This window comes from Harpia harpyja, chromosome 5 (genome assembly GCF_026419915.1).
Source record: "Harpia harpyja isolate bHarHar1 chromosome 5, bHarHar1 primary haplotype, whole genome shotgun sequence".
Classification (NCBI taxonomy): domain Eukaryota; kingdom Metazoa; phylum Chordata; class Aves; order Accipitriformes; family Accipitridae; genus Harpia; species Harpia harpyja.
Window position 1 is genome coordinate 47,519,397 of NC_068944.1, and position 288,358 is coordinate 47,807,754.

At 42.1% G+C, this 288,358-nt stretch overlaps 2 protein-coding genes and 2 long non-coding RNA genes across 9 annotated transcripts; 1 reads left to right on the plus strand and 3 right to left on the minus strand.

The window, feature by feature from the left end:
- The first annotated feature begins 14,384 nt into the window (after window positions 1-14,384).
- LOC128141843 (uncharacterized) lies at window positions 14,385-21,958 on the plus strand. 2 transcript variants are annotated; one of them, XR_008235192.1, is made up of 4 exons: window positions 14,385-14,486; window positions 17,614-17,801; window positions 19,760-19,980; window positions 21,883-21,958. It is a non-coding gene; the product is annotated as an uncharacterized LOC128141843 (long non-coding RNA). The 2 variants fall into 2 exon arrangements; XR_008235191.1 differs by lacking the exon at window positions 21,883-21,958 and adding an exon at window positions 20,421-20,559.
- Window positions 18,645-129,414, minus strand: ZNF704 (zinc finger protein 704). Of its 3 annotated transcripts, XR_008235190.1 has the most exons (10): window positions 129,079-129,404; window positions 108,635-108,882; window positions 58,540-58,643; window positions 54,222-54,454; window positions 50,625-50,725; window positions 48,299-48,560; window positions 43,187-43,291; window positions 37,716-37,810; window positions 29,315-35,924; window positions 18,645-21,691 (listed from the first exon to the last, which is right to left on the minus strand). XR_008235190.1 is itself a non-coding variant. In XM_052787096.1 (9 exons), exons 1-9 carry the CDS (start codon window positions 129,358-129,360, stop codon window positions 35,813-35,815), a joined length of 1,497 nt encoding a protein of 498 aa, XP_052643056.1. In that variant the 5' UTR covers window positions 129,361-129,414; the 3' UTR covers window positions 18,645-35,812. The 3 variants fall into 3 exon arrangements, 2 of the variants coding, with proteins under 2 accessions (XP_052643056.1, XP_052643055.1); XM_052787096.1 differs by having other exon boundaries at window positions 18,645-35,924; window positions 108,635-108,837; window positions 129,079-129,414; XM_052787095.1 differs by having other exon boundaries at window positions 18,645-35,924.
- Window positions 129,415-130,353: 939 nt separating this feature from the next.
- LOC128142057 (uncharacterized) lies at window positions 130,354-136,758 on the minus strand. The gene is made up of 3 exons (XR_008235251.1): window positions 136,342-136,758; window positions 135,581-135,624; window positions 130,354-131,173 (listed from the first exon to the last, which is right to left on the minus strand). It is a non-coding gene; the product is annotated as an uncharacterized LOC128142057 (long non-coding RNA).
- Window positions 136,759-158,573: 21,815 nt separating this feature from the next.
- Window positions 158,574-273,836, minus strand: PAG1 (phosphoprotein membrane anchor with glycosphingolipid microdomains 1). Of its 3 annotated transcripts, XM_052787767.1 has the most exons (9): window positions 273,690-273,836; window positions 246,297-246,356; window positions 203,893-203,957; window positions 178,683-178,897; window positions 176,253-176,304; window positions 175,611-175,707; window positions 172,039-172,631; window positions 167,394-167,453; window positions 158,574-165,439 (listed from the first exon to the last, which is right to left on the minus strand). In XM_052787767.1, the coding sequence occupies exons 4-9, from the start codon at window positions 178,808-178,810 to the stop codon at window positions 165,089-165,091; spliced, it is 1,281 nt and encodes a 426-aa protein (XP_052643727.1). In that variant the 5' UTR covers window positions 178,811-178,897; window positions 203,893-203,957; window positions 246,297-246,356; window positions 273,690-273,836; the 3' UTR covers window positions 158,574-165,088. The 3 variants fall into 3 exon arrangements, with proteins under 3 accessions (XP_052643727.1, XP_052643729.1, XP_052643728.1); XM_052787769.1 differs by lacking the exon at window positions 246,297-246,356; XM_052787768.1 differs by lacking the exons at window positions 246,297-246,356; window positions 273,690-273,836 and adding an exon at window positions 206,466-206,913.
- Between the last annotated feature and the right edge of the window lie 14,522 nt (window positions 273,837-288,358).

Below are 288,358 nucleotides of genomic sequence, written 5' to 3' on the forward strand. Positions count from 1 at the left end.
AGCTGAGGTGGCCCAAAGGCTGCTGCACGGCCCTCCACCTCCGCCTCGCTCGGTCTCTCCTCATCCCTTGTGCTGCCCTCTGCTAATCCTGCCCAAAACCAGGGCAAGGAAAGAGAATGGTGGAGAGGCTGGTCACTACTGCAGAGTTGAGGGGAATAAGATGTCCCCTGCTGACAGACCAGCTGGGCTGGAAACGTGGAACTGCACCCACGATTTGCTATTCCTCTGCTGTCAACAAATAACAGCGAGAAACCATCAAGTCCCTACACCGCTCATCTGTATGAAAGATGGCAATTTGCCACGGGCAGAGGTTAATCCTCCAGCTGAAACGGCAGAAGGGCATGTTGTGGAGTTACAGTGTTCATCAAGCCTGCTAATGATCATGCGGTAACACACATGAATTCTGATGATGGGATGAGTGTCCTCTCATTGCCTTTAATACAACCTGAAAATTATGCTGCAGGACTCGTTCTTAATTTATCCTCCTTCTGCATATATTCATCACATTGCAGGTTTCAATGGCATGATTGTGTGGTTTTTTGCACAGGATGCCTTTCTTCCTCAGTGCATGAGGTGGATGGTGCTCTGGGGATGAATTGTAGCTGGGCACTGAAGGGGGATGTTATCTGGCTGGCTCCCGTTTAAGTTTGCAGAAACTGGAACACGTGTAGTGAATGATATGAGGGAGGTCCGAAGGAGATGGGATGGTCTCGGGCGCAAGGTAGTTAAACGCAACTTAGCTGAACTGCAGTCTTTCTTTGCCTGCACGACAGAGCTGCTGACAGTGCTGGGCACTGCAGGTATGCACTCCATTGCTCGGATGTCCAACCTGTGCTGTCACAGCTACAGCTGAGATCACCAGACTTCTAGTCCCAATAAAGAGAGTGCAAAAAAATGCTAAACACTCTGAAAAAGCAAACAAAACAGAAATTGGAGGTGTATCAGACTGAGAATCCAAAGTACTGTGTCCCTTGTTCATATTATTTACCAGCCTTACGGTTTAGTTAAATGAACAGTTTCTGCGATACCAAAGCTAGATTCTGTTTCTCCACATCACATCTGCCCATATGCTGTTCCCTGCTTCTGCACGGCAGCTATCAGCTCCCCAAATGTACTAATGCAACTGTTTGTGGGCCTGCAGTGCAGATGATTTACAGGCCAATCTCATAAATGGTTGCATCAGCGCTACTATGGAGACAGTGAACTGTGCTGCGAGAGTGGGACTGGGCAGCTGGAGATGGGGGCCAAGAGAGAGGGAACGTCTTCAACTGCTTTTGCTGTGGTAGGAAACTTTCCTATAACTACAGCCTGAGTCCCTCATCACTCGAGCAGTAATGATGGTGTGAAAACTTGCCCCTCACCTCCGAAAGGCATGTAACAACATCTACATTGATGTTGGTGAATAACTCTGCCATCGAGCCCCTGAGCAACAGTGATGAATAATTCTCTGTGCAGAGCAGAGTTGGGGCAACATTTGGTGTATAAGGACACACAAGCACAGGCAGAACAGAGGAGAAATCAAATTATTGACCAGGCACTCACCAAGTGGTCACTGGCTGTTCTGCTCACCAAATGATGCCAGAATCCCACAGGAAAAAAACCCACCCTAGAGCATCACATGTAGTTAAAGACTGCACAATTGTGCAAGGGGCTAAGTGAAGGGCACAGCTCTTAACCTAGCATTTGACTAAAATACTAAATTCCTTTGAGATATTCTGTTAATCCAAAAATACCTCTCTTCCCATTTAGATCTGGTCAGGATGGCTCTTTCTCCATTTCAACCTGCCCGTGACACCTGGGAGGGTGCTGCACACTGTGAGCAGTATCCTGGTGCCTGAGGAGCAGCAAGGAGCTGGTAGGGGCCTTCCAAGTCCTGCCTGCTGCTGGGGCAGCCCAGCCCAGAGTAGCCCTTGAGCCGGACAGGGGCTGCTGCATTTATTTCCTTCCCCTGAAAGCAGCGCGTGAGCTGAGAGCTGTGCGGGTGGAGAGAGGCTGCCTGCATTCCCCAGGGAAAGGCAGGCTCTGGGATACATTATTGATTTGCTGGGGGAGACTTGCCGGAAGGCAGAGAGAGAACAGGTCAGCTGGGCCCTGCAAGAGGATGGCTTGCTCCACCAGAGATCAATAAGCTTCAGCAGACTAGGGAGCAGCAGGCGCTGGCGAAGCCAGAAGTTAGAAGGGCAGAAGTTTCCTTTGTTGTGTTTGTCTTATGGAAAAAAAGAGATAAGGAAATAGGTTTAATGATTCTGGATATAGAGAAGGGAATAACCTCCTTATTTACTAAGTAGCACAGCCCATCCAGCAGTGACAGTTTTTTTAAAGACTGTTTTAAGGTTGTCTATAGCTGGGGAAATGGTGACTGGTAAGGGTGGGGAATCTAGAGAGGTTAGTGCATGTTTGTTGGGTTACTTTTGGTTTGAAATAAGGGCAGCTTCAGGGACAAGTGGCCAAGTTCCCAAGCCAGTATTTTGTGGTTTTACAATCACACTTTCAAAAATGTTTTCTCCTTCCTGTTGCTGTGCAGAAGATCCACCAAAATAGCCCTGAAGATTGCCAGCACACCAGGGAAAAGAAAAAAATATTGCTAATAGCATCTGTTTTGCAGTTTGTGTGACATACAACACCAGGAGACAAATAGGTTTGAAATGCAAGTGTGTTTTCTATTGTTTTTAATTTGACAGTGACTCTTTAAGAACATAACATTGCCTCCAGAGTTTATTTTACAGTTCCCAGTAAATAAGAGTTACGCTGCCAGGCGTGGTTACTTTGGGGTTTTTTTAGTTGTTCCTAAAATCATGGTCTAAAAACTCCTAAAATGCAGATTGAGCTGTTGCATGTTTTTGGAAGGACTTGTTCATTGCGTCCCCACAGCGCTCCATACTCTGCTTTACTGTTGCACATTTGCCTGTAAGTCCGTATTCAAAGAAATAATTTTCATAACTTTGTTCTTTTTAATACAAAAATATGAAGAGCACTTCCCTTTTTTTTGGAATGACTATGATACAAAAATAATGAGCTAAACAGGGCACAAGTGGTGACTGATGAGTGACTGTTCCTGCTGATAGCATGCTTCTTGGGATGGCTTTGGTCTATGCTGCCAGTACTGCTCAGGCGATGCCCAGGCACAAGCCAGAAACCGTTCCCAGTAGCGAGCATGGAGACTTGTTTTAGCACAGAAGGATAATGCTGCCACATGGACACAAGCTGGGCAGTGTCACTGGCCCTTAGAGTCAGAGGACAGGCACTGAACCTGTTCAGGTTGCTAATACAGACATAACTGAAATGATTTATAAAGGAGGCAATTCCCCATTTTCAAGTGTAAGGCTGAGGAGCAAATGGTGAGGTGAAGCAGACAGGGCAAGCAATAGGAGATCCTGGGATACAACACAAATCTTCTTTTTATTAAGTTTCAGGGCCATAGATTCACAATGTTGATGTTTCAGGGTTTGATAATCAGGTAACTAGTATGAAGTGCTGCCACAAATCTCAGCTTCATTAAGTACTTAGCTGTCCTACACCTTTCCTGTGTAATGGTCCTGGTCCTCCGGAGAATCCATTAGGAGAGTCTCAAGCCGGTGGAACATGTAGGGGGCGTGAAGCTGCTTGTCTGGTTTCTTTATAGAGTGGACAGTGACTTAAGTAACAAAATGCAGATTTCAGCTGCACCAGATATGTCTGAGTAGTCTTCTTTTCATCAGAAAAATGTGCGTTTCCTCTAGGATGTGAAATATGAGCTACAAGGTAAAGGAAGAAAGAAGCTGGATAAAATTTGTGTTTTCTTCTCCTACTGGAAGCCTGCAACCTCTGGCAGTGAGTGTCGTGTCAGCTGGGTGTGTTCACGCCTCAGACGTTACCGCTAAGCCTGTCAGTGTTTGTCTGTGAGAGACCAATGTCAATTTGAAGGAGAAGGGAGGTGTCAGGAACCTGTCTCCTTCAGCATGCTGCTTCAGCTATTCAGCCACTAAGCTTAGGGATACAGCAGCTGTAAAACAACAAAATAAATTCCAGCTTCCCTTCCCCTCCCCACACACCCTGGGTTCTCCCTAAATAATGTCTGTGGTCACCTATTTAAGTTACTTGCAAAGTTTCCACTTACCACAGTCATTTTATAGGAATGAGTGTGTTCCTTCACTGCTAGAGAATATGCCTTTGTGATAATAAGAGCAGAAATAGGGAATGGAAAAAAGATGAGAAGAAAGTAGAGGCCTTGCCTAGTACTGCTCTTTTACCTAATAGCCTGAGTAGAGAATCAGGGAAAAGCCAGGCAGTACTTCATGCTGAACTGTCGCATCAGTTAAGACTGAAAGCAATTACTGACAGTTTCGCAGCGTTAAGACCGCATTTAGGGTTGGATGATGTTTGTTCAGGCAAGAAGGCTGTCTATGCAGTTAACTCAAAGCACTTTTAATTTGTCTGATTGCCACATCTGAAAACAGTGAAGTCCAGTTAAGCCTGGAAACAGAACAAGGGGACCCATGTGCACCTTAAAACTGCCTTCTTTAAAAACAAGACAGAGAGTGCAAGTCCTCACTTCTAAAGCAGCTCTGCTTTAAAATCCCTGAGGTTTTGCTCCTCTCTCCTCCTGTTAGGCTATATGAATACCTGGGGAGTTTAAGTCACAGAGACTTTCACTAGAGTAAGTGTCTTGCTGACTTGAAGCTTCATCAGAGCAGTAGCCTTATAACCCGAAACAGCTGTCTGTGGAAGATCAGGTGGGCTATGCAGCTGATTAGCCTTTAAAATCAAGTAACAAGCTCACCTGCTACATATTTAAGACAGGTCTTTTTAAGGTAGGAAAGACACAGCTGTTAAGGAAAAGGTTATATGCGTGCATATGATAGAGAAGGAGAGCTATTTCCAGCACAAATTTGGATGTGTGCGGAATCAGGATGTGCTAATCCAGATTTGTGTGGATAATGCACTGAATTCACCTACTCCTTTGTTTTTTGAGTTTGAAATTTCCAAAGGTGCCTCTGGGATTTAGGTATTCAACTTTCAGTGGTACCAGGGTGCTTAAATGCAGTAATTAGAAGTACAGACTTACTGTGAGGGCACAAAGAGAAGAGCTAAGTGACTTTTGAGTAGTCATTTTTTCACCAAAAGCAATGCAGTGTGTGCTCCCAGCTCCCATGAAGTGGCCATAGGTGTGCACCGTTTCAGTGAGAGTGGTGTCCTTGAGCAACTCCAGCCATTGTGCTTTTGTAAATTGGTTTTCAAAGGTTCTAGGTTTTCCTTATCAGTGTGGAGGAGGACAAGGCTCTTTTGAAATGCTTGTTGATCCTACTCTTTATCTTACAGGAAGGGCATCCTGGCTTGACCCAAAGAAATCTGCCTTGCTTCTGAAATGAGCTGTCACTGCTTTTGCATCACTGTCAAGTGGAAGTCTTTCTGTGCTTGGCGTTTTGAGTGTCAAAAGCCTCTGACCTACACAAGTCTATAGCCACATAACTGTTTATTACCCTTTTTATTTCAGCCTTTCCTCAGAACTGTGGAATGTAGAAAAATGGTTACATTTCCCCAAACAATTCCAGTAATCAAATATGAGAACAGTAGAAAAAATCTCTATGTGAACTTAAATGAAATCTTACAGAAAATTCAAGTGGATTTTTGTATAGCATATTTTTAAAGCTAATAAGTAGCTAAAAATACACTTCATCTTTGGAATTTCATATGAAAACCACTTCTAAGAAAATATCCCTGTTTCTTCTTTTTCTCAGTTCCTGGGGTACTTGCCACAGCTTGTCTTTTGTGTGGTGAAATTGGTGTATTAAGCACTGAATTGAAAGAAACAAAGTGGTAGAACTTGTCCTTTGTTTATCTTTTTTTATTTGCTTGCTACTTGCCTTTCAGGCATGAGTTGATACCTTGTGTCCTTTACAGAAAGAGCACTCCTTTACATTAGGTGCCCAAGCCACCAGCCCCTTGGAACAGCCCACATTTTAGACACTACTAACCTCTCCCATCCCACTTTTAAAAGTCTGGTGGGCTGAACTTGTCAAACTGTTTCTGTGAACTCTTATGATGTGTAAGGGGAGTGGCAGGAAAAGAAGGCATGAACGTGGTAAAGGGACGAACTACAGTGCACAGCAGTGTAGCCAACAGGTATAGAAGACAGCTAAAGGAGTACTGTGCTGGCTTTGGCTGGGGTAGAGTTAATTTTCTTCACAGTAGCTGGTATGGGGCTGTGTTTTGGATTTGTGTTGAAAACAGTGTTGATAACACAGGGATGTTTTCGTTACTGCTGAGCAGTGCTTACACAGAGCCAAGGCCTTTTCTGCTCCTCACCCCACCCCACCAGCAAGGAGGCTGGGGGGGCACAAGAAGTTGGGAGGGGACACAGCTGGGACAGCTGACCCCAACTGACCAAAGGGATATTCCAGACCATAGGACGTCATGCTCAGCATATAAAGCTGGGGGGAGAAGAAGGAAAGGGGGGACATTTGGAGTTACAGCCTTTGTCTTTCTGAGTAACCGTTCTGGGTGATGGAGTTCTGCTTTCCTGGAGATGGCTGAACACCTGCCTGCCGATGGGAAGTGGTGAATGAATTCCTCGTTTTGCTTTGCTTGCATACGTGGCTTTTGCTTTACCTGTTAAAGTGTCTTTATCTCAGCCCACGAGTTTTCTCAATTTTACCCTTCTGATTCTCTCCCCCGTCCCACCGGCGGGGAGTGAGCGAGCAGCTGTGTGGGGCTGAGCTGCTGGCTGGGGTTAAACCACAACAAGTACAGAAAGGTTGAAGAAAGGAAAAGACAGAAGAACATTTTAAGACACTTTCAGCAAAGTGCTTGTGTGTCTATATTATGGTGCTGTGTTTTGTGGCAGTGCCTTACAGAGTTTATTAGGAAGACCTTTAAAAAGTCTTGGCCTCTGCCCCGCTCATTTATGTTGCCATCTAAGCCAAACATTTCACTGGCTTCCCTCCTTTTTTCTTTTTTTTTTTTTTCTTTTTTTTTTAATCCATTGAGAAGTTCCTCCTGTCCCTCCCTTTTTCTCCACATAAGATGCTCATTAGCTGTCCACAACTTTATAGTCCTTTTCCCTCCCATGCCAGGGACTGTCTGATCATGTCTCTCAGATAACTTTAAGGTACTTTAGAAAATATTATGTTAAAATTCCTCCAGTTTTGAAGCCTCTCTTGTTACAGTTCCCCCAACTGTACATTGGTAGATCAAAGAAGCAGAAATCATTGCCAGCTTACGATAAAACATCTCCACTGCATCTAAGCACAGCTCTATGATGAGCACAGACTATCTTATCTTTCGTCTGTTCTTTTCCTGTGGCTGCTGTCCCTACAAGCCCATTCTTCAATTTCCTACCTCAGCTTGTGCCAAAAGTAGGATCCAGCTATTGACATATAACGAAGTGCAAGAGGAGGGCTCAGAATTTATCTTTACAGCAGGCCAACAAACACTGGCCTTTCAAAAACTAGGATCAACAAAAGGGTGCCTCCTGTTTTACCTCCCTAGAGCAAACAGAGCATTGCACAAAGAAAGATGTGAATTATACTCATATGGATGGCACAAATAATGGAATAGGTGTTCTCAGAGTAATAATTGTGATTACCTCAACAAACAAGATAGGTACCCTGGACATCTAACCCAAGTCCTGTTAATCTGGACTGTCGCCCTCTAACAGCATAATTTGCCTTCCACGTAAATTTAATTCATCAAACTGAATTGTGTTTTAACTGGGACAGATCAAAGAAGTTGCCAGACACCTTTGTCAGATTTTTAAAAGTCTGTTTTTAAATCAGAAACCAGGTGACATAAAAGATCTGGTGGCCTGTCCTCTGAAAGAATCATTTGCTCAGTTTACAAGGCAGAATTCTCTGCCTGCTATAACCTGCCAGGGAAAGATTATAATATCCTCAGAGATGGTTTACATGCATGCTGGCCTTCACTGTGCTGGCACCATGCTGGTTTAAGCAAGCCATGTTTCCTGTCTGGTTCAAGACACAGCCTTTCCACACCTGGGAGGTTTCTTACAAGGGAAGAGTGCACTTGTTGCAGTCAGGGCAATGCCAGTTAGCAGCAGCCCTGCAGTGATGAACACAACCTGCCAGCCCTTTGGGCTAGCCGCAGCACCCTGTTTTCTCAGTGGAGAACACCCTTTAGTCCCACACGTGTTCCAACTCCCAGGTGACAAGCCCTCAGTCTGCACAGTAGGTTGGGTAAGTGAGGACAGCACCTGGCTTGCTCTTCTGTAAATGCACTGTAAGACAAGGCGAGCATGAATAGACTGCAGTAGGTTGCCCCTTTACATACTCTGTCAGTGTTCAGAGAAAGCATACATGCAATCCTGGATCTGTAACAGGGAAGGATGCTTCCTAGCAGGCCATGTTATAGGAGAAAAAACATTTTCCACCCTACTGCTTGGCTGCACAATCCAGCATTGGGGTAGAGCTTTCTTGCTGTTGTAGTTCTCAATCTTTTTAGAAACTTTGACTTGAGCTGAACTCAGTGAGAGTTGCAGGTGTTTTGCTGAACAAGTAAGAAATCAGAACACTTAAGTTCTAATATTTCAACACTATGTTTTTGTCTCAAGTTCAGGATAAAGACTGAAAAATATGACCACCACCCCAATGAAATATTTAGAAATGTTCTCATGTGGAAGGTTTCATTTTGACATTTTCCAATTCAAAACAGTTCATTTCTCTCTTTGTTTCACATGGTGATGTATACTCACAGGTAGTTTTAGTGCCTCTGCTTTATAGGCCTCAGGATCTATATCCCATTCAACAGTCACAGTTCTCTTTTAGTGCAATGTTCCATTTCAGCCAGAGAACAGAACGCATTAAGGGAAAAAACATCTTGACGAACAAGCATCCCACAGAGGAGAAAGGATTAAGTACCTCAGACTACCTCTCCCAGAAATGTCTTGTGGGGCTTAGGCACAAACATGTTACTACCAAACTGATCCAGTTTGTTTCCAGTGTGTTCCGGCAAGCCATGTTTGAATTAAGATGATTGATTCACAGATCAAAAACTTTGTTTTTCTAGGAAAAAAAAAATATTAACTTCTTTATAGTTGCATTTTCCTATAAAAAGTGTTTTGGTTCAAGTTTTAAAGCAACTGTAAAACTTAATATATTTTACAATCATCCTCTTATTTATGGGGATTTATCCTTACAGACTAAGGATACCCAGACTCAATTCTTCTTTGGGCAGGAAAGAAAGGAAAGTGTTCAAATGTTTACTGAACAGGACTACTATAAACTGGATTAATCTCTACCATAGTTTTCCTAGACAGAAATATCACTTCCAACTTGATTCTCCCCTGATGTTGATCTTCCCCTCCAGTAACCAAGTTCCTGCTATCTGCAGCACAAGCAGAACAGTTCTGCTGTGAAAGAAGGAAATCAGCACAGTCACAAGTTCTGTGTCAGCTCAGAATAAAACTGAACTCTCAGAAGAAGGGCTGAGGTTGATGGATGCCATTCAGACGTTCCAAGAAGCCAGTTTAGCCTGAAATAGACCAAACAGCAGGGAAGTGTTACCATGAAATTGAAGCAGAAGTCCTCAGTACTGCAGCTTTCACAATATAAAAACTGTATTTTCATCTTCTGTCACAAGTCATTAGGAATATCAGTTCCTGTTCAGATAACCTCACTGCTGACTGTACCTCAGTCAGAGGTACTGCTTTCCTAATTTTACTGTCTTTGTCTACGCCTTAAGACAGCTGCACTGAATTTCCCGGAGACACCTGCAGTTATGACCCCTACAATGAGAATTCAATAATTCTTCCCGTCTGCCTGGATGACAAGCTACGGTAACCAAGTGTTTCCTCTGAAGTCCATGTGCATCCTTCCCCCCATAGCCTTCATATCTGTGCTCTGACACAGTGTTTGAAGTCAGCAGGTGAACAATACACACTGCAGAGTCTCCTTTCTGAATTGTGGGATTGCAGTTGCCAGCACACTCTCCCCTTCCCCCAGAAGCAACCTGGAGTAACAGGGAGGAGTCACGGCCCTATGCCCTGGCCAGCTTCCACTTTGGATAGTTACACCCTGCTTGTCTACATCCCCTTTCCAGATGTAACTAGACTCAGTGTGCAATTCCCTTCGCACCAGAGCTTGCCATGTAGTTTGCTGGGTGGTTAAGATACAGTTTAGCAAGAAGATGGTGGATAGCCTTTGTGTATCTGAAGTGTTCTGAAGTCATTCTAGATGAAATGTATAGGCTGTGGGCACCCAAGAGAAAACAGCACCTGAACAGACTGAGCACAGCCTTGAGTCTTTAGGCTATAAAAAACAAAAGCCCTTCCATATGCTGCCGAAACCTGATTCCTGATGAATCATGCACCACACAGACTCAAGATCAAACCTTAAGATCAGAAGAGAAAACATCAAAACCTGAGACAGACCTCAGTATCTAGTGGTTCACTTCTCTCCCCTTATGATGGGAGACACCACACTCAGGGAACTGGAGTCCAGCTCACCCTAGGAGAGCAGGCCACTAAGGGATTTTTCTGCACACTGCAACTCTGGGCTCCGGGCAGCTGGAGGCTGCCTATGAAGTTCTGACACCCCAGGAAATCTGAGCTGCCAGCACAGCCTGTGAGAGCCCTTCTACTTTGTGCTGCTAACACAGGTAAGGCCAAACAGAACCCCAGAACCCACATCTTGTGGGAGCAACATCAGAAGTTACCCCTAGTGTATCCATCTCCCCTCTGTGAATGTCAGACACATCACCACATCAGACAAAGAGTACATTTGCACACATATTTCACCAGTGCTCTACATATTCTAGGTCCAGCCCCACAACCCATCCACAGTTTCTTGTTCATGTTGTGAACTAGCAGGCTGACCACACATCATACCTCTTACCAGCCTACTAAGATAACTGCTACCACTATTATTTCACTAGTAATGCATACAAAACATTATTTCTCTCCGAAAGCCTAGGAAATCAGAACACCACTACCCAATGAAAATAAATCAACAGAGTCCATTACTTTCTTTTTTTTTTTTAAGTCAATCATAAGAAACTTGAATCAGCAAGGCAAACAACCTAGTCCTCTCCCAAACTGGAAGCCTTTGAAGTCTATGAGCTAGGCATCCAGCCCTGTAGAGTCAATTCATGTCAGCTGTGCCCATCAACGCTCCCCAGGAGGGCAGCTGCCCTTTGGAGGTCTTAAAGGGCCTCCACGGTCTGTTATATATCCCTTACATGTAATGCTCTCTAACACTTGGTAGTCATTTGTTGGCTCGCTGATGTTAATGTTCTGTGAACTCTTATCAGATATATTTATTACCAGGGTTGTTAATGTTTTGGGAAGGCACAGGCTGGCTTGAGTTCAAAGGAGGACCACAAGAACTGAAAATAAGCCCTGAAGGTGCTTATTTCAGGAGCCTGACTAATGCACCTTACTAAAGAGAAGGTTGAAAAAGGCAATGTGATGAGTGGGTGTTGATACTTACAGCTGCAAAAGGTGTTTTAGCGCAGGGCTTTTCAGTTCTACATAGCAAGATCCAGTTTCTTGCTCTTGATGTTAGAACCTCCAAAAATATATCAAGTGAAATATATTTCTGAGGGGAGTGTAATCACCAGGGCAGAGCACAGGGGGGGCATCAATAAACTCACCATTGTTTGAGATTTTAAAAAGAGAAAAAGCAAGCTGTGCTGCATCATCTGAGATATGCCAGTGTGTTGAGGAGAGTAGGGCATATGAAGGAAGTGAGGTAGCAAGAACTTGAGGTTTCTCTTTTAACTCAATAACATATGCAAATTGATTTTGTTTCTGCAGCATAGTCTATGAAGGTGGCAGTAGAAAGCTGTTCAAGGTCATGTTGTGATCTAAGTATACTGGAAAATGAGGTACTGCATCTTGCATTATTGCTAGTGAATTTATTTGAATGCAGAGCAGCATAAGAAACAACCGTGGTCCCATTTAATTCTGGAGACACAATGCTGCATGTGCAAGAGCTTAAAGCAAAAAATCTAAATACATTTTGTCATTCCCATCTCTGCAGATCCTTTGTTCAGTGCCTATTAAGTGAGTACAAAACTCACGTGAAGGAAAACAAAATGAAATCACTTGTTGCTCTTTTAAAATCTCAAATAGTTCTCACCTTCACAAGGAAGGTGACAGTGAAGACAGCATGGTGTTGGTGATGGATAGAAATTTGTAACTGCGGATGTGGAAGTCAAGGAATGACAGAGAATGAATCTGGAGGGGAACTGATACTCTGGAGGACATGAAGAGCAGATGCTCTTTATAGCCAAGGAGAGTGAAAGTTTGATTTTTCTGGGAGATGTGTTGCTTTGTGGAAGATTTGTGTAGGCCAGGATGAGAGTTACAGTTTAGGTGCTCTTCTAGCTCCTTTCTATGGCTCCTTTCAGTGGCTCTTTTTTTCCTGAGCTACCGGGGTGCTTATTGTAGCTGTTTGACAGGAATTCAGCTTGTGTGAACAAGGTAAGGAAGAAATTTTCCATCATGTTCTACGATTCTATGTTCCTTTTAAAATAAAAAGGTTTAATTAAGAATATTCATGCTACAAACTGCTTAAATATTGTGTGGGCTTTGGTATTTTTTGACACTCCTTATAGCATTCAGAAATACCGTTGACTATTTCAGACCATCCAGACTGTTCCTTCAGTGTTCTCTTTGAAGAAGAATGAAGATGAGACTTTCTTGCCAACCAGGGTCAGCGTGTTTCATACAGCTAAAAGAATATGACCTAAAACCAGTGAGAAGGAGAGGAAAGAGAATACTGCTTCACCTGGTCTTGCCTGGTGTCAGCCCTGTGAGAAAGCAGCTGCTCCCGAGTGGGGAGCTGCCCTCTGCAGAGGAATGGGGCCAGGCTGGGCTGGGCAGCTCTGCTTTGCCTCCTGTTTCCCACCAGAGAAGGAAGCACTGGCTTATCCTTTGGAGAAAGAGCATCTTTCCTATTGAATTTCTGAGTGACTCTGCCCTGTTCCCTGTCATCTCAGGGCTGTTCTCCTGGTCCTCAGGTCCCAGCCTTCTTCAGTAATATCTCAGCCCTGCCAGCCCTGCTGTCAAGCCTGGTTTGCAGGGACAGGGGACAGAGAAAGCTGTGGTCCCGGGAGAGGGTGGTAGGAGGGAGGCCGTACCAGGAGAAGGTGGGTTGTTTTTTTTAAATGGAAGAGAAAGGATCAAGGATCTGCCAGTAACAGGTTTGTCTCTTCTCATTGAACTCAGCTTAGCCTTGCAATGAAGGGCATAATTAGATGTCCCTCTCTGTAGCCTGTGTTCTTTTATTGTATAAAATTATAACTGTAACTTACGTGCAAAAATAAAACAAAGATGTTAGAAGGAGCTTTCTGTTTCTAACATTTTTGTTGGGAGCTGAATCCACCCTAAGTGAGGTAAGTAGAAAGGATTTTGTGAAGGGGACACAGTTTTGCCTCAACTTTATAGACTTAAACTGGACACACAATGGGGAAAATAGGTCGAAAAAAATACACGTTTTTACATATATATGCAGCAGTCACACAATCAGTCATATGGCAAGAAGGCGTGTACTGTGCTGGATCAAAGGGGAAGAGCCTAGCATGAGATTAAAGGGGGGATAATTGCAAGCAACCAGAAAGTTTTATAATAGAGGTGATAATAATATACAGCAGAGGAAGGAAACTGCAAGGAACAGAAATTAGGATAAAATGCAAATAAAAGAGATCTTTTGATCCTTCTGGCTTTCTCCCTATATAACAGAATTATTTTATCACCCACTTACTTCATTTCCCTCCCACTTTCATCTTGCTTTCCTCTGATAGCTTTCTAGTTCCCCTGCCCTGACACTACACCAGGTCTGCCTCCCTCCACATGTCTTGTAGCAGTGCAGTGCAGGATACATCTTTATCAAGTGCTGATTCTAAATACGAAACATCTTCAGTGAGAGATTGTACTTCTCATTTTGCTGCTGACTTTGGGAAGCAACAGAGCTGGCAGAGGGAGGAGGTCTGAAAATCACCCCATGCAGGGTGATACTCCACATGGAGTAAGTTCAGCCTGAAATGCCAAAACTCCTGACCACCATTGTGGGAGAAAATGTAAACATTTAAAGAAAAGAGAACCCAAGAAAGCAGCAGCCTGGGAGTGGGATTTTGCAGGTATTTTTTGAAATTTCTGATTTTTACCAAAGCTGCGGAAGTAAAAAACATTTTCCTTCCTCATTCCATCTCTTTCTTACTCTGTATCCTGTTTAGTTTCACAGGTCAAGAGGTCTGTGACCAGAAGGAAGGAACCGGCCCTTTCTAAAGAGGACATCATTTGAGCTGCCTAACAGAAACCTCCACACTACAGCACTTCAGAAAGCCTGGTCACTCCTAGCTTAAAAGCTCAGGCTAAACTTGGTTACATGAGTCACCACTCTACAAACGTCATACCTTAGGCATGATGGGAAATAACAGCGGTGATGATACTAATATACACCAGAGCAAGGAACCTGCAAGGAACAGAAGAGGGCAAAAAATAAAGAGGAGTGAAAACAAAGAGCCAGTTTCTGCTCTAAGATGGCTAGAAGGTGTGCTGATGGCCTAAAAAGGACTAAAAAGCATGTCTGGCACTGATTTGTGGGGGTGGCTTGCTCTCTGCTCACTGGGGGCGGGGGGGGGAGACTTTAAAGCACAGGCCCTTCAGCTCCTGGACTCTCGTGTTTGTGTTTGAGTAGCAGTTCCAGCTGTGTGGGAAAGTGAAGGCATCCTTGGTGCGCTCCTATTTCTGAGGCTGCACTGGGAAGGCCTCCTTTGTATGTAGTGCTTTTTCTGACGGCGCTAAAAGAGCAAGGCTGCAGGAATGAATTTGTTCCCTCTTCTGAGGTAGGACTCAGTGCACCCTTTTTGTTTAATGCTTGTATGAGTATTGTTAGTGAGAGCCTTGCTGCTTTGAGGGCAGGGGATGCCCTGCATAGGCTGGAGAGTGGGTGAGGTGTATCCCGGGGAGTGGGAAACAGATCTAGTGGGACAGGTATAAGTGTAACAAAATGAAAGCATGCCTAGTGCAGGTGGACCTCAAAGTGGGGTAAGAATGTGATTAATCTTGTCCTCCTTGTCACAGCCCACAGGCTCTGACAGTTCACTCTTGGCAGAGCTAGTAGTGTCTGCTTCCTGTGACCTTAAATGGGCTCACCATTGAGGGATGTTATTAAAAATATTTGGGTTTCCACTTTTTGACTCATTTTTCTGATCCTCTGGTGCCTAAATAGAAAGGGTAAAGTGATTTGAGTGATATGGACAAGTGTTTAGAGGAGTGAATAATGGAGCTGTAGAGCATATATGCCTCACTGTGGCTGGTTATAGCATGCTGGTGGGAAACAGGGCAACAAGAAAGAGATCAGAAGAGAGATAGGAGACTTGGCCTTCCACAGATTAATTAGTCAAATGCACTCAACCACAAGTAATGAAAGAGGGATGCTCCATGCCTTGTACACAACAAGGTAGTTCAGTATTTGTGATAAAATGATACAAATACAGCTTTGATCTTCAAGGATCTGTGATGAGATTTCTGTTACTCTCCTGCTTCCCAGCTAGAGCTGTTCTAAAAGTTTTGTGAAGAATTTAGATAAATCCTTCTCAAATTTAAGAACTGTTTTTACCTGATAGATTCGCCATGTTTCAGTATTGCATAAGATGTAGGATTTTGTGTGCTCAAGAGTTAAAAATGAAAATTTAAAGGTGGGTGTGTTTGCCCTCAGGGATGTGCTCTTTGTGTTCTCCGATTTCCCAGCCTGGGTCTGGAGGGCCAGCCTACTCCTATTTCTCCAACCTCGCCGTGGTATTGACTTTTGCCAATTTTTGGCCACTGCAGATTCGCTGCCTACCACAAGAGGTCAGCACTGGATAAGGTTGCACCTCCAATGAATGGTCTTAAAAAAACTTTCAGCTATCGAGAATGTGTAGTTCCCACCTGTTTCAATAAAACTGGTGAGCACCGAGTTGCTTTCAGTGATAGTTGTATGTAATACAATTTTAGCTTGCACATATTTTTAATCTCATCGCTCCTAAAAAGGATTGTTTTCTAGTTATTTGCCCTTTTTCTGCATGTTCTCATTTTGAAAACTAATTTTGTGGAAAGGGTCTCTGAACCATATATATATATACACACTATATATACACACACACACAATTACATATATTTTTATACATATATTTTATATGTTATAATATATATATAAAATGCTGCTTATAGTATTATGAAGGAAAGCTAAAAAGCCTGCAAAGCTAACAGTTAAAAACTCTGGGAAGGAAGGGTAAGTCTGCTTTTAGCCAAAAGGGAATGTTCACGTATTACTGAGAAATACTGCAGTTAAAGTTTGGTGGACCAGTGATCTGCAGAGTCAAATCAAGACACTTGGAGCTGTGCCATAAGGTTGGTTAAAACCAAGCTTGGTCATTTAACCCAGTCTTTGGTAGTGGTTTCTCCCTGTCTCCCCATCCATAAGTTTTGTTTTGTTTTGTTTTTACAACCTGGCAAAAAATCAATGAAATCTTGTTTTCTTGCAGAGCAAGAGACTGTATTATTGTGACCACAAAGCAAAACTGAGACAAAGAGTAGAGAAATTTGCTTGTCGCTTGCCTTGTATTGAAACAAATGGTTGAAAACTCTTCTTCCCCCAAAATTGTAGAAGAAAAAAAAAAGCTGCATCTGTTCATGGTGGCATCATCTGGTTATAAAGCAGGAAAATATAATTCAGGAAGATGCAAATTCTTTCTCTCTCTTTTTCCTCTCCAAAGCTAAATTTAGAACATAAATCTTTCTTAGCATAATGTTTGGGTTTTTTGTTAGCCAAAAAGAGAAATGTAGCTTAGTCTCCAAACCAATATGGCAATTTTTATAACCTAAATATTTTTCTTGGCATCATAAAAAAGAGTGGGTGGGAAAGGCATAAAAAAGTTGGCAGTTTAAGCAAATAAACTAGAAAATAATACATTCAATTAAGGGCACCAAAATAATGTTATTGTTCTCTAAGTGGTATTTTCATTGCTAAAAAGTTGCTTTTGGTGCAGCAGGTTCCCAGTAGGACCTCACAGAAGAAGTAAGATTATAACATAATGATTCTGTAATGCCACATTCCGAGAACAGGTCTCAAGGGTAGTGGCATAAAATAAGACGATGGCAGCATTTGAAGTACAAAATGCACAGGACATTTCAACAAATTTTCTTGCAGCTAAGAGTATTTGAAGCCCACATTTGAATTTAGTGCATTATTTTAGCTAAAAGAAATGAGGTTAGAGGAAGTTATTGATGCAGGCAGAGAAAGAGTCATTCTGTCTCAAAATTTTCTAAAGGAAGTACATGAGGGTGTGAAATATTTCTAAACCAAATGCACCTAAGGTAGTCACTTCTTAAAACTGTTTAGAACTGGCTCAAAAAGAGACAAAGCCTGTGCAGGAGTGGAGAGGGCTGACTGTGGGTGTTGAATTTTGGCCTAAAATAAAATCCCTTTTCTTTAATGTACAAAAGTAGAACATGTTGTTTGCATAAAGAAAGAGAACTGTCACGGTCCATCTGCCTGTCATCAGAAATATCAATTACAGAAGAGATTATTCTCTCTTAAAGTAGCATTTAATTAGTGGAATTTAATCTGAAATACCACTAAAACGCTTCCTGGCTAATTATATGACTTCAAATCCCTTTCTTTTTATATCTAGAGGAATCAGCTGTGGGATTACCTACTCTAATGGTACAAGTCAGACAGCTTTGCCTGGCAGGAGTGGGGCTATGAAGACAACAGACTCCTCCAACAGAAGCTACAAATTGCGCCACTCACTCCAGCAGTGCCTGGTATCCGCTGGATTACACGTGCATTCAGGAAGGGACCGTTTGGACAAGCCCAACTGTGAGTGATACATGCTGTTGGGCAGCAGGGCAGGGTCTCTTTGCCTGAGCTGTTTTGCCTCTGGCTTAGAGAACAGATTAGTTTAGAGATCTTCTTTACTGGAGATGGATGACTGAGTGTGTGTGTGGTGAGGAGGTGTTGCTTGAAGGAAGGAAAATGTGAAGAGAAGGAGAGTGATTAAACCGCTCATTAAATTTAATAGCCTTGCTATTTATATTGGAGTTGGCTTTGCAGCAGTGGGTAGGAATGCATTAGCGAAAGGAAAATCTATATACAACCTAATAAAGCTAGAAGGGGAGTTGAGAACTCAGGCAGAAATGGTACTAGTTTATACTTTTTTTTTTTTTTTTTAAGAAACTACTTCCTGTTTCAGGAATGTCTCTCCAACTTGGAAGTTTAAAGCAGTAGCCTCATTAGCTTTACCATGAGAAATGCATATCCTGTTCAAATGAAGCTTTGCCTATCAGGAGTGCTCCTGGTTGTGCACAGGGAGGCTAATCCTCCACTGCCAGGCAAGAGCAGGACAGGAAAAGAGTTGCTAGCTTAATGCATCAGGAAGGCCAGTTTTATAGCATGAGCCTGGAAGTGGGAAACCACAGTCACTAGCTAAAGGCTGCACTTAAAATTCACAGGGCCAAAACAAAATTCAAGGGCCACATTCCTGTCCTGTGTGTCTTAGCTCATGTTATGGTGTCTAAATATCTGCCTTCAGATCGAAGGGAAGGAATCAGTCCTGCTTGTAATGAAGTTGATGCAAAGGCTACCACTGACTCAAGGTGGTCCTTGGTTGATGCTCTGACATTCATGGTTGTAAGAGAACTAAAGTTCACATACACAAATGGCAAAAGTTATACACAAGGGTTTTATTACATGAATAATTTGACATACTCCACGGCAGTCAGATACAAGTGCCTTTAATTAATGTTTTGTGGACATCATAACAGTCGGAATATTTCAGCAGAACAGTCAGTATTTGGCTCAATTCAAGCCAGTGCAATTCATGACATAACCATAAACAGGAAGTTACAGGTCTACAATGAGGTTAGACTAGATAGCAACAGCATATTTATTGTCACATCAAAGCATTACAAAGTATGAAAGCCCAATATTTCAACTATCTCTAAAATGGTATTTGTACAAACCTGTCGTCGATACCTAAATGTAAGGATTCGTCGCATCAGTAATGGATCATGACTTTCTCTATTTTGGGGAGTTATTTCAATATTCAAAACTATTTGGGGCAACAAGAAGAAATGTAAACATCTGATGGTCCTTTGAAAGTCCCTTCTGAGAAAATACATTGTGTGCCACAGGAAAAGTGCATTCTAACTGGTGTGTCTGCTATGGCCAGTTTGACTCAAATTCACATAGCACCAGGTATTTATCCATTTCTGCAGTAAAAAGTTAGAAAATCTTTGTATTAACTCAGAAAAGAGAAAACAAAGTCAAAAGCTTTTTTCTTCTTCTTTCTTTAGAGGAACAACAATTAAATAAAAAAACCCCCAACCAACATTTAAACAGTTACCTCTTATATACAAAGGAACCAACAGCTAGCAAAGCGCATAGCTGGTGAACAGTCTTTATTATTTTTTTCTTCAGGTTCTTGTACCTGAATATGAGTTTATTTACAGGTGGACAGGTATCCACAGAAGTAATAATCAGAATACTTCTATTTGGCTAAAAGTTGTATAAAAAAAGACAAAACACTTTTTTCAAATTCTTTCCAAATATATATATATATATATATATTAAAAGTATTCAGTATTTCCATTAGTGCCAGAATTGGAAGCTCTTCCTCATTTTAAAAAGTTAACTTTGTGATAGTAAGTGACAGCAAAGGACTGGTGGTTGCAGTCAAGAGCTTTGATTTGAGGGACTGCAGCTGGAGCTACACCAGGCCCACGGGACAGTTGCAGATTGCAGAGAAATGCAGTAGTGTCTTTCTGTTGCTGTTATAGGCCACATCCTGGTAACAGAGATCTGCCAGCTCCAGCGAGCCTCCCGTACCGCACTGAGCATCCCTACAGCTACCTCTGCGTAACCCTCCTGGGGGCAGGTCCTCCACTGATATAAATGGTCACAGCTATGGGAGATATGGCAGCTGATAACTGCTGAAGACCTGCCCTGAAGCACTTTTTTCAAGTCATTGCGTTCTGTGGATCACATTGTAGGGGCCCTGGTAAGGAATATGTTTTTCTATTAAGCAACATACAAAAAGCACTGCATTTTTTTAAAAGGACAGTGTTTAAAAAATAACCAACCCCAAACCCTCTGAAGTAGTGGAAAAATTCTTTATGAAAATGGACAGCTAGCATGGACAGGTAGCTCAATAAATGGGAAAACATAATTTCCACACTAATTCTTGTAAAGAATATAAAATTAAAGGCCTTAGCCCATCAAATACAAATACATACTGCAAAAATATTTTTCAATTAAACATAACCTAGATGAGTGCACATCTCTGGATAGCTAAGAATACTACTGCCTTCATACTGGTATCAAATATTTGAATAGTTTGCATATAAACAAAATCTTTCTTTGTTGTTGAGTCCAGGCTTGCTTTACTCTAAAGCAAGGATATTCTTAATACTTCTATTTTTTTGGTCTTTCTTCCTGTAGGATAAACTGTTAGAAACACACTTCATTCACTGACCAGGCTGGGCTGAAATATATTACAGCAACAACCCAAAATTTGTGTAAGAAGGTTACACGCAATACCTTTTTCCTTCATTTAATTACACCAGCTACAAGAGCAAGACATCTGTTTTTCATCTTTCCTACTCCCTTCCAACAGACTGTACACTAAAACCAAGGCCTGATCCTTTGTCTCTTACACACCCCAGTCCTGAAGTCCAGTCAATGATTAGGATGAAGGATTGAGAGTTTTGAGCCATGTATCATCTGGGGCAGCAGGTCTCAGCCGTGAGACCACAGCCCCTAAGGAGCTGTCCATGCCTCCTAAGTGGTGTGCTGCAGAGCACCGTGGAGAAGTGGCAGTAAGAACGAAACTGGGCTGGTAGGGTGGCTGAAAAGGCTCTCCCGAGGGGGAGGATCATGGCAGCAAGCCCAGTTTGCAGTGGCCTCCTCCTTGGCATTGCTTGTTCTAGTCTTGCTGCAAACTCCTACTGACCCTGTGTGAGAGAGCAGCTGCTGGTCCTGCTCTGCTGCCTGAGCGTGCAAGACGCTGAGCAAAAGTGCAAGTGGTGCCGGAGCAGCAGCAGCTCTGGCTGAGCGAGCACAGGTACCACATGTCCCTCTGCTTGGCCACACTGGGCCCGGGAGTCCTAACTGGTCCCCTGGAGCATGCCAGGTGCCTGCCTTGGCCACAGGCCCCCAGCGACCCTGCTCCTGGGGCCCTGCAGCTCAGCACTCTGCTGTCCCGCGCCTCGGGTTTTTGGAGAGCAGAAAAAAGACAGGAGACAAATATATGCTGAAGGACATGGGAGCACCTGCAGCCCCTGAAGTTTGGGAGTTGCTAACCTAGGGGAAAAGGTTGGCGTTGAACTGATTCAAGATACAGTATGCAGCTGTATGAAAATGCATAGTTTGTATGTATACATTCATTTACAAAGATCAAAGGAAGGTTCTTTCTTTGCTATGTAGTTTAATCACCATCTGCTTTCAACAAAAATGCGACCTGACAAAGCTGCAGGAGACCTGTTAAGCACACAGCTTGGGAGTTAATGGTAGCTGAATGGCATTTCCCAAATAAAGAATTAGGTGCTTTTAATTCTCACTTTTTTGAGATAATTTTAAGTAGTTTTTAATTCAAAGACTGTTGTTTCTGTAACAATGTATAATAGATTTGGGGATTTCAGGAGATTCCAGTTCAACCGTGGTCATTGAGTATTGGCATACCCTGTTCTGAGGTTTATTAACAAGTATAAGCCCTGCAAGACAAACAAGCAAACCAACTGAAATCGTGTTTCAACTATGGTGTGTGAGCTAGATTAAAACACGATTCTTTTAAAATGCTGAAATTCTAGTTCAGTAGCAAGTAGTGCTTTTTTGCTTTTTTGGCAATAGCTGAGCTAGTATTTAGAAAATTCTATGAGTTTGCTCACTTTTGCTTTTATTTCAGTTAACACTTTGGAACCTAGCTGCTTCCCATGAGGAATGTCTATTGTCCTGAGCATCCCTGAACGTATAACAGTAATGTACCAGGCAGGATGGGCTTAAAGACAAGGAGTAAACCCTGGGTCAAATGATGTTTTAATCTTAGTTTTCCATTTGTGCTCCTTCTGAAGAAAAATTGCTTTCTCACTTGTGATACTTACTAAAACACAATGGTTTGCTACTAAATGTAACTTTAACAAAGAAAGATCACTGCTTTTTACTAATCAAGATGTTCTATAAACATTTAGTTCAGCAATTAATTGACTTTGTTCATGATACTTCATATTTCTTCATGTTCTTAATTTTTACTTAGGAAAAAAGTGGTTAATGTATTTATTATATGACTTAGATTCTTCCTCACAATTTTTACTCAACCATATCTATGAAAATTGCACAAAAGCATTTTTGAAGCTAGAAAAAAATATAATAATTGGATAATCAGGATTCACATGGGGTAGAGTAAATTTATCAAAGCATATTTTGCAATCTAAGTGAAGAAACATTGCCTGTAGCTAGTGAACTGATCATTCACTGGGAAATGAAAAAGCAGAAAATACTTTTTTTCCATACAAACAATGAATATTAGAAGTGCAAGAAGATGAGATTTGCTCATACTAAAACCCAGTGACCATTAACAAACAATTCATTACCTGAATGACTTGAGAAAAAAACATTCCTTCTCAATTTTTAGAAAAAGTTACTCTGTCCAAAGCTGATTTAGTGCATTAATAAAAAGCAGGAGCCAGTGCTTACCAAATCAGTAATTCAGTAGTCTTTCTTTCAAGTTTCAAGTGCAAGCACATACTTCTTTTAGTATTTTAAATAACTCAATTATTTTCATAGACTTTCAGGCATTAATATACACATTGCTTATTTCACAAATGTTTTTAAGGTAAGAAAAATATCTGAAATGTTTGGAGGATTGTGACTTGTACCAAGAACGACTCCCTACGTATCTGAAGCCTATTGGAAGTGCTCTTGGTCCAGCAGGCAGAATCGACTCAGATGCAGACACAAAGATTTTAACACTTTCTTTCAGCAAAATTCTTAGAAGAGTTTTGGAGAGCCCAAGTCTATATGTTTTTGATCTAGCACTAAAACATTTTCAGTGGCAGTAGATTGCAGAGGCTTTTTGGCAAGTTATGGCCAAGGTCCTCTGAATTCTGGAGTTCTCCCTAGCTGCCAGCGCTACAGGGAGACAGTGATAGTTTAATGAAGGTCTGCACGCTGGTATTTTGTTGTTCTGTGGGTTTTTTTATCTTAAGTAAAGAAAAAGCACCAGCTTCTAGTAAGAAACAGTTTTTTGCTATCTGCAAGTCACTGGCAGTGGAGAAGTACCTTATCTAAACCTGCTGTGCTGGCCCACAGACTGCCCCCAGAGGGCAGAATCAAATCAGATTGCGAAGGAGTATCATTGACATGCAAAAGTCTTCTTCTCTTTTAAGCTTTCCTTCAAACGTATACCAAAGCACAGAAACTAGTCAGGCAACAGAACTGTTATTTATGCTGCCTGATGGACCGTCACCTTGGAGTAGGCCTGTTGCTGCTTTTGCTCTTCAGCCAAACACAAACTGAGTTTTCAGACACCTGTCCTTAGTGCAAAGGTTCTAAGCTTAATTTTTCCAAAATTGCAAGACCTGAGCAGCACTGTGCAGCACTCATCTCTGTGGTAGGATGTATAGCTAACATTAATCTATGCTTTCTCTTCAGCACAGGTAACATGGTGCTCACCAATGTTAAGCATGAAGCTTGCACTGGCGGTGCACTTGCCATGCTCCAGGGATGCCTGTTAGTCCCTGAAAGAACAAAACAGCTTTACAGCATGCAGAAATACCTGGATCTTGCACGTCTTTTGTAGGTGAAACTGAAGCTTGATTAAAAATGGCAATATGATATATTTGCAGCTCAAGGTGAGACTGTACTCATGCTGTTGGAGCAGCGGTTAGCTTTTACCTACGGATGTACAAATGAAAAAGCAGAATGTCTGAAAGTCTCTTACAAGGAACTGGGGACTCTGGGAGGTGGTTGACAAAGCACTTTTGCAGGAATTTCACATGGTGGTGTTGAGGACTTCAGAGCTCTGCGTGGTCTGTGCACACATGCTCATCAGCCTGGGAGAGGGGAGCCCACGGAGGACTCACCCTGGGAAGGAAATGAGAGCATGCCCTCTCTCTCTCTCTTTACTCCTGTGTGCTTTGTCTTCCAGTCACTGCAGACTTCCACTTTTCTAGGTGTGATTTGGAATAAAGAGTTTGGACAAAGTAAAAGTAAAAAAGGTCTTTATTTGTCAATATCCTCCACAAGACTTGAAAGGATTCTGTGCTGGGGTAGAGTAGCTGTTCTTTGTTTAAAACGTTGAAACTGGCATCTAAAAATTCTTAAGCTAGACTATGTGGAATAGTATTTTATTAGGGCTGTTAAGTTTAACACCAAAACCAGAGGGAAGATGAGTTCTTCACTAGCTCATTTAGGAACAAGACGATTGTTTTTAGGACAGTAGTTCCCAAAATTTGAGGGGATAAAGGCAGGAAAAAACAAATGGAAATACCATTGTCAACCTCGAAGCGGGCCTGTAAATGCAAGAGTTTGGAGAGCTGCTGTTTAAAGCAGGAAAATACATACTCCCTTACGGCTTCTGGTGGTGCCTTGTACTTGCAGGATTTCAGCCCCTGCAGAGACAAGGGGCTTCTCAGACTGCCCACTATACAGCATTGCATTAGCATAGTGCAAAATGTGTCTCTTTTTGGTAATTAAGTGAAACTGATTTCAACTTTTCTGTAAGCTCTTTTCATTTTAACCTGGCTTAGTAAATAGCTTTATACTTCTTTAAACTAGATTAGGCTAATTTTTTTAAGACCCATAGCAATTAAACTAATGCAGGTTTCGCATATAAGCAAATCCAACGTCTAGACCTTTGTCTCCTGCTTATTCATATTCCATTTTAAACCATGCTATCCATTAATGTATTGAATTTACCAAATGGTAAATCATTTCAGAAGCTATAATATTTCTCAATGTATCATTAAAAATGTCTCTGACCTAAATAGTTTGCTATATTTTATGGAACTTGCATTTTAATAAAAACATCTTAGCTTCATGGTTAACTTCTAGTTAAAACTAGATTAACAAAACCTTTATTGTTTTGTATATCAAAAATACCTGGCCCAACAAGTGAAAAAATATATAAAGTGCAATGCAGAGCAAATTAAAGCTCAGTAATTTTACACTGAGTTAAAAAGGATATGCTGTGGTTCTAAAAATAATAATTCAGAAAAAATGTTTTTGAAAAAGAACTTAAATTTACTTTATATTCTCTAAAACAATATTTGATAGAAAACAAAGGAAGAACAATGTATGTGGGCAGATATTGCCCTTTTGTGACTGAAGCCAGACAAAAGGGTGCATGGATCTAAATACTGCAGTCTTAGGCAAGCAGAGTGTATTAGAAATCCCATCTTCATAAAAACTGGGCAATTGGGCTTTTGTTTTCCTACAGCTGCTTAACATGTGCTAAATTCATCCCCTTCTATGACGGAAATACTTTTCTTATATGAAATAATGAGTAGCAGATGACAAGAAAACATAATTGCTTTTTTCACAGGGTTTAAAAAAACGTAGTGCAATTGATGCTGACAGTTATCTTCCTTCAGTTACCTTATGAACCGTTACCTTTTCCCCATCACTGCTACACTGATGCTAGAATAAAAAGAGGCTGAAAAACTGCGGTAGCAAAGCAGCTGAGGATCCTTCCTATTTGCTGCCAAGTCTGGGTAAGAAGTATACCCTGGTTTTCTGTGGCCCAGAGAACTCTGTACTACAGAGACCACGTCTCCCCACCCCCCAATAAACATTTTATGGCCTGAGATTACCTTGAAAAATATCGGATTGGATCCAGGACACCCCTGGGGTCAGGGGGGGAGCAAGGTCCCGTAGGGTTGCTTTTCATGTCCCTTAACTTCTCCAGTATCTGCTTAGCAAAACCATGGCACAGTTAAGATGTACTTTTAAGGCTCACTGCATGTAGGATTATTGATCTAACTCTTCTTTTTCCCCTATAGACTCCATTTCATATCAAAATCAATGCTGTTTTAATGGTATTCTAGTAGTGCTAAGCAACCAGCCATTAGTAGAGCTCTCTTGAGCTAGCTGCTGTGGGAGTATGCGCAAGTCCAGGCCCTTAATGAGACTCCAGCCAAGACAGGGTGGGATAAAGGCAGTATTATCATGCCTGTCACATGAAGAGCAGAGGTACAAACCCAGCAAGCCATATACCGATCTAGCCTTCAGGCATTTTATACAGACCTACACTTTTAGGAGTGCTTCAAGCCAGCGTAACCCCAGATACTTCTCTCTAGAAATGCCTCTGCCAGGGGGTAGGAACAGCTCTTTCAACAGTAGCACAAGCTTATGCCAACATAACCTGCTGTGGAACTACAGTGTTTGTTAGGTGAAATGTAGAGATCTGAATCTAAAATAATACTCCCCAAACCCCATGACTCACAAAGATAATGTCTGGTTCCTTGCAAATGCAGGGGTAGCTGGTGCTGTGCTAGAAATGCCACTGGAAAGTGATGGGGCAATGCCCCCTTTATAAAAGTCTACTAATAAAACACTCGCTTGGGAAGTGGAAGAGTTGGGAAAGAGTTGGAAAGAGCCTCCTTTACCTGGGAGGTCAAACTCACATTGGTGTGGTTTTAGGGTTCTTTGCTGGGTTCCAGCAAGTCTTGGGAAAAGGATTTAGTTAAGGTTACAGGGCTCCACAAGAACCTAGACAAGAGCATACTCTCACCAGCTACTTGGGGAGCTGCAGCATGGCTTTGGAAGGAGGGAAACCACCACTTCACATCTCAGCTCTGACAATACTGTAATTTATTCAGTGACCTTCTGTAACATAAAACTTCTCCAACAGTTTTATTTTAATCCCTGAAAGAAAGAATATTCTTTAAAAGAGCATTCTGTACTGTGGGTCAGGAATGAATGCAGATAACCACCTCGCTCAAGCTGGACACAACCAATGGAGCACTTGCTGCAGCTGACAGCACACGATTATGGTGGTAACTCCCTTCACAACAGCTTGGCTATCCTGGATCCCATTCTGAAAAACCTCCTCTCCCTGGGCCTGGTATCAGTAGGATGGATTACAGGCTGAATACCATGTGCTTAACAGCCCTTAAATCTGTCACTCAGTGATACATCCAAAGCCCTGCCACTTTGGTATTAGTGAAAACTGAGCCAACATCTGCCAACAGCCGGGCAAATGTGCCTCGGTAAGTATCCATCCCTCTCACAAAGCCTAACAGCAAAATTCTTTTCTCAAGCACTCAGGACACACTCCCAATTACAGTGGAAATAGCCACACAGAGGAAAACCCAAGTGCCTTTGTTCTACAACTGTTACCTGTGTGAGCAGTCCTAGTCAATGCACTTATTCATGGGAATAATTGCAACTCTCCTGAGAAAATCTGTAATGCTTTGAGGGCTCACCTAGTTATAATGCTATCTGCATTTTGCTCTTAATTGTGTAACAAGACTTTTTATCAGGCTTGTAATTTAAAAAAAAACCACAAAAAACTTCTGTAATTGACTGCTTAACACTAGTTTCCTCCTACTGGGATTCAATTCTGAGCAATTTGTTTCAGGTCTTACTTGACTGGCTCAGCCTCTTCCGACTAATGTCTCTAAATTTGAGTTTGTCCTTTGGCCCTTTGCTAGAAGTCAGTCAAACAGGGAAACAACCAAACAGTCTTCTGTTCAACAGATCTGATTATTCTGCCTTTCAGTTAATTCTGGACTCTGAGCATAAGACAAAACCAATAAGAGAGATGGGAAAATGACAGGTATGTCGTTATTTAACAGCAAAAAAAAAAGGTGCAAGACACACCGTACTTGGCAACCTATATTCTGTGGACCCCACAGTGCAGATGGAGAAAAGAAACATGTGAGCGGAGCTTTTAGTTTAATTGTTCAAACCCTTTTTATAACTGAACAACAAACCCTCAACATAATCTTTTCCTATATAACCTGCTTTCACGAACTCTCCACGTAAGTTGGAGAAGATCATGTTGTACAATTTCATTCAGACTGTACAGGATAATGAAGTAATTTCTCCATTTTAGAAGTTATTTTCAAAAGAATACAATTTCAAGCTAAGTATTGGTAACTTAGGAATATCTTCACAATCAGAATACAAACAAATAAAACCCAACAATAAAAAGTAAGAGACAAAGCAAACTCTGACCACTGATGTAGGCATTTTCATGACATCATGGGAAATTTCAGACTAAACTATCTGTAGCCAAGGGCAATATATTTTTTTCTTTTGGTACTCAGAATTTGTATAGCTTTGTAAAGGTGTTTTATGTTACTTCTGCCATGTAAAACAACATACCCCTATTCTATGTGATTTACAATTCCCCCTCTCCTCCTTTTGGTTCTTAAGAAATCCCAAATCCTGTTTCATAATGTGTAATAAATGGTTATAAAATTATACCAACATTATCATTTCAGAGAGGTAATAAGATCCCAGTGCTATAAAAGTCAGTTTTAAAAGAGTGCACGTTTCGCAGTGATGTACAAACACACACCACTTGTTTCCGTAATTTAGCCCTTTGTAAGTATTGCACCTTGTTAATAAGGCTACTATTTTCTTTTAACACTAAAAATTATACTTAGACAACATCATTTGTGGCTTAAAAGCACACTAAGTTTTTAGGTAAACTTAGTTATTTCCTTGCACACTCAGCTCCTATGCCTTCAGCTCCCTGGAGGAGTGTTGAGCGTACAGGGAATACAGATGGAACTATATAGGTTTATATAACGTGACCTGCTTGTCATGCATTTTTTTTTCTGATGTGCTCAAATAAGTTCCTTTGAGCTTGATGGCAAATAGACACCTTTTACAAACCTAAGCAATGCCTTCACATGCTGAAATGTACAGTTAAACTTGCCTTCTTTCTCGCTTTCCCTTTGCAATGCAAAAAATAATTTAAAAAAAGAATTCTCTAAGTTTGTCTCGTCTTCTAAATACAAGATAAATTGCATAAAATCAGAAAAAGATAGATTGTCTTACAAAGTGCTTATTTCAAACAAAGCTATCAGAGTATCTGCTCTTGCCAAGGCCTGATTTCAGAAGAGTGTAAAATTGTGTGCCTAACTTTAGAAAGCCAGTCTCATCAACAAACTTCGCAAGTGAAGTTAAACACATACTTGAGTGCTCTGATGAATATGAACCTACATTTTATTATTGGACTATCAGTGGTTCTACCTCTGCATAGCTGTACCTGATAATTTATAGGTTATGTGCACCCCTACCATGACAGATTTGTTGGCATCACTGTAAGAATTAATTACTACAGTTAAATACTGATACTAAGAATTCTGATGCCATGTACTATTTACATTTTTAGGTCCTAATATTGAAGATTCTGATTTTTATTCACTTCAGTATAAATATTTGGGAATTTGCAGAATGGAGTCCCTGGACACAGGAAAAAGAGCTGATAGGAAAAATTATTACGGACCAAAAATAATTTCTTTGCATACAAATAAAGAAAAATTTGAGAATTTGCCTATGTATTTCTTCAAAATACTAGTTAACATGGTTCAATAAAACCTTGGGTTTACTGAAGCTGATACCTCTGCAGATATGAAAAAAACCCGTGGTGGGATGTTTTCTTTTAATTTCACGTAGAATTAGCACTTTGCAAAGTAGAGTACTCAACACCTCCAGGATACCATGCTAACATATTATTTTTTTGCTTGCTGAAGTAATTTGGTAAGAAGTAATCCAATTATAGACAAAGAATGCTTTGAACAAGCAACGCTATGAACAAGAAGCCTTTATATTTAGAGTAGATCCTGAAAAGATTTATACAAATGTATAGATTTATATTATAATTAGGTTATGGTTCAAGCTCATTTTCTATATTTTTATATCATCTAACATTAATTTTTTTTTCTGTTTGGAACTTCATAAGCTATAGCATTAAGTAAGACCATGTTCACTAATTAGTACTTCCTTCTAATTTTAGTAATTCAAGTAGTGACATACTGCTTTTTAAATTTTGCCTAGAATACTAAAAAACCCCCAATTTCTTAGCCATCTTCCATTCAAATAAACCTACATCCTGCCTTTGCAGCCCTCTTATGTTCCCTGAGGAAATCTGTATTAACTTTTTTTTTTTTGTCTTCCCAAGGCAGTTTTTTACAACCATTTTAGTAACTTTTGTTTATCTGACCATTACACAGCATATACTAATTGCTGCAGGGTATAACATACTAAGATAAGGACTCCAAAGTCAAACCTGAATTTTTTAAGAGGACTGGCAAATAGTAAACACTAACATTCAAACATTTTAAAATGTTCAAGTCCATCTTTAGCATTGAATTACATCAAGAATTCAGAACTAATCTTGAAACCCTACCTCATTAGTATAATATTGTGTATATGCCCAAGTAACAGGAAAGCTGAAACAGCATTTCTATTGCTAAATTAATTTCCCTCAAGGGTATATTAGAGATTTCACATTCAGATTCAACCACAGTTGGAAAAAAATTCTTGGTGTTGAAAAAAAGCAGAACACTGGCTTGTTACTAAAATTTATCCATTCCTTTACATTTAATCAGCTGACTGGCCAAACGAATTCTTGCTGCGAGTATGAGAAAGCATAGCAGCAAACCATATTTTAATTTGCATGGTGCCATCAGAAACAGACTGATTTCTGTTTTCAGGGTTTTTCTGGATTGCTGTTAGAAATGCTCCATGTGAAGCACAAAGAACATGATTAGTGTTTTTCTTATTGAAGAATAAACTCAAGAAGTTGCAAGTGGAAGATACACATCTTCTTTAATCTTGCATTTGGATAGAAGTGAGAGCGTGGTCAATGCAAAAGCAATGTAGTCTAAGATGGAAAAAACAGTTCAAGTGGGCACCATCAACTATAAGTGTACACTGGCTTTTTTGCAATCTTGAAGGCTTTCAAGCTCTACATAGATGCAGACAAGGGCCACTTACATCTAGCAGATACAGAATGTATTTAAACCCTCAGCTTGATTAATTTTTGCTCATGACTTACTTTCTAGCTATTTTGCTAAAGATGCCATAAAACTCTCCTGAACTTATACTAGAACAAAATCGACGCTACGGTGCTTTGCAACAGCCCGCAGTTATCTACTAGAAAAATCCTGACAAAGGCAGATTAAATCCCATACTCCATACAGGTTTCAGTTCCAGTGCTGCCACCTTACAGGAAGATTGAATCAAGTATAAATAATAAGATCAAGATGAGACTTTACAAACGTTTCCTTATCAAAATGTTTCTAAGAAAAGGCGCAGCACAACTTTCTCCAACAGATGACTGAAGTTTGAACCAACAGAAACAAGCCTCACTGGCAACCTCTTACATCTCTGCACATGGCTAGCAAGCTTCTAATTTCATGTCCTGTTTCTGAGATGGTGTTTCAACATATTTACAGGCAGGGGAAGAAAAGAAATCGCTTTGTATTGCCACACTTACAGTGATTGTCCTGAATTCTTGGCAGGGCCACTCTAGATGGTCCCAGACCATAGCAGGAAATAAAAAACCATCCCGACTCACTGGATCAGAATGAATAAAAAAATAAAAAGTCAGTGACAAGAACACCTGTGATATCACATGGAGCTGGAATCTGTTCTTACCTGAAGAACTTTTGGCTAAAGCTTTGCCTCCTGTTGTGTTGCTTACCTTGTCATTATCTTAAAAAAATGAAGGGGAGGAGGAATGAAGAAAGTGATGTCAGTGATGGCAAATGCGTGCAAGGAATCTGTAGATCATTAGATAGCTAACGTTCATACCAGGCTAATGATTTGGAAAAAGTAATTCAACAGATAGGCATTCTGCTCAGCTTATTCACACAAGCAGGGCTTGCACGTCTGGCTTACATGACAACAGATACCTGCTAGGTGATGACTGGTATTGGTTAAGAGTAAGTGTAAACCTGCAAATTGGAATGGAAGAGTTTTTGCTCACTTTGCATCTTCTGTATCCTGTTACATTTGTGCAAGGCACTAGAGAATCAGGCACATTGTTTTGGGTGGAAACCATTTTATGACTAAGATGATCTGAGTTTGTGCTGTCCAACAGCTTCATACAGGAGCAGCTGGAGCACAGTCGCATTTTAAAAATTGCCATTAAAATTTCCCACTTCTAAAATTACCTCCTTTGCCAGATGTTTTGGGGATGGGGTAAATGGGGAAGTGGGAAATAGCTTTGTTATAGCAAGAAAACTCCTGAAGAAAAATATTTGGGATCTATACAGTTGATATCCACTCTGATACTGATGTTGGCTACTTCTGTTACCAGCATCAATACTAGTAAGTGGTTAAACCCAATAAAATAGATCCTTCCATTTTTGTATCTCAGGGGGAAGTTCTGGCTCTTGACATAAATGAACCCACGTCCAAATCCCTGTAGCACACAGAGACTGTGTGATGCCTTCAGGCTGTTCTTTCCAACTTCTCCGGGAGGTCAGAGACAATGACCTACCTCCCACAGAGAAACCAAAAATAGGGGAAATGGCGTGTACTGATGACAATAAATGACAACGGCATTCAGGCTAGCTCTTCCCTGGGAAAACAAAGAAATCTGACTGTCAGAGAGGCCGGTGCATAAGTATGAGATGAATCAGATGTTAGGAGGACAGCGATGCAGCTTAAAGCAACACAGAAACAAGAGACCGAAAATTGAAGAGGTTATTCCAGATTACACTCAGTACTGCCAGCACAGAAAAGGCTTTGCTGACATTTCTGTACTTGCTGGGTGTGTCGGGAAGGCGAAGGGGATCTCAGCGGGCACTGAAGTGCTCCTGCAACGTGAAGTAATCTCAGTTCAAAGCACGAAGCAACTGGTGAACGCTTCACGCAGGTCCAGGCGGCCATGCCATCCTGCTACCGCAGGCCATGGTTGAGACACAGCAACTCGAGGAGCGCCTACTTTTGAATCAAAATGCCACAGCCATAAGATGCAAAACTGATTTAATATAAACTGCTGATTAAAGGTTGTGTAAAAATACTGGTAATTTAGCTTTGTCCTGGCAGGATCTATCAAGTATCTTTTGTCCTCTGTTCTGTTAACACCAACTTTCTATCCTGTTTTGATGATTTGTGGTTTTTGTGCCTATATGTAATCCATATCAAATTTGTACCAGAGGGCAATCTGGTCTGGAGACAAAACCATTCTTCCATGCAGAAATTCATAAAGAATAATCTTATTACAATAATTCGTAAAGTGCCCTCGGGAAAGGTGCTCACAATGCCATGACGTTATAGAAACAATATACAATCTGATACATTATTTTCAAAAAATCCTCCCAAGCAAGAAGGGAAAATATAAAAGGAGGGGAACAACAAATATACAGGCAAATACTGTCAGTCTAACAAAAGTCAAATTAATTATGGAACACTTTATAATTAGTCTTGGAGTGCTTGTAAAAATGGGGGGGGGCAAATTGGCAGGAGTATCTTGGAAAAGTCCCAGATTTTCTAAGTTCTACCGAAGTAAATACACCATCAGCAAGCTCAGTGTTTGAAGATGAAATGACTATGAATTACTATGAGGTATTTTACTAAGGAAATTGAAAAACTACAACATCCAGAAAAACCCCATGACCCTCATTTTATTAAGAGGAAAGAAGATAATACAGTGGCTATGTATATCCACTGACCTTTAGCATCTTGGTTTTTATATTTATAAAGAAAACAATCTTCCTCCTCCCTGTTGATCCCAGATTTTATATATATAAAAACCTATATAATATATATAATATATAGTCTTTTATATATATATGTAAATGCTCATACACACACAAATGTTTATATATTTCAGGGTCTTACTAGATTTCAGAGTCTATTTTTCTTCTTTTTTTTTTTTAAATGACTTAGAGAACACAATTGGGCAAAAAATCAAGTAATTGCATGCACGCAAGCATATCTTGCCGCTTGTGCATGTAAATTACACAATTTGTAAACAACTGCAGAAATAGCATGTTCAAATTAGGCATCTGATTGCCCAATTAACTTGTTCAAAGAAAAACAGATGATAATCTTCGGTAGCTCCTATTATAAATTTTACCTCTCAGTACTACTTTACTGAACTCATAGTGTATATTCTCAACAACTGCATTGTCACTTTGTGCTTTTACATAGGCATAAGCGTCAATGCACGCTTAATAAAGCTATCATCAAGTGAACTTTGGACCAGATTTTAGAAAGCTGTTTAGATACTTAAAGAGTCCCCTTATTTCAGTGAGAATGAGCTCGGGGGGGGGAGGAAGAGAAAAAGATCTGGTCTAATTTCAAATGGTATGGAAAAAAAAAACCCAGGAATTTGTGGGCCTCCATGCCTCTATTAATAGGCAAAATTTTGCTTCTGTGGCTTTGATTTTTTTTTCTTTAATAGGAAAGTATTGTTTAAGCATATACATTCATATCCTAGTAAATCCTTACTTTATTTTTGCATTGAAATAATCACTAATTAATGATAATTCAATATAAGTTGAGACAGGACACCAGCTTGCCACATTCCAATGTATACTTTCTAATGGACAGAGAAACTGAAGTACCCAAATCTATCCAAGTACTGCAAGTAGAGAAACTTGTTAATTCATATATCAAAATGAGTTAAGAAATGGACTTTTACCATAAATACGTTGCTCCTTTGCTGTTGTACTTCTTTTTCTGAGGTGATGTTGAGGAAAGGGGGTATTTTCTTTTCTCTACCATTTTTTTGTGTCAAATAAATCTTAGCCACTTTAATGGGGGGAGGGGGGGGGAAGCTGAGCAAACCATTATCTTAACAACAGTCTCTCAAATAAGAGAAAAGGAAGCAAGAACAGAACTGCTGGGCTGGATCGTGTCCCTGAATAGATACTACATGTAATCCTAGTGGATGCATTTACCAGTTCTTTATAGGTCTCCTGCAGCAACAGACGTGCTGGTCCAACTGTTCATCCTCCCTCAGAAATGGGAGAGTGGTAAGAAAAGCTACTGGCCCCCCATTATATTCTTACGGGTTTCAATCAAGCATCACTGGATTTCTTCCCTCAACTTCTTGTTGCGACAATATCTGCTGGTGACTCTCCATTGCTGCTTTTCTTCCTCTAGAGGATCAAAATCCAATTTGGTACTTAAAATTACTTTGTTCCACTCCACTGGTCTGTGCCTGGTTTAAAAATCTTCCAGGAGCACTGCCTGTCCTTCTTGCAAATTCAGACTTTGCTTTTCTCCTATAAACAAACAAACAAACAAAAATCCCAACTCCTCCCCACACACCCTTTCCAAAAATATAATATAATCATGATCATACGTATCAGGAGAATTATTTAGCAGTCTCCAGTCTTAGTACAGCTTTTTTTGAGAAAACTGTAGCTTATATGACTCTGAAGTATTTATTAGAAAGCTTTCAAAAGGGATCTTCGTTTCAGGAAAAGAAAAATTGTTCAGTTTAGCAAATACAGACGTTCACAGCACAGAGACTGAAATGGTTAAAAATGACCCTAAGGAGCAGGTAGCTCACAGAGTTAGCAAAAAAATTAACTTTTTCTTTCTTTTACAGAAAAACACTAATAGCTGCTCTGGTTTCCATACTTAGTAAGACAGAATTTTGTTGTATGTCCTTGGTTTTGCTTTTCTTTTTTTTTGCTCTATTGCTCCACACAGGTTTTGATTAGTGCTTCTCCTTGGCTACAAGTGCTTCACTTTGAAATACAAAGCTCTTAAAAAAAACCAAAACACCCCAAAAAACCAAAACCCCCAACACCACATCACTGGAGGGAAAATGGGAAGTGATACAGTGCGGCTGCAGCAATCTGGTTCTGCTGTTGTCCTCCCCCATCCCCAAATCCTCTGCATAATTTCAATCTTTAGTCGATGAACCTTTGGCAGGCCTTCTTCCATCGGCAGGCAGTACACCACATATCTCTGTTCTCCATCCCATAGACCTTCCGACACTTTTTCCCCTCCCCTCTAGGCTTCCTGTCAGAGAGAAAGGGAAGCTTGTTAACGAGATGCTTTTGTAGCTTTGCTTTATCACCCTAAGATCAGGACAACAATCTCAATGGAGCAAGCAGGCAGAGAACCCCTGGCGTTTCAAAGGGATTTGGGTTGTTTTCAAATCAACTGGGAGATGACGAAGCAGGCAGACATACGGCCGTGACTCCACAGCTCTGAGCGACCAGTCCCTCTCCTTGCCTGGCTTCTACAGCCTCTGCAGCAGCTGCTGAGCCGGCTCCTCTGCTCCAGGGATGATCCCGGGAACATACAGCCCTGACTTCAGCCAGCGACTAAACCCAGTCTAGATAAATGGTACTTTAGCCACGTTAAGCCAAGGTGTAATGGATAGTCATCGCTATTCTACAATACAGCCCAGGTCACGTCAGGGAGAAGTCCTCTTTGCTGTAGAGCTGTGGTACAAATATTTTGCATAGCTCTGAGCAGCAGACCGTGACTACCAGCAGGTAGCAGCTATGCAAAAGAGGGGAAAAGCTACCAGCTCCTAAGCTTGCCAGTCCTTCCTTCATGGTTTGCTCTGAGCTCCTTGACTGAAAAACAACAAAGTGATTGAAAACAAGTTTTAACCCTTGCCCTCATTTGCAGCACGTTCATGTGTGCTGCTTCTCTGTCGTCCCCAAGTCAGCAAGGCAGGCAGTATCCGCTTTTAAAGCTATAACGATTGTCATGTCTTCCATCTTATAACCACACACAAAAGGTCACAAGTTTAGAAAATGATCAAAGTAACTGTTAAAATGGAACTTTTTTTATTCAACACCTAGCAAGCCAGCAAACCTGAGGAGCAACGCTACAACAAGTAACCCAACGCTCGCTACAGCAACGCCATCTGTCCTGGCATCTTTAAATCAAGTAACTGTACAGACAGAATTGTTTAATACCTGTATTACATGCTGCGTGGCACACATGGGAATGGCCTGGCGATTCCTGTCTTGCATACCTATATATTTTTTGTACCTAACGTTCATTAATGGGCACAATCCATGAATTGGGAAGATCCTAAGTTTGGTTTGTAGCATATGCAATGATCTGAGAGTCATGAAGAAAACGAAAAGCATGAAATCTTCCTTTTGTCTTGTTTTAGGGTACAGTCACCTTTAGGACTGTGAGAAACGAGGAGTTTCTTTACTGTAAGAAATTTAGCGTGTCGGTTTGATTTTTTAACATAATGTTTTGAACACTTCTAAAGCAGGCTCCATTCAAACATCAGTTAGCTTTAACGGAATTGAACGTAGCTTGTGTCTAGGAAGACAAGGTATAAAAAGCTTTGCTTTGATCTGATTTATTGTAAGATACGGTCTCTTACAATTCAGTTGAAGCCAAATACCATACTGACTGAATGGTGATGAACACACATGACAGCCCAGTCTTTCAGGGAAAAAAGCAAAGCCACATAATGCAGTTCAGGATGCTTCAGCTGGAGCAGTGAACCTGGGCAGCGTTGCTTTACAGGGCGATTTAGATCTGCATCTGAACTCCAGACACGCCTGGCAGAAGGCCTGCCGTTTTGCTTCACAGTCTGCCTTTTTCATTTTGCAACAACTCACTTTCCCCTGAACTTTACCTTTGATGGTAATGAAAAGCAAAACAGGTCCAGAACACTTACTCTAAAGGATTCTAGTAAGAAACTGCCTGACAACTGCAATCACAGTTGGCGGTGTGGTTTTTCTGTTTCTTTGGCCACTGACATCTTATTTACTAAATGCCCTCCAGGTTCTGAGGCTGCTGGTCTGTCAGCAGGAGCTAATGGTCCCATACCTCAAGCCAAATGCTACTCTAGGCGGTGATGAAAGAACTGTGTGGGACTGTTTCTGCTCTCCACTCCCTGCAGGACGATTATGAGTTGGTGAGACCTGTCAATACAGACAAAAAAGCTGCTTATGAAGAACATACACATATGAATGCAGTATAAACACTTTTGCCACAAAATGCAATTCATGATGCATGGTGGCAAGGATACCCAGGGAAGGTTATTACGTAACATACAACATAAGTAAGTTGTAGGTCTATTTAGAAAGATGACCATTTAGTATTAGGTACATTGTATTAGCTCCATTATGTTTCCCTGTACTTCCCATCATCCAAACAGAGCAAACCAGAATACAGATCGGCATCATTTCAGATTTTGGGAAATACAGAAAATGCATTCATTCTTCTTTAAGAACTCTGAATAGCTCTTATGAAAACTTTCTCCAATTTAAGCAAAGAAAATAACTGGAAAAATAAACTTCGGCCTGTGCTGAGATCAATACCAGTAACCCCCTGTTAAATAAAGGGATTTCACATGTTGCTCCCATCTGTGACTTGGCACTCTTTGTAGAGAGACAGCCTTGGAGCAGGGGGTTTGCTGCAGGGCAGTTACGATGCAGCCCTCAAGGTTTTAATAGGAGTGCAAGGCAGCCCCTCTGATCTAACAGCTAACAAGATGTACTGGATTATTTCCTTTATTCTGCACTGTAAACCTTCTCAGCAGGTGTCCTCCTTTGTGAATGTTCCCGAGTGAAGGGTGTAGTTTGGTCTTCTGAGACTTTCCAAATAAGCCTCCTACATGAGCCTGCGGGTTGGCAACATTATTTGAGTAATCACATGGCATAAAGCTTGGCCTTAAATAATTCCTAAATTATTTACTGCTAGGGTCTTATTTTGCTCCTGGGTGAAGGCCACAACCACTTTACATCTAAAACACCAGAAAAAATTTATGAACACTCATTTTTTGTTATGTACAGAACATAGCAAGCTTCACTTGGGCATCTGCCGCACAGAGTCACTGCCTCCTGCAGCCAGGAACTGCAGATACTGTCATAGTTACCTGCATTGCTATGACTTTTCACTCCTGTCCTTTTCAAGTCTCATAATACCTGGAAGAATGGGAACTGACCTGACTTGAAAAGAGTTACTGAATGTGCTTTGATTTTTGATATAAAGTCTATTTTATAGCTACTCCACAGTAGCAAAAAACTAATACTTGTAATGGAGTGCAGTCACTCTTTCAACTTTCACTCTTGGCTGGTAACTACAGAAATTTCTGATTTAACTGCATGTGCAGCTCACACTCTGAACATGTTTAGACCATTACTGACACATCTCCAAAACTTGAAAGAAGTTTCCCCTCTCTCTGCCTGCTTACCGTAAGTCATGTTTTATACATCCAGAGACCACACTAACTCCTTCTGTCCTATCACTCCAGATTATTGAGGGCAGCTTGTTGTTTTCCTAACTTTTATCAACCACTTCTCTTGTTTTACCTAAGAATGATTGAAACACTGAAGATAAAATGCAAAGCAGTAACACTTTTCTAGTCTTTGGCATTTACCACACACTGCATGGTTTTCCAGTCATTGCCAACAACATCTCTAGTCAATTCTGCTAGGGTTCTTAAACATTTTAAAAACCAGAAAATTTTTATAGCTACCACTACTAACCGATACTCAACATATTCCTCGGTCATCATTGAACAAAGAAGTACTTTGATGGCCTTCTATGTTATAAGCAATTATCCTGATTGCTTCTAAACATAGAACAGGCCTGAGCAGTAATTGCAGCATGCAAACTACGTCTCCCCTCGCGTTCTCCAGAGAGGGTCTCTCTGCACGATGGTTTCCACGGATTGGCATACCAAGGCAGCTAAACTGCACTGAAGTTTAGCTTTAGTGTATTTTGATACACTTTGCAGCAGGTCTAAACAGTACCACTTAGCTGTACTCCTTTGTAGGTGACACTAAGAGCAGATTAAGAGGAGGGCGTGAGAAGGCAATCCTTGCCCTCCAAGGCTTTTCACATTTGAAGTGTTGTCTAACACAGAGAATGAATGGGAAACCATAGTGTTTGTTTGAAGCGAGGACCTGGAGTTTCCAGTTACATGTCCTGGGGGAAACTATGGTTACAGAGAAGATTTGTGATCTGTAAACAACAGATTATTGAACTTAGATATCTTCTCTCCTGTTCAACCTTTTTGGGTCTTATCAGCAGGCGAAGACTTTTATCCTACATCACATAAAAGTGGAACTATATGGTCATTATGTTAAGTCCTCCAGTAGCAACAGATACAGACTCCACTGTTGCTCATCCCACTTGCATCATTTAATCCGTCTTCCTCGTCCATCCCCACGCTGTGCCTTACTTTTTCTCCTCATTCAGTCTCAAGCGGTAGAGCAAACATGAACTTGTCCTTTCTGCTTCATGCAGAGAATCGCAATAGCAATGACTCACAGCTGTGCCAACACTCAACCTTCTCTTGCACCTGCAAAGTTATCTTGGGAAAATGGTAAGAAAAAGTGTATTTCCCATCTGCCTTGGGAATCTAACTTACGCGTGATTCAGAGCACAAAGTATAACAACTTTCGAGGTTCCCCTTATTCTTCTAGATAAATGCCTATGGTTAGATGCTGTGAATACCCCTGAGCCTAAAGCAGCCACATACTGAACCCCGACTGATCCAGCTGTACATACAGCTTGTTTTAAGGCACTTAGGAACTCACTGATACGCACACTCATGTTCACAAAGGCCTTTTGGTGCTGCTCTGCTAAAGACTGCCCAAAAGCAAGGACTTAATGCAAGTCATGATGTCTGTCTGAACACCCCCATTCCCAGGACAGCAAGCAGGGAGTGCTCAGTGTCATCAAAATTCAATGTGCACAGGAATGAATGGGGAAACACCTAAGGTAGGTGTCAAAAAAACCACAAAAGAAAACTATTTTGAAATTTTGTCTCAGTCGTGAACTTAACTGCTGACCTACGGGTCTAGAAAGAAGCCTGTTCAAAACCAGGATTCAACAGCCCTCTAATGGGTCGAGGACAGAATGGCCCCATTCCAACATTACTAGTAATGTGAAGAAATGCGTAGACCTACGCACTTTTGGAAATCTGTACCTAATCCTTTACTGCTCAGTGGTTTGTCCAGGCCAAAAAAGTCTCCCAAAGCCATTTTAGAAAACTGTCTGAATAAATATTTAGGGTCAGGCAGAAAGTAATGGTTTGGACTTACTCTCTGAAGTTCCCTTGGGTGCTTACAGATGTGCACCTAATCTCAGGGACCATGTATGTATACAGTTGCATGAGTTTATGTATGCTGGCTCTGTCACAGTCTGGGCTTAAATAAACTTTGTAAGAGAAGGAGAAAGTCCCCTATACTATAGCTTTCCTAAAGTAGTTACACTCAGTGTAAGGGTAGGAGTTGACAGAGCCCTGTTTTTATAAGGCAGTATATAATTTACTTTGAAACAGGAGAAATGAAACTTTTATTTAATATAGAGTAACATCACTTTGCACTTGCACCCTCACACACTGCACATGATTTTCCACTGCAGGCAAGCCTTTGTAATTCATAAATGATCTCACTGATGACAGAACAGTCAAATGTGTGTAAACCTACAAGGGTTTTTTTGATTTTTTTTTTTTTTTTTTTTTTTGCTGAACAGCCTTATAAATCTTGTTAGACAGAGATATAAAGGCAGTTCATATGGTTCCCTAAGCGGTTTATAATTCTGCCATCATCACTGCTTCCCCAGGTTTTTGTATTGGGATTATTTTTAAATTGTACTTAAATCATTGGCATCTCCATACAATTCTCAGAAAGTGATTTGGCATTTCTTAAATTCTTTTGAGAACTCTCAACTCTACAGCCACAGATCAACATTGTTGCGCGAACAAGTAAACTCAACACATACGTGTCTAATCCTGTCCTCTTAAGCATCTGATTTACAATGTGGCTAATTGCATTTTTAGATTCCCAATATTCCTGGCACCAATTTCTGCTACTCCACAAAAGGAGCCAGTTTCATAATTACTCCGTATCAACCCCATTGTTGGGAAATCAAATTCTCGAGGAACTTTATGGATAGCACGCTCTGTCAAGGCACTCTTGTTGAAATTGCTGCCAGCATGATGTCTTTCACTGTTAGTTGTTCCTTGATGGAATTTAATAAATATTCATTGGCAGAGTGCAGTGTAATTGATTCAGCCACTTTCATTTTTTTATCAGCCCTGCAGGATGCCACAGCCTCTGCAGAAAATCTCCAAGATTTGCCAAAGGTTGACAGTAAGAAGCTTTAGAGATTCACTTGGTGAAGAAAAGGGAGGGAAACAGTATCTCTTATTGCCATGTCTAGTATTCACTGTCAGGAGAAAAAAAAGCTATATGGTTCTTTGGATGAGCAATGTGCCCTATATAACACACTTTAAAATTCATAAATTCATAAAGTGTAATATTAAAGTGAGATGTTATGATATCAAAAAGGTTTATGATTACAGAATATCAATTTATACTGAAAAATGCTTTCCAATAAAAATTAGGATACGCTACATTAATATTTATTTCTATTTATTGTACAGAAGATTTTCCATTACCCATAAATAGTGATTCACGTTTACATTTAGTATTCGCCATGCTAGGCACTAGAAGCCTAATCCCTTTGAACCCTTCGTAAAGGTTTTTAACTCCCCCTACAGTATCTACACCTATATTGCGTGACGTTTAGGACTACTGGAAGTCCATGTTTAAGCAAACATCGCATTTCTGCAGTCCTGCTCATGAAATTAGGCCTTGTACACCAGCTTTTTTGAGGAAAGGGTCAGAGTTGAATTTACATCTAATACATACATCTAATACATCTTCATTAAAAAGTTGTCAAACTGCAATATGTATTAATATCAAAGTGCGATATGTATTAAACGTATTTTCTGTATAAAGCAACAATTTTCTGCTGTCGGTAGGGGCTACATATATGTAGCCTCCTAGAATCAGACTTTGCATTTTATCTTATTGTTTCTTTCAGTTGCCTTTCAAATATGCTTCATCTTCAGAGTTCATTTAGGTAACAGCCCTACTGCTTGAATCCATTTAGCCTGTTAACATAACCATCACCTTGCTGATTTTCCATCTAGTTTTGTAAGAAATCTTTTAGTGGCACAAGAAGGAGCATATTACAGTGCCATGCTCTGCACCTACCAGAACAGTCTTTTGTAAGCATATAGTTTAAAAAATGTATACTATAGATCCAATTCTCTGCTTGTAGACACTGATGCAAAAAAAAGTAACTGTACTGAATTAGAGAGACTGGCAAAAGTGTTAAAATCAGCCATGCTGGCAAACTAGGCATATATTTAATTTGTTTCTTTTCAGTATCTGTTATGTCAACTTTACTTCTATCGTGAGACAATGTGAAACAAAACTAAAAGTTCTAAAAACTTATTATTTTTTTCTTTCTTTCTTTTTTTGTCATTCACTTACTGGAATGCCGGTGAAGGTAACTGGAGGCGACTGCCAAGAGATGCTAAAGCTACTGCCATTGGGAGTGAATTTTGCTGACCCTGGAATGTTCACCGGAGGAGTGGCCTGTGTGAAAAGAAAATATTATTCCAGTAAGAAGAACCATTCCTCTTCCAAAGCATTTCAAGGGATCTTTCACTCCTTGAAACTGTAAAGCTATGAGAGACTTTCTGGGGTGGAAAAAACTGCATGGTGACAAGCACTTTACCCTTATGAGAGGGATAATCATGGATAAGCCAGTAAGAAGGGACATATTTATATATCACTGTTCTTAAAACCTTGTTTAGAGAAAGACGATAGCTCTCATAAGAATCCATGCAAAACCCTTAAAAGCTAGATCTGATAAAAACCCACAGAAAATCAAACATCACATACAAATAATTTTTAAAATAATGCCAGCCAGCAGCAAAAAATATCACAAATGATCACCTGTTCCACAGTGATAAACAAGGCAGTATTTAAACTGATGGCAGCTGGTTTAAACAACTGAAGACCGGTTGGCAAGGCTTCTTGGACAATAGGGTTAATGATCAACCGTAAGGGATGGCCATTTCTTGTTTATTAGATATATGTTAAGAATCATCCCAATTAAAACAGTCTTCCCTATTAAAAAACAAGGAGCTGAAAATCATCCTTGGGATTCAAAAAACCAGCTCTTAAAAGACTAAGCTAAAGCAAGCATTTGAAGGACCCCTGGGCCCCTTGAACTCTTATGTTCTTCCCAGCTGGGCTGTAATACCCAGTGCTGCCCTGGGGTGCAATACCTGATAATGAGCTCAGACTGTTGAGCATCTTTCATCTTGTGCCTTCCCTCTGGTTTTCTCACTGGGCTATGAGCCCTCAAGAATTCTTCCCTGACCCTATTTGAATCCCATTTAATTTACAGAGTCAGGAAATTCACACCTTTGCAGTTACCCTGCCTAGCAGGGGCACGAGTGGCCACCATGAACACAGGCTCCCTTTGACTCTTGAATTTCAAGCTTTCACCACAAAAAACACTCCTTGGTTTATAAATAAAGTGCTATTAAAAATGAGCTTTTACTTCTGCCTTTCAGTTGCCTGCGCCTGACAATAACGCAATACACTTATTTAAGTAGTGTTTGTGTTTGAGGCTGCTGAAGTTGTCTCACCACTTCAGGGAAGAGAGCGCTTCTCTGAGCCGCCAGGCAGAGAGAAGTGATGACAAACTACAACCTGATAGTCCCCATTAAAGATAATCTTCAGAGTAAACAAGTGCTGAAGCAATCCCTGGAGTCTCTCCAAGGAAAAGAAACCGAGACCACCGGATGCTTCTGTCTGCGGCAGCGATGCTCTGCAGGCTGCCGAGCCTGCTGACGGCTCCAAGAGAATCCATACAGACATGTGGAGCTAACGTCCACTGAGCTCCATAAAACATAAAAACCTTGCTGAAAGGCATCAAGAAAAATTTGGCAACTCCGGATGGTACCAGTAGTGCTTCATCACAACCCTGAACAACGGGAAGGAGTGAACGACCACAGCACTCCTGCCAGAAACAACTGGAGGCAGCTGGGTGGCCAGCGAGGTGGCACTGCCCCTCCTCAGCATCCCACCAGGACATCAGCTCAAAGCCGGGGTCAGCATGGCGACTTCCTCATGTATTTGAATAAGACCTGCAAGGGAAATCCTCGACGCTGGAAGAGCCCGCCTGTAGCTCCTCTGTAGCTAAATTTAACAGGTACAGGCACTAGTTTCATAATAAAATATGAAGAATGAGAAATTTAAAATTGTTGTAATTTGCAGTTGCCTAAAATACCATGGTGCTCAATTCTTTTTTCTCGGTGCCTAAATATCTACCTCAGACATGATCAGATTTAGACAGTCAATCACCTTGTTCATTTGTTTCCCAGACGTGCGTCTTTGCTGATCAAGCACAGTCACCTTTTTCAGGCTAACATTTTAGACAACTTCTTCCCTAAGGTAAGCAACCATAACATTACAACAAACTGAAGAGTTTCTACACCTTGATCGCACTTTGCTTAGAGACCTCCATCTAATTTCCAATCAAAATGTATTCATAGTTAATTTATAATTATTTATTTGTGCCAACTGCCCTTATATCTGAGATAGCACACGCTCATTCTCTTCCCCTCTCATGTTTGTCCTCCCACTTTCTTCCCAGGCAGCAATCCCATCCTCTCCTTGCCCCTGCTTTGCCCAAGCCGTCAGTCCCTGGGCTGCAGAGGCCCCCCGTGTCTTCCCTGCCCTCTCTCTTCACTCTGATCACCTTCTTTCTACCTCTTCTAATTGGAGCCTATCATCCTTGAAGTTGGTTGACTGGAACTCTACTCAGGATCTCAGTTGAAGTTATCCAGGGGTCTTGTAAAATGGCTTTAAAAATCCCTGTCTCTCCCAGGTATTTCTTAACCAAGAAAGCTGACAACTTTTTTCTTCCTCCACAACTCTATTATTGTTGGCTCACGATCATTCTATGCTTGATTAATGAACATAGGTTTCCTCCTCACGTAATTTTCTAACTACCCCAGTTTATAGCAGAAAAATCTCATTAGTTCCTAAGGTGCAGGACTTTGCATGTTCTACCATAAAACTGCATCCAAAACCCATTATTCTTAAGATCACCCAGTCACGTAAACATGCTGTACAAATCCCCGTACTGCTGACATCTCCCGAGTTCTTTATCAGCAAAGTTTATTATAGTATTTGTCTAGTACCAAAATGATTAATGAGATCAGGCCCAAATACAGCTTTTCATTCAACTGCACTAATAACGTTCAATAGTCCTTTCAAAATAACTTACCACTGCTCTCCCTGACTCCCCAGCTCTCTCTCCTACACTAAATCTAATCTCTAGCCCAACAAATACTGCCTATATGTTTTAAGATCAAATGCTCTCCTTGAATCCAGAGGGATTTATTCTTCTGTACTGCTGCTTTGTTGTTTACAAAGCTACCTTCTCCAAGGAAGATTAGACTGTTCTAGCATAATCTTTCTTTGGGGTTCCTCCATTGCAGTTCACCTCATTTGCTGTACTTTCCACAATTTCTTCAATTATTCTTCTAAATCTTTCCTCATCCATAGGAGTGGGTCAGAGAAGAGAGTCAGGACTTGCATGCTCACTTCCCCTTTACACCCTTCTTACTACAGGTATTATATTTGCCATTTTCCAGTCATATGGGAAATGGCAGTTAAGAGATCTGTTTAGGATTCTTGCAACCCAGCTTTGGGTTCCATATTTTTTTCCCTTTTTTAACAGGAATCCTGGGATTAACATTATTCAGCCTCCCTTATCCGAGTTCCTTGAGCTGTGAATTTTCCCTCTTCACTGCCAGTGAAGTAATGTCCACCTTCATGTTCTCATTCATATGAGAGATTGTCTTCATCACTACATTGTCATTCAATACTTTCAGTTTCGATACAGATACCGGAAGTAAAAAAAGTTTTGAAATTCTGTACGTGGCTCACTTCAGCAAGCAAATGGCAGGAAATATGGTGGTATTACAGATGCTGTTGTCACCTTCTCTTCTATTGCCTTTTACACAACAGATTACTCCCGAGAATGCCTAAATGCTGTGAGTCAAAGCTGGGCTCAATTCCTCCTCTTGCTGGTGAGAGTTGAATCTCCAGCTTGGCTCCTGGCGAGCGCTCTTCTTGCTGGGCTAGAGGGACCCTCACACAGGATGCCGCTGCCCTGCCCTGCAAAAGCTGCCTCCTTTCCAAGGACAACCGGAATGCTTGCGCAGGGACTCCACCTCCAGCTTCCAACTAGAAAGCCTTGAACAGCGTGGACTGTGTCACACCTCGCTGATGAAATGACGTATTGAAACCAGAGCAACGTGAAAAGGAGACAGGGATCAGACACTTGCAGTCTTGTGTCATGGAATACATCAATTCAAATCCAATTCAAGAGGCTTAAACATTTGAACTAGGATTTCCTTAGGCAAGTGCTTTACGCCAAGGCTGCTTGCTTATAAAAAAGGATTGAGTCTCCAAATTGCAGGGAAGACTGTCATAACTGCAAATCCCAAATGAAGTGAGACTCTTCTCAGCAGACTAGACTTGGTGCATCACTCTGAGAGGCAGGGCTTAAGCTAGACTGAGAAGAAAGTCTTTCTCCTAGCTGGCTTGATCAGTCCTGAGGTTGGTGTGCCACTCGATGCAGCTCCCACCTGAGATGCACCCATGCTTTCCACCGTGCACAAGAGTCTACAACAGCCTGTGAATTCTCTGTGGTTCCCTCTGCCCTTTTAGTGGGCCTGCTCCAGACACACAACAAAAAGGTTTCGTCTGCACAATGCTGTATACAAAAGTTATTGCATCTGATAAATTTAACAGAGTTCAAGTCTCCGGTGCATACGCAGGTCATGGACCACACTACTTCAAAGCCTCCATTCTTCTTTTCTCATATGGTATCCAGACCAAAACATGTCAAATTTTAGTGTGCTTTTAAAATTAATGCTTTCTGTCTGAACTTAGTTGGAAGATTTTGGAACAGCAGTTTTTGGATCTGATTGGATTTTTGCCATTTGCAATGCACTACCTCTAAGAGTAGGAGGATATCATATATGCCTTTTCATTCTTCCTGCTCTACTTCACATACGCAAACTGACATCTCGCACTGTACAAATAAAGGAAATGAATTGTTCCCGGCATCCCTTGGGTACTTGCCTACAGACACATCCAGTACAAGCAGAGCTGAAATGAAGACTCTGGGAGGGATTCGGCTGACTGAATGAGAATTTTTACAATGCCCAAGACCATATCTGAGCACGTCACCTTGGGCCCTCTTTATGGTCAGTGGAGAATTAAATACTGTAGGCAGTGGGATACACAGAGCAACTCTTCTCAACCTGAAGTATGCACCTATGTGTGGCTGGATAAATAGCACCCCAAAATCTAAGGGGAGCACAAACAAACAACTAGCTCAGAAGTGGACATCTAAATTTAAATGAGACGAACCCCTTGGGCTGCCCTGAAAACTTTTCAACTCATTAAAACTAGACTTGGCTTTTTAAAACCCAAACACTGTGATCTGACATTTCTTTACACATTAATGACATTAGTGTAATCAACGGAATTCACTCTCACTAGCGTTACCTGGTAAGCATGGTCCGTGTGTACGAGGTAGAGGTTGGTAGGAGCTGAGCGGCTCAGAGGTGTCATCAATTTAGTCTCGGTTTTGGCACAGGAAGTTTCAGGACGGATCGCGTCTTGGGTGGGAAAGGAAGGAGGAGATGCTAAAGATGGAGAGACTGGGGAGAGACTGCTTAAGCCATCAGCTACTGAGTCTGTGTTGAGCCTGATTTCTGTATAGTAAAAATCCTCCTCTCCATCGCTGTAATCAGACTCTCCTACACGTCTGTATCAAGACAAAGAATGAAGGACTGATTAAATGAAAGTAAGAACCCCAAGGTAAATTTTAAGTTCTAGATGCATGAGCAAATACATTCATACTGTCAATAAATTAATATTCCCAGTTTCAACCCTACCTACTTTATCAGCATTCTGGCTGCAGGGAAGCACAAGAGGAAAAGAAAATCATCTAGTCTGAAGGCAAGAGAAGTAGGAATTAGATTTTTTTTCTTTCTGTGTTATTCTTGACTAATTCTTTGACCTTGGAGTAGATGTTTAACTTCTATCCTTGAGATTAAATATCAGCTTCTCATTCCTAACTATTGAAGTTAACAAGAAGCTCTATGCACTTTAACTTCAGAAATGACAGAGCAGCCACAGAAGGACGGGTAAAGATAAGAAACACGGGCAAGATATACTTCACTAATGTTACGGCAAACAATATGTAATCTCATCGTAGGTTACTTAATTAAACCAAATATAGTTATGGCCACGGTTCACCGTAACTTTCCTTGGCATAACAGAAGAAGCTGCTAGAAAACAGTCTCACCATGCAACTCACTCAGACACAGGTAGAGAAAGGACATATACAGGCTGGCTTGCCAGTGCTGGACTTTCTGGTCTTACTCTCCAGAAGCAGACTTACTGAAGGAAGAGATGTAAAAGGTTTCATTGCCTCTGCATCCCTGGCACTACCTGCTGCGTGTTTGAGTGCAAGTGCTAGGAGCGAAGCAGCCCAGTCAAAGCAGTAATTCCCAGTAGGCTACACATTATCTTGAAGTCCAAAACAAACCACTATTTTAGCACATTCATAATCCACATGTTATAGAGGTAATTCACAGCTCATACATGCGAATTTTCTCCTGGATCTTCCATATGGGAAAACTGAGAGCCCTAAGCATCCTCCTGCCTGCATGTCCCTATCATGGCTGAATGCTGGGCCTCTCCTTTTCCAGACATGCACCCCAAAACCAGCCCCATGACAGTTCTTCAGCCTGCTTGCCTGTATACCTCTGCCTGTGGTCCTTTCATCACCTTACTCAATAGATTCTCTCTCATTGAGAGAGCATGGGTTCAGCAGGTTTGAAAGGCTCTACCAGAAGTGCCATCCATCAGACCACAGCCAGTCACTCACCAGAACTCCTCTCTCTGGCAAAGTTACAAACTCCAAATTCCAGGGCAGTTCTGCTGTTTACATCTCCCTCTCCCATGCCACGAAAAGGAAGTCCCCGTAATATACAGGACAAAGCAACATTCGCAACTGCATTTTGAGAGAGGTTTTCTCTGTTCCTGATAGCCTCACTCTTCAAAGCCTAACCCCAACAGCAATTACTATGACCTTTGCAAGACTCTCCTGGGCTCCACACCAGGCTACTTCCTCATGGTCACTTTAATTTTTAAGCACTGGGTAACACAGACTTACACAACAGAGATGTATTTCCACATAACTAACAGATGAAGACCGTGAGTCCCCACTATAACTATATATGAAGACAGCTAGGTCACTCAGTGAATTGCACAGATTTTAGTTGCAAACTAAAGCTCTGAAACAAGCTTGTGTTGTACAAGTTTCATTCACTTTTGCTTCTAGTCCAAGTAACTCACGGAATTGCAGCTCAGTTTCTTTTTCTTAGGTTTCTTAGGTGGTTTGTTTGGGGTTTTTTTGCATTAATTTGGCTCAGAACTAGTACAAGCACCTGACCTGATGTGAAACAAGGCTTGGAAAGTATTCACGCAAGACCCTGAAACCTGCTGTCTTTCGCACAGCATCAGCTCGGATGTGATGTGCAGATAACACATACAAAGTAAATGCCACTGAGTTGTGTGGCCGTGAGGAAAGTGCAGTGTGACCTAGAGCTGTATTTGACCTTCTAGCAAAGTTCACGGAAAGAAAGTGCCTCACTGTTGGAATAAGTTCTTGTTCACCTTGACGCACTACTCTGCAATTTCCTCAGAAACCTAGGGATCTGAGATAGAAAAGCCAAGGACAACCCAGTTCATCTCCCCAGCCAAGTGTGACCGCTCCCCTTCTATAGCAAATCCTTTAGACTTCCGAAGAGACTGCTCTTACCCAAGGTGAATGGTCCGTATGTGTTTCTGAATCCCTGCAGCTGTGCTCAGCACCTTCCCACAGTTTTTCCACAGGCATTTGAACATCACCTTCATGGAGTTCTGAAAATTATGAGTAAAGCAATATTAGTTTTATGGAAGATAGAAAGAAAACCAAACCACCCAAACCAGATATACAGTTACAAAACACTGTGAAGGTTCAGAGCCTCTAACTCCAAATTTGTAATGATGTAATAGTCTCTGTCAACAGTGTCATCCTACTGAACTCAACAGAATCCCAGTGAAAAGCTGCAGGAGCAGCTTGTGACAAACTTTACCTCTCTGCTCTTTGGCATGGCTTTTTCACTTACAAGTTCCAGTTTCTGTCTCCCCGCTAAAGGAGGAAGATGATATAAAAACTTCCTACACTTCTTTGGAGCCTTTCAAAGAACAACTGATGAGGACTTCTCATTTAATGCAAGGCATCTTCTTAAATTACGATCTTCCTAAAGCAAGCTCTTATGTATACTTCTGCTGGTGAATTTTGCAACACATAAAAAATATTGTGCCAGAAAACCGTAGCTTCTGGTATGACGATGTTCACCCACGAGCTGGCAAAACCTCCTTCTGTTTTGTTCAGAAGCTGCTGTGACCCTTACATGGACAAGAGAATGAGAAGCCATCTGGCTGTGTTCAGCATTTCTAAAAGAATATGTGTATAATCTCATTTTAATATTCTTGTTATATTCTTTAATATAACTTCATTGGCCTAAACTGAGTTATCATTGATTTAGAGCACAGCCAACAAGGCTATAACCAGCCCAATCTTCAATATTTTGAAGACTCTGGAGAAAACATCTTAATTTAAAGCACAGTACGGGGTAACAAACAACACAGAAGGTGTAGAACTGTATAGTTTTTTAAAAAGCTAATTTTACCCCAAAATGAAATCTACTTTGTAAATTCTAAATTAAAAAAAAAAATCTAAATGATTTGTGCTTCTCAAAAATAATTTTCTCTATTGTTATAGAACATATTATTAAAGAAAACATGAGGAAGAGCTTCAAAATACTGTATTATTATCCTATAATTTCAGTTACGCGTAAGATTAGAAGAATATATTCATATAAAGCTCATTTGAAAAGAAAAAAAAAATAAGGGAACAAGCACATCTTTAGAGTTAAGTCCATGCTTCACTGTGTCTTGAACAAAAGTTGACTTGGTGCTTTCTTCAATTTGGACCCTTTGGAACTGCATGCCAGTAGATGATAAGTTTCAGCATTTGCTAGAAAGATGATGGTTAGAATATAATTTTTAAAAATCTCAGTTGGTGGGCTTTTTAAAATGTAAGTTGATTGTAGTAGCATGTTCTTACAGTTACTTGGCAGTCTAACATCTGTTTGAAAGTACGGATGCTAAGGGCTTTAAGATTTGAGGTACTTGATCATGCTGTTTGTATGAAAACTGTCTACTCTGGAATAAATTACACATAAATTCCCTCTATAATTTTTTGATCTGATAATACAATTACCATTCAAATAGATACAGAATTCTTTTTTCCTAAAATTAAATATAATCTATCTAGCAATTCTGATATGATACATTTCTTACTTTTATTATATAATACTAAATACTATCATCAGCTCAAAACCCCACAACCAACCACAGCAACAAGATGAAGACCATGCTTATCATTTACATCTTAGGAATTCCGATATGACATCATGAACACCATATGCATCTTTATGAACACAGAATGGTTTAATACCAATCTCCAGTTTGATGGTAAAACCAATCTCCTAGCTCCACTGTGTTTTTGGCTTTATTGTCAGTGCTAGGAGTCTGCAAAAACCCATGCATTTTAAAGTAACCCAATGAAATCTCACTCAGTAGAAATACAGAACATAAACCATGCTTCCATTTCTGACTAGTCCAAAAATTGCCTAATCAGGCTTAATGTTTTATTTAAGAAAATAATGGAACATAAATGGTTTGGTGAGGAGTAACTACATTAGTGGAAACCTTTAAGCAAACAACTTTCTTAATGGGAAGTGGTTGCTAACATGACATTTTCCAAACATGAAATGGAAGAAACTTTAATGAGTAAAAGTAAGGTTACCAATCACTCTATTTCCAAGTTTATTCCTTCTGATTTTTGCAGCCTGGAAGAAGAAATAACCTGAACATTTTTATTTCAGCTTCTAAAGGTGCAAAACTGTACTCAGATAAAGTACTATGCTGGGGCCAGACTAAAAACGCCTGCAGGAAACGCAGTTCATTTATAAAACAAAGTTTGCCAGGTAGTGTTATTATTTATCTAAATTAAACATTTGCCATACAGGGCAAAATCCCTGCAAACCAGAACAGATAGTGTAATAGATGTGTGGTGGGTACATAAATAGAAATATTCGAACACAACTTAGAAAACAATAAAGATGGCAGCTGCAAACCCACCTGTCTCATCACAGCTGAGCAATAAGAGTGATGCTAATAAGCTGAACTTTAACTGAGAAGTAACAGGCAAACCAGCACACTTCTGCATTCCTACTCCTCCTGTCCCACACCCCTCAAAATCATCTCTGTCTTTAGTTTAACAGTCACCTCTAACTTCTAAATTATTATAGCAAAGGTTTCCTTCAAATTTTTTTTTTCCTTTTTAGCAAGAAGCACAAACATTTTACACCCCTCTTCCACAAACAAGGGCAGAACAGCGTGGGTCGGCAAATAAGCAACTTGTGGAGCAAAAGGATAAATCTGAGCAGGTTGAAACCATCATTAAAACTTCTTCCTGCTGGTGATGAAGCAATTAACTGTCTCAGACTGAGCCAGAAACAAAGTCACTAAGAAGAATAAATTCTCTGTTTTTTCTCCTTACAAAAAGCCCTTTTTCATCTTGCTATGTAAAATCTGTCCTGTTGTGTTGGGAGGGAAGGAAACTTGGACTAGTGCCATCTCTTTGTTTTCTTTTTTCTTCGAGAGGAGCTTGCTTGCTAGCATAACGGTGCTTTTTGGGGGTTAGTTTTGGACTTTTTTTTTTTTACGTTGTGTTTTATTTAGTCTGCTTTTGCACTCCCACTAAGGATAAATTTGGCCACTGCTAATACTGTATCAAAAGCCATCAGGTTTGATCTCTCTCTCCTTTTTTCACTCCATATGTTTGCGCAGAGAAAGCTTCACAGTATTAAGGTATCTGACATGCTGTCAGACAAACAGCACTTTCAGGGAACAAGAAGTATTAAGGCCATATCCAGTTTTTGTGATGACATGTAAAGGCTGCCTGTTGCATCCTGCATACAAAGAATTTGCCAAAGTAGGACAGAAATCCCTTGAATGGCCAGAGGCAACACCTTCTGGAAATCACTCTAGTGTTTTCTGAGCAGGAGGCTCTGTAGAACCTCACCATCTGCCAGCAAATATGTGGTGATGATGGCAGAACGTGTGTGTGGTAGGTGACTAGGTTGAACGAGACATAGTGACTAGGCTAAGTACCTACGTTAACTGGATGCCAACGAGGGATACACATACAGAGCTGTTTGGGTGATCTCTTCCTTTCTCATGGCAAAATAAGTCTACCAACATCCCACCTGCCCATGCATATGGAATTTAACATGAGGCTAACCTTTCTCTTCCTAGGAATGGGTTCATCAAAGAGAAGGTTGCTTGTTTCAGCTTCATCAATACCATCATCTGGCTGAGAAGGTGTCCGAAAAGCTTTGAAGCTATCAGCTGACAGAGGTGGAGATGGGGTGGATGGGTTGGACTGGTCACTGGGAGCGTTCCAGCTCCAGTATCCACTGCTGCTGGTACTAGAAGGCACAAATCCTCCTTCTTTCCAAGATCCATTTAGGGATTCTGTCAAGAACAACAAGAGCCATGATTACAGCAGTATCATGTGTTAGGGCTAAGGAGCTCTTTTATCCAAGGCTTAGATGCCATGTTGGTAATTAACTTGAAGTTCAATAACGGAAAACAAAAGCATTGGGTCTGGAGAGGACAACCACATCTATCCCACTGCACACAAATTATATTTTCCACACTTGATTTTTCACGTTTTTTTAAAAAACAAATTATTTTTCTATAAAGAAACGATGGGTTTGGAAAAAGAACCCGTTCTGGAGCACAAACCACAATAAGCAGTCAGATATTGCATGCATGATTAAGGGAAAACATTCAAATCCATCCTCAACTCTTTCAACAGGAAGACACGACTGTGGTGGGGCATCAGAGCAAGCTCCAAGCCACCGCACGGGCCAACAGGAGATCCCCTGGGAAGGGGACATACACTCTCAGCCCCAGGACACTAAGCAGATCTGCAAAACCATGATTGTCATCCCAGTACTAAAACACCAAAGAAAACCATAATTACACTCTGTCTTCTCATAATCTCCCAGTGCACATGCCTCTGCCTACTTTGAATCTCTAAATGAGGTGGTATGTATCCTTGGAAGGATATCCCTTTTTCTTCATACAGGTGTATTGTTGGGCATCTGGTTTCAGAAGTGGGACGCACAGACACTGGCACACCTCCACACCTACTCGCTGGAGGAACCCCCTCCTCACTGCGGCAGTTCCCCTGACATTAGGTGGTAAGCAGACACTCAAACTAACAGGTTACTCTACAACATGGTGGGTGGGAGTAACAGCATTGCTTTCACAGCCCAAGGCACGGCTTGAGCCATGCTTCACTTCCTGAGGTCCTCAGGCGTTAGACATTGGCGTGTCACTCTTCCCAATCCCTAAAGGGCTTTTGGCAGGAGAGGAATATGTAGGTCATCAGCTCTGCAAAGGTATGGCCTGAGCGTGTCCAGCAGTGCAACCATGGGCGGCTCTGCCGAAAGCTTCAGGTTCTCCCAGGGCTCGGGCACACGTGCAGGGATGGTTTAGGTGCAGCAACTCCTCAAGTCAGGCACTGGAAGCTTTTCCCAATGACACCGTAGGTGCCTCAGTACTGTGCAATACCCAACTTTGGAGCTGGCAAGCAAATAACATCTTATCTGTTTGTGAAACTCTACAGTGTGAGACAGGAGTCTTTTCAAGCCAGCGCCTGCCTTTAAGAGTTCTGCAGAAGTCAGTCCTTCATTCCTTCTCAATTTCTTACAGATAAATTTAACTAATGACATCAGCAAGAAAATAATGTCTACCACCTGCGACCAAAAGCTTAACCCAAAACCAATGAATTTTTATTTTCTTCCTCCTGATTCAGTTGGTTTTGGATGAAACCCTTAATCATTAACATCAGCTGCTTACAAAACAGAATGCAGTGTTCCATCACGTAAGCACATGCATGAAAACACCCCCTTGTGTAGGCAGCTGATGGGGGCCACAGAGCATAAATGGGATCAACCGTCCCTCCACCCCCAAATTCCTCTTTGGAAAAGAACATATACATTTCCAGTAGCTAATAAGTTAACATATGAAAATGTCATGTTTTCGTTCATGGTTACAGCCTTCATGTGACTGTAATGGAGGTGGTTTTTGTTTCTTTTAAGTATTTGTACTTGAGTCTTGTGCCAAAGCCAAGAAGTACATCTGGTATCAACTTGTGACCTTAGCATAGCTTAAAATTTCCATTTCTTCAGAAAAACAAAAGAAACGGCACTCTTTCAACTACTACTTTCTGACACATTTATGGTGGCACTTTGTATTCTCAGGGTTTACAGCGTCTCCTCACCTTGCTGAGAAAGAGATGTAAATCAAGAACATTTTTAAAGTAGTATGGAAAAGACTGAATGAGGTTGACAACAGAAAAAAACAAACACTGGTTCTCATTAATACTAACAAATCTGTCAATGTAAAGAAGTTTAAAATATAAATAAATGCAACTTACTCTTATTTTGGGGCTCTTTTCACATTGCTGGAGTTGCGTGAAAGAGAACCAGACCAAATATTACTCAGCTGCAAGGAAACAAGGGCCGAACTCTGATCCAGTTTACATGGGTGATCGTCCCCAGTAATTCCAGCACAGATCAGACTTCAATATTAATGCTGATGTTATTTTTTTTACTTCTAGGCTAAGTTCCATTCGTTTAAACAAATGTTCCTGTAATTACACTGCTACTTACTGCCCTTTTTTGGAAACGCAAGTAGAAAGAATTAATCATTAGTACACTTGTAGCTCATATTACTAAGATCAGAGCCTAGACTTGCAATACCAAATGAGCTTTAAATTATCAAATCTTTGCACTTTTATTTAAGTCTTTAGTAAGTCTTCACTCAGGCAAAGCTAAGATATTCAGGGAGAAGGTGCCCAACAGCAGCTTCAAAATCTTGCCTGTGACTACTGAAAACACGTGAATTACTTTTTCAGGCTAGTCTTCCCAGATTTCGGGAAACAAGCAGACAAGCTACGTGAAGAAACATCAAAGAGCACTCAGACTGAATGAAGAAATATCAAAGGCAGTTAACAGCTACCATTTACCTATTAGCAATTCAAAAGGACTTGTTTGGAAGATCTTTCCAATTGACAGCTGCCAGCTAATGTGCACTACCGCTCCAGACAAGGGTCAGCTGCTCAGACTCTCGAAGGTGGCAGATACTGCCTTGCCCCACACCAGAGCAGCTCCTCGTGACCAGGGATGCGACGTGGGACATGTGCGTGCCTTGGCCACTCCAAATCCCTGCCTGGCACATCAGCACAAATCCATCTTCATCTGTGGTTTCAGCTGTGAGCTGAGCAGCTGGATAGCAGGTATGTTTTCACACTTCCATTGGCCTTCCCTGGGGGCTAGCAACTTCCAGCCCGGAGACAAGACAGTCACTAGGGATGTCACTGCCGGAGGTTTCCCAGGGCTCCTCAGAGCAGTGGTACTCCATAGATATTTCTGGTTTTCAACACTGGAAAGCACACAAACAGGAGCCATGGGGGTTCATGGCTAGAATTCCAGCTAAATGGGTAAAACTTACATTTTCTGGAAAGAAATGGAAAAACCAGACTATTTGTTCAAAAATCTTTAAAGCTGGGACGTTTGATTCAAATTCCTTTTAAGAACATCATTCAGTGGATCGCCCCTGCTTCCATGAAGGAATGCAAAGACTACTTCCCTATTAATTCGCACCTGTAAGTATTCCTCAAAGTCCTCTAGTTATTTACAGTAGGAGGGCATCTAGTGCTGTTTAACAGTTACAAGTGAGTAAGAAAAGCCAGAGTCATACAAACAATGCTGAGACATCCCAACAAGGGTGTCCTAATTTAAATTATTCCTTAAAACATAACACTGTTAAAAATTTCTTGTAACTCCAGTCAAGCTTGCACAGAATAATTATATTTCATTAGCAATCTCATTATTACCACTAACTTTTTAGATTTATTTTTATTTGTGTATCTTCTGCTATACCATGAATGGAGTAGTCTTTTAAGGGATTACGGACCTGATGGTAGACCATCAGAGAGCTACAAAGGGCACAGGAATTGAGGGTCTAATCCTGCATAGGCAGAAACAGACCTGTCACTGTGCAGACCATTAGTGCACGGCTTCTCAGCCGAGGGCTGTGGTCTGGAAGTGCTTTGCCTCATCGTAGTGTTGAGTAAAATCTGATCTGATTTCCATGGGGTGGGGACAAGAACAACTGCTGTCATGTTTACCGCGTATGTGCAAATGCAAATAAGCTGTTTGAAAAATGAGCATTTCAGTGAGGTCAGTAGACCTTCTGCAGCGCTCATCTCCACTTACGAAACGGGGCATCTCCCGTCTCATAAACTGGAGCCGCTCTACAGTTACGGAAAAGACTCCTTCTCATTTCTGCCAATGCTGCACCAAAGACCTGGACTAGGTCAGAGCAAAGCTCAGGATGATCCCCAGCATGCACAGATCACTGCCCAAAGACAGCCACTTACCCTTTGTCCTCCACCACAGCCGCGACTGGAAACAAGCCCCCCCACACACAGCCCTGGCACCCCTCCCTGCAGCCCCTGCCCAGGCACTGCTCTGAAGGCTTACCGTTGGGTCGGACAGGAGGGCTGCGGACCAAGGGGCTGGTGGATAAACTGGTGAGTACCATGGCTGCTGTTACTTTATCCATGTCCAGTTCTTCTGAAGATTTTCTGAAACACAGTGAATGGGAGGCAGGAAACACATCAGCAAATATTTAACTTTTTTCTAGTGGTCTTTTTGTTTTTGTTTTTGTTTTGTTTTTTTTTTTAATACCAGCCCAAACCCTAAGCCAGAACAGTAACAAAAGCAAGGTGCCGAGCAGAGTTCTCAAAGTTTCTGTCTTCTGGCAACCTGAGCATGTCAAGTGGCTACTTTAGGCAAACCAGCTCAGTGTATATAGGAAAAGTAGCAGGAAAAGAGAATCTATCTTCGTACAAAATTGTCAGGATTATTGTGACCCTCCATAAGTTTGACTCTGTTCCCCTTTTCTTTTTCTTCAGAATTTCAGCTATTCACATCCTTAGAGCTAATTGTGTACTTAAGGTTTTTTTTCCCCTCGGATGAAGACATAGAGATGCAAAATCAGGTAAGATTACTAGTAGCATTAATAACATACACTGCTCTCTGTAGGGTGAGGAACAACTCCATACACTGTAGGGTGAGGAACAACTATGAAGTGGAGCTAAGGGATGCAATTTTTTCTTTGTTGCTTCTGCTTAACGCTATTAACCTTCCTGTACTCTCTCCAAAAGACTGATCCTAAATTTTTGCAGGTCAGATTATAAACCAGTTATTTAAAATAATCAGCAAATTGGCAGAAAAACAGTGCGGGGGAAAAAAAAGAAAAAAAAGAAAATAAAGAGAAGACTTTTTTTGCAGGTGTGATTGGCACTGGAGCCAGCAGAACAGTGCAGCAGGAAGAGAGGGACCCATCGCTGCCTTAGCTCCGTCTTGCTGGGAACCAGCCCTAAGTCAGAGGACAGGGCATGGGGAAGGGGTAAGAAGGGAGAGGACAGCCAGCTTTCCAGGGGAGAGAGGAGAGGATTTGGAGAACAATGGATGCCACCAGAAACCAGGCTTCAGTGACCCATCGCTCAAGGAGTCATGTTTTTTTTAGACAATGCAGGATTTTCTTTGTCTGTAAAAACGTATATACTATCTTCTTTTTTCTCCCAAAGTAACTCTATTCCTGACAATGTACAATTTCTGAAGAGTGAATGTACCAAAATAAAACTACTAAACCCACTAGGTTTAGCAGACTTTTGCTTTCCACCCTTGCGGGACAGTGGAATCAAAGCAGACAGCTTCTTGTAAACGTTTGCTTTCAAACATACAACTGATCATCCAAAACCATCTTCTCATTTCCTAGAGATCAAGTTAAATTTGTTCCTACAAAAGGACACTTTTCTCCCCTCTATTCTGCATTGTGGGGTTTCTAGAGTTTCCTCTGTGTCTTGCCAGGAGCTCTATTTAACCGATCAGATCAAGTCTTTATTTAAAGCCCAATATGAGAAGTGTTCAGCTACCTGATGTTTTCCATCAACTGTTGATCAGTAAGCCACCAAGAGGAATAGGACATGCTGGCTGCAGTCCCCTGTCTAGAATCCCATACTACCCATCAGCTGGAAGGCTCATTAACTGGAAACTGTGCTACAGTCAAAGCTTCTTGATATTTTAGTGAGCAAACCTTGAACTTGTCCATGAAATAGTTCACAGCTGCTTTCTGGCTGATGCAAGAACCCACACAGATGCCGATGAACACTCTCCCATGCCGCACAACAGCTTAGCTCTCATGACTGTCTTCTGTAACACATCGGTGCCTGGAACTGAAACGCTGATGATGGTTCCTGCTGTGTTCTGATTATATCCGTAGAAACGGCTCCTTTCCTTCAGCCAAGGCTTTTGCAAAGAGCACAGCAGCCATATGGCCATCATCAAGTACTGGAAAGGTCTTGGATGTCTGCTGTAATCAGCTAATACCTGAATCCATCACCCAGCAGGTCCTCTCACCTGAAGAGGAGTATTTGACTCAGAATGCCAAATTCCTCTGGACTCAGAAGACCTTTCCCCAGGGATGACATGTAGATGCTACATTTTCTGGAGACCAACTCTGCCAGATGATTTTCCAATTACCTAATATCCCAGTATGAAAATCCACTCTCTGAGAAGGATTCAGCTGCTCTGTAGTCCACTCCTGCAAGACTACACCGACTGTCCCTACTCCTTTATCCTGCTGTGGATGAATCACTAATATTTGCACTTCTGCAACATATGAGGAAAAAATGACCACAGGTTCCTGATAACGCTGGAGAAGATGATCCTTAGTGTTTGCTATCAGCCTTCCAACAAGGCTCTTCTATGTGTGTGGCAACAGGACTAACATGCTCCTGCCCAGGCCCCGGCACAGAATAGCAAAATCACACTACAGCAGCTGTTGTAAGCGTTTGCCAAGTTGGTGTCAAGATGTCAGAGTCTAGACCCAGAGCTAATCCCAAAGTTCCTGCAAATAGTCTGTAGTTTTAACTTCTTCTAGCTCTTCTGTATCGATGTTCCCCCCCCGCCAGCGACTCAGACTGCTGCTCTGAAAAACTAACATTTGCTCCAAATAATTTTGTCAATAATGCCCCCAGTTGTTGGCATTTCGTGCCTAAGATGAAAGTTTTCACAGGTAGGCAAAGGACAGGAACAGTCATGAGAATCCCTGCCATTTCTAGACATGCTAAACCACACTCTTGCAATTACTGATATGCTTTTTTCTACCTGATCCAATTTAACAGGTTTTCAACATGGAAAGCCCTAATAAATAAAACTTTGGACTTTTTGTCTGCCCATTTTGAATCACAGTCATTTTTACCACTTACTGCTTCTCAGCTGCATCCAGCAAACAAGGAATGCTCTGCTCGTACTTCCCAGCCACAAGAATTTTAGCAGCTACAAGTGCTGGCTTCTGCGACTCTGCTCCCAAACACATTTTTACAGTTTGGCTTATAAATGTAAACACACATATTTCATATATCATTCAGCCAGCACCACTGCAGCAACAGCAGTCTTTGAGAGAGAGGCAAAGCATAAAACTGAAGACAGGAACCACTTAAGCCATCTGCATTTAGTCAGCATCACATGTGAGTTGATGCCTTAAGACTGCCCCAGTCTTTCCCAGCTTTCTCTGCTGGAAAGTTGAACCTGCACACAGCTGTTCAACAGTATTTGCACTCAGAGGGGAGAATAACTTGTTTGTTACACATCGATTGTTCACAAACCATTTATTCCACCATTGCTAAGGTGATTTTCTGCAGACTGAAGTTATAATCCCTGATGCTGCTTATACTGTTATTAGGTGTAATTAAATCTCAATCAGTTGTAAGATCATCTACTACATCAGCTATGAAGATTTCTTCTTTCCTCTAATCCCACACCCCAGTCTCCAAATGCCGTCTCCCAACTTCTGGATGGATATATTTGTGTCAGCCCAGTCTGCACGTGAGACCAAGCAGTTTTGGATCCTTTATTTCAAGTCTTTGTAAATCCAAACACACGCCAATAGCTGAATTACAATGAACCAGCTGAGACATAAGCAGCGGAAGTTAGAGGAGCTTGGGGACAGATCTTTTACCACCACTCCATGTCTCACAGCTTCATGTCTCCCTGCTTCCTCAGCAGGGAGAATGGTTTCCCTTGATCCCTGCACTACCCTAACCTAGCCAGCCTGATATTTAAAATTGTCCTTTTCTTCAATAGCCAAGCTCAAATTAAACTTAGATACTACCCTCACTCTTGCTCAATCCTTCCTTGGTTTTGCTGATGAATTTACTGCTTTTTTGATAATCATTTAACAGTGTTAAGAAACTACCACATCTTCCTCAGTCTGAGCTCTCTGCAAGGAAACACTGGGTTTAAGCTCCAAAAGATGAGCAAAAGCAGGTCCAAGACAAGTCCAAGGCTACGCAAGTGTCCCAAATCAACACAACACCCAATCTCCTACTGTCCTGTTTCCTCAGCCAGCTGCTGACTCCCCCTTAGGACCTGTGTTTCCTTATGGGACTGAATCCACAGTTTAAGCTCTTGGTGCAATGCTGCCCTACTAACAACTTTCTGGTGAGGGGACGTCCTCCTGACCTCCCTTCGGGAAAGGTGCACAGGTCCTCTTCTGGCCACTGTCACCTTCACTCTCCCTATTAAGTGTTACTCCCATCTGGACACACCTATACCACACCTCTGTTTTTTCTTCTCTCTATCAGCCACACCATCATCTACGGTTGGAACTATTTTTTCAAACTTTGTCTCAAAAAAGTCCTTAGAAATACAGACTTTATTCTACTTTTGAAGTCTGTAGTCTATTCTGTATTATTTGCCTGGCTTAGATCAAAAAGCCTGCAGTTCTTCCTCTTGGAAAGACCACATCTTAGGTCAGTACTTTACCCAAGCATATTTTAAGGGTTCTGGAGAATATTCTTAGAGCAGAGAAACTGGTAGTGATAGCAGATGTTTTTGATAAAATTGACCTTATTCAAAAGGACAACTCAGTTCATTTTAAGCAAAGAAAAAATAAAAACCAAACAAATTTATTTTCCCTGCCCACAACTACAAAGCTTTCAGTTAATTCCCTGACCAGCAACCTCTAACTCCAGCACGTGATGCTCAAAGCAATGAGGCACAGGTTCACCACACGGAAAGTGCCCTCCTATGCTCCGGAGCTGCCCCAACACAGCGTGAGTGTGGACCAGGCAGCGTTTCTTCACCAGAGCTCTACTCCCGCTGAGAAGGTGAGATGGGGGAACGGGGACAGCAGCATCCTGCAGCCAACAGGACCTGACTGCAGCGGGGTAGAAGCTCCAGCACCACCAGCTTATGACAGTGGTTCACAAAACACCTTGATCTTTTGTTAAGAAAGTACCATATAAATATGTATGCATTAATATGCTACAAAATGACTGTATATTGAAATTGCTCTCTCCCTCCCATACTTGTAAATGCTCAGAGACCTCCGAAGACTTACTTTGACCACCTGATTATAAACGCATCACGCTGATGCTGTCATACTGAGCACTGTATCAATACTGATAGATAAACATGTTACAGGTTTTTGTACACCAAAAATATGATTCATCATATAATGAGTCATTGTAATCAGTGCACTAGTATTAACAGAAGTACTTCTGAAAGAAGGAAAAATCCTAAATTACATTCTACAGGTAAAATAAAAAGATTTTAGGTTTCTTCAATTCATCATTAATGGCAAAGGCAACTTCCTAACAAGGAGCCAGCATGGAAAGCCATGCAAGTGACTGTGTCTCCAGATACCTTAAGTAACTACAAACGCTCTCTTCTGTCTTGAGCAAAAATCTAAAATATTGTGCAGAAAATTACTATTAATCCATAAAATACCCTACATTTACAACAGTATTTGATTACCATCTAACAACTCAAAATACTGACAGTACAGATAAATAAATTATCTCACTTGTTGCTGTTACGTCTGGTTGTTAATTATGAACATTAAAAATTAACCCACTTGCCAAAGACAAAAGCAAAAATTATAGAGAGAATGATCCATATAAAGAGCCCGAGGTCCTCAGCACTCCTTGGTAAAAGCTGTAACTTTTCACAATAAAGTAAAAAACAAAGCGAAGTATTTCCAAAGTTTGTATTAAATCAGTACAATACTATAATGATACATCTGAAAACATAAGGGAGCATTACTATTTACACATTGTCCTGGTTTCAGCTGGAATAAAGTTAATTTTCTTCTTAGTAGCTGCTATAGTGTTATGTTTTAGATTCAGTATGAGAAGAATGTTGATAACACACTGATGTTTTCAGTCAAGGATTTTTCAGCTTCTCATGCCCTGCCAGCAAGAAGGCTGGAGGGGCACAAGAAGTTGGGAGGGGACACAGCCAGGACAGCTGACCCAAACCGGCCAAAGGGATATTTCATACCATGTGACGTCATGCCCAGTATATAAACTGGGGGGGGAGTTGGCCAGGGGACACTGCAGCTCAGGGATTGGCTGTGCATCGGTCAGCAGGTGGTGAATAATTGCATTGTGCGTCACTTGTTTTGTTGTATTATTATTATTATTAATCATCATCATCATCTTATTGTTTTCCCTTCCTTTTCTGTTCTATTAAATTATCTTTAGCTCAACCCACGAGGTTTACTTTTTTTTTTTTTTCTCCCCGATTCTCTCCCCCATCCCACTGAGGGCGGGGAGTGAGCGAGCAGCTGTGTGGTGCTTAGTTGCCGGCTGGGGTTAAACCACAACACACATCTAAAAAGAGAACTGGTGTCTGATATCTGAAGCAGAGATACAATACTATGATGCACTAATACTAATTAGAAGCTAGGGATTTCAGCCATTGCTCATCATGGCCAAACATAAAATTATCCTTTTCCACACTAACTTTGTGACATTTGCAGACTAGTTCATACACAGACAAAGAAAGGCCAGTTATTCTGTCTCTGCTGTCCTTGCTATATGCAAGCAATTTTTTTGGATACTGACAGCTACTAGAAATTAATTACGATCAAAATCTTTACTATACAAATATAGGAACTTTTCTTCTAAAAAACACATATACCTGAACTTCTCAAGGTAAAAAGAAAATTGCATTAAAGGCCACTTCAAAGCTCTCCACCTCCCCCTGGCCAAGCTGATAGATTTTGCAACTCAATTATTCAAAGGACCTTTGGAAATCTGGCTGGTGTGTTAGATCCCAAGATGAGTTGATAGAGTCCTCAGTAACGCAGATACTGACTTTCTATCTGGACCATAATGGTTTAAAGACAACAAAAAGTCTCTGCAAATTAGTCGTATCAGACGGGAGACAGTCACAGAGTGGTTCTCAGCATCCTGGAGTAGAAAATGCATTTAACAGAAAAACTGAAGAGAAAGCAGCGTGTAATGCAGGCGTGTTTCTCAAAGTCTTTTATTTTTCCTCATGTCAGACAATGCATCATTTTTCCCCTGCTCCTCAGAAAGAGAACTCTGTAAAAAGAGGTATTTCTCTGGCCATTATTGCTAAAAGCACTAAAACTTGACAGGAAATAATCTATTTGTTGCCACAACCATTTAATAGATTTAGCTAACCAAGAAAATGCAGTATTTCCTTCCAAAGGCTGGCTGATGTACTCTCCTATACACGGGGGTCTCGCCTGTCTCTCCCTCTGCCGTCCCTGCCTCCTTCTGAAGGCCCTGGATGGCAGACAGCTTCCCAAGCCAGGCACGTCCCCGGGAGCACCTGGAGCACCCTTTCCCAGTGCCCCTCTCCTTCCTACGGGTTACAACCCCGTGATGCTGCCCTGGCTGCTCTGCAGGCTACCACCACACCAGACCTCTTCAGGGAGCGCTGGCAGAGCTGCACCAGCAACAAAAAGGATGCAAAATTACAGTGATTTCTGCTGTCTGGTGCAAACACATCCCACGGACACGCTCTGCTGCCACCTTCCCCTCTGCAGCCCAGTGGCAAGAAGAGCTGCTTTGCCCCCTAAGATTCCCCAGAAAAGTTTGCTTAAGGCAAAGCCTGCAAAACAGATGGAAAATGTCTTTTTCACAGAAGCCTTTTTATCACCACTTCTTAAGCAACTCGCCTGCCTGCCTTAAAGGCAATTGAAATTTCAAACCTATCCAAATGGGAACAGGACTGAACTCTAGGTCTCGCTCTCTGATTTACAAAATACAGGATAGAGAGTGCTGGGGGTGCGGAGGGAGAGGATGGGTAGTAAAACACTGCTCTCGTTACTGGTCAGTGATAAGATCTACAGTTTTTAAATGCTCTGCATAAATGGGAACAGTTAAGCAAGCCAAATTCAACACTGGGAGATAAGCTGCAGTTTACAGGAACAATTTATTCTATATATTGAAAAAGTTAATCCAATGAATAATTTTTACTTTTCAAACAGCTGCGACACATCAGGAGAACTTATCTGGCGAACAGCCCTGGGGGCAACGACAGAAGCTGAAGTAGGAATATGACATAGAAATTGTCTGCTTCAAAACAGAGCAATCGAATAAATGGTAATCACTCGATAGATTATGAGTGCAACGCAAAAATTAAATTCAGAAAGGAATAACAGAACCTGCAGAGAACAGTTATCCCTTATGGTCACCCACAAACCTTGAAGATTTTCTGTTCCATCTCCTCTACTTTAAAGGCCATTTCCTGATGTGATAAATAACTCAGTCTCTACAAGTCTCAATAGCACCCTGAAGCAAAAAACCAATTATTCCAAATATCATCCAATATATTCATGTTCATCTCTTCTGCCTTTGCCTTAGCTACTGGTTTAGCTTGTTTACAAGGCACACCCCCTTTCATAAACGGGATCGCTTCAACAGGGTACTGTGTACAGAAAGAAAATTTCAGACTTCTGAGCACTGATGCTTTCTTCAGGGAAAGGGGCTGGGCTGCTTGCTACAACACCCAAGAGGTGCTGCTCAACGCAATGCAAACTATCATGCTGACAATGGAAAAAGATGGAAATTAAAAAACCCCCAAATGTCCCAGCTCATCAAATTTAACAAGAACAGTGCCAAGAAGCGCTGTGATGTGCTAAGGGGACAGCTGATGCCACCTGATAACACACAGAGAGGGTAGGACACCTTGCCTCTCCAGGTAGCTGGCGTTCCCACTACAAAGCTTGCTGCTGAAGAGCAGCACTGTTTGCTACCCTCACCTGGCCCCGCAGTCAGAGCCACCCAAACGCTACTGTGTCTGACGTCTCTTTTTCACAATGCTCTCAGTGAGCCTTCTGCAAAACAGTTTTCTTCATAAATCTTCCTTAACCTTTGAGAATAATTATTTTACTAGTGATTAGCTGAAGATATCCTTATGGCAGATACTACGTCAATTTTGTCTTTCCCAAAGTAAAATACCAAATGCAAGGCTGGGAACATTTTGCTCTTCCTTCTTCTTTCCCCTTTATCTATTGCAAACAGTATAATTCCCACTTGCTATGTATTTAATTCTAACATTCCCAAAGTATGTTTTATACTATCAATGCCTATGAACAGTCCTAACACATCTATATGGATAACTTGTTTAGCACAATTTATCTATAAAAAACTGCTGTAAATTCTAAAATAATTTTTAACTGCTTTTTTCCCTCCACACATTAAAATACACATTTTTTTCCTAATAAAATATATATTGATGAAACATTTGAAAAAGCCTGCAAGTCTACACCACATTTATCCCCTTTTCCTCTCACCAAATCAAAGAACCACAAGCTTACTGTCCTGCTGCCACATATAACTACTAAAGTGAACAAGATGGCAAGCATTTTGCTGAAATCAAATTAATCTCAAGAATGTCCAGCTTCTGATTATTGTTAGTATTTACATGTCTTGTTGAGCTTTCTGATTCCTCATTTTTTCAAGCTAGATGTAAACAGAATTGGAATGAAAAAAGCCACGAATTCTGGACAAGGCTGTCCACAGCTGCCAGTGCTGCTGAAAGAGATCTGGAGACTAGAAGCAGAAACACCTCCAAGACGATCCTCTGCTTTCTGCCAAGGTGAGCTATCATAGCCCAAAGAGTAGAATTTCCAAATGTTAAGCCATAGTTTCTATGGCATATGTGAGCCAATAGGTCACAGCACTGTAAAGCGTCCTCCAGGGTCTTCCTTGCTATTGCAGCGATGCAGTAGACAAACACCATGGTTCACCTCCTAAGTGGTTGGGGTTTCGTTCCTCTCAATCTGTTAGAAACCTGTTTCAGAACAGGGAAGGCATTAGTGCTAGCTCATCTTGTCCTCTCCACTCCCGCCTTCCGTTCATCACCATGTCCTCGGACCAATTTTGCAGGGCTACGTTGACAACAGTACCTGTGATAGCTAGTTCAAAGTTATTTTGTCTACGCACACGTGTTCCATTGGAGAGCATCCAGGTACGACTCTTCAGATGGGTTCTCCTTCCATTTCCCTGTGCATCCTACAAGTCTGTCTTTGTCTCTTGCTGATGCGAGTACATCCATCATGAACAAAGCTGTTCCAAGTGTTCTTGATATGGTCTTGCCCATATCTTCTACAAGGACAGTATTATTTCCCTGTGTCTGCTGAAATCTCTGTGATTTGACTTACAAGGATACTATCCCACACACCCTGCCACTCATAATTATCCAGCCTCAGGGCAGATCCCACTGGAATGGAGGAGAGAATCAGGAAAAAAGTAAAACTCATGGGTTTAGATAAAGACAGTTTAATAGGATAATAGTAATGATAATAATAACGATGATAATAATAAAATGACAATAATAATAATAATAGAAGAATTGGAAAGTGACGCACAATGCAATTGCTCACCACTCGCTGACCGATGCCCAGTTAGTTCCCAAGCAGCAATCTGCCCCGCCCCAGGCCAACTCCCCCCAGTTCATATACTGGGCATGACATCACATGCTATGGAGTATTCCTTTGGCCAGTTTGGGTCAGCTGCCTTGGCTGTGTCCCCTCCCAACTCCTTGTGCCCCTCCAGCCTTCTTGCTGGCTGGGCATGAGAAGCTGAAAAATCCTTGACTTGGTGTACACACTGCTCAGCAACAACTGAAAACATCAGTGTGTTATCAACATTCTTCTCATACTGAATTCAAAACATAATGCTATACCATCTACTAGAAAGAAAATTAACTCTATCCCAGCCAAAACCAGGACACCTGTAATGAACAATACAGCCCCACTGCTGTCCTCTTCATCACTTGTTTACAGCTAATGAAATTGGAATTAGCTGGTACTAATGAAGAATATTTTTTTTATTTTGAAAGGGTGACAAAAACGTTTCCTTTAAAATAAAAGGAACAAACATGATTGCCATTTATCTTTACATCCAACCTGATTGCAGGCCAGATTTTGATGATTCTCCTTTCTCAGTTTTCATTTTTGCAAGAAAGATCATTATTGAGATAACAGCACTTCCAGATACTTTTCAGGTAGGGCAAAAGGGTATATAGTGCAAATATCTGTGATACATAAACTCTCACACTTTATATGTGGGGATTCGCAGACCATTTGGTCTGGTACTCTGTGGCCAGCACTGACTGTTTCAAAGAAGATGCAATAGGGACGTTCCCATGATCAATATACTACCCCATTTCCAGGAATTACGGATTTCCTTATGCTCTGTGACCAGATTAAAAAATCACAAACAAAATGCTCTAGATCTTCCAATACATTTTCTATCAGCTATGGCTCTGGGATAGTCTTCCACAGTATCTCCCTTCTCTGTACACTGTCCTTGTGTCTGGGCTTCAGTCCTGTTTGACGGCAAGAAGCACTGTAATACAGTTACATTATTCAGAAGATGAATATCACCTTTTAGCAGGTTTGATTTTGGCTACTTTTCTGATTGTCCTGTTGTTTTCACACTATCACACATGGAGAGCGGAAGCTCAAAGTGCAACTTTTGCTCATCATTGCTTTATTTACTATGATGACCCCTCCTATAAATTTCCTTTTTGACATGAACATACACAGTAACTTCATTATTCCTTTACACCAAGCTCCTCCTATGTTTATCAAGCCAGGATACGCCTCATTGCCAAGCAAGAAAAGGTAACAGGAGTTTCTGAATGATAATGTCTCAGTCAGCGAGAGATGTGGCCACTGTTTGACATGATTTATATCAAACCACGGTTGCTCCAAATTAAATGTGAATAATATAAAGCAAAACCCCCAACGCTATTCCAGTGGCAAGAAACTGCCTTCACCGATTCTGTGCCACAACAATTCAGGAGACAAGCTGATGTTCTGACTGATTGGCAATGTGTTGAAGACCAAAAGAAGGATTGGGTCCTTCTGTTTTAGGAAAGAGCATGCTAGATTACAGACTGAAATAGATACCACCACATTAAAAATACATTCTGCAGTAAGAAAACCATATTGCACACACTCTACACTGTATAATCCCTTTCCACTGTATAATCTCATTTCAGGTGACATGTAGCTTACCATCAGGTCTTTCAGATTTTTTCAGGCAGGTTGTTTTTTTTTTTTTTTTAAATCTCACAATTACATGACAGGTTTCTGTTGTCCGGTTAGCACCTGAAATTTGAACATTACATTATGAACTGTGACGTACCACCACCGGAGCATCTCCAGGCCTAACCAACACAGAGTGTCTCAACAAGGGCACCTGGTCTTGAAACAAATAGGGCACAAAGCCATCTCTTCTCTGAACCATCTCTTAAAAAGATGAAATATATTTAAGCTAAACACCAATCTTTCTTCTTGCCTTTAAAACAATTGTTCAACCCTTTCAAAGATCCTTAACAACTTAATTTATTCCACAGGAACCAAATACAACCTCATGGATGGCCATCCTCTCATCCCACGATTTAAACGTTTGCCGCACAAATATGAACTGTAGATATTTTAAAAACGGTGGATATAAAAACAGACACTACAAAACAACTAAAATCTGCCAGACCATTTGAGGAGATGCACGTGCAGAAAGGAAATGCCTCTGGGCAGAGTGGGACCTACTGGGCACAAGCCAAAGGTGAGTGACACCGCAGAGCCATGCCAAAGCATCATCGGGGCCGTCAGCTTCCTGCGGCTGAACAAGCTGTCTGCACAGTCAGCGCGTGGAAAGGTCAGGGCTTCCTCAGAGCATCGACCCCTGCCTGTGTGCTGTACAGCGTGGGCACGTGACTGTCCCAGAGACCCCAGGCAGGAACAACCTCACAAGAATATTTAGGTATCTATGTAAAGCAGAAAGATTTCGACAAGAAAATGAGAAAGTCTGGACCATCTAGACTATCTATTCTAGATGGCAACCAGCGTTCACTGATGTCAGACACTAGACTCCATTACTATACATACTTCTTCATGATTCGACATTAACTACTATACTGAAGATGCTTCTCCTTAACAATCCCACTGATGATGACTTCAAAATAATCTCCCGTGGAAGGCCCCTCTTTAGTCCATAAACAATTAAAATTGTTTCCATATTTCCCAACTCAGGATGTTCTCTTAGGGTACAATTTTCTAACTGATGTTTGCAATGAGCACTGGTGGCAGATGAGTCATTATTTTGTTTCATTCGTGTTAGGATTATTTGTTAAGCGTCCTGCATCTCAAATTATGAGAGTTAAAAATCACAAAACTAGACCTAGAGTTGTGCTTTCAAAACGCACCAGGGGCACATGTCCCAGTGTGAAAAGTGATGTTTCACGCACAAATCTGGTGACATTGCACTTGGGAATAATCATGCCTGCTGGAAAAGCATGAAGTGAAAAGATTGGCCGTGGTAGGGCAAACAGTACTATGCACCACTACTTTGCATTGCACTCCACTAAAGACCATCAAGCAAGTTGCCATAGTTCACTTATACTGTGCAACGTTATTGTATCTATATCAGACCTTCAGATCTACCTTAAACTAAATAAGCATTTTATTTTGGACCCCTTTGCCACCAATTAACATAGATTTGTTCATTTATAAACAGTCCTAGTATTTAAAAACCAGCAGCAAACAAGTGGTGATTTGTGACAGCTATGGATACACAATAGATTCTCTTTAAAGCCATTGGGAAGTCATGCAAACCCTCGAGAAATTTCAGAGCTCTGATTTTTCACCCTTGATCCCCTTCTTTGAGGGAAGGGAAAGCATTGCCCTTTTATGGAGAGAGGGCAATGAAAAAAAAAATCATAGTTTTTATATGTTGATTATATTTCCAAAATACATGCAACAATCCTGGTGGAACAAATTGACCTGAAACTGGAATCTGACCCTGTAAGTGAGATGACTGCAACACAGTAATATCAAATCATCAAAAAAATGTAGGTAGCACAGTGAAGCAGGTGGGGGGGATAACACACCATTTGAGAGCAGGGAAAGACTTATATTTAATAATCTGCAAATGGTAATATATAAAACACCTTCAAAGTGGTAGAGGACCCACAAAAAGCTGGGGGCAGCAATTACCACCTATGGTCCTATTGGGGTGGTGGGAGATTTGGGCAAACCTAATCTGCAAATCATTGCCTTGTCATTTGTTTCTAAGTAGTTTACCTATGATCTGTAACATCATTATAGGAAAAATAACCAAAATAGATACTTGTATTTTGAATGAAATAAAGACAGAACTTTATAAAAGTGTGGAGATATTATGAAAATAAAAGTTGATTAGGAAGTCTTATGAAACTTGTTTGGTTTTCTGATAAACCACTGTAAGCATAAAAGATGGTTAATTTAGATGGATTAAAACTGAAAGGAGGTACCAAGAATATTTATAAGTACTCCTGACCTAAATGTTTTTCCAAGGTGCTTTTAACATTAAACATTCATTGTGCTATAAGAAGTTTGCTCTGTGAGTCCAGGTGTGGGGTTTTTTGTTGGTTTTTGTTTGTTTATTTTTAATTACTTGAATGCTTTGCATTTAAAAGAATGAAACCACTGACATAATACGTGGTAGCAGAAGAATGTACCTGGCTTAACTCTACTGTCATCTTTAGCATTCTTGTCCAAAATTCAACCTTTTTTTTTCATTACGAGAAACTAACTGAACTGTGGCCTGCAGATATCAAAGGGAAACTGAGAATACACTGCCCAGCCTCTGGCTAGTACTAGGTCCAACTTGTTCTCCAGTTTGTTCTGTTAGACGGAAACACTCTTCTTGGTAATACATGTGTTTGTGTTAGTAAACTGTTCATGAAGCCGTAACACTGTTGTATGACAGTTACGTGAAATTTGTTCTTGTAGATTTTTAAATAACATAGCAGAGCATGCTTTTGCTTTTTTTTTGTCTAGGAAAATGCTGCTGTAACAAATATTACAAGCAGTAATTACCATGACATAAAACAGCCAGTCACTTACTGTGGGTCTGGTATTATGCTCAAGTTATCCAATCTCACACTTCTGTAAAGTTATTCCTGATACTGAGAGGTACATGAACAACAGTAACAGTCACCTGAAGCAATCACAGGAAAAACTTAACTGTGATGAAGATACCTTCTTCAAGTTTAAGATACCATCTTCACCACCTTCCATACTGTCCCCTGGAAGCTGTATTCTGCATTAAACTTCAGATGCACATTGTAAAAATTTACCAGGGTCTTACTGAGTAGTTATAAAATGTCCATGTTACAGTTGATACTACTAACCTTCTTTCTACTTCTATCTACCAAAGATAACAGACAAGATGGCATCATTTTCCATTACAGAATTCAATTCGCTTCGTACTCCCATATAGAGAAGTGGATTCTTTTCCACTGTTTGTCAACGATGCTCAACATTTTCCATCTTTTTTTCTACTTCCATACTATTAGCACTGGCCTAACGGTCTAGTTTCTTTGTCTTCATATAACAAACCTAGAAGCGGCTGAGCATATGCAATGCTCCATGATAACAAAAGAGGGTACTTGCAGTCACAGAGGCATTGACATTTAAAGTTTTCACTAAAAATATTTAAATAATTCTTTTCACACACAACACAGCAAATGGCACCTCTTTCTTCAGAATGGAGGGAAGTTTCAGAGGAGCACTGTTATTAGTTTAGTCTTAAAATCATACCCACTAGAAGCGTAGGCTTGGAGAGTCAAAGGGAAGGGCAAATATGAAACATCCCACTTTGCATACCGTCAGGCAGATGGTCCATAATTTCTGTAAATTCAGACATCCTCTCTTCCTCAACTTCTCCCCTGTCATGTTAGTCCCTCTGTCTTGTGATGCTCTGCTCTGGTTTCCCTATCCTCCCCTTTTTTCTTGACACTGGACTTCCCCTAGCACACCTGCCTTTTTCTACAGCCATCAGAGAATTTCTGGGAGGAAAAAAATTCTGCTGCAATTAAATGAAAATTCAAAGGTGAAGATAAATAAAGCCATTAACAATAAATACATCTTTTAATCAAAGAGATGAAAAGGAGTCGCTTCAGCCTGTGAGAAGCTGGCAGTCAAGATTTGGTGCCTGCTTAACATCCACTTTGATCGAGTCCTCTTTGCAGTACTGCACAACCACAGCCTCCTCCTCACTGCTTTCCTGGAAGCCCCCAGTTAGGATCTTACCTACTTCGGACAAAAGAGATGTGGCCTTCATGGAGAGTAGTTACTTCTCCATGAGTCACTGTCTGAAAGCAGCATTCACCTGACAGCACTTTTTAATACAATACAAACATGACCTTCCAGAGGCAGATTACACTGCTGTCCTGTAGATACAGTATGTTTTGTGCAACCTGGAGCACTGCAGCTAAACACTATCTTTGCAGCACATTACCGTGTTTTGAAAATTTATCGTTTTTACTTAAGGAATAAGCTGTCTTTAGAATAGCCATAATTTCTGATTCTTTTTTCCCCAGAAAAATTAAGGCAACTGAAATTATTCTTTCTCCTTTGCACATCTCAATACAGATGTAAAAACTGCAATGCAGCTGCAAGTCCCCAGTGGAGCTGACAGCACAGCCTAACTGCAGCCTCTTCTCTACCATCACCTTTTGGCTTTTCAAAACAGATGAATCATATTATTTCTCTCTTACTTCCCTTCAACAATCTTTTCTTACACACACACAACCTTGATTGTCTTCCCCTCCTCAGCACAACTCAGCAGGTCACCGATCCCCCCAGCTTGCTTAGGGTAATCTTTGCCTCATTTCACTTCCAGTGCCAAGTCCTTATATAACCTGACATTGAGGCAAAGATGCAGGTAGGGAAGTTTTCCTGGATGCACTACCCATCCCACCTCCTCCTCCCTTTAAAAGCCCCCCTTCACCCTCCCAACCCTACCAGCATGGTCTAGCTGACACAAGTGACTACGGAGGTGCATCTGACAACTTGCCCAGCAAAGAGCTCCCTGGGCAGCGGGAATTGCTCTCTATCCTCTACGTGACAGGTTTTTGCTGTTTGCACAGCAGATCTTAGCAGATGAGCAAATCTAGGCCAGCATCTTTCTTTACAGCATGCTGTGAGTAAGGAAGCCCAAGTTTATCTTAGCAGGCTGTGCCATCTTCAATTTGTGAAGTTCTGCCTTTCGCTAATGCCAAAGCACTTGGCTCAAACGCTCAAGAGTCAGGTTCTCATTCTGGCAGGAGCAAGCTCTGGTAGGGAACGGTGTGAGCTGAAGCGCGTTACAGCAGTAGTGCAACGATAGCTTGCTGATAAAAATATGACCCCGGACCACTGCAGCCTACCCTCCTGTTGTCGATGATGTTGAACGTTTTGGAAATTATCCAAAACTCTTCCTTTTTTTCAAGGAAAGAAGATGCTAACTCTTATAACCCTGATAGTTGTGGGTACAGCTTCAGCAGTAGGTTCAACTCACTCCTCAGTTTGTATTATCAGAAAGGTATTGTTCACAGACAGCACACAGAGGAAACCTACCCCAAAAATGAGTGTGCTTCAGGCCCTACTCCACAGGGAAGGAAGGAAAAAAAGGACTTCAAACAGCTTGACGTGGGACTTCAAGAACTGTGGGACTCACAGCCAACCAAAACAGATTAAAACAACACTCACGACAAACAGTTTGGAGAGAAAGTGGCCCTTCTGTGCTGCAGGGGTGACTGCTAATAGTGAAAAAATACAGGGCAGAGCCTGCATTAACTGCAATGGCTGGAAGTTTTACCAATGTTTTCATAATGCACACAACTGAACTGGGGTAAACTGGGAAGAGAGCGAGCACGCGTGCGCATGTGCACAGAACATTAGGAAAGCATCATTCTACCATTCACAATTATTTTTGTTTGTTCTGCATCTCATCTTCCATCCTCCTGCGTAGGACCTTATAGCTGAATTTTTGATTCATTACTTTCATGTAAAATAAGATAAAGAACCATGCAACAGATGCATATTTGTTCTTCAAGTTAAAGGACTACTGTTAAAAGAGAACCATTAACTTCTAATGCCAGAAAAAAATCATAGTCACACATGTTTGTGTCTGTACATGATCCACAAACAGGATTTGCTAACAAAAGGTATTCAGCTATAAACAGCAACATGCAGAACATGATAAATCACTTTGAACTAAGCATCTATAATGTCACAGCCTCCAAAAAACATTTCACAAGCAAAAATATAATTAAAACAGTAACACATGCTTTAAGACTAATTTTTTTTTTGGTCTTGCTTTGCAACCAGGGCCGTGTTTTGTAGAACTGAAAACAAACTCAAGGGCAGATTCAGATTGTGATAGTTTCTGTAAGCCTGCTCTCCTCCCTGCCCTCCCTGCTCACTGCCGCGCTGAAGGGATGCTCTGTCACAAGGGATACATCAACCGGCCAACCAGCAAGGCTGTTACGCAACGCGTCCATCTGTGGTTCCTCTGCTGGCTTTAACTGCTCGCCTTAGAACAGCCAGGCCTGTCAGCATCCTCCCTTTGTGTTTAAAAGGCTCTCCCAGTTCTTTAAATAACTCTAAGGATGACGTTCGTGTGACTCCTCACTGCCTTACCTGGCTCATGAGGAGCAGCACATGGAGTCCTGGCAGTACCACACCGATTACGTCGCCTCTGGGACTGCGGTACTGGGAACTGGCAAAATCCTACCTTTCCAAAGCAGAAACCCAGCAAAAAAACGGAACGGAAGGTGAAAAAGCAAAGGCTTCAGCCTCGACCATTTTATTTTGCCAACTCTCCATCCAGGCTGACCCCTGATGACAAAGCACGTTTGTGCTTGAGCTGCACAGCGGAGACCCCAACCCAGGAGGAGAAAGAGAAAGCAGCTCCCTCTTGCTCCCACTGGTCTGCCCAAGCACCCCGGCACTGGGATGCACAAGACTCCCACTGGTTTGAACTGGTCTGTTTTCTGCGATTCTGCCTGGATAACAGACCTGTTGGTAACTGCAAAGGTTTGTCTCAGATTAAATGGCGTTCAGATAAACACACACCTAAATAACACCTACGCCTTAGCCAAAGAATAACAACTAGAAAACACAGATTTTCAAATGAATAGTGCTAGGTGCAAACACACAGTCAAATATATTTAAAAAATAAAAAAAAAAAAAAGAAAAAAGCTTTGGCCAATTTCTGTAACTCACACCTTCCTCCAGCATACCTCACTCCCAAACAACATACTTGAGACAAACTGAAACATTCGTCTACTGATGTGAGAAAAGACAACTGTAGCATAAAGCTATGTGTGTTAGGGCTGTTTAAACATACTCATGTGCTGTCAATCCCAGCTGGCAGATGTTATTTTGGTATCCAGAATCAGAGGAGCGCATCTGAACCACCCAAATCACTATATGGTGGAAGACCTGTCAAAAATATCATCTTTCCAAAATATTTCATGAAAATATAAAGCAAAATAAAACTATGTTGTTGCATGTGTCCTTGGAAGGACCTGTTTTTCAGAAAATATTAAGGCAGCAACTTTTTTAAAAAAACAAAAAACTTGTTGCAGCCTGGCAATGTGATCAACACAGTTTCACGCATCACTCTTGAATCCAAGATGTGTAGAAATAAAACTGATTTCACATTTTAGCCTAAAGGGCATCTGAGTTATACAGGGAAGCCCAAACGTCTAGCACAACTTTGCTGTAGTATTATTGTCAACATGAACAGTCAAGGTTTTGCTTTATGCAAATGCAGTAATCAAAAAAGTAAGCACAGCCTTCTCATTTTTTATTCCTCAAGAATAAGCAGTTTCCTTCTCAGCTGTCTTTTTAAACCCACCGTTATTGAAAAAAAATCACAGAAGACTCACTAGAGTCAAAGAAACACGTAATGTTTTAAAAGTTGCCTTGACAAAAATTTTCACAAGTACCTTACAGCTGAGAGTATAATCTAGCAAGCAAGGGCTGTGTTCTCACCAAACACAACATGGAACAGTATTTCTACAGTATATGTAAAAGGTTCTCTAACACTGCAGAATGTTTGCAATAGTAATATCCAATATTTGTGAGTTGTTATGAGTGGGTTGGGGGTTATTACAATGTCAGTTCTGAAAAGGGGTATTTGCTTCAAACACTGGGAGAAGAGAGACAGCTATAAAAGAGAGAGACTTTCTTTAATGATTTCTGGCAGCAATCTGAATAAGTCTGTTCCCAAAACTAAACTGCAGGGACAAAAATCTGTGGGGTCAGTATTTATCTTTTTAACCTGAGCCTCTTTTCAGCTTCACCTTCTATGAACAGAAGTTTGTGAAAAATGAACATTTTGAGGAGGTTTTCTGCAGGCAGAATTTTAACTGTACTCTTAAATTAAGCTTTAGAGTATCCATTTTCCACTTTTTTTCCCATGAAAGTTGTGATTTTTACTACTTTATCAGATCGAAATTGTACATCTTCAAGCAGTGCCTTAGAATATGACATAGCAAAGCTGTATGTATAGACCAGAGGATTTCAGCACACTTACATTTTCCCATGTTGGACTGCTGGGAGAATTCATTAGCTGAGATTTTGTTTCAGTAGCCCACAGTCCTCTGTACTAAACAAAAAGCAGACATGATAAAAGGAGTACCCTTTTTCCCCCCTGTATTTGCACTCCAGAAATATTTCATGAAGTTATATGCTGCCTTTTTCTTCTCTTAGGTAAGATATAATCTGACAAGGGAATTTTAACAGGTTGAACCACAGCTTGTTAATGTGCAATAGCAATTGATTATGTAACGCTTTTTAAAATTCATTTATAGCGGTGACAAGAATACAGTTATTGGTGGAAAGAGAAAATAAATACCTGCTCTACTCAGAAATCAGCTGACAGCCCTGGTGAGCTGCTACTTGATTTAATTGCCATTAATATTCCATGGGAGAAACTCCCAGCAGGGAACACAAAAGACTCAACAAGAAGTTTCTGCAAATACTTGGCTCCTTTAGCCAAGTGATCATTTTCCCTGTGCTGTTTTTAAGCCAAATGTGCTAAAATCAATGTTTTTGTGCATGACTGGCTATTCCAAGCCTTGTGGAAACCACCAAAAAGCAGGGTACCACCAGCGCACTGCATGAAATGCTTTGATAAGTCCTCAGATTAGAAAAATCAAAAGGCCAGCTAATGAAAACTATGTGGGTGTTTTTTCAAATATTTTACTTTGAATTATACTTGCCATAAATATCGAGGGTCTAATCTTGTAAAATTCAGTTTGTGCCAAGAATCTTACCATAACTCATAATTTTTTTTTCTCTAGAACAGAACCTCCATCCACCTAGAAAGTGCCTGTTTGGCATTTATTATAGGATGAAAGCGCATCTGTACTATGACTTTAGGCCTATAAAATGGACTGTGATTAATTACTTCAATTTTTTTTATTTATTTATTTGTTTTGGAAAATGAAATGCAGGATTAAGCAATAGCTAGGTGGATAAATTGCCTTACATTTCCAAATGAGGGAAAAATGTTCCCATCAATTTAAAACTCAGTTCTGGAAACTGTGTACTAGAAACGGCCAAATGAAAATGTACATGTCGGGTTACTTCTAAATAATCATTTTCAAAATGAGAGCTCCTGAAATAATCAATAACTAAACAGGAGCATGAGTTAAAATACATCTGTATGGCACAACACAACAGAGTTATATTACATACAATATACATGCATATATATTCTATGTATATAAATGTGTGTGTACATATATACACAAGTTAGCTCCAAATTAGCTAGCACAGGTCCCAACAGGTAGGATGTTTGGCGCTGGGGAGAAGGCGGCACGATGGTGCTGCTGCTCACCGTTAGCGTGACAGCTCAGGATTAGGCCCAGGCAATGGGCCACGGGGTGTGATGCCAGCAAAGAAAGTTCAAACCTGCACCCCCCAACTCCCAGGCAAAGCTCGTCCATCCGCAGGAACCTGGAAGTCTCAGCTGCACTTCAGGAAATCAAAACCCAGCCCCGAATTTAAAATCCTCATTCTGCTGAGTTTGTTACTACATGAAACCAAGCGGTGGTTTCCCTCCTTCCACCCTCAGACCCATCTCCTCCCACCCTATAGTCAGCAGTATCTTAAAAAATACAGCAAACAACAGAAAACAAAAAATATTCAGAAGGCTTTGGTAACAAATCTAGGACACCCATGCCTGTATTTAAGTTTTTAAATGTAGTAAAATATTGCCTCCAGCTAGATTAATGCAGTTTCTTGGGAACAAAAAGAGTATAGTTGAGAGCACTGATTATTCTCACTCTCCCGCAAGCCACCTGCAATCATGCTTGATTTGTAGTTTCCATATGCTTCCTTAACTACCATAATTGAGGGATGCTTTTTGGTCGCAGCTCTGAAAACAATTTTGCATCCTTATAAGGGCTAGCAGGAAAGCAGCACTACATCTCCCTCCAAGTCCCCCTGCTCAAAAACCTACATTTTAACCTCAATGCCTAGAACTGTGTGCTTGTCAGTGCAACACCCAGTGCTCCTCCATCTGTAGGATCTGCAAAGGGAAGTACGGGTTTCTGTCAAGAAGCGCTTCTCTCACAGAAGCCTTTTTGCATTTTAAAACAAATTGTCTTTAAAGCATTAGTAAGTTTTACGAACCATTGCCATAAGCAATAAATGTGCTTTTAAAATGCTCCTTTTGAGGATTTTTAAACCAAAAACTTGGGATACATGACACTGAGCTTCAGTTAAAGGACAGGTTAGAAATACACACAAAGCTGGCTGACACAGGGTGGAATTCAGCTCCGGTTTATGACATCTATACTTACGTATACAAGCGGACTATGAGCCTGCACTCCCACCACTGTCAACAGAAACCTGGTCACAGTAATTAGCAGAGCACAGAGACCAGCCATTTACCAGCATGGTTAAGACTGGGCTTGCCTAAATTTAGGTATCCAGCATCTTCAAGATGCCCTAGCATATATCCCCTGGCCGTTAGCTGCTGCTCCCAGAACAAGGTCTCAGGCATTCCCCGCATCACATCCAGAGCTCCGCACAGGTGCCTCAAATACCTGATGGCATGTAACACGGCAATGGATGCTTATGTCTAGCCAAATCCATCTCCCGCGTGGTGCTTCCTTTGGGGTGAGATGAACTGATCTCTAAATCAACTGGCCTCTGTATTGAGGAGATATCCTGACCACAGTGACGGCTTACATGAAACACTTACATTCCACCATCTGAAAAGAAAATCCCATTCTTACTAAGTTTTTCAGAATAAGAAATCTACTGTATTTAATCAACAACTTCTACCACGGTATTTGCTGTTGACCGACATGCTTAATCAAAACTACATTCCTAAAATTAAGATATACCCTACTATCCTGTAATATTTAGCTCTTTCTTTAGACCCCCCAAAATACAGTAAAATACTCCCCATTTTACACGTGGAAAGGCAAAAGAGCGAAGGAGTTTGCCCAGCATCAGCTACACCATCAATATCAGCTGGTGCTACCAATTCAGCAGTGAAACCCAGGGCAGATCCCCCTCCATCATTACTCCTGGAACCAACAGCATCCCCAACAGCATTTCAAGGCAACTTTCCAAAACAATTAAGCTTTACTTAACAAAACCAAGGTGCGGGTTTGTCTCAACACTTCTAAATTTGGGTAGCAGGCTTATTTTTGCTTTTGTCTCTGAATGCAACTGCTTGCTGTCTCGAAAAATAAGTTCATCCCTGAGCACAGCTATACATAAAGTGCCGTAAAATACTGGAAACTAAATGGTGTTTATTCAACATTATGGGTTTTGTTCAGAGGGACATGCTGGGTTGTTAACGCTGAAGGTATTTTGAGTTCACCTCTGAATAAGTGTATTTTGGCACTGCTCCCATTCATGGTGTGAAATTAAAAGATTACTACTTTGAAAGTATACAAGCTAGCATGGTACACAATTTGTCTGTTGCAGATAAAGCTGATTATAAGGAAGCAGGCGCTTAAACTGCAAGTCTGTTTGCTTTACTCCAGACTTTCCTAAAGCTCCCAGAGTGGGAGAAGGACAGGGAACACTAGCAGACTCCCAGCTGAAGCATTTCATAGGCGCTGAAGAGCTGTTACCTGCTGCCCGTGCTTCTAGAATATTTTCAGGAAGATGATAAAACCTGCTGCTTCATCTGTTCCAAGCTATAGAGACTACAAGAATTACACTAAGTCCTTCTACACCTTCAGTAGCAGGAGCAGGTTTTTTTTTTAATTAAAAACCTACCTGTAGTACTGTATACAGAGAATATTATTCTTTTCCCTTCAGAGAACAGGGCAGCTAGTGCAGAATTTCCATACTCTAACTGGCTGCAGTGGTTTTTAGAAAATGATTATTTTCTTACTGGGCCACTTTTTGGTGAACTTACTGATAAACCCAGCCTGGCCTTTGGATTGAGTTACTTCCCCCAGCAACAAGCTCTTTTAGTATTATTCCCCAGCAAAATATTCAGCTGTTTGTTCACTTTTGGGGTATTCAGCCAGACTCTCCCCAGACCCCAAACCCAAATCTGAAAGGGGGACACAGCGATATTAGAGTAACCAGGTGTCATAACTCAAGCCCAACCTCTACTTAATTTCAGATTTCCCTGTATTTGTATTGCTTGCTGTACTACAGTTACTAAGACAGGTACATCTAAAGGAACTGGCTAAAGTACCTTACATCAGAAGGGTATAACGCTATAAAGCTGTTACAGATAGTAGCAATAATTAGGGCTTTAGAAACAGAGAAGTTCACCCTATCCTCGTCTCAGAAGGTGGGTGTTGCACTGAAGGAGAAGGTACCAGATACCTATGAGAAACCAAAATACTGTCGAACGTTTATCCTGTGTTATGCTTCTTAGAGGGGTCCCAAAGTATTTTCCAGATGCTAGGCACAATTCTGCTCTCACCATTTGCACCCTACATCTCAACCTAGTATCTTAATCTTTGGAAAAACCTGTTAAACGTGTTTCTGAGGAGAATTTCACTGCATGTAAGTATGCAAAACTGCTAACACCTCTAGCCCATGGCAATGCAGGAGCAGAGTACAGTAGCAGCAATGCCCAGGTACTTTATCTGATTTTCAAATGGCTGCTCTGACCCATTTGCAAAATGGCATGGTTTCTGTGAAAAAACCCAGACTGGATCTTCAGCCATTTTAGGAGGTCAACTTCTTTCACAGTGGAAGCAGAATTTTTAAACTCTTTTTTTGAATTTGTGTAAGGAAAATCCTAACTATCATACATTAAATGCAGTCAATTTTGGGAAAACAGTGAAGGGCAAACCTATTTAGTTCTCAGATACTTTCTTGTGGATTATTTTTAAAAAATTAAATAATGAGTCTAAACATGGCTTCTAGAAATATAAGAATATGCTTGGTTTTTTCTAACAGTCCAAGTTTTACATTTAAATTCCTATTAGAAATGAAAACCCAGTTATAGAGTGGAATAATATAGCTTTGTCAATGCTACACTGTATCTAAACAAGAAACATATATACATATTAGGTCTACATACCCACCTTCCACAAAAAGGCAACTCAGATTGTTGAAAACTAGTAGCACAAAAATGTTAACAAGCAGGAATGAGGGGAGAAAAAAAACAACCCTGCTTATCCTTTTGGGATTGGTAGACATGCCATTTTCTAGCAACACTGTGGAAGCAAAATAGAGAGTTCACTCTTTTGTTTTGCACTGATGCTTGATTTTATTTAGTAGAAGCTCTCATAGGTCTTTAAATAATTCATAACACAGCGCCTGTTGTTTAGTTCAAGGAGGGAGCTTGGAGAATGTTAATCAAACCAGAGATGAATTGGCACAGCTGTAAATCTGCAAGACCCCTCCCCAATGAGCTCATCCCCTAGCAGTGCAAATTAGAATGACATCATGCTTGCAAAGCCGCGGGCGCGCGCTCACACTCACTCCCTGTCTCCTGTTCCCCACCGAGGATTTCTGCTACTTTTTCACATAGCTTTTTTCCAAAAAAGATCATTATATACCGATATACCTAGGTAGAAGGAACAGAAGCTGCAGGACCTGCCACTAAACCATGGGTTTAGTCCTGTTAGATCTGTCACAGCTCCAGTACAGACACGAAAGATACATTTTTCTATTTGGAAAAGAATGAAACTGCATATTTATCAGTCCAGCTCAAAAAATACTTAAAAAGGAATTAGAGACATGCCTTTGAATAAGATCCACAAGTACTTTTCAAAGGACTACTCAATGCTTTTACTTGATTTTCATTGAGCGTGCAACTTCATGACCTTTAGCTCGCAAAACCACTCTCAAAACCAGGTCTCGAACAGATGTGTTAGTAAAAGAAAATGTTCATATAGCCATACTGTTGAAATCTCTCATTTCTCTAACCCTGTTTCAGTTAGCCATCAGACACTTAAGGTGCAGATAGAAAAATATGCAACATAGGTTAATAGTCAGAACCTATTAATAATGGATAATTTAACAGGCAAACTAAACAGTTACCCAAAAGCCCATAGACAGAAATAATGTATGGGAATGAAATGTTTGCAGAATGATTTTGATACTAACCTGCAGAAATCCAAGGTGTTTTCCTAATTGTCCATAAACAGAAAGGGCAGCTCCATTTGTTTACTCTGATGAATATGCTAGCCCAGGTCCTTAACAAGCTTAGTAACTTCAGCAAGTACAGTAAGCATTAATATTAACAAGCTCATTTAGGTCTATTTCATACTCTTCAATAATTAAAGTTATTATTTTACTGGAGAAGTTTATAAAATTACTGATTGTAGTAGAAAGCACAGCTCCGGTGCAGTCCACATACCACTCGATGAAACAAAATTGGAAACATCTCTCAGTCTCATAGTATCTACTGGTCTGGTAAACAGCCCATGCAAAGATCAGGTTTCCTTCTTTGTGTTGCATAAGGGTATACTATATAAACCCCCATATGAGAATGTAATGGGGAAGAAATATAATCCACAAAAAATTTTAAACCTTATCACTATGTATTTCTCATAAACCACAAAACCCCCACGCTTTCTGCAATTTTGAAATTATAGGGTTTTTTTCTGTCCACTTGTAAAAGCCTTTATAAAAAACAACCTAAGTTAACATACCCAAAGCTAAGTAACGTAGCTTTAATGTGCAGTATCACCTCTTGCCTTGTAGTCCAGATCAAAACCAAGGGACCAGGTTTCTGCTCTGTGTGTGTGACAGAATATGGCTGCAGGAGGTTTACAGGCTTGCCAGTCATAATTCCAAATTGCTGAATTTTCTAGGCTTCATGTTGCCTGTTGAACTATGCTATCTAAAATCCACAGTCTGGAGGAAAAAAAAGGCACACAGTGGATTCTCGGTAACATCTGAAGAGCTTTGCAGTCAGCAACATACAGGAGAATTAACACAGGCCTCTGAAGATAAAGATCATTGCTTTTTAGATGCACAGGAAAAATAGAAAATGAGAGGTAACCAAACACAGACAAGATACAGAAGCAGCGCACGTGACAGCGATGAAGGATGTGGGGCAGCAGGATGCATTCCGAAGCCAGTACCACCCAGCATAAGCCAAGAAAAAAGGTGCACCACAGCAAGAGGGGTCTTCCAGTCACCAAGGAGGCATGGCTGCTCACCTCAGAGGGAAACACAACCGGGGTGTTTTGAAAGGGTTAGAAGTGTCTGAGGAGGACTTGGAAAAACCAGCAGAAGAAAGGAATTGTTCAGAGGACACAAGGAGAGGGGATACAGAGGGGTAAAGGACCCTTACAGCCTGACATGACCTGCCTGGTGCGGAAGCAGAAGAGGAACAAGCCAGACTCTTAGATTAGAGGACTTTAGGACTATGACTTTGTAGAGCGTTTTTAGGGTCCAGCACAGTGGTGTCATTCCTGGACTAGGACCTTTTTCAGATAATAACATGCAAACAAAACCGAAGAGGTTCATTGCTCACTGAACTGCGGAGTAATTTTTCCATGAACGAGCAGGAATTTCAAACGAATACAAGTCCCAAATACATTTTCAGATACGAGATTAAGAAAACTAAAATACATATACCCAGAAAAGAATAAATGCATTAACAAAACCATACTTCAGCCATAGCATTGCACAGACAAACACTACTACAAAACACCAAGTCCAAGGCAAAGGACTGCAGGCATTCTATGATTCTATCATCTCTTGCTGGGGCTATCAGGTGGAGCAGTTCAAAGCCCTTTTGGTGAGTGACAAGTGAAACAGCAGAGGCTCATATCACAAGAGGGCACAGTAAGGCAAGGCCTGACCCCCTCAGAGGAGGGGGGCTTTGGGACATGTACAAACACAGGATGCAGTAAAGGAACGCCTGCACAAATGCTTCAGCTCTTCCTTGAATCTCCTCCCACTTCGAGGAATCCTGCCTAGCCCTCCTATGTAAACAGTTGCACATTGACATGCTCAAGATTTCAAAAAGTAAGATTTCAGCAGAGGAAAACAAGTCAAAACATCCCTTCTGATCCAAGCACAGGTTTTGAATCTTGTAAACACACTTTGTATTGTGAAGAATTGTTTGGAAATCTCCCATCTTAGCATCAAAGTCTTCGGCAGTTAGCCCCCAGATCCAAATTCTGTGGCTTGATTCTACCACAGTTTGAGGATACATCCTTATCCTGCAATATTTACTCTTCTTATAATGTCAAACAGCTTGAACCTCTCTCTTCTCCCCCCCCCAAATGGGATGCTTCGAATTAATCTGGACAGCAGCTAAGCAGAAAGTTTAGATGAAACAACAGATCGTTTCATCACTCTCTCTGTGCTATTACTTTGCCCCAGAAGATGCTAACAAAATGCGTCAGCAATGCTGCTGAAAAAAAGTAATTTTAGATTTGTAATTTAGAAAAAGAACTTTTTACCTAAGCTCTTCCCCATCTTCCTTCCATCTGCACACAGCAGCAGAATGATTTAATGCAATTTAGTGACTAATGGCACACAGTTTTAGTCTTTAGTGCTCAATAAGCCTCTCCAGGCAGAAAATATGTAAACGAACAGTTACAATAACAGAAAAACTCTATTCACATACAAGACTTGTATTTCTGCTGCTTTCAGAAGATGCACAGAATGATTCCCACTTGGACAGTCAAAGTGATAGGTGCACTTTGATTACTGATTATTATTAATGTTTTTTTAAAATAATCTAATTCTGTAAAAGTTATTCTGAAAACCTGTGAAATATAAAATATCTTTTCTGGGGATTGTTTCAATGACACTGCTACTAGAGAGAGAGAGAGAGAGAGAGAGAGAGACAGCAAGCTTAACCTATTTACAGCTTTTAATTGCATGCAAGACTTCCTTATGTGGCTTTTTCATAATGGTATGTATTAATTTACATTTCTTTGATTTGCATTACACAAGATCAGACCCAATGACTGCTGACAGTTTCTCGCAGGCAGGGATCTAAACTTGATGCAAGATGGGCAGATGCACCATCACCAGCTGTAAAAGAAGGTGCATGCCCGAAAACGGACAGAGGTGGTCAATCTGTTGTGTAACATCGGGCAGAAGAGGCACTTTAAGGAATATCTAAAGACCTGTGGAACAAATCAGGTTGTGCAAACCACAAGAAACGGGCAGCTGGGCACAAGGAAAGTATATGGAGAATAAGCAATAAAGGGACTTTTGGATGAAATAACCAGAAAGACTTGAAGAGCTAAGATGGTCAGAAGTAATTGGAGTTGGACAACACAGAAGGATAACCAGCAAAGAGAGGACTATGTGCCAGGTGAGAGGTAGAAGTAAAATCACAGCAGAGAACAGAGCATTCACCACTGATGTAGGTCCCAGTGGACCAGAAAACACATCCAGAGGTGAAAATGGGAGGGAACAGATGCCCAGGGAACAAAATGGGCAATCTGTAGGACAAAGCTCAGAGAGATGCGGACGCACCAGCAGAGGTGCTGGAATGCCAGTGGGCAGAGTGGAAGGGCTCCCTGGCTAGCACAGGATTTCAGAAACCATCAGAGAAGACAAAATTGCACTTCCTCACCAGCTACTTCATTTCTCTGCTTGTACAGTTTGTCTTCAATGTGCCACTGAAGCATTATAAAATATTAGTGATAAAAGAGGAGACAGAAAATCAGCCCAGGTCTTGTGCTGGCCTGGTTAAACAGGGAAAAATCACCAATTCACCAAAGCACAGCTCTAGTCAGTATTTTTAAAAAAGGGTTTTAAAATAGAGCCAAGTTACTGCCTGTTCTAAAAATGCTTATTCTCCAGTTAAACAGCACTGGCATAATCAGGAGAATGCTAACTCTGCTCTTCTAAGCTCCTCCTGTCCCTAACATCTGCTGTAAAAAGAAAGGAACTTCATCTAATGTCTGCTGCTAGATAAACAACAGACAAGAACTGCAGGGCACCAATGTGCTATTTCAGATCATCACATCAGTCATTAAATACGTCTTCTTCAGCTGAACCATGCACTTAAATAATCACTTATTTAGCTCTGTTTCCTTTGACTAACAGCAGACCGTTATATTTCAAACACAACTTTGTTTTCTTTGGACTCAGAGGTTTCCACTATGTGGAACAAGAAAGAGGAGTTTATCATGCTGAGATTAGAGTCTTTTAAGCATTTCCACGCTATTCGATCCTTGCGATGTGATGCTTAGTTTGGAGAGTCTTGCTGAACAGAAGTGAAGCACTGCGAGAGACTGGCAACGTAAGACGTAGGAACCACTGATGCTGGCTGTACTGAGCCACTTTTACCACTTTGATTGTGATTGACATGTATTTTCTGTAGTACTGTTTCATTTATTTATATATACTTATAAAATACACACACACGCTGTATAGCCCGTTTTAAGTCTCCCAGAAGCTATTTTTCAGCAAACTAACCTAAAAAATTCTCTCTACAAAGCATTCTTAGATGCTTCTTCAGTAGACTTTTAAAGCATGACCAAATTTGCAGCTGTATCACAACTGGAGATGCAGCAAACAAAGGAAGATCTGAATAAGCCGAAAATAAGACAGAAAAATTAGAACAAGAGCTTGGAAATTATTATACAGTTGAGAAATGGCCTAATGCACAAAAATTTATATTGCCCATACAGCTTTGAGACGAAATTCTTCTTCACCTTCCCTCTTACATCTCTAGCCTTAAGATAAGGGTGCACAGTATGAGAAAAAATACACATGACGCAATGCAGTAGATCTCAATTATCTAGACCTTCATTTAGCTTCAACTACCCAACCACCCTGGACCTCCAGCACACTCGTGCTCCTCACGCTGCGGCTCGCAAGGCAGAGCAACCTGCATGGAGCCGCACGGCAAGTCCTTGCAACCACCTTGCAAAAATGCTTCCAAATCAATTCCTGCTTCCGAATCAGTTACACTGATTTTTAAAGGAGATCTAAGAGTAGGGGGTTAGTACCTCCACACCTTTCAAGCTTTTGTCCAACAAGGCGTAACAGCGGCATGACTAATGGCTAAGCCAGACTGCTCACTGCAGGCACTGCCTCCTCCTCTTCCCCAGGTATCACCCAAACCTCAGTGACAACACTCCTAGAACGACAATTTACTTAATAGGTGATTGGTAACTATTTGTGAATCACAAACTCATCTCAAAGTTTAAAAGGTAGCCCACCTTCTTAAGCTCCTCTAAAAAACCTCTCAAACAAATTCACTTTGGTCCAAACATCTGTGAGTTTGGGTTTGACCCAGAGGGACAGGCAGGTTGTTTATCTGGAGCATTTTAGCTAAATCTGTTCAGCAGTTTGAGCTCTACATCTATAAAAACAAACCATTTTTTGACGTATGTTATACTAAAAAATTTTATGTGCATATAAAATCTGCAATGACTGAATGTGACTTACTCTGTCTCAAAGATCTCGTTGAGAATAAACATGTTTGCAAGAAACTAGTGAAGTCTGAGCTCCCACCTTCCTCCTACGAGCACACAAGAAGGCTTTTCAAAGGCTGTAGAGAGTCAGGTGTAGAAAGTGGCCAGCCCGTCATGCTCCTCAGAGGTGATCAGCTGCATGTTCCCCCAGCAGGACTGCTTGCACCTCATGTCTGTAATGCATTTCAGTTACAATACACAGTGCTAATTTAGACAGCTGAAACAGTCTCTGGCAGCTGTAACCTCTTCTACAAGCACCATCAGACTCTAAACATTATCAATGTCCACAGGTGTTTCCTTTGTTATTTGTTATTTAATTGAAAACAAACAAACTAGATGTAAATAATCATTGGAGCTAAGAGATTATGTGGAGTCTGCTTCCCTTGAGGCTTTCCTCAGGAGCTGGAGTGACATGGGAGTCCCATTTTTAGTAATTCTTCATGAGGCTTAGGTTGATAAGTGTGTAACTGCTGAAAACACAGTACAGGTGCTTTGAATGACTTTCTAGTAGCAGAGGAGTCACCCAGCTCATTCCTGTGGCCTGAGCTGTAGAGAACATCAAACTCATGAACATGTGTTTTCTTACCCGAAAAATCTTTCTTTCTTCTGCTATTCACTTTTATATTTTGGGTAAGTGAGGTATAAGGGTTGGTATCACAGACACTGAGCTCTTCATAAGGTAAGCTACAAAAAAAAGAATGATGGATGCTTTTATTCTTCTTTTAGATCTCTACTGCTGTGAAACACACTCTTCTGTTTGAAGACCGGCCTGACTGCAAAATCCGCTTTAAACCAGATGAAAAAATAAAAGTCTCAGTTCTTCATCCCCAGACCACTATTAAAATTTGCTGTTTAACACCTCATCTGGACTGATCAGAGACTGGCAATAACCTAAACTGCTAGTGCAGCAGGACGGATAGTTGGAATCCACTATCAAGGCCAACAACTCTTTTGTGTCCATCTAGACAATTCACTTACCCCAACACTTTCAGAAAGCAGTTGAATCCCAGTTTGACAAACTCATGCACAGGTCTCACTGCAAAATGTCCCGGACAACTGCATTACATGACTTGAGTTAATCACCAAAAGATAAAAGGTTTTAAATAAATAAATGACATTTTAAGAACACATGCTTTTGACCATCCTTTGAATCCAAACATGAGAACAGAAAAAGCATTTTAAGATCTAAAAGAAAATATGGGCTTTTTTTTTTTTTTAAGGCTATTAGGCATACAGGGCAAGAACGAAACAGATCTTTTATAAGAGGAGGTATAAGTTTTTATATGGAGTAGAAAGTATTTTGCTTTGGGTTTGGATCAGAGGTTTTTCTCTATTTTTCAACCCAACTTTGAGGCGAGATTTCGAATGAGAGACCTCAGACAGGAAGTATAAATGGGCCATAAAAGTTAGAAACAGAAGCTGGCTGTTGGGAGTCAGAAGAAGGAGGGCAGGGCTGGCAGTGAGGAAGTCTCCACTTCTAATCCTGGTACAGCCCCTACCTTGCTGGGCAGCCACTTCCTCCTGCTCTATCACTTCTTGAACATCTTTAAAGCAGTTTTGCTTACTGTTCTCTGTTATTTTAGAACATGTTAGTGTCTGTACAGCAATGAATCATAAAAATGCTGTACTAAGCATTATTATTTTTATTGTCAGCAGAGTTGCTATCCTGCACGCATTGAAGTGGACTTGATAAATTTTGAAGGTATCACCATTTAAGTAATTCTTTTTTTATCCCCCAAATAAATTGTCATTTCCCTGTGCACACATGAAGTTCAGTTATAAAGCAGAAAGCATCTTCTCTTCTAAATTATACAGCACACTAATAAGATGCGCTACAGTACGTAAGTACATAACAGTGCGCACACATAGACGAGGGAAAGTACAGGGGAAACCATTCGTATCAAATGTAGTTAGGAAAACAGCCATTCTCAAGAGTGATTAATTTTTGGATTCCATGCATTTCAACTGGATGATGCACCGGAAAACACTCAGTAGGAAACAGTCCTTCACTTTTAACAGAGGGTCATCTGTTCAACCATCCCCAGGTCTAACTTCAACCTAATTCCCACAGAAAACAATTAAAGTATCCTTGGGAGGGGAAGGGAAAATAGAAATGACCTCTGAGACTCATCTAAACCACAGACTTTTTGAATTCATGTTCACAAGGCTCTACAGATATGCATATTTATTTTATATATACTATGCAAAAATATATACTTATACAAAATGAATGCTTCATCACCACTGTTTTGCAATCTGGAGTTTGTCAAAACCTATCTAGTGCATCACTATTCAAACAAATAGTAATCAAATTTCAAAGCCGCACGGATGGACGGTTGCCAGCCTCCCCCCCCGCCTCCTTTAGAGCATAAACAAAGGCATCTGCTTTATACCTGCTGTAAACAAACGGCATTCAAAGCACCAAATCCTCAAACCAAGCCTCCATACCTCCAGCGGCACTCTGCTGTTGGGAGCCTACGTACATTTTGGGGAGCACAGAGGGAAGGAGATGCGGGCAGAAGGAGCAGCTGAAGTATATTAAGCATCATAAAAAAGAGACAACTCAGTTTAAATTGCAAAGCTAGCAGTGGCGATAAGACTTGCTTTTATAAGGGAACAACAGATATGCCTTCTCTAAACTAGTTTTAGTGCCATCCTTCAGTGGACAAAAGTGGCATTTCTGGGCTTCCAGCCATGCATGAACTACAGCAGATTGGGTCGGGTCCAATGCTGAGCCCATACAATGCATTAATGTGGAAAATATTACTCTCCCTTTCCCAGAAAACAAATGCTGGATTCAGTTTTCAGAACCTGTTACTTCTATTACCACATGAAAACGCCAGCAGTGTCACACAATTATTCTACTCACTAACTTCACAGAGGTGCTCGACCAGTTGTGGAGCTCCTCTCATCTTCTTCATCAGTATCTTACCTTCTATGTTAAAATTGGAGAATAGAGGCAGAGGGGAGAAAAATAATAATAAAGCCACAGAAAATGTTGATGCTTAAAGGGCACGATCCACAAATTCCTCATGAGCAACACAGAAGCCACAGGAACCTTCAGTTCCTGCTTGTGACGTGGTCAAGGGTTTCTGTCACTGTGCGTCTCTGCTGACCGGCGTCAGCCCCCTTCCCATCCCACCCTGTCCCATCCCATTCCATCCCATCCCCAAACTGACCCCCAATTCCCCAGAGGGTGCCTCAATCTCTTGCCCTCAGCAAGAGGCCAGAGCCTGAACATCTGTGCCACCATGAAATGGGATATTCACCCATGGGATGTTAATTTTCAACTTTATTCATGCAAGCCATATTAAATAGCAATTGGATAAAAGGTGTCCCTTCCTCTCACCAAAAAGAGACCGTCTTCCACTATATAAAATGATGGAGGGGAAAATAAAGGAAGGGGTATATTGTTCTCCATGCCAACTGGGGTACAGGGAAGAAGCAATGGATGTAAAACGCAACGAGGGAGGTTTTAGCTGTAACTGGAAAAAATTCTAGTCCTTCTGAACGATGACCTGTCAACAGGTACCAACTTTTAAGAACAGATTACACAAACAGTTATCAAAAGGGATACATACAACTGAACTTGCTGGGGGGCACGTGAAGACCTATATGACACGTGGAGGACCTTCCACCTGTATTTTTGCTGTTCCAATGCTATAAACCAAAATAGGCCAATATCTATCGTATCTTCTAAACACATCTCTGAGGCAACAGTATTTAAGCTACCAGTATAATAAGTGAGCAATTATTTGGCATAGATGATGATACAGGAAATCTGGCAATACACCAGAAATAAAACACGCAGTCATGCATCTTCTAAAAGATAGAGTTTGGGAAAGTATTCAGCATATTTTTTATAAACAGAACATGGTATGAGTTTAAGGTTGTTAAAATCTGTTCAAATATTTTCCATTAAAACAACAGCAATTCTATCAACAAGACAAGGCTCTGAGGTAATGACAGCATATCCAGTTTTCCCATCAAGATAAACTCTAACATAAAATAAGAATTTAGTCTATGTACATACATACACAGATGTTTCAAAGAAATAATAAATCTTTACCAACCACAGCGTAGCCTTCTGTAACATCTTTTATAAATCCCACAACTTTTTCTATGCATGTTGGGTACTGCAGATGATGGTCAGACCTTGTTTTCATTGAAATCAGTTAGGGAAGATACATGGTAGCAGAGTCAATTTGCTTCAGCGGAGCTACACTAGTTGCAAGAGCAGCCCATTGCATGTGCAGCTTGGCATTGCTCACTCCATCGCCAGTTCTTTTCCTCTAGAGGTAGCTGCCCTACTGAGTAATGAAGAAAGCTTTCTGATAGCTTAAAAGGGCCTGGTTTTGTATGCAGGGAGGAACCAAGGTACCCTCAACCCTGTAAAAAGTAATTTCCATTACAGGTACCCACTCAAGTTTGTGCAGAACTGGCAGAATGGGGTAAAATACTCCTATGAACAGGCTCCTGTAATGGTCTAGAGATAACTATGCACATTTTGGGCTCAAGTACAGTGTAAACAAAACCCGACTCATTAGACTTAGCAATACATACTGACAAAACTGGTTTAGGAACAGAGAAAATTAGCCACCTGCTTATAATGGTTGTTTTCCGGGCTTTTTGTTGTCTACCTTTTACTTGGCTTGTGGGTTTTTGGTTTGGGGTTTTTTGTTTGGTTGGTTTTGTCTGGGGTTTTTTAGGGGTCTTTTTGTTCTGCTTGTTTGCTTGTTGTTTTTAAACTAGAAAGATAAGCTTCTTCAAAGTTTAGCATTTTCTTTATGTTGTACTGTTGACAGAAATCGTTAACAATTTGTCCATCATTGCTTATATAAAGAAAATAATGTGCATGTTGTTTGTGGCCTCACCACAGGCGTTACTCAGCAAATCTTAATTATCCTGTTGGTGATTTACTGTTGTATAGAAACATATCCTAGCATGTATATGCATCTGCCCTTGCTTATGAAAATGTTACTTTTGGCTAGATCACAGAAGTGAAGATACTTACCACCAAGCAAAGCAGATTCTGAACTTCAGTCTGTTGTCCACTGTTCCCCCCATCCCAAACAAATATTGGATATAATCAGCTTATACGACAAATGTTGATAACTTCACAAAAATAGTAGTGAAAAAATGACAATTGGGCTCACTTGTTTGGTTAGCCAGATTTGCTTTCTCCCAGCTACTTCCTTACCTCCGTGAGCTTGCACTGCTCTCAGGAGCCTTCCTTCCCAATGTGGTAGGGCAGGCAAAGGTTACTTGGATATTTTCCAGGCACACAAATACACTCAGTGCATAATATGAGAACAGGAGCTTTTAACCATGTAATTCCTTAATTCAGCACAATACAATTTATCCAAAACATTGTTTATAGAATACATCATAGAATCATGAGGAGCAAGTAACTTCAGATTATTTGGAAGTGTATCTTTTGGAGAGGAAGAAAAATGTGTTCCTCATTGGAACTGAAGGGAAGGTTTTAGAAGTCCAACTGTGAAAAATGTAAAGTATTTGAAAGAAGGTGAGGTTTGGAGAGTCGCTGGTGTTTTTAAGGGATGGCTAGAGCAGAGGCATATCCACAGAAGAAACAGCACGAGGAGAACAAGTGGGAGGAAGAGAATATGCAGCAATAGATGGGTAGGTAGGAGGCTGTACAGTACAGTGAGTCAACAGGAGATTTTACAAAGCAGGAGGGCAATGTAGGCCAGATGCTTTGTAAGTTCCCATGCCATCAAGGGATGCATTTAGCTCGGACAAGCTTTAATTTAAAAAAATAGGTAAGAAAGGCAGAAACACACAGAATGGCTTAATATTTGCCCCTCGATGTACAGATGGACAGAAGGACAGGCTGTTTCCAGTTTTGAAGTCTGACTAAAGATTTTATCTTCCATATTTCCTGTTTCTGATAGATTTGATAGCAGGTAAATAAGCCATACTTCTAGGACCACAGAGAGGCAAATAACGATAGAGCCAACAGGACTTTAAAAGGCACAGATGGCACTGAAGGACTGTGATGAATCAGAGCTCCTTTATGAGGGCTGTATTTTACCAGACACATAAAATAAAAACTAGCTGGGAGCCAGGGTCTCCTCAGCTGTACCCGAGCAGTCCCCTCCATCTCAGGGGGATTTCATGAGTGAAATGAGGACAGCATCTACTGCTGCGGAGGCTCAGCTGCAACCATGCAGAGCTCCTCCTCAATTGAGACCTCAATTCTTGTCCTGCAGAAGGAAGCCTCAGCCCTGCTGGGTAGCGCTGGTACACGGGACATCTACTGACCCCTCATGGTTTCTTTCACAGCAACTACATTTTTCCCTGGCTCATATATCCAACTCCCCACTGCAGATATGCTGCCTCTCCAATTCCTGTGCCATAATAATGACAGGCAAACTCAATTAATACTGTGAACAGTTTGGATGTCTGCAAAACAGGTTGCCAAAAAAAAAAAATTCCCAAGAAAAAAGAAAAAAAACCACCCAAAGATAACTAAGAACATTTGCTGCATAATGTAATTCAAAGCTTCTATCTGTAGGACCAATACAAGCCATATTTATTAATGTCACACATTATGTCTTAAATTAAGATGTGAAAGCTTGGGTTTGCACTGCTTTAACGTTAATGATTTATTATAAGTATAGTACATATCTAGTTTATTTTGGTAAGACCCATATTATACATTCAGTGTAGATTTTCTCTCCAAGCTTTTTACTCAGATCAAAACATAATAAAATGACAAAATTCCCCTGCACATATTTGCTTCAGAGATTAGCAAGGGATAGTAATGTATCTTCCTTTGTAATACTTTGAATTTCTGTCAACATCATCATAAAATTTATACCACAAAATACAAATAAGTGTAACCACAAGCCTTTTTATGTGACATGTTTTAAAGGGCTTTCAACATCGATTAGATTTTTACTATTGCTGTTGTTATTAATCCTGTGATCTAAAAGTACTCTAGCTAGGTACTAGAAGCAGAAACACTAGTTTAGAAAGGTTAAATATCAGCAAGGTGTTTCTCAGGATATTACAGATGAGCACACAAGTATGTCAAACAAACACATTTTTACCCTCTGATTATATATATGTATGTATATACACATAAAAATAATATTTAATAGCTACTCTGCACTTACGATGAGAATTACACATCTGTAATCTTGGAGCCAAGGGCTAAGTGAACCCTATAAAAGCAACCGCCATTATGTAAAATAAACTAAGCAACACTGAGAAGCAAGAGATAGCATGAGCATGCCCTATACTAGTAGCCCCACTATCGCCAATTTAGAGAGGAGAGGGAAGAGGGAAGAGAGAAGGCCAAATCATTTAATCCAAGAGGACATTAACAAAAGAAAGGTCCATGACTTCAGGATGCAGTTCTCAGGAGTTAACAAGCTAGGAAAAAGCAGCCAAAATATACTTTCTAAATCACTGGCACAGACTTATCAGGAAGTAGCATCAAACCTTTTTTCACAGATGCTTTTCCTTAGAAAGAAATATCAAAATAGGCCCAGCACATACATCCTTTTCGTCACCTTTTCCCTCCTCACCCAGCCAGGCAAGCTGTTGGATGCACCATGCTTCCCGCTCCACACGGTGAGTGGCACTGTGTGTGTGTGTATGGGAAAGCCCTAAATGCCTTTTTTTAAACCTTACTTCACTGCCTGCCTCAGCTTCAAGGGAGGAACCAATCGGACATTCACAGTGAAAACAAAAGAGATGATCCAAATTAAGATAAAAGGAAAAGCGGACAGACACAGCAGGGAGCTTAAGTTTGGGAGCACATTATGGGATGAAGAATGTCCTTCATATACAAAATTAAGTACAAGACTATGAAGTATTTTAACCAGCATTTTCCAGGGGAAAGCATTACCTACACATAGGTTTTACTTCATTATAAAGCTGACCATAATGACAGTATATCTGCTGCTGGTGGAAGTATCACCCTCTGTCCCTCCTCAAAGAAATAGCCAAGACATTAAGTTTTGGGTAACAAACCAAATCAAATGAGGAGCAACAGTATTACATTATAAGAATAACTTATTAAAAGCATCAATTGGCTATTGATTCCATTTACCATCTGGAATACTGCTGTTACTAAAAACATCCATATGTCAACACAGTAACAGCCTCAATGCAGTATGCCAATGTTGATGCTGCAGAGGACAACTATTTCCACAGGACAACACAGCTCAGGAGTCCAGCCACATGTGGGCTTCTGGAATGCTCCTGGAGAGAAGGAAGGACAACTCTCAGATACCCATAATGTATAATTACAGAAAAGAAACACTCTGCTGCTGTATTCTGGCAACGTTATTCTATACTTTTTCCCTCAGTTCCCCAAGGAGGCTATTTTAAAGATGTGGTTATCAAACAAACCATTTCACATACACAGGCACTAACAGTGAATGTTTTATCCCAAAATGAGAACAAAGTTATGTTTCTAAATGTTGGTTCTATACAAAGTGTAAACATACATTTGCTTGGGAATGTTAAATATTTTTAGCAAAATGTCCCATCTCATTTCATCTTTTACTCTATGGATGGATGGAAGAGCAAGGTACTTCGGGATATACGTTCTCTGCTGGGACCACTAATAGCAGAAGTTCATATTTCATGCACAGCTTCCTCCTGGTCCACTGAAGATGCTACTACCTCTGTTCCGTTCATGGGGTAGCAAGCACAGACGGCCCGAGGTCACTTGTCAGACACAGTATCAGATCACCTGCAGGAATTGCTGTGGCAAAATTCAAAATAAAGACCCATGCAAAATCACACAACTCCTTACGTAGTGAGTTTGACAAGCGTACTTGAAGAACAAAAACTACTTTTTATTGTTGGCTCGAGAAAACTGTGAACTAGTCATTCAGGATGTATTAAAAATACATTGAACACAGCAGGTTAAGTCTTGCGAGCTGCCAAAAAGCAGCCATTCAGCCATGTATGGAGCTAGGCTTTCCATAGGGAACAAAAGCTACGCTGCAAGTCACATGCAGTACACGTCCAGTGCAATACACTGCCATCGAGTGCTTCATTAACAAAGTCAAAGGATATTTTATTTGGAAAGACTAGCAACTTAGCAAAAATTGTAGCTGCTTCATGCAGACCTTGTGTATCTAGCAACAGTTCTGTTCCACCGTTTTCCCCAAATGATCAGGGAGTAAAAATGGAAGAGTTGGAGCTTATATTAAACCGTGCAGGTTACCAAAACCATAAGAAGATGTGGTTCTGCTTCAAATAAAAGTAACCCATTGGAAACATCTAATGTACGTACATACCCTAATCTAGATATTGATATTTCAAAGTGATTAAGTGTTCCATCCTTTGACAACGCTCCTGTTGTCACAAAAACTGAAGCAGTAATAGGCAGAACAGGTATCTGAGGCCTATATACCACCATATAATAGAGATTAGAAAATCTGTCTTACAGAAATTAATAACAGGCATCTTAAAATAGCTCTTCATCTATACAAACCAATTACACACTTTATGTACTGCATAAAAAAAATAGGGTTAGATGAGTTTCATTGTAGTGTAGCTGTCTTAGGGATACAAACAAAACACTTAAAAACCCTTGTACACATAATGCAAGCATATTACTATAAATGGAGAAAAGTCACACTTTCTACCTCCTCTTTTTTTAAAAAATGTGTAAAATGAGTGTTTTCATGGAGATGATGCTAAAGGAGTTAAGACAGAAATTTCTAAAAATATTTTACAAACAACAATCAGCGATACAACTTCTCTCAGAAAGGCAGGCTTTGTGTCTTTGCTGACCTCAATGATACAACATCAAATACCACTGCATAAACTAGAATATTTTAATTTTATAGCATTTAAATGAAATTATAGCTATGAACATAGCTATGATGTATGTAATCCATGTAACCATATACATGGTAGCCCATTCTTGCACATTTCACAGATACACAAGTTAAAAACTACGTATCCATTGACTTTTTCTTTTTCTCAGCACAGATGGCATTTCAAGAGGAATTTTTTTTGTGCCACAGTTAACACAAACCACAAAGAAATTACTCTTATTGAATATTGCCTGCTGTTGAAGAGTGTTTTGAAATTACACTCCATTTTTTAAGGGAACTGAAGAGCTGAGAACAAGCCGTGCATTCACATCAGTGGCTAACAGATAAACCAGCAATGCTGACTGAATGCAGCACTTCAAGAAGCAGCGCCTAATGGTCACTGCAGATTAAGGACACATTTTTCCTCTACGCCACATTAGAGAATTCATTGAAATTTGCCTGGTAATGAGATCATTGTCTGTTGGCAACTTCCATCACACAGATAAAATTATTTAGCCTTTTGTCTTGGCTACCAGTGAAAGAAGATTTTAAAGAGAAGTAGATTACTTCTATAGATGAAGACAAATCTTTCTCAGCAGTGCTTTGAATATGGGATTTTCTAGAGAAATGGGAAACTTATTTATATGCATATATATACATATGTATGTGCATATGTATGCATACACGCACAAGCAAAATCTTTTGAAAATAATTACCTAAAATAATACAGACTCCAATATCAGGCAGTAGGACAACTTAGCATTACCACATTTAACTGCACAATCAAATTTTCACGCTTTTATTTTTCACTGGCATTTCATTCCCTGGGAACGCCATTGCAAGTCCACAGTTAAAAAACTGGACAATAACACTGGCCAAAAATCCAGATGGTTAAAGACACCAGCTGGTGCTAGAAGTTCCCTTTCCTAATATTAATACTACTGCACAGACCAGAAGACAGGGTGAAATTTGAAAATTATGGAAACCCAGGAACAATGAACTAAGAGGTCCATGTGATGACCAGTTGCTACAAAAAGCCCCACCAAACAGAAAGCCACTTATTCATTAGAAGTAAACTTCATCCGTATTCTTGGTAGGTCCATCATTCTTAAATCGCATCCTGCTCTCATAGGATCAAGTATAGTAAGCCAGGCTCAAAGACCACAACCACACATAGCTGCCATTATACCAAATTGTGTGAAAATCACTATCAAATGCAAAATGAGTAAAGAACAGAAAAAGCACTTTGCTTTATTAATGAGATTCATATTCCCTCTGCTTTGTACGTTACTGGGGAAAAAAAAACAAACCAACTCAAGAGTAATGTTAACTCATCCAAAATTCACACTTTAACAAGAATATTATGTTGGCAAAATCCTGCTGGATAGGCCAGCCAGCATATCTAAGACTGGTGATGAAAGAATAGATTGTGCTAGTCACATAACTGGTTCCTCTACAAGCTGCAACTGATTGAACATGATTGTTGTGGGGATGTCAGTAATACAGTTAAGCACGAGGCATCTCGAAACTCTCAGATATGCACACAGTACAACACAAAGGAGAAAAATGGGGCAACTGACAAAAATCCACTGAAAAATAAGGATACATTATGCACACTTTCAGAGTAAATTTTTTCTACAGCAGGGGATGTTACACCTTTTTCAACAAATGATCCTAATCCAACATATCGCTGTTGCTCTCTGGCAGTGGGGACTTCTGAATGCTAATGCCCGAGTCTGTACCACCCAGCTGTGAAATCCAATCTTATTTATAGCAAGCTCAACCACCCCTATGGTCCGTGACCCTTTGAATGGGACAGTCCTACTGAGTGTGTCCTCTGTTCCCGAGCGCTCTTGAGACTTGATCCATCTCACCACTTCAAAGGTGATTTTTCAACAGTTTGCAAGCTGTTACAAATGCTGTCATCTGTCTCAGCATTGTGAGAAGCTGATTCAGCTATCATGGCAACAAACACTACGCACACCCAGGCAAGTAATCTGGAAGATGACGTGCCAGTTAAATGAGAAAGGTGACTTTTGGAGTTCTGGTTTGGCTCTGCGGTAGCTACCTGTGGAGTTTTCATTTGCAATTTAACCTACACTTCTCAAAAAAGTTTCTGCTACACCGCTTTTGCATGCTGCAGGCAGATCAGAGGCATCTAGAGCTTAAAGCACATATACAGTCCTTCTAGAACGCAAAGAAAATTTAGTATTAGAAAACAGTATAAAGAAATATATAGTTTTTTACTTCAAAATGTGCTAACAGACCAATTCTCTGATTGCTCTTTGGATAAGCCTCTTTTTCCCATTAACAGTTAGATCCTAGAAGGCACCACACCTTTTAGCAGCAGACCATGACGAGCAGTTTACCATCAATATTAAACATAATCAAGCTCTAATGACTGCTTGGGTAAAATCCAATCAAGCTGCACACATATTTAACTAAAGAAGTCTAGCAAAACAAAGCAACAATTTATGACTTCAATAATTAGCTGGTGTGGATATTTCGAGAAACTGCTTTTAAACGCACGGTATTGCCATCTACCAACATTTTTACAGAAGCCCTGAAATACGTGAGTAATTCTGGGAGTAATTCTCATTACATAAAACCCAACCACATTTTCAAAGTTTCTAACTATCATGGATGCACAGAAAATGAAATGTAAGAAACAGGAGCACTCAACCTATAGGATGGTGAAAAAACTTGGAGAAAAGTGCTTTTGGGCTAGAAGGAAAGCTAGAGAGCTCAGAAGCTCACAGAGCTACAGTCAGTAAATCTGAAGCACAGCCTGGTTTCTTGGCCTTTTGTTTTCATCCAATTCGACTGAAAAAACTCAGCAGCCAACAAATAGTTGATGCCCTCTGAAGCTGCTCCATCAATCCCCTCTGCCAAAACTGTGAGAGATACAGGAAAGGAGCTCCCCCAAGGAGAACTGAGGAGCCTTCTAAAGCAGATGAAGAAGAATAACAGAAGACAATCTCTGAATAAACACCACCTCTGGATAAACAGAAAAGCACAACTTGATCATCAGGTTCTTCCCTCTGCAAGCAGATTGGTAAGTCCTCCTAGTGAGGATATCATAGTTAAGCAGATACTGCTTTTGATCTTGCAGTCAGGCTCCTGGAGAGTTTTGGCTACGAAAATATGCAAATGTTTCCACTGAAATGCATGGTGCATAATCAATCACGCCCAGCAGGCCTTACGGATCAACAACACATTCACTAATCAGAAGGCTGCCCAGAGCTACGATCCTGGAGAGACCAGGCAAGAAAATCATTTAGGGATGAAAATGCAGCACTGCCTATACTGTTTCTTTATAATGATGGTCAGAAAACACAGCTACAATTCATTTTGCCCCAGTTTTCTGTAGCTATTCTAGAAGGACCTACAGAGGCAACGGGGGTGAGAACTCCTAGAGACATTTCATTTACTTTATTTCAATTATTTCACATATTCTTTCATTAAATTATAAACTAATTAGTAGATAAAGTATAGGTACATGAATAAAAATTAATTTCGCAGTAATTGAGCAACTATTTTTTTATATGAAAGAAACAGAAGATAGCAAAATCCAATATATTATTATCATGGCAAATGTCACTGCTTAATAGCAGTGAACCAGAAGGGCACAGGAACTAGAAGGTTTTATTGCACAGTAGCTATTTTCACAGTATAGGAAGTGCTTAAGCAGCTGAGGTTTAGCTTTGGCTTGTCCTTTAAGAGCACAAACTTAATGTAGAAAAAGGCAGTTAGAAAGTTTATATTTCTTTTGTTTTTTTAGAGAAGATAGGATACAGGAGGACTGGGGAAAAGGAGGATGATGTGGCAAGGGGATAATAAATTTCACAGTATTTTGAGGTCATCTAGCAAGAGGCTAACAAAAGCAAAACTGTTCAAACACTCCCACCCATCAGAGGGGTAGGAGCGATGCCTGCCTAGTTCCTTCTTTGAGTCTCTTAACCTTCCGGATGTTTCCAGTTACTCCTTTCTGGGACACCAGAAAGGACACCACTTCTGACACTAATGCATGTAAATTTTGAAGGGTTTCCAGCTACAGCTGGTCAAAACACTTCTGTCTAAAAGGACCTTTAACCCCATCACTATTTCCAGACATTTATTCTCACATTTTACTCAAAAAAAGGAAACCTCACCCCTTGCTCTCCATTGTCTGCCCTTCCATCCTCATCCTCCAAGAGGCAGAAGCCATACCCCATGTGCCTGACCTGCACTGGGTCCCTACATCATGACTCAAACCCACTATATCAGCAGCCCAGGCTTCTTCTCATCTTTCTTGTTGACTTGCTTTGGGAGTAAGTATGCATTATGGTAAGTAACTGATGAAAATACAAATGAGCAAAAAGGCTCTGTTAACTTCCACGCTGCTGCCCACTGGGGACATCATCTTTCATTACATCTGACCTCTACAGATGTAGCTGCCTCAAACACTGGTAGACCTGTGCTTGCTTCTGCCCACAAGACAAGGCGAATAGTCCCTCAGTGACACCACTCTCTTTTTAGAAAATGACCTTTCACTACTCAGATCCTAGGGATCTGGGCTGTGTTTGATCACTCATGTTTGAACTGGAGGTCAATCTAAAGCATATTCTCCTCTGTTGTACTGATAACAACTCAATTCTCAGAGATAACTGCAGTTTATAGTTGAGTGGTCAGACCCCTTTCTCCAAGACAGCAGTCCTTTATGCACCAAAACTACCAATAAATTTAAACTTTAAAGGGAAAGTAAGGAATTCAAATTTCCTTATTATATTAAATAATTCATCTACTCAAGCTGAACAGATTCATTTATGCTCATCTGAGTTTCAGAAGTAGGAAAGCTATTTAACTCATATAAATTTTGTTCAAAATGACCAAATGAAGAAATCTGAAAAGGGAAAGACTTAATGCTGCTAACCTCTCATTTCATTTTTGCATTCCAAAACAAAAAAATCAGTAAGAAGTAGTCATGGTCTCCTCCTATTTTAATCCAAAAGACACTTCCAGTACAGCACATAACGTAGAAAGGTCTGCAGTATTTTTGCAAGATGAAATAGCAAATGTAAACAATGAACTTTAAAATTTAATTTAATTTCAATATTAAAATTCTCCTGCATGCAATAAAATATTTATTTCAGGTCTGCTACATTTAGGCTGACACTATTACTTTGAAGAGCTGCCCTGTGAAGCACCTTGAATATGCCAGGATTTTGATGGTTAAGACACCTCCCTTGTACACTACAAACCTTAGTTCAGGTCCTTGCTCCAAATACAACAAAAAAAGAACCTGAACCCACAACCCTCCACGCTCCAGGCAAGTGCATAACTGTTGGGCTATCAGTTAGATCTAATTAGCCCAACAGTTACGTACTTGCCTGGAGCGTGGAAGGTGTGGGTTCAGGTTCTTTTGTTGTTGTATTAATTAATTAGATCTACCCCTTCTTTCCAGATTTCATTAAAACACACAATTCTGAAGTGTCCACGATTTCCATTAGTTTCCCATTTTCCTAAAAGTGCACGTGAGACAGCCACCAGCCTGTCCCTGCTCTACAGTTCCTTCTACTGTAATTTCACTGCACCTGAGTACCAATCACCTGAAACATCAGGGACTCAGTTAAGATATTTTCACATTTCTAAAATTTCAGAGTCTATTAAGTAATAACAAAAGCCCTGTGGCTGAATGCCTCAGAAGCAACAATTATTATGCTGGTGTTTTCTGAACTGTCAGTTATTTTGGATGCAATGCCTCACAAAGATTTTTCATTCTTATTCATTGAGATCCTTAAAAACAGGTAAAATGGGATGGACTTTGTTTCATTTTGTGGTCAAAGTGAAGTATACTTATCCATGTTACCAGCTCTTTTGCACACACTTTTTCAGAGCTCTTACGGAGATACTCATATGCCCTTATTAATAAGGATTCTGCAGTATGATAAACTTCTGTCTCAAAATCCCTTACATATTTTCCTGAGTTTTCCTGAGCAGGATACAGCAAATTTTAACATTACGCTTTACCTTGGCATCTGAAGCAAAGTGGGTAACCTTCTCAGCTCCACTAAGGTTTAAAAAAAAAAAAAAAAAAAAGAAATAGCAAGCTTCATTTCCATAGCATTTTTCTGCTTCAAAATGACAGCTGAAAGTTTTTTGTAGAGAGGGATTATGTAGCAATAAGAAACTGAAGATCATATTAAACTCCTTCTTTCTCCCATGCATTTGTAAACATCATCTGATCAATTCAAGACTACCCTTCACAACTGGATACAACACATCACCTGTGAAGGCAAAGAAAGCAAGCTGCAAAGGTGGATGGACGTTCTCATCAGAGGAGAGGACAGTCGACCCAACAAGTCCTTGCAGGAGGAGAACAGAGAAGCAATTCACCTTTGGGGAACACGCAACTCCATCAGCGCAGTCCTAGACAGAAGACTGGAAGGGACTTACAAAGAGGCAGGAGAACATCAAATGCCTAGACTCTCACTTCTCAGAGAATATGACTTAAGAGATCAAACCGTGCTGAAGAGGAAGAGAGATGTGGCATTCCCCTCAATACAACAACAAGTATTCAGTAAGATCTCCAAGCAAAGGTTTTAGTGCTCATCCTGTTCCGTGTGGACAAATGGTGCAATAAATCACCTCAGATTAAAAGGGAAACTTAAACTTGTCCTCAAAACTGTAGCAATAGTGACTGAGATGTTTATCATACTACCAGATCTAAACTCTAGGTTTGTTTTCTACTTCGTTCTCTAATTCTGCTAATGTAGCACCGCTCAACCTGCATGTCTGAAAACATGCAACAAGATATGATCATTTATCTGTTCACAACAAAATACAGGAACAATGAACAATTTTAGAAGATACCTTTGCAAATGAACATATTTCCTATCATCTTAAGTATCTTGTGCTCACAACTGGTGTCACGATTAGTCTTAAGGTGGCATTAAAGATGTTTATTCACTCTCTTTTCCACCTTGTTGGGGAAAAAATGTCCATCCCTCCAAGGAGGGATGATCTTACAGTTACAGAAAAGGGAGCCCGACTCCTCCTTCAGGTGGATTATCTGCATGAAGCCACACAAAGAGGCACTTAAATCCTGTACCTTGGCTGCCTGAATTGTAAAATGAAAATGCTAACATATGGTTTGAGCAGGAGGTTGGACTAGGTGACTTCCTGAGGTCCCTGCTGACCTGCCTTTTCTGATGATCCTATATGCTTTGAGACACATAAGCATGAATGAGAAAGGCACTCAGCCATTACAGGGTTGATTACTGGTGAAAACCTCAAATAAGTATCCTAACATTTTCAAGCTTTTAATGCATAGCTTTTTACTAGATATGTGTGTGGGGGGGAAAATCCTGTCAAAATGCTCGTGAACTTTGCAGTTTTCACAAGCATCATCTATGAGAGCCAGAGGAAAATGACAGTCATCCTTTTCTGGATGATGTGGCAGAACCTGCTGGTTTATGTTGGCTTTTAGAAAGCAAACAAATCAAAAAACAACAAAACATCCAGTTTGACTACATATTTTTTAAGTGGCACTATAAACTTGGAAGGTGTTTCACTGAATATTATGTGCAAGTGAATTTATCAGGCAGGTTAAGGAAAAAAATCTTTGCAGACAGACTGATGCCAACATGAAATCACAAACAACAAAAAGAAAAAGCACGTGTCATCTTGCAATGCAGAATATCCAAGTTGTTGTCAGTTTTTCACCATTGATACAAGTGCGTGTTTAGCATTACTGGATATGTTTCTTTTATAATAATGTTCAGCATTTCCTAAAAAAGTCATTCCCTTTCCCTCTCAAAGTGAAGTCCTTCCCCAAAGTTCAAGGTTCTAGACTCTGTATTTTCAAGCCCCTTCTCTTTAAATCACTAGCCAGTATGAAATTCTCGGTTTCTCCTTCTCTTACTATTATTCCGCTTAAATAGCAGGAAGGAAGAAAATAGACAAATAAACCCTGAATTTCTTGCTGTGATATATGTCAAGTCTCAGATAAAGAACAATTATTTTTCTCAAAATAATTCCCTAGAAATAGTTTATAATTAAAAGTGTAACTGCCCAGATGCGAATGCTGAAGACTCAAACATTTATGTGCATTCACAACAGATCCTCAAGGGACAACAAATTAAAAAGCAATACCAAAATCCCCAAATCCACGTTTTGTACAAATTTTATTTCCCTGCCTCGGCTCTTCCTCACTACTTTTTTCTATTAATTAATTTCATAGACCACATTATGATTCAGCTCTATACCTATCCAGGGATATAACAGAACATAAGATACTACATCCTCACTATGCAGCGTAAGTCACTGCATGAGTATAAAGTGGCTGCAGGTATGACAGTAAAAAAAAAAACCAAAACAACAAACCAAACAAACAATTGCTAGCAGGTAAAATGACTCTGTGTCTAATTTAGAAGATTACTTCTCAGGGTAAATCTGGGTCAACAATCTCTTCCTGTTAAGACACGTCCTCTTCTGGGAGTACCTCAGTTGCAGCGTGTCAGAAAAGCAAAAACATTGCAAAAGCAATACAAAGTCCTACGCTGCAGATGGTCCCAGTTTCTGCTACTAGCATTTTCAACTTTCTAGCAGATCTCTCAAGTAGTGGAGTTGTAATTGACTTTGGACTGCTTAGAGACGAATACTAGTCTTATCAGTTCATTATACTGCTTGCCAAATTTGCCTCTACTATCCTATTTAAAAAAAAGAGGAAGAAAAAAAAAAAAAGCTTAAAACAAAACACCACAAAAGCCCCCAACTTTCCTTACCTTGCTGGAGGCACATCAATATTTGAAGAAACAACCTTGCGCTTCTGTTCCAGAAGACAAACAGAGCGAGTGTTTTCCTTTTCATACTCATGAGCTCTGTTTGTTTTTTTGGTCTCTGCTGTTTTTAAATCTTCCTCCTTTGTGGTGAACAGGAGAAACTGTTGGTCTGGCAGTTTTTGACTGATGTCACTTTTTACATCGTCCTGTTGAAATGCAGAGAAGGTCATTTCACGCTTGATGCTGGCTGCCTGTAAAATTAAAAGCAATTATTAAATTTTCATCTAATTCTCCTAAAATGTAAGGGGGGGAATCCAATACCCACAGGCATTTACTTCTAATTAGTTCTTTGAAACAGAGAATACCATTTCTTTGCCCTTCATAAAGTCTGAAACTGCCATTAATTTCTCAACAGTGTTGAAGACTATCCAGTAAAATAAGCAGTTCTTGACGATTTGATAAAGCAATCAGTCACCTCTTAATGCTAAATCAAAAAGGCATGCGAATTGGAGTATCAGAAACCACACTATACACACATGTATTTAATGTAGATACACCTGCACTGCATAACTACGCAAAAGAAATCCTAGCTGCCCTCCTCCTAAAATTCCAGGAAAAAAGGCAGAATTTATCCAGATAAAAGGCAACCAAGAAATCAAAGCGCTTCTGATAGCCACTTACTGGGTTCTTTAACAATTGTATTTGTAAAGAGGGTTTCTTGATGAGCATAAAAATAATTCACTATGATCCAACTCAGCTGCCAGAAGGCAAAGGGGAGCAAGTGATGCTGGCAGGATCTTTGCAAGGAGCCCAGCCAGCTCCACCACCGACAGCCAGTGGTGAGGACCATGGACAGACACAGAAGCAGTGTCAGGTTGCCTCTTTGGTTGCCAGCGCTTCCCAGATCTTCAGGCCTGCTGCTTCCCATAAGCAAAGACTTCCCAAGCAAATAGGTATCTTAACAAATACCCTACCTCTCTGGAATACAATGTGTTGGTGTTTATAAAGCAAACTACTGCAGGCTTGCAGTGAAGAGCATGGAAAGCCAACAGAACCAAGCCACTCCGCCTCCCCAGCAAGCAAAACAAAACCCAATATCTTCATTTTCCTCTGAAATACCATTCCCTGGCGAGCTAGGCTTCCCCAGCTTCATGGGGGCTGACCCATCTCACAGGCTGTCACGAGCCTCTCGTCCTGCCGTACATCGGCCGAACTCCTCCAGCCCTCAGCCGGTTAGTTTCCTCGCGTCCCTACAAACACATGTGGAAGAGACAAAGCCTACCAAAAGCACCTGCTAACAGAGTAATTTCTAGATATCTGTGTTTTTAATATCAGGAGCTTCAACTACTAACTTGCCCTAAGTCCAGGAGATGCACTAGGGTGGCAACCCCTCCACCCAACCCAAACAGCCGAGCAAAATACATCCCAACAAAATGTCTGCTTGTCCCACCTTGAGCAGAGGTACTTCCATGCCACACGCAGCACCCTGGAGAAATCCAGAAGCCTTCTAGGACTTGCAAACTGGATTTTATGTACTTGTAAATTATTGATGAACTTTACAGTGCAGAAATCCAGGGTGTGTCACCCTCAGATAGTAACAGCACCAAAAAGCTGGAATTCCTGTGTAAACTCTTCCAGCTTACTCCTCCTCCATGGTCCAAAAAAATTAATGAATATGTATGTGTATATATTTATGCAAAAAAATAAATAAAAATATATTTCCTTCTTCACAAATCTCCCCTTTTATAGCTTTCAAACCTTGGCAAGTATAAAAATGCTGCAAACTATTTTAAGTTCACAGGAAAGTCAATCTTGCCAAGGTAATTTTGTTCTGTTCGGTAAAGTACATGTCATCACTAACACATAAACACTTAGGACCATGATTTAATTGTCTCATTCTAGTGTTTCCACAGAAGGGCTTTTAGCAGTTCCTTCAGGAACAAAACCAGAATTGTTACTTTATGAATGTAAAAAGTAGGAAGAATTAGTCATTTTACACATCTTCACACACAAACAGATGACACATTACCAAGAAAATCTGAATGGAAGACAAAACAGTCAGCACGTGGTCACACAGAATTAGAAGACATATAAGCAATATAAATTTAATTCTGATTTAATGATTAATTCTTTAAAAACTTAGATTTACAGTAAGCCCTTTTCTGAGGGTCTGAAGATCTTAACAGATGCTGAGTTGCCTTCAGTTTTCACCAAAACTGACTTAGAAGTGATGCACTAAAGCAAAAAAAAAAAAAAAAGAAAAAGCCTGAAAACAACCAAGTTCCAATATCCAGCCCCTAGAAATTACATAATGCCAAACGAAGGTACGTATAAGACTTGAATTCCACTTCCTCCATTGCATGACCACACATCTTTTTCTCTCTTCCCAGGATTTCCACCCTATCTGGTGCAAAGGACGGTGCTGCACAGGGCAAGAGCAGCTACACCCTCTGTGCACGGTAGGGTGCTGGTGCACACACGTACGAGGCAGGACTCAGCAGTTTCCTCCTTGCTCTGCATAACCCTTATTGGAGAAAGCATGGGAGAGGAACAGCCTCCCTCCTTCCCTACTCTCCAATGCCAGACTGAACAAGGTATTCATCTGGATGATTTTTATCTTTTTTTAACCCAATAAATCCATGATTTTACCAAAGGAAAAAAAAATATTTTTTTCCCTCACTTTATGGAACCGTAATATTTTATTCAGTTTTAGCAAACATATTGTGCCATATATTATTAAGTTTTCTTTACAGACCTAAATAGTAACGACAAAAGGTTGCAGACTCAGACCACAGCTGTACAAATAAAGCCTAAAACATAAAGAGCAGAATACTTGTACTGTACTACCAGATAATCTAATCATACAGATCAAAATTATTCACATCCAGTTCAGATATATTCAGATAACAGCTTGGTTTTCATGTGTCAATGCGCCATAATTAATAGCCAGCCCCGTGCAAGCGTATGGAAGTGAGGAATGACAAAACCCACAGAAGCAAGCGCTCAGGTTGCAGAGCTGCTGCCAAGCAGTTCAGGTCCTTTGGCTAAATGGCCAGAAACAGCAGAAGACCATATCCAATGCTCAGACTAACCCTCTTCCTCTCCTTCTGTTTTCAACAGATGTTTGGAAATATTAACCTCTTTCTAAACTTTCCCTTGAGAGCAACTGCAGATAAAGAATCTTTTCTGCTTTAAAAGCAGGTGATCATGAGAGAAGGCCAAGAGTTTCCCTTGGTGGCCACTCTCCAGTAGCTTTCTCCTGCTCTACAGGCAGTTCTTCTATTTTAATTCATCCACGTCTATGGGAGCCATTTCCACTTGAGACACCTGCCCTATCTGGAAGGGTATGGGGTCTTTTGCTGGAAAACCAACCACCTACACAAGCAGCCATTGATGTGGGGAGCGCCGAGGGCCACAGTCACTTGACTGATCAGGTTCCTTGCTTTGTGGCAAACACATTAACTACCAGGACCCCTCTGCTTTCAAGCTCTGCTTCACCGTCACTCACAGTTCGGAGGTAACACAGACAACTTCCAATATATCTTTCTAGATAAGTTAACTGTTCTGTCATATCTAATCAGGAACTTTTTTTTGTTGCCAGAGATCCTTCATATTCTTTTAACCACTTTGAGGCTTGTGGTGGTCCTCTAAGTCCATAACATGTTTCAGCAAAAATATCGTGGAAGGTCTAGTCCAAGCAGATGCAGCCTGTCTCGCAGACAGCCAGATGTTAACACTGTAACATCAATTTATTTCAGTTTACTTCCTATACTTCGCTTTTCTCTCTCCTTAGTTGTTCTCAAACTCCACGATTATGTTGTTCCCTAATGGTTTGGCTTTTCTTATCATCGTACTTCCATATTTGCCACCTTATTGCCTCCACTATCAACTGCGGATAAAAACTTACAGTTTTTTCCATACACTTGATTAATCATTGCTCATACAAGCCGTTTTTTAATAGGCTCTTTTTCTATGCAATTAATTGCATATTTTCACCCTTAAGCCATTAGCAACCTTCAGCTTACTTTCAACCGAGTCCTTTGCAACCTGGCCTCGGGCAACAAACGTTGCTTGGAAGTTCAGTCACAGAAACAGGAGTTATAAACCATTTGCAAATTTTAAAAACTAGCTTTGTTTCTGTCTGCAGTTACCCTCATCTGCCTTTGACAACTTCCCTCCCATCAGCATTGGGCAAGGGAAACTTTTGATACACTGCCGCCTGGAAACAACAGCTCCGTATTACCTGCACCTTCCCCCCATGGAGCCCAGCTCTGGCACTGCCCCACACTTGGGGTCTGATCTGGCTTTACTCCTTCCACTGCTTCTCAGCAAGCACTGGCCTTCCCCTCACTCTCCTCCGAGTTGTCAACACCTCATAGTACGACCACTTCCATTAACTTCTTCAAAAGCTGGGTCACAGAGTGGTCTTCCCTTGCTTATTTTGAAATATTCTCGCTCGCACGGTGCTGTGGCAGCCCTACTCCAGCAGACTGAGACAGGTGCCGCTCCAACCAGGGAGTTTGTAATCTTCCTGCAAAAATTGAAAGTAATTTCTTGCTTTGGTTTCTAAGCAGAAACTTTATTAAACAAAAAAAGGAAAGCATTTTAGTTTCCGTTTTGAAGGCGTCAATGGTATATATTTAGGTTGAGGGTTTTACTTTTAAGTTAAAGTTCTTGTTTGACTAATTTTTATTATTTAAGTGATGAAGTTTAATACTCCACATGACAGATAAATGATTACCACAGTTAATATTTTCAGCAGTGTATTAATATTTTTTCATAGCAAGAGCCGTCTTAACCAGCCTATAGAAACTTGTATTTGGTGGTATCTTGTCATAACCAAGTTGCTAGTCCTGAACTCCACATGCCCCAATCAAGACCATGCATTGCAACGGAAGTCCTGCCCAAATTAAAGCACGCTCAACGTCCACACAAATTTTGAGGAATTTAGAGAAATTTTTCTTTATTCTTTACAGAGGATGTACAGACTGCAATTTTCCAGTAGTTTAGGCCGTAACTTATCTGCAGTCAATTTTTGTTATGCCAAAAAGCGCATCCTGATAAGATGCTCATGTTGCAATCAAACTTCAGTCTTCTCCAATTTCAGTTAAATTTCAGCTTGGATTTTGCCCTGAACAGCAAAAAAATTATTGATCAAACAGACAGCTCAAGTATTGAACCGCCTAGTCAAAGGATCAGCAAACACTAGAATAAGCAGACCTATCATATTTATATGCAAATGCAGAGACTTACACTTGACAGACTATATATGTCATCTCTTGAGAACAACCTGACTGGGCTTTAGCATCTTCCCTTGCTTCTGGTGCATTGCTGCCTAAAAACTGAAGTTACTTATTTTCAAATAGTTCACTAGCATTTAACAGGCATCAAGATGTCTGTGTTTGCTATACAATGGCAAGTATTAAACTCCCAAGAATATTAGCATCATTTACCTGTATGTGACCCAAACGTATAGAAATATGCCTTCAAATGTAAAAACTGACTCCCACCTACGTTCTTTCAAAATTCCTATTTTTTTGTGCAGCACCTGTGGATCCAGGTGGCCACACCAGGAGGACAGACCTCATTTTTAACAGGCTTTGTAATGGTCTACACAGACAGGTGGCAACTGAAAAAGCTATTGAAAGAATCGCCATGCCACATACCACGCCTACTTTGCCGACGGTGTCATAAACAATTCGGGGGCAGCGGGCGCTCGCTGTGACGAAGTGCAGAGGCAGAAGGCAGCTGCCCAGCGCAGCGCATCGCTCACCCGAGCGGCACTGCCTCCGACCCTGTAACTCGATGCAGCGTCGCCCTCGACAGAGCTACGCCGATGTACGTCAGCTGAAGAAGACGTGGCCGCACGTGTGATTGCGTCTGCCTGCCAAGGAGCGGGGCAGCGAACGGAGGCTCGGCGCAGCGCGGCCTGCGTCACGCTGTCAGGCAGCAGGATGGCAGCGAGAGCACCGCAGGCTCCCCTGATCTTCTGGCGGGGACACCGGCTAACTCCTATTTCTCCTCACGCTGCCTACTGGGATTCTGGAAGGACTTAAGATGTCTGAGAACGTCCCCTCCGTGCACAGTTTGAAGCCTAGAGGCCGGGATAAATTAAATAACCTCTCAACTATGGCCTATTTTGTGCCATTATGTTTTGTTCATACAGATAAAAGAGCTCATTTTACAACGACGGCATTAAAGTACCTCCAAAAACCACCAAAAATACTTTACAAGGGTGGAGGGAAGTATCCATACAAAAGCTGACTGCGTCCAAAACTCCCTGTAAAAAAACCCCAAGCTAGTGGGAATATGCTTTGGGAAACTAGCTGCTTAAAAAAACTTAATATGCTTATCTTAATAATCCCGATGCCACTGCCATGTTTCCATTTTTGTACAAACTTCCTTTTCTCCCTCAACTCGTAAAGCTGTACTTCCTTTACTTCAGCCACAGGCCACCATAACTGGACTCAACCCCAGTGTCACTTCATTCCAAAACCAACAATATTCCTCACAAGCCACGCTGGCTGCTTTCCAGACTGGGGGGGGAGGCAGGAGAGGGAGGGAATATGCTAATTTAAAAACACATACGAAAAAACCCCCGCCCCAACAACAGTCACCCAACACACTGCTCCAATTCTGGATCAATTTGCATTGTCAACAGATAAATAATTTTAACTTAATTGTGCAATATTAACACTATATAGCTGTTAAAGAAGACACAGTTCAGGATGAGGATTTCTGATTTTCATCTGATTTACTATGTAATCAGTTGGTGTAATTCCATCAAAAAACTTTTGATTAAACGCCAATTAAAAAACCACCAATAGCTACAAGACAGTTTAGCACCAGCCAACCTGCCGTATAACTCTGTTGTTCTTTATAAACAATTTTTTCATTCTGGCTTTGTGATCATCTCTTTCCGTTTTCTGAAATAGATGTAAACATGCTAAGTGTTAGGGACTGCCAATAAAACTTCCATCTGGTAAGAAAACAAAAGTCACAGGATTTTTTTCTTAAACAAGGCTTTAGCAACATTTTTGATCCACTACAGAACAAATATGCAGCTCAGTGGGGGAAGTGAAAGAAGGAATCAGTATATTTCAGCCTAGCGTATTAATGGAAAACAATAATGAAATGTATATATTTAAGATGATACACATTTCAAAAGTTCAGCCAAAACAAGAGCTCAATAACTGCAAGACTCTTTTCAGGCCAGTCTGAACAGCTAGGCTATGCTCTAGGGACAGGAATAAGCCACTTTTCTGAGCAAGAAAGAAATCAGGAGTAAAGTTCACAGCAAAATACAACAAGCAGCAATGAGAAACACCAAACTTATTACCAAGATAACATCATGCAAGTAAAAAATATTTAAATTAAATCCCCGGAAGGACAAAGGTTTTGGTTTATTTGTACTACTTCATACAGTATTTCCAGTTCAAGTTCCTGTAACAGAGTTTTTTTACGTAAAAAGGCTCTAATTTTTGCTATCCCCAAACGGCATCCTCACTGGAAGGAAAGAATGCATTGAATTTCCATTTCGCCAGAAATCTCTATTCATACTGGAATACAAAGAGATAAGACAGATTCTCGTAATGATGCTTGGAAATAATCTGCCCTGAATTTCAATGTATTATTACATTTTCAAGTATACTTTGCATTTAATTACTCACTTCACCAGTGGTTGCTCATTACACATAAACCATGTCAATCTAATCACTCTAAGCATTTGTAAACTGCTGCTCTCTTAACAATACAGAAGATAATGCATTTTAAGGTCACTGTATGTGTTCTTTACAATATATAGTATGCATTAATGTATAGTAATGTAGTATTCATTTTCAACCAGACTAGGACAAAACCCTTACCTTCACCATTTCACTGAATATACAAAACGATCCATAGAATATATTTTCTAGATATTAAAATACAAATCTAAACATTTATGTTGCCGGGAATCACAATACGGTGTTAGGCAGCAAGAACTGGAGTCAGCAAGAAGTTTCTACGCTTTTGTCATCACGTGCACATCAGTGCTTATCTGACTAAATATAATGCATCTACAAAAACCGTGTACCCCAGCACCAGCCTAAGGTGTTTCTGAATTATATAGCATCTATCCAGATGAATGACAGAAACTTTCACTCTCACATTTGAAATTCAGTACCCATCCAGGTACCTGTTGTACCCCAAATAAAACAACGACCAACTTGTGACATCTGTAATTCTGCACTAACTGGCAGAAGAAGCATAGATGTTAAAACGGGACAGGGAGGTGTTACTAAGATTACCGGGTAAAACAGTGAGGAACACTGGGAATCCATGGTCCTTCCCATGCACCATTTCAGGTCTAAACAAAAATGTCTCAAAGATATTTGAGCCTTTTTCTCTCCACCACATGAACAAAGGGATGACGCTGTGAAAGTATGGCAGCTTCCCTTCCCATCCCATAAACAGCCATAGTAAGTTCCTTACAGAAAAGTACATGACATGACTTCTAAGGTAATCAGACACCAATTAGTAACAATTACCAAATATTAATACTAATTATTGAATGTATCCATCTTCAAAATTTGCTTGCAATGTTTAAGTCTCAAAGAAACGACTCCACGCTCTGTATTCTGGATATGCTGTGCACGCCAGTGGACGACTTGCAGTCACTGCTCTGCAAACCTGGCTAGCTGGGTTCAACTGGACAATGGCCCCTGGGCATGGCATCTCTGGGAAGATCTCAGCAGAGGTCTTTCAGCCTTGTTTTCTTAAATAAAACAAGACCTTGAGAAACACATTGCCTCTAAACATCTAAAAATTAAGAAGCTAGCTTGGAAAGCCTTAAACAGAAGGGAAGTGGAGGATCACAGCTGCTAAAAACAGGTTTCTTTTTCATTTAGCAATCCTGTTGCCGCACTTCAAGCTTTGCTAAACACGCTCACCACTGAGCACTCACGTAACCCACCAGGCTAAAAAGGACTTGGAGGGCTAAGAATGGGCAGCCATAATTGCCTTCCCAATTATTGGTTTCACAAACAGTGAGTTTAAAATGAACTCAAACAATTACCACCTTTTCTCACAGCGATGTACGTGCCTGGCCATCCAAGTGGGAAGGGTGCCTGCCAGCAAGCAGGTTCCCCTTGCCTCTCCTGCGGCGAAAGCAGCGTGAGCAGTGCCCAGTGCCGCCGGGGCAAGCTGTGGCCACGCACAGGACAGGAGAGGGACTGGAAACGTGTGCCCTGGGCTGGCCAAGGAGCACTGAAGGACAGAAGAGGAGGATAGATCTGGGTGCTGCTGGCCACCTCTGGGAAAGTTTAAAAAGACTAGAATTGGAGATAAAAACGAGCGTGCTAATGCAGGGTAGCAGGGAAGTTCAAACAAACTTTTTTGTTATTTCTATTACGTTACCGGTTGTAATTACAAGCTGTAATTAGTGAGAGCCATCAAATCAGGTGCACTGGCTGAAGCTCCGAAACCTCACGTCAGGGTATTTTCTATGATATGCCTATGAACATCTATTTTCTCTGAAATGACAATTTTTCCTACTTGCCAGAGATGCAAAGAGGGACCTAGAAGCCAGTGGGCAAGTATCTACTGTCTTTGCTGCCCCTAATTTTGATTCTGTCTATATTAAGAAGTTGTACACAACAGCTTAAGTTTTAAGTGGCTTAATACAGCCTTGTGTATGGACTGTCTTACGGACAGAAATATCAATCTGGCCTGTATTTCCCAAATTTCAGGTGCAAATAAAACATCTTTAAATTCAACTATTTCACGACCATTGCTGAAGATGTATGAGAAACTCCACTTGTTTCTCTTTTCATTTGTTGGTGATTTGGGATTGGCAAGGATGGCAGCAGTTCAAAGCAGAAGGGAGAAATACCATCACTTCTTCTATCATCTCATTCAGGATCAAGCAAGCAGAGCTCCCAAAAATCAGACCACACAAGAGGCAGTGGGGAGCTCCCCACAAGTAGTAGAAGACTTTGAAATGCTGCCTCACTGCTTCTCAGTAAGAAACCCTTGATCAGTTCATCTGCATTTGAAAGCCCTCCTCCTATGGCTGGATATAGATATACAGTAGAGTGTGTCTAGTGAAAAGAAAAACAGATTAGCTTTATTTTCAAGATCTCCTGCAAGTAAGGTGCAGAGAGGTGTGAGATTTCTAAGGTCAGAAGCTATTGTCTGACTTTGGAAGCAGCCAGCTGAGAGGAGATGCTGCAGATCCTAGACCACTTTAAAAGGGTATGGAAATGTAATCCATTTGCCTTAACTTCCTGGGAATAAAGAGATTTTGCTCGTTTGTTTGTTTGTTTAAATGATGGGATTTCAGTGAAATTAAACCAAGGTAGTTCACAGATGTATTCAACTGCTGTAACTTCTGAATGAAATAGGCGCTGTGAATGAAAGCTTCAAGGTCCTGTGCTGATCCTTGAAGCTGAGAGCCTGGAGGAGATATTACAAAATCACAATTAAGTGCACATCCTTATCTCCTCTAACTAATCTCAAGCCTGTAAGTAGAAAACATGGTCCTTCAGAGGAGATGAACAGGCAAGGAGCGCTGTCCCCCGTTAAGAGATCCTCCCAAATCTATGTTCAGCTCCAGACAAAAACATTTAGCAGTTTTCCTGTTCAGAGTGGGAGAGGTGCCAAAAAGGAGTTTATTTTGGGGTCTGACTACACAGAGAAGTAGTATCACAGAGTTACATCTCATTATCCCTGGAAGCAATGGAGTAACACTAGTAGAAACCTGCAGAGGCCAAACGTGACCTTCTCCTCCTCAGCCACTCCAGAAAGCAGCCCTCTCTCAAACCACTAGAGGGATGCAACAATGTCTCATGGGAGAAGAGCCTTCACACAGAACCTGAAGAAATATCAAGCCCAAAGTCAAGCCCAGCCCAACCAGCAGTCAAATGGCTGCTGTCCTCTAAAGGAGGAAGGCTTGCTCCCTTTCTTGCCTTTCTTTTCCTCCCTACTATGCATGCCCTAGCTGTGAAATCCCATCTTTTTCTCTGCACTATCAACATGCTTGACAAGCCCTTCCCTGAGTCACCCTAACTTACTGAAGTTACAGAGTCTACAGACTCTCTGCTGCACGTGTTTCCCGCTGTTTCAGTAGCCCACAAAAACACAACGAATTCTGGCGCAAGCCCAAGGTAGCTAGTGCATGGTTGGGAGCTGGAGGAAGGCCGGCAGGCCGGAGAGGGGAATGCTTTACCCTTTTTGGAACTGACAAAACATTACATCATCTCACCATGACTCCACAAACGCCGCCTGGTTTTACCCAGTGCCCGGGCACAAAGCGCGCTGTGCTGCAAAGGCTCCAGCAGAGAGACCTACCAGCATGGAAAGGGGAACACCTGCAAGAACAACCACTTCTCTCCTGCCCTGACAAAGTAAGGACAATTGTCTAGAACGGTGGTGGCCACGCATGTTGAAGCAAAATATCACTATAAATCCTTAGCAACCACGTGTTCACCCTTATTCATTTTTCTGCTTTTTCCATATAGCTCTAAGCCAGATGAGGACCACTTTCCATAGCCTTATGAACCATAAGCTAAAGAGGAACTACCACTAACCTAGACCTAAGAGCAGCAAGAACTGCATCACAGTGTTCTCTTTACAAGTATTTTAAAGTAGAAAAATCAGATTTTTTTCCTTTGGCAGTACTTACATTTCTCACAATTACATCAAAAAAAAAAAGAGACTTCTTGAGAAATATGAGTTCGAAAGCATTTTTGATCCAAAGAGATTTCTTACCGCCATTTCAAAGGGATATGCATGTATACATAAAAGATCAGGTTAGCTCAAACATTTAGCTCGCCAACTTCACATAGTCCAGTTTATAGAAGGTGATTGTACAGTTTGTTCTCTACGTCAGTATGATGCAGGCATTAGCCATTTTATCTGCTGAAGCAGAAAAAAAAATTAAGTAACCATCCAGTCTTACGAATGCTTGTCATAATTGCACTGCCTATCTAAAGTTCAAATAACCTTTTATCCACTATGTTAAAAAAATACATTAAAGATGGTAAAACAATAAACTATATCATTTCACACTTGAGTATCTAATCACTGAGGCATTTTACGTTCCCTCTGTTTCTGTGTCCAGTGACCATAACAGTCTTCTATAGTCTGAAGCAACACTTAAAAATTATCAGGACCACTGTGGAAAGGTTTTAGGAGACTAATGGACTCACCCTTGTGGTTTACCTAATTCGGCTGAAATCTCAAATCTGCTTAAACTTCCAGGACTTCTCCATCAACTTCAGCTGGCTCAGGATTTTATGGAAATTTGATTCTTTATGTTTTGCAAAAACACCAACAAAAAGATCGGTATTTTTATCCAAAGTTCAAGCAACAGAAGTTGTTCAGTTTCCTGTCTTCATTAGTTTTGTTGTCAAACAACAAATACCACCCACACATGTACTTTTAATACAATGAGACAAATGTCACTGCAATCATCGTTTGGGACTGGAAAGTTTGGCAAGGTGCCAGAGCGGTGAAAGTGATCCCATCACAGATTGTTCAGCAACACCAATAACACTAAATTCCTACATGCTCTGTTTGGCAACATGCTACAGTGAGGAACAACACAAGTTCGTGAAATTGAAGCTGATCACCACAGGAGCTAATGAACACTCTTTCTATTCACTTTATATTTCCTGTTCAATTTTCACAAATAAACAAAAACACTAATAAGAGTGTCTCTCAGCCTGCCGTCCTTCTGTAGTCTTTGGGCTGGCCTCAAGCAGCAGGAATGGTTCAAGCTGCTCACTATTTTTACAAATAAGCAATTCAGTAAATCACTTGAAAGTATTACAAAGCCAATGGGCTCTCTCATTCTGAGGGAAAAAGATGATAAAAGAGCATCATTGCTCAATCCACAGCAGTATTTACAGAGCAGACACCAGCCAGGTCAAAGCTCCCATCCTTGAGATGGCCAAATAGCACAGTTTGAGGCACAGATTTATCCCACAGTCTGCTAAGATCCCTCGGGTGCTCTCATATCACTGGCATTTCTAATCTAGCAGCTGGGAAAACACAGAGTAGGACTTGAGGGTTCAAAGATGATCTACAAGACTGTTAGGCTTCTCCCTAACCTTGGGTCAGAAGCAAGGTTGGAAGAGCACAGGGTCAGGAAAGGCATAAATGGTCCGTGCATCTGCACTTGTTGTAGGACACATTACAAATGTTAATTACCAGACCATGAAAAGCATTTTCTGAATACTTAAGTTTTCAGATAAAAAAAAAGTCACTTCTATCTTCAAGGAGGAGAACCCAGGGAACTACAGGCAGGTCAGCCTCACCTTGATTCCCAGGAACATGATGGAGCAGCTAATCCTGGAAACCATTTTCAGGCATGTGAAGGACAAGAAAATCATCGTGAGCAGTCAGCATGGCTTCACCAAGGGGAAGTCATGCTTGGCCAGCCTGATGAGCTTCTAGGACGAAATGACTGGCCTGGTAGATGAGAGGAGAGCAGTGGATATTCTCTATCTAGACTTAAGGAAGGCTTTTGATGCCATCTCCCGTAACATGCTCACAGACAAGCTGTTGATGTATGGGCTGAATGAGCAGGCAGTGAGGTCGGCTGGAAACTGGCTGAACGGATGGGCCCAGAAGGTGTTTATCAGTGGCACTAAGTCTAGTTGGAGGCCAGTAAATGGTGGTGTACCCCAGGGGTCAATCCTGGATCCAGTCCTGTTCAAGATCTTCGTTACTGAACTGAACGATGGGGCAGAGTGCATCCTCAGCAAGTTTGCAGATGACACAAAACAGGGAGAAGTGGCTGATACACCAGACGGTCATACTGACATCCAAAGGGACCTCGACAGGCTAGAGAAAGGAGCCAACAGGAACCTCATGAAGTTCAACAAAGGGAAATGCGAAGTCCTGCACCTGGGGAGGAACAACCCAAGGCACCAGTACATGCTGGGGGCTGCCCAGCTAGAAAGCAGCTTTGCAGAAAAGGCGTGGAGGTCCCGGTGGACACCAAGTTGAACTTGAGCCAGAAATTTGCACTTGTGGCAAATGAGGTGAATGGTAGCCTGGGCTGCATTGGACAAAGTATTGCCAGCAGGTGGAAGGAGGTGATCCTGCCCCTCCACTCAGCACTGGTGAGGCCAGACCTGGAGTGCTGGGGCCAGTTCTGGGATCACCAGTACAGGAGAGACGTGGTGTCCTGGTTTTGGCTGGGATAGAGTTAATTTTCTTTCTAGTAGCTGGTATATTGTTATGTTTTGGGTTTGGTATGAGAAGAATGTTGGTAACACACTGATGTTTTCAGTTGTTGCTAAGTAGTGTTTACACCAAGTCAAGGATTTTTCAGCTTCTCATGCCCAGCCAGCAAAAAGGCTGGAGGGGCACAAGAAGTTGGGAGGGGACACAGCCAGGGCAGCTGACCCAAACTGGCCAAAGGAATACTCCATACTAGGTGACATCATGCCTAGTATATAAACTGGGGGAAGTTGGCCCAGGGGGATCACTGCTCGGGAACTAACTGGGCATCGGTCGGTCAACCGGTGAGCAACTGCATTGTGCATCACTTGTTTTGATATTCCAATCCTTTTATTATTATTGTAACTTTATTGCTGTTATTATCATTAGTAGTTTATTGCTTTCCGTTCTGTTAAACTGTTGTATCAACCCATGAATTTTACTTTTTTCCCCCCGATTTTCAACCCCATCCCACTGGGTGGCGGGGAGTGAGTGAGCGGCTGCGTGGTGCTTAGTTACCAGCTGGGTTAAACCACAACACATGGACATACTGAGAGAGTCCAGCAAAGGGCTACAAAGACAATGAATGCACTGTAGCATCTGTCCTGTCAGGGAAGGTTCGGAGAGCTGGAACTGTTCAGCCTGGAGAAGAGTGGGATCTTACTGATGTCTAGAAGTACCTGAAGGGAGGGTGCAAAGAAGACACAACCAGGCTCTTTTCAGTGTTGCCCTGTGACAGGACCAGAGGCAATGGGCACACACTGAAACACAGGAGGTTCCCTCTAAACATCAGGGAACACTTTTTCACTGTGAGGGTGACCGAGCGCTGGCACAGGTTGCCTGGGAATGCTGTGGAGTCTCCCATCCTGGAGATATCCAAAAGCCATCCAGACAAGGCCCTGCGCAGCCTGCCCTGGGTGTCCCTGCTTGAGCAGGGGAGGTGGACCAGATGACCTCCAGAGGTCCCTTCCAACCTCAACCATTCTGTGATTGTGTGATAAAGACTGAGCAGCGCGTCTCTATCCGCCAGTACGTACTACACACCTGAAGTAAGCCAACTGATCATTCTCAACTGAATTCATTCTAGACTGAAAACAGTCCAGCAAATAAGGATCAAAACTTTTAGTGGCTCCACTGTACCTCATTATTCTCACATAGTTACAGTTTTCTAATACAATTACTTTTAAGGGCAAAGTGGTGATGTTTGGTTTGTGTCCAACAAACAACAACAAGATTACATCAAAAATCCTCAGCAAATTACTCCCATCCATTCTTTTTTATGGGAGAGTGGAGAAAAAATACCATCTTACAATTTCACCACGCCAAGCTCTGCCTCCAGTAATACATACTACGTATAAACTTTTTTTATTTTTAATGAGGAAGAAAAAAATCCCAAGTCTAGTCATGCGGTTTCCACACCAACTTCACTAGCCAGGTTTTCACTCAAGGACTGCAAGAAACTGAATGAAGTTTGAAATTCAATATGGCTAAGCTGCTGGTGTTTATCTGCTGCTTTTGTCTCACCCTTTAGTTATTTCCCACAGTCCATCAGTATCCATTCATTATCTCTTGTGTTACTCTTCAACTTCACAGAAGAGGGTAGAGCAGGATCACGCTTGTTCTGAGTTTGTACACAGCCTAGCCTAACAGGATCCTGCTCCAAGATCAGAACATGAGTTCTGGTGTTCTAATAACTAGTAGCATTTATAAAAATATCTTTATCGTTATTAGTCTGAGAGGGAACATTTCAGTTTACTCTTACGTTAGCATGCAAATTCCTAATGGGTTTTGGAGATCTCTCCACCACTAAGTGAATGTGGTATCTGAAGTTTGCATTTTGCAAATTGCCTGTTAAAATATATTTGCACACACATATGAAAGCTAAATTAAATAGCACTTTGCTAATCAAGCAAAAAAAAAGTTTGTTTTGCCCAAGATGAGCCTATAGCCCATTCAAACAGTGAAGCTGAAAGTTTGATTTAAAGGACAACAATGAATTCACACCTGGTGTTAGAAAGAATGCAGAGAAAAGGAGCAAAGGAGCAGAGAGCAAATTCAACCCAGCCAAACACCACACGTAAGTAACAGGCAACTGATTTCTTCCAGACAAACTCTGAAGATTCTTCTACATCCCATATACCACACAGATGTCTATCTTTTTTAAAAAGGCAGAAAACCAACCCAAAACAAAACAAACCACAAAAATCATGTCCAAAAGCATACTTTTTCCTGGATTAACCGAGACTCCTATCAATATCTGCCATCCCCGCGCTGAAACCTCTGGCACAGATCCGCATGTGTTCCATACTTCGTACTTGTTGCAAATTCCACTTTGCAAGGTGGGCAAAACTGAGCCCAATCTGCATGAAGTTGAAATCTTGCTTACGCAGCTTGGGCCTTCGTATTCCTCTGGCATCACAGCACAGCTCTCTGGGCCTTTAGTTTTCAGACTCTTCATCTGCCCATTTCCCATGATCCTGGGAGCTGCATATTTGCAGGAACAAATCCATTTGCAGGAAATTCACCCTTCTGAACTACCAAGAAGTGATCACACGCAAGCCAGTATCTCGAATGGATAATTTCACGGGTGGTTATGGTAAGGTAAAGGGCAGAGACCACAGAAACATAACGCTTGAGGAACAGGAGCAGCCCCCCTAGTCAGCTGGGTTAGAAATGTCCTCTGTCCATACTCTGAGCCCGGCAACAGAAATTGGACTGGAGATAAAGTGGCAGCTCAACTGGGCTAAACAGAAGAAAGCACTAACCCCTTTACTGTTTATCACAGTAGAGAAAACATTGCAACATGTTGGCAAGTTATCACAAGCCCGTGTTCATTACCAGCCCAAACCCTCAATCATAGCACTCTAGTGATTTACGGGAAATTAGCATAGCTCTGCTACTTGCAGTGGGGCTTGCTTCTAAGTACCAGATAAACTCAGCATTGCAGACCGCTGATGGACCCTACTTCAAAACCTTCTCTCTGTATCACCAAAACCAGCAGTTTCCACAGAGTGAATTAACCCCAGCACGGTACTAATGTGGCTGCCTGTGGTATCTGAACCAAGCTCCATACAAAAGATGAAATAAACAGGACTGCAAATTAATCCACGCTTCAAGACAATGTACTGGTAATTATGCTATTTATTCTTTTTCATCTAATTTCAGATGGCTGGAAATCTAGATGCAGCTAAAGCAGCAAGTATGGGTTGCACAGAAAGAGTTTCAAGTGCAAAATGAGTCTGTATAATCAGCACTTTGGTGTTCTGGCTTTACAGGCTCTCAAAGTCTCTCTGGCTCTCCTGCCATTAGCCACCAGCTACACACAGCATGCTCATGCCTCTTCCAGCATCGTGTTAGAATAGCAGGGGGAAAAAAGAGCAAAAAAAGTGTTCTCCAGTGTCCTCCACTTGGACATCTATATGGCTACAGCAATATAAAGAAGCAATTTTTGTATCTTCCCCATGACCAACAGTCTCACTCTCTTTTTTGTCATATCTGTTCTCTCCTTCCAAGACTTTAGAAATTGGAGAAATAAGATTTGTCTTTATAAAGTACTTCTTCCTCTCTCTCTCTACCCCCACGCTTAAGAGCAAGGGTCAAAAACAGACCACCTGCGGTGCAACCACACAGCAGACTTCTTTCTGGTGGAGACAACACGGCTATAAGCTCTGATGGTGCAGGTACTTTTTTCCACTTGACTAGTTGACCAAATTCTCAGGCACTTTTAAAAAATATTCATTCCATTGCAGATCCTATGATGCATTCATCCATGTATCACAGGCACTCCACGGAAGTGACTTTGTGAAGAGCCCGTGAAACCTCTAGCTTTAAAATGCCATTCCAACCAAGGGCACAGACATCAAGTGTATGTGTGCATCATCTGTATCTATACCACATACCAAAATATTGCGTGCTGCTTTTTAATTGCATTATCTGGATAGCGTATACTGCAAAACCATCACCCAGGCCACTTTGCTTTCAAGTCTGATTAAATTCTGAAGCTCTTCTAGGACATTTCTTGTTGTGAAGAGTGCTGGACACCGCAACAATTTATGCTCTCTCTCATCAGTGGACACCCCTTCAATTTCCTTTGCTCCCGGACCCCAACTCTGAAGGCCAAGTCAAGGAGTCAAGTGCTCCTGACCCCACGCCAGTTCTCCATTTGGCAGGAATCCTGTTTTACAAACCACAGCCAGATTGTGCCAGTCGTATTACCCTCCCACAGTTTTACAGTTGGACCTCTGCATTCATTTTATGTCCACTTCTCTCACGTTTAATCTGTTGCTTTAAAATTACTTGGAAGAACCCTTAGATTAAGCTTTACATACTCTTACACCAACGACCCCTAAAGAAAGCCAAAGACAATTTCTTTAAAATGTTAAATTATAAGAGTTTTCTCAGTTTATAGTACTCAAAAGTATAAATAGTGAAAGCAAAAACTGAGCAGGTCATGACAGTTAGAAATTATTCTTCCAAAGAGGGTAAATACCTGCACCTGGTTACCAAAGATGACTTGAGAGTTTATTACACACAGTAAAAGTAGCCTAATATGCATTACTCCACTCACTTCATCTATGAGGCAGATTTACTGTCCAGGGAAGTAAATACATGCAAGCACAATGTTCTCATATGCACATATAGTCTTAAATGCAAGGCAGAAATACCAGCAACCTTTACTTATATTAACAGACCTACTACTCAAAAGCATGTTGAGGGCTGACAAAGAGAATAACCAACACTATATGCAGATTTTACCTATGTAATTTGATATTTCAGATTATTGTGCTCCATTTGAGAATTTCACACTTTCTTCCTATTAGGCACACAGAGGAAGTTTCTCTAAGCCTCCTCTACCACTTGGAGTTTCAGTGCGATGGGGAGACTGGTGGGACCAGAAGCCCATTATGGTACCCTTCATCCTTAGGCTACCAGTCAAGTGCCAAAAGGTTTTGTAGCAACAAAGTTGTCCCAGCCTGTTGGGCCTCAGCAGCACGGACAGTCTGACCCAGCCAGACCGTAACCACATCTCGTGGCCTTTGACAGACTGACTGAAGAGCTACACAGACAGGGTCCAGTGACTCAAGAGGGTCAGATATATCCGGTCACTGCTATAACAAACTTGCTCTGAAGCAATATGGGGATAACTTGTAATTCTGCTGCTACTTTCCTTTAGGGATTTTTTGTTGTTGGTTGGTTTGGTTTTGGTTCCTTTTTTTTTCTTCTGTGGATACAGGGAAGACCCCAATGGTAATATGCTAATATGGCACTACCATTAGGCCAACCCTGATCTCTTGTTAAGTAAGAATCATTATCTAGATTTAAAAAAAAAAAAAAAAATCAATCCAAATGGATACCCTTTAGACTTTCATACACATTTATTTTCCATAACCACTGCACATCTATCACATGAATCCTCCGCAGACCTACACACAGACTTAACCCTACTGTCTGGGTTATCCCAAGAGAAAAATAATTATAGGAAACCCCTCACGATAAAATAATTAAGCCTAAGTTTGCAGGAGCTCAGCCTGTGAGTGTGTTCAGCAGATTGCTCCAAAACGGACCAAATTCAGAGGACTGCCCGAGAGCACTTCGATGGGATTTGAATAGGGCCTCTGCACAGTATTGCTCCGTTCAGCAACTTTTCACGAATTGCCCATCCAGGTCTCCTCACCATAGCCACCTGCCCTCGCAGGAGCCCTCCAGCGCCCTGCCCAGCACCGTGTAACCCACGCACGCCGCAGGCACGACTCCAGGTCTTGAAGAAACCTCTGTGCAAGCGGCCAGCCCGCACATCCTCCACTACCCCCCCTCCAGCAGCCCCGCTGCCTGCGCTCTTTACCCAGGAAAACTCTTTCATTCTCAACACTCAAACTACTTCAGATACCGGTGACTCCCCGCGCACGCCCCCTTTTAGCCGCGCAGCTGCCCACCCCGGCCGCCCCCGGGCTCCGGACCCCTGGGGCCAGCCCGCCGCCGCCTTCCCGGCGGGCCGCAGCGGGCACCCGCTTCCTCTGGGACTTGTAGAGCGCGGGCCCGTCCGCGCCCGGCCCCCCGCACCCCGCAGTCCCTCCAGCAGCACCCCAGCCGCGCCGGGGGCCGCCCCGCCGGCAGCCGCAGGCCGCCCGGCCGGGGCGGGCCACAGCGGCCGCCGCCACCGCTCCCCCGGCCCGGCCCGGGGCACCGGCCGGCTCGGCTTGCCCCGCCCCGCCGGCCCGGCACCCCCGCCCGGGACGCACCTTCAGGCTGCCCCGGAGGGGGCCCTTGCCGTGGCCGGTCGGCGCCGGGGGGGGGCTCCCCAGGCCGCCCTCCTCCTCCTCCTCTTCCTCCTCCACCTCCACCACCACGTCCTCGTCTTCGTCCTCCTCCTCCAGCGCCGCGGCGGAGCCCTCCCGCCGGGGCGGCCTCCAGGCACTCTCGGCCTTGGGGGGCCGGACCCCGTCCGCCTGCGCGGCCGCCGGCCCCGCGCTCAGCCGCCGGCTGCCCATGCTGGAGCGCTTGGCCAAGCGCCGCGCCTGCATGGTGCCTCCGCCCGCCCGCCCGCCCGGCCCGGCCCGGCCCGGCCCGGCCCGCCTCCCGCCGCGCTCAGCCCCGGCTGCGGGCTGCGGGCAGCGGCCCCGCCGCGGCAGCGCCGAGCCCAAGGGGCGGCGGCGGCGCTCACCGGGGGGCGGCGGTGGGTATGTGCGGCCGGCGCGCCGCGGCCATGGGGGCCCGCGGGCGCGGCGAGGCGGGCCCGGTGCCGGCGCGGCCGCCCCGCCGCTCGCCCACCTGCTCCCGCCGCCGCCCTCCCTCCTCCTCCTCCTCCCTCCTCCTCCTCCTCCTCCTCCTCCTCCTCCTCCTCCTCCTCCTCCTCCTCCGGCGGCCGGCCTGCCTGCCTGCCCGCCCGCCCGGCCCGGCCCGGCTGTCGGGCGCGGCGCGGGGTCCGCTCCCGCTCGCCCTTCCTCGCCGCCGCTGGTCCCCGGCCCCAAAACCCGGACTGGATTCCCGCCGACCGCGGCTCCGCCAGGCGCTGCGCGGGGCCGCGCTGCCTCCGCCCGCAGCCGCAGGCGGGTTTCCCTGCGGCGCGGCGCGGAGCGGCAGCGCGCCGGCCCCCGCCGCCCACCTGCTTCGCCCCGGGTACGCCGCGGGGAGCGGGGTGCCGGTCCGTCCCCGCCGCCGCACCCCCGCCGGCGTTTAGTCCGTTCAAACGGCAGGAGGGCCGGGGGTGCCCGGCAGCCTCCGCCCGCGGGACAGGCTGCCAGATGTCTCGGGCCTGGGTGAAAGAAAATGATTTCACCCCTCCCCAGAAAACACTGATGGAAAAAATGGAACTTCTGGGAAAAAAGCTGAGAAGAAACTGGGGTTTTTCCCAGACAAAAATTCGAAGCAGAGCTATCTACGCTCTGTTGAGGAGAAAACTCTCCAGGATGGCTAGGGAAATAACTCCCAGTTTAAATTGCAGTACTTCTGCACTTTAAGCTTTAAAATACCTTTCTGAAAAGTTTTTTTAAATTAAAATAGTTTCCAAACAGAGCTTTAAGTTATTGCAGTCATCATTTAAATTTATTACAGGCTTCTATACCATTTATTAAAGCCTCCTGAAATTGAGTTATACTTAAGGTTGTCACGTGCTTTTCCTAACCTCTTCCTCTATAAATAAGTTTCAAGTCTGCATTTACATGTTATTTTTGAGCCATATATATACTCTTCTCCATTTACAAGTGAATTACAGTAATTCCCTTTTCAGTGTTCAGTACCTTTCTCCCCACACGCTCTGTTTTAGAGACGTGCCAACAGGCCAAAAGTACACGTAATATGTTGGCACGGGGCCAAGCTTCACCTCTAACGCTAGGTTAATTTGTCCCTGTCAAAAAGTAATTACATTTATTCATTTTGGAACATAGCATGCAGCACTTTCTATGCAAGAAATTATAGATCATACAGTACCTCACTCAGTACCCAAGAAATAATGAAGTTACTTTTCATGTCAAAGTATCGAAGTTGTTTCAACTTTCTCAACTCAGTCCCACAAACCAGTTGTTTTCATTCACTCTTTCAACGTTTCCGGAGACTGTGCATCTCCTGACAAGATCTGCAACAGAATCGCTGGCAAATTCTGGCCTATCAGGCCTTCCAGCAGTATTTCCCCATCCAGCTAAAAATGACACTTCTAGATGTTTTACTGCAGCTTTGATCAGCTGCACTGCAATGTCGGCACAGCCCGTCTCGCAGCAGAACAGCAGTCAAAGCCCCTGGTACGCGCCACCACGAGATGTCCCGTCTTTTTTCCTGCCACTGCATGAGTATTTAGCTTCTTGATACCTGGTCGAGTGGATCAATCATGGTTTTTTGAAGCTGATGTTGCAAAAAGGGTAGATTTGTGGAAGAAAAAAAAAAAAGGATAAATGCTTTTTAGTTTTATTCCTACACTGAATGTTCAGAATTCAAAGGTTTAGATTGGACAAAAAAGTTATGCTTAAGTTTTGCCTTAAACATGAATTCCACCATGAATTTAAATGGTATTCTCAGTTCCTTCATACTTGTACCTGAAAGGCATAGAAATGGAATCATTCCAATACCTCCTAGTACTAAAATTATTTTAAATATTTTGTATCATTTGAATACCACCTCAATCTAATTGTGATCTTCTGTAGTGGCCTGTGTTCACAGTTATCTGAATGATAATCACCTTACTGAAGGTCCCATTCCTATATGCCGCACACTGGGATACGTGTTGAGACTTCCTCGAGGTTTTCAAAGGTCTGTATGTTTTAATTGTAGCAAAACCAGAACCAAAATTAGAAATTATATGCACCGAATGCGTTATCACTGAATTGGATAATAGGTGCTAGCATGGACACCGCAAATAACAGAATGGAGACCAAAGGATCTCTTGTAGAAAATAGTGATGATAAAGGATAGTTGGGTTTGCACAGACATGTCTGTCAACTTCCAGGACAGCTCACGCTTCAGCCTGTATTTGAACTCTGTATTCAGCTCTTTTGTCAGGTTAGTTCCAGGACCCGCTCTAAGATACAGCTGACTGGACGCCTCTTGCCCGGCGGTTTTGGTGGGTAAACATAAAAGCAGAGATTGTTAACCAATAATCAGGCTTTTAGTTGTCAGTTCAGCAACAATCGTTTCAAAAATTACTAGCTGGGTTCTCTGGTTTGGGAGCATGGTGGCAGGATGCAGAGAAGAGAGACTCAGACAGGTTCTTAGGGACACGTAAAATGTCCCAGGCTGTCCAGCCTGCCTGCCTGCTGGCCTGCCTGCCTGCAGGAGGTTGCTCCATCCTCCAGGATGCTCCCTCTTCTCCCCCGGGACTCTGGCAGGTCATGGCCCCTCAGCTCCCAAAGCAGAGCAGGACAGCAGGTGAGCCCTGGAAAAGGTGGGCAGGGTGACAGAGGAAGAGTGTAACCAAATTCTGGTGGAGGGAGAGGAGGCAAAATAGTTTTGGGGTCAGGAGGGATAAGGAATGGCAGTCCAGAGTTCACTGGGCTGATGGGCAGGGCAATCCCAGGAAGGGGTGTAGAGAATACTGCTGACTTTTGATTAGTAATCTGAGCTGCTAATGCTTTTTACTCCTGCTAGGTTATCAAATGCAATGAGAAGCCAGTGTTGACAACTCTACAACAGATTGGTTAAAGATTTCTAGCACTTCTCAGGCGAGCCAGATTGGAGCTCTAGTAAGAATAACTTCTCTCACAATATTTGATACAAACAAAAGATAGAAATGACTGTTTGCTCCATTTCTTCCAGTCTGTCTGACTTGCAGTATGAATGGAGCTGAAGCTGAACCCATATTGCCTTTTCAGTGCTTCCCAGGGGAGTTAAATTGTGGTGAAAGTTTTCTAAGGACAGTCAGGGAGTCCTAGATACAGTCCTCTTCAGCATCTTTGTATTCACAAACAGTTAAGAGTCAAACACAAGCCATAATCCCCCACCACCCATCAACATTTTTTCCCCGAGACTCAGTCTTGGCACTCTTGGGGTGAACTGCTGAACAATTCTGGCCCATAGCCACATCCTGACATCGAGTAAATTCTTGTGATATACAGGGTAATATGGTATCACTTAGCTAAACAGAGCTATCTCATGACTGTACTACAGCATAATATGCCTCTAATGAAAGTACAGGCTCTGGCTGTAATGATAGCTGTTTACATGTCAATGATTTCCAAGCTTATTAAAAGTTAATGTGCACATTTGCACTCCCTGTGTGTATACAGCTTTCCAACACAGCAGAAGTGTTTCAGATGCTTCTTTGCCTCTAACCTTAGCAATCAGTTCATATTTCCAAAAAAGAAATGCCTCTCTCTCTAAAGACATGAGACAATTCAAATTGTAAGTATATATAAGCATATATATCTCCCTCCAGAAGTTCTTCTAGAACAATGTGAAGGTGAATTACAGTGACAGCTTTGCAGTTCATCTTGAATAATTATTGTCTAACTTCTTTCAGTAAATCCACTGGGCAGTTCTGTGCACTAGCCACAGAAGAAGATCTAGCTTTCCCTAGCACAGCCTTAACTAGTCTATACTGATTAACATCTGGTGGAGTTTTCTTATGATACATACTTTTTCCAAACATTTAATACAGTCCATCTCTCAGTGAAGTATTCCTTTCATTTTTAATACAATTATTTACTGATCTGTTTGACATTTTGTTCCATTCAGCCACTGCTACTTTATACTGCGATAGTGACTGCAGGCAAAGCTTGCCTGACACCACGTTGCGGAAAGAGTTCCTTTTGCTTCCAAAAGCACAGATTCTTCCATAAAGCTCAGGGAAGCACTGCTCTGTAACCACCTGGCTTGCTGGTCCCAGAACTGCTTCCATCAGGGACAATCAGTCAGCAACGTACCACGGCTAACAACCAGTAGTACGGGTGTGCTTTAGTTTGCCTCACAGGAGCAGGCGGATACATTGCAGTGTGCATTTTGCTGGACCACCCAGAATCCTGCCTCTGCTAGCTCTGCTTTTTTTTTTTGGTCTTTTTTTCTGATGTGCCTGCCAGTAAAGAATACATTTCTTGATTTATTTTCTTTAGTCTCTGAAAATTTCTTCCCCTTGTCCATGAGTGCCAACTTTTTATCACTAGAGGCAAGATCCCCTCTGCTCCAACCTCCTCCCAGACTGATGCTATGCTACAGTTCCTCGCCTTTAAAAAAAGTCTAGCAGCAAAAGAAAGCAAAGAACCCTCAATTTTCTACGCATTTAACCACTTTTTTTTTAAAACATAACCTGCTCGAGTAGTCTTTCACTTTTTAGTGTGCAACAAATGCATTTGTTTGAGCTTTAGTATTCATACCAGCATGTGCACTAACCATGTGTGTGTTCCACTTCTCTCATAATCCCAGGCATTTGAGCCCCTGCCAACTTCTTTATTTGGGGACCTGCCTTCTCCACACCCCCTTTGTAAACTTTGCATTTGTTTTGCTTTATAGTGATCATTGAAGTTCTCACTCCAGCTGGGAGGACAGTCAGGCACCTTCAAGAACAAGGGAATGATTGACAATATTAGGCAGAAAATTGTCTACCAGATGCTGCTCAAAAGGAGAGGTGGCAACCTTCCGACCCCCTTCTCAGTAAGTGAAATCGTCGCTTCTGTGACATGCCTCTGCCCCACTCATCAACTGAGCGGGGAGCACAAGGTCACTTCTGCGTCTGGCTGTTGTGCAGCAAAATGCCACCCTGCAGACAAGGCTACGCCTTCTGCTTGAAGTAGGTTCCAGTGCCAGCCATGCATTGGAATGAAGTGGCAAAATTCATCAGCCATTACGCATTACTCTTTTCAATTACTGCTCTGAAACATTTACTAGTTCTGAATAATCTTACTGGTATGGAAAGGAATTCTGGATAGTCTGTCCTTGGACTGTGAGAGAAGGAACATCAACCAGAACTGCACGGCTTTTTTGAAACCCCTCCCCAAAGTTTCTGCTGTTATCCAGAAGTAATTTCACGCAATGTACATGTTTATGTCTCTCAGAAGGCTTTGTTTCCCAGAAAAACAGGTCAGCTTATTGGAGTTTCATGCTAGTACCAATACAATGGTTACAGTTCCCCTTTTTTCAAATTAACTAGTTTGAGGAAGACAAAGGGATGAATTTGAAAAACAGTAAGTAACATTTTCCTACTTAATTAGCCCAGAGTGACCACCATGGGGGTGGGGAGGTGGGGAAGAGAGAGAGAGAGAGAGAGAGAGGGAAAATACTTTTCCTTAACAAAAGAAGCACAGGACCAAAAAAAACATAATTAGTCTACACTGAGGGCAGAAACACAGAAAACATAGGCCTCTGTCATGCGAATGTTTGAGCACATACTACAAATATTTTTTCTTTTTTTACACAAAAAAACCCTATTTGGGGGCATTTCAAAGTTGTTTGTGCTCACTCCTATGTGGTAACAGCAACATGGTGAATAATGACCCCTAAAATGACACCACAATTAAAGGAAGGATATAGAAAAGGAAAGACGATAATTGAAATATTATTTTAAGTGTATTCATTAATTGTCTTAATTTAGGTGGAACGTCCTCTGTAAGTTAGATTAAACATATATTAAGAAAAATGTAAGCTTGGCATGTCAACTTCCTCCTCAGTGAAGTGTCAAAGAACTCAGCTTGATTCTTAGAGTGAAGGCTGAATTTGCTGAGGTAGCAATTACAAAGAAACTAGCTGTTCCTTTCAAAACGAACAAATTAGATCAGGCACTCAGGAAAACATAAATATTACAGGACCACATAAAACAGTACTTACAGACTCACTTTTTACACGGAAACTCCACTGTAAATCTTGTGGAACTGAGAAAAAAACTACATAGCTGTCAGTCAACACCAGCAATAAAAATATTTACTCTAATAAATTAAGCAATGGCTACAATTTTATTTTGATCATCTTGCTGCCTATCATAAGGTAGTATAGTTTTATTTGCATAAATTCTTAATGTTGGAGATGAATACTCTGCTTTGCAAATGGCACTCTGCATTTTTTTTGGCTTGCGTACCACACTGACATTAACCCTAAAGGCTCTCTAAGTACATAGCACCGTAACCAAAATTTAAGAGAAACACCAGATAGCCAGATAACTTGAGGATCACCCACACCTCAAAGATTTCTTCATTAATCAGCTGAAAGCCAGATCACTAGCTTGAGATTAAGAGACATTTTCCATGTTGTACATCATGTTCCCATTTTCCAGTGAGTACAGAGGGTTCATTAAAGCTTTTTTTTTGGTTTTGGTTTTTCAGGGAAGCTCCCCGATGGAAGTTTCTCTGGAGGTGCTGCTTCCAGTCAACTCCTTAGGAGTCGTCAGAAAAACTGACGGTTTTGACAGCCTGTTTTTCCCTAATAAAAAAGGCTGAAAGAGACAACTCTGGACGGTTTGTTCTGCTTTTCTCCTCCCTTCTCTTTCAGGAACTAGCCGCCCCGTTCTCCACATGGAAACCCGCCTGACCTCTTCCTGCCTCTCCCACCCTGCTCTCCTCCATAAAAAAACCCAAACAACCCACCCCACGGACCTGGAAAGGCACAGATAAAGCGGACTCGTTTGGAAAACGGACGTTCCCCCTCCAGGAACATGCCCTTTGCTGTCACAGCGAGGATGAGCGGAGGCAGGCACCCGGGGAGCTAACAGGCCACCCTCTCCACCCAGACCCGCCCGCCAGCCGCTCGCAGCGCTGCCCCTGGGGCGTGTGAGGGCCGGGCCAGCTCCCACAGCGCTTGCTCCATGCTCCCGCCCGCGATCCTGTTCAGCTTTTGCCTCAGATTTCTCCTCCTGCCGGCAGAGCGCGGCCCGTAAACATGTGCGGCCCTGTCAGCGGGGTCCGCCATGCCCGCCCGCCCCGCCGCCCAGCTGCCGCCGCCGGGGCGCTCGTTGCGCAGCGACGCGGAAGGGGAACAAGGGGAGCAGGGCGGGAAAGGGGGAGGGGGGGGCGTCCGCCGCGCTGAGGGGAAGGCGGCGGCGCCCTGCCGCGGGCGGCGGGACGGCCCCGGCGCCGCCCGGTCTTTCGGAAGAGGAGGCGTTAAGGCCTGGGCTGCCGAGCGGGAGGGGGGCGCGCCCGCCCGCCCGCCCGCCCCCCTTGCCTTGTGCTCCCTCGGGGTGCTGTCCCGCCGCTGTTAGTAACTGCGTATTTCCTACGCGATGGCGGAGGCGAGCGGGCGGGCAGGCTCTGCTCCTGGCTGCAGCACACCCCTCCTCTGCAAAGCTCGTTCCTTTAAGCCCTCTCCGTTTCCCTTGTGAGGTGCGGTCTCCGCGATAGTCAGGTTTATAGTTGGTTATAAATAAACATCTGGAAGCCCCCGTTGCTGGAGTCGGAGCATTGTGTAAGACTTTCAGCTTCCTTAAAAAAATAACCAAATAAAACCTTGGTAGTTTTCCTCTGTGGAAAAAATGTTTGGAAACTTGATACAACTAAACAGCTCAGAAACCAGCAAATATATAAAATGTGGCTCAATCACACCTCATGATTGTTGAGCTAAAATTGACTAACTGGGAACCTATGACTTGAATTAGGTCGGGACAATTTGTACTCCAGCAGTTACCTGTTTTACAGACGTAATACAAATGTAAGCATGTAATATTAAACGCGTGCGTTTGGGGTAGAATACATTTAGTATAAAATGCAATCAAGGTCACACTGTGGCAAGTTCAGTTTTTCAACTGCAGCCCCCCCCGCCCCCGTGCCAGGAAATAGCAAAAGCTCTTAAATTTCACTTACTAAATCTTTTTTCCTCTGGCTGGTGGTTAGGGCTTTGGTTTTGTTTTGAGACAGAAGATCTAGCAAAACTGAATTTTGAAGTGGCACTGTGTTAAGTGTTTTCTTGTGATTATTTTTTCAAGTGTAATGTTTTGGCTTGATTTTCTAAGTTCCTTTAATTAATTTTTGGTTTCTAAATGGTTGGGTTTTGTTTAGAAACACTAGAGCTGTTCTGTTTTGCTGGCTTCCTTTGGTAGAGGTGTGTTGTATTTTAATCTCATTTGTGTAAGCAAAAAGAAAACCTTGCAGGAACTGAAAGTGTTACTAAATACAAAGGGTTCTTTTCCAGTGTTTATAGAACAAACTTATTTGTGTATAAACTTTTTTTTTTTTTAATATGAATGAACAGCTATGCCAGGCTTTGTTGTGGGAGGAATGGAGCAGCAGGGAAAAGGGGAGCACAGGGAGAAGCCCACCCGAGTCTTCCTGGAGGCTTTCCCTCCTCTTGGCGTTAAAGATATTTGGTCAAAAGGTGCTAAGACAGTGCACAAGTTTGGTGTAGATGGCAAGATAATGAGTTTCACTTGAGCTACAGTTTAATGAAGCATCTACTGCCTTGTCTGAGTTAGTCATTTGGAACATGTTACTTAGATAAACACAGTCTGAAAGCAGAAAACAAAGGCAGAGTGAAGCAGCTCAGGGAAACACAATACAGAGAAGGAGCAATAGGAATAGCAGAGGATGGCTATAGTCACAGTGGAAAGACAGCAAAAGAGGAGGAGGGGCAGGGGGATCAAGTTAGTAGGAATGGGAAAGTAGCCCTGGGGCAGCGAGTGATAGCAGAGATGTTGATGAAACCAATAATTTTTTTCAATTTTCCCTTGAACACAACTCTTCTCATAGGCAGTTTACTGGGACAGAGGAGAAGTAGGTAATCAGACTGACATTACACCCTTGTGAAAGAGGCTTGGGATAATTACGCGTGACACAGGTAAGTGTCCTAACGATACCCGATACAGCTCTTGTTAAAATTTGGATAATTTCTTTCTGTGTCTCTATTTCTGTGGTCACATTGCCCCTCATGCTGCTCCCAAGTTCAGCTGTCTGCAAAACCCAAATTTAGGAGACTTGGGACCTAGATTACCATTTTCCTACAATAGCATGAAATTCTTCTTACAGAATAACAGAGACTGATTTTAGAGGAGAATTAACCTCTTCTGCCACAGAGCATTAGGTGAGCAGCCTATCATGTGAATTATTATTTTGAGTATTTTAAGTTTAATAACTAAAGTGTAGCATAGTTCTTTCAAAAAGGAGATGAGTTAACCGACACCGTCCATCCCTGCTAGTTATCTGCAACGAGATTACAGAGAATGATACTCCATTTGCACATGCATTTTGCAAACTTACTCCTCGGTTGTACTCTTTATTTTGCAAATTGCAGACATTGAGATGAAGGGTCTATAATTTCCTAGCTTGCTTTTCTCTTGGAACACTGGTGCTGCACTGGCACGCATCCACTTTGCTGTGACTTCATTTGAATACAGCAAATTCTTTATTATGATTAACAAAGGGTTGCTCTCTGGTCTGCTTTGAATCTCAGTCTGCTCATGGAGATTAGTGGGGTTTGAGCAATGCCAACTCACTAAATATCTCCGCTTCACTGATCTCAAAGACATTTGTGACAATGGATTTAGTAGTCATTTTCATGCGTGTTCTTGCCTTTGAATGGATAATACTTTAGTAGTTCTGCTTTCCATTGCTGTTTGATTCTCCATCCCATTCAAAAGGGTTTAAATTCAAAACTTCTCTTTCTTCTTATGTTGCTTCTTTGAGATACATAAACACATCTGTTGGTGGTTTTAATCCTTGAATGCAACCCCCCCTCTTTGATTTTATTTTGGATGAATACATTGCAAATGTCTATGTATTATCTCCCTCTTCACAGGAGAAACAAATAAAACTTTCTCTCCCAAGGCAACATTAACAGAAATTGTTCTTCAGTTGAGCAGGAAAAGGCCGGTGGTTTTAAAGTAGGGGGGTCCCAGTTACACGTCCTGATGTGGCCATATGTCTCATTTGGCCACAAGAATTAGAGAATGGGCAACAGTAAAACCTTAGGTGACAACACATCAGCAGACCCTTCTATTTTTTCATGCCGATGTCTCCACTGACCTCTTCACATGTTAGCAGGTAACACATACAGACCTCATTTAGCTGTTAAGTCTGACCAAAGTATTTGTGCCGAGCATGCTTTTCAAACTGGGATCTTTTATCTTCAAATCATCTGTTTAGTACTGTTTACTTGTAAAGGTTTCTCTCCACTGCAACATAACAAATTCATATTCCTGCCCCAGATACACACCTCAACTTTGTCTGAGTTACTCAGAGAGATATTAGAAATAGATGGGTATTTATTTTTTATGATGTAATAACAAAATAAATGCAGTGAAATCTAGAAACATTAGAGACATCCATCATCTTAATTTCTAATTTTCCAATTAAGGTCATGGGCATGAGCCACATTGTATGTTGCCACCTCCAGAGGCTTTCTTTTATACTTGTAGTCCCTAGTCTTCTCTAGGGACTCCTGACCACTAGAACATTTGGGTTTAAAAGTTCTTCTTGCCCTCAGTTTTAAGATGTATTTCTTTTCTGAAATGAAGATATTTAAGAGTAAAGCGCTCTTGTGTAGTCAGAGCTCAGCAGTTCTGAATAGCATACCTTTAAAAATAAAACAAGTATTCACAAACTCATCCTTGTTTCATACTACTCACTGCAAAACTGTCACACAGGTAAGATTTTCTAATGAGTAATGATGGTATAATATGGTGGTCTAGGTATGAAAAGATCTTCCATTTGTGTATTTCTCCTACTCCAGCTGGAGCAGGGCATCACCATTATCATCACCTAACTCATGAAAATGTGTTCATTTAGAGAAAACCCTTGTGGAAACACGGCCTTATGTCGTTCATTTATTTCAGTGAATAGAACTAGGCAGCAATAGAGAAGTAAAACCAGGAGTTAAGCTTTTTTGAAGAAGGAGTATTTGCAATTTGGGGTTTATTTTCGTTCATGTTAGTAAGAAATACCACGTAGCTAAACAGTATCTTATATTGGTTTATCACATTACTTCTGTCGATGCATTGAACACAACCTTGTATAATAAAGCAGGATCCTGGAATGACAAATTTTAAATTTTCTCAAAGAAAGGTGATCAGCCTCTTTCTCCTTCCCAAAAATTTCTTAAGACAAGGAGTATTATTTTATCTTGATGTATGAGACAGAAAATTATAAACCCTTCAAAAATACTAGGTTAAATTTCTGGAAGCAAACAGACCCCAAAAGCCTTGTGTTGCTGCCAGGTCAAGCTGTAGACTTGTCTTCTCATTGCTGCAGGAGAACAGCAATTAATCTCCAAAGCTGGGTTTTGTTTCAGAAAATGGATGAACACAGTGAATTTCATACTAAACTAAAGAAATTTACTAAACCAACTTTCTCAAAAGAATAAAAGCAAAAGTGTTCCAAGCTCTTAGTTTATAGAAAATCCAGAACAACCAACACAGACATAAAACAGGTAAGAGAAGTAGTGAGTATTAAGCAATGCTGAAAAAAACCCCAAATAGACCTTGATGGTAGTTTCTTTACAGGGAAGTTGCTCCCAGTTCAGGATTTGGCTGTTGTACTCCCAATCCGTGCACAGCAAAGGATATAATTTATTCATAGTATTTCAGAGGCTTCTTCTAGGCCAGTCTTTGAAGATCTGTCCTACTCAGTATGTTTACCTGCATTCCAAAGGCCTGTGCTGTCCTCTGAGGTACAGTTTCCCACTGATGAATCCAATGGATCAGTCAGGGCATTTGCTTCTGTATATAACACACACTCTGACATCAGCAGCCTAAAACCAAAGGTGGTGGCATAAAAATCTTGCAAGAAAGCTATGTCAGGGCTGTGCTACACTCACGGCAATAAGCCATGAAGAACATGTTCACTGTAGCCCCCTGCCTGGGATAATTGCTGTCACTTCTCTCTCACTTCAAGTGCCCAATCAGCCTGAGCTGTGAGCCACTGATCACTTCCACCAGCTGCTCAGGATGTTGGGTGGGAAAGATACCATAGCCTTGGGCTGTTAAATCCAGGGCAAGGTTTCACTAAAGGCAGTGTCTGAACTGCCACCCAGCAATGCAAGGTTGCCTCTGCATCATTACTTGCCCAGGGATGTAGTAAATCTTGCTCAGTGGGATTTATATCATTACAAAGTGTTAAAAACCTGGCTTTTGGGTTTGGACTCAAATAGACAGTTTCCTGGAGCGTGACCCTGGTCTTTGCTACTCAGGTAGCCACCTCCAGCTCTTCTTACCAGACCCAGCATTTCCACATACTTGTTTTGGGCTGTGCTCCACTGGAATCACATCACATTTACAGATTTACATAGCTTCCAGCACAAGTCACTTTGTAGCTAAAACATCTTTCAGCTGTAAGCATTTCCATCCAAGGTAAAAAAATACAGATCTTGAGTTCTAATTATGCTCCAACCACCTCAATTCTGGTACGCTGACTTGGCCTGAAGATATCAGCAATGGCAAGAGATACTATTATTTTGGTGTATTATTTGTTCCCTCAAAGCATAATTAAGCTACACGTTTTGCATGTAGACTTGCACCAATAGGGGCTGGGCCTATTGAAATTTTTCTGTTGATCAAACTTGAATTCATTCAGAGTTACAATCAGGGAAGCAGCTTCCAATGCATGCATAGAACATTTGCTTGATAATGAAGAATTTTAAAACCTGTCCATGAAACTTGGTAGCTTTAGATGAAGCCGGAAGGATTGTTACTGAATCTGTCCAAAATTCCCACTGCTGAAAAAGAGCAAGACGATTGAATAAAAAGCAAGATTTTCCAGCTTCCCTGTCAGCAGTTATGAGAAACAGGAGATAATGAGGAAGAAATGGCATTATTTTGGGGCCAGAGCTAAAAAAAATAGTGCATTGTTCGTCAAACGGCTAATACTGTACAATGATTGATGATTCTGTAATCAGAGCCCACACAGAGAGAAACAGGGTGTAAATTAAATGATGGAGTATTTCACAAATGGCTTGGAATTGTAATGTAATGATCAAGAATTTACAGAGAAAGACTTTATGCCCCTTTTTTAACAAGCTGCAGCATTTCTAAGAATTAATTAGAGTTCTGACTATGTATTCATTTGAATGAAGGACTGAGTTTGACAATAAAAAATAGCCTGTAATCTGCATGTCACATGCAGCTTTCTGCTGACATACAACCTCATGGTCTAGTGCACCAGCATTCACAGTGAATTAGTCTCAGTTTTACTGTATTCTTTAACCACACCAAGTGGTACCTGGGGAGATAAAGTTCTCTTACTATGTCACTGCTAGTTAGGTAGCTCTTACAACTGAAAAATTGGAGAACGACTCAATGATAGACTTAAAATCAATGTCTTACTGTGGTTAGAAGTTTCTTTTTTTAGACTCAGTAGTAAAGAAAAAGGAGGAGGAGTAATCCATTTCCCCTGCCCTTTTGAAATCCTCAGGTTGGCAAGCCAACTGACAAGCCAATGGCTTCTTCAAGCAATTCACTGCAATTCCTTCCTGGAAAGCTTCCTCCTCTAGAAGCAAAGCATCCCCCTTAGCTTTCCACAGAAGTGGAAAAGTGCGTATTGAAAGTAAATTACAGCATGCATTTGGGGAGATGGGTAGAATTATGGCTAGGAAACTGGACTAACATGAGCAAACAAGCACCAAAGAATCCATGCCAATTTGAGGTAAACAAAACATCTCTTCTTTTGGTCAAAGTCAGCTATATCTAGCACATGGGCAGATCAGCAATGCAGTACACATAATGCCTCTGACACCTCTAGGAAACACAGGGTCTCTTGCAGCCTTCCAGAAAATTAAGATGTCCATGAAGTTTTGAATTTATCTTGCCTGTGTTCCGCATAGCATAAGTACATGCTCTATTTGGGAAATCCCACCGGCAGCAGCCCTAATTTTTTCTAACGTTAGGTGTCAGAGTGCAGCTGACCTCTTTCTTGAGGCAATCTAAGATGCACTACAACTGTCAGTTCTCAGAGGTTCTGGACACAGTTTTTCACCAGCTCATCAGAAAACTGGACAGTGTTATTAACTATCTCTTAAGCAATTGGTAAATAGAAAGGGATCTTCTTTTCTATGATGGCTTGCGTGATCATACACTCTACCAAAACACCATTTCTGAGTTAGTTAACCATATTTGGGGCCAGCCTAATTGTTTCAGATTCAGGAGGAGGTAATTCCAGCAATGACTACTTCTGGGCTTTCAGAAACTGCTCTTGAAGTCTGAGAGTATGTTCAAGTTGGGGCAGCTCTTACCTTGGGGACAGTGGCATCCATCCTAGTGAGAAGTTTATAAGACTTGTTAATACCTTCTTTTGTCATTCTGTTTTAATAATGACTTGTAACAAATTTCCTAGCTCTTAAATACATGACAGCGTTCTTGTCTGTGTCAGATTTTTCTCTAACGCTGAGAAGAAGGTGCACGTGTTAGCATGTGGAGGAGATAAGACACCCATTCACAAGAGCTGCATTTCTTGGCTAACTTTTACACAGTGTGGTTATGACAACAAATGAAAATGTGTCTGTGCAGTAGCCATCAGTGAGGGTTTCAGAGGCTGTCCCCAAGCTTGCAAGGATGAGCATGTGACAACTCTAACTGTGAAAAGGGGCACACAGGAGAATGACACCAGCTCCTGTCTGCTGGCCCCTGATTTTGGTCATGAAGCTAGTAGGGAGAATTTACAGTATAACTGTATGCTTCAGTGCTCTAAGGATTTTTTTTTTTAATATTACTTTGTGCAATATTTTTTTCTTAAATCTCCCTTGTGTTATACATATACACTTGCATGCACATACCAAATTTTCTGTTTAGATACTCACTAGATAAGAAGAATTAGAGCTGTCACTGGTCAGAATAACACATCCATTAAGCAGCAGCCCTTTTCATGTAGACTGGCTGAGGATGTGTTCTAGACCACAATCTTCTAACTTGAAGATACTCAGCAGTTCACGTGTGGCCCTTTCATGGACAATTTTTCCTTACATGCTTGTTTTTATCTTTTTTAGTATTACTGTATTCAGCTTTGTTGTACCACACACACAATCACCAAATAATAAGTATGCCATAGAGTTAGGGAAGTGAATTGCCATTAATGTTCATGAAACAATCAAATGCTCTAATGATGGGCAGGACAGAAGCACCCAACAAGGGACTTAATCATTAGGTTTTCATAGCAGGATTTGCGAAGCATGTGGTAAACAAAGGATGGGGCCACATGCTAAGCAGCAAGCAAAAAATAAAATAGTGACTAGCTGCTCATTAAGTGAGTATTGTCCATTCTGCGCACTGAGTCAAACAAAAGGCTAGTGGTTAAAGACAGCATGTGACTATAATTAAAGACTTTTATATGACATAGGCACACAAGGACACCAAATTAAGGGTGCACAGGCAACCTTACCTCAGGCTTTTCCTGACTTGCTAGTGTTCAGCTTAGAGTCACCGCAATGCTCGTCTGATACAAGGTTGTGTATGATGCCCTTAGTACATGTGGATCCCTCAGCAATATCCTAGCTGGAGTTTTCTGCTAGCACTGCTAGCAATACTTGCAGTAAACTGCTAGGTTTGCTTCACCTTGGATTTGTTTGTCTGCTCGCCAGTGTCTGAGTGGCTCACCTGGTTGGAGGATTAGGCTACAAGCCATAGGCACGAGTGGGTGGTGAAGAGATAGGAATGATATGGGACCCCCAGCACAGCATGTGAAAATGCATGTGACATGATGGGCAAACCCAATGAGAAAACAGCAACACTGGCATCAGGTGCAACTGACCCTGCCCTTACAGCCTAGGCAGTAGGTTTGTCCAGCCACAGGTTGACCCTCTTTGGCACTGTATTTGGTACGTAGATTGGCTGTGTTCATTACAGTGCCTTCCAGGAGCAGTTTTATGCAGTGAAAAATGGCTAGCAAGGGATGGTCCTAGCCAAGGAATGGTGCTTGCTGGCAAGTATTACAGTAGGGGGGGGAGCAGGAGCATTCAGTAATTTGTATGTGCACATTGTGAACCACTTCATGAACCATCCTTGGTCTCATCTTGGTCTTTCTGAAGCAAGGAGACAAAAGTTCTTCAGCGCAGCTTACTAAGTTAACAAGCACCGACTTCACTGTGCTTTGAAGCCCAAATCCTGGCAGCACATCAGAGCTAATGATGCAGGCAGAATCCATGTGCCACCTGCAGAACCATTCTCTGGAGCTGCAGTCAGGGAGCAGCTAGAAAAGAGCAGCTCAAGATGTACATAAACTGCCCTGTTCAGTTCCTGGGAACCACCTGTGGGATATGTTGTGGGAGCTGGCCTACTATCACAACCAATAACTGATTTACTGACAGTGTGCCGTTAGCCCAGGGAGATTCTTCTCTTTCGGTCCTGCATTGTCCTCACTCTTCTTTGGGGCTGGGAAACATTTTTTTTCCCCTTTTAAACTTCAGACAATGGTTCTTAAAACTTTTCCTTGCAGAAGTGGTGTCTGATGAGGGGACCACCATGCAGGACTGGGCTAGTGGAAGTGCCTGATGTGTGTGTGGTAGATTATATGGCTGGGGAGATGCTGTGCTGTAGCCACCTACCAAGCCATCTTTGAGGTTGAGGGAACAGATAAGAAGAGCACTCCCCAATGCTTCACTCCCTGCTTGTTTCTCCAGAGAACCCACATCACAGTGAGATGTTGTACTGCTTACTATTTCCTCTTCCAGGAAAGTTTAATAAGTCAGCAAACTACTGGATTTGTCTTAGGACCATAAGGCACTCCCAGGTGTGCATCATGTGAGCTAGGTAGACCTTTTGGGGAGAACATGGAAGCACAATGGTACAAAGCACTTCTATCCCCTATTAGCTCCCAGATGTGGCCAGCCAGACATGGCTGCCCCACAAAATCAGTTTCTGGCTACTGCAGCTAAAAAGTCTCCTCCAGCCCTGAAATCAGTGGTCTCAGTCGTGTCAGTGGCAACAACAGCTGTGACCACAGTAAGCTCAGCAGAGCCAGAGTGAAATCTGGGTAACCACCAGAGCCTATCCTAAAGACACTGAAATTAGAGAAATTTTTTCAATTCCAGCTTTGCACAAATAAAACAATCCTTTAACATTGAATCCAAGTAGGTACCTAACTGTGCTTTTGACTTGTCATGAGTGTTTCATGCTCTCATGACAGTTTTAGGGCTAGAGACGATTTTGAGGGGTGTTGAGCCAACACTTTTCACACATATTTGGTTTATTTACACTGTGGCTTGTTTTGTACGTTGCCTACAAAATTATGCTTCATAGAAGAAAAGCCTGGCAACACGAGGGAAATAGTTGTAAACAACCAGAGTGAGTGCTCCAGCCTGCGTACAATAGACATGCTAGAACTCAAAATAGCACCAGAGGACAAAAAAACCCCCACCCTTAACAAACAGTAAGAACATTGTTTGTTTTTAAGAAACACTGAGCATTGTTTTCAGTGTCTAGATTAAGCCCAATTGCCAAAAAAGCCTTTGTTACTGCCTAAACCAAACTCAAGTTGGGAAGCATAGTCAATAATTATTTCACTTAAGAATGTACATCAAAAACCTAGGGGTGGGAATGCAAGAGGTGAACAGTTGTTCGAAATGAAGAGCCTCATCCTCTCCTTGTCCTTTGTCTCTTTTCTTTTCCAGGTGTAGGAATAGCAGCTTTAATGAACAGCAGTAGAAACTGAGTTTGTGAGAGAAACTAAGATTGAAATGGGGAGCTTTTGGCAGCAGTCCCCCTCCCCCCCCTTTTTGAGATCATTAACACATGCCAAAGCTTTCCTCTTAACACTTGCCAGGGCTATTGAATACTGAAGTCACTGTTTTGAACTTAAAACCTCCCAGAACTCTGAGACATTTGTATGGAGGCTGTTTGCTGCCCTGCATATCTGCCAGAACCCAAGACTGAAATTTTAATCATAGACTCAGCTTTGGGATCTTAGAAACAAAAATTAATCCTGACCGTGTTCTGTCTCCCGTTCTTTTCCCTCCCCTCCTGGCTCTTTCACCCCATCAGGCACAAACAATAGAGTTTCTTGTACCCTGCAGTACCCATTTCTTCCCGTTAGGAACAGAAGACTTGGCAATCTCCCTGGATGGCCGTGCTGGTCCAAAATTGTCTCTGGGATGCATGCTTTCTTTTATACTCAGTGGAGTGAGGGGTGCATCCCTTGCAGCACAAATATTGCTCACAATAAAATGGGCAGGAACAGAAGTTGTTCACTAGCGGCTGTTATTACAAGTGGATGTATGTTGTATAAACAGTAAGTACACTAAAGTGGTCCAAGACCATGGGCTCTGGGGATTGCCTCTCGTCATCCTTTTGCTACAGAACTGTTCATCAGATACAGAAATGGGTTGGGGAATTATTGGCAGCTTAATGGTAAGCTTTTTATTTCTGCCCCAACATGGAGTGCAGTTCATGAACTAAACAGTCAAGGTACCTTTCTAATGCCTGAGGAAAGCTATGTGGGGGCCCCAAAATGTACATAACAAGGACCACAGCACCCTCAGGAGTGCACTGAGAAGAGCATTTGAAGTCCCGGACCCTGTGGAGACCACTGATGGATTTCAGAGCCAGTCATGCCAAGAGCTTTCAGCTGTCTGGGAAAGACAGAACACTTTCAGTATGGTGAGGAAAGGCAAACATACAACAGCAGTTACTGGTTAGGCCTTTGGTGTCAAATCCACAAGCTGGATGTAGTAACATGGCCCTGTTTCAACAGGACAGGTGAAGCATTCCCTCATGTCAGATAACACAATGGTTGAAGATCTCTTCTGGAGGCAGGGAGGTGGTTTTAAAGCCTCCTGGGAGGCTTTTGCCTGGGAATAGAGCACATCACCTTGCCTAGCATTTAACAAGAAAATGTCCCACCTTCTCTGACTGTGCCTGTGGCTGTTTGTTTTTATGCTGAACTCCATGACATGAAGTTGCAGTAGGTGTGCTCAGCACACGCCTGCTGGATCACTGCCCTCAGAATAGGATCTGTCTAGTTTCTGGATCCCAATGGCACCTACATAATTACTTGAATTACATTACTGCTGGGATGGTCCTGTTGGTGTGCAAGCAAGTGCTCAGAGGACTTGCAGGTTATACAGGGGAGCATGTAGTGAGTTCACATATTTCTAGGGCTAATCAAGCAGCTGCCAAACAGCAGTGGGTCTGGATTGCGCTTCCAGATTTTGGGTGATTTTTGGCATCTAAATCATCCCTTGGCTCTAGCCCCAAGCCTAACATGACTGCATTCTACCAAACTGGATCTCTCAAGCCAAGAACAGGAGCTTGCCGGGTTAGCAGTCCCCTTCAGTGAATGTGTACTTAAAAAATAAATATAAATCAATCAGATGACGGCAAAGTCTGTCTGAAGAAAATTCCTGTAGTTCGTTCACCTACTTCAAACTGTCCTCTCCGGCCATGAAGAGTAAGTGTAGCAGTAGCAAGAACCCCTTGTGATGTGCTAGCATTCTCATTCTTTTTCCTCTGTTGAAAATGTCCTTTACAGAGGAACAGGTGAATACACTTCAAATGGCACTATTTGACTTGCCTGGCTTTCAGTGCTGTAACTTTCTTCTTCCTGAAGTATGAAAATTGCACACACATCACTGGAGACAAGTCCCTCAATATGCAGTTTCTGTTGTTAGTTCTGAAACACTAGAGGGAAATCTGGACTTCACTGAAATCAGTGAGGGATGTCCTGGCCTGACCAGATCTTCATCTCAAATGAGTTCAAGCACTCCTCTAATCAATTCTGAATGCAGTCTAAAGTGTTCCATAGCACTTTACATTTCTCAATATACTATAAGGGAGATGACATGTGCTTTAAAACGTTGGATTTATGCAGATTTGCCAAGAGGGCAAGGGTGCATAAGTGGAGACATTTTTAACTGAAAGGACGTGTGCTCCCCATATGGATGCAGTCATGGTTGCTTAGTCTCTGAATGAGTTCATACTTGCACTTCTCCAGAAGAGAACATGTTCTAAGTATTTCTTCAGGCTAATTTTTTTTTCATGCTACAAATAGTAGTTGTCATCGTCTCACCTAACACACAGGCTTCAAGACACCAGCTGTCGGAACAAACTGGAATGGTTTGTGTCTGTGAAAGATGACTACCAGGAAATACCTGCCTATTTTAGGTTGCCTGAAAGGGGCTGGCAAAGCCTTAATATTGTCCTCTGTGCTCCTCACTGACTACCTCAAGCAGTTTGTTTTCAGTACATTGCGTGTTTGAGACTCCTTTGAAGGCACGTAACTCCGTTAGTGATACAGGGGACCCAGACACTTAACTCTTAAGTTGTGTTAAGCATCTAGGGCTATAATATCCTCACAAGTATCCTCCATACACGTTAAAGTTGTTGTGGGTTTTTTTAAAGCAAATGGAAAGTTGCTCAGCTCAGGTCCAAAAAGGAATAATTTGTATTTTGAAGATTTTTTAGGTTAACCTAAAATTACTTAATTTATTAAGAACATGCCTGTACAGCCACCTCAGGCACCAGGATAGTCATGTTGGTTTTAGTTTTGTCATATATGTGGCTGAAAGGTGCAGGATAATCCCCAGGCCTTCTTCCCTTCATGAATGGTGTTTCTGTTGCTGTAGCACCTCATGATGGCGTTGCCTCCAGCTCACACATTTTCAGTGGTAGAGTTCTTTGCTTCCAAACTCTCTTCTGTGAACCACATTGAACTGACCATGAACAACCGGAAATCTTTCTCAGAGTGGGAGGCTCTTCCCCCATTTTCATGCTATCTTGAGTTTTCTGACAATTTTGACTATAGGCCATTGCTCGGACAATTCAAAGTGGAAAAGTACGTAAGAAAAGCTTTGAAAAGGGAAGCTACATGATATCAAACCTGTGATGCTCTGTGTTCTCCCCTCCCCCCTGACACACATGCACACACATAATTAAACAAATAAAACCACCCAATTATCTCCCTTATGTGTGGAAATTACCTAGTTTGTGGCCAAACCACGGTGCTGGTGCAGAGACATACCAGTTCCCTCTGCGCAAGCTTGCTTGGCTCCAAGGAGGCTCATTAGCTGGGGCTTGGTGCTAGACCTGCGGGACCAAGGCTGGAGCTGTGCTGAGGCAGCTCAGAAGATGTCAGGCTGTGTGCCAGAGCCAGCTGTATGTTCTGTTAACGTGGGCTGCAAAAGCAGGCTGTGTCTGAGCTAGGAGGCTCTCTAGACACCACATGTATTGGAGAGCACTGTAGATGAACCCAGGAGGACCTAGTAGAGATTTGGAAGCCATGGAAGAAAATAATCCCACTGTCCAGTGTATCATAAGGATCCTATTACAATGAACAACGGAGAATGGCCTTTGCTCCCACTCATCTCTTTGCACCCATCTGCCCAATGAGTATTTTAGTTGCAAATTACAAAGGACAGGATCCTTGTCAGCTTATCTTTCCACTTAGCAGTCTTTATAGTGTCACCTACAGACATGTCACAGGCATGTGGCAATCAACATCTTTCAGTCATGTACCAAACTTTTAAGTGTTACCTCGGCTTCAAAATCTGGAGGGAAAGAAATCTCAGACTTACAAATACCTTCACATACTTCATACAGTTTCTTGCTATATGCTTAAAACTCACTGAGACAGTTCCTGTGGCAAAAAACCCCCACATCTGATCAAGCAATTAAAGATGAAGTCATTGAAAATAAGGTCACAATACTACTTTTCCACAAGAATCCCCTTATTTGGTGAGTGAGGTGGCTGGATGGGTTCTGCTTGAAAGAGTCCAATGGGATAAGGCCCTGGAGGGAAGAGGAGTCCAAGAAAGCTGATTGATATGCAAGCCTCACCTCTTCCAAGGTCAAGAGCGGTCCATCCTAAGGAGCAGGAAGTCAGGCAAAAAACCAGGAGGCCTGCATGGATGAACAAGGAGCTCTTGGCAAAACTCAAACACAAAAAGGAAGCCTATAGAAGGTGGAAGCAGGGACAGGTAACCTGTGAGGAATGTAGAGACACTGTCCAAGCATGCAGAGACGCAGTTAGGAAAGCCAAAGACCAACTGGAATTAAATCCGGTGAGGGATGTCAAAGGCAACAAGAAGAGCTTCTGTAAGTATATCAATGGCAAAAGGAAGACTAGGGAAAGTTTGGGCCCAGTGCTGAAGGTGGCAGGGGCCCTGGTGACACAGGACATGGAAAAGGCTGAGTGCCTTCTTCACCTCAGTCTTTATCAGTAAGACCAGCCTTCAGCAATCCAAGGACCTGGAGACAGAGGGAAAGTTTGGAGCAAGGAAGACATACTGTTGGTGGAAGAGGATCAGGTTACAGAATACTTAAGCAAACTGGACATATGTGAGTCCATGGGCCCCAATGGGATGCACCCAAAGGTGCTGAGGGCGCTGGCTGATGTCATTGCAAGGCCACTGTTGATTATCTGTGAACAATCATGGTGACTTGGAGAGGTGCATGAAGACTAGGGGAAAGCAAATGTCACTCCGGTCTTAAAAATAACTTGAAGGACTATCCAGGGAACTACAGGCTGATCAGCCTCACCTTGATCCCTGGGAAGGTCATGGAGCAATTAATCCTGGAAACGTGTTCCAGGCCCATGTAGGACAAGAAAGTGATCGGGAGGAGTTTGCAGGTGATACAAAGCAGGGAGGAGTGGCTGATACACCAGATGGTAATACTGCCACCCAGAGAGACCTCGACAAGCTAGAGAAAGGAGCCAACAGGAACCTCATGAAGTTCAACAAAGGGAAATGCGAAGTCCTGCACCTGGGGAGGAACAACCCAAGGCACCAGTACATGCTGGGGGCTGCCCAGCTGGAAAGCAGCTTTGCAGAAAAGGTGTGTGGGTCCTGGTGGACAAGTTGAACTTGAGCCAGAAATTTGCACTTGTGGCAAATGAGGTGAATGGTAGCCTGGGCTGCATTGGACAAAGTATTGCCAGCAGGTGGAAGGAGGTGATCCTGCCCCTCCACTCAGCACTGGTGAGGCCAGACCTGGAGTGCTGGGGCCAGTTCTGGGATCCCCAGTACAGGAGAGACATGGACATACTGAGAGCATCCAACGAAGGGCTACAAAGATGATGAATGCACTGTAGCATCTGTCCTGTCAGGGAGGTTGAGAGAGCTGGGACTGTTCAGCCTGGAGAAGAGAAGGCTAAGGGGGGATCTTATTGATGTCCATAAGTACCTGAAGGGAGGTACAAAGACGACAGAGCCAGGCTCTTGTCAGTGGTGCCCAGTGCCAGGACCAGAGGCAATGGGCACGCACTGAAACACAGGAGGTTCCCTCTGAACATCAGGGAACACTTTTTCACTGTGAGGGTGACTGAGCACTGGCACAGGTTGCCCAGAGAGGTTGTGGAGTCTCCATTCTTGGAGATATCCAAAAGCCGTCTGGGCATGGTCCTGGGCAGCCTGCTCTGGGTGTCCCTGCTTGAGCGGGGGGTTGATGACCTCCAGAGGTCCCTTCCTACCTCAACCATTCTGTGAGTGCACTGTGGAAAGAACTGAGCTTATCTGAACAACTGGAAATCTAGCATTTCCTCATGTTCTGAGTGCTTGAATTTGTGACTTAAATTTTAATACAGGCGTTTTTTGTATCAATTCCTAGGTATTTTAAAGACAAGCTACTGATAAATTTCTTCTTCAGCCTGTGACAGCCTCAGCCCTCTAACCCAGAAACAGCACAATGCTGGTTCTGCTGCTGGGTTAAAAGACTCATTACATTACACGGAGCAGCAGCTGTTTGCTCCCTTCAGATCCCATCCAGACTTCATTTTGCCCAGATCTTTTTTCTTTGTACTTTGCTGCTGAAAAGAAGCTGCAGGGGAGAAAGGAAGAAGACCTCTGAATGCTAGTTTGAGTGCTAGCCTTTGAGTATCTGCTGGACAAGGTTTGGCTCTCTGCCATTTGACTTGAGGCACAAGTGCAGCCTTAGAAAGCTCAGGTTCAGGGTTTGGGGTTTTTTTTTGCAGGCTCCCATCATTTCCCAGAAAAATTAAAGAAGGAAAACAAGGACTTTTAGGATAATCTGGCTTTTGTAGCTCAGCCAAACCCTTACAGAATTTTATGGGACAAAGGAAAACCACAATGATAGCCTTAGAGTTTTGTTCTTGCCAGAATTCCAAGATTAACTACATAAATGTGGAGCATGTATGTACTTCTCAGAACAGGGCCCAAAAAACTTTTACATAATAGAAATTGTCCAGCAGTCTAAATATACAGATTGCTACCAGATCTTCCTTAATTTTTCTTCATCTTGTGGTAAACTGTAATCCTTAATAATAATGATCTTTGTTATTATTATCTTATATTAGCCTTGTAATCCTTAATTACATTAACTGATGATGGGATTTACATTCCATTTCAGTCACATCTGTAAATATGCAGATCTTGACTACTTTGGTCAATAAGCTCTTTAGCGAGGACTATTTCAGAAGTATCTATTGTAGCTCTAATATGCTTGCTAGCACCACGACACACATGGGATCCCTGGTTTCTGCCTGAACTGGCAGTTCTCTGTTCTTGCCTATCAGTCCTTCCACAAAGGCTGCATGGAAATTCCAGTTGTGTGAGTTATATGAAGGGTCAATCTCATTTGTGTAATAACCAACTGAGAAGCAGTGATAAAGTATCATGTCAGCTAGAGTGCTAGGAAGAACAACCATTCATGAAAGATCATGTCACTGCAATTTTGGGCTTTTGAAACAAATCTGTCAGATACATTTTCTACCAAGTAATGTCAAGCCACTCTTTAGCTCCAATGCTTTCTAGTTCAACATAATGCTATGCTCCATGAACACAGGGTGAACTGTGAGCCTTTGAGTGAATATGTACCCAATTAAAAGTAAATTGACAGTCACACTTCAGAGGGAATAATTCTATTTTAAACACCAGGTGTCACTGCAGTATACTCCCGATTGCATACCAAGCTCCCGTTAGGTTAAAGCTTTACTTTTAAGTGATGTCAAAGATCAGTGGAGAACAAAGATGCTCATACTTTCTATTCCCAAGTGCGTGCATGCAGCTACATGATTAGCCAGAATCTGGGCAAATTGTTCAATATTTCAACCAGTCACATTTATAGTTCTGCATGGTTGGCCTCAAACCTGAAGCTAGCCATTGTAATAGAACTATTTTATGGCTGATAGCAACTGTTTGGAATGAAGAATGAAAAAAAATTAGTATTTGTGATACAGTTCTCTTGATAATAATAATGCATGCATTTTCAGAACAGCCTGTATTGGGTAATATTCAGCAGTTACTTCATAAAAAATTTATATCTAATTACATATTTTGCAGCTTCTTAGTCCATGAAATGTTCAATAAAAAGCAATCTTCTTTTAAACTATCAGATCCTGAATGATTTTTCAATGACATTTTCCATATTTTTACAAGTCCCCTATTTGGCCTATAACCTTATATCTTTAAGTATTAAAATATACTTACCCAGATTAACTATTAAAGAGCCATCACCTTGACAGTGAACAGATACTATTTGCCTGCACCACTCTCAATTTTTCAGCCTCCCAGCTCAGCATGACTAATCTGTAGCTGCACTGTGAATTTTCCAGGAACCTGTTAATCAGTAACTACTTAGTATTAAATGGGTAAAGCTGCTCTTATCTGTAATTAATGAGGAGGAAGGTGCAACTCATGGAGAATGCGAGTCCCAGCAGCTAGGTACCATTTCAGCCTCATGCTTTAATGTACAAAGAAGCCTTACTCCAGTGGCATGCTTAAAAGATGACATTTCCTTGTGTTAGACTTACATGCAGAATCTGTTACATATTCAGCTGTGGTCCTAACTCAGCTGCCTCTGAAATGCTTCAGGATGTTCTCAAAGTATTTCTACACAAATTAGAGTCTTGCCATTGACAGAGCAGTGCAGCAAATGGCTGGGGAACGTTACCTAGAGAGCATCTTTAGCAAAGAAAAAGGAATTGAATACCATGGCAATTTCAGAAGATAATTCATAAAGCCGGTAATTGCAGCCCTTTAAAAATGCTGAAAGCTGCACAACTTTCAAAGGCTCAAATCCAATATTCTTATCTGCATTAAAGAGCATAGTGCCACTATATTCATGGGAGTTCCTGCTTTAGTCTAGAGACAACTTAAAATTGGTGCTGTTGTGTGCATGCCTGAATCTTGACAGGATTGTGACTTTGGGAGGAGTAAGGTGCTATATAACACAAAGAAGACTTAATAGTTCTTGTCCGATAATGAAATCAGCACAAAATGTCCAGAACAAATAAAATTCTATCAAATAATGCAGATTTTAGGACTTGTACGAGGAAGTGACTACAGGGACTGAATAAAATATTTGTTAAGAAAACAACAAAAAGAGGCACAGGTTAAAAAAACCAAACCAAACCAAAAGACAAAGCTTATTTATTGTGTTTTATTCTGTCTGGCTATTGAATTTATATATAGATTTCAATCCAATGAATTTTGCCAGGATTTTTGAATTAAACTAATTTCATTGCAATGTAACATGTTCCCCATTTGACATCATTTACATGGATTTCCAATAAATTCAAAAGTTATTTGCAAATATATTAACCAGAGAAAATGGCAGAGCCTCTTTTAAAAGCTTTCAGAGAATACAGTACAGAATCTTAAGATTTTTTTCTGCATATAAACAATATTAGGATACTAATGTACATAAATAAAACCTGTATTTTATATCATTGACCTATGTTCTTACTTTTAGATAACTGCCTCATATGTTTATGTAGCTTTTTTCCCCTGAAATATTTACATAAGACTTGTCTACATTTACAGTAAATAACGATAATTTCCTACTGTGCTTTCAGCAGCCAAAAGCTGAATTGGCTAGAAATATCCGATGAAGATTCTTGGAATAATGGTATGACTAAATTACATCAACTTGTGTATACTACTACAAAATGTTGAGAGGAATTTCATGGCATTTATCAATTTACAAAATGCAACGTAGTGTTGGATCTGAACCGCACTAACAGTAGGATAAGCCTTGCAATTACAGTCAAGCTATAATTTATGGAACATACATTCTGCAAAACTACAGTATTTCAGTGTCTGCAGTGGTGTTAATAAAACTATATTGATTTCAAACAGGTAGCAAGCCAAATAACCCATCATGTAGCAAACAACCCCCAGCTAGTGCCATGTTGGAAGCCTGCATGCACTGACTCCAGGTTTATATAGCACAGTCATTTCTTTGAACTGCTCTCACTGCCTACAGATCTGAACTACACAGTATATTTAACTGTATCCACACTAAGATAGCCAGAAACAGTTCTAATCCTCTCTTTTCAGAAGCTCATACTGGTTTGAGGATGTTTCACAGTTCAGTGTCAGTGACCAGAGAATCAAATGGTTGTCCAGAAACACAGTTTGTTGCTAGAACATTATGTAAGGGAACATTGCTGGAAAACCATTCCAGTAGTAAATATTTTTTATGTGTCTGTATTACAAATATTTATCTGCTATGTTCTAAGTATGCAATGTTCCATATATAAAGCAATTTTATGCTGAAGTTCCTATAGCACCCAATCTAAAGTGACTCCTACTGAGGCATGATTTCAGTAATAGCTATTAGAGATGATTATCCATATACCAGACTATTTTTTGATGTTCCTGTGGAAGTCATATCAATTCACTAATATAAAAGAAAGAAAATATATTTCACTGAAAATACAAACAAAAAATACCTAGCACCAAGCCAAACTTCTTCTAAGCTCTGTCTTAGGGTCCAATCCTGCACCCTTGTCTCATGCAGATAATTCTATTTAAATAAAGTAATCCAGTTAGGGTTTGGGGGGTTTTTTGCTAAAAACTATGTGTGCAAGTCCAGATCTGCACATGGTACTTACATTAGCGCATCTACATTTATCCATTTTGGGTTTATGACAGAACAAAACCACGTATTTAGAATTTATTTATTCATTTCATTTCTGTTGATATGGAGGCTTGATAAAAGATCAGCAAACTGCGTCATGGTGGGGCAGAGAGGACTTGCCCCTGCCTCTTTGGGTATAGGGAATACTGAGAAGAAAAAACAATTCCCTCCATCTCCTGTGAGATTCTTGGCAACTTGTCCCTTAACTGTAACCTCTTCTACTGTAAAAATCTTCTAAACAGGTAGTCTGTGACATGTGCGAAGTGTAATTGAAACTTAGCTATTGTTCCTTTTACCTCTCTCTTCCTAGCTGCTGCAGTAGGCTACACCTGTCTTGCCCTGACAGCAAATGCTCTTTTCTGGGTTTGCAGGTAGGGTCTTAGCACACTTTCATCTAGAAAGACAAGTCAGACTGAGGACAATCATCAACTCATATCCCCCTTTCTTAAGTTAAAGGGGTCAGGACTGTGAAGCAAAGGGCCATTCCTAAGTAGGCATTGCCACAGGGTAGAGACAGGCCCTGCTGGAAATGATGAAGGTGGTACGTGTGGAAACCCAGGAGCCACCAGAGTGATCCAGATGCTCATTCAAAGGCTTGTCTGCTGGTAGGATGTTCCAAGAAGACTGGTTACGTGACTGTTCTCAAATAGTCTCAGAGACAAAGACCAAATTCCGCTACCCTCAGACATGTGAGAAAGAAGGTTCTTGTGCTCTTAGGTGTTAGTTAAACATTGTACCAGTCCCCCTCTTACATACATCTTTCTGTGTCAGTTGAGTGCTTGCAAGCTACAGAACTTCTTGCCTTGAAAGAAAGACCTCCACAGAAGTCTGCAAGACAGGATGTGATTTCCCCAAAACATCTGACTTACTTAAGTCCAGGCTCCTAAATCTCACCGGCACATTCAAAAGGTCCCATTCAGAAGTGTTGTGTGATGCAGTTTCTGTGCCCTCTGGACAGTTGCTGTATTTCATCACTCAGATGGTGACAACTGATGTGGTGGGGAGGAGCAGTTCCATAAGTAAGAGGGTAGTCCAAATCCACCAAAACCTATGCTCAAAGTTGAAATATGAGAGTCTCTTCGTAGACATTAGGAAGTCAAAACATCAGCATTGTTGTCTTTTTTTTTTTTTTTTTTAAGTAATAAGATTTGTAAGGTTTAAAACCCCCTCCCCAATATTACAAGATTAAAATGACAAGAGCTGGTAACATTGTCTTGTAGTGAACAGGAGGCATTCTGAAATCTCAAATGAAGCATTTTGAAGTCAAGTGATACTTACATACTTTGTAAATCATCTAAGCAGATTGTTGCATTATCATAAACTATAAGAAATAACATAGCTGCCCTCTAAACTGAACAAAGAATATCATTTTATATTTTCTGCAACAAACATATGCTAGTTAAAATTAGACAATGAATTTGCAGAGACGGAAACCTTGTCAGGCTGTGCTATAATAACAATAAATGATCATCACAAATGAAAGGCAGTATTTAGGAATGTGTATGGCAAGAGAGTACCACATACAGTAAACAAGTTGCTGTGCAGTTAACAGTAAGCATCTTTACCCTTACCGAAACATCTTTGTTTTTAGGCACTTTCCTATCATGTTTGTAGTGACTGACCTTCTTGCCAGTTTCAAACTGAAGACCTCCAGAAACAAAACCTCACAGCTTGAAAAAACGGAACCGTAAGTTTTATGTTATCTGTAGACTGGGCACAGGCCAGTGGGTATGTAATACAAAGATAACCCATGCATTTGCTATGGAAATTGGAGTGCCGGAGTTAGCTATGTGAGCAGGTCAGACCAAGCAGAGCATTAAATTGTTCTAGTGATTCTGCTTACAACACCTGAGCTGGAGCATTTAGCGTTAGCTTAAATACATCTACATTCTGTAGACGCTCTTGCTGACCTTTGGCTTACATGTAAAGTAAGTTTTATCAATTAATCAATGGGAACCTTGTATTACAAATAAGCTTTCATCTTTCTGTTGTCCACAGGAAAAGAACAGTGTCTAGTATATGTGATACCCTAATCCACTCCTGGAAAATTACCACATAGGCAATTCATTTGTTTAACACTTTTTGTAAGCCTGGGATCTTTCATACTGACCCAACCAAAGGGGTTCTCTCTCCTTGAAGAAAGGGAACCCTGTGTTTTTATCTCTGTGACGTTCCATCCATAGCATTTATCTTTAGCATAATCCTTACCACATGTTGCTAGCTAGCAAGGAATATAAAAAATAATTTTGGGGTGGTTTTTTTTTTTTTTTGAGACTGAGATCTTCTCTGGCAATGTATTCCGCCATGATCATCCCAAAAGAGATGCTACAAATCAACTTCAGCACCAGGGTATGAAATCATATTAATAGCAATTATGCTCCCTGCTCCCAGAAAGAGCCCTGCCCTTGAAAGCCTTCAGCACACCACCACAGGAGCATCTGACAGGCTGAGGATCTTTCTGCGTTCTCCTGTTTTGCAGTAGACTACACACACCAAGTCACTTGTGGGGCACATAACAGCCTTATTCAAGCATGTTCCAACCTAAATAAATAACACTCATCTGAAATAACTGGTAATTTGCCTAACAGCAAAAAAGTCCCTCACTGGAGTGTGGCCCAAATTAAAATGTTTGTTGCAGAAACAGATTTCTTACAGTCATATTGCGAACAAATGTATGCGCACAATAGGAGACAGAAAAAAGTCCTTGAGCTGGGCTCTGTGATGTTTCCAATCCCACACTATACAGATAAGACTCATGCCTAGCTGCTTTCAAGCCAAGGCACTTGGCCTGAATCGCTGCTTTAAACACCTGTGGCCCAGCCTAGGCTTGTTCACACGATGACTCCATTCTGGTTGTGTGTGGGATGAACAAGAGACAGGGCAACACTGTCAGCCTTTTGTAGTCAGAGTAACACAGTTAATGCTAAGTTCTGGGAAGTAGACAATACTAGAGAGAGCACTCCGTGTCACAGCTTTACACATCAGCTTTCAGAAAGCACATTGAAACCATTTATCCAGCATCTTATAAAAGCACCATTGAAAGGTTGAACAGAGAGCACCGCGTATACAGAATTGTGATCAAGACAGTGGACAGGAGCTGATCAGGGAGTCATGGAGAAGCACGCAGCCCAGAAGAATCCCTGCAGGATGGATTCCCTGAAGGCACGATAGACAAGGGCTTAGAGAACAAGGTAGCTAGTCCTCAGCCAGTTGCTACTGCAGGGATGGTCCAGCTCTGGGTGACTCATGAATATGAATCCCCACACCTACTCATTCCTTACCCCATGAATCCTGCTACATGTAAGCAAGCTTGCAATTGATATTAATAGAAAGACTGAAGCAACTAAATTGTTCACAGTTGACGTGGACAAAGACCACCACCTACCTCCCTGAATGCTCACTGTTAAAAAACTTAGGTTCTTCAAAAGAAGACTGATAATTCTTATTGCAAAGCTTAGTCATCGTAGCTACATTACTGGGCTTTTTGGAGATGTTTGTGAGAGACTATTGCTATTGTTGGGCTAATTAAGGTCCAATACATTGAATGTGTCTCTATAAAGCTGTTTCCAACTTAGAAAAGTAAATGTTGGGGTTGTCCCTTTGTACTTTTGAATAAAACAAACACAGTATGAAAAAGAGTATGGAAGTACTAGCTACTTTTAGTAAAAAAGGCACTATAACTGATCTAACCATGGTAATTAGGTACACGCCTGCGCTACAGATATCTGTAAAGAATCTATTTCTCTCTGTGACTGAGAAAGCAATTCTGCGCTCATCATGGTAGAAAGGGATGACTGGTTTTTGTATGGGGTTAGCACTCATTTAGATATGTGGTGAGAACTGGTTTAGGTATGTGGTGAGAACAACTCCCACAGGAGACACATATTCATGGAAGAGACATCCAAACTCCATTTCCTATTTCTACCAGTTCCCACAAGGAAATCAGAAAAGACCTTTTCACTAGTGCAGTTATACACACATTACAGCTTGTCTTGGCCTTACTGTAGCAATGTGATGTGAGATCTTATTATATAGTTCTGCCAAAAAACAGAGGCAAAGAAATAAACTGTGAAGCTTCTCCAGAAAAGACTGCCAGGTAACAAATAATTCATTTTGGATGTTGATTTTTTTTTTAGGGATATGGTGAGAGGGGAAAAAAATAGCAATGAAGAGACAAGCAGAAGAGACTCCCTCTTCTTTACAGTCAGATTAATCTATTTGGAGATTACTGTTGGAAAAATCTTTCCATCCAATGTATTAGTGAAAAGAAAGCATTGGCAACAGCTGTAAAAGAACAGATCTTACTTCTGGGAAGAGGGAACTAAAACAGAAGCTTGATTCTTCGTCAAGAGATGTAATTATTCACTTAAGAACCTTGGACTGAATTCTAAAATATTTTGCCTTAGCATTAGACTATATAATGGAAATTGTAGGGGAGTTACAGACTCCCCTGTGCGTCCTTGTTCAGGAAGGTAATTTGTTTTTGCAGCTCTCAAGAGTCCAATGTGCAGGGGTCTCAACGGCTGAGGGCAAGTACACATCCCGCAAGCAGCAATCCAAAATCTGAGCTCCTTCCCCACCACGCTGAGGGTCTGGTGGACGATGAAAAGGTTGTGACCACCCTGAGAATCATTTAAACGGGAAGGGATGTGCCAGAACCACAGGACTGCAGACATAGTACCAGCTCCCAGTGCAAGGCTGTATGAGGCAGGTTAAAAATAGTAAAAAAAAAAGAAAAAGAGAGGGGGAGGGATTTCACTGTGGAAAAGGGAAGTCTGGGTGTCTCAAGGAGCAGCTGTCAGAACAGGGGAAAGAAAGGAAGGAAGGAGCCAAGTCACACATCCCTTCCTCCAAACCAACACTCTTAATCCTGCTCTGGAAGACTGCAAAGAGTGACCAGGAAGCCCTCCTTCCTTTGACTTGCTGATCTTGATGGGGGCACTTCCAGAGTGATGTTTGATTTCTTCTTTTGCACCTTAAAATTTTACAATCAAGAGTTCAGTGTTATTCTTTGCTATTGTTAACTGGCATTATCTCATACCTTTAAATTGGTCTTGAAATTGAATCTGGTGAACCTGACAAACCTCATGTTGCTACTGTTTCTCCACAAGCAGTCATCCATGTAACGAGTAAGACAATCCTTAAGGGATAACTACATCTTGAGATGTATTTGGGAATTTCAGGAGTTGAGGTATGCCTGCCACTAAGTTGCAGGAGTCAGGGTGAGGACTACATATATAAACCTGTACCCCTGAGCAAGGAACAGACAGCAAACACATAGTTAAAGACTTCAGAAATTCTCCAGACTTAGCAGAACAGATCTTCTGAAACACGGTGCATCTTATCTTTGGCCTTAAACAGTGTGAAGTAGAAGGAGAGAACAGTCAAAGGTGAACTTCATGAATTCACATTCAAGGGAACAGAAATAGAAACTTTTTTTGAGGGAAAAACTCCAGAAAGGAAGACAGAAGTCAGCTTTAAAAAGCGCTGCAATGAAGTGGAAGCAAAGGGTTTGGTGCAGCTGTGGAAGCATGGCAGCATGGTCAAGACCAAGATGGATGCAGACTGGTCTGAACTGCTTCTCCTCAAAGGAAGAGAGTCATAGATCAAGTGTGCTGCACTGTCGCATTAGGTCAGGATCCATGAAATTTGAATCACCCTGCAGGTAGAGTTTGACTGAGCACTTGCACTGCTCCTCAGAGCTGTACTACTTACAGGCAAAGCCCCAAAATCGGTATACTTCTTTCACCTATGAAGTTATTTCTAATAAATGTGTGTAACCAGATCTGTGTTTGCTTTTTATAGTACCAAGTAATATTGAGTGCTGGCCAGTGATCTGAGAAGGACTTCATCTGGTATATCAAAACCCAGTTCCAACTGAGCTGAAACTAAACCTGTTTTGGCTACTATGGAATAAGCCAACCTCAGTTTATGTGCTGTTTATTTTGAATTAAAAATAAACTATTCTTCAAGCACATGCTAGATATTTTGTATCTTAATGTATTTGAATGTTAGCAAGCTTGGACTATAATTTATACTTGTGTCCAAATTACATGTGTATGCTTATATACAGGGGGCTGTATGCACATGCATACACGTAACTGTGTACAGATGCGTATCACAATGTCAGTTCTCTACTATTGCACTATTCTTGCACTATTGTACTATTCATTGTACTATTCTTGTAGAAAACAAAAGCATCAACCCAGTACCTACTTATTTCATCCAAGCACTGTACTTTGTTTTTAATTGTAGGAGAATAACTTGGTATCTTTGAAAAGCCAGTGGCATTCAAACTACTTGTCAGAGCCCCAAGAAGTTCTTGGTTGCCCTCCTGCTCCTTTCAGCCGAGGAACAAGGAGGACCAGTGGCTATCACAGACTAAATGCCACTGTCTTTTCTGCCTCTTTTTTGCCCTTTGGCAGTGTTCTTTTATATAGACTCCATTATTTTGAGCTTAAAAACAGCGAGGTATGTTCAACACCCCTGCTCAAGAAGACAAAAAAGAAAAAAGCAATTGTTCATTTACATACTTCTGAAATAGGAAAAAAATGTAAAAGAAAACCAAATAAAGCCCAAAGAATGGGATTCCTCCTGTTATATAAAACACTAAGTTAATCTACAAAAACTTTGAAGATGAAAAATATGTTGTAAAAATAAAAAATATTATCCACTCAACACAGTACATAAATTTTCCTATACAATAAACTAGACAAACATATTACAATATTTTAAGTCTTAAAAAAGGGCAAAGTTCTTCAAAAAATGACTCAACACTATTAAGGTTAGGCTAAACATTATGCCAATGCATTCATTTGCACAACTTTTTGCAACATGACAATTGTCTGGTGTGTGTATGTGTAGGTATATGTGTGCATGTGAGGGGAACAGAGCAAGAACGCTAAGGGTGTCACTTGCCATGTTAAAGCGTATTTCACAAATAATCAAACAAAAAACCTACAAATACCAGTACACATCTCAAATATTACAAGTCACATTCTACAGCCCTTGACATTAAAGAAAAAAGCTGACAGAATTAATTCAAGTACATTTCAGTAGGTCCCTTGTGAAGTGCTGTTGTTTGCACTTTAGTTGCAATGAATGTGGACAGAACTCCCCAAAAGACACAGAAGTGAGCATGCCTTCCCCAGCCCTGCAAAGTAAGTCTGAGTTGAGGTACAATGATCTGTGATTTGCTCAATGTTGTGGATACCCGAACTTGAATGAAAAATGATGCTTGAAAAACACTTTGAAGCAAATGACATAAAATAATCTCTTAAAATGAAAAGCTAGCTTTGTGTAAAGGCAGTCTTTTTGGTATGTAATCCTATCGGGACAACAAGCATAGCACTCCTTCCCAAATTCTGGTCGTCTTGGAGCTAACAATAAAGAAGTCTTTACATTGTCCTGGTCATCATTCTGACCTGACATACCCTCTCCCATGAGCCTCCATCCACCACCCAGAATAACCTAGCAGGTATCACACCCTGGCTGAAACGTATGCCGCTTCTTCACAACTTTTGTTCTCTACTTAGCTTCGTTCCTCAAAAGGAGAAGCACTCCCCTCTCTGTGTTTCACATGTTCCTTTGAAAATACCAGCAGAGAAATCTGCCTGCCGGAGTAGTTAAAGTCTGGTGAGATCTCTGTGGTGCTGCAAGTCCCCTATGCTCTCATAGTCATTCTCTCCTGAAAGAGCAGTGTGGTTTGTGTTAGGCACAGACAAGGTCCTGTCTTCTTCTTGGCTCACTGACTGGATAGCTTCATAGTCAGGCTCCAGCTCCCCGTTTGGTCTGTCCGCTGACTGAGGCACAGTGGTAGTATTTAGGGTGTTTTCAAAGTCCTTCACACTTGCATAGAGGCCACTGCAAATAGATGGGGACCTCTGAGATGCAATTTCTTGAATACAGGTGTAAGGAGAATCCAGTGCCTTGATGGGCTGTCCCGGCTTACTCACCGATGAGTACATGGCTGAGATCTAGGAAAAGGAGACACCTGCTGAGTATTTAAGCATGACATCAAATTTGTGTGACAGTTTGTACCTCTTCCACCACAAGGATGTCGGCTACTTAAGAAAAGACAGGATCTTCTAATAAAAACAGATCCTTTCTTAGAAAAAAAAAAAAAAAGGATTTCTTACAAATCCTTTCTTTTCTGGCATGCATTTATATATTGATTTTCTTTCAAAAAAGAATGCTTTATAAAAGTTTATAAATGTAAAATTCTTTGAACAGAAATCCCCAGCAGGCAAATTAGACCGAGGACAAAAGGGAATGACTTTGTGAGCAGGAGCTCTTGCAAGTTTTGCTATGGTCCTGGAGCCAGCTTGGGCTCAATGGTGAGACAGGCATCAAAGGTCAAAAGCATCAGGTTTAGCTGCTGTAACGTAGAAGAAGGATGCTGTCTGATCCTTGGGGTTTTAAAAATTATTATTATTTTTAATGGTAGCAGCTACTTTTCTGCTTTTAGAGACACCCCAATAGGAGAGCAGTTATTTATTGTGTTTATAGGCAGAACCAAGGAGGCACCAAGTCATGTGAAGAGAACATTAAAAATCAGGAGATAAATTACCCACACCAGAAAATAGCAAACAGTGCTGATCTTGATATGCAAGGTCTGTTCTGTTGACTAAACTCTGCCTACAAAGAGGAGCTGCATCTCAGTCACTGCATATCAGAACTTAAGACTAGAGACTGAAACCACTCAGCTACTACAAACACAAGAGAGGGAGCTGGAGTCTCACTCCTAGCTCTAAAAATTGTCTCTGAGGAGGTGGTATGCTTGAACAAGTGCATGAAGGTGGCCCTTAATGAAGAGGTGAAGGAGAAGCCTACATCCACACATGTCCCTCCGCTCAGGGCTCGCGAGGCTGGTGCCAAGCACAGGGAGCCACTTGACTCCCTCTCCCAGTCCAAGTGGATACTACCCCTTGCACAGGGCAGACAGCTGAAATTCCCTGCACTGCTCCTCTGGTACCTAATACTGCAATTGCAACATAGCTTTCCTGTTACATTTAAAGCCTTTCCCAAGTGTGCAAGGCCACTCTGGACTTGTATCAATCCAATTATAATAGTAGATTGGCACAAAAATGTCCATTACCATTAAGCAACACTGACTGATGCAGATGAACCAGATCGCTTCTGTTAATTCTGGTTTTTTTTTTTTTTTTTATAAAGAGAGACATCCAACTGCAGGTGGCAATACTTCTTGGTTTTTACTGATTTCAGCCAACCAAACAAAAAAAGGCTTTTCTGCTCATCCATACTTCAACCCTTTCCAACATTAAATTACATGAACCCAGTCTAAGGGTCAATTTATTCACTAATGTGTGGGAGCGCTTCTCCCAGCAGAAAGCATTAGCTCACTCAGGTCATTGCCAAGTTTATGTTTACTTTTATGTCTGGAGAATGTATTTATAAACTGCACGGGTGTATTGGAGACGATCACAAGCAACCTTATTTCTGTTTAACTTTTCTGTCTTTGTTTCAATCTCCTCAATTTATTTGACTAATAGACATTTTAAAGAACAGTTTATGTTCCAGTGCTTTTATTGTGCTTCCGTTTATTTCCCAGAGCTCCAAACACTTTGCATGGAGAAGGTGGAGCATGTTTCAAAAGGCTGCTGATTATTATTCTTAAGTAGAGTTTGTCTTCCAAACCAAGAAGCTGCCCTAACTATCAGCTAATTGTGGCCTCCTGTTATTTTCTGACACCACTTTTTAACCTATTGGCCTGATATAGCCATATGCTGGAATAGTTCTGATTTTAGCAATGTGGGAATACAAACTCTGTGCAGAGAAACTTTGCCTGTCATTTTCCCTTCAGACAAATTTCACCTTTCTTAGATCCTGTTTAATCATGCAGAGTTTATGCTAATTTCTGCCTGAAAAAAGCTCTCTAGTTAGTTATTGAATTTTGTGCAAAAAACCCACCTCATCTTCTGTAAGAGATGGATCTTCCTCCCGAGACTTGTAAGACATTGAACTAAGCCTCTGTAAAAAAGGAAGAAAGAAAAAAAAAAAAAGGTTTATTACCAGTCAACAGTGTGAAACCTATAATAAAAGCCTCCCATTACAATCAATACATTATATTTTATGGTCATTTGCTCACTAGTTCCATTTTACGTAGCTAATATCCCTAATATCCAGAGTACATCTCTGGAGATAACAGCCCCGAGGTTAGTAGAGCTTTTTAATGTATCTGCTCTTGTCCTGACCTGAAAAGGGTAAAAATAATGTAATGGTTAAAACAAACTCTGCTCTGCTGTATCCCTGCCTTTACATTTCCAGTGAAGCAAGAAAGAGTCTGCAAAGGCTTTTGAACAATTAAAAGTCAGCTGTTGCGACACACTAGTTGGCCTTCCATGTGATTTTCAGATACGCTTTTAGATGACACAAGAACAATACCCAACTGGCACCTTCCTGACAATTGTTATCCTTCATGCAGTGGCTCCTGGAAGTGCTGCAAGGGAGGCACCGTGTCCTCCTCCCACCCAAATGCAGCAGCGGTGCAGAGGTGCACAGCAGCACCGCCTCACAGCCGCTCTGACCGCGAGCATGGAAAAGACCTGCTGCGGCCCACCCGGAGGTGGGTGGCTCGACCCTCAAAGCATCTGGCTGGATCCAGTTCACATAGCAAAGTTACTGAAGGATGGAGGGCTTGGTTTGGTATCGAGTCTAACTTCAAGCACGTAAAGCATCATGTAGAAATTAGGTCACAAAACACTGGGGGAAAAGCATTTTGCTCTTATGAAAAATGTCTTAGGACCTTTGTGACAACGAAGACCCTGGCTACCTCACAGCGGCGGTGTGATTCCTCTCTGCTGGGGCGAGAAGGCTTTGCTGGACTCTTGCTCCACAGTGATTCAGAGGGAGCCTTCCAGCACTGTTTGTAATGGGCCGTATTTTGGTGTTTCATAAAAATTCTCCACCTAAAATACTTCAGACCTCCTCCAGTGCAGACCAAGGAGGAGAAGTAGAGCTATTTTTAGCACAGCCAATCAAATACTGCTTCCAGGCACATACTAGACACACAAGACTTTTTTATTTCCACAGGGGCTCATTACAACAGATTCTTTCCTACTTCCATTTTTCTTGGTGTTTTTATTTCTGGTAAATACCAAGCTTCAAACCCCTGGGGCACTTCTGATGAAGACACTGACCCAAAGCGCACTGAAGTCTGCCTGCTGCTCCCTCACACCTAACAACTCCCTGCTTCTTTCTCACTGCCTGAAGAATGTGCTCTTTAACCTGTGGTTTGTTTACTCACCAAAAAAAAAACCAACCCAAAAGGAGAAATTCAAATGTATTTTGGCCCTTTATTAGATCTGCTTCACTACAGCAGCTCAGTTTAGTCTTTCTTATTTGCAGGATATTTGTTGTGTTGAGGAGTAAGTTACTAATTGCATCCTCACACATTAAAACAAATGCACTTGCGAAATTCTTCGGCAAAGTTATTTTCTCTCATCAGTGTGTCTATAAGCACCACGTGTCAGGACCCCTTCTGCAGTTTCCCACTCAAGTATTGACAAATACCCCAGGGTGTTGGCAATCCTGTTCTTGTTTCCCTGGGACCTAATGTTCTTTCTTCTAAATGTGAAACCTGTGACACATCAATTTTGAAGGATATTGTCATCTTGGAAACTGAAAAAAATACTTGCTCCTAAACATGCTGTACCTAGCAATATTATAAATTATGCTTGAAACCTCAACAGCAGCAACACAAACAGCATATGTCCTTATTTGCCTTCCACTTTCCTTTTGTTCCTCGACAGCACTTGATTTTTTGCTCTTTGGCTCAGCTGCTGCTCCTGACTCGGGCACCAGAACAAGGAGACCATTCTCCGCGGGTGCATTTGTAAGAGAGGCTTTGCCCATCCTCAGGCTGTGCAGATCTGAAATCAGATGGCAGCAACCAGATGTACACACGGAGAGCATTTCTACCAGTGCTCACTCTGGAAAGACGTGGGTGAAAAAGAAGATCTGTACTTCCTTTTTCTTAATTAAAAACAAAGAACTAAAGAAAAACTATTCTGCCTCTCCAGTTTTATTAGAACAACTACACCCAAGTTTTTCCAGGTGACAGAGGCCTGTAAGAGACCTCATGCTATTAAAGGTGTCTTTTTTCTCCAAAACCTTCCAAAGGGTTTGGCTGGGTCATGGCCCATAACCGATTTAGATAATTACTTTTCACCCATTTATTGCACTTCTGGCTCTTGAAAGGATCCTTTATCCTTTTCATGCTGTTATATACTGGAACGGTCTCTGGCTTGGTCCACCTAGCTCTCTCCCAAATGAGTGCGCTTGAGGAACTGGCATGGGCTGGGGATCATCCTGGCTGCCCTCTTTTACAGGGTGAGACTGAAACAGCCTGGAGACGGTCTGTTCCCTGTCTGTTGGCAGGTACAAGTCTCGGTTACACAAGCAGCCTCCCTGCCTGTCCCTTCTTTGTGCCCTAATAAAGCAAAGCCTAATTATAGTGAGAGAGACTTGCACGACTTACGCCCAACCTCTCTCTTCATCAGGGTCAGGGCAGAAGGCTGAAAAGTTTGGGATACGGATGTCATGTTAAGCAAGGCAGCTAAGTAGCCTCACAAGAGAGGAAGCAAAAAGAGACACCTATGGACTCTGTTTAACTAAAAGAGTTATCAACGTAACATACATTTCCATAAACATCTTGGTTTTGGTTGCCACATCGGAAAAAACAGGCATTGCTCTGCATTGTTTGATGCAGCAAAATAGAGGGAAAAATTATCATCATCACAACAGAAAAACAATCCTGCAACCACCTCCCCACACAATGCCAACAATAATGACATTTATATATTCCATCAATTACCATTTCCAACTCTGCTGCAGCTGTAGCTCTCAAGGACAGGACAGGCGCACGCTTCGATGCATAATGCATGTACCTAGCAGCAAACGCGGGAATGATCTGATGCTGCTGAAGCTTTAACTCAGGATGGCTTTAGCTCTGAATAAATTTTAATTAGACAAACACCTTTTTTCTGGCACGTAGGGGACTGCATGTGTCATCTCTTGATTAATCCTTCAAAACCTGAACCATTTTAATCAATTCCCACTCCTTGCAGTTACTGACACTGTATACACAGTGTGCTGGGGAGCTACAGAGCAGCAAATGCTTTTCCTTTGTATTGGTGCCTGGGAAATACAATGATTTTCTGCAAGTCTTTTCACACCTGGTAGGAAAAATGTCACTGTTACGGAAAGCTGTTTCTCTAAAAGTTTAATTAGAAACTACATATGGCCTGAATTTGGGAGGGGGGAGTGCTGGTGGATTATTGTTGACAATCACATCTTAATTTTTTACTTAACGAGCTCGTTATTTGTAAGAATGTGCACTGAAGAGTCCAGATAAACAATTTTTATATTATGAGTAGTCTTCAGTTTATTCATTTTGGCTCTATTGTGCTTTATAGGTTACATGGTTAGTCAGTTATTTAACAAGGTATTTTTCTGCCCTCTGCCTGGATTACTGAAATAATACTTCAAATAAGAGAACTAGCAGAAACAAGTAACAATACCTCAGCTCTGCTATGATTTTTCAGGTAAATGTTTACACTAAAATGTCACATCGCATCTTAAGGATTTTTTGGAAGTTTTCATCAATACCTAATATTAGTTGATGAGTCAGACACCAGAATTATATTAATCTGCTAAAATCACAGTTCTTTCATTCACAATTAATAAGAAGTTATCTAAAGTAGTTTAGAAAAATGCAAACTCAACAGTTTATGAAAACTCTGTGCAATGATCTGAAAGCATCCTTAAAATTAATTCTGGTGAAAAACTAAAAATGGGAAAATAACTTGTTGAAAATGTCACGATTCTAATTTTCAACGAGTTTGCCACTAACTTGTCCCTAGGCTGGGAGAAAGAACAAGCTGCTGAGAAAACATAACTTTTGGCCATGATTTCGGCAGGCAGAAATTCATTACTCTGTTTACGTGTGACACACATACAGAATTTCACAAATATAAAAGCCTACAGTTGTAATCTCTCTCTCTTTCTGTCCCTCTCTCCTACAGAGAGAGACGAAACGAGTGGCTTTGAGCAGATACCTAACACTTGCACAGCTGAGTCAAGGTGGTCCAACAAAGGAGGCACATCTAAAGTTAGGGCATCCCCCAAGAATGCCCCCCTCTCTTTTTTGTAAATTGAGGTTTCATTAGAAAAAAACAAAGGGAGGATTTTGAACAAGATACAGATGCTGACAGAGATACTGGATACCTATGGTAATAACTCCCACAAGTATAATACCATTAAACAAAGAAGCAGAGGCCCCCTATGCAATTTCTGGAAAATATTTGGGAAAAGCCTTATGAAGTACATACTGCAACGATCCAAAATATAGGCTGCAATAAAATGAATACATGCCTATAATGCAAAGACTATACTGTACATTTTCATATTTCCATATTTTACAGTCTTGCGTCACCTTGAGTGTTTTTCTTTCTTGGCATTTTTTTTGTTATTAAAAAAAAAAAATCGTCTCCCACCCGTATGTTCTTTATCATTATTTGGCTGTTTGACAAGGACAATTATTTGCAGTAGTTACCTTCTCTGGTTTACTTGCTCCTTCTGTCACTTCTTCCACTTCTTTTTCTTGCACATTCTCATTTTCATCAAGAAGCTTCATGGGTACTGGAGGGGGAAGCTCATCCTCTACATCTGGTGTGTTGTCAAGAGGGCTTTCTGAATTAGCACTCTGGCGACTTTTTTTATTTCGGTCAACAGATGCATATTCTGCTGATTCAATTCTGCACTCAGGAATCTGATTCTGACCTTCAGAAACGGTCAGTGAAGCCTTTGATTTGCTGTTACAGCTCTCTTCCATGCTGGCTACTGCTCCAACATCTTTAATTTCCTTCACAGTTTCATACAAGCTGTCTTCAACTATGTTCTCCTGAGAGGAGCTGTCTTTCAAGACTTCGTAAGGCCCTTCCATTCCAAGACCTTGATCATTTTCTGCATTTCTAGCTGAGATGATGGTTTCCATGGTGGTGTTAGGGGGAATACTGGGTAGTTCCCGGCTCTGGTGACATTTTACAGGCTTTCCAAGACTATCCTGTTGATCTAGCAGATCAGAGACAGATGTCTGTACTTCTTCATAGGGCTGAATACAGGCAGTTGTACTGTCCTCTGAGAGTACTAGAGAAAATTATGAAGAAGTATTTAAAACAGATGTGTAACTATAAGGTGAGTGCAATTTGGTACTCTCTACAGCACTTTAGTTTTGTGTCTCATTGGAAAGGATAAATGATACTAATGCCTGGAAATGTCTACTGGTTGTCATGCTTTTTGTTTATCAAAAGATTTCAGTTTCAGAGATTTCTGCACTCTACTGTTAAAATATCTTTCTCACAACATCTTAAATACTCTGTGCACCCCCAAGGCACATTATATAGCAACAGCATTCACAGTAAGAACAACCATTGGTGGGCAGGTGCGGGTGTGCATGGATATTCAGCTGTACTTGGTTATACTGAATGCTTACAGACTGCTCAGTCTCAGATGGGGAACACTGGTGGGAGGCCTCAAACCGAGTGCCTTTAAAAAAAGCTTTGTTAGATTTTCCTTTCAATTTCCCTATCCTTTGGAAACAAAAAGGAAAGTGTTCTTTCTTCCTCCCTACCCAGCCCTCACCTTGTTTAACGTGCTGGCCAAATTCTCGTCTGAATCACACTTTGCTCAGCCCTGCCGCAGCCAGCCTCGCTGCACGCTACACCAGAAGCTCCTCACTGGAAGGCTATGCCATACTTCTCTTAGTCTCGCAGCACATAATGTAGGTTGACAACCTACTAACGAGCCAGCCATATGCACAAAAGAGAAGACTAGACTTCAGAAAGTAGTGTTAGGCAGAACATGTTATTTTAAGTCCCAGAAGCAGGTCACGTCGCTGTCACTAGAGGGTATTAGGGACTGAAATCTATGGACTTCTTATCTTACAGTGCACACGTATGACATTTGTCTGCATTCAGGGATGTATACATGGGCACATACAAGCATGTTCCAGGTAGTATACAGTATGTAAGTTTACGTGACACCATTTCTTTGAAAAATGACTTCTGAATAGCTTTACTTTTCTTAGTACAGTTCCTATGGTACTCTCTCAGCAAAATCAACTCATTCTTCCATTTCCATCAGTGTGTTTGACATGATGTCATAAAGTGTTGCCAAAGCAATCAGTACCCTCGATTTGGGGCCTGTCAGGGACATTGCTTTCTCTTGTGCTCAGGGCATGCAGACTCACGCAGTCAGCACCCGCTGGGAGCTGTACCCAGACAGCAAAACTCGGGATGGAACTGGAGGTGTGGGATGGTAATTGCTGCCTGAATGGGAGATGGGAGGAGAAGAAAAGGAAAACTTCCTTCTCCATTCACTTGGCTCCTGCATACAGCTAGGAAGGAATAGGTGGAATAGGAGGCAGTGTCCTATTGCATCCTGACTAGGACTCAGGGTGTCCTGGTCACTACCCAGGATGCCTGCAGACTTCCTGAGGAACATCAGGAACTGGCCTGGAGAAGGTGGAACATGTTTTCCCCTGCTGGTGCTCGCTCTCAGGGATTTCTGTGCTATGCAGAGCACCGCCACAGCCTCCAGAGAGCACCCACCCGATTCAGCCTGGAGGGGGATAATCAGAAGTAATGAGAGCTCACATTTCCATGCTCCTGTGGTTATGGGTAGTGACACAGAAGGGGTTGGCATAGATAAGGGGTTGGCATAGATAAATACAATGCTGGCAGGCTGTGTAAAGGAAAAAAACCCCAACATTTGATGCTGTTGCTTCTGTAGCCCTGCCCCTGCTCAAAAGGCTAGCAGAAACAGTGAAAGAACAAACTACTAACAAAAAGAATGCATAAAGTATAAGTAAGAAATTAAAGCACATTGGTTCCTGTTATTCAGAAGGGTTGTTATGCAGAGCATAAGCTCAGTAATATCAGACAGTCTGAAAACTGTCTGCTGGTTGACAGCACACCTTTTAGTAGCAGCTTTGACAGCTGCATGTGTGGTGACTCATGGCAAAAAGAAATGCTTCCCTTCTGCAGGGCTTTGTGCATCGAGTCCCTGGGTGAGCCACACACCTACATATGCAACAAGCCAATGGACAGGAGCAGCGATTAGTTGCAAAACCAAAGTTTAAAATTCCTTTGGATACTTGTCTCTGAGGGGTAAAGATTGAATAGCTTAGCCTCCAGCTGCACAGTGAGATGAGGAGGTAGGAGGTGAGGAGCACAGCCCCCAGTGTCAGTGCCTGGCGTGGAGACAACAGTTGGCTCCCGGTGGCTCTGAGCTGAGACCAAGTTTATTTTTAAGTGCAGCTGAGTAAAATACTTTCCAGTGATACCTCACTGTGAATCATTTTGAGCGTTCAGCAAAGGAAAGACTACAGAAAAAAAAGGAAGCCTATTTATGTTGCCTGTTTTCTAAAATACAAAAAATACAAGTGACAGCCTTGCACAGCACGGGACTATGATCCAAAGCTGTAGTCCCTCGACGAGGACCTGAAATATTTCCACAGACTCCAAGAGTGAAGCTCCAAGGTACAACTGCATCTTCTGGTCACATCCCAACTCGGTAGCTGGCCAAGATTAGGGAACACTGCAGTCTTTACCTGATGGCCTGGTCAATCTGCAGGTGTAGCTCGGTGGCCCAGAGGAGGACCTTAGCACCTTCCCAGTGTTGGCTGGCATGGAGGACTGGAAGCTGGGGTGTAGGGCTGTGCCAGAGCACGCCCGACAGGGAAGTGGAGATGCAGCCTAAAACACCAACATCTCCATGGCATGGGCTACTGACTTCTCAGCAAGGCAAACATGCTCACTGCATTTTTTAACTCGATCATAAGTTTTGTGTGAATTATGTCCTCTGCGAAGAAGACTGACTGCCCTCCAGAGAGCTGCATGCCTGGCCACTGCCCAGGGATACAGCAGCTGATCTCATGTCAGACCTCCAGAGGTGAGCGGAGGGGAAACGCAGGGTATCCCGACAAATGGCACGACTGCGTACTTGGAAAGCTGAAGGCTAGAAACCTAAGACTTGAGGGATCACCAACGTGCAGCTAATGCGGGAGCTGTGAGCAAGGGGTTGGCGCCGTTCGTTCATCCCACCCGCAGGGGCTGCGCTACTCACCCTCGCCATTGCTGAGTGCCCCGTTCTGGTCGCTGCTTGGAGGGGGCTCTGTAGCCGAACTTGTGATCGAGTGGCTGAACACTTCCTTGTCGGAAGGCTGCAACACAAATTAGTGAGATCTAATCACCGTTGGACCAGAATAAATGTTTGCATAAATAGGTACACAATGAATTTCATTCTGATCTCCAGAGCTCTGACTCACAGGTGTTATTGGCAGGAGAGTCAAACCATGCCGACTATACCCAAAGATTTAGGTGCCTGTGTTTACAGGTGTTAAAACAAATAAATGGAATTATGTACAGAGTGATGTCCCTTCCAATCTTTATGGTAATAGACATCACCATGGCTTTAACCCATGAGAAGATGGCAGCTGACAAAGGGTACACTGCGCTTGTGCTGCAAACAGAGTGAAAGAAAAGCAGGAGATCTGGAGTACAATAGTGGCAGAAAGAGCATTGAGAAAGTGCAGATTATCAGGGTCTACGCAAGTTCTCCTCCTCTTCCTGTTCTGCAACTTTTAAAGTTGCCCTTGCTCAACCATCTCCAAATTCCTGAGCTATTTTCCAATCTGCAGTATTTTGCAAGGAGCTTGGTACAAACCAACCACAAGACAGACACAAGCTGCCAGAAATAAATACTTACCACATTCATCAGGTTTTCATGATCTCCATTCTGATGTTTGGCCTTCTTTTCCCTTAATGAAGAAGATGTATAAACCGTTACTACAGATTCTACTAATATACAAATGCCAATCATTAATAGACCTTACGCACATGCAGGGAACAGAACTGTGATTCACAACAATATTGAAAACAGAATAACTGAAAATTATTACAGGGACTGGTATGACCTCTGTGTGAGGTCACCATCAAGGCAGGGTGGTTATAAACGTATCTGAAGAGGTACAACAAACACACAACCCTTTTTCTCGTTCAGTGTAAGATCACAGTAAGGAGTAACTGATGACAATAAAAGTATTATTATCCTCAATTTAATCATATCTGAAATGCTCAGAGATACATGAGATACATGTTTTGGTGACAGACTACCCGGGCAGTTCCTTAAACTGCATTAGGAAAAGGTGTTTATCCTATGAAGAATTAGAAAAGGCCCACAAAATCCAGCCTACTCCCACTCAGGAGGCTAGTGATAATAATAAGCATGAGCAGTTCAAGAAGGCCTACAAATTTCATAGCAGCAGATTCATTTTAAAATGAATCCTGCTTCACAGGACTCAAAGTATGAATCACGCTTCCAGTTTTTACCATTTTGGAAATACAGCTCTTATTCTGAAATACTGTAATAAACTATGAGCTTAAAATAATAATAGTCCTTCCCCTAGATGAAAAGGCAAGTAAAAAGGTGAGAAAATACTGACAGTATGAAATCTGTGCTTCTTCTGAAGTCTGCAATGCACCGTACTTCCTACATTAGCAACTGTTAAAATTGTATGTAATTGGGAAATAAGAAAACAGAGCAAGTAAGGCTCCACCAATGCAGAGTGGAGTTAAAGTTTACAAATACTTAATTTCCTCTCTGGAAGTTTTTCTGACTCTGACATTTTAGAAGGAGCAGATTTTGTTCAGTTTTCCATATCCTCAACCATTTTTGAAGAGTAAGCTAGGAAGAAATTTTACATAATTGCATTTATGCATAAACAACCTGCCCTACAGAATGACCTGAAATAAAAGATACTGTGTCCAGACTAGCAACACAAGAATTTGTTAAAAAGAATCACCAGATAGTTTCTGACAATGTATCTCTGTAACTGCAAAGACATACTCAGTGGTTTGACTCTGCTTTAAAAACATCTTTCTAGAGATGTTTCAAAGACTGGAGTGTTACAAGACAAAACATGGTAGCTAAATGCAATGTTTGTGGGCTTACAGATTTTTAAGATAGGTTTTATACTTTTAAAGAAATAAAAAAATTACATATTTTTACACAGGTATCATAGGAAACTGTGATGAACAGGAAGATACTGCAATGTCACCTAACAGCTTACAAAAACATTTCTCCTGAATCACATGAAGTTCCAACTTATGCTTTTTAGGGTTTCAACCAACTTGTGAGGTTTGGTCTTGCCCATGACTGTTTTTTTGCAACGTGAGCATTAGAGAAATCCTGCTGAAAAACAGGGCCTTCCACTGTAGACACACCTTATGTCAATATAGTGTATTTTATGGCAACACAGCTTCCTCAACGTTCTCAATGCTGAATGGCTGAAAGAACATGCTCCTGTAGGCGTAAGGGTCCAGACCAAAGATTTTGCTGCTGTACTGAGTTATGGATAGGGTTTTTTTTTTCTCCCTGCATACACTTGGCTGATTGAGCTATGCTGGCAAAACGTAGCGATATGGACCACAGCAGTCCCGCTCCTCCTCGCGAAAGGTCTGACCTGCTAGAAGGGCACCGTGGACTGAGCACAGGCTGCCTGGCTCCCCCGTGCAATCAGCAGGGCTCAGCTTACGTGCCACGAAGGGGCCTTGAAATGTGAATAAACAAAGTCAGTAGAAGTGCCTGTACTGGTGAAATCCAACCCTCTTATGGAGAAATGAAAAAGGATAAGCTATGAGTACAAGGCATTAATTAGTATCACCGTTTGATTCTTACTCATCTGGGCTTGAACGGCAGGATCAACTCCCTAGTCTTCAGGAATGGCCAAAGCAAAGCTGAAATACTTAGAAACTGTTTTCCTTTCCTTTTCACCTATACTTTTTTGGTCCTGTTCAGTCCACCTAATTTTCTCAGTTTCAGGTTAGCGGTGTGATCTGCTAATGGTCCTTGTCCACCTGTGCCCCAGGCTTCAGCTTAGGTGAAAGCACCTAGCAAACACAACAGTGTTTTTCCTTCGCAGCAAAAGCAAAAAAAAACAATTTTAGATTTTAGAAGGAACAGAACTGTTCCAATTCAGGTTTGCTCTGAAAACAGATTTTGTACTGTACTTTTTTTATTTCTGTACCTAAGTCCTCAGTATTTCTTGCTAACTAGTTATCAGTGAAGCTATTTCAATCCCTGCACTATTTGACTCAAGAACCGTTACTGCCTGCTAAGTAACTACCTGAGCCTCACCTGTTGCAGCTGGAGCAGAGGAAGATGAGGAAGGTGAGGAACAAGAGTGTTGTCATGGCTGCCAAACTTCCCCACAGGATGACATGGACCTGGAGTCCACTGCCTAAGAAACCACCCTCTGGCCCCATGGTACTAGGAGGAGCTGGCGTCACTTGGGGCTGAAGAGGTTATTCCTTGCAGAAGGCTGGCATCTGTGCTGCGTGCACCTTCTGTTTCTGCAGAAAGAAAAACACCATTAGAGGTTAATATAAATTTTGAAGATAATGAATCTGACAGCTACAAATCTGGCAGGAGAGATTTTCAAATCCAGATCTTACAAAAAACCAGTTTCGAGTACAAGCCAGCCAGCCAGCCAAAGAGATTTTCAGCTACATTTCTGACGGTGACACAGAGCAAACCTTGTTCAAATATTAACGCAAGGTGTTACCTATCTACAATCTCAACATGAATAAAAGGTAGTACAGTATCTCTGTACTTGTATTTTGAGGAAAAAGCTTATAAATCCACTTTGAGGGACAGAGCAGTCTGTTTTGCAGTGATATTTGCTAACTTCATTGAAAAGTGAGCTTTCAAAACTAACTACAACTTCTGCAAAATTTACAAGCCAAAAAGAGAGCTGCAGAAGGCACTCACCTCCTTCTCTCTCAACATCTCCTGCCTGCACATGATCCAGTGCTTAAAGTACAGTGAAAAATAAGCTAGGCAAGTCTTTGAAAGGAATACCACAAAGACCTTTCTCGCAGAGGATCAGATCTAATCTTACTTCTATGTGAAATGCTTACTTTCTTAATAGTATGTCTGGAGAGTAGTAATACTGAACTTTCTTTTTTTGCTTCTCCCCATCTGAGTCTAAGAAAACAATAAGAAAAGTAGACAGAGCGGTGTGTAAGTAAACACAACTTTTGCTACAGCACAGCAGGCCCTGGAGAAACATCCTGGGTAAACAGTATTTATGATATATAAGTTTTGGTATACAATATATTCTAAAATTTATACATATTTTTAATGTAATACATTGTTAACATGGCAAAATTAAAAAGAAGATTTTCATTCTGCACTGCTGAAGATACCAGATTCTCTGTAATTTAGGAATAGGTTATGCAAAGTCTATTTACAGGCTTTCAGTTAGACTTCAAGACTGATAAATACTGAACTAGAATACAATGGCTAAGAGATGAGCAGTTATCTTTTGGGAATGAAACAGTAGCACAAACATAAGATTGAATAATGTAAAAGCCACTAAGACTTACTTTAATTTCATGCATATATTTTCATATATTTATATTTTTATATATGAAATATGTATATACATATCTTTTTCTTTGCAGCAGAAGCACACTTTGTAATAGCAAATTCAGTTAGGTACTAATATCATATCTGTATCAAAACCGACCATGTCACCATTTTGTTATTAAAATCTTAAGAGAAAAAAGATTAATTTCCAGAAAAAGGCCATTCACATCAAAGGAAATCTGGTGAGTCAGCAGAAGAAACTTAACAACTAAGCTATGTGACTGGGTAGCTCTTAGAAGTAACATTTCTGTTCCTACATAAAATGGTCTCATTGGTTTCTACAATGTAGGATCACCCTTCTGGACACCTTCCAAGAAGAACCAATTCTTACTAATTCATCCATGGCAGATAAAAGTTTTTTTTTTTTTTTCTTTTAGATATTAATGGCCATTGCAATAACTTGAAATGGGAAGAAACAAACAAAAGATGGAAAAAGTTGCCGAGCCTAGAAAGACAATCTTCAAAGTGTAGTTAAATATTTCTAGTTTGGCCAAGTTATAAGAAAGCCAGATACTCTGTAACTTCTCCAAACCCCTAAATAAACAGGATGGGAAGAGTAGGTGTCACACACCTTGCCAAAGCACAGATATGACTTACTGGTAGCCTTGAGCACCGACACCAAAGCACCACTGCTCTTTGGGGACGACCACTGCGAAGCAATGTGCCTCTGTGGTTATCTTGGTAGAGCTTGAAAAATTATTTAAAAGCAATGGCAGACCACTTTAAAAATGATGTATATTGCAGATGTGAATCTGATACAGACCTGCCTCATCCCTATTTTAAAGCAAAACTCAGGTTGCTTCTACACTGAGTCATAGTCACATCACGGGCTGTGAAATGGAGAGAACTTAAGAGAAGTGGAATCAGATTTAGTCAGGACAAAACTTGGTGTAATGCCCGCAAAAACCTCTCTGATTAGGTGCAAGGGCACCGTGCACTGGGATGAATTCCTGTAGAGGTGATGGACTGTCCTCATTCAGAAAACACTACAAAGCACACTGCACTGGCTGCCCTAACTAGCTCCAAACCTTTGTAAAGTGTTTTCAATAGAAAGTATTTTTCTTTTCAACTTTTATTTTTTATGAATTTTCAAAGACATTTTCTGCCCTGTTCAAGCTTTTAAAAGTTATTCTTAAAAGATCTTTTTCATTCTTTTTTCCTATCCTTTTGCCTTTGAAAAATACTAATTTTCTTCCTTCCTTGGAAAAAAAGGATGAAATGAAAATGAAATGTGAAAAAAATGAAAATGGAATCAAATCTTTTTTCAGCATTTTTGTTGTATTTTCTTCCTTAGTTTTCCCAAGAAATAAAAAGAGAGAATGCAAATGAAAAAAAGAAACCTTTCTTCTTTTGTTTTTTTTCAAATATTGGGCAAAGAAAAATACAAGAAAAAGAACAGGGATTTCAAAATATTTTTCTTTAAACAGAATCACATTTATTTTTGTCTTGAAAGATATCACTTAAATTATTTCTACTACTAAGTTCATAATTTTATACCTACTCTGAAGAACAATACTACACTCCTCTCAGAAGACTAAGTAATGTACCAAAAGCTAATATGGTAGGAAAAGATAGTCTTTTATTCTACAGATACATTCTTAAGGCTGCTGGCCTTTAAATAAAGATAATATTTGAGCTAAGGATGCATGAGGAGCCCCATAGAAAAGCTGCATGTTTGAAGACTTCAATGCAGCATTAGGGAGTGTTGGGATGAGCAGGAGCGGACGGAGTTGAGACTGAGCTTAAAAAGGAGTGAGATCAGAGGGAGAGAGAAGAGGGAGACCTACGTGTGAATGTCAGGAGTGAAGTGCAAGATTGAAGCTAGACATGAGACATCCCACCAGGCAGAAGCCAAGTGGAGCAAAGAGAACGACAAGGACAGAAGATGTAGTTAATCTACAGCAAAAGAGCAAGAATTCAGATACCAAAGATTTGACTGTAAGTTGAGAGAAAGAGGTCAGAAAAGGTCAGAAAAGTACAGCAGCACTTGAACCAGGGGATGCAACTGCCGGAGTCACCAGTTACCTGTGCAAGCAGAATAGAGTAAGAAATTGGAAGAGATTGACAACAGATGAAGCCCTGTGTGAGGGAAGCTGAGCAGGCAAAATGCAACCAGTGACTCCTCTCAGCTCCTTGAATGGTGAGAGTTTGGCATAAGTGCTAGAGGACCTAGAAGCTGCTCAGCATACAGGACAACCAGAAGCAAATATAATACAAAAAAAGCATGCCTACATTCACCCTCTCTGAACCGTTCTCATGAAGTGCCATCAGAGGACTTACTCCTACTGTTTAATGCCTCCGAAACGATGAGGCTGAAACAGTATTCACTCAGGATGCTGCCTTTAACACAGGAGAGATTCTGAAATACTTAAAGCTGGACAAGAACGCATCAACTGCCCGGACCAGCCCTGGACAGAAACCTGGCAGAGAGATACACTGAAAATACAACTGTCTGGACTCCCTCTGCTTCCTCTTGGTGAATGCCTGGACACTAAAATGTTAATGGATGCCTAATATAATGGATTCTGGAGTGGCTAGCTTTAAAGAGAAACTTATTTGCAATCATAACTACAGAACAACAAGCAGCTAATTTCAAAAAAGCTCTTAGACAGCTGACATGGTTAACTCCTGCTTTTACAACAAAAAGTGATAGCGTGCTGCCCTCTGGTGAATCTCTCCGTGCGGGGACAGGGAGTTGTGGCTCTTGCGAGGATGCTTCAGAGCTGAACGCAAACCCTGCTGCTAAAGATGGAGCTTATGCCTGGCCTTTCATCTGCTGGGCTAGAAAAAAGCCCTACCTCCACCTTTGAAAGACTCACAGACTTGAATAGTTTAAGCTTGCAGAGAGACATCGCTAAGACAGAGTAATGGTCAACTGAACCGGTTTGTGGGTTGGTTGGTTTTTTTTTCGTATGTGATCTTTTTAAGATTAAAATGTCTTTTGTTGTACCCTTCCACAGAAATCTCCACACAAGTTGCTGGTGATGCTGAACTCCAAAAATGAGTAATAGAGACAGGTCTGGAATACCTGGGTAAGAAAACCGGTTATTTCATTCAAGGCAAAATGCAAACCACGGTTTGCGTTCACATTTCAAAGTCATTATCAGTTCAGAAAACTAAGCCTTACGCTATACTGAATAAAATGTCTCCTTCTTGTGGCAACTTTCTCTTGCTTTTTAGACATCAATATTTGCCATTAGTGGAACCTATATGGCAAATAACACCCGTAGCCATTTCCTCAAAATTGCACTTAAACGCACAATTACATCTGCAGTTTCAAAAAGACAGATATTTCATTGCATGACCTGCATTTTCATGGTGAATAATGTGTTATTTTTCCTTACAGCTGTTGCGGGGATAAAGCAGAGCTGAGGCAGTTCAGCCTGAGCGTAGGACATGCAAGTGCAAATTTGTTGCCAAACTGAAGGATAAAAAACTGTACCTGGGGTGAAGCAGTTTTGTGCATAAGATACAGGCTGCAATTTTCGGGAGCACATGGAGGGACAATTTCAATTAGAGAGGAAAAGCTTGGACTGAGACCTGAACTCCTTTGAAGCCCCGGAACAGACAGACCCAGCGTGCTTCGGGTCCAGGATCTGAGCTGGGTTTTCTGAGCAAAGATCTGCCCGAGTACGGTGAAACGCACAGGGGACGTGCTTTGCGAGAGGTGGACACCATGCCCCGGGAGGCCTGGCAGGAGATGGCAGCGTGTCCCTCTCCCACCACCTTCCCCTTGGCCTCCAGGTTTTACAACCGTTCATTCATGTCCTGCTGCAAACCACGCTCGGCCCACGCTTTCCAGAGGGGAAAGAGTGGGAAAAGCTGATGGCTTCACCTCTCTGCTTTTCTTAATGAATTATAGATGGAGCGTAGGCAAGGGAAGAAATTGTTTTGACAACTGAGCGACTTTGAGTGTGAGAAGCCAAACGCGACAGGACAGGAGAGATTCGGGGAGGGCTGCGGGATCGTGACTCCCTGTCCTGGGCTGTCAGGCCGGATTCAGCTAACAGGGGCACTGCCCAGGAGCTTCACGTGCTCGCCTCTGCGCTGAGCTTTGGTTACAGGGCTCCTCCTCAGGCTGCTCTGTTTCCTGCTGCCCTCTTTCCCTTCCCACCCCTCCTGTTCCCAGTGCCTTCAGTTATCTGCTGCTAAACTCAAAACAGATCAGTCAGATCACCCAGTTTGGAAGATCCCCTCCACCCCAACAGTGCAGACCTCGGAGGGAGAGGGGAGAGCAGGGAAGAAGGTCGTAATTTTTAAAGGAGATTTTTATTGGTCTAGTAGCAAGCCCCCAGCGAGCTGCATTAAACCAGAAAATGGTGAAGTACAAGATACGTGGAACCATGAACTGAGGCAGGAGCTGAGAATTATGAAACTAATGTCCTCTTGCCTACATCCAGCTGCAAACACTGTCATTCAAACACAAAAATGGAACAGAAACCCGGGCTACAACAAAGAGGCAGCAGCAGAAACAGTCCTGCAGGTACAAGTAACATCTATGGATGCTGATCCTTTTATCTCCTGTTCCTCCAGATACTGAAAACAGACTTTCTCTATGAAGCTAGAGTCCTACAGGAGACCTCATGAGGTCCTGTTACCTTACTTCCTCTCCAGAAAACTCTCTGCCACTTCAGCCCAGCTCAGGCATGAGCAGGGGCATTGTATCTCCAAGTGCCCAAAGACTGAGCATGTCCCTTGTATGTAACATCCTCAGGCCACCCTAAAGAAAACACCTGAAGGAAGGCAATCCCTTACCACAACTCCTGCACCAACAAGAGTTCACACCGAACTACGCACTTGATTTACACAAGAGGGAGGACACGGCAGATGCGCTTCACTCAATCCAGAACCATTTCCATGTCAGGACTGTTCTCTGCATGCATGGAAACACCATGCCGTTGGCAGGGAAACACCATTCGTGCTCCTGGCATGAGCTTAAGTGTAGCACTATGGTGAACTGGGTTAAAATGAACTTAAAAGCACCCTTCACCCAAATAGAATTTCTCTAAACCTCGTGATTTTAAATGGAAAATGTTTTCTGACCTTTTCCACCATGTGGTCTCACCATGCTTTAACAGAAGAGCAGCTGGAGGCAGCTCCTGTCTCCTTTCTGTAGCTTGCCACTGCTGGTGAATTCCTGACAGCACAACCTGATACAGCATTACACCCAAATTTTGTGACACCATCAGAGCTGTATTTGTCTTTGCGTGGGCAAAATACTTGGGCCAAACTTTTCACAGGTATCGCCTACTGCAGGTCCTGGTTTGGAGCCTGCCTGCAGAAGTTGATGGGAGTTGTGCTCTGAACATTAAGGTTACATCCATAGCAGTAAATTAAACATGTTGGCAATAATTGTCTTTTACTGCAGTCAGTTGGCATGGTACAGCCCGAGCCCATACTGATAAACTTTCTTATTCTCCATAGAATGGTGGTTGTATCCAAATGGTCTTCCAGGAGTGGTCCCTGACTGGAGCTAACTCCTGAGCTGTGCTTGGTATTAGTTGGGGAAAAAAACATTTTACTGCAGCCAAAATTATGTTCCAGGCTGTTCTAACCTGGTAAAACCAGATCCTTCATACCTCATACTGAGAATCTGATAACTGTGGGTCCTTTTGACCTCGATCCCCCTGTGCTAGAGCTCCTTCTCATCTCTTAGTACTCCTCCACCACAGGACTGCCCAGCTTTCCACCCACTCCAGCTCCTCTCACCAGCTCCCAGCTTCTCTCTCCCAGTTCCCAGTTCTATTTGCTGCCTGGGGCAATCACCTCTGTTATAAGCGACAAAAACCATATTAAGATATCAAAATAGCAATAAGCATGTATGAGTACCTCAAAGTAAGTACAAAGATCTTGAAATTTTATCAAAAAGAAAATTCAGGCAATTCTCAGACATTGCTACATTAAAATGGATGATACTATGGAACAGCCTGAATACACACATTATCCTTGCTTTAAATTGGCACTAGGTGCATAAGAGCAATTGCAATTAAATACTTCTGGAGACAACAGGCAACAGGACTGCTGTCTGGACCGAGGTCCTGCTTGGCAGAACCTCTCCTCACACCACAGTGTCACCAGAATCAAGATTGTGGAGTTTCTCCAAATGCACTGTAAAAATGTTGTAAGACTGATTTATGTTACTGTTTCTGTATCTGTGTTGTTTTGGCTTCTAGCTGTTTAAATGTAGATCCAATACTGATCTACACAAACCTTAAGACCAAGATCACCTTTCTCATGCAACACCTACTGCATTTTTAAGGCTGAGATCACCCTTTTCATGCAGTACCTACTGCAGTTCACTTTTGGGGCTCCTGTGCACTATGTCAGGACAAATCCTTTCCTACAACAGATTAAATCTCTTCTGGTGCAGTTGTGTTTTGAGCTGCCTGGCTTGGCAGCACCCATTTAACGAGAACAGTTAAAGGCAGACACGTCTTATTCCAAGCAGTGAAGAACTGCTGCAGGAGACCAGATGTGCACATAATTAAGGTCTGGTCCTGAAAGCTGATGCTGGAAGGAATTACTGACATGGACTGTGGTGCTGTTGCAGGCTGTCAGACAAGCCTTGCAGAGACTGTGCGTGCCGTAAGCCTTCAAAATAGCTCATGTTTCTGCTTTGTGAAGCAGCAGAATAATGAGGTTCTGATCTCATTCCCCACTGTATCTACTTTCACAGAAATCATAGCTGGTTTATCAAAGGATGTGTGTGCTCTATAATGCAAAACCAGATCTAAGACAAAACTGAACAGTCCCAAACCACCGGTCACTTTTAACCCCTTCTAAGTCTTAACATGTCCTAAAGAGAAACCAAGTGTCTCTGAAACCATCTATCTGTGGCATTGCAGAAAAATTTAAAAAGGCCTTTGCAGCAGTAAATGCTGATCTACACCGCAATCTGCAGTCATACTCCAGTCAACTCATTCATGGCTTGTCAGACCATGTCACCTCAAGGTCAACATATTCAAAGTTGACCTGACTTCTCCTTCCGTGCTTTCCTCTCTATTCCTACTAGAACTTCAGCAATTCCACACGAGCCTGCATTGTAGCCTGCCTCTCCTCCTCAGAAAGACATCTGGGAAAGTGGGAAGAATCCGGACAGTAATATGAACAATTAAGCGTGTGAATTCAAGAGCTCGCTTCAAGGCAGTGGAATAGTTTCTATTAAAATGGTGGAGAATTTTAGAAAATAAGAGATGTCACCAGCAAGATTTTCTTAGCAGACCGTAAAACTGGATTTTCAAAGGAAGGTGAGCATAATTGCATGTGAACATGATTATGTCCCAGCGAAACACAGTCTGCATCCTGGGGTTAATGCATGTGCATAATTATGCACCTAACTTGTCACGTAGCTAGCACATTTATTTGCCACGTTCACAAGGTCTTTGTGTACATAAACCATACGCTCACAAATCTCCGCCAAAGGTATCTTCCATTATAAATCAGGTCCTGAGCAAACAGGTTTTTAAACTGATAACTTAAAGCTCACAAATTCATTCCACGGTGGTTAATAACATTACCCCCATTTCACTACCAGCAGTACAAAACCCCCCAGCACAAGCAGGGAAAAGCAGAGCACTGCAGACACAGCTTGCCAACACAGAGCATCGGCTGAGCTTGGCCAGCTGCTGAGGAAGAAACCGATAATGACGCCTCTGTGAAACAGCTCCTAGGAACACCACCACATATTTTCCCCAGGCTTTAGCAGCCAAATAATGACTGTCTCGAATGTGACAGCAGAAAAGCTTTATCTGATGAGTGACCATGCCAAAGATTACAGCTTAATTGTAGCATATTATGCTCTTTCCCACACCCCCACAACATCCCATATTGCTTGCTGGCTGCAGTGAGGTAATTAGACCACGATTACTGCATACTTTAGAGCATATAGAAATGAAAGCTGTCTTTGTGAAGTGTTTTCCAGCTCTGACACAACTACTCCTGATAGCTTTGCTTTTCCTGGAACTAGATGCTATTTCATATTAAACACAGCCTGTTTATAACTGCACTTTGCCGTTTATGTAATTCTACCATGCTGAGTCCCCTTTCAGTCTTTGCAGTGCAACAACATTTCGAGCAACCCTTTTGCAAACTCAGGTAATAATAATGGAAATAGAGAAATACCCCCTAGCCTGGGAAGTGGGCAAACACAGCGATTGCCTCTGTCAACTGACCTAAAAGACCTCTAAAATCCAGGGCAATAGTACTTGTTCTCAAACTGTGTTTGAATCAGGCCTATGAAACTCAACAGATAGATAGTACTTTTCCAGAGGCTACTTCCCATTTCCAAAGGACCCTGAACTTACAAAAATACAGAAGATTGCAAAATTTGCAGCAGCAAAACACAATGCTCTGATTATCCCCAATGAAATGGTGCTGAAGAAGAAGGATTTAAAAAAAAAAAAAAAAAAGACAAGACTCCTACTTAGAGTGGGATTCAACTTCTGTATGTTTACATCTCTAAAAACAGGCTTCTGTTTACCTAGATGCTCTCTACAGGATCCCACCTGAGAGATCTTCTGTTCTCATCACAGGTGAAGACTAAATGACTTCCACTGATACTTAACTTTTAGATTGCTAAAATTTTAGTACTTACAGTGGGATTAACCCTACCTAAACTGAGAAATTTAAAAAATGCCTTGTATCCAACTGTCAGGACATTACAGCCTTTTAATGTGCCTTAAGTGAGATGCCCCCAAAAAATGAAGCACACCAAAATCATTCCAATTGTGAAAAACCTAATCAAAAGAATTGTAAATCTAAAAAGACCAGATTACTGAGTGTCAACACTAGCATATAATCTATAGATATAAAAGTCTGGAAGACAGGAGTGTTCCAGGAAAGCTAAGTGATGGTCCTTGGAGGTAGAGCACAAATTACATCAGAAGGGCCTGTTATATTTAAGATTATGTAATCTCGAAGCAAAAGGAATTAGTGAGAATTGACCTGTGTAATATCCTACAGCAAGAGAGGCAGCAGTCAGTCATTTAACTTAGCAACAGACCAATTTTCAGAAAACAGTGTTCATCTTGTGATGTGCTTTGTAAAGATGAAGAGCTATTTCAAGCTCAAATTTCTTGTTATTAACTCTAATTAATTCAATAAAGTGATTTTTAACTTTTCAGTGTTTGTATTTCATTAGGAATGTCAACTTTTCTTAAATATTTGGTGCATATATGCAGAGCCTTCTTCATCGCTGGAGACAGTCCCTGTCCTGAAGAGTTTACATTTTATCTAGATAAGACCAAGGCAGCAGGTCAGAGAATCCCTGTGTAAATAACTTCCTTTTCATGAAAAAAATGTCCAAGACAGAGAAGGATTCGTCAGTTTTTGAAGAGCTCTTCGGCAGAGATGAGAACTGATCCCAGATACCCGGTGTCCCCAGCCAGTGCTGTATCTAAGTGATCTTCCTTTTCTCCTTCGAGTTGGAAACACAGCTGTATGGTCCTTGAGGGAAGTGCTACCTTAACTTCAGTCATCTAAAAATAATCTAAAATGGCTGCCTGTATGCTCCGTATGGTCAGCGAAGACTAACTTCTGCCTGTGGAGAGGGGGTACCTTCAAAGCTAGAGGAGACTAGGTAGGACCACCTTTGAAGGTCATACCTAGTCTCCTCTTACAGACCAGTGACCTTTCAGACACCTGGAATTAGAAGAGGAGATACCTATAAATTATGGACAAGAGCAGGGGAGGTTAGTGTGTGGTGACCCTCTGGGAAAGGTGATGTATAACAGACACAATTTGGACTCTTGTCTTCAGACGTACTCCTTTGAGTTGACTTTCTTTTTGACACATCAGAACAGAAAACATGGCTAAGCCTTTGTGCGGTGGGAGCAGCACTGACAGACCAGGTCTTTTCATGGCCTCATGTTGTTGCACCACTTCATTGCCATTTCCCTCTGAGACTAGCATTATCATGTCATTCAGTCCTTTCAACTGGAAGCAGAGCTGGGGCAAATGAAAACACGACTTGCTTGTGACAGTCCAGCATATCCTGTGGCTTCCCCTCCCCACCAAGGTGCCGGCATTGCCCTGCTTGCCAGCTGTAGCAGTGTGGGGAAGCGAGGCAAAATAAACCCAGTTGTTTCCTGCCCCCCACACCAATGTCCTGGCACATGGTGCATTTTATCCGCCAGCTCTCCTGCTGTGGAGAGGGAAATATAAACTCTGGGCTTGATCCTGATGGACTGAGGCAGCAGAAGCTAATCATGGGTCCTGTGGGAACGATCTGTGAGCTGGGTTCCCCCCATCCACACCCAAACCCCTCACTCCCTCATCATGACACACAGCAAATACAATTACAAGATCTAATGAACTGCAACTAATGTAATTCTGAAAGTCTTTACAGCTAATGAAAACCAGGTCTTCCCCTTCTCAATTTAATTGAGATGTTTGGTTCATACGCTGTGGAAAAGAAACCCTCCATAAAGCTATGTATGAATATTACATTTACATGTGCAGCAAATGCAGTTGACTGTCACAGTTGTGGGCTCTTTCTCCTGACCGCTGGATATTTAATGGTAGGAAACTATCTGTGAAGGGAAATGGACTTCAGAAAATAAATACTTTCTCACATTGTTTCAAGGGAAATCTCCAGTCTGTATGTCATCTACTAAATACCACTTTGCAATCTGAACTTGGTATAAACAGAACATTTCCTCAACGTGAATAAATCATGATCCCTAATAAAAATACACCTCTCTTGCACCTAAGCAAGAATCAGAAGACAGAATTTGGCCTATAGCTTGTAAACTTGTATTTGTTGAACAACAAATGACTAAAAAAAAATAATCCTTTTTTCCCCTTCCTCCAGTCTGTTCTTTTTGCTGCCTGTTAGCATCAGTTTTTCTGCAATTTAAGCATCACTAATTCTGTGAGACTTCCCCTGCCTCTGTGCTTTCCCATGTTACTATCATTAGCATCATTTTAGCAGGAAGCACTACAGTATGGGTAGCACTGCAGAGAGAAGGATAAATACATCATGCCTCCCGCAAAAAGTTTTGCTGCTACTTTGAGTTACAAGCTGCCAAAGCATGGTGACAGAGAAGCAACTGCTGGTAGACAGGACAAACAGAGCATCACATCACTTCACCCAATCAATAACCAGCCTGGCTTTTCTTCTTCCAGGTTTCGGTTTTGTGCTGACCCAAATCATTACTTTTTACCCACAGAACTTGGTCTTGTTGAGGTTTTGAACGAGAAGAATAAGAGTGGAATTTGATGAAAACCCGTACTGGATACAGAATAACTGCCTTCCAGGGACAGGAAAGACAGTCAAGACAGACCAGGTAAGAACAACAACAGTCTTTCACTGGTGATGTATGAGGGGAAGAGCAGACAGCAAGCTCAAAACCTTTGTACGACTGGTCAGTAGCAAGCATGTCTCATTCACAGCAAGTGAGAAGAGTCTTTCAGCTGTGCAGATGTGACCACAGCACAGACACGCACATGCACCAGGGGCCTGGGCCCACGTCCACGTGCACGCACGCCACAAAAACAGCTACTGCGTCCACTCCTGCATGGCCAGAAAGCCTCCACCTCTGTTGTCTTGCCTCCTTCTGGTACCTTCACCCACCCTCTCCCACCCACCCACCAGCTCCCCTCAGTTCTCCACCCACCTCCAGGCTTGGTCCTTCTAGCAGGGAACTGCCACCCTTGCCGTTAGCTGAGTATTTCTCACCCTGGGAAACGTTTTTGTTTTAGCACTTCTTCCCACCGAATTATTTTTCTACAGTTATATACCAATCAAACATAGTCACACAAACTCCTTATAAAATTACCGGTATTGGTATCAACATCTGTTGATTACTTTGGTTATGGCCTATTAATATTAGGATGCCCAAGTGGTGGGAAAAGGCAGGGCATGTCAGAAATAGAAAGAGCAGATGGCAAGAAATAAATGAAAACACTCTCTCAGAAAGAGAATGAAATGATAGGAATTAAGTAATAGGACTGCTTACCTAAAATGTGATAAATAACATTAAGTAACATACAAGACACAAACATATACGTGCTAATGAGGTCAACTCAAGAACATATACAGCTACAATACACCCTCCCAGTCCACCCCGAAATTTCAACAGCTAGTTATCTTTCACAATTTACCATCACATCACTGTTATAACACCCTCTTCAGGTCTGATTTTCCTTCACCAAGCAGTCCGGATTTCATCTGCTTTACCTTTATTCTTTGAGAAATTTGCCATGCCCAGGCCTGCTGTAATACCCTCCTGAATGTGGCTCATTTTAAAGGATAACCTAACACTATATGGTGAACAAGCCTTTTTTTATCCATTTCCATCACTTAGGGAGACAGTTTTACTGTAAAGCAATCAGATTCTGCAGAAGGAAACAGTTTTCAAAGAAACCATGCACAAATCAAGAGGGTGACCATTAGTTATTGAAAGCTGAAACACTTACAGGTTAATTTGATGGCAGCAATAGTAAATTAATTTTTCCTTTTGTTGAAAGATTTTCTCGACTATGACGAACAGCTGGCTAACTGCCTGAAGGGCAGAGGTCATCCAGCTCTGCGTTTACTTAGACGCAATATCAAATTGATGTGCTACTTTCAGAAAAACAACTGTGCCATCCTTTTAGAGAATCCTTTTTGACTTTTCAGCTGACTTGTAACACATGACCGTAGACGTTAGTTAGGGGCAGCTGCTAAACTACTTGCTTTCCTATGTATTTCCATGAGTTATTCAACTAACAGGAGAAATGCAAGACTGAGTTCGGCTGGAAGAAAGCAAAAACAACAGAAAGACTCATCAGTCTCTTTACCCGAGTTTCACAAGTCTAAAAATAGCAGAAGGGAGCTAACAAGTATTATGTGGGCAAGAATGAGAACCAGATTGGTGAGGGAGAATTTATTCTTAGAAAATCCCTCATTTTTAAATGGTTACACAGAGGCATGCACTGACCCAAATAGATCATGGCTCCCATCATTCCCTAGTGCACGCAAACAGATAAAATACTGACGCGTACCAAAAAAGTTTGGGGCAAAAAAGCAAGCAAAATCTGCATGGAAACTGCCAAAAAAAGAAAAAGCACAGCAGCTGGTACACAACTGCTAACAGGCAAACACAGCACTGCTGGCAAACCCAGGTGAAGCGAAGGCAAGGAAAAGGCAAAATGATGATGGAATATTCAAAGGTCAGCCCAAATGGATGGAGAAAACAAACCAGTTACCATAGAGTACCTACTGCTGTCTCAGAAGGACAGTCATTTGACCCATTTCAGGACGCCCAAATTATTCCACTGTGCTGGTGCTGCCCAGTGATCAAGCCTCAGGGCCACTGATTTCCCCCCCAGTGCAGCTTTCTGACTTGGCTTGATTGCCCACATTGCTGTTCTGTGGCTCTGCAGATGAGACTGGAGGATTGGGAGACCATGGGTCAAATCCACAGTGCATCTCACCAGCTGAGTTACAGAGCACAGCAGAGCACTAATATGGGCAGCAACTACAGTTTTCTCTCCTTTCTTCCCCTCAGCCCTTCCATAGTTTTTTATTTCCTACCAACAAATTCCCAGGCAGCACTGCAGGCTCAGTGAAATGTCACATGTGATGTAATAGGTGTGAGTCAGCCACCCATCATGAGATGTATGAGATGCCCAAGTGTGTCTATGTGTGAATGATGTGTCTGAGCCTCCTGCATTCCCAGGGGTACCAGGCAATGGAGCCTCCCAAGGGATGCAGCTGACCAGCCCCCAGGGATGCCATCTGGTTGCCTAAACACTGACAGCTAGGGCCACTTGAGTTACCTGAGGACATCCAAGCTATCTGGATGTCTATGCAGATATGTCCTTGGAGATGGACGATTTGATGCAGGAACTGCAGGAGATCTGTGCCCTTCTGGGGTGGCAGCTGGAGGCCAAGGGGCATAGCCTATGGCACTTGAAACAGCATTCAATGCCCTCTCTTTAGGCAGGTGAAACCCACATCTGGATGTGGTTGGCAGACATGGCACAGGACCTACAGAAAACTTTCATGCTTCTCAAATAGCAATTAGAGACTATGAAAAATGTCCCAGAGCATCTCAGGTAGCACCAGCTGCTTCTGGGTGGGCAGCTGAAGGGGACTCTGATCACCACTGACTACAATGGGGCCTGAAGGTGCCTTGCAGGTACTTGCCTAAATTTAGGAGTTTTCATTTGCAGTTGAATCTCATACTGTTAGTTGTTACACAGATAAAAGCATCTTCCTCTACAATCATTTCCCACACAAGGCTAAATGCTCTTGGCACTAAATCCATCTCAGAAAGCCTTAAGTATTTATAAAGGGATGAAACATTTTAGTCTAATATCAGAAGAACACTTTTCTCCAAGCAGAACAATACTGGAGCATCACACTCCTGCCTGCTGGCAGGACAAAAAATGAATGTCCAGATTTTCAGAAACATTCACTACCACAGAACCTATAACGCTTAATTATCTGATGGTGCTTAGGACTCTGGGTAGAGAAGAAAAGAAGCAAATAAAACCACATGAATCTGGTCATCATATGAATATTTAAGACCCCTTTACTGGAGCATCAATGTGTGGGCTCATATCAACATTGCATTAAACATCCCTATGCAGCTACAGAATGCAAGTATAAGCATAAAATTAGCAAACAACCATCAAAAGACCTATATTCGGGGGGAAAAAAATGTTCTTCTCCCTTCATGAACATTTTTAAATAAAGTGTTCATTTCCCTGTAATTTTTCCCCATTAAAATTTTATGTTACTGCAAAGAGATAGGTATGCAGGGAACTTCTGGCCCAATTCTGTTCCCAGCTGCTCTTGTATAATAACTGCAGGCAGAACGGTGTCCCCTCTGTGGGATTACACGCAACTCTAGGTTTCTTTTCATTTAATGCAACATTAACATACACATCTACACTGCATTAGAGGCAACTATTTGCCCAACTAATTTATATAAAAGTAGAATAAATAATAAAACCTTTTATTATCCAGTTAGAGAGACCAGCAACATTTATAAAGTTGCAAGAAAATGCAGAGACCTTAAGAAAAATACAAAAGCATTCTTGCTGCAGCAGAAAGTTTCCAGGAACTTCAAAAAGTGTAAGTCCAGTCATGGACTTCTTTTGCAGGCTCTTCTTGCTTTGTTTTTAATACTGGTGTGCTGCTATGAAAAATAGCTAAGTGTCCTGCAGCTAGTGCTAAGCATTAGTTACTATTTTGTGAAAGTAAGTTGAAACTTAAATGTCAGCCTTCAGTGTAAGTCTGCTGAGATTGAGTCTCTTCCCAGAGTAAATCTATTATACTTCAGTAAATAGATGGGATATAAATAAAGTAGGAACTCTGCAGAGTTTAAAACAGGAATTGCCACTGTATTAACAGGCTTATGGCAATGTTACTTAGAAGTATTTGTTCTAAAGTCTCAGCAGGCTCGTCCTGATGCCCATCATGTAAAACCGTCTGCCGAACAGACAGAATCGATCTCTGAAAGTGTCCTGCTTGGTTTGTAAATTTACCTACTGTGACTAACTACATAACTCATTATTAAAAACAGTCAGACCTGGTCTGATGTTTCTCATCATCCTTAAAAAAACCCACACAACAAGAGATAAGGAATAGGTAAGGCATTTAAATAAGAGCCTTTATTTGAAAGGCTTACTCCCATGGCCTGAATTAACATGCAAACGTGGACTCCCAATCATATTCACAAGATAATTATAATTCATAATTGGCACTTCTAAAGTGTTTTCACAGAGCTGTTCAAATATTGACTAATTAGCCACACCAGAATCCTGTGAGGTAGGTGAGCAGGTACACTAGCCCCCTTTTCTATCTGAGCAAATTGCTGGGGAAAAAAACCCCAACCCTCGCCCACTGAAGGGGCTGAAAAGGTGGGGAGGTTTCCAGCCCCATGCCCCTCGCCCAGCCCACGCTGCCCCCACCGCCAGTGTGTTACCTGCTCCTCTCTTCCACAGAGCAGATGAGATGAGTTCTGTACTAGCAGAGCTCTGGAAATAGTGGCCAAACCTCAGTTCGTTATCCAAAGTCCTGTTAAACAAAAGGTCTAGATATTCAAATGTCAAAATAAAGCCTGAGGATTTGATACACGTACAAGCAGTATTTACATGAGGATGGTAGCCTCTTCTGCTGAGGAACACTCAAACAATGATGTACTGAACAATTATGGCTTATTCCCAGAAACAAAATATTACACAGGTACCTGTAACTAAATAGTAGAAAAAGAGTTCTACATGTATAGAGTAAGACACTCCTTTACTTAAAATTCAGAGAGATCTTATTATCCGCTGTGTACCCAAAATGAAGGGTGAAGAAAGTGTGGAAGTCCTGTTAGAGCCTCCAAGAGGCTCTACCTTCATCATGTAATAAAACAAGCAAGGCAAGCAGTATCATTAGTCTAGAAGAAGAGTCTAAAAACAGAGTGAAGATCCTTGGAGGCCATAGCATCTAGAAAGTCAAATACGCCACTGAGTATATCCTCTATTAAATCCAGCTCTTCAATTAAATTGCCCTTAGGAAAGCAATGATTAATTATTAGTATCTCAGGTTTTCTGGTTTAAACCAGCAAACACTAATGATGGCTTTATTCCAGAGCTTTGTTATTAATCACCACATTCAGGGGTGACAAACAGGTCTTTTCCAAATAATTGTATTATCACAAGCTTACAACGTATACAACATACACAATATGAACCATTTTTATTTGATGTAATCTTGCTTTGTCTATTGAAGCCATTGGTTCTATGTTGTGTCTAATTTCAGCTACAATCTCTTTAGGGAAAAGATTGTGTCCCTGTGGTTTTCTAAAGCCTCATTCACAGTTATAGTGGCATATAAATTAAATAAATAAGGAGAAATCTTGAACTGCAGGAATTTATTCTGCGTTTATCAGGAATTCACAAGTGAGGATTTACATATTTTTTAAATGGGTTTTATTAAGGTAATATCTTCCAGAGATCTGGTTCTCTTCTGTTTTTTAGAAATTGGGATATGCCTTTTAATTTAACTGCAGCAACCATCTAGGTAAAAATAATAACAGGAAAAATCAAGTTAGTGTGGTGACTGGCTGAATGCTAAATACAGGGTTATGCTATGCTGAAGCTCATTCTTCAGCCTGGTTCATGTGTAACTGCTTCCAAGACAAGCCAGTTTCCATCCCTGGTAAAGAGCATTAACATGATGGTATTTTAACTATTGCATTAGTTATCTACTCTGAGCAAGGCTAGACCAAACAAATAGTAGGAATAGAGCAGAACCGGATGCTCTAGTGAGGAAAATTCATCAAAAAACACCTCAACCAAAGGAGTATGTATTAGGTGGCTTGGGCTGCAATATGATAAAAGGGCAAAATGGGCTTCTGTGCTCAGAAGGTTTGGAGAATCATGAAACAGTCCCACAAAAATTAATATTTTGTAAATCTGGCACTCCTGGCCACTCATGCCCTGTAAGTCCCCTACACATCAAAGCAGAGGCCAGGGGATCATGGCCACAACCAGAAACAGACTGTCACTAATAATTCGGCAGTCATAAGCCAAAACAAGTCTATGATAAAGCTCCAAATGCTATATTTTTTTTATGCACACATTTTTTTCCTCTTCAGGAGGAAGAGAGGAAGAAAAAAGTGACAATTTTTATCTCTATATAGAAATATGTTCATGAAAACAAACGTTCAGCCTGCTCTGAGGCTTTGATGAGCAGCTGAAAGCACCTCAGGATACCGCTAGGCTCTCGCACCTGAAGCTGGCAAGTTAGTGAAAACACAGGGAAATTTTGGTCTGTAAGAATAAAGGATGAAGACTAGGGTGAATGCCTCTTTTCAGGTACACCAGCGTTCATCTACAGTAGGTAAAATGCAGCAATACTGGTAAAATAAGGTGGCTGTGTTATTAGAAATGTTAATTGTCTTGGTTAGCCTTCTATCCTTAGGGACCTGCAACTTCACATGCCTGTAAGGTGAGGGGTCTTGTCCCTACAGCTAGAGAGTGTAATTACAGATGAACATTCCCCATCCTTCAAGATGCCAAGCCTGACTCATCGAACTCATAATTTTTCTTGTTTTTCTTTTTGGTTAACAAAAATAAAACCTGTAAAGGGAACAGCATGTGAGGTCAACTCTGTACACTAGAATGGAAAATGCACCCATTTGCACAGAGTTAATAACATGTCCTAAAATGGCCATTCACCCTCAAAAGACATTAGCATGTAATAGCAGCTGCTCATCCTCTGAGTGCAGACGAGTGTCGGAAAGAGGTGCTGAGAGGCTTTGTCCTAGAATTACATGTCACTGCTTTAAACATGATGTGAGGAAATTATTTTAATTGCCCGTATCAGTCCGAGACTGAAATGGTCCTATACTGGTCACTGTCTTGGCAGGAGTGATGCAAATGTCTTTCTCTGGTCAGGGTGTTGTTTGAGAAGAACATGTACATACCTGAATGTCTAGAAAGCCTCACCACGAAATAAAATGAAAGAGAATCACCCCAATAAAATAGCTTTGCAAAATATTAGCTAGTAATGATAGATTTTGACCACAAGTCTTACATACAAAGATCCAATTTCTTGCAAGTATGAGCACCGAAAGAGCAAGAACTGTTATTTTTGAGGTAAACATTACAGTTCAAATGTCACAGACCATATTAAAGGCATTCACAATTGGCTCTGGGATTTAGAAGGAAAAAAAATAAAAGACTTACACTGTCGTAGGAATGTTGGTGGTGATCACAGTGCTAATGACCATGAGAGAAATACGAGATTATTTTTTTAAGCATCATTATCTAGTGGCCTTAAAGTGCTAATCAAAACAAGGACTATAATGCCTGCTTTAATGGGGTTTGTCTCAGTAATGGTCCTAAATGGAATAAACTACATTAAACCCAGACAAACTAAGAAGAGAGATAAATGGTAAAACAATACACTGAAAACCTAAAGATTCTTTTAATCTACTATTAACTGAGTTACCATCCATGGCATTCATAGCTAACTACAGTTTTGTAATCCATTTGCTGAATTGCACAACTAAAATAGAAATGTTGCTGTCCTTCTGTTTAAAACAGCAGATTAAATAAGGCCCAAATTAACCTCCAGAATGGCCGGTTTGGCAAATACTGTACTAGGACAGGCTGCATATCTATTTTCTTCTTTAAAAATAAGGAAAGCAGCTCCCTTGGAGTTTTTTCTTAAAGTAGAGGGAATCTGACCCTGCCGAGGTAGTCCTGCACATAAGCTGAGCCTCTGCACATCACAAGAAGGATGCCCTGGCAGACAGAGGACCTCACACATTCCCTCACTGACCACTGCCATTCCCCATGGCTCCAGTGCTGCAGGGACAGACACTAACTGACCTCAGCAGGCTTCGGAATGTCCTCTTAATGTTTATGGGAAGGGGCAGTGAATGCCAGGAACATTAATTCATCGCCATCCTCTTCCTCCTCCTCTTTGTCCCTTTGGCCTTGCTCATCTCTCCTCTGCATATGTTGGCCCAACGCACAGCCACACTGAATTTCTTCAGCTTGATACCCCAAGAAGATCAGTTACATCTGAATCCCTTAAAAGCAATTAAATAGGTTTTCTGATGTATTTATTTTGCTGTACCTCTCACACTGAGATGGGAGGATCCTCAGCAGCTGAGGAGGAATGCAGACTATAGTATTTTGGGCAGATCCTGCAGGAAGAGGTGACAATTTACAGATAAAATGACAGCCAAGGTATAGAGGTAGTGATACTTTTATGTTCATTTAGAGGCAAGAGTGAAATGTTTCTAGGGGTCCAGTCTTGGAAAGATGGATTATCTTTGTTCATGGGGTATACAAATTGTAGGATCATGCACCTTATCTTGAGGAAATTTTCAATAAAGGTCTTTAAAAACTGAAGCTGTAGCTTAGCGAACATGTAATTCATTCCGTAATAAATGGGTTCCCCCCAGTATTACAGAAAAAAAATTCCTATGGTTTGTATTGCTTTTGTAAAATGGTTGCTCTCCTGCTCTCAAGGGCCTGCAAAAGGTCAGTGGTGTTGAATATATATGATTTATAAAGTGCTCTGGGATGAGAGGTGCTGTGTAAATGTAAAATATTACTAGAGCATACTCTCCTTAATTGACATACACTGAAATGGAATTGGCTGTGCCACATGAGCAGAACTAAGAAACCAAGTTAGTCTGATGAGAGTGGATTGTCTAAGGCTACTGACAGTCTACGACAGTGCAAGTATAAATTCATCTCAGAGAGAGATTTACCTAACACTGAAAGTTATTGCTGTTCATCTGGAATAGGTGATACGTAGATATGAATTTGAAGACTGTGTTACATAGAAATGACTAAGCAGGCAAAGATCACAGACTACTCTGTACCACAATGAAAAAGTGGCTTCTGAAGCAGCTGTGGGCATGGGAGCTCCCGTGTAGACCATCCACCTTCTGCAGAAACACTGCCTTACACAAGTCAGTTCTCAAGTGTATGCCAGAGATGCTTGGGATGCCATGGTCCTCACGTGCTTTGCAAAACCACCCTCAGATGGCACTTTGGGACTCAAAATATGCATCCTATTTATCTGTGGCTTTGATGGAGGCTTCCAAGTTCCCCTTGTAGATTTGAACCTTGAGATTTGTTCACTTACAGCTATATCCAAAAAGGCTTCGTAAAAACCAGTGAGAATGAGCCAGACTGGACTAGCAGTCCCATTCCCTCTCAGGGAAGCATAAATTATACCTTCACTCCACTTTTTGGGATCAATTCCAATTTCTCTCTTCTTCTGACCACAACAGTCTATACTTTAACACTGCAATAAATAACCAGTTTGAAGTAGATTTTAAAATATTTTAACAGCTGGGGCAATGACATTATTACTCCACTTTACCATAAATGGAAAAACTCCCATTCCCCCTCCCAAAGACAGAGATTGCAGATCATATTCTGAATTCTTTTCAAACCCAAGGCCAAAAGGTCTCAGCAGCACAGTCTGTTCCCCTTCACATTATTATTCCCACTCTCACAGATTCTTTTATCTAATTCCCTTCCTCCCTGAAGTTTACACTGTCATTCCAAACATTTTTCAACTGCACTTCTCTTCCCTCCTCTTAAACTCCCTATCTCTCATCAGCCATCTAAAACCCTTCTTCAAGTAATGCTATTTGCTTTTAGAAAAAACGTGATGAATTCAGCAGCACAAAGTAATCTGTTCCTACCTTTTTTCCTGTGTTAAAACAAGCCATTTTAGAGGTTTTTTTTGGGGGGGGAGCACAATACAGCACTTCAGCAAAAGCATATGAGCTTCCTGCTCCTAAAGGGAAAAAATGAAGTTCTTACTTTTGAATGTATTCATGCTTTCCCATGAAAATTGATACATCTGTCTGGGAGGTAAACAAGATTTGGATTACCTATATTTGAGAGAATAGTTACATGAAGTTATTGCATAAAATGATTGATTTTATAGCAACAGAAGTTTTATTCAAGGATAACATCAAAGTTATTCTCATCTATGCAAAACACTTCTCATCCACACAAAAAAGGCTCTTAATTTCCTCTATACTGAAAAAAATGCTATTGTATTTTTCTTTTCACTGATGACTTAAGTATTTGGTTTCTTTTACTTTCTTTGGATAATTTTTACTCTTAATAGATTTGCTCATTTGGCTGCAGCTAAATTGCTGTAGTAATGGCAGACAATGACACTCTTAGGCTATGCTATATATGATTAATCTGTGCTCCAGCTGAAAGCATTTATCATCTGGGGGCTACCCTTCCCATTTGTCTTTTTCCTGTGTTTCCAGTTCTCCTTTCCTAACAAGGAGAATGACAAAAATCAGTATGGGTTTTTAACCTAGGGAATGACATTTTTAGCTCTGAGGCCTATGTGTAAATGTAAATTTCCAGCTGTTAGAACAAAGAAATAGCAAATGTGAGGCAGATGTTAATATATTACCTATTGTTGGTAATACAAGCAAAAATCAGCTTTAAAAAATCCCCCAGCTATTCCAGTAATGAAAGCTTACTTGCTTGGGCATTTACATAGACCTGTGCCTACAGAAATAAGATCTAACTAGTTTCTCACAATCCATGGAGTCTAGTCAAATCTTCTGTGTCATTTCTTCCTCTTCTGATATTAACAATCCATGGGCTAGAACACATAGCCGATGAAGTAGTCTCCAGATGTTTCTTCTGCTTAGCAATCTGATGAACACCCAAAGACCATTTAGGATCTCTACTTCTTAGCATCTACTGCATGATAAAGTCAAGTGGTATCTGGAGGATTCTGTATCCTATCCTATAGCACTATTTTTCGGGACCATATTCAGCACCAGAAGTTAAACCCCACGTTTGTTTTTTGTCAAGTACCACTTGACCATAATTATTCAGGCACTTATGAAGCCAGTATAGGCAGAGCTAATGAGCAACCGCTCTGAGCTCCCTAAGAATTCTGCTTTCCTTTGAATCCACCAGCTGAAAAACCCACAGCACATCTGTGAATGAAATAAGGTGTTTCTTGCTGTATCTAGTATCTTTGTTGCTTCTACCATCTTCTAACCCTTGGAAACTTCTGAATTAACTGTCCTGGCATGGTGAGCACAAGTCATAGCCAGAGGCACGGAGGAGCATGGATGTTCAGAGCATACTTACAGTTTAGATTGTCATGCAGGGTCTCCAGCCTCTCTCTAGCTCTCACCAACTCACATCTCTCATCATCTCATCTCTCTCACCTCACACCATCCCTCCCATGGACCTTGGATCCCCATGAATCCTGAAAGTCCTTCCTTCTAACGTTAATGCAGCAGCGACTTCCGATCATCTTGTGTCAGGCACATTTGTGTTTGTAATTCCTTTCACACTAGGCAATTCATTAAGGGCTCTGTTTTGATTACCAAAATGTGTGAATGCAATTTTGTATCTCATCTATACAGGGTCACTCTTATGTCAGCTCGTTTTTGACTGTGACAGTCTTTTCCCATCCTTAAGGCAAAACAGTGTTTACATTTGGTTAGTTAAAATATTTACATTGCACGTTCAAATGATGCATTTTCCTAGTGACAGGGCTCTCTGTGGTATTTCCTCCTGCACCTACTATGCAGTGGAAACAGATGATTAAGATGAATATTCTGGGTGTCTCTAAACAAGCAGATTAAGCAAACAAGCAGCACAGCTATACCATACTAACACTGCTGGACTTTGTAATATCCATGCAGGCTGTGTAATCTGCCTAGCGCTGCATGAAAGCCTGTCTTTTAGGACCCCAAATCGGAAGAGTTACACCATTTCTGGTTACCATGTTTCAAATAGATTCTTCATTTATTGACCGTTTATTGGTTCACTCGGTGCGTGAGGTAGAGTAAACCACGACAGATGTAGGTCCTGGGAGAGGAGGTAAGAATGATGCTGCTTGCTGATCATCAGCCTGTGGATAAAAGCCTCGAGCGCGCTGTGTCTGAAGGGGTGCAGAGATGATGGGGGCTGCTACCCAGCAGGAGAAAAGAGAAGTTGAGAAGGAAAGGTGACACCAAAGCTGGCAGGGGAAGGCCACAAAGTGGTGGTATTTCTGGGAAGTAGAAAACACAACGGACTCTCCTGTTTTAATTTAGCACTTCAAAGTTGAATAAAATACTGCAAGTGATGCTGCACAGGGACCTGCTGCACCAAGAGGTGCACCGAACATGCAGTGTGCCCAGTTCCCCACAGGGACTGTTTGAGGCTTACGGGAGAGAAAGAGTACACATGTAAAACTTCACACAAAAGTGAAATTCAACATCATTTAAGACATTATCATCTACACAGTAAACAGTTAGTTTTGCTCACATGTTTGTTACTACTGAACAGTGAAGGACCACCATATGCAAGTCCTTCTGAGAAGAAATCAGGTGCAGAGTGAAGCAACTTCTCAGATGGGAACTCCATACCAATGCAAAATTAGGAAGAAGAACTTAAAAAACCCAGTGGGTGTATTCCTTACCTTACAACACCGTCCACGCAGGTCTTCATACAGGCTCTCTCAGTGAGGAAGCAAAAGCTTCTGTGCTGAAAAAACGATGAAGTGCTGGTTAAGAAGTTAGTGCAAAGGCCCTGCCTGTGCTTACGTCCATCACAAACTCTGCTGCATCTTTTTGTTTACAGAAACATATACAATAGATAAAAGTTGAATGTGTAAGCAAAAGCTATTTATTTTAAATTGACCCTGTCTGCTTAGTGTCGTATACTCTGGAGGAAATGGGTTATAAAAGTCGCTGTATAAATGAGGCATGCCGCATTTAGTAAATGAACTTTAAGCAGGATTATTTTATGTGTGGGAGACATATTTCCTCCACTTTTTTAAACTAACAACAAATGAAACTTTGTAAGTGTTTGCCAGTTAAAACACAGCAGTAAAAGTAAAGTAACAGGCTCTGCACCAGTATAAGGCAGTGTGTTCATAATAATAAATGACCAATTTTGATTTAACCTAAAACTGCATTTACCCACATGTATTTTTATTTCCTGATATGATTGCCTTTAGTACAGCATGCACTGAAAACTGGTTGTGAATTGCAACCTTTTTAATTATTCTGGTTCCATTTTTTTGCTTGTGCAGACAAGCTCAGATTTGGGATTTCCACACTTGCTGGTCCCTGACAAGCGCAAGAAAATCATTGAAAGACACAGAATCTAACCTAGGGTCTCACTTCTTTCTCTCATGGAGGTAATGACCATAAATAGCTCTCATTTGACAGACAAAAAAAAAATATTAGGCGGGTCTAAATATGCTTATTATTACTTTAAAATGTCCTTCTTTACTGTAGCAGGTGTTGTCTGGAACATGTCTCCCTGATGAGAAGGGCATCGTTAAAATGCTGATGTCTAAATGGCAGGATGCAGGGTCCAGCATCATCCCTCCAGCCCCACTGCCCAGCTGAGGGGGCTGGGGAGTGGGGACCCGGCTCCCCCAAGCTGGAGCCCGCAGTTTCCCTCTCCCTCAGCGAGGATGGGTGCACGTGGAATGCCTGGGTGGAGGGAGAGAACATGCTCGTTACCTGCCCACCCAGTGCCCGACGCAGCCCCACCAGCGAGAAGCCTGGGGGGCTGAGTACGGGTTAGTGGGGTGGACGCTGCTGCACAAAGGAGATGCTGCAAATCCCTGGGCTGAGGGCCAGGATAAACCCAGATACCGTGTTTTGAACAAGTAGTTAGCAGCCTTGCAGTTTCAATTAACACTTTTAACTGTTATTTCCTTCAGCCATCCTCGCGGTTACACAGCTTGCAGCTCCCAGCCTTTGGCTGGCCGGCGAGCAAAGCCCTGCCGGTTTTGGCAGAGGGATGTCCAGCGTGATGGGCAGTGGCTGCCGCTGTCACTAGCAGGATGTTTTCCGGAGTTCCTCCTACAAGGCAATGTGTTTATTCTTTGAAACAGTTGCTCCTTAAAGATTAAAACCAAACGGGAGCACAAAAGCAGCGTGTGTCCTCGGGCTGCTACGTGCCATCGGGCAAACAGGAGGTATGAGCTGTGTTCTCCTGAATTACACGCAACGAACAGTGCACTGGCAGAAGAAAGTAAGGCCCTTCAGCACATAAATGACACTCTCCTCTTTTTATCACCCCTTAGAAAAAAAAAACCCAAAATCCTCCAATATCTTTCAAACACTGCTTGTGACATTAAGAGCTCCAGATCTGGAGTTGTGTTGGGGGGTCCCCACTGCCGCTGAGCCCATTCACCCCAAAAGCATGTCATCCTGGGCACAGAAAATGAACAACAGCTGCAGCTCCAAGGCATGCACTTTTAAGACCACGTTTGTTATCATCCACAAATAGCAGTACACACTCTCAAAAATATAGTTAACAATTACAAGGGTCAGACAGCAATAAGAACAGCAGAAGACCTGGAGAAGTGCTCAGACAAAATCTGCCTTTACTTTAAAACTAGAAAAATAACAGTAATTTAAAACCTATTAAAAATATCATTGAAGTAGTAAGAACACAGGAGAAATATCTACACAGAAACATAAAATCTGTTTAGCACAATCTGTGTAATCTTAGTTATTACAAAGAGGCTGAAAAAATTAAATACAACACCAATTTTTCTTTCTGCTGAGGTGTGTGGAACAAATGTTAATTTTTTTACCACTGTACAGGGTATTTTCTACCCCAGGGAGTACCTGCAGGGGTGAGGAACTGTCTCTGGTAATAGGAAGAAGTATTTGCCTTGCCTAATGGCTATATGCTAACATAGCAAAATCCATTTAATATTGCATATACATAGTAGCTTCTGGCTTAAAAAGTAAGAAAGCTGGAGAAGGAGACTAAGCGGTCTTTTCTTCTTCTGATGGGAACACATACAGATTTTCTCATTACTGGTAAAGCAACCTAAGCCTGCATAAAGGGGAACAGACAAACTTCAATAACCCTCAGCTGCAGCATGATGCCACCATGAAGCTTTATTCTCCTAAGGAGTATGGCAGACTTCACAACTTCTCCTGCAGTTGTATTACCCATATTTTAATTAACAACCAAACAGCAGCAATCACTACCATGCTACTATAAAGATAAAAGCCTTACCTTCGATTAACAAGGACTCCTTGTGCTGGACCCCGTTTGCATTGTGCGGAAGACACCAGCAGAAACTATTAGCGAGGTGCTATGAAACTCCCTCTTGTTGTTAACACAGCTCTAGGAGTTTCTCGACCCCTGTCCTCGGCCGCTTGCCGATTCGGTATGCGCGGCGCAGATCCCCACCTTCTCTGGCTGCCAAGCCGGCCACAGCCCGCGAACAATGCCGCCTCTGTCAGCCCGCTGAACGAACAGTGGCACAAAGACACGCTCATGTACAGCCCCGCACTTTTTTTTTTCCCCCCTCTTCTTCTTGGAGTACAGGCTGATGAGAACGGATGGGAGAAAAATGCTTATGTATTTGTGATTAGCCAAAGCTTTGCTACGTTCGGGAGGAGTAAGACGGTGTCGGCGCAGGACGGGCACCCCGGCACCGTGAGGGGAGGTGAAATCTGCACTGGTGAGAGTGCTGCCTGCCTCGCTTCGCACATTTTTGTTTCAGATCCATGGGTGGCTGCGTGAGCAAGCAGCCGAAATAGGGGAGGAGTTACACGAGACGCAATTTATGACTTGAAGCCTTGTCTGCCTTTTCGAGAGCAGGACGGAGAGGTGAAATCACAGTGCGATGACACAGCAGCGTGCGTTACTTACCCCACCTGCCACTGCCCGCCTTCCCAAACTGGCTGGGAAAGCTCCCCTCCCTGCTGAGGCGTTATCCCCGGGACGGAGCACGGATGCTGCAGCTGCTCTTGCACCGCTCAGAAACCACACTCCGGAGAGCCTCTGAGCACACTGGTGGTTCCTCTCTCCCCACGGCATTACCAGTTTAATTTTCAAGGAGGCACGATGCTTCACGATCTTAACAAGCGACTGTAGGATGAGACAATGAATGACATCCTCAGCAGATGTTTACAGCTGTCACTAGGAAGAGGGGAAGATGGCAGCATCTTAAATCCCCATTTTCTACAAAGCTCCCCTTGGAAATCAGAGAGGCAAAGAAGAAAGCCCTTTTAAAATCAGATGTCTGTATTTTTCTTGTTTTGAAAGGACTATCATGTGCATGTTGCACACATTTCGCATAACTTCAGCTTTGTTTTCTTTCCTATGAGAAAACGAGAAGCGATCTGGCCCGGCTCCAGAGGAGTCAGTGATGATCCCTGCTGAAACCAATTGGAATTTTACAGTTTAACTCAAATATTCCCAAGCCAAGCTCCACGATAGATGGTAGCTGTTTCACATTCCTCCGCATTAATTATAGTTCAGATCTTAAAACACTGCAACTGAACAGAGCAGCAAGCAACAATGCGTTTTCTTCTAGAATCAAACACCAAGGGACGCACAGCCCTAGGGTGCAGCACAGCTGTGAACTCATTCTAGGTCCCCGATGAACCATCGCAGCATTACAATAATTTCCCATGCAATCAGTATTAAGTGGCGACTTGCTGGCAATCCCCCAGGGGCTGTATCTCACCCTTTTAGCAGGTCCTACCAGGTCAGGCTTGAGGATCATCATCAGGACCAGGCAACTATCACTGGTGCCCCAGCTCTCGGGGCTCGTTTTTCCTGTTAAAAGTTTGGGGCAACTGGCAAGGGTTATCTTGAGTAACGAACAATCACAGATAGGCCACTTCCAAATTAACACATGAGTTTGTAACATGAGACAGCAAAATAAGAGGGAGATTTCTAGAGGGAATTTATAAACATTTTTTGAAAATAACTTGTTTCAAAGCATTTCACTGAGGCCAAATTCCAACATCGTTTTCAGGAGAACTGAGAGGCAGTGCCAGCGGATAGTAACAGCCCAGTAAGACGCTGCATCTTGTACTCAAAATTAAGCTGGGAAAGGAGAGCTGTAAATGAGCAACCACGTCTTCTAATTTTTTTCTTTAATAACATTTCTTATGGAAACGTTTTCCTTTTATCTATTAATAAGATCAAGTTATTTGTCTTAAGCATCTTGCCAAATGGACTTAAACAGGATCAGGATTGCTTTATATCAGCAGACCCCCACGATTACATGGCAATAAACCAAATCAGACGTTCTTTGACAGAACATCATAAATATCTAAAACATATTTCAGAGTAGCTTCCAGGGTCAGTATCACAGCTGATTGATCTCAAACATGATCTCTTTTTGCTCTGCAGAATTACAGAAGTAATCTCAAAACCCCATATACTTCTATCCTTTAAAAAAGAAGTGCTGAGGCAGTTATTTAGTCAAAAAGGTGCCCTAAATGAGAATGGCATGGAGGCCAGCCTACACACACCATTCAATAACTAGTAAAGGATGCAATATCTAATGGTAAAATACATTAGGAAATGCTTGTTGCTAGAGGCAAGCAGAATTACTTCAACCAAAACAGGTCAAGTATAATCAAGCGCAATGTCCTCCAGGCCAGCTTTATTCCTCCTCCCTTTTCTGCTTCTCCAAAGTTCCTAGTCCACATGAACAGTGGTCCTCAGCATTACTCTTCTCGTACCATTTTCCTCCTTTACTGTGCAATGTTTGGCAACATAGCATCAATAGGCTGCCTAATGCAAAATGTCTAATACATGGTATACTTTGGCTTGGAGGTAGCTGAGAACATTAATGAGGGTTACTTCTCTTGGAAATCTTGGGTCTGGAGTAGAAGAGAGTGCTACAGCCAGCCTGCCTGTGCCATCTCACTTCATCTCTAACAATTTGCACCTCTAGATTTTACTTAAGGGCTCATGTTGTACTTAGTGTACACAAACTCAAATGTGAAAATGGAAATCCATAGTATTTACATCGGTCAGCAGATGTATAGAGATTTATCATTTACATGTATGTGATTTATATGACATCATAGTTTATCGATATTTTCCTTGGAGATCCTTCTCTCTCTGGATCTTTGTGATTCTATTTGATTTTGATTTTTTTAAGGCCTTATTGTCTTTTTTTTCCACATCTATGGCATGTAAAGATCCAGCCATTATTTTTTAGTGTCACAGGAAAAAGGAATACTTTCAGGCTATTCTCACAATTATTTTAAAAGTACAGAAGATGACCTCATTTTCACTGGTGTAACGCCACAGTAATTCCATTAACTTCCAGTATCTTTGAATGTACACCATCCATCTGAAATGTCCCTCACCCCTATCTTACATGTCTCTAGCTCTCAAAGAGTATAAAACCACAAAGATATTGCTCAGGGCAGTTTAGGTGGCAGAAGAGTTTTGTCATTCAGTGGAGGGATGGATTAAGGAACTACAGAATGAAAGTTTTAGAGAAGATCTTTTCCACAAAAACATGTAAGAGAAAGGAGCACAGTGTGCACTCTGGCAGGGACAGTAAGGTGCAGTATGTGTCTTTGGAGTTGCAGAAGGATTATTAGATTTCTTAGCATGCTGCTACTCTGAAAAATCTGCTTTGCTCACAGGCTTTTACAACACACACACACGCTCACACTCCCACTTTACATCTACAGCTAAGAGACAGAGGGATACAACATTCAGTTTTTAGAAAACACAAGACCAAGAATTTCTTTCTCCAATGAAGTATGCCGAGACTTAGTCACAGCCACTCTAATACCTTGATATCAAACTCAATCTTTACAAATATAAAGCAAACATCTTTAAGCAAATTATGAACATCTCTGTCCATACAGATAGCAGTTACACTTGTAAATTACTTCTCTAAATAGGTGTTACATCAAATCTTCAACTAGTCAAAGATAGATGTGTTCAGCCTGCATCAGGTGATAAGCCTTAACCCTAGAGATCTTAGCTAAATTTGGATTAGCTATTGATGAAAACGAATTTGATAACATTGCTTATTCTAGACTTCCCTTAATTACAGTTATTCCAGTCAAACTTGTCACTGCTATTCCTTCCTGCATTAACTTTCTAAGAGCATTGCTTCCAGCGACAGTTTTATTTGTAGCACTGCACGGCATCGGTATGTGCACCTCATCAGGTCCTTCCACCTGCCCGAGCCCCATGCTGGCATGTACCAGGTTCTTTCCATCTACAGGAGATCCAGGGACTAAACACATAATTACACTTAATCAAGCATCACCTTTTGCTCTGGCTGGGAGCTTGTCAGTCCTGGGAAGTACTTGCATACCTCCTGCGCATGCTGAAGACACGCACACGCTGGACTGCCTCCACTGCTAAGAGGGCTGTATTTCATTTTGAGCTATGTATCTTACTGAAGTATTTTACCTGGACACAGATCATTTGGGTCTATGGTCTGTTCTCTGCTAAAAGCTCTTGACTAACTCAGGTGAATACATCATCTATACAAGTTACGTAAGACTTGTGGCCATGGGGATTTTAATTTGGCATATCTAGCATGTGTCTAAAGCCCCTTCTTAGAGCAGACAAGTCAAAGCCTTACAAAGATTTGAAGTGTACTAGTACAATCTAAGTTTAATATTCTGTATTACAAGAATGCAAATAATTTTCTTAAATCTTTTTTTTATGGAAGTTGGTTTGCAGCATTACAGTAATTATGAACTACTACACATTCAGAGAAGCATTTTTTTAAGAACACCTGATGTCATTTGCAAATTTATTTCTCCTCTTTCCACCTGTCTGATTAGCACTGTGGTGGGTTGACCCTGGCTGGATGCCAGGTGCCCACCAAAGCTGCTCTGTCACTCCCCTCCTCAGCTGGACAGGGGAGAGAAAATATAACAAAAGGCTCGTGGGTCAAGATAAGGACAGGGAGAGATCACTCACTAATTACCATCATGGGCAAAACAGACTCGACTTAGGGAAAATTAACTTAATTTTTGCCAATCAAACCAGAGTAGGATAATAAGAAATAAAACCAAATCTCAAAACACCTTCCCTCCACCCCTCCCTTCTTCCCAGGCACAGCTTCACTCCCGGATTCTCCACCTACCCCCCACCAGCGGTGCAGGGGGACGAGGAATGGGGGTTGGGGTCAGTTCATCACACATTGTCTCTGCCGCTCCTTCCTCCTCAGGGGCAGGATTCCTCACACTCTTCCCCTGTTCCAGCGTGGGGTCCCTCCCAGAGCAGACAGTCCTCCACGAACTGCTCCAACGTGGGTCCTTCCCACGGGCTGCAGTTCTTCACGAACTGCTCTAGTGTGGGTCCCTTCCATGGGGTGCAGTCCTTCAGGCACAGACTGCTCCATGTGGGTCCCTGCCACGGGGTCATAAGTCCTGCCAGAAAACCTGCTCCAGCGTGGGCTCCTCTCTCCACACAGATCCGCAGGTCCTGCCAGGAGCCTGCTCCAGCACGGGGTTCCCATGGGGTCACAGCCTCCTTCGGGCACCCACCTGCTCTGGCGTGGGGTCCTCCACGGGCTGCAGGTGGATATCTGCTCCACCGTGGACCTCCATGGGCTGCAGGGGGACAGCCTGCCTCACCATGGTCTTCCCCACGGCTGCAGGGGAATCTCTGCTCCAGCGCCTGGAGCACCGCCTCCCCCTCCTTCTTCACTGACCTGGGTGTCTGCACCAAGGGTTGTTTCTCTCCCATGTTCTCACTCCTCTCTCCAGCTGCAGTTTCTGTGTCCTAGCAACTATTTTTTCCCTTCTTAAATCTGTTCTCCCAGAGGCACTACCACTGTCACTGATGGGCTCGGCCTTGGCCAGCGGCAGGTCTGTCTTGGAGCCGGCTGGCATTGGCCCTGTCAGACACAGGGGAAGCTTCTAGCAGCTTCTCACAGAAGTCACCACCGTAGCCCCTCACTACCAAAACCTTGCCACGCAAACCCAATACAAGCACTGATAATGGAACTGAAACTTGCACCTCATCTGCTTCCAGTATTTATCAAGCATTTGAGCATGGCTCTTTGGTTTCCGTTTGTAGTAGCCAGAATTTCCAACTGTTTTTTCACCCAAATACTTGATAGATTTGGGCTTGCTTCATCCAGACAAGACCACATATATTCAATCATCTGCTACAGTCAAGACTAAATACTTACATATGGTTTCCTAATGTTACTCATTAGGACATGGATGGCTGCAAATGTGATTCCTTCAACTTCAGCTTGCCTTTTATTCCTCCCTGCAGCTTGCTCATTTTTATTAAAAATGAAGAAAGAAATCACATTACTGAGTTTTCATTTTCCACTCTTCCTTTCAAGTTTATCCCATTTATAAGGCCCAACCATTCTATGACAAGAGCTTTTTAGACCATTTAACAGGAGCAAACTCTTGAACGACCAGGGATTTTCTTTTTTGTTTAACCCTCCCCTGCATCCTCCCACTTTTCCTATTTTCCACTGCTTAATAAAATTTCAGGTCAAAGCTCCTTCTGACTCATACATTTGAATGTTTTCAGATTTGGTTAAAAAATCGTGCAAATCCATTACCCTATATTGTCATAGCTAACCAGGAGAAACTCTCCTGAATTATTTGGATATATGGACAATATCTGATTATCTAAATCAAATTGCTAAACTCTAAATGCACAAGGGAGTATGTGGTTTTTTTTAACAAAAGGTCAAATTTGATTAAAGTGTGCTCAAAATAATTGGTCAAACTATAGGATACTAGTGGGCAGAGGTTCTGGAAATGGAAGCGACACTATGCTAATTGGCAAAACAGCCACCAGATGATATAAATCTATTTATGATTTGAGGATTTCATTTTGAGATTATAAATGCAAGAGACAAAGAATGACATCCTCCTGTCATTTGCTGACAAGCTGTGATAGAGCAGCTGAGAAGAAACATACCTTTGTCACTACTTCATCACCAGCTAGGACTGCTCTGCATCCTGCGTCCTACAGCTGACTTGCATTTCTGAGTCCTGATCCTGTCAGACCTATCTGAATTATCCCGGTTTTGCTGCCAGGAGTGGTGGCATCATACTCAGGAAAAGCGTACCAGATGAAAGTGTATTCGGGAAATTTCATTATACAATAGGTAATTATTAAGATGTAATTTTCTCTGTAAAAGCATTTGCACAAACTATACAAGTCCTCTTACCAGACCTACTGCTCTGTAGAAACTGTTGGAAGCACATTTAAATATTGAAACAGTGCTAAAGATGTCTGTAGCATTTATTTATTCATAAAACAAGGAACATAGAAAAAAGAAAAAGAAACCACTCTTAGAAACTTCTATTTAACCACAGTGAATTGAGATAGTGTTTAATACTGGAAGATTCATTTCAGGAAAAACAGAATGGGATGTAGACTGTCAGCTAACAGTTCTTGGTCTCTCTGATTATCACAATATCTTTCACAGTGAAAACTGGTTTAAAAAGCAGGAAAACCAAGATGAACAACCTTAATCCCCTTCAAAACATAAAGTTGGTTAATTACGTCAAACATTTCTTAATGTGACCAAGGCTGTTTGTGCTGTTCTCCTAAGTATCCACAGGACAGAGCAGAGAGCTGGCTGCCCATGCACCTGCTTCACATGGCACTAGCCTGAAGTCTAGCAATACTGCCCAAAGTTTGACCCATGTTACTGGTACAAAAGAAAAAAAACCAGCCTAAAGAAGCTGCCGGCACCTCAAATTCATAGAGCTCCTGAAGCAGATGAACAACAGATCAGTAAGAGAAGGGATTTCCAGCTTCTTTCTGCTACTGTTGCCTTGGGATTTTATGCTTTTTTCCTGGACTCCACACTACCTGTAGACAGATCAGACCTGGTTTTATATCTAATATTATACTGTCCTTCGATACTTTGTTCTCCCTTGGACATACTTGCCATAGATGGCTTGGCACATATCTGAAAGCCTCACCCAAACCTGGTCCACAAGGCTGGACTGAAAGAATTTAGAGAGTAATTAAAAAGGAAACTTAAAAGAGCAAATCTCTCAAGTGTCTGATAAAGCCAGGCTTATGCAAGGGTGCTGAGAAACTGGCCCCTGCCCTGATTTTCACTTATACTTTCAACGAACACTTCTGAGAGTGAAGTGGCCCAGTAAGCCAGAGGTGTCTGACCACCAGGTGAGCTCTCTGAAAGCTCTGGAAGTATCTGTTCAAGGTTTGCCCTGATCACACAGTATGGCTGTGACAGAAGCCGGTTGGTTTAGGGTTTTTTTTTTTTTGATAACTAATAACAACATCATGAAAACTGTCTCGAGCATCAAGAATCAATCACAGCCAGCAAGCAAAGGCTCAGCCTTCAGTGTACCTCCACTCCACCAGCCTTTGATATATGAAAGCCGGTATCTGCAATGGAGACTTTACCCTGTAACTATTAAGTAAGCCTCTGCAGGACCACGGCTCAACAAAGCAGGCGATGCCAAATCAAAGCAGCTGAGACAGACCACGTCCAACAAGCCTTTGTCTACCATGATGCCTTCATTTCAGTGGATGAGATTTGCAGCTACCTGCTGTTTGTGTGCCATCACCTACCACCTTCCTCCCGTGCGTGGGAGGCAACAGATGGAGTAGACTGACAGACAGAGAGCGCAGAGCATCACCGCTCTGGCCAGTGCCCGGACAAGGAGGACTTCCCAGAACATTTGTATGTCTCTGTCTTTGGAAAATAACCTTTTAAACCACTCTGCCAGTGGGAACTGAACATGATGCTTAAGGAATCCTGCAATAACTTGTGGATGACAAGATATTTTTTTTAATCTTCGAATATGACCTCTGTCATTTTTACATAAGTTGCTGAGACAGCCACTGGGTTAGCAGAAGCCTGTTCACCACCTCCAGACTCCGTGCTGGACAAAATACGCTGGACAGGCTGGTAAAGAGTATTGCCTACGCCAACTTATTTAACTGGGAGAGATGCTAGCATAAAAGCCTAGAACAGAGATCAGAGATGGGATTGGCTTAATCAAGCAAGCTTTGCCAGAAGATGTAATTGCACACCACAGAGGATCACATTAGCCTACCTTTAGAAAAAAACCTCACACTTAACCAAATCCTGAAATTCTTCTTCAGTATTTGCATTAAATCCATGGGAATTGTATGGGCTTTAGCATGTGTTTTCTCCCACACCAAAGCAGCCAGATGGACAGACAGGGATGTGAGAAAAACATTTTCCGTTAAGCCTGAGGGGAGAAGAACAAGTAAAGCAGCCCCCATGTGCTTCCCCCCCATCCAAAGCATACAGCCCCCCCTTCCCTCCCGTACTGAGAGCCTAGCTTTCACAGAGCTCCCCTCCCTTGAGTGCAGAGAGAGCAGGGGCCGGGCAGCGGGCAGGGCAGTACTCCTGCCAGCACCTCTGCCACAGCCGGGAAGCGTTCCTGGGGTGCTCCATGCTGTGTCGGCGTGGGGAGCAAGCCTGGGGGGGCTCTCCACCTCCATTGCCCTGCCATCCAGCACGGGAAGAGAGGTCGCCCTGTTTTGTACCCATCAGTTACTGCAACACAGAAGGTGGCTTTGTATAAATAGTTTTTGTTCTACTAAAATTCATCTTCCCTACCTTGCTTCCTTCCTAACAGTAGTTAATGGATTTCATTACAGTTTTTCTCCTTTTTCATGTGCATTTCTCCCCCCACAAGGAACGCAGGCATCAAAGCAGCTGCAGCCAGCTGTGAACCTCCCCACAGAGACCCTGACTGCAGCCTCTGAGACACCAGTAACAGCCCCGAGACGGTGGAGAGCATCTTAACTTCAGACAAGATCACTTGCCACTGCTGTGGGAATCCGGGCAGCAAAGTGCTGCTCACCGTACAGCCGGGGAGATGAGTGTGCCTTACACAGTGCAAGCAGGAGAAACATTTCATCTGAAATCAGTGGGGCAGAGGAAACAAATTAATCACGCAATATGTTTAGGAAAGCCTCACCTCCTCTGAAGTGTTTCAGGAATAATGTTCAAAAAATGGTAACTGTACCCTCTCTGCCTTTGCTTTTACTGTCTGAGGAGGGGAGAGACAAAATATTACTTCTCTTCTTCCATCACTTTTAAAATCAGATATTCAGGGTGGCTGTTAGCATCCTCTCTGTACTAGACACCAGAAGTCACGGTGTCGAAGCCTGAATCTTTGCTCAGACAAATCATCTCCTAGGAACAGCAGCTTGGAAAGCATGCTGTGGGAAACCAATTCCTATTCCCTGCCACTGGAAACTTTACAGCTGATAATCCCAATCAGGCCAACTAATGTGGGTCTCTCAATTTTTTTATTTTCCTAATTTTATAGAACACAGAGAAAATAAACTCAAATAAGGGCAGGTTATCTCACATGTGTAGCCCCCTCAAAACTAAACCAACAACATTAAGAATGTGAAATATGAGCCCTATACAGATCTTCTCCAAGAGATTCTATTAGAACAGAGCTATAAGTGGGCTGGCAGATAGGCCTTCAAAAACTAAAGGTCTTGTACACACTCTGAGAACTCTCCTTGTGTCTCTCTATGAAGCTGCTTTTTTCGGTGGGGTTTTCGGTGGGGGTGTTGAGTTTGTTTTAGTTTTGGGTTTTTTTTTTTTAGCTCAGAATTTCCATTAATTCCAATCCTGATTTAAAAAAAAAAAAACACACCAGCAAAAAAACTCCATTGCTGTGTTTCATGAGCTTAAGACCAAGAAAAGCTCCATGCAAATATGTGACTATGTAAGGCAGTCATTTTAGATATTTGCTCTTTTAAATAGGAGGCCATTCTTTGCATGAATTTAATGTTGTCGGTAAGCACAGGAGGTGTCAAATGCTTTGGCCTTCATATTGTTTCTTACTGATATTATAATTGCCAATAGCTTCTTTTTCAAAAAGTAAAATACTCCCAGTGCTATTTGGGGTTTTTAAAACAATATTTAACATGGGGGAGAGCATAAAAGAATAAGCAGATGAATTTATGCCTCCAGATAAAGTACGTATCTACCACCCAGTATAACTGCATGTACAAACCCACTGTTAACAGACAGAAAGACAAGACCAGTTAAGGACCACTGTTACCTGTGCCCCACCACCTCCGACTTTGGCTCTGTGCTTCCGTCCTTCAGCCACCCCTTTGCTGCAGCCGCATCCCTGTTCCTCCCCCACTGGCTGCTCCAGCCCTCTCCTCTCACAGCGTTAGCAGTACCACTCACAGCACTGGGTATTGCCTACTTGATTCATTACTGAATCAACACAACATAAATCCCCCAGGCACGCCAAAGCAACACTACATTAATACTTCAGCTACACTGCAAGAGCATCTCTCAAAATGCCTAGAAAATAATTGCAAATGATCATGGCTTTGTTCTTGTTGCACTTTAGCCAGGAAGTGGTTAAAATGGATGGGGAAAACCACTGCAAATAATCTGAAAATTGTATTGCCATCGTGTTTGCCACTTTAAATCCTACTTTTGCCTATATAAACCTTTGTGTAATACTGCTCTGTTGAAATCATTAGAAATGCTTTGGCTTCGTGCAGGTGGAAAAGCCCAGAACCTGATCCAGTGTGCAGGAGCACCACTGCTTCGCCTGTCATGAGCTTGCAGGGCCGTTTCAGTAATTTATTTCTCCAGACATCCGCCTGCTTAGGATGAAGCTTCTACAGGAATTCTTTCAACTACATTGTGTCCCGTGCAAGCATGCAGCCAAAAAAATTTAAACCCTGCTCTTGACATACATAGTCTTCTTCAATACAGACGGAGTTCATAGGAACCTTTTATCCTTCACATTTGTGTTTTCTGCTTTATCATTTCCATTTGCTCAAGACTCCTTGTCATGTCTCATTCTTATTTTGGTGCTAGCCCTAAAAGAGTTACAGACATGATTATTTTGACTCAGCATCATCTTGCTATCCTCAATTCTGCCTTAACATAAAAAAAGACAAAAGCAAAAGTCCTACCACTCCATATAATTTTATGTTCTTATTAATAGTGTCTGAAGGGCGGATGAATGCATGAAAACAAAACAGAGCTGCACACGTGCAACGTGAAGGATTCCTATCACTGCAGAGAGCTTATCTTCCATGTTTTCCTGACTCTGTGGTAAATTAAAGACACTCCCAAATGGTGAAAACTAGCAAGAAAGTTTGCTTTGCGAACAATTCCCTTAAAAAGGCCTTGCAAGGAACTATTTGGTAGTGTTAAAGGTTTTGTCTCTTAAACATGCACTTCTCTACTGAAAGCAGATAATGTGAAGTAAAGTGCCGGAAAATGAAGTGGCTTAAGATTATACACAGTCAGTTAGGCTTTTTCTAAAGAAGCATTACACGGACCCTTTACAGCTTGTGAAGCCGAGTTTCTAGAAGCTAAAAGAAGAAGTGTGGAGTAACTGAAGGCTTGTGTCAAAGGACAGCAGCAAGCAGGATCCCGTACAATGGGTTTGCATTGCAACCACACTAATACCCTCGTCTCACAAAAGGGCAGGAGCGATAAACGGGAATGAAAGGGAAGATTAATTCCTGGTGGCTTTTACACCTAATAGCCATACCATTGGGGCAGCAACATCAGCCAGGAAGTTTTTTCTCCATGGCTAGGTTGGTCCCTGCTCCGAATTGGGACCTTGACTCTGCAGCATTGCACGCAGGATACCTCGCAAGTGCTACAGATGAGGAGGCTTCAGAAGAGCTGAATGTGGAAAATATATAAGGATGCAGCACTCTCCTCGTTGCTTGAGGATACCTGATTCTAGCCATTGGACCAACCCATCATTTCTCCATCGTCAGTGTGGAAACATTTCTTGCAGGCTCCCATTACCTGGAGCACTGCAGGAGGGTATGGCAGCTAGAAAGGAGAAAGATGGATCTTTGAGCCTCTGGAAAGATAGAGGCAACTCAAGATAAGCAGGTTAGATGGGTATCTGTGCTAAAACAACAAGCAGTGAGACCAACATGCTTGGTGGCTAGGCTGGATGGCCACCTGAGATTCGCCAGGCTGGAGCTTTCTGTCCAGTAGCCTTCCAGACATAGTTTAGGAAAAAGTGCCCTGAAACAAGATTTAATATCTTTCCACCAGAACAAAAGTTCAGAAACCTCAAGATAACCTTGCACCAGTTCCCTTTCTGCTGTGAGATCCAGCTTCTGCGTGGTAAACGCTTCTGAACTCCACAAGGCCAAAGCTTTCACGTTCTCTCATGGAGCTTGTGTTGGGAGTCTTGAAACAGAGCATACCAAGTTCAAATAATCTCATTCATGGCTTCAGCTTTTGAAAGGAGCAAAAATAAAAGCAAAGAAATGACACTAGTGATGCTTGCAACCACTGCCAAAAAGTAGAATCTACCATATGAGCTGAAAAATTAAAACTATAACATAAGAGTTTAAGAGTGTAGGAAGAACTAGGTGAAATCAGAGCAAAGATGTGTCTTCCAACAAAGCTATGAAAAGAGTAATAAATAGAACCAGCAAAAATACTGGTGCACTCCAAAAAATAAAAACAATAAAAATATTTATATCATCAAGTTCAAATTAAAACTACTTAGACTTAGCTACAGGTATGAAAATAAATACACCTATAAGGAAGAAAATAAAGCAATACGGACTTGACAAGAAATATAATTATGCTAAAATAAAGCCATATGAAATTGCGTACAAGTTGAGAAAGACTCTTTGCCTTTTTTTTTTTTTTTTTTTTTTTTAAATAGTACAGCTTCCCATCTGCTTGCGGGCAGCAGACAACAAGGGTCATGAGGCCCTGACGAGATCCGTACCAGAAACCTCCACACTTACTCTGGAGTCCCACAGCACAGCCACACCAATTTCAGCTCTCCATATGTCATTGAAAATGTTTCCAAGCAAACCGTGCAGCTCCACGTGGAGAGCTGCTGGACATGTGAGGAGCTCACAAGTCTCTACAGACAGAACGCTCTTCAGAAGCACCAGCACCCAAGGAAAACATCCTTTAATTTTGGCACTAAGCTCACTTAGGTGCTTAATACACCTGTCCACACTGGCCTGCAGAAATTATCGTCTCTCCTGGGCACGACACCCCGGGATGGTGCATCGTGGACAGGCGGTGGCAGTGCCACCGTCCCCAGGCACTGCCTCAGGAGCCAGGCTGCTTTGCTGGGCAGGCGCTTGGGGCTGACCGCGAGGGAAGGCTCACCGGAGGAGAAAAACCAGGAAATACAGAGAAACCGAGACAAAAGTTCTCTCCTCATTCTCCCCCCATACAAGGACCTGGAGCTTCGGCTTTTGAGCCAAATCATCGTTTTCCCATTTTTTATCCTCTCCATCCTGAGTGCCGATACTGTGAGCCCTTCCAGGCTGAGGAGACCACTGCCACATCAATATTCATAGAGGAGATCCTGAAGAAAGTTCATTTATTTTTCAGAATTACTACAGTTAATTGGAAACATCTGCTACAAATATCTGTATGCCAGAAGCATCCCAATCTACTAGGCAGTCTCTGCAGGAATACCCACTCCATCCCTTCTGGATAGGTTTTGCCAACGGCATCTTTATTGTCAAAGAAAAGACACCATAAGACTAATCGGCCAAATGCAGACTTTAAATTGTCTCTGCTCATTTTCACACAAAGTAGTAACATATGTTGTGCTGTCACAGCTGTGAAAGACATTTTCATCTCCTCAATCGGCTTTTAACTGCTTTCTTGCAGTGAACCAGGTCAAGGAGTTTTGGGAACACTGCTCCCCTCTGATACCCGGCCGCATCCTTAACCTAATACAGTGCTGCAGTGAGACTATTCAAGCACATGCAATTAACATTTTACATCTGTATTGAGTTTAATGCCAATATATTACATTAATGTAAGTACATTATTTAATGTAATGTTAATGTTAAATATTTGTGTAAGTATTTATGTGAATAAAAGATAATTATTTGGATGTCCAGCAGAAAAAAGTTCCTGTGGTGATAGAATACAGCCTAAGTACAAAGTATTTGCAAATCACAATAAATATATTCATTGAGACCTACTGAAAATCTGGGCTGGAACTTACAAGCACAGAATTTCTAAACAGGTTGTCAAATATAATGAAAAATGTAAGCGCAGACTGGACTTTCTAAGTATTAGACTCTGACTGTTGCAATTTTCTTTTTAATAGGCTGAAATGTGAGGCATAATAATTTTCAGTAAAAAGATTCTGTCAAAACTGTGAAGAATGAAAGAAAATCACAATGTCAAATGTGGAGTTTTTAGGGAAAAAGATGAACAAAGACATTCATATTAAGGAGTGAAGTGTGGTTATATCTCTAATGAAGTCAGACAAAAATAGACAATGTCTATACTATAGAGCTTGCCCACAACAGCTGGAGACTTCTTACTGGCTGTACAAGGCAGCATGATGGAAAAACTTGTTTAAAAAGGTAAAGAGTAATAACTCAGAACCTCCAAAGACATCTTTGAAGCAGATGCTCCTCTGTGAGATGCCAGACTAGGAAACTTTATTGAGGGAGAGAAAAAAAAAAAAAAAAAGCTGCTATTTTGAGCCAGGTTTTTTTTTTTTTTATTAAATTAAATTACTATGGGTAAAATTTTCATGCAGATGGTCACTATGAATTCATATCTCAAACCAGATTAAAAACAGATTTCCCTTTTACATGAAGAGCAGAAATCAGTCTTCCATAATATAATCTTCTTAGATCCTCTCCCACCCCAAGGGTAAGAATAGCCACAAATTTCCCATTTAACAGTGTGGGAATGGACATTTCTTTGTCGACACCGTTAAGAAGTTCCAAATCATGGTGAAAGAACTTGCACTCATCAACAGACAGAAAAAATGAACTGTGAAAAGCAGAAGACCACGTAATGTCTGGACACATATTTTCATTTGGCAGAATCATGACGCTGATAGTAATAATACAAAAATAATAAGGCCTCTGACTGAAAAAGCAAGTATTCCCTTATTCCCTGAAACAGAATAGTTCCCACACTACATTATAACTACAGCAATAATTAGGATGTGAACTTTGGGGCCAGTTTTCTTCATTTTGTGTAATGAGTTTATGAGGACCATCATCACTTCATCTCCCACATTTGAACAAGCTAGTTTGTATTTCCTTCTGCTTTCCTCAAGAAAAGGCAATGACAAGGCTGGCAGTGATTATCACCTGTACTAAATTCAAGAGATAATAAGTGAATAAACCCGTGAACCTCAGTGTTCAAGATAAAGTTCAATACCGGTTAAGTAGTATTCTTGAACCTTCACCATCCTGCTATATAAAAATTAATACAACTGCTCTACAATTTTAAGGCATTATCAACCAGAAAATTACACAGTGAAGTGTATAATCCCTGAGCATGTTCATAGGTCTTTATGCCATGAAAAATAAAATTACGCCCTTTCGCTCATTTGGACTGTGAAGCAGCTTTCTCTCAGAGAAGCGGTGGGTTTGGTGGACAGTGCCACAGCTTCCTCTGTCCCCTTGGGGAAAGCCCTGATCAAACTTTTCTGGATTCACTGCAGAAATGCAGAAGCTGTACTCACACGAAGGTGGGAGATGTGCCATTTCTGTTGGTATTAAACACAACTAGATGAAGGAAAGAAAATCGCACATTCTTGTTTGTAGCATCAAGTCACTCTCGATTCTCACGTTTGTTGGCTTGCCATGCTGCACGTCTGACACAAAAGACAATCTTACTCTCAAAGCAGAGTAAATCAGCAAGTAAAATTCTTGGAATAACAATAGTGAAATCTGTCCAACACTTTCCTAAAAATGCATGTTAAACCTGCTTCAGGCATGAAAACGTGATTAGTGTTTAATATATTTGGAAGAAATAGTCATTCATGACAAGGGTAAACAAGGTAAGCATGGAAACTGGGTGAGAATAATCTTAAGAAAAAAAATGAAGCAGATGCTTCAGGATACAACCCCACTACTGATAAACATTGTTACGGTTAATCCAAAAAGCAAGCTTTACATGCCCTACGTGGAATAAACTGTCACCTCCACCCTTTCCTTGTGTGGCAGTTAAGGAAACACAAGCATTAGCATATGAACGAATGAAACAAACAGCTGGATTTCCTGCGAAATCTTAAGTTCTGCTTTTTCAAGATTAGGGAGAACAGAAATCATGACACAAGCTTTCTCCGCAAACCCACAGAGCCCTACGAACCTTGGAGGACCAGATGCAAGGAGGGGAGAGGAGCAGTGACAGGAGCGGAGAAGCAGCGGTGCCCTCTCTGCCCCGCGGATCACAAGCAAGGCCCCGGCGCAGAGCGGCCGCCCCCCGGGCCTGCCCCTACGGCTGCAGGCTGACCCTGGGGCCCAGCAAACCACCCGCTACGTCCTCCTCTCACGCTCAAGCTCCCTCCTTCACGTGCCCAAGGTCCTCCTCTCCCAACGGCAGTATTTAAGCAGCAGAGAAGCCATGCTTTGCTCAGAGCACTGATGGCACAACTACAGTACCTAAGGGTACCTGCGTGCCTGCTCTTGGCGGCACACGCTGCTGGAAGGCGGCACAGCAGAGCTGGTACCTACCCATAGCGTGCCTGCTGTGGAAAGTCAACTTGACCAAAGAAGTCAATAAGAGCTCCAGCCTGCCTTTGGGAACGATGTAGATGCAGGACATGGAACTTACCACACTGAATCAGGACTTGGCTCTGTCTCACCTCCTGCGTCTGAGCTACCTAAACCTCACTCCAACCCCAAACCTTCCTGCAACTGCCGGGAATCTTCCCATCTAATGCCTGTCTGCATGATTTCAATCCAACTCCACAGAGAAACCTCCACAAGTCGTGGAGTCTCCATCCTTGGAGACATTCAAAAGCCTGGGCAACCGGCTCTAGGTGGCTCTGCCTGAGCAGCAGGGTTGGACCAGATGAGCTCCAGAGGTCCCTTTCCACCTCAACCCTCCTGTGATTCTGTGAAACTGCTGAAGTTTCCTTCACAGCATAATTAGTCTTCCAAGAGGGCAACCTACGTGCTGTAGAAAGGGAGATTTTCTATTTCTCTGCAGGCAAATCAATATTTAGGTTGTGCCCACGAGCAGTGATTACTGATCATCCAAAGAGGAGCAGAAACTCAGCACATTCCCACAACAGCAAAGGACCTGGGATAAGCGGACATGACTGACAGCCATCCCTGCAGGAGATGCAGGGTTTGCTGCCTCAAGCGTTCCCCTTCTCTGCTGTGCTGCAGCTGCATGCGCAAGAACACATCTTTCACACTGCCCGCAGCGCACGGACACATACACCACCGGGAAATGCTTCAGACACATGGAAGCAGCTAGCAATTTAATTAAAACATCCACACACACAGAGGCACGGGCACATCCCATTCCTCAAGAGAAACACCTTAAATAAATACAGGAGCACAGGACTGCAAGAAAACTCCCGAGTCCCTTCCATCAGCTGAAGAAACTCCATCCTAGAGGTGCTCTTTATTTTCGCCTCTGCTACACCAGGAAAAGGCTGTTCACAAACCTCAGAGATAACCAGGGACTGTCTTCTATTGCCTGGCCTCGCTTCATCCATGGTCCATTTACTTTCCTGATGCCCACTCCGTCATTTAACCTAAAACTTAGCTCTTTTCACGCCCTGATGTTTACTCTCCTCCTGTATATGTACCCTCCTGAAGACAGCAGTATCTCAGCCTCTGCTTTGCTATCCCAACAAGCCAAGGTTTTTATAGTGCTTTCTGGTACAATGTGCAATCCATCGTCTCCTTGATCGTCCTGACAGCCCCTCTGTGAGCCTGCTCCAGGTTGAGCTCATCTTTCTTTAATGTAAATGGTACACACTATTCTCACTGCGCTTTGTCAAGGCTTCAAAATATGTTGTTAATACTGTCTTTCCCTGCTAGAAATACCGCACCCACTATCCTCTTGGCATGCATTTATCTTATTAACAGCAGCATCATACTGGTTGCTTGATCCTAGGTAGGATAGTCCTAGGATCCTAGATCTACAATACGCCATAGATCTAAGATCCTGGTCCTAGATGACCTCATATAGCTGTATTTATTTTTTCCTGTTTTTCAGCTGAGGAGTTCCCAGCTCACAGACTAAATTCAGATGCTTATTCCCTGAAAGCATGGCCTTGCACTTTGCACAATTACATTTCATGCCGTATCCATTACACCAACTCAGAAGAAAACCTAATCCTTCTTGTATGATGTTATGATCCTCTTCTGAAATGTCAGTGACTCTTACCTTTGAGTCATCTGTAAATTCATAAGCGTACTACTGCTTATTTGTGACAATGATAGGAAGATATTAAACACATTTCATCTCCTTTGAGGAACTTGATTAGCAGCCTCCCTTTGGCCCAACACTCCCATTACAAGACCAATGTTGCCATCTCCTCTTTATTCAATTCTCTACCTCTTTAAAATTTCTTCTATAAATCTCCTTATTCTCTTACCATACTGATAAATCTCCATGTGGGTACCATATTCAAATTCTTTATCAAAACTGAGATGGATTACATCTATTGCTTTTCTTCAGCAACAGAACTGAAGAAGATGAAACAGCTACCCTTGGCACAAAATATTTATAAATATATTTTTTATTCCATTTTCCATTTGCTTCCCTGACTTTATTATCTTGTTCAAAATTTACTCGAAAATATTACATACTCTACAGGTTGGCCTAACAGGCTGTTATTTGCCCAAACCCACTTCCCCTGGCTCTATCTCATAAATTGAAGTATAAATTTTATATTTCTCATTCTCATGCGCCATTGTTCAATATATTCATTAGAAACTCTGCAATCTCATATAACAATAAATGTCTTTCCAGGGAGGAGCATAAATGTTTTTAGAAGTAAAATTTGATGACATCTCGCTGCTAGTCTCTGGAAAAGAAGTGTTGGATATCATGTTTCTCTTACTTGTCCTGAAACTGCATTGCTGTTCTTAATGTCACATTGTACTCATTGGGGTTTTTTTAATAGCTAATACAGGAAACATGTGGTTCCTCTTTAAAGAGGGCTCCCAAATCGAACCTAAAATCAAATACCTCCTCATAACTTAATTTAAAAGGTTAAAAAGGTCAAGATTCTCTTTACCACCAAGGTACTTGTCCAATTCTCAATAAGAAATTTAATTTCTCTCATCTAGAGCAAATGTGTGTAATGCAAATGGCATTCAGAAACTCTACTGCACTTTGAAATTAAACCCACTTTTTGCAGCTGCTGTTTTAAACATCATCAGCCTGGAAATGAAACAAAGCCTTGTCTCATTGACATATCCCTGCATTAATGTTAAGTTCAACAAATGAGTTTAAGTGTTTTCAGCCACCAACTGTGGAACTCTGCTGTATATTCCACTGTACACTAGCCCACAACCTAATTAGCAGCACTGCAAATATTCTAGATATCTGCTAATATTATGCACAAAGATGTAATTAGAAGTGTGTGTGTACACAGATACGTTTGAAAAAGAGAACAAACGTACAGCTCCAACTGATAACTTTATTAACTTGTTCTCAGTGGCAGTATCATATACAGGGTTAGTGCGAGGTTAATGTATACCCCACGCTGTGACCTTTCAGACTGAATTTAATTGCATCCCTACCACAGATACAGAAAAATGATAAGGTGCACGCTGATTGATTTTCTTCCTTGCAGACCACAAGAGTTCATTTCAACAAAACCTTGCCATTAAATTTACAGCACAACTGAAAAAGTTTCAAATGATATACACCCTAATCTAATTTTTGAAACTGTTATATCAAAGACTCTCCATCATAAGCCGCAAAATCCCCATTTACCTCTTCTGTAAACCCTCTACACCATGTACAGCATTATCCTTCAATTGTTAGCCTGCTTAAAATGTGTGAGTAACACTGTCAGAGCCTTGCTGTCACGCGTTAAAGAGCACTTTTAGGCATTCTGCCCCTGTAATCTTTGGGGACTTCAGTAACTACAAGTCAGGGGAAAATCAAAGTAAAAGGAAAAGACAGGTCATCATGAACCTAAATGCAATGTAATCTCATGATAGACATTTCTACTATACATGCACAGCACATTTACGTTCTACAAGAATTTTAGTGTCCTTACTTTAGTAATGCTGCAGTGAGTATCTTTGTGACTGTACCAGTGCACGGTGAACTATATGAATTGGGAAATTTTGCCAGAATAATTTATACACTGTGATTGCTGTATAAAATATGATATGCCTCATTATAGAGGTTTTATATATATATATATATATGGGTTTTATTCTAAGCTTCAGTTTCTTTTCTTCAATACCAACTTGGATATTTTGCTAATTTTTCATTATTCTTTTAAATAAAATTTTTGTGGTATTTTCAGATATTCAATAGTAACACTATATTCTGCACTAAAAACGCCCACGGGGAGCTTTGAGATATGTGTTTGTATAAAGCAGCTTCCATTTGCAGCGTATGAAAGTAACAGCCAACCACACTGGGGTTTCAGGTTTTTTTAAAGGAGGTGATGGCAGGCACATTTTGTTATTAATGTACAGGGGTTTTAGCTATTGCACTCATTATCACGGTCAGAATGACTCATCTGCATTAAAGTACTGAAGAGCACTGTGCACAGCTGAACCATCACTTGGATCAGTTGTGTTCAGAGGAATGGGAACTTGGATGAGTCCCAAATTATGGTAGACCTAACGTCTCATTTGCCAACAAATCGTTTGTATCAGAAATGACTTCAAATGACAATACTAGAATTAAATTTGTCCTATGTTTAACATGCCCATTAAAAAGAAATCCTTCAATGCCATTCACTGAGACTCAGATGCAGATAGTCAAAATGACCATATGGTTGGCCACAGCCCACCCTCAGCAATATCCCTGACTTAGACAATCTGCAAATACTGTGGAGTCAAGGATGAACTTAGCCACTCAAAAATTCACCTTTACAGTTACTCCCTTTCCATGAGTCTGGTGCCAAAAGGTACTGGGAATGCCATCAGGAGCCTCAGAAAACAAAACTGCATAGACTGGGATAGTCTGACCTACCTGAGTTTTTGTCATTTTACCAACACTCCATTTTAATTTCACAGCAAGGCTGTACCCGAAGCAGTGCTGAAGCCTTCTATCAGCCCTAGCTTCCCTTGGATGATCCTCAAGAAACAGGCACAGTGGCAGCAGCAGGCTGGCGTGGACCTGGGGCTGGGTGAATTTCACAGAGCTTTGAGGAAGGAGTCAGTGCTGTAACAAAGCAATCTCCTGAGAGCCCACTGTGAACCTAAATTCATAATTTCCCATTTAATTCATCAGAATGGAAGCTCAGTGTGAACGACTCCAAGGCAAAGACAGAATTAGCCTCATCACACATGCAGCAGCATATGTCTCTTTCAACATGCTCTACAAAATAGACACTGAATGGAAAACAGATGATTTTTAACTTCCTATTCTGTCTACTGGTAAAGACAACATTCTCAAAACCCTGCATATCTTCATGTAAATTACTCTATAGCAAAGATAAATATCAAAGTTATGTGAGATGCTAGATAAGTAGCAAAACAGGCTTAGAAGAACAAGGAAGAAATAAAAACACCTACAAAATCTCCAAAGACAAAAAATAAACAACAGTTTATTTGTGTTCCCAGGAAAGCCCAAAGCTAAACATTAGCATTTTCTTTTGGAGGCAACTTTCTGCATATTGAGAGCCAGCTTAAATAAACGGCTGGCTTTTCTTCTTAGAATATTTGGGGAGTCTGCAAATTTTTTTCTCCTTTGAGAAAATAAACATAAAAACCAATGCAGGAAGAACTCCACACAGGAGTAGTGCAGAAGAAATTCAAATACCTTATTATAATTACAAGTAAGATCTTGGCCAGGCAGAAAGGCATATGAAATGCTGTCAGGTGGAGTGTTTGCCAACTGTCCTTCAGGAGCAACACAGAAATCCACCCTTGTCATCTTCTTGTTGGGTCTCCTTTCCCCACCTCTCATGAATTTTATATGGCTTTTCATTTTTTTTTCCCGTATTTTGCTCTTAATCTTGCCTTAGACCATCCCCTGCTAGATCCCAGGGCTCTTCTTTTGTAACCCAAAAACCTCAGCTGAGGATTTGCTGGTATCTAACATGGGAAGTTCAGGAGCTCCAGTCAGCTTTAAGCTGCAGTAATTTTTTCTCCTTAGCAAAGCCTGGAGGGAAAGTACTTCTCCCTTCCTTGCAAGATAATAAACATTCCTCCTCCACTGGGCACACAAATTATCTTCTGTTATCTGTAAAGACACTCAAGTAATATTCTTGCTTACCTTTATAAATGTCTTAGTGCTATCCGCAGTCTAGCTCAGGGAACTGAGCCTGAACAGGAGCAAGAGACTCCACACCGGAGAGCAGTACCCAGAGAAATCCGTGAACAGGAAAATACAGAAACGGTCACTCTGAAGTCTGAGTTCAGGCTAAGATAGCAGCCTCAAAATGGATCTCAAGACAAAAAGCATCTTTGGCGAGCATTTTCATTTTACTTGTCAACTCAGCAGAAACATGGTTTTCTGCCTCCAGGTGCAACACGTACTCATTAATGACTGTTTATACAGATCAACACTACCGCTGTATTAATTCCCACTCCACCCCCCCTCCCCCTTACATGAGGTATTTCATGATCAAAGTATTGAAATCAACACTGCCAAAGCAACATTATTTGAGCAGTCAAGTTAAGCACATGCACGTCTGAAGGATCAGATCTTAATGAGGTTTTTTGGTTGTTTTTTGGCACAAATACAACAAACACTTCAACACAAATGTAACTCTGCCCATGCAAAGTGAAGGGCTCTGCTCATGTAATTAGCGTCTACAAGCACAAGTATTCGTTTATAAGAATCAAACAAATCATTAAATATTTATTAGATTATTTCATAAATAGACTAATTAGTTCTGAAATAGCTGCTTTCTTAAACTACATGACCAATATGTAATCTGTTACCCTTCATTTATCAGTTTTCATTGAAATGAATCCCGCAGATCTGACACAACTTCATTAACACCACCAGATTGTTGGTCAAATCTTTGCAGGTGGTACATGAAACTCAATGCATCTAAATGAAAACCAGTGTACTGCCATTCCAGTCAATAAGGCTATAGACAAACCTGTATCTTTAAGTTGGTCATCACAACCTCAACTGTTTGATGCACATCAGCATATACCTTAGAGAACGTAAACCCTGTTAACTCATATGGTCCTTCTAAAAATGAGAACATACCCAGTGCTCACCCAGGTTAGTTTAAATTACCAAAGCTGGCTCTAAATTTATCAAATTTGGTTTGAAACTGAAGGCGACTCAAATGTTTTGCAGTAATATGTCACTTCCTAAAAAAGCTGATGTTGAAGTATCTCCCAGATGTGGTTAAGATTTCCCCATTAACAGAGAGAGCAGGAGAAAGCGGGAGATACGTGTTCCTCACCAAAAGCTGCTGACTGACTGCATTAAACAGCATTTGTCCAGGATGTGCCCGACAAGAGACCTGAGGATGGGTTTTTGGTGCTACAGGAAAGTGCCTGGCCAAAATACACTTGGCTGCTCTGGGATGAATTTTTCTCCATATTGTTTCATTGATGCTTCGAAAAGGCCCAGTTTTGCTTCTGTATGAAAAAAAGCAAGTTTCAAATCTAGCATTTTGAACCAAAATAAATTTGGGGTTTTGACCAGTCACAGACACAAGCAACCAGGCTTCCAGTGCACCTCCTGAACTATCAATGCACAACAGAAGCTTAATATGAACTTTTCATAACATACCTTACCTAAGTATCTCCTTCAAACTCCTATTAATATCTGCCATATCTCAGATTACTTTTTCTTTTTCTGTGCATTTTCCACATTTAGAACCATTTTTAACTTACTTATGGCATCAATAAGCTACATGAGGAACAAGGTGACTGATGTGGCAAAACCAAACCTAACATAAAAAGTCTCTAATATATACTGTAATGTTGACAGAAACAAGCAATAACTACAGAGACATCATGGAAATAATAAAGGCAATAAATCGAAGCTATGTAAATATTTATTTTTATTTTCAAGACACCTCCTGAAATTATGAGATCAATTTGGCTTTGTTTTTCTCTCATCACTTACATCTTGTCAGAAGGTAGTGCAAAAACACTGCAATCAATACTCTCTTGCTAGCCTGGATTAATAGATGTATGTTAATCTCAGCCATATACATAAAAACATTCCTTAGTATTCTTCTTCCATGGGACTTTTACTGAGGATGAAGTTCTGAACACACAGATAAAGTAAAAATAAATGATTTTTTTTTAGAAGAAAACTTACCTTGTAGCACACTTTCAGCAGATGTCATGAAGAGGTGTGATTGCTTCCAATGGCTTTGATCTTGCTATCACGCAGCGGCTCCTGATTGAACCAAGTGACCTCAGGGGTGTTGGGAGGGAGTGGGGATCACTGAACTCAGAAAGGGTGTCCTCACATCAGACATGCTTTTTCACGCTGTATTTACTTTCAGCCTGGACTGTGTGAAATACTAGATTTCTGCAGCTCTAGCTAATGGGATGGGAGTTAGCAGCTCCTCAAAGGTTATAGAATCATAGAATCATTTCGGTTGGAAAAGACCTTCAAGATCATCAAGTCCAACCATTAACCATGCCCCCTAAACCATGCCCTGGAGTACCCTGTCCACTCGCTTTTTTAATATCTCCAGGGATGGTGACTCAACCACTTCCCTGGGCAGCCCATTCCAATGTTTGACAACCCTCTCAGTAAAGAAATTTTTCCTAATATCTAACCTAAATCTCCCTTGCCTCAACTTGAGGCCATTTCCTCTTGTCCTATCTCCAGCCATGTGACAGAAGAGACCAACACCCACCTCACTACAACCCCCTTTCAGGTAGTTGTAGAGAGCGATAAGGTCTCCCCTCAGCCTCCTCTTTTCTAGACTGAACAACCCCAGATCCCTCAGCTGCTCCTCATAAGACTTGTGCTCCAGGCCCCTCACCAACTTGGTTGCTCTCCTCTGAACACGCTCCAGCACCTCAATGTCTTTCCTGTAGTGAGGGGCCCAAAACTGAACACAGTACTCGAGGTGCGGCCTCACCAGTGCCCAGTACAGGGGAACAACCACCTCCCTGCTCCTGCTGGCCACACTGTTTCTGATACAGGCCAGGACACTGTTGGTCTTCTTGGCCACCTGGGCACACTGCTGGCTCATATTCAGCTGGCTGTCAACCAGCACCCCCAGGTCCTTTTCCGCTGGGCAGCTTTCCAGCCACTCTTCCCCAAGCCTGTAGCGCTGCATGGGGTTGCCGTGACCAAAGTGCAGGACCCGGCACTTGGCCTTGTTGAACTTCATACGATTGGCCTCAGCCCGTCGACCCAGCCTGTCCAGATCTCTCTGTAAAGCCTCCCTACCCTCAAGCAGATCGACCCTGCCTCCCAACTTGGTGTCATCTGCAAACTTGCTGAGGGTGCACTCAATCCCCTCATCCAAATCATCAATAAAGATATTAAACAGAACAGGGCCCAACACCGAGCCCTGGGGAACACCACTTGTGACCTGCCGCCAACTGGATTTCACCCCATTCACCACTACCCTCTGGGCTCGGCCATCCAGCCAGTTTTTCACGCACCGAGACCCTGCTGATTCTGGTGGGGTGATGCTGAACTTTACTGCAGTTCTGTGAGGAACACCCAACAGCAAAATAACAGAAAGGCAACTAGCTGGCGTATTGCTTCAGCTTGCAGATGGGGAGAAAACTAGGAGAAGAAAAAGCCTTAGCCACTGTACGTTCTTTTTGTGGCATTTGCCATTTCTTTCAACAGCATGAACTAAGCCCTGGTAAGCATCAAGTGATGAATGAGTTGTTTGTCCTGGTTAAGTGCTGAGCTTAGATCGTGGGATAAAAGCTATCAAGAAAAATCATTGAAAATGCAGCACCTGTTGACATTTTCCAATACGCACTGACCTTTCCAGTACCATTACATTTGGCTGTGCAGTACAATCACATTGTTTCAGCTCTACATATCGATAAGATCCTCATTATCTGAATCCTATCAAAATCTTTACACTTTTAGTGAGAGCAGAGAGAAAGACATTACTGAAAAAGGTCTGTCTGAAACAAGTGTCAGTTCAGTGACGCCAGAAAGACCCCTACTTTGCTGCTGGGGTTAATTGTTCACACCACTGGTCAGGTAAGTACCGTGTAGAGACTGACGACTAATGTGAGGATGACTTCTGGTGACAGTGACAGTAGTAGGTAGCTGAAGAGCACTAAATGTGGTATTCAAGGACAGAGTATAGAAAATGAACCTTGTAATCACCAGCACACCTGCAAACCAGAAATCATTTCATGATATGCAAGAAGAGTCCATGATAATTTATCACGCAGAACACAAATCCCCCTATTCTCCCTTAACTCACCTTATGAGGTTATAATGATCAGTTTTATTTCTAGCAAACCTACAAATTTGCTTTCCTTCACTTCCCCTCCTCCATTTACATTTGCTTAATATGCAAAGGTAATGCAATTTATTGAAGAAATAAGGAAGATCTGCATTAAGTCACGTCTGCTTCAGAACCCAGTTGACTCCCCACCAGCTGGAATCTATTATTTGATTAAAAATGCTGTTGTGCCAGCTGCCATGTAGCACGTTTCACTACCCTGATTCCTGGTGGAATTAAATCCATACTAAAAATGTAGTCTAACATGAATCAGCCTCTACTCAATATTAATACATACCTGGAAAATAAAAGCATTTAAAAAAGATCCCAGCCCTCCTAGACCTGGCCACATCAATCTCTAATGCAGAAGGTGCTCAGTGGGGAAGAACTTCAAATTTCACATATTATAAGGTAGTAATTTCATAAGGCAATGTCCTAATTATACACTCAGGCTTGGTTTTAAGAGTGATCTCTCTCACCATAAAAACAAATCAAACTCCTCTTCCAATGGAACCAGTCCTGAAATAAAAGAAGGTTGCTGAGTTTAAAGAATTACAAGCTCTTGTATCTCACTGGTACAGTGAAGTATTTACTAGTGGAGGGTAATTACTAGGGAATGTACCCAGAGCAAAGAATAATTTATAGTTAAGTCTGTTACTGCTAATTTAGTTAGAATGAGAGACTGCGTCAGGCAAAAAGCCCATTTAATTCGAGGGGGATTTCTGCCTGATGTGGACTGCAGGAATATATGCCAAGAGTATATGCTGTGAATAAGAACTGAAAATGTTGCTCAGCTTCTTGCAGTGCAAGAACATTAAAAGCTCTAAGGCAATCATTTGCAAAGGTGTGCTTAAAAGGCCTCTAAATAGAAACATAGCTATGGTATATTGATCGGACTGATTCTTCCCATTTTCTTTTTCAGTTACCTCAAAGCAAGTTGCAGACTACAGCTTCACCAGCTCTGAAACAAGTCCATCGGTAGCTCTGAAGAAAGTTTATATTCAATGGGATATTGCAGCTTGCTTTGTTCAATGGATGGCCATGAAGTTAAGAAGTTAAAAGGTTGTGATGGCTTCAGACAAGATATAGTCTCTTAATATACAGACATAAGAACATGCAGAGGTAAGGCTGAAAGCCCAAGCCCAAATCCGTTCCTGGTGGTGTCAAGGCAGAGTGCTCTCAATACTTCCTTTAGAAGAACTAGGTAAGTATTATGTGGATATTTCACCGATCAAACTGATTAACAATAGTCAATCTAAATTCCTAAGTAGCAGTTAAGTTATGACATGTATAAAATAACTGGAAGAGAATATAGTAGGTTTTAGTCATAGTAATGAACGTAATTGAGGGGTCAAGTCACTACTGAACCAAGCTGCTGTGATCTGACAGTTGCTTAAGCAGAATGGATGGTCTGAGTACGGCAGAGAGTAGCCCAGCGCCCGCACTACAGAAAGTCCCATTGTAATGGGTAGCTTTGCTGACAGTGTCTGCAGGGAGGCAAGTCCTTGCAGCTGGAGTCCTACAGGTACCGAACTTCTCTTCCACTCTGAACATGGATGTCCAGGTCATACTCTCCGGAGAAACAAAAATAAACTAACTTTGCTGCATCTTAGAGATCTTCCTTTCAAATATATTCTAATTCAGTTTGGAAAAGCTTGACCTAATACTTCTGGTTTTGTGGTTTTAAATTATTTCTATTTCTAGATTCATTATATGACTTCCTCAATAAGCAAGAAATGTATTATTTCATGTACTTTTAGGGACTGAGCTTTGTATATTTCAACTTTTAACTCTACAACCTCTTTCACACCAGTAAAAAGTGTTGTAGTGTAGTCCCGTCTATGTTTGTTCAAGCACCAATTAGAAATGCATTATGCATGCACATACTGACAAACATCCCACAAATACAGAAGATAGGTAAATAATGTTTATGTACTTCTCCTATTCACTAACTTTTCTGGCAGCACATGCCAGAATCATCAATCCACCACCATCAAATGAGTCAACCTGTCATGGATACATTCCTCTTGTCTATCATGCAAAACGGAGATACCCTCCATGCCAAAGATGCAAAGCACCTGGACCTCCAACAATACCTGCTTTACTGAGAGAGAGCAACAGCTTATCTAAAGATATCGCAAAGAGGATTTACACCAGTGAAAAGGAAGTTTAGTTTCTCCTTGGTATATGCTACTTGTCTCAAAAGTGTCACAGATAGTGACATTTAAAATCATGATGTTCCTGTATACCAAAAAAGGTCATACATTGAGATTTAGCATGATTTCAGGAAGGGAACACCATCAAACCCTGTATAATAAGAGTACAACACCCAGATTTGCCAATAGAGACATTAAAAAATAGATTCAACAGCAATTACAATATTCTTGTCCCAAATGGTGGCTAAAACTTTATCCCATCCTATACTGGCATGTATTGTGTGTAGGCCCTACATTTCAATAAAAGGTAGCAAATGCTTTTAACAGCACAGTGGAGAGTTTTTATGAGATATGCAATCTACAATAAACATTTCTTGACTAAATGTGCTATTCCAATTAATATGACCTTTATTGAAATGATAAAAGATACTGAAGTTTAACTTAAATTTTAAGAAAACTACCAAGTAGTAATAGCAGTAAGGTATTTTATGTAAAAAAATTTCATTTATACGTATGTTTATATTTATATTTTAGATTTATATTTATATTTCAATAGTACTGGTGTAAAAATCCTCCATACATGTGGCAGGGATGGAGGACCTTTTTGTGGTCCCAGCACAAACCCATCCAAATCTGCCCAGGCTGTCGCTCTCCCAACAGCAGCAGCCACCCGGGCTCAGCCGAGCGCTGCGGCAGGCTGTGGAGCCCGCAACTCTGCCACACGCGCCTGCCTGCCTGCCACAAAACACACGCTGCCCCAAAAGCACAGCTCCTAATGCCTGCGGTCCTGCCCCAGCCTGTCTTTATGGCCCGGGCACGCACCATGCCCTCATGTGAAGCTGATGGTCTACGCAGCAGGGGTATATGAACAGAGGCATAGGGGAGGGCTCCTGTATTACTGATTTTCTGAGTACTGCCAGCCCATAGCATCACGTTGCCTTCGTTCCATAATCTGGAAGGCATAAAGTCACCATGGCAGGAGACCCGAGGAAGTGTTATGATTAAACTGGTGATATAGGTTCTGCCAAAGAGCTCCTATGGACGCTTGGGAAAACACTGAGCAAACATCCCATCCATACTCCCATTTCCCAAGCTCCTGATCAGCAGCAATGCTGAACGTACACCTGCAAATGGAGCGCTGGGAGATCTGATATTAAATGCTAAGGAACGCCACAAGCCCTTAAGAAAAAAGATATCTATATTTCAGCTCAGACATTCAAAATAAATAGAAATATTTTAAGAATTTAAGAATTCCTTATTAAGGACATATGCCTTCATTTTTCACCCTTGCCATATGATAACAATATTCATTTTCCTCACATGGTGCTGTGAAAAAGCCTGCGAAAGTTGTGACGCACTGAGCCATCACAGTTATTTTCTCTTCCTTGTGTTACGGTAGCATCTAGAAGTCCCAGGTCAGTATACAGGTATGCTGGAGGCTGTGCTCAGAGAGAACAGAAAAGATGTTTCTTGCCTTGGAGAGTCACATTTAAACATAAAAATAACTCCAATAAGTGGGTATGGATGGTTGACAAGGAAGTAGGAGGAAACAAAGAGACAGCATCAGTCAACACACGAGCCAGAGGCTGTAACACATCAATAACCTACTTTTTTTTTTTTTTTCAGGCATTATGGCAGAGGAGATTTTAAGAAGGGATTTAAAAGGAGAAAATGAGGTTAAGTGTGTTGATGTCTGCCCACAGGTCATCCTTAACTTCAGCAGTAGCAACAAATTAAGCCCACAAATGCCAGTTTGAATACACGGCAGGTCAGTGATGAAGCTGGTATTGCTGGTGAACCGGAGGGATGTGTGGATGGATGGGCCAGAAGGGCTTTGGATATGGAATCAGGCTGCTTCTTACTACCATTATTACAAGAGAGATAGATGAGTATTACAGAAATGCTCACAAGAAAACAAATTTCTTTTTACAGCAAGTTTGAACAAGATAAAAGCTACACAAGCTGTATGTGGACCATGCTTGACAGTGGACTGAGGGGTGGCATTGCTTCATGACCACAGGCATTCCTAGGGCTGGCTCCTAAACAGCTCTCAGTCCACAGACATCTCTGAAGGAAGAAGCATGCCTTATTCAACATCCTTCACAGTTGATTTTTTAAGCCCAGGACATCATTAGCTAAGTTGATTGTTTTCATGAGTTACTATCTTCTAATGGCTCCTAAAATATCTGTATGCAACAGTTGGAAACTTCTGTGTTCCACAGCTGATTTGGTCTTTTATAAACTGGTTTACATATGTACTTGCTATTTAATTATGTTAGAAAATATTTCAGATAATATTTTTTCTGTCGTCTCCTTAGCTCAGCCATTTTACAAAGTTAAGAGAGCAGAGGCATCTGGGGTCCATTTGAGCTCAGTAACAAACCTTGATCTTAAAATACATTTGCCTTTCAGTAGATGACAGTGTCAACAGCAGTGCTGCCTTTTATCCAGCTGACGCGAGAGATGGACTAGCATCTGCCAACCTCTTACTAAGCCTCTGAAAATATGTTTGGTGAGGCAAGGTGTTTCACCAAAGACATGCTGACATTAGGTAAATTATTGTTTAGGGAAAAAAAGGTAAAAACAGAAAAAGGCAACACATGTTTTCTCCCCATACACAACCTTTTTAATGGTGGTTTCCAAACCAACCACTTTTCATCAAAAGTTCCAGCAAAGCATCAGAAGAAAGCAATTTTAGGAACACAACAGCATCACAAAATTAAGGAAACTCTTTTTGCTGTACTGTATTTAGATAAACCTTAACAACGAAATGCCTGTTAAAAATATGGCTTACCTTTCATTTTTTTGCTTAGTGCTCTTCACTATGTCCTTTAAAAGCTAGTAAGAATCAACACCCAAAGAAAAGCCAGTAGGTAACATACTAGCTTGCTAATGTACAACTGTCCTAAATAACTGTAGGTTGGAAGAGCACGCTGAGTCCCAGCATCCCGATAACAAGAACACTGTGTCCCATCCAGCCCCATCAGTCGTCCGTAGCAAGCGACCCCACAGAGCAGTGCCTGGCTCAGGGAGAGCAGCACTGCTTTCCAGGCTCCACCGGCTACAGGGATGACACCTCCACTGATTCGAACGGGGATGCTGCGCTCACATGAGGACCCAGCTGCTCACAAGTAACTCAATGTGCGCGTCTCAGCCTGAAGCTGAATTCTACCCCACAACTGGGTACCTACACTCCCTTCAGGCTACAGCATCCTATAAGGCTCTTACAAGATGCAACATACAGTACAACAAAATAAGCCTCCGCAGTAAGTTAAATGGACCATGTCCTAAAAGTAGGTACTTCCCTCCCCTGACTAGAGGGAGACCTCGGGTGACCAGCTCTGGTGCAGACATCCTCTGTCTGAGTGTCCTGAAGAGCACTCCAGGCTGGTGAAGCAGAAAATGTGTGCATTCATGTTTTAGTGCTTTATCAGGGGCTGGGTATTCTTCTGCTGTCAAAAGCAAAGAGTAATGTTCCTGACAACAGTAATGACAGAACTAAATTAAGAAAATAGAGCTCAGAGAGGCAGCAAGATGCAGTTGAGCTTTGGATGAACAAACCTTATTAATTGACCAGTTACCAGCTATCTAAATAGATTAAAAGAATTATTATTACAGCTCTAGTTTAACAATTTGGAAAAGTGGCATTTAAAGTCACTACTTAACATTCAGACATCCTTAACTCTATGCAGGAAATTTGTCATTTAAAACCTACTTGTAAATACATGGTAACTCTTGCGAGTTAACGGCAGCATTCAAAAGTATTGGCAAGAGCAAATCAAAATGCATCCATTTTTGAGAAATGAGGTATTTTCATAACTTCATGTTCTCATCAGACAGTAACCATAAAAAATGTCCCCATTGCAACATGTACAATAGCTCAGAAAAACATCATTTTTGGTACACTTTCTTCAGATCAAGTCAAATGAAATTAGATTTTCAAAGCCATGAAAGACAGTCATCTGAAAACACTGTAGTGCTTCCCCAATGCCATCTTCATATGTCAGAATACTAAATGTGAAAGTTCATACATTTGATTTCCTAGAAGATACCAGTGAGGTATCACATTTTCCCCTTCTTTTTAAAGACCACTTCCTGGGAAAAAAATATAAATGTGTGCATGCTTCAGGCACTCTTAGTTATTCTGGATGGACACAGATTATGCTGTCCCAGTTGAGTGATTTAAAATTGCATTTATTGTGATGTTTCATGATTGAGGAGGTCAAAGCCTTCCCTGGAGAAAACAGCTATAAGGTGTTCTGCAGACCAATTTAAGGAATATGAGTTAAGTTCTTAGCTTCACGAGGTTAATGTGTGCCTTGGTTTCACCGTAAATAACATGACCTTCTTATTAACCAAGAGAAAGACGATAACTTTCATGTCTATAGAGTAGAAATGTATTCTTTTCTTACATCTCCCCTCCCCCCTCAAAATACACAAAGCGAATTTTGAAAATCCCAACCCTATATATCAAAGAACATTCAGGTTCAAAGTCAAGTACTAGAAAGTCAAGAAATGCCAGAACAAATTTAGTTCAGCTCCCTTGTTTATACATTAAAATGAAATATTTAATTACATGATGACGTGCTCCTTTTTTCGACTGCGTTATCTGTGTTTTAAATAACAAGAAACAAATTCCATAGTCGCCTGATTTGACAAGATATTCAGATGTCTATTTCACTTCAAATATAATACTTCAATAATTAAAGTTACTTATCTTGCTGAGAGACATATAAGGTCAGATAAAATTTTTCCTAAGAATGTAAGAATACCTGTGAGTTTACTTATATTTTTTTTTTCAGTAGGCAAAACATTTTTGGAAATAAAATATATCTTCAACCAGCAAATACTGCTTGACAGTATGCTGTGATCTAATTTTGAATGAACAAAACTAGAACAAATCTCCTTTTGCCTAATTTTTTTCAAACAGGTCTATCACAATGACTGGCTTATCAAAATATTTCAACTCACATTCTAAAAATACCAGCTATTTATTATTTTAATCTGCTGTACAGACATCAGTCTAACACTCAATTAGAGTAAGTGGTTATGAATCACGCACGCTTTAGGAGTATCTGGCTCTCTGAACAACGTTCGCGTTTTAAATCTTTATTGATAAAAATATCTTACTTCCCACAGAAATCTACATACAAATGTGCAAATTAGGGCTAGAGTAGTGAGACAGCTTTATGGCTGAGAGGTGTCTGGGCTTGGCTAGTTGCTGCCTTTGCCTACTTCCACCTTGGCTCGGATAATTGGAATAAAGATGAATGAAAATTTAGGCCTGCAGTTTTAATAGTAACTATTTGTTATTTAAATTTCCTTTTCCACACTGAACGATTGCATGAACATGTGCTCAGAATTAAAAGGCTGCTCTTTAGCATCAGCACATTGATTTCTTGGGGTCCTTGCAAAGCTTTTCACATTGTTTCTGGAGTACAGCTCTACACCCTTCTAACTGCCTGTCAGACATCATTTCTGCTTTATGAATAAATAATATGATGCCCAGGAGAAATGTTAGGCTAAGACAAAAAAATCAATATGTGTCTAGCACGTGTTAGGCATTTGTTCAGCTGAAGTCTGTCTCAAATATGTAGAGTAATTTTAATAACAAAACAAATGCTTTCTAAACTGAGCTTAAAGGGGGGTTATTAAGAAGGCACTACCACTATGCCACTGCATATCCTCTCTGAAGAACAGTAATATTGTCCTCTTAAAATGTGAATAGATATTCTGACTGCAAAGTGTCTGGCGAATACTTATCTACAAATTTCAAATAGTCATATTACAGAGATTCAGTAGCAAGTGCTTTTTTACTCTCTTCCTCTTGGAGTAGTTTTGGTGCATATCTGCATAATAAAGCTGTTATTACAACTGACTTATTTTTTATTTTAAAAACACCTTCTTCCAAAATTGCCTTATTATTTTTTTGCAGAGGGCCTGGGATCAAAACTGAAACAAAAGCACGGTCAATTAATCATTCATGCAGATCCATAATCGCCTTAGTCATTCCTGCAACGTTAGCCTATTTTCGCAGTGAGCGCAGTTTGTTGGTCTGACACCGCCACTGTAGCCTCACAGATGTAAACCCGCTGCAGCAATATTTGAATCGCTCCATTTCTACAGGACGGCTCTACATAAAATGACCTTAACTCCTGTCGCGAGGCGGTTCTTTAATTCCTTTACATTACATCCGAGAAGGGTGGGTTTTGTTGAACGCACCATATAGTGGGGAGCATCAGTAGGAATCACCACACGCTTGTTTTCCTGCACCTTATTGAAGGTGGACCTGCACAAGCTTGACTCCTGCACCACTCTCCTTCCACCTCTGTGTCCTCCAGCACCAGGAAAGCTTGGGCTGTGCCAGGCGGCAGCGCTCAGCCCCTGCCGACAGCGCGTCACCTCCCTTCCCGGCTCACCCAGGGCCAGCGGGGCCGAAGCCTCACAGATCCTCACCTCCTCAAAAACGCCTGCTTCCCACCGTGTTCCTCGCAAACACCGACCTCATGCTGGAAACCCGTAAGGAGGTGGCTGGGTTATTTCAGGACACGGGGCAAGCTGACAGTGCTCATTGCCAGCAAGCCTCACAACAGCCCTGGGCATCCAGGCTCAGCAGCACGGCCACGCAAACAACAAAGGAGGAAGAAAACGAAGAGGTAAAGGCAAGATGGCAAGTTGTAGTCAGACCCACGGATGACCTGTGAGATCACTGACTCCAAGACACCAACATCCAGCCCAGGGACATTACTCTCAGAGGGGTTTCCCCCCCCCCCCCCCGCTGTTATGCAGACCTTTTAGTGCAGATCCTCCCCTTGGGAGCATGCTGACAAGGCAGCTCCTCCTGTTACGTTCAGTGTAATGAAAAGCACAAACTTCATGTATTTATGACCCTTTCAGATTGAGGAGCCGCAACTGAGTGTCCTTGCCCAGGGGTGCTTACTCCTGCAGAAGAGCCGGCCATCTGGAAGGGCAATCTAAAGAAAGCAGAGGGAAAACCTGACATCTCAGGGAAGGAAACCTGCAGACATGCAGAAGCTACCACTGACGGCGGTGGAGGTAAGAGGTGTCTTAAGGCTCACACTAGCCAACATGGTGGAGCCTATTAGCATCAACAGAGATAGAAAATGCTTTTACCAGCTCAAACAACGTAAAGTGCTAAAGACAAAGAGAGGGGGCTTTCCAGAAAAAAAGAAACAAAAAATCCTATCCAACAAAAAAACCCACAAACAAACAAACAAAACCCCAAAACCCAACTTAAGCAAAAAGGAGAAGGCTCAGGGTGAAGCTTGTATGGTTTTTATTCACGCTGAATATATACAAACCCCAACCCCTGGGTGCGGCGGTGGACCATTTGCATGTGAACATTATTGGGGAAACAGGCAGGATGGAAACTGAAAGCAGAGCAGCTATTCCTGAATTACTTCCAGCACAGGCAAGCTGTAAATTTTAAGCACCAAACCACGTGTCCCGTGCACTGAAGCAGCTCCGAGAGAAGCTCCTCTTCACCCCTTCTCATTGCCTTTCTGGCGGCGCGCATGGCCAAGCTCCTGATGGAGCTCCCTCAGTCTTGATGAGCGCTCAGATGTCAGCAAGCCTGACATCTCCTACCAGCACCTGGCGCACCAGCTCACAACCTTTCCTTCAGCCACATGCCTTGTGCCTCTGCCAAGCCAACGCCAGGCCAGACAACCCAGAGCAGAGACACAGGGAACATGGCAGACCACTGCGAAGCCCAGACACGACCACCACACGTGTCAAACCAGGCCTGCGTATCCTGCGCAAGACATAGGTTTGCAGGGGAGGCCTGCAAACACCTCAGCTGTCCTGCCACAGAGACCTACCCAAGAGACCCCTGCCCTGCTCTTCACACCTCACACGTCCACCCCCCCACAACACCTATTGCAGGAAACCGCCGTTCCTCCACTTCTAACAAAATGACTGCACAACACGTATTTCTGCCAACCCTCGGGTGACAGGACCACTTCACCCTGGACAGTTCCCCAACAACGACTTGATATACACTTTCTTAATGCTTTTTCTGCTATTCAAATGAATAATTATGCTTCCTAAAACTGACACTGGCTGTAACCTCTCGACCTTGGTGTGGCAGAGCCATACCAACCTTGGGGGAGGAACCCCTCAGTGAAATACCCAGACCCTTGTACGCATGCAGCACCTGGAGATGTGGTTCCACACTGAAGGACCCTCCGCAGCCTGACTGGCTGAAAGAAATCCTCAGTCCACCCAACTCCTTTTTCACTGACCACACTTGCCTCCATCTGAAGGTACTTCTTTCAGCCACTCTCTAAACCATAGCTGTAAGGTGATCCATGGGTGGGTTGTTTGGTTTTTTACACAGTCAAAAATCCCACACTGCCAGGCTAAAGTCTGATACTATTTCTACACCATCAAAGCTGGTTGAAAGGATCCTGTCTTCACCTTCCAGCCTTGCTCAAGGCCAAACAACTGTCTCTGGGTTGTACCATAAATGGGATCAGAGAAGTAAATCCAGAATTTTAAAAGACCTTAAACCCCCAATAAAACAATCTTTTTTTTTTTTCAGCTCTAAGATTCCCAACTTTTTTGAACCAGAAGGAAAATTTGCTGGACCTACAGCTGTGCTCAGAGGGCACCGTGTGGCTGCCTTAACACTGATGGAGGATTACATGGCATGATAACCTGTTCACAATTTCTGATTTCCTGTGCAAGAGTTCAGGTTACGCAGGTCCTTTAGACATGCAACTGAGTCATCAACACATTTTTATTGCAAACAGAATTTCCAAAATGATGACCTATTCAACAGGGAAGAGAGAGAGAAAAATCCCTGACCTTTCAGAGGTGTTTCATTTCCAGATCTGAGTATCTTTTACAGAGAATGAGAGTTCAGAACTAAAACGCTTCATCTTTGACAGATTTAAAGACAACTATCACAGTCCTTTGGCTTCCACAAGGTAAGACTCCAGAAGTATGTGTGATATCAAATTGATTTTACATTAATTCTACCTTTAAGGTGTCTGGTCAAGCTCGTTGATTTCTATGTTCATTTGAAAGATAAATATTACCAAGAAGCAATGTTTCCATCAGTCATGTCAGTTATATTTATGCACTTCTCATGGGCTCAAGATTTGGGATTGAAGCATGTCTGTACTCTGTACAGATAACAGAAAGAGACTGAGCGAGGGACTCGGAGTATATTCACACAAACTCGTACAACCAGTCACTGTAGCTTAGGAGGTACCTGGTCAGACAAATTGTGGTAACCGAGTATGTTACCAGAGGTGTGCTCACAGCTTCTGCAAAAGCAAAGTTAAACCAGTAAGCTTGTCTGAGCGAACCAACTTTCCTTTAGGAAAAGCTAGGAACATGCACCATGTCAGTTAGTTAGTGCAATGTGGTTACCTTCAAGGTTCTTCGCTTATCATCTTACCAACATGTTGTAAGTAAAGACCACCTGCTTGGTATGCATTAGCAAAGCACTGATTCCACAGAGTTTCAAGGCTATCATTGCGCTAAGGAAGGGACTTGAAATCTTCCCAGTATTTCTCAACTCAGCCACAAATTGAGTACATTACATACAATGCAATCCAGTCCAGTACCATCTCATTACTTATTAGAAACAGCCACCCAGCAAGGGCCAGGATACTTGGAATAAAAACTAACTGCAGTGTTTGAAAATTCACCATCTGCCAGGTGTTGGGAGATGTTAATTATTTAAGTGGCAACCCAATATAAATTTGATGTTGCTCAAATCTCATCAGACCTCCAGTAAATGAATGCAAGCAGCACCAGTCTACATACTGAAGACTGGATCTCATTGGTCTCCATGCAAAGGTACCAGATATGCCTTGCAGACTGCATGCCCAGACTAACTTCCTAACCACAGTATTCTTTTCCATAACCTCCGCAGTGGGATAGCTTTGTAACTTAAATATGAAATATGAACTCCCAGCTGTCTATTTTGTTATTTAGTTTCTGTCCATACCAATGAAGACCTCATTTGCTATGCTTTCAAAACAGGCTTTGGAACAAGCAAATGCGACGTATAGATCTGTGGCATCTACAGCAATTGCAACAGCATAACCAGCTTTTAAGAACTTGGCAAAGTGAGCAAAGATGGCAATTTCCAATGAGGCAGTCAATGCTCTGCTTGACCAAAACAGATCCACTGACCAAAACTGCTATCATCCAGGGCAGGAAAGCCTGTGCCAGCACTGCAGAGCATGTGGTGCCTCTCACAGCTCTAGGAAGACAACCAGCTAGAAGACCGGGATGCTGAGGGATAAGGAAAGGCTTTCTGAATAACCATATACTAAACCATATCCAGCTGATTCTACCTTTCAGCTGTGACTGGTACGGCTGCTTTTTAAGGCATGAAAACAACAACTGCATTTTCAAAATGTATCACTTCTTTATTATATACACACACACCCTGGCACCTCACACAGCACATCATGGATCACGAAGCTGTAAGCAACAGCTTCTGCAAAAGCTACTTCTAACATTGCTGCTACCCAGTTTAATTGCTTTGCACTGGCACCTTCATAAATTACAGAGGTCTTCACGAAACTGAACTAAAGCCAAGCTGACCACCACAGGAAACAAAAAGCAGTTGCATAAACAATTACCTTGGATTCTCTGTAGAGCCTGATGTTCAAGGGCTGTACAGTATTGACAAACGTTTCCTCCTAGGCAAAAAAAAGAAGTTCACAATTCTGAATTCAATTATGCTCCACTACGAGAATATAACAGACAATATACATTATCTCCTGTTTCTTCAAATTTAAAATCATATCCAGAGAAAAGTACTTTAAAAAAAGGTTTTCTTCCTGTACTTAAAATACTGGAGAGTAACTAATACAGTTTTTAAACTCCTTTTAATTATTTTTGTGTTTACTATTTTCTGACTTTCAAAGATCCAATAAAGAAGTTAGGCTGAGAATTAGGACATTTTTATTCTCTCCCTTGTGATGTTGCCAGTAATGGATGTCATAGACCAAATCAGAATTAAAGGCTCCTATATGTAAAGTTAGGGTAGTTTATACCATTGCAGTGACAGTATCTTCAGAGAGATTTCTGCAACTGCTTGGGTTTTATGAGCAGAAACTCATTGTTACTCAGTAATTGTATTGGTTTGGTATCTAAAGAAAGATCATCCAAGTCAGTGATGAGAGATTTACTAGGAACAGGGAGAGATAAAGAGGTTGCAAACTTTCCATTAGCACCAGCCTTGCAACACATACTTTTAGTTACAGGATAATGGAGCAGCCATGTGGTTGCAATCAATCCTGCAATGCCTACATAATAAAAATGTTGAACTTCTCAGACTGATTTTCTTTCCATTGTCTAAATGAAAAATTAAACTAACAACTTGGTTTGTAAATTGACTTAGCTAGAAGAAAATACCTTCCTTTCCCTGGATGTTTATTTCAGATTTAAAGGGTCATACACTGTTTACTTTGTAGGGAACTGGCTTGCTACAGTATTGTAAGACTAGTTTAAACCAAAGTTAGAACATATCTACAGCAAGTGGTTGCAAGAACTTATTTAAAGGACTTTCCAAATTAATTTAGTTAAAATTACTGTCCAACTTTTCAAATAAATTAGGCTGTATAGTGCTAACCAGTAAGATTAGGAAATCTAATTACTGCCAAAGCAAGCAGAAATAGATATAAAATAGACTATTTCTGGAGGAATATGCCATTTCTTCTACACCATTAATTTTCAGAAGAGACTCAAGTCTCTAAAGCAGCTTAAGAAATCAGGGATACTGTCAGGCTATCTGCTTGTTCAGACCACAGGAGGATACACTGATTCAATTACTTTTTTGATGTAAACCCAAATAAAATCTGTATAACCGTGTATTACAACTCTAACTTTTTGCACAAGGACAGAAATAGTTTCTTTTTTTGTAAGCATTAACCAGTTGCTTTGCTCATTCGGCTCTCCCCCCCCTCCTTCCCCCTTACTAGTGTAGTCTACTAAAAATAAAGCAGTGCAAGCTCCTGGAGAACTGTTGCTTAGCTACATTCTCAATTATCACAATGCTGGCCTTACTCATTCAGTGTCAAGGTCAAAGCAATTGTTTCTTTACTTTAATGATGAAGTATCCTGTTTATAAAAATCTTATCTGTTTCCTACTTGGTAAAATATTGCACATTTCAGTCAATCATTGCTGGCTAGTCCTCCAGAGAGACAAAGTGTGAGAACATAACCGGTAGTGTTAATTTTTGCCCTTAACGGAGAGCTTTTTTCCCAACTCCACCCAAAATCCCAACTGCCTCACACTGACACACAGGCAACCAATTATACCAACATTTCTTTCCTCCTTTGCTGTAGCCAGGCAAGTATGGCAGAAATGCAGTAGTTGTATATTTATTCTTATTATTCCCCCATCCCATGACAAGCATAAGTAAAGTGGTAACTTTAAATTAGCGTGCACCTCTAAGTCAGTGTTGTGGGAAAGTTAAAGCAGAGAAGGAATTTCCCCATCAGTTTTAAACACGAGAAGTTTTTGGTTCCTCTTTGCCTTTGAGGGCAGGTGTTCAACTGCAAAGACTGCGATTCTCCCCAGGCTAGTCCGGGCTGCTGAATATTTCATAGCCCTTGAGAAACGCAGCTGTAATCAACTTGCAAATAATGAAATGGGCAGTGATAATAGAGAGGAGGTAAAGTGCGCCATTAGAAAGCATCAGTGCTTTGGCTGCTGCTGCAGTCTTGCTGTAACAATTTATCAGGTTATTTGATAAAATAATAATGCTATCATCAACTATGAAATCAAAATGAATGCTATGCCAAAAAAATCAGAAAGTGTCTCAGGTGGCCAATGTGAATAGCAAAGAGAAAAAACCAGAAAGACTGCCAAAGGAATCACATTCAAGACCGAAACTCCATTAAATGTATTAATCACATGCCAATTATGCACAGCCATGTTAGGGTATTAATAGAAAAATAAGTTTACAAAAGTTACTTAAGGCAGGAAAAGTTTGATAAATATTAAAATAAAACAAAGAAAATATTTAAGAAGCAGTAAACATGCTCATCTTAATCAAAGCTTGTAGAGTAACCCAGCTGCTGTCCTATGTTCTTTGTAACAGGATCTTGAGGTTTGACATTTGGAACCTCAGATGTTTACAGTGTCCCCTCTGTATTGTTTAGCGCTGGCAAGCACCAAAAGACAGCAAAAGACCAACAGTGAGATTACCACAATGGCATTTCCTGAAGATATGACATGAGCTATGATTAAGAACTTCATGTTGAAAACCAGGATTGAGCAAGAGGTGAAATGAAACAGGCAGTGATCGGGCAGATAGCAAGATGCACCTGTGAATTATGCAGGGAAGCTCCACAGAAAGTAATTCTGCATCTCACTTCAGAAAACACCCAAAACCTGACTGTTCCTGATCTGCCCCACGTTTCTGAGGAACAAAGCACTGACTGCTTGTACAAACATAAGTTAATGTCACAGATGAGGCTGCAGTAGTTATGTGGTAAAAAAGGGGCAAGTTCATACATAACAACCCACATGGATGGACAGTGAGACTTGAGTATTTCCTATCAACAGAGATGACCTCTACACATCTTTATGAATTTGCACTGAGATGCGACTCAGATCACTAACTCTCTACCCTGATCTGCAATGATATGCATGGATAAGTTAGGAAAGGCACAGTCTGCATGTGGGAAACTGCCACCTCAGATGACTTACTCCTAACCTCCTCCACAGAGCAGTGACTGAGGCAAACATACTCTCACAGGCATGGCTTTTGTTAACCTTGTGGTCTGCTGTGTATCATTAGCACAGGTGAATTCCACTGCACAGCCAGTGTCCAGACTGTAAAATATTAGAATAGAATAGACTATTTCAGTTGGAAGTGACCTACAACAATCATCTGAGCAAGGACTGACATTCACAGCTGCCTTTTGACAGATAAACAGAGGTAACACGCCAAAGTGGTAGGCAATTCACAGAAGGCTGATGTTGGCTCCTGTCGTGGTTTAACCCCAGGCAGCAACTAAACACCACGCAGCCGCTCACTCACTCCCCCCCCACCCAGTGGGATGGGGGAGAAAATCGGGAAAAGAAGCAAAACCCGTGGGTTGAGATAAGAACGGTTTAAAAGAACAGAAAAGAAGAAACTAATAATGATAATGATAACACTAATAAAATGACAACAGTAATAATGAAAGGATTGGAATGTACAAATGATGCGCAGTGCAATTGCTCACCACCCGCCGACCGACACCCAGCCAGTCCCCGGAGCAGTGAATCCCTGCCCCCACTTCCCCGTTCCTATACTAGATGTGACATCACATGGTATGGAATACACTGTTGGCCAGTTTGGGTCAGCTGCCCTGGCTGTGTCCTGTGCCAACTTCTTGTGCCCCTCCAGCTTTCTCACTGGCTGGGCATGAGAAGCTGAAAAATCCTTGACTTTAGTCTAAACACTACTGAGCAACAACTGAAAACATCAGTGTTATCAACATTCTTCGCATAGTGAACTCAAAACATAGCACTGTACCAGCTACTAGGAAGACAGTTAACTCTATCCCAGCTGAAACCAGGACAGCTCCATTAGTTAACTCCTGATACTCACAAGAATAAGCTGAATGTTATTCTTAGAAATTAAAGGAAGGTCTGGATGCAGGACTGCTGGTAGGTTCACATGCAACACTGCATGTTGCAAAGAGAAGTCTTGACAGAAGTGTGAGGTTGCTCAATGGGATACTGCAAACACATGTGCTAGCAGAAAGCCAACAGCAGTGGGAAATAAAAATTGCTACACTGTTTGAGAAAGAACCTCTACATTCAGGAAGGACTTCAATTAATGTCAGCTTAATCATCTCTTACATGTTTCAAAAAGTAGTTCATAGAAACTCCAAGAATCCAAGCAGATTGTAAAAGAAATACTAATGAAGTTGATAAACATATCCTCTTCCTTCAGTCTCTTTGTACTTGCTATGTTCTCTACACGGATACTCTGTATTTTCATTTCTTTCCTCACCAGCAACAGATACAGAAGGTTTAGTATTGCCAAAGAAAATCTGGTGTACACATGTTCAGTGCAGCAGGGGGAAACGAGCTCTCTCTAACATCCCAGAAACATCACCTGTCACTCTGAAAGAAAGTGGTGTCTCAGGGTGATACTGCACTGGAGTAATGCCCATGCTTTGATAATCAAAGGACTCCTCCTAGTGTTATCTTCCATCTGTCGGAGAAGAGATCACACAGATAGACCTTCCAGCCAGATGGAGTCACCAAAAATTCTCTTCATCTGTCAGAAAGCTCAGACATAACTGAGATGCACTCATTCATATTCTCCTGCTCTCCCTCCTGCAAATACCCAAGGATAAATTACTCAGTCAAACTCAGATTTAGACTTTAAATGTCACAGGCAAATCTTATGCGGCTCATTTTTCCTTTCACTTTTTTCCCCGGCATGAAAGAATTATTCTTATTAACTCACTGGGGATCATGTCTTCCTTTTACTATCTGGGAAAAAGCACAACATGACAGACAGACCTTGTATAATATAAGGTTGGTGGAACTGCTCTCCACGTTTATCCATTAAAAATCCAAAAATCTACTTCAAGAGTTGCAAATTTTCTGCGGTATCACCAACCCTCTTCTGGATATCAGCATCCCAGTCTGCCCTTCTATAAAATGGGAAGGCTATGGTGATACAGGCTCCTGTAATTTGTGAGGTGTCTTTTTTGATTTACATATATAGAACTAGTCTTGGAATAAGGATGATTAGGAGATATATATACACACACACAGAGACACATGCAGTCCGACCATCAAGGGACTCCCAAACAATGCCCAACTCCAAAGTGGGGCTCTTACTCCTCATCTAACTCTTACAAACCAGCAAGGCAGGCAGCAGTTCACTGCTCATGCATCTCCTTCTCCTTGGACAACTGACTCTACTGGGAGCCTTGTAAAATTTGCAGCATCATATTAAATCTTCCCAAGGCTACATATTTGCCAACATGTTGAGAAAAAGGACTTTGAAGACTGTAATGGCATTTCCTGATGGTAAGTACCAGAGGTGAGGCTGGCAGCAGCGCTGCTCATTACAGCTGTCTGGCACTTTCCCCTTTCCAGAGCCATTTTCTACTGTTAAAAAATGCATGCTCATGCTAAATATAATTTTGGGTATCTCCATTGAAATGATGCACATATTTCTGAAAATAAAGCCAAAGAAAAGTACTTTTCACTGCCTAAGTTAAAAGGTCTTGGCATACTTTTTCTTTGAGAAGCTTGAGTACTCTCTGAAGAAGGGACTTGACACGACCTAGGAAAAAACTTTGCCAGAGAAATGCTTTTTACTGCCTTCTGAAATGGGAAAGGTGTAATCCTGTGAAAACAGGAACAAGAGTAAGGAAACGGGTGAAGAGTAAGGAAAAATGGGGAAAATTGGGACTGAGAGCTATGTGGGGAAGATGATGGATAAGAACAGGCAAGGAAATTTGGCTGGGGAGTCAGGGAGAAAAGCAGGAGGAAGGAGGGTGAGAGAGTCAGTCAATCTAAACAAAAGCTAAGGAGAAAAAAATGGGTGGAAAAGGAGAGTGAGACCAGGAACTACTTGGATGAAAACAGGGTGAGCTGAGACCCATCCAACATGCAGCTGGTACAAGGGGAGACCGGCACTGGCTTGGCTGAGACCAGAGGACACGAAGCTAAGGAGGCAGTAGCAGAGGCCTGAGAGGTTGGATGGGACACTGGCAACAAGAGAGAGTCAAGTGAATGACAGGAAAGTAATGTAAGTCGTTTTGGGCAAAAAGAGAAAATGTACAGATTGCAAAGATGGGAAGAGTGGCTGTGGAGGGAAATACACCTAGGGGAGCTGTAGGAGTGAAGAACAGAGGCAAGAATAAGGCTTAGGAAAAGACAAGCAACACAGAAGTAGGAAGAAACGGGTCTAGTCAAAAGCAGAAGGTCAGAAGAGACCATCTTTTGGCAGAACTCTGCAGAAGAGTCTGTACCACTAAAGCATATTCCCCTCCCGATCCAAGTCCATGGAGTGCAGGTACGCAGCCACAGCAAAATATGCACTTGGGGGACAAGTGGGCTAGAACATATCTTTTGCTTTACCTCATCTCTCAGCTCTGCTGACACCGACAGCACAAAGCAGTAGAGTAATAAAATGGACTGATATTACAGGATAGTTCTTTCAAAATATGAAATGATAACGCTCTGTGCCTGTTAAGGATGCGATACCAATTTATATGAGCTGTGGATTTTGTTCAAACTGTCTTCTTTAGACACACCAACAGCTCAAGGGTCTGCCATAGGGAGTGCTTACTCCCAGTGGAAAACCAGACTGGCCTGCCCCGTAATCTCTCACATTCAGTGTCTGCCAGAGGCTGTGAGGAGTCAGCTACCGCTCTGCAGGGCGTTGATGCCTCCCATCCTTGCATTGCCTCCAGCACAGCTAGTGCTCTCCAGGAACAACCAGGGGCATGGAATAAATGACCCTCAGCTTCTGCTGGACGAGACAGGGACAAGGCTCGCAAACTGCATGAGAGACAAGCAAGTTGGGTGGCCAGATCTTTTTGGTGCTTGTGACTGAAGGAGAAAAAACACCCACCTAAGTAAACAAAGGTCCCAAACCTGCCAGAAATACGCAGGTGCTCTTGTCACTATTGACCTCCCCAGGTTTCCAGAGGCTGACAAGTGAAGCAGGGGTGTGGGGGCTCCCTTTGAACCCCACTCCCAGGTGCTGTTCCTGCAGAAACCACTCTGCAAGGGAGGGAGAGAGACAAGAAGTGGGGGGACACCTGCCCCAATCTCACCCTGATGGGTCACACACACTGTATACCCAGATCTGAGTGCTTCTGGGTCCACTAGTCTCAGTGTGCCCTTAATTATTTCCATGGTAACTGGTAGGTACACAACCACCCCCCTTATGCTGTATTCTCTTTGTACATTTTAATTCATGGAACTGGTGTGCAGAGCCCAGGAAAAATGATGGTGAGATTTATTTCTTTATTGAAAAAGCTGCAGAAGTGACGCTGCTGATGGCTGCTGCTAGAGTTATAGATGCATCAGGGTAAAATACTGCACTGAAAACCTTTCCCATGACCCAGTACGGAAGTAGTTTTTAAAGCAACTCAGCAATACACTTAGATGTCTCATATCTCCAGAGACCTTTGTGTAGCATTACCCCAGTAAATTCACACCACTCCTTGCCTTGGGGCTGCACCTTACTTCCGAAACAAAGAAACCGATTTCAAAAGCTCTGGTAATTTTAGGAGTGTTTTACATTAACTAGGGATTAGATGATTTCCTGCAGATTCAGGAATATTGTTGCTGCAGCTTCTACCACTTTTTGCTTTTTTTCCTTCTTCATCTGAAGGCTTATCTGCTACCTCAGACTGCTACTTTGCCTACATGGTCCCAATGCGATGGTAGTTAAGTGTGAAAGACTAAAGGTCTCCATGTTCCTCTGTAGTAATCTCCCATACCGACCGCATTTTAGAAGAAAAGAAATACTGGAAAGAATTCTCTTCATCACAGAGGGATTAGTGGGCTGCAAATTATTCCTTTAAAGTGAAATACAGCAAGATGCAACTAATAAAATGGCTAGTGGCACAACAGCCAAAGTGCTCTCTTCCCTACTAGTCTAGGTCCAACTGCAAGGCACTGAGGGTATGTGATATATTTAAGAATATTACCCAAAGACAGTTCTCTCTACCTTCCTTCTAATGGCCCAGCACAGACCAACGCTAAGTTGCCTGTGAAACAGAGAGCACAGCAGACGATCATCGCACGCTACGATCTTAGCAGACTTGCTTTTCATCAGGCAGCACAGTTCAGAGCCAGTTCAAAAAAGGCATCTTGCTAAGAAAATACCCTGGATCTTAGCCACAAAGAGCTTGCTTTAGGAAATCTGCAGACGAAGCTGAAAAATGCAGCAATTTAAAAGGAGCAAAATTGGACAGTAAGAGCATTTACCTTTTATCTGAAAATGATTCATGAGACACCTGTACAAAGGGTCAGACAACAGCAAAGCAGTTCATCTACTATTGATAACCCAGCATTCCCAAGCCATCAATAGCCATTCGAGTACTCCTAAAGTAAATTTAGCTTCATCTTCATTATTTTCTTTATTGAAAGACTGGGGACACATTCATGGATGTTTACGCAATGGCAAGAGAGCACAGTATTGTATGTTTTATTACACTACCAAAGCAGAATCTTGTTCAGACGCTGCTAGTGTATAATTTCTGTCTCTCTAAAAGCTGGAAGGCAATCATTAGTATGTTGGATCTGGCAAGTTCATACTATCTATCTGGTAATTATAGAAAGATGGAGAAGCTTTCAAAAAAAATACCCTCCAACTTCTGCATTTACTACATACCTGATCAAAATACTATCACCATTACCTAAATTAGCAGATCTTTCCCATAAACCATTATTCAAGACACATTAACATTAGTACAAAAAGCATTAAATAATTATTAGAGGCCGTACCAACTATATCTTCCCTTCCAACTTCAAAAATATAAAGCTATGCAACGACAACCTGAATACAGGAAAACATTTTACTGATGGTGATGACAAGCTAGGCTACATGGTAATTTGTGGGGCATTATTAGCCCAAACGAACACTACAATACAGCTCTAGTCTTTCAAAATAAGTATACCAATAGTCAATGCTATTCATACTGCAGCAGCGCCAACATGCTAAATGCACACCAAAAGATAATCCCATTCTCCAGAGACTGCTGTAGAAAAGGACAGAAAGATGAGAGACAAGGGAGAGGGTGAGGGCATACATATGCATACGTATACAAAGTAATTGGGATGACTGGCCTGTGTCTCATTATCTCATTTATTCATGCTTCAGGTAAAGGGGAGACAAGGAGGTGCCAGGAAGATCGCAGAAGCTGGGACAAGATGGCTACAAAAGGAGCTGGAAAGAGAAATGAAACAGAGCAAGGAAAGTGAGGCCAGGGAGGAGAGACCACGAATGAAGAGGTTCAGCCAAGAAGAGTAATTGGGGGTAAAAAAAATACAAATGCAAGGCTAAAACTGCCGGGAGCAGAAGGGTGCAGGAAAGGTCTGTGAGGTGCTTTGGTTGCTCCATTCCTGGCCAGGGCCTTCACACACCCCACCATCTCACGGACCCCCAGCAAGCCCCACATCATAGCCTGAATGACACCGACCGAAATGGCAGGGCTCCTTATCTCTCTGGCTTATGCACCATTTTAATTGCGCCGCTTGTCCGGGCCCTGGGCGGGTTGTCCCCGCGGGGGCCGGCTGCCTGGCTCAGGACCAGCGCAGATAACCGGGGTGTCCCTGGGGAGCCCCATTCAGCCCCTGGCTCTCGCCCCGGCCCCCACCTGAGCTGCAGCACTGCCGACCCCCATCCCAGCCCTCGCCTGTTGTTTTTTTCAAAGAAGCCTTAGGATAAGGTAAGGCTACGAAGGCTGCAGCAACAGCACGTCAGTACACGCATCCTGCTCCCCGCTAATTCCCAAAACTATAGCAACAAACAAATAGATGCAATTACCGAAGTAGATGCTAGCCCAATTCAAGAGGATTGGTACATGCGTTATAACAAGATGCTGGAGCTGCAGCCCAATTGCATTTACATGAAGAAATCTTTTTATGCAAATCTCTTATCCACGAGCGAAGGCCGTACAGGAGAGGAGAAACAGCTCTGTACGGAGATTCATGATGCATGGCAGATGGGCAATTTAAGGTAAATCATACAGTTCAGTTATACAAGACATATAACCTGGGGAGAATGTGTGTAGCTTCAAAGTCATAAATTATTTACAAATAATACAGCCTTCTCATGAAATATCCAAAAGGCCAAGCACCCATTTTTCCCATTATTTTTCTCCACTTTCACAAATCAGAGGGAAGCTGAAGATGAATACCCTATCAAGAATGAGCTAGTTTTGGGGCAGGGTGGACTTAGATGGTGGAGTTAGGGGCTCGCAGGCAGGATGGCAGGAACTGAAGGCAGCAGGACTGCTGTGCCCACCCACCTGGGAGCAAAGCAGCAGAAGTCAAAAGGAGGGAGCTGGAGTGGGCTGAGGAGAGAAGCTGTCCACCTGGGAGCTCACACCCTCCCAGGACTGTCACTGCCAGCCTGTTCAAAATCACCACTTGCTTTCTGCCAAAAATTTCAGGGTTTTTTAAGTGAAATCCAGTGCTCGGATTCACAAATCACAGCTGTGGCATCCACGCACGTGGCGTGTTTTCTGTCAGCAGCGCTGCCTCTTCGGAGCACTGGCTATGCTCTGTACAACACATGGTGACACCTCCGTATTCAATTCTCCAGCTTCTTTCAGCGCTTCTGTTGTGATACCTCAGCAGTCTGACACCCTCTCATCTTTGTTACACAACACAGCACCTGCCCAATTTCCTCTGCAATGACCAATTCAACTAACTTCTCATTTTTGTGATGTCCTGCCTGGTGACCCTGCATGCCCACCCGTGCTCTTACAGGTATACACCTTTTGAAAGATACATATACAGTTCATCATTTACTTTTATGTTGCAGATTCTTTGCTCTTCAAAGTCCTTTACAGATCTTCACACTCAGTTTGCATTTGACTCAACACAGTCTGGCTGGTTTTTTTGTTGGAATCATTAGGGGCCGATACCCATATGTTCGAGGGTATCTTTGTAGTCTGAGTAACTCCTAACATTTGTGCTTTCAGCCGGCCACTGTTTCTGCTTGCTTACATACAGATGCAGATGCCTTACGTGACTTTTTACAATGTGTTGAAGCAGCCTCCCATGCCAAGCCTGAGGATATTAATTTTCTCCCTCCTGACTTTCTCCTGTTTTCAGCTGGTCTGCTGTTATTCAGGTGTGGGAAAGGTACTTCAGTGTCTAAAAAGCCCTAAAAGTTAAAAGACAGATATGTACACGCGTAATTCAGACCTTTTCTGAAACTCTTTGAAGTCTTGGTGTATATTTTCTTTGTATTATAAATGGTAAGTTTGCCTAAATGCAACAGGAGTGTAATTCTTGAGTTCACTGCTCATGCCACACATGCAGTATAAGGCAATTAAAATATAAAACTGAAAAAAACCCTGATTTATTTTCTTATTAGCTACAGATATTAGCATCACTGCCTCATGCCAATTGGCTGCAATAAAAAGATAGAAATACCAGAATATTTCTTCTCAGTTTTAGGAGTGTCGCATTTTTTACATAAGCAAAACTAAAAATAAACATACCTCTTGTATAATAAAGAGCAAATGTACCATGAAGTGTCACTTTATCCATGCAGTCACCTTTCTGGACCAGGGGTTTGAATGTATAATCCCTCTGGAGCCACAACAGGGTATTGTCATTGTTTAACCCCAGCCAGCAACTAAGCACCATGCAGCTGCTCACTCACTCCTCCCCACCCTGGCGGGATGGGGAGGAGAATTGGAAAAAAAAAAGTAAAACTCGTAGGTTTAGGTAAAAACAGTTTAATAATTGAAATATAATAATAATAATAATAATTATGATGATGATGATGAAAAGGGAGATAACAAAAAAAAGAGAAATAAAATCCATGAAAGACAAGTGATGCACAATGCAATTGCTCACCACCCGCTGACTGATGCCCAGCCAGTCCCCAAGCAGCGATCAGCCCCCCCAGCCAACTCCCCCCAGTTTATATACTGAGCATGACATTCTACGGTATAGAATATCCCTTTGGCTAGGTTGGGTCAGCTCTCCTGGCCATGCTCCCTCCCAGCTTTTTGTACACCTCCTCGCTGACAGAGTATGGGAAACTGAAAAGTCCTTCACTTGGGCTAAGCACTGCAACAGCTAAAAACATCAGTGTGTTATCAACATTATTCTCACACTAAATCCAAAACACAGCACCGTACCAGCTACTAGGAAGAAAATTAACTCTATCCCAGTCGAAACCAGGACAGGTATGAACACGCAAATTCCAAAGTGGTAAAAAATCTACATTTTCAGTTATGGAAATCTTCTCAGTAGCTATTGTTCATGTACACTTTGGCCTGTCAACCTTTGCAACCTTTTGGTTAACAATGAGATTTGTTTCTGAACCTTTCTAAATATTTTAAAATGAATTAAAATGCCGTGTGAACTCCTATCCTGCCAAGCATTTTTTCTTCCCACACCACAGACTTTAGGTACCAAAACCAAAGTGTCCTGGTTTCAGCTGGGATAGAGTTAACTGTCTTCCTAGTAGCTGGTACAGTGCTATGTTTTGAGTTCACTATGCGAAGAATGTTGATAACACTGATGTTTTCAGTTGTTGCTCAGTAGTGTTTAGACTAAAGTCAAGGATTTTTCAGCTTCTCATGCCCAGCCAGCGAGAAAGCTGGAGGGGCACAAGAAGTTGGCACAGGACACAGCCAGGGCACCTGACCCAAACTGGCCAACGGGGTATTCCATAGCATGTGACGTCCCATCTAGTATAGGAACAGGGAAGTGGGGGGGGACTAGCTGGGTGTCGGTCGGCGGGTGGTGAGCAATTGCACTGCGCATCATTTGTACATTCCAATCCTTTCATTATTACTGTTGTCATTTTATTAGTGTTATCATTATCATTATTAGTTTCTTCTTTTCTGTTCTATTAAACCGTTCTTATCTCAACCCACGGGTTTTGCTTCTTTTCCCGATTTTCTCCCCCATCCCACTGGGTGGGGGGGGAGTGAGTGAGCGGCTGCGTGGTGTTTAGTGGCTGGCTGGGGTTAAACCACGACACAAAGAACAAAATCTCTTTTCTGTAGGAAGGAATATCTCTCTTGGTTAAACTTGCTCCTACCTAAGTCTACATCCACTTCCCAGGTCAGATTTTAAAAGAAGCAATTTTCACCCATTTTGCAGCTCACTAAGGTCTTAGCCACTCTATCACACATGCAGCTGTTTCTCTATTCAAGTCTCTGATATTCAAAACTTAAATGGTACCTAAGCTCTCGTGCATGCCTTTAATTGGGGAGGACCTCTGTAAAGGCTTGGATTTCATCCTCTCCTAAAACAGGAACACTCCTCCTTGGGGAAAACCAAAAAACTTATGTTAAGACTGCTCCTCTTTCACCTCAAAAAACTTCATCCCTGACCTGGAAAGCCTCCTACGGTCTCCAAGGATTGCGCTAGAGCAACAGTATTTAGACTGAGAAGGCAGCACCAGTATATCTAAGATCAGGCTCTTTGTGAATTTTAAAAATCATGAATAGGAAATAAATTTATACGAAAAATGCTTCAGTCTTTATTTTGCAAACAGAGAGTCAGGGGATAAAAACAAATTGGACATCAATAGTCAAAGGATAACTCTACTGTTGCTGCCCCATTGACAAAGATTAAAGCTATGTCTGTAATTAACACAAAAATAGCTTGCAAGCCAAAACAAGAAGGCTAAGGTCACCGATAACAGCTCCACTGCTCCCCCGTGCATAAAAAGCAGCACATTTGGTGGGGTTTGTTTCCAGGCGGCTGTTAACTCACCAGGAGGAGGAAACACACAGTGGCACACTGTACCGTTGTGGTTTACAACAAAAGCCCTCTCTGTAGACTTGTGTTGATAAAAGTCTCCGGCCTTGAGTCTTGGATATGATACCACTTAAGGCCTATTAGTACAACAGCTAAGCTCAGCACCTTGTCTGCTGTTCCATGGAGGCACATGGGACACAACACTAGCTACAAATGGCTCGGAGATGGAGCCAGTAAGAACCGAGCTTTAAAGGAAAGGAAATAGAAAAAGCAAGAGAAGTGGCTTGCATAAGCATTATTTGTCCAACATTTACAGGCTCAAGTCACTGCAAAGAATGAGATTTTTCCTTTTTTTCACATACATGGTCAGAACAGATGAAATAACTGCTCTTTTGCACACATCCTGCAGGAACAGGAAGACAACAATGGATACTGCATCCCTGCTGTACAATCCAGGGAGCATATAAGAGATTTTCTGCTTTAAAAACTGAATATGAAAAAGTGGGAGTGAATTGAGAAGCCGACATAAGGTACCAAGAATATGTCGCTATCCTTTTTTCAGTGAAAATGGATAATCTTTTTCAAATTTTTAAAGAACAAACTAGAGAACTGTTATTTTAGAACAGGGTCTCTTAAAAAAAGTCTGTCTGCGAAGAAGGTGGCACAGGGGTGGTCCTACCACCCATCCAGCACAGCTGCTTAAGAGTGTAGTTGGTGCCATCACACAATCACAGAATGGTTGAGGTAGGAAGGGACCTCTGGAGGTCATCTGGTCCAACCCCCCTGCTCAAGCAGGGACACCCAGAGCAGGCTGCCCAGGACCATGTCCAGATGGCTTTTGGATATCTCCAAGAACGGAGACTCCACAACCTCCCTGGGCAACCTGTGCCAGTGCTCGGTCACCCTCACAGTGAAAAAGTGTTCCCTGATGTTCAGAGGGAACCTCCTGTGTTTCAGTGTGTGCCCATTGCCTCTGGCCCTGGCACTGGGCACCACTGACAAGAGCCTGGCTCTGTCCTCTTTGTACCTCCCTTCAGGTATTTATAGACATTGATGAGATTCTCCATGAGCCTTCTCTTCTCCAGGCTGAACAGATGCAGCTCTCAGCCTCTCTATCATCCTGCACCCTTTGTGGGACTCCCTCCAGTATGTCCATGTCTCTCCTGTACTGGGGATCCCAGAACTGGACCCAGCACTCCAGGTGTGGCCTCACCAGTGCTGAGCAGAGGAGCAGGATCACCTCCTTTCACCTGCTGTCAATACTTTGTCTAATGCAGCCCAGGACACCATTCACCTTCTTTGCCACAAGAGCACATTGCTGGCTCGAGTTCAACTTGGTGTCCACTAGGGCCCCAGATCCTTTTCTGCCAAGCTGCTTTCCAGCCGGTCAGATCCCAGCGTGTACTGGTGCCAGGGGCTGCTCCTCCCCAGGGGCAGGACTCTGCAATTCCCCTTGCTCCTGGTACCTACCACTCACAAATTCAAATTTTGGGTGTGGGATAACTCCTAGCTGCTCTCTGTAGCAGAGCAGAAGGTGACATCCCCTGGACACAGCACTGATCAGCTGCGGCCAGCCACAGGTACAGCTGCCCCACCAGAAGCCAGACTCGTGTCAGCATGTAAATGACCTGTGATCCTCAATCCCATGTTGGCTACATCCTTCTGCAAACTCCACTTTACAATCTGCACTATACCAGCATCCCCTAATTTAAAGCTCCACATGCACCAAATTGCCAGACTATGCTTTTGGAAGTTAACCCCTTCCTGTACCAAACACTCATCACTACCAGGGCTGAGGGACAAAAATCCACTAAAGAGGATCATGCAGGAGAGTGAGAAAAAGGCAAGTTTTAAGTTTGCAGTGCATGCCGTCAGCCACAACACTCCTCTACCGCTAAACTGAAACACCAGTTGCAGGAAGAGAAAGCAGTACTGCACTTCTCCCTGTCATCAAACCCTCGCTCTTTAGCATACAACTGACTTAATAGCACTAATTTTTTTTGCAAGAGCTTGCTCCTATCTGCATAAAATCAGGCTGATACAGACACATGCCACAGGTACTGGAGTGTTAACAAAACCAGGTAGCTAGGTGTTTAAAAGGTATAAAACTCTCAGCTCTGGTCATTTACCTACAGCAATCTTCACACTTATTTTTTCTGAATTCAATCTTTCTAAGTGCCAGTTGCTGATGAACTGCAGGGAGCATGATTTTTATTAAATGATGAACACTAACATTTCAGAGTTACACCTCAGAAAATCGATTACCACCTATTGACAGATAGCTTAAGCAGAGAAATTCCTGAGGGTTTTTTGTTTTTTTTCATTCCTCTAGACTCCAGTGAAAGGAAGCCTTTTCTGTTTAAAGCTCATGCTTTTTTTAAGCATCAGTGTCATTAATTATACAGGCTAATACTTAATCTAGAAAATACAACTGCTATGTGGAGCAGGGCACACATCGTGCCGGTGCCAGAAACTGCAAAGACTTGGAAATTCTCCTTCCCAGGGAATCACTGCACTGCAATGTATAGTTTCTGCCTAGTTCAGAAAACCAAGTGAAAACAAGTTTTCTTGATTACTGTATTTCCTGAATAAAATATTATTTACTGCTGCTTAAAACTGATAACTCGTGCTAATTTTACCACTGCCCAAGAACTAATATTTCAGTAATTCTCACAGCTGGGAGAAGCAAAGAAGTGACAAAAATCAGCCAAGGGTTTCCAGGTTCCCAGACTGCCACGAGGTCCAAACCTCCAGGGCTTTGATGTCCCGGGATAGCTACAACCAGCTCCTCAGGCCACCTCACTTCTGCACGGACCCAAGTCCCATGGTGCCAGATGACTCCAGCACTTTCAGGCTCCGTGCTCCACAGCTGGGGATGAACCCCCAGGTTGCCTGCCTCTAGAAAACCCATAAGAGAAGACTCCCCCTGCTCCATGGTCTGGCACCTGCCCTACCCTGACAACATCTCTGCAGGTGCTGGAAACCAGAACATGGCCAGGCAGGTCTGTCAAGGCCAACCCCGCAGGAGTTTGGGGGTCCCATCACTTGTTTCATAGACCGGGCTTCTCCTCCCGGCCCACCTACGGGTGTTGATGTCCCTGTCGGGAACCAACTGCACCATGCTATTTGTCCACCCTATGCCTGAGCGCTGAATAAATGGGAAACACATAAATGCTGAGTTATTGGCTATCTGCCTGCTTTGCCAAGTAAATAATTCAGCTAATTTCCTCATAATAATGACCTCCCATTTTGGTGGGAAATCAATCCTCTGCTTCTGGGCTAGTTTGCTTTCTCCAGTACTTCCCTAGGGCTGTTTTTAACCAAACCTGTTGGGGAGGATGATAACAGAAATCACCTGGAAACCAGCATCCATCAATTCATCGTAACTGGTCAGACCCCACAGCATAACGTGCTCCCATAACCAGACACAGACACCACTTCTTTCCCTACCATTTACCCGACTGTTAACGCTAATCAGTTCCCAGCGTACGTGCTTTCCAGAAATGAGACGGACTTGTTAGGCAAAATTAAAGATGGAGTCACAAGTGAGTAAGGGCTTCAGGGTTCACTCACACAAATTAAAATACACAATTGATATTGAAATGTAAATCAAGAGTATGAAATTAAATCTTCATGTTAAGAAGGAAAAAAAAGATTAATTCTTGCTTTCACTTCAGTCAATATAATTGACTGGAACAACAATTTAAAAGATTTGACAGACTGTTCACCAACATACACTGGAAAACTGAACTGCTGTACCATACCTCTACATAACTAGCATAAAACCATTTCCCAATGCATTGGCAAATTCAATGTATTAAATTGCCAGGAATATTTTTTCCCCCATCCCATTTGACTACCAAGGACATAGTTAAGAAAAGAGATAAAACAAAAAGGAAAGAAAATCACATCAAAAAGAAAATCAAACTGCATTAACAGATAATACTTGAAGTACAGATTCATTATAGGTGGTCTATAGGTAACTGTTTACCTCAGGTCCACATGCATAATGTCTCATGCTACTACTCCCTTGAGTGATGAATTAATCCACACAGAAAAGCTCTGTGACAAGTCACATCACAAGAGTCATGAAATGGAGGTCACTGTGCCAGCTAGCAAATGACACATTAAAAAGGAAAAAAAAAGGCAGAAAATGCTCTTTATACTTTCCACTTCACTATGAACGCGAGGGATTTATTTCACTAATCCATGGCTGGCAGTGTCAGGGCTACTTGGAGCTGCAGAGACGGAGAGAAATATCCAATTTTCAAATCCCCTCCAGCTACATAAAGGTAAGAAAGAAGAGCTCTTCTGCCACTAGTGAGCTGTTATTGCACCGCTGCCTGTATTAGGACAACACCATTTTCTAAAAAGGCTAAATTAGAGGAAGACACGTCACAAACGGCTTCCTCCTGTAACTAGGACAGCCAACTAACATGGCCAAGATAGTGCCCAAACATATCTTTTTACAGCATGCTTATTTGTAGTTTATGTTGCCTGCCCAATTACAATGTTATATCCCTATATAGCATGAGGGGGAGGAACTGCACAAGCAACATTGCCTATCCAAATATGAGCTTATTCAGACTATTTAAGCATTAGGTCACAATTTACCCTTCTGGGGGAAAAGCAGTGTCCTTTCTTACAAAGTGTACTAAAAATGAGGCAATATTTGACAGTACCTCAAAGTGTGAGACAGAATACACATATCTAGTTTGGCCCTTCTATATTTTCTTCTTCTTCTTCCTTAGGCAAGCAAATCTATAAAGCCTCTCATCTAATGTGTTAGATTAATAAATGATGAAGCTACAAACAAGGGAGCCCCAACATTCCATGATGAGTGCTCAATTATTTTGCATTTAACAAGAGTAAAGGAAAATGAAATTAATTTAATCTCTGTAATTGCCAAACTAAATGACACAATCTTGCCTATTATAACAGATCAAAACAATACATTTACATTTACCAAATTGTTGTAAAAAGTGTAATTTTTACTCTGAATAGCTTCCATCCCTGGAAAAGCATATACCAAATGTTGCAGCAGTGGTCACAGAGATCATGCTTTTCTCCAAAACTAGGCTCTGGATCAGAGCTACTTTTAAGCTAAGCTCTATGACAGCATTTCAAAAGAAAGTGAAATTATATGTTGTAATGCGCTTGGTGAACACTCCTTACTAAAGTAAGTCTGGAACCGCAGGTTTTCTTACAGTGCAGGGCCTAACAGTCTGAGTGTTGGTCTATATACTGTACTAGAAGGAAAAGTAGCTATTATTTATTAAAGGAAGAAACTTCTGCAAGCAATGCAATTTGTTAGAGCATCACCCTCAACACCGTGAGTAGCAAATTCTTTAGCAATTTCTTCCTGCATCTCCCTTACACTCCAGTCTCTTAAATCAGCATGCCTGGGTGGAAGCCTGAGGGGCAGCAGGTAAGAGAGCGTGGTATAGGCACCAGTACTTCTCCACACCCCTCACCGCTAAATCTGTGCCCCTCTTCCACCACTCTTCCTAACTCCTGCTCCTGTTGCACATCTGACCTCCTCAACACCCCCCCACCATGGCACAATCCCTAGAAGAGGACTTCAGGTCATCTTTCTCTGTGTACCTCTTCTACTTTGAAATCATCTTGCCTGGACGTGAGTAACAACTCACTATCAGCAGCACCCCAGGTGACGTTTCTCTACAGCTCTGCACAGTGGCACTAGCCCTTTCATACACCTCTGGAAATAGCCCGCCTGAGGCAACTGAAGATTTTCCTTTGCCTTTTTTGTGGCCACACCCCAGTGGTGGCTCACAGCCATGTGGCAACAAGCATATCCAGGTCTTTCTCTCCTTCAGTCACTTCCGAACAACGAGCCTCTAATCCCTTTGGCTTCAGCTGCAAAATTCGCATTGATTGATAATGGATTTTCCACTGATGTAGAATCAGGCACTTCGACTACACCACTACGAATTAACAGAAGAGAGCTCTGTTAATCCTTTATAAGCAAGCTTAATCTTTTGGTTTATAGAAGAAGGAGCGAAGGCCTCCTTTTCTCCAATATCAGGCAGAATGTGACTATTATTTCAGAAAATTTTTCTCATTTTATTTGATTGAAATCAGTATTTTTTTGGAAGACACAAATCCAGACAACACCACAGATGCACACTTCTGCCAGGTAAAAAAGGAAGAGTTGGAGCTATGAATCCTGAAGCGGAAAGCTGGGATCAGCACTCTGGGACTTACAGTTACTCCATAGAAAGTGCTGTCACCTGGAAACAGCAGACTGACAAAGCCTTTATACCATTCACCTTTCAATTAAACAAGAGTAACATCTGAAACCTCACATTAAAATAGCTGTAAGATTTGTTAGGGTTCTCTCTCAATGATGTGATTTGAACATTTCTTGTACATTAGCCATAGTTCGGGCTATTAAACTGCAAGCAAGTATTAGCACCTTTAAAGACTGTTACAGAACTTGGCTAATAACTCTAAAGCAATCAAGTCATCAGAAAGATGAACTGATCTTACATTAAGACACTTTTTCCATTAAAATGTGATTTTGTTAGATCAACTCAGATACACTTTATTAAGTCAGCGGGTAGCAGAACGGCTCTTCTTTTTTGCAGGAAAGGAAATTCATCACTACACTACAATGTCTGGTAAACAGGAGCTCAGCCATGCAAACCCTTGGTCAAATGAGAAACCACTGCTCTCAAAGACTTGTCCCATCGCAGTCAGCAGTCTGAGCAAGGATACTTAACAGCAGTAAAATCTTGACAGACCAAGCCCAAATATTACAGTTGTAATTGGTACTGCACATCAAACAACCCTTAATTTGATGTCCTATCCTGTAGTGCACTAGATGCAAACATTTCACTGATTTAGTAATTCATCATAAGCACTGCTTCTATGCTAGGATGAAAAGAAGTCTTAAATACAGCATCTAAGTGGTTCCTCTAAAACACTGGAATGCCACATATCTCTGTAGGACAATAAAATGTTTATCTTTTGCCATGCATTTCATTGCCGCTGTTTAGTTGGGTGACCTTCTGAAAGGAGCAGTGGAGGCTGATGTACACCTTCATTAAAGCCGAGCCTCCTTCTTCCCCCGCGCCTGCGAGAACAATAAGCGCGGGAGGGAAGAGGTGAGCAATCCACAGAGTAATGAAGAGATTTTGTTCCAGAGGGTTATCAATTATTTATGAGTAAATCCCCAGACGAACACATCCGAAGCTGAACCGCTTTTAATACTTTCACTTCTGTACACATGGCACAACACAACCAGATGCGAGCTAAATTGGATGTCTGACTATTCCAGGTGTCAAATAGTGAGTTGAACCTGGACTTTAGTAAATCACTGTTATGTTTTTTAAAGTACAACAGTCTCCTAGATTTAAAGCTCTTTCACAAAATTCCTCCAACACTCACAGAAATAATTCTTTATAGTATTTCCCACTCATCAAGATCTCAGCAAAGGAAAAGCTCATACTGAAGAATTTCTGTAATTATGCTGACATAGTTGTCTAAACAGTCTAATATTCAAACTCTTACAAGCATACTGCCCAGCTCTGAATGGAATTTTATTCCACAATGGAATGAAATGGACCTGAACTTTTCCTATCAAGAAAAGATAAGACCAAGTTATGGTCTTTTTCTCCAAAACAGGGTTTCTCCTTTTCAAAACAAAGCACTCATCTTTAAAGTAAAATTGTTTTATAACTGTGCCTTTTAAAAGAGAAGATCCAAAGACTCTTTCTGTGATATGGGAAATACAAACATTAGACATTCGTATTCTCCATGAAGCTAGGACAGTGAAACCAAACAGTTGTATTTGCTCGGCACGCTTTCCACAAGAAGTCGTTAATCTATTTGCCAATGCTGTCGCTGGAAACAGTCATCCTGCAAGTCTCGAAATGAAACCAAACCCACTGTCACGCAGTGAACATCCGGATCCGCAGAACTGTTCTTTGAGCTCCTCTTCCCCACAGCTTCCAACCAACAAGACGCTGCCAAAGTCAACACCACCACCACAGTCATACCTCAAGGACTGCGTCTACGGCAGCTGCCACGACAGCCCCGAGGCCACCTTTAACACCAAGTTCAGGTACTCCGTGAACCCAGGAACCAGGCTGGGGCACCGCCAGGACGTGCCCTGCAGAGCAGCCCCCCGGACAGGTTCGGGTCTGGCCAAGCGGCAGCACGCCATGCGCAGGCTGCCCCAGAGGCGGGCTGCCAGCCGTCCCGCGCTTGCAGGGGCTCTCTTGGTGCAGCTTGGGCTCAGCAACGGGGTGCTGAGCCGGGCTGCGGCCAAGGGGGAGCAGACAGCAGCCAGTGCAGGTTCCCCGGCCTCTCGAAGCCTCATCCACAAGCTGCCTTCCAACCGGATGAGTTCAGGGAGAAGCTCATCAAATAAGGTGGCTCGAACCACACGTGGAACAAGCACTTTCCGCCTTTTTTGCAGAACAACCGCAGGAGAAGAGCTGGGTCTCTGGTGCGCTCTGTGCCACCTCACGTTTAGGCCAGGATGGACCCCAGCACCTCCACAACTCCCAAGAGCAAGCTCCACTGCTGTCCTAGCCTGGCTAGACTAAACTGCTTCAGTACCAAAAAAAAAACCCCCAACCACTTAGAAATCCATTTTGGATTTGTTTGCATTACTTTGGAGGGTTTGTTATGTATTTGGATGAAAGGAGTCCATTAAGTACATCTATATTTACTTCATTACAGTGTGGCTCTTGAAGTTAGATGAAAAGATTTACTCTGGCCAAGTTTGTTTATTCATCAACATGAGCTAAGATATGTTTTCAAAGGCTCATCCTCATTGCATTCACATGAAAGCACGCAGATTTTTTTCAATGATTGTATCACATTCTGAGAGCTGGAAAAGGACAAAAGAAACTTCTGCGAGAATTACAAAACCAAGGATCAGCACAGGAACATTTCCTACCATTTCCAGTTATTTATGGGGGGCGGGGGAAACCCACCCCCTCCCACCTGGAGTCATTCTTTCTCACCCTGCAGATGTATCAACAGCCACAAACTGTAAGTGGATGATCAGCCATGTGCTGGTTTTGGCTGGGATAGAGTTAATTTTCTTCATAGTAGCTAGTATGGGGCTATGTTTTGGATTTGTGCTGAAAACAGTGTTGATAACACAGGGATGTTTTCGTTACTGGGGACACAGCTGGGACAGCTGACCCCAACTGACCAAAGGGATATTCCAGACCATAGGACATCATGCTCAGCATATAAAGCTGGGGGGAGAAGAGGGAAGGGGGGACATTTGGAGTTACAGCCTTTGTCTTTCTGAGTAACCGTTCTGGGTGATGGAGTTCTGCTTTCCTGGAGATGGCTGAACACCTGCCTCCCGATGGGAAGTGGTGAATGAATTCCTTGTTTTGCTTTGCTTGTGCGCACGGCTTTTGCCTTACCTACTAAACTGTCTTTATCTCAACCCATGAGTTTTTTCACTTTTACTCTTCCAATTCTCTCCCCCATCCTACTGGGGGGGAGTGAGCGAGTGGCTGTGTGGGGCTTAGCTGCTGGCTGGGGTTAAACCATGACAAGCCACCATGCCCCTAGCCTAGATAATGGCGACTGGCACGCTGCTTACCCAGGGACACCAGAAGTGAAGGGTTAACCCCACCTGAAGCACAAGAGTTTAAGCAAATGCAGTCTCCCAAGTTTCTAATTTTTTTATCTGCACTTTGACAAGAACAATTAAATTTTTTTTCATAGTGGTGTTGAAGAAGAGCTCTTCAAAACTGCTAGCAAACCATTAGGTAGAAATACAGCCCACCACTGATCAACCCCAGCTGTACAAGTCCTAGCTATTGGTGACAGGAACCCAAACATGACTTGGTACTTGCATGCCTTTAGTGTCAAAATTTTATCCCCAAGTTATGCAAATATTTAAATGACATTTATGGACAGTATCTTCCCTCGTGAGTTTAGACTTTCCCACGGAAGACTTCCAGAGTGATTAACAATGCTGATCTTTATCCTTCACACTGACTATTCATTCATCCTTTCTAGAACGAATACTGCTTACATACGACCCAAGAGGGCTGTAACAAGGCAGTATTTATCTGCCTTAATAATCTACCGCCACTGCTTTAATTAAAACTTGGTTATATCACATCCACAAAGCGAAGGAACGCCTCCCGTCACTCATCATTTTCACCTGACAGCTGTGCTTGGTGCACCTTTGCAGAAGCAACCTTTGGAGGTCCCACCAGCTGCAGCTCACCCTCCCCAGCGCAGGTAACTGCAGGCAAAGCGTTGTAAAAACCACTTCACCATGGAAGAAAAGCAGAGCGAAACTCAGAGGGGTTTGCAGCTTGGGGCCTCAAGTGAGTCATCGAGCACCTGCGGGTTGGTATTTACCCCAGTTCATGAGCAGGGCAGCGCTGCCTGCGTGGCACACGGAGTTTTCAGGAGGTGAGGGGCCAGGGGGAAGCTGAGCCGGACATGGCACACGTGCCCGTGAGAGACCTACGGAGAAGCCACGGCACAGTGCGGCAAATCAGAGCATGAAGGATATCAGGATGGAGATGGGGGAACAGCAACCAAGGACACCTCAACTCCCTTCGGTAAATTTGCAGCTGAATCTTCAGGCTTCAGCTTCTTCATCTGCATAGCAGGATTTTACAGGACTTCCAAGAGCCCTCAAAAATGCACAGTGATTTCAAAGTCTAGAGTTTATTACTAGCAGTATTACACAAATGAGTGTGCACTGCTTGCCTTTCCCACGTTTTAATCAATGTAAGCAGTATCTGATGATACGAACGTTTAGAAACACACCATTTTCCCAAGGAAGAAGCCGTCCTGAACTTCTTCCCTCCCCAGAACAGAAGTTTTTTGGCATCGTTATACACAATATAAGACCTGCAACTGATAGCATCCTTGGGATGCACGGATGGGCAGCGAGCAGCCAGTGCAGCCTCCTTGCAAGCTACAGGCTGTACAACCAGGGCCTCATCCAGCACGTCTTCCCTGCTGGCTCCACGCGGGTCCCGGGCCAGCAGTTGCCATTCATTCAGCAGATACTCAAACCTGGGAGGGGGCTCTCTTTGCCCCTTCACCCCGCCTGGGCTCCCTCCCGGGCTCCCCCCCGGCCGCAGCACAGCCACCAGGCTGCAATACGCCTGCCCTCCCTCCACCGCTCTGGGGCTGAGCTACCCTCGCACCCCGCATCCAAAATCCGCTCCGTTCTCAACACCTGGAAGCAGAGGCATCGCTATAGGAGCCTGGGTGATGTCATTTGAATGATTTATTGTTTCAGCTAAGTGTTAAACAATGTTTTCAAGCCTTCTTGGTCTACTAATCTTATTCTTACATTGTATTTTGCAGTTACAAATGATACTGTGTTGGAACTACTTTGAAAAAGCCCCTCTGTTCTCCATCCCCATCCTTACTGGAAGGAAAAAGACTGTGTCCTGTTCCAGTCATTGAGCTCTACAGCACTTCACCATCAGCACCAATGAGCTGATAAACAGATTTAAGTCCTTTGTGTGTCAGTGAAGCCCGCACCGCCCCAGGAAAGTGTTCCTTAACTAAATGCCACTGCACAGCCAGTAAGGAAAACTCGATTGCATTGCTTGTGGATTCCTCAGAACAGTGCTTCTTATAATATAAATTATCTCTAGATTATTGAGCACTTCTTATTTAGGACTTGAAATCCAGTTGCCACTTTCTGATCAATATAACTTTAATAGTAGGATAAATTTAGAGCTTAAGTTATCTAGCAGCAGTCATTTGTATACAATACATGATCTAAAGCCACACTCATGTTCAAATGCATGGTGATGAGGCTTATGAGGAGCACTGTGCCTTAAAATGCAATGGATTACCTGTTTCTTTTCCTCATTAAATGACGTTTCATGAAAGGAACCGAAAAGATAGGTGAGCTTGCTGAGTGTCATATCCCACAACCTTTACTCATATGAGCAACGTGTTGCCTTCAGATCAGCTTCTCATTTGAAAGTTGCAGATCCCCATTGCTGACCTGAATATTGATTTTATGTTAATAAAATCCTGTGTTGAAATACTGGTTAAAGATAAAATTGCTCTTGTACTTCAGGCCTGCATGATGTTGCGCATATTGTACTCACTATTTTCTTTTTCAGCGAGGGCAAATGACGCTTACCCCTTACAGGAGATGCTCCACAGGTTGCATAATTTGGCCCCGTGTTAAATAAGCTAACACCTGAATGAATCACTTTTCCAGTAAGAGGAGGCACTTTTGCTTATAATGAAGCTGCGCACCTCACATATAGGTATATTTATCAGGGCAACATTTTTAAAGATGTAAAATAAGAAACGCTGGAATTTGAAATTTCTGCTTCTGTATTGTCTAAGTAAGAGAAACGTACACAATGACGACGTACTTCCATTTACCTACCGGGTATCCTTAGCAGTGCTTGTTTCTGCAAATTCTCTTAACAGACACTGCTCCAATCATCATTTAACTGCAACGCAGACAGACTTCAAGAGGACTAAGGAGGATTTGCTTCTGCTTTCACACAGCGCACTTATTTTTTTGAAGTTTAATTTAATAAAATAAGAACTCCGGATAAGAGTTAATCGAGCACGGCTGCTAAGAAGGGGAAAAAAAATCTTCTGCCGAAATTTTAACTTTGCTTTTTCTCTCTCGCTCTTTTTCTGCATTTGTTGCTTAATGGCACGGTATTGTTTCAAAGGCCATTCCTTTTACAAACGTAATCAACTCAAGTATTCAGCACCACAGATGATATATTACTCTCCTTAAAACCAAATCTCTGAGGGATAGATTAGAAAGAAAGGTTAAAGAGCTCTATCGTTCAAAGCATTACGGTTCAGACACCTATAAATCACTATGTTTGTTTATTTAGATAATTTGGGCCACTGGCGTAGGTAACATTCAAGCTACACAACTTTCTGGTATGAACGCTGCCAGTTTCTTCTTTCCCCCCTTAGAAGCACTAAGGTAAATAAATGCTCCAAGCAGCACGCACGGCAAATGAGGCGTTAGGACTAATTTGTGCTTGCAGCTCTCTTCGCAACGCTTTGAAAAGCAGCCCCTGCTCTCCCCTGGTGATCCCTTCCTCTTAAAGAGTTTCCAAGACCAAGAGCAGATGCCACTGCGAAACAAACTGGAGGCTGTCACCATGTAATAGGATTTGAATGAAAATACAGTTAAGGGGCTGACTCGCAGCAGTCAGAGCCGGGGGACGCGGAGGAGAACCCCGCCGCCGCGGGATGCCGCACAAGAACCCCGGCCGAGGGCCCGGTCCTGCCCGCCCCGGACCGTGCCCCGCACCTCCCACCGCTCCGGGCCAGATCAGCCCCCAGAGAACCAAATGGCCGCCGCGCCCGCAGCGCGGACCGCGGCCGGACAGGGGCAGCCCTGCGGTGCGCGCCGCGCCGAGCCCCGCAGCCCTGCGGCAGCCCCGCCACCAGCCTCCCGCAGCCGCGCAGCCTCCCGCAGCCGCGCAGCGACCCGCGCCCGCAGCGACAGCACCCACCGCCCACCCGCCCCCCCTCCAAAAAAAAGAAAAAAAAAAAACAAAAAACCCCCAAACCAGCACCACAGACACGACAACTTCGCGCACCGCCCCCAACTCACCGGGAGGCGCCGGCCCCGCGGAGAGGCGCGCCCGGGGATGCCGCCTCCCGCGGAGCGCTGCCCGCGGAGCGCAGCCCGCAGGGGCCGGGCAGCGGCGCGGCGCGGCAAGGGAGGAGCAGCAGCAAGTTGCGGCGCGTCTCTCCCCTCTCCCCTCCTCTCCCCTCCCCTCTTTCCCTCCCTCCTCCTCCTCCTCCTCCTCCCGCTCCCTCCCCCTCCTCCGCCCGGCAGGCGGGCCGGGGGCAGGCGGCCGAGAGGGACGGAGCGCGGCCGCGGAGCGCGGCGCGGGTAGGCGCCCGGCAGTGCGCATGTCCCCGCGCCCGCCGCCGAGAGGCGACCGATGCGGCGGCGGCAGCGCAGGCCCGCCGCCCCCTGCGCGCCCCCCCGCGCCCCGCAGCGCGCCTTTGCGGAGGCTGCCGCCGCAGCGCCTCGCTCCGCGGAGGCGGGGGAACGACGGGACACGGACGTGCCAGCCGGCGCCGGGCTGCCCGCTTTGCAGCGCTGCCGGCGGCCCCGGGGAGGGGAGGGGGGGGGGGGGGGTCTTGGCCGCCCCCGAGCAGCGGGGAGCGCCGGCGGAGGGAGGGCTGGGGCCGGCGGCCGGGGCTGCAGCGGCGGCTTGCTGGAGCCGCCGCCCCCGGCTGCTGCCACGCTGCTGGGCTGGGGGGTGCTCCGGTGGGCAGCGTGGAAAAGGAGGAAAAAAAGGATGAATCCAGGCGTCCTATTATTGCCCCCCCCCCCCCCCCCCCGTTAAGCGAGCATGACTAATGAAGACAGGTGTTATGACAAAAGGGACCTCCGCGTAGTTACTGGTGGCTTTTTAATGTGGTACCGAGGTCTTTAAGTGAAAGAAAGAACCGTATTTTACACGACGTAGGGAAGTGCAAGGACTTTGAGTGAAAAGCGCTGTAAGAGCAAAGGCAGGAAAGGCTGCAAAGGCAAAATGCCTAACTTAGATCTCTGGGGATTTTTTAGGGAAATTGCACAATTACTATAAGTTTCCACCCAGATGTAAGGACTGACCTAACACCCAGTGAGTTTCTTGCTTCCTGAGAACAAGTTCAAACCCCGTATTCCATTCTGCAGTAACACACATGTCACATACATGGCGGGCTCAAGGTTTGAGCCTGAATCTGCATTTGATGCTTAGCAAGCAAGGATTTACCTATGCAGGGAAGTGTTGGGGTTTTTGTTTGCCTGTTTGGTTTTTTTTTTAATAATCCAAATACACCACTATCATCAGCATTTTCATCTTCATCTAATCTTCGGCAAGATTGTAGCTCAGTTTATTATCTCCACGCGCATCCATCCAACGAATCCCCAGAGCTGATGCTTTCTTCACATCGTCTTTCAGTTTTGCGAGCTGTTGGGTTCCTCTGTTGATTTGCTTGTTTTTTTTTTTCTTCTGAGCCTTCTTTAAGCTCTTTGTCCAACAACTTGTGTCCTCACTGGGCAACGTAGTCCACGTCTAGCAGAGTCCAGCCCATCTCAGTTCGTCCGCATGGCTCCTGCAACAAAATGTGTATTATTCTATCATGTAGCCTGCCAGCCCTTGTAATATCCAGCTGATTATTGTCATTTTACCAATCTGGTGTTGCTTTTCTTCTCTGTTCCTAACGTGCCACTATACTGGCACGTTGTAGCTGACCTAATGATGTCTTTCTCAGACTTTGTTCTCTGGTTTCCTTTGCCCATCCTTCTTGCAGAGAGTTCCCCATCTAATCCTTCCATTAGTAACAAGCAGGCTTTGTGAAACCCCTGACATCTGCATCCATATCCCACATGGTGACTCTGCAATGAGCCCAACTATCTGAATGACTTTTAACTCTTTCCCCTCCAATTGTGTTGGTTTCTTGTCATTGTAGTCAATGAAGATTTGCACTCAGGGAGCACTTTTGTTCTACCTCTGTCCTCCCTCATTCTAGACCAGCGGTTCCCCAGCTCTGCTCAAGGATCACAGATGTCCTATGAAGCCCTGGTAGGCCATCATAGCCATTTGGTGCCTCCGTAGTGTTTTCAGTTTAAAGTATGAAATCACATTCTGATTTGTAGGAAATTTTGGAGAGCAACAGTAGTGTGCAGGTCCAAAAAGACTGGGAACCAATGTTCTAGCAGCTACTCCCCTTCAGCTGTATCTTTTGGCACAGTTTGATGTCATCAGCAAAATGTAATTTTCCTCGAGTCTTCACAAGGGATGCACAAAGCATGCCAGTACACTGAAACCCACAGGAAGTTTCCATCTCTTTAAACCTACTGTAGACACTCCAGGACCTCCAGATGCTTAGTTTATTTGGATTTAGTTAGTTGAAAAACCTTCCAAAAAACATAAGCTAAATCAAAACCATATACTTGCTTTTGAACCAGAGTCACTACATATAGCATAAAAGGGGTATTGCTGTAACAATTTGTATTCTCATCTTAACTTATACTCCTGTTCAAATGTAAACAAAGCTGAAGACAGCTCCGAAGGAGAGGGGTGGCCCTCCTCTGCCTCTCCCTTTCTTCTCTCCCACCTCCTCTCTCCCCTTTGCCCTCCAGCTCCAAATACCATTTGGTTTAATTTATCTTCCTCTGTATTTAGGAAGAAAACAATTATTAGACATTTCTCTTTTAAATCTAGGGAAGTGGTTTGCTCATTAACTAACCTTTATTTGCAGCCCTATTCAGCACGCAGGCAAAGCTCAGGAAGGAAAGGGGAGATGCAGAGAATGAAGGAAAGGAGGCAGCCTGCAATCTTTTGACAAAAGGAAAAGATCAGCTATGGAGTCAAAATGCAGGGTTAGGGCGTAAAGGCAATGGATAGCTGGCAGAGATGGAGGGAAAGGAACTGGGTAGGCAAGAGGCAAAGATGAAGTCCTTCAAAAAGGCTAGCAAAAATCAAGCACTCTTAGACATGATTAATTCAGCACTCCACAAGAGTGAAACTATTCCCTCCTGTCATTTTTGTGACAGGCGCTCCCAAAGGCACCCATCGCTGCTAGAGCTCCATTATCTGAGGCATTGCGCTGCTACATAAATGACGTGGTCCCTGCCACAAGGGCCTTACAGTTTAGCATGAGGCAAAATGCAACAAAGGAATGTAAAAAATAGCGTAAGGGACCAGGAGAGGAAGGGCGGCTGAAATCTTGCAAGCCTACATTACGCAACTTCGTGGTTATAGTCATATGCTAATAATATAAGAATAATGTACATACATAGTAGCAGCCCACCCTCCATCTCAGGCACTTCCATTGCTTTTTTTTCCCATTTGAGAACCAGGAAAAATCAAGCACCCGATTTAACCTTTTGCCCAAACGGCTGTTGTTGGTAGTAGTTAGGGCAGGAGGCTAACACAGTAATAGCTGAAGCAAAAGGCGTATGAGCTGCTGGAGGTCACAGCCCTTGACTTGTAACATTTTGAGAGAGCAGCGGCAAGGAGCAGCTGGACATGTACAATCTTCACTCTGCCCCGGGCTGGAATAGCCCATCCCTGTCCCTTGTTCAGCCCCTGCGCTGCCCTGCATCGTACCGGCGCAACTCTTAGTAAGTGAGCTGGGTGCAGAAGTTATTTTTCAGTGGGATCAGCTCCCAGCCCAGGTCCCAGTGAAGGCGTACAAGTACCCTGGCCGCCCGGCCGGCCAGCGTGGGAAGGAGTGGCGGGGGCGGGCAGGGGGGCAGCGGGACTTGTACAAGCTGCTGGAAGCATTACGCTCCAGATGCACAGTATTGGCCTCAGCTGTGCTCATGCAAAGCCGGTGGTTTTACTAAACTGCATTTTCAGATGTCTAAAATGGATTTAGGTGCTCAAATTTAGACACTTCAGGTTTCAGTTTCGTAGGATGGTATGCACTAAGACAGCAGTTCACCTCCACCAAAAGGAGGAGGGCCTGTTCCCAGCCATGCGATCCCATCGTCTCTCTTTTATCAGCTCTGCTACCTGTGAATGGATGAAGCCCTTCACTCACCAGTGCTGTTCACTAACCAAGCAGAAATGTGACCCCGAAAGAACCAGCTGCCTAGTTTTCTGCTGGGTCAGTGAGTTGAATCAGCTCACAGACAAGTCAAATAAGCTCCAGAGCCACCACAAATGAGGAGGCAGGGTCTTTGGCTGGGAAGAGGTCTGGATTAGGGGAGAAAGAAAAGGAGGAGAAGGAACAAGACTTCCCCCTTATGGCAAGAGCAAGCCATTGGATATGCTTAGGTGCTCACAGATGCATCTTGAGAGGCCAATTTACGCACGTTAACCCAGGAATGCACAAACTCTGCGGGAGCAGTTTGCTGCAATCCCTAAATTCATTCCTATTTTATACAGTATATAGCGTGGTCCTAGTTCCACATCTCTTATTCATGTAGAAATACTCATTAAAGAAGTTTTAGTAAGTAATTGGGGAAAAATCTGAGTTCTCAGCCTGCAGGGTTCTGCAGTTTGGGGAAACAGAAGTATCTTTTGAAGATATGTTGAGGTATATCCCCAAATTATCATTTGTATATAGTATAAGCAAAGCTATTATAAAGGGAATGCAACTTTAAACTACACAAGTGTAAAGTTCCCATAGGTGACTAACGCAGAGAAGTACCGTGGGCTTAATAGAGCCCCTCCAGTGTCCCTCACCCATGCCACTGTGTGTGATTTAATGTGCTCTGTCTGCCTTGCAACAGGGGAGAGACTCGTCCTCACTCAGCTCCCTTTCCCTGCACACTGAAAAAAAAAGTTGAACAGGCTGACGTGTGTTTCTTTCTTCACGCCAGTCCTGCCTCAGCTCCTAGCCTCTCATCCACCCACTCCATCTAACGTGGACTTTATTCTCACTTAACAGAGCATATTATGACATTGCCTGGAGCTGCCCACAGAGATAACAATTACCCCTCTATACGTACATTGTTGGCCTGGTTTTCAAGAAGTCTGAGCAGTCCTACTACTTTAAGGAGCAAAAGGACCTGAGGGTACCATCACCTCTGGAAATCAAGCCATTAGGGATAGGAAGGGGACTTTAAAGGAGGCATGGGGGCTGGTAGGAAAGCATTGCTTCCATTCAAGGAGCGCATCAGTAAGAAACTGCCATCGGCAAGGCAACAAAATAAATAATCTAACAGAACTTTCTTACAGGCCAAAAAAATCCCGTGACAGCCCGGATGGCTACATGCCACATCTCTGAAATCAATGACAGATCACACTGTGGTTGAGGCGCATAAAATAGTTCTGTCAGAGGAATGGCTCCTAGTGTGGCCGATTAATCTGAGATTAATGAACAATCTGGTCATTGTTAGTTCCGCCTCCTGGTTAACGCTGAGGCCTTGCTGGCAAGTAAGCCATCTTCTGACAGAAGTGTTGGGCCTAGGCTTCCTCCAAAGGAGAGGAATTTATTAAACGGACAAAGTCCTTCCTTGTGATGCCACCATCGGGGAAGCCCAGTTCCACGCTTCTCATCAAGGAGGAAGGAGAGAAGACCAAAGGAGCTGCTGTATCTGCTGAGCAGCGCCTGCACCCACAATCAGCTTTAGCAAATGACCGCTGTTCCCCACCATGGGGTGGGCTCCGGGACCCTGGCAGTGGCTTCTGACTCACTTTGCCAGCCTTGGAGTGCCTTGACTGGGCTGCGATTGCTCTTCAGCAGCACAGCTACAGGGGAGCAGAGTGAGGTCTGCGGTACATCTGCCCGGCACTTTTCCACACACAGCTTTCCAGCCAGGAATCCTATTGTCATGAGACATTAGATTTTTTAGGCTCATCAATTCTGGTGACACAATCCAGCAATTTGTTTTTAGAGGGAGTGAGCAGGTGTCCATGGCAGCATTTTAGCTGACAGTGCTGCAGTATTGCTATTCAGGAGCACTTGGTTGTTCTTTATATCTTGAGTCGTTGTTGGAAAAGATGGTGATTTTTACCACTGTACATGGTTTTAGCTTTTGGAATGGCCTGAACGAGACAAAGGAAAACACTTGCACCTTTAAACTGACTTTCATCTGTCAGACTTTCAGCATGCTGATAGGAAACTGGAGAAGTGGTACTAATGATTCATCTGCAGCATTGATTATAGATGATGGTTGGGAAAGAGAATGAAAATAATAAATTAAAACTAATGACCGTAACTGATTGAGAAAATATTTTGGTCCAGAAAATCACATCAAAATCAAGTTTTTTTCACAAGTATTAGAAATCTGCGTAGGAATTATTCAGTCAGAAAATTGGTTGCTAGTATTAAAAGTAATGACTGTCTACATTCACAGTTACAAACTATTTTCATTAATTATTTTTTTTCCTGCATAACTACCTTAAATAAAATCTTTAAGACTGCTGTGATATAATCCTCTGTCAATATTTTTTAAACTGCCATTTAAGAACATGTAGGATCATAGTGTTCATTTTCTAGGAGAAACAATATAGTAAGTGAGTTTGACCAAAATCCATCTGAACATAATTACTAGGATGGCAGACTGGCTTCTAATGTCACAAGCATCATGCTTGAATCTACAAATTACTTAGTCTATCTGAGCTCCCACTCTTTGCATTAAAAATGTGATAACCACGCAATTTCAGTTTGCTGCAGCAAAGTTCAGGATGCACTGCTGGCTTTGGTGAATAAAGGATCAATTTCCCATTGTTAAATATGAACAGAGATGCTGCTGCATCATGTGTAAAGAGGCTGAAGTGATCCTTAAACACACACCGACAAACCCCATCAAGAAATCCAAGCCATTACCACAGAGAAGCCCATTACAAACGTCTAGCCTGACCACAGAGCAAGTATTTGGAAGCAAATCAAAACCTGCCTGAGGAACTGAGTAAAAAAGATTTTCCGAATTCACTAATGCTCATTTCAATTAATAGCCCACCTGCCAAGTGTAATGAACCTGAACATATTGTGGCCATTAATGCTCAAAAGTAGCTTTTTGCCAAAAAAAAAAAAAGCCAGACAAATTATTGAGAGGAAAATCAGTACCATTGCCACTCTGTCACACGCTGAGGTAAAAGGTTGATTCTTGTGAAGGCTAGAAAAATTTCTTTGCCTTTAGGCTAAGAATGATTAAGTATTACTCACAAAGACACCAGAAAAATACGGAGAGCAGGAAGGAGAAGGGCTGAAGTCATAGTCCAGAGTGAGAGCTGTGGTGGTGCACGAGGTGAATTACATTTCCCAAGGTGAAAATTGTCCTGCTCGGAGATCAGAAATTAGTGGAGGAGGCACTGCAGCCCATTCCCACCCCAACTGGGAAAGTACAGCGTCTGTCTCCCCAGTTCACGGTCTGGGCAAGAGAGGACTCAGGTCCTGGGGGGTGGAAGGAGTCCAGGCGAATGCTCAATTTGAATGACAAATGCTTCACCAATGTATGACTCCTTTTCACAGCTGACTGCATTTAGGAAGAGGTTTGAAGGATTATAGCCTAAAGCAGTTGACCTTTCTCACCTCCCCTGCCAGGAAACTGGAGGTCAAATTAAAGGTTCAGACTTACGTGGCATGCTAAACGCTGTGCGTGGGGTCAGGCTTGTGGCTGTCCGCCTTGCAAGAAGCCCCATCACAAGGGCTACAGGTGGGGGGGAAGGACCACAGGGGCATCAGCTCCTCTGAAAGCAGCAGCGGCCCAAGGCAGGTGAGCTGAGCCAGTCCTGGTGCACAGCTGTGACACCAAGGAGTCCAGCTCCCATACGGTTTTTTACCTCTTATTTCTGTAATAGTTTTTCTTTCAGGCTTCTCTGGATGGCATTGAGTTGTCAGGCAATCAGAAGAGAAGCCTGGAAGATCTGAAAAAAAAAAGAATAAATTTATTTTGAATCTCAAGAATGATTTTTATGGCTATGTACATCTCCCCTCTCTGTTGGTATCTTACAAATAAGAAAAAAGGATTTTAAAAATAACCTTGAAGTACAGTTTTAATATAGGCATCATAATTAATTAAAACTGCAGAAATTAATTTTGAGTTAATGCATACTTCAGGTGCCCCAAGACAGGGATGTATTTAAAATGAGAAGCAAACAAAATCCATTACATAGAGAAAAATTACAGGCAGAATAAAATTTAAACAAGTCATTATTTGAAATGCAAAAATGTAATATATGTGTTTTAAAATAAGTTACATGAAAGATTTTTCCACTTTCTTTTCCCACCTTTTCAAATCTTGTGGAAGGAAACATGCCCCAGGCAAACTCAGGAACTATTTCCTTTTTGATAAAAAGCTCTTTCTGTTTCAAAGGCTATCTGCTCAGTTATATAGCTAAATCTATTTCAAATTCAGGGAGAGTAAATCTTTTGATTTAGTATAGTGTTAATGTTAGGAAAGACATTTAATCCTCAGTTTTCTGAAGTCTCTTTAAACTAGTGGCAGATACTACCATATATCACTATGCAACATTCACTCTCAAAAATGTCTGCTACTTCCTTTTTTTTTTTTTTCTTTTAACAAGGCAAGTATAAAAGAAAACAAGCCAAACTAATACCTTGGTCGGAAGCATTAGCTTGCTTCCAAGGAACCTGTTAGAGGTGGGTCAGTTGTCCTGTGTTGGCTGGAACAATCCTGGGATGCAAATCCTTTTTTGACATCTTCAGTCACTGTTTTCTTCCAGGTCTTACAAGCTGTAGGCTGCATAGCCCATTCCTGCCTTTGCGACCTTGCATGCTCCATGGTGAGTTATCCTCTGGGATACTTCCATGGGGTGTCAGGTGGGTGTTTCAACTCCAGTAAAAGCTGATCTCACCCTCTCTAACTTGTATGGTAGGGTAGTAGAAGGAAAATTGTCCCTGCTCATAAAACCAGGTGATCTGGTTGGCATCTGCCATGGTTGTCCCCCCGTGTCTTGTCTGTCTAACACCTCTCCTATGCCGGCGGATGAATTCCCACGCAACATTAGCCTGGACAGGGCCTGGGAATGATGTGGGGGGTGTGTGTGTGCAGTGCCACAGGGGCAGAAATCCTTCCTTCCTTCCTTCACATATTTGGTGGTCCTAAGCACAGCAACGGGGACACACAGACAGAGGCTTTCCTTCTGGCTGCAGCAAGCCATGGCAGTGCAGAAACACTCAGTTCCCTCATTCAGTGCTGTGCTGGTGCCATCACTTTTTGACCTGTCATAGCATTTATATCAATTATCACCCAGAAGTATTTATAAAAATGCAGATTACTTTAAATATTTTTCTCAATTCCTTGAACTGGTGACCAGATCTGAAGAGTTGATGAAGAAACAATATGCAATTACCTACATATCCTTCAAGCTACAGTGTAACAGCTAATTTGCTGACTTGTGTCCTTTTTTTCTTCACCAGATGCTTTTTCTTCCCTTCCCCACTGGCTATACTATGTAACTGTACCACAGAGACATTAATGTAATTACTGGGCGAGACAAATCAATGTGGATTTTGAACTGCCTGGGTGTTAACGTTCGTGCCCTCTTTTCTGGGGCAGCCCTTGTACAGCTGGTGCAGGGAAGCAGAAACATGCTCTCTAATAACCTCACCAAAACCTCAAAAGGACTAAAGCAATGCAGGAGATCATTTTGCCATTATAGTGGTAGTGATACAGCAGTTACAATGTCTGTCTGAGCTTCTGTTATAAAATAATATACTTCAGGAGTTTGTAACGCAGCTACAGAAGATGTTGCTCCACTTTTCACTGAGGCTGATATTATAAAATCAGAAGCAAATCCTTAAAGACCTTAAGATAATAATCTGGTTGGGTTTAATTTATGAGAAGTCTTTCTTATGTTTAAGAGAGCGATTAAGGATTTGCTCTGCATAAGCTCACACGTCTCTGTCTGCTGGCATCGGGGTCAGGTATTCCTTTGTCTCTGTTTCAGGGTGAAAAGTCCATCTCTCCAGGCCTGTTGCTCTATACCACCTCGTTTGACAGCTTTTGTCTATCATCGCGTGCACAGCTCGAGGAGCATGAATGCGAACAGCGGCGGAAGGTGCCGAACACGCCTGTCCTGGGCTTTCACCACCTCCCTCTCGGGCTGGTAAATATTCCGACACTGCCTTCTCGAGAAACTGCCTTAGCAGGGAGCAAGGGCTATGGAGAAAGCTGGTGTTATTTTAACCTCCAGAATTAGTATATTCAACTGAAATAGACTGTGCTGTGCAGCGTGTAGCTGGTGTAATTCTACATACACATAAGCCTGGCTTTAGTAAAGCTGCTATTTTGCATGAAGAAAGTAAAATAAAGGGGGAGGAAAACCCCCAGTCTGCCAGTAACTTTCTTACAAAAAGAAGAGCAGAAGAAGGTGGTCATCAAAGAATATAACATCCTTGGGGATGCAGAGACTCCCCTTTGAGAACAATTCCCATAGGGCATTTTAGTAGGGGCCTTCCATGTCAGCTTGCTCCTTGGGTGTGCTCATTACAAAAACTGTTGTCGTTTTCCCAACATTGAGGTTCCAAATTCCATTTTGTGACTCACCTTTGTATCATTTGCCATTTCAGGAAGATGCTATATCCCAGTAAAACATTACAGTTTTATGGTGCTGAAATGCCAGAAGGATTTGGAGTGACTTTCACCAAGCCACCTGAAAACTAGGTCAGTGGCTATACATCTTGAAGAGAACTGCAGTGCCACAGCAGAAACTGAGTTAATCCTGATGTATATGATGAATGTACCCCCTAAGCTCACTGCAGGGGACAGTCTGAACATAAATATATCTTCAATAATCTTTTCTCAACTGATTATTTCTAAAGGGAAAGGCCTCATGACATTTTCTTTCTCATTAAATACCATGGGGCAAAATCTGTTCAGTTTGTTTGTTTGAACAGAAGCATCTAAATCCAGATTTAGCCTGTAAACTCTTGGGATGGGACAGTAAGATTTCATGGAAACAGAAGAATAGGTAATAAAACTTAGTTTAGATTAAATAATATCTGGAATTCCTCTTCCCAAAGTAAATCTGCAATTAGCTATACTGAGATAAAGGACAGACCTCTCAGAGTGATGGTTCAGCTAATGAAATGTATAGATTTAGGTTTATGCAGCTACTCAAAGACACCATTAAAAAACTGCAGGAAAGCCCTGGCATATTCTAACTTCTGCTGTATTTCATTTCAGCCTTGGTTTGTTGCTTTTAAATAGCTATTTTTAAAATTCTGAAATCTCTTTAAAGCTGGCAGGCAGAAAGCGTAGGCTGCAGGCAGAGAGATGGGTAGGGAAAAGGAGGTAAAGAGTGAGAGCAAATCTGAAGTATGTCAGAATGAATGTAAACATAACATTACATAATGTAAAATGTAAACTCTTTTTAAAACAATATTAAAGCCCTTTTGGACAGAGCAGACAGCAGAGGACAGAGCAGGGACAAACGCGCTAACCAAGCTTATGTACTATTGCATGGAGGTGCTCTCAGAACAGTTCCCACTGAATTATAAACCCTTGGACTAATGTGATGAAAAAAGACAAATTACATGTCAATAACTAAAAATAAAAATAGAAACATCCAGCTAACTATAGGTTGCCTAAGATGGTGACTCATGGGGGGACATCAGGGATCGTGCAAAGGATTTAGGTGGCCTCCTAGGTGATGGGTGAACACGAGCTCCTGGTGGGACGGGTGGCTTCAGAGGACTAACAGGGGGCTTGAAGAAGTAGGACATGGACAGGAAGAAACACGGCAGTGACAGACCCATTACTCAGATAACATCCAGGCTTTGAAGGCTGCACGTCAGAAAGGCTACGGGAAAATGGCAGCAGCAACCAGCGCTGTTGCTGATGCTGTTGGGGCGATCAGCAGAGCGGGCAGTGGTGAGGGCAGTGACGGTCTGATGGCCTTGAAGGATTTTGTTCTGGTGAGGAGGAGACTGTGCTGGTGAGGAGCAGCTTCTGTGCAGATCAGGAGACTCTGCTGAGAGGCAGAGGCATGAGCAAGAGGACCAAAGCTGTTCTCCAGGGCTTTCCTTCTGGTGAGAGAGAGAGAAATATCTATAAAAAAATCTAATTAGCTTGTAAGTGAGGAGATTTCTGAAGTGATCTGTCACAGGCTATAAATAACACAGTTCAGAAAACAAAGTCCTAACAAAGATTCAGTGGATGGAAGCTGGAGCTGGGTAAGTGTGAGCTAAAAATAAAATGTAGATCTTGACCAGTGAAACAGCTTATGACAGGATGTGGTTAGCTTCTCTCTCACATTAAATCTTTAAATCAGGATTAGATTTCCTTCTTTAAAAAATGCCCTCATTCAGTCAGCAGAGGCATTCAGCACTGCGTTCCTGGGGTAAAGGGTAAAACCCTAGGGAGTTATGCTGAAGCCTACAATGATGCACCCCAGACTTAAAATCTGTGACTCTAGAATAACCACCCTTGAGCAATCTGTGATTAGAAGGGTTGAAAATGTGTATTAATTAATGCTGAAAAGCTAATCAAAGCGGGTTGGTAAATCAGGCAACCATAAAGGACAAACTATAGAAACAAGTTAAGTTTCAGCACTAGGAAAACGTGTAGGACAGAAAAGTGTTTCCAGAGAGTAACATTTCTCCTTTGAAACAGCCTTGTGTAGGATGATTAATTTATTGTAGGCTTTTTGTGGCTAATGCATACTTAAATGTTCCTCATTTGTGCATAGGTACATATATTGCAAAAGGTCTGTGTAGTGGAGGACTACGTAGGATTACAGAATTGCCATTAGGCTGTATATTTGGAGCACAGTCTCACACTGAAAGCAGAGATGGGACTTGGGTCCTTCTCCTGCACAGCAAGATTATTTCTCTGAGTGGAGGATGTCAGCTTCTGTGAGACACAGCTGAACGGCTCCAGCTTTGCCCAACAGAGAAAGGCTGCAGATGAATTTGCTATAGGAAAGTAAACCTTAGAAGCATGTAGATGCTTGTGAAATCCTCTTGGGATTTCACCCCTAGTGTCTTAATGCGTCTGGTTAATTGTCAAGTGCCAAGTCTACATTCATCAATTAAATGAGAATCATTACAAACTGTCTCACCCATTGTCACAGAGGCAAAGGTTCCTTTCAACTCTAATAAATTAAATTAAATTGGCTCAAACCCTGCAACCATAGACAGATTGGCTTTGTGTTGAGAGGCATTAGTTTGATTGACACCTGTCTGGTTGACCGGGAATGGTTACCAGAATGAATAGCATCAGACAAAGGGGTTTTGTGTGTTATGGGAGGGATTTTACGTGTACAGTCACACCATCAGCTGGTGGATGCAGCACCTGCGAGAAACATCCAACCAGTTAACGTAGCTTTACTGGCTTTAGGTTAGCATATAGGAGTCATCTTACAGAGCTCTGAACGTGTGGCTAAATATGTGTAAATATTATAGCTGTTGCTCTTGCATCCATCTCTATTCGAGGTATCAAACAGGAGACAATGTGTATCTGCATAGGGCAGCAATTCAGTAAGAAAACGTGTCTCACATATGAGATTTTCTCCACATTTCTTCCCAGTTAGCAAACGCTCCAGTGACTGCCAACACCTACAGTTTACCTTTGTTGCCAGGAAGTGGATCTAGCTGATCTTTACATTGTCTGTGTGTTTTAAAAAAAGGCTTTTTTACCCTAACAGCTGCCTGCTCACCAGAGCTTCCTGTTTTTTAACAGTTTCATCAGATCACTGTCTGCAAATGTAAGCCCCTACACGGAGTCACTGGTAATTCACCTTTGCTAAACCTCATCTATGATGAATATATTCTAAGCAACTGCTGCAGACTTGCATTCAGTATGAGGAAGCTGTATTGCCACACCAACTGCCACGTGATTGCGTTCTGGCAGCCGACGGTTGCATCTGAAATAAAGTAGTTGGCTGGGAGCAGTTCAGGGTTGGTGCCGACAGTTTAGCTTCACAGCTGGTGCAAATCAAGGTAGTTTTACTTAAGCCATTGAGCATTCTTCCACCTGAGGCTCTGGCACATGGGATTTCTGAGAAGAATGGGAAAAGCTTGAAAGAAGATGTGTACATTTTTAAAATTTACTCAACTATTTTAAAGATGCCCTTTGCTAACATGTTGTGTAGTTGAATTACACAGCTGTGGCTGCTTCAAAATACAGTTAAACAGGCTGCAATTTTGCAAACTAAAATTGAGAATACATAGCAATGGAACTGGATGGCTATGGTTATATGAAAATCAATATCCTAACTGTATAAGAAAGGCTTAATGTTCTGACGAGTTTAGGTACAAAAGAAGTCAAAGTGATAGTAATCCAAAACCGGATTACTGAAGAGGAATATACCAATAATTTCACCATGTAAATGTAACTGATTGTCAGCTAAATATATTTAGTGTTGAGTTTTCTGGGCTAGTTCTTGTAGGATACCTCATCCTGAGAAACGTTCAGTCCAATTTAATTACAGCATTGTCTTCTGGTCTCTGTTACTAGAATCCCTAGTCTAGAAGTAGTGGTGTCACTTCTGTCTTCCTTCCTTTTAATGCTTTTGGTATGATTCTCATAGCAGAGACACAGGTGGGTGTAACCACAAACATCTCCAGTGAAGCAACAGAAGCGGTCTGCACAGGCAGTTTCATCAGGGGCGGTGGCAGATGGGGGTGATGGCTGATAATCTTGCGCTTGAGAACATGGTGCTTGTGGTTTTTCTCAGCGCTCTGAAGATAAGGGCTCTTTCTGACCTATTATTTCCCTTCCTCCTCTCAGTCGTTTGAGCACAGCAGATTTTAGTGATTTGCCGCCGACTTGTCCATGTGCTATAGACTGTCATATCAATCAGTAAGAGTGATTTGTATAGCAAAGCAGTTGGCGCTGGAGAGCCAGTGTCCGTA

What these genes read in the sequence shown, in the direction of transcription:
- PAG1 (XM_052787769.1), bottom strand. Translation starts at nt 178,810, where the DNA reads ATGGGGCCAGAGGGTGGTTTCTTAGGCAGTGGACTCCAGGTCCATGTC. An exon ending in CTCTGCTCCAGCTGCAACAG is followed by an intron (nt 176,305 to 178,682) that starts GTGAGGCTCAGG and finishes TTCTTCATTAAG; the next exon opens with GGAAAAGAAGGCCAAACATC. An exon ending in CATCTCTTACAGAAGATGAG is followed by an intron (nt 165,440 to 167,393) that starts GTGGGTTTTTTG and finishes TCCTTTTCCTAG; the next exon opens with ATCTCAGCCATGTACTCATC.
- ZNF704 (XM_052787095.1), bottom strand. Translation starts at nt 129,360, where the DNA reads ATGCAGGCGCGGCGCTTGGCCAAGCGCTCCAGCATGGGCAGCCGGCGG. An exon ending in CCATTCCTAGGAAGAGAAAG is followed by an intron (nt 50,726 to 54,221) that starts GTTAGCCTCATG and finishes CATAATTTTCAG; the next exon opens with AACTCCATGAAGGTGATGTT. An exon ending in AGAGTAGCATTTGGCTTGAG is followed by an intron (nt 35,925 to 37,715) that starts GTATGGGACCAT and finishes TCTCTCTGACAG; the next exon opens with GAAGCCTAGAGGGGAGGGGA.